Raw genomic sequence first — 244,885 nt, 5'->3', positions numbered from 1 at the left:
AGTGCTCTGATGCATTCCTCTACACTTTTACTGTAGTAGGAGAGAGTCTAGGATGGTCTTTAGTGTTACAAGAGGCAAATAAATACAGCAAATTTTAATTCAGATCTTCACATGCCTGGACACTTGAAAGAAAACTGTCCCCTCCCATTTCACACCCTACTTGGTTGCTCCCAATTGGGAGAGCACACTGGGGGGAAAAGATAAAGTGGAAGCCCTGGAATTCACTGATAAGTGGGCTGTGGTTAACAGCACTTATCTATAAAATGGAAGCAACATCGCTAGCTTCCTCACAATTTGCTGTGAGATGCTTTAGGTGAAGTGTTCAACAGCTGATAGCAGACCACAAATGTTTATTGTTATTAACCATAATGTTGAGATAATAATGTCAATTATTATTAATTTATTTCCCAAATATCAGGAAATCCCAGTTGTCTCTATGTCCAATTGCTTTCCAGTGCTTTCTTGCCTAAGGGGATTAAACTATATAAATATTTTTAGCTTTGTATTTCTTCATATGAAATCTGGCAAGATACAGTTAGAAATTTTTTGATGTAACACTAGGATAAGAAATTTTTATTTAGTCATTCAACATATTTAACGAGCAGCTACTATACCTGGTATTGTCTTTGCATGAGAAATAAGCAGGAAATAAGAAAAAAAAATTCCTTCCTCATAGAGTTTATATTCTTATGGAAAGGAAAGAGAAACTTAATAAAAAGTGTATCATATATTCAACCAGTGGTTTTTCAAAGGGTAATTGTTAGAAATACAAATCTTAGGCTCTTGCCCCAGTCCTACCCAATCAGAAGAAACTATAAGGGTGGGGTCTGGCAATCTGAATTAAGAGACGCTTTAGGTAGTCTGGCGGTCCCTGAAGTTTAAGTAATTTTAGCCCTACCCACATCACAAAGAATGAGAATCTGGGAGGGGAAATCATTAAAAGGATCATACTGGCTACAGTGCAGACTAGGCCATAAGGCAGGTAAGAGTAGAAGCTGAGAGACCAGTTAAAAGAGGATTGCAATAATGAAGGTGAAGTATGATGGCTTAGACCAGAGGTGGCAGTGGAGGTAACAGGATGTCATTGGTTCCTGGCTATGTTTTAAGTAGAGACATAGTATTTCCAATAAACTGGATCTGAGGTATGAGCATAGGAAGAATGAAGATTGACTCCCAAGTCTTCAACCTGAACGCCTGAAAAGAATGAGTGGTGGTTAATTGCAGTAGAGATAGATTGTTGCTGAATGCTGCTAACATTTAGGCTGAAGTACAATGTTCCCAGGTTCTTGTGACCATCCTGAGTAAAGCTATTTGATAACATTGTTTTGCCAGTGCAGACGGAGAGGGAAGAAAAAATAAGATAAAGTTTTATCTGCACTTGATTGTCACAGACATCTCACCAAATCACCACTGAGCTGGAGCTAGAAGCCAAGGACCGATCCCATGGTTAGGGGATGCAGCCTTCAAGATTATACCCAGAAAAAGACTCCAGTTACAGTTCTTGAAAGTTAACAGGCTAGGGTGTTCATATGAATTGATCTCTCTATATATACATAACTTGTACTTCTAGAAATGTGAAGTTACTGTGTATGCCTTAAAATTAGATTATATGCTGTTCTTTTAAAGGAATTTACACCCTAATAGCAGCATTGTTATAAATAATCTTCAATTCTGAAAGAACAGGAACTGACTAGGGGTTGAAGAGTTCCGGTTATCTCCACAACTTCCCCTACCCATCCCCATTATTTTTTAACTTCTCTCAACGTTATGTATCAGAGCAATTGGATCAGATCATCTACTTTGGGCCATAAGTAAACTTTCACCAGTAGAAAGGTTCTTAAAAAAGATGACAAAATTTTAAGACATCCCTCATGTAGAGATGTGCTTACCTGGCTGCCCACTAAGGACTAAGCACTATACTAAGTATTTTGCATGTGTTAATTCATTTAATCCTGCCCGTGATCCTGAGAGGTGGGTCCTATCGTTGTCCCTGTTTTATAGGTGAGGAAACTGAGCCAGATACTAACTGTGCCTGAAGCCATACAGCTAATAACTGAAAGTTTCTAAGCTCAGGCTACCTGTTTCAGACAATGCATTATCATCCATGTAGGTAAATCAACAGTTAAATTGTGAGTATAGTGAGATGGTCTAAGTGAACTCCATATTACCAAGGTCATGGATCTCAGTCAAGGTCACGATCCCTATTATTAGTGGGAGGTGTATCAGCTAGATTTTTCAGTTATCAAGGCAATGTATTACAATTAACTGCAGGTGTGAGGCAGTGAATAAAGAACAGGAACACACAGTCTGGAGCTGATGGCCTCGCAGTATATGGACTGAGTCCAGGGAGAAAATAAGCAGGAGTTGAATGCAAAGGATAAATATATTATCTTGGAGAGGGTGTCCCACATCACTAGGGAGACCCGAGCTTCCCATTTTTCCATTTTAAATAATACTACTATTTTGACTCTAAGTATACAAGGTTTATCTCAAGTATTTTTATTTTAAAAATACATTAGACCCATCAGGAAATCAGATAGGGATATGAACATCAATATAAAGTTAATAATCTTTATAATTAGTTACTTCCTCAAACTTCTATCTGAAAGGCAAGAGTGCCTGTCCTTCCAGAAATCCCTTGAATTTGGAAGGGGAAAGAGGTGACTGTATAACAATGACTTACAACTTTCTGGAGAACTAGCTTTGTGGTTCAGCAATATTAAGAGATCTTGTAAAAATATTAGCATCATTCATATGTTCAAAAATAATACTTATTAAGCATCCACGGTCAATTAAAACTTAACATGATAATGTGATATTATTGGAGGTTATATACAAGACACAGTAGTTCTCCCTGGGAAGGATCAGGGAAGGCCCTGAAGAAGAGTTTGAACTGTAGGTTTACCAGGCAGAGACACAGGGAGAAGTGAGCAAAAACAAAGCATGCACAACAGCAGCATGAAGGGGAAAGAATGTAAGAAATTAGGGGAATTTGAAGAATTTAGTGTTCCTGTGGTAGAAAGCCTATGAGGAATGGGAGTTGTAAATGTGAGATCACAAAGGTGGAAAGGGGTTTAGCACTGAATTGTGTCCTGCCAAACTTTCTAAGTTAAAGACCAACCCCCAATGTGACTGTATTTGGAAATGGGGCCTTTTAGGAGGTAAGTTAGATGAAGTGAGCAGTGAGGCCTGAGTTCCATAGCACTGGTCTCCTTGTGAGAAAGGGAAGAGACAATGAAGATACCTGTCTCTCTCTTTGCTCTCCTTCCTCCCATTCTCTATTTCTCCAAGCACACAAAGAGGTCATGTGAGGCCACAGCAAGACCGCAGCCATCTACAAGCCAGAAAAGAGAGGACTCATGAGAAGCCAGTCCTGGCGGCACCTTGATCCCAGACGTCTAGCCTCCAGAAATGTGAGGAAATAAATTTCCATCACTGAAACCATCTGTGGTATTTTGTGATGGCAGCCCAAGCTGACTAAGACAGGAGGCAAGAGGATAAAAGCACTGAGGGGCGGACCAAAGAATTGACATTATCGTTTTGTAAGTGATGGAAAGTATGGCTTAAATTCTCAATTTCCTCCTAAAATCTGTGACTCAATTTGTGCTTTAAGAAATGATCTGTATCTGTATCTCTATGAAGGCTTCAATCCCCTCAAATATGCCCTTGACCGTATTGATTGCTTGCTTCATTGGTGGTAACCCATAGAATTGTTTTGGTCTTCTTGGGCCCTCGGTTGTGATACTTGTGTTGTGCTCTGGGAGAGAGTCAGAGTCCCGGAAGAAGGAAGAAGGATATTTAGATGTGCCTGCTGCACCACGCTTTATACTTTCTGTCTAAAACTAATGAAACCCCTCTAACTGTAACCTGGCAAAAATTACCGTTTTCCTCTTCATACATCCTGGAAGTTAAGGTTTACTTATACAAATCTCTCTTCATTAAGATGCTAACCTCCTTAATGGTGAGAGCTATTTAGATTTGTAAATCCTTAGTATTCTAGGTGATGCCTGATGTAGACTAAGTATCTCTAACCAGTAAAATTAATAGATGACTGGGTGAGGACTGAAAAAATTATACTGAAATCATCAAATAAATGTTAATTATTGTGCAGAAAACTGTTCTCTAATATTACAGTGTGAGATGAGAATTGCCTCAAAAGATTCTGAAATTACCTGTTTATCATTGTTATCTTAAAAAAAAAAAAAAAAACCCTCATTCTACAACATCAGAATACTGGGATAATGTATAGATTCCATACACACCACCCAGAAAGTCTTGACTCCTAATTCAAATGCAGGGTTCTTTATCTGTTGAAATTGCGAAGATAACAGTGGGTCAGATGTCCTCAGAACATTCCTATAGTATCCACTAATAACATCCGAGTAACGACATACAAGTTCTCTGCAGGTGTATGTTATATGTTCTTGATCCATCCATACTCGGAGAGATTAATATGTTCAAGCCGATTGTTTTACATCGTTGTGATTGTGAGGGTTAGTTTTCCCACAAATAACAGGCGTGGGCAGGGCTGGATATCAACATCCTTTGAAGATCTCAGATTCTTCAAGTCTCTGAATAATCCTTTGATACAATTTGAGGTCGATCGTCCTTGAATGACTCCTTATTTGAACTAGATGCATCATTACATTATGTTTTCAAAACTCAAATCCTGACATCCATTTAATAAATAAACATCCCCTGAACATCTTATGCTAATATGTCAAGAATTCAATAAATATATCTCTTTGAATAAAGGTGAAGCCAAGGACCCAGATGGCAAAATAACTACTGTTCCTTTATGTGACATACACTCTGATTCACGATATTTTCTTCTGCTAGTGTGAAGATTGACAGGGAGAGAAAATCTGACAAAGAAGATTTCAGAACAAAGAATACTCCCATGGATAAAGGGAGTCATTTTAAAATGACAATTAATTAATTAATTTAATGTCAATTAATCAACAGAACATTACAACCCTGAGGGTTTATGTACCTAACAAAAGAACTTCAAAATACATGAAGCAAAAACTAATATAATTGCAAGGACAAGTCTACAATCATAATCAGAGATTTTAATACCCATCTCAATAGTTGACAGAACAGTAAGAAAATATGCCTGGTATCCTAAACCCTTTAAATTTGTCCTTATGACCCTAAATAAAATGAATTCTTTTTTTTTTTTTTTTTTTTTTTTTTGGCAGTAGTTTCCTTTCTCCTTTTTTTAGAGTGACTTCTCCATAGGATGATATGAGAATGATCTGCTGACCCTGTTTTCCTCATGATTGGAGGTTTTATTTCTATATGTATGAAGACTGCAAACATGTCTGCCTTTTTTGATGATGAATTAAAATAGATGTCTTTATTTTTAAATGAGTATATTTATTTTGAGTATATACTTATTGATTTTTTTAACATTGTCTTGAGATACTGCTTATGAACCTGAGTATTTTCAAAATGAATTAGTCTAAGAGCTTTTGCTATAGTAACTGCATCTTGGGGAAAAATATATTCCAAGTCACTATAATAAAAACTGTCAGATTAATTTATTAAGTATTGGTATCATTTTTGGGAAAAATCCCAGTATTGCTTAGAATAACATAAACAATCCTGCTAAATATGTGTTTGTGTATAAAATTATATATATATATATATATATATATATACATACACATTTATGTATATGTATCAGATACTAGTAATTCTTTTGAAAATACTCTTTAGAATTATTTGGAGCAAAAAAGCAAAATTATAAGATAACTTATTTTCTATTATTATAACCTGAGGGCACAAAGTTTTGTTAGACGTTTCCGCTGCTCAGGAGCTTAAAATCTATGTAGGCACAGATGTGCATGAGTAAACATAACTGGAGGCATGGTTTTAAGTGCCAGAATGAAAATATTCATGAATTGCTACTGAAACTTAACAATTTTTTTCTCCCCCAAACTGGGGAAGCTGGAGCAGGAATTTCCCTGGGATGGTGACATTTGAGTTGTACTTTATTCCAGTAAAATGAAGTGGGTAATTAAGGTAAAGGGGAAACATAAAAAGAAAAACACAGTAGTGGGAAAGGGCATGATAAGTTTTTTCAATTACAGCGAAATAGCCATGAGGAGAAACTGGCTAACAGTATAGCCACATTAAGTGAGTACAGTCACATCATTCCAATGAGATAGACAGCAATCTCTTAAAGATGGAATAGATTCCAGTCTAAATCCTTTCCTTCTACATAAATCCTAAGTAAATTCTAAAGCCTTCTAAATAAAGTATTTTTATTCTTTCTCAAGCTGAAAGTGTATCTACTTGTAAATCCCATCTTGTAGAAGGCCCAGTCCTCTCCATGATCTTCATCCCCTTGCTCCAGGCCTTACGTCTGTCAGAGACCTGAGATCACAGGGAGGGGTCGGTTCCTCATAAGGACGAGAGTGATATGGAACAGACAGGACAGCTGGGGGAGAGTGAGGTGGCAAGGAAATTGGAAGCAGGTCAGGGAGTGGCTGCTTTAAGAGCTTTAGAAGACGGAAGTAAGGGGTTAACTCAATCTCAGTAATTCACAGGAAATATCCCTGAAGTCCAGCTCGGAGACTCATTGGTGGTTACTGTTGCCAAAACTCTTCCACAAAAGCTTATGGTAAGTTATCAGGATGCTTAAGTTTTTGTAAGAAATTTGTGGAAAAAATTCACAGTGTGCTCTCATAAAAAGGTTTCTGAAGACTTCACCAATTAATCCCTCTTTCATCTGGGTATGAAAGAGTCTAAGTAGGACTGGAGATAGGGCATGTCATGTCAAATGAGTCTTTTGACAAGGAGGAATAAATCTTATGAGGAGTGTGTTTGATAGAGTCACAATTTACTTTTTCAGGAAAGTCTCAGTCCTTAGACATTTAAATTCTTCAACTGCTTGGGAAAACTGAATAATCCTGGAAACTTGAATTCAGTCCTAATGAAGTGTTAAAAACTTTAGCAATGTGACATACACTCTGATTCACGAACTCTTCAAGATGGAAGGGCCCTTAGAAATGATCTAATCCCATCCTCTAAGCCGAGGTTGGGTTTGAGGCCCCGGGAGAGATGCAGTTACTTGCTCAGGATCACAAAGCTGGCTAATCAGTTGGACAGAAAAAGCAAAAAGAAAAGAAGGAAAACTCCATTTCTCAGACCAAGGATTTTTTGTAAAATATATCTTGCTCTAAAAGCTAGATCAAAAAGACTCTCTGCTAATTCTTGACATTTGCATGCTTTCTCCACAACACACATGTAAATTCAGTGAGGATTATTCATTGGATAGTTGGTCAATCACACTATAAATATTCCCTCGCTATTACCCTAAAAAGCCCTTATTGCTGTCCGGAAAGAACGCAGATGTATATCCCTTTTCCTTGCAGAGATTCAGAGTGAGGCAGAGCATATACGTGAAAAGACGTCGAGCATCCCAGGGCAATGCAGAACAAGGTGCCCCAAAAACTAGAGAGACAAGAAGGAGGTGCGGGCTCTGCCTGTGTCTGGAAACAATAGAAATGTGCTATGGAGAACAGAGTTGAGCGCAGCTCCAAGAGTCCATGAAGGCTTTGTGGACAAAGCAGAGCTTGAAGAGGATAGGATTTTTCTGATGTTATCAAAACTCCCCCTTACCTGCCGTGGTCTTCTTTTAGGCTCACTGTTCTGGATAATTCGTGTGGCCATGGGACGGGCTGTGCTCTCCCCGCCCATGTCAGAATAACATCAGGGTTATCATTTCTCCCCCCCACAATCATTTTATTTATTTATTTGAGAGAGAGAGAGAGATCACAAGTAGGCAGAGAGGTCGACTGAGAGGCAGGCAGAGAGAGGTGGGGAGGCAGGCTTCCTGCTGAGCAGAAAGCATGATACAGGGCTGGGTCCCAAGACCCTGAGATCATGACCTGAGCCAAAGAGAGAGGCCCAACCCACTGAGCCACCCAGGCACCCCATCAGGGTTATCATTTCTTGACATCTCTTTAGCACAGAGCTTTTCAACCTGAAAGACGATCTGGGGTTGTGGAGGAGAGGAAAAAAAATACATCTTTATTTTTTTAATCTCTAGCTGACATGTAACATTTCTTACAATTAGGAATACAAACCACAAACCATGGCAGGATTAACACTTCTTGTGACTGTCACCAATAAAAACACGACAGATGTTTTCCTCCCTCATTACAGCCTTTGTGATTGTTCCTGATAGATTGGAAAGTCACTGATGGTTATTATTTTCCATGTATGGACATTATTTGATCTTCTCTAGATATTATTGTATTAATAAAGACAAACATTATTTTATTGCAAATTTGGATTTTAATATAATTTTATTATTTATTTCCACATGATTGTTTCATTCATAACCCAATTAGGTAAAATAATGACCTTTAAGGAGGCCCACACCCAAACCCTAGAATCTGTAAGTGGCAAAAGGGACTTTGCAGATGTAATTAAGGTAAAGGACTTTGAGATGGGGAGATTATTCTGGATTCTCCAGATGAGCTCAGTCTAACCACAAGCATTCCTGAATGCAGAAAACCTTTCCCAGTGTGGTCAGAGAAGAGAATGAACAAAGGACTTGATTAGCCTTTGCAGATTTTGAAGATGGAAAAGGAAGCCAGCAGCCAAGGCATGTGGGTGGCCTTTAGAAACTGCGTTAAGACAAGGAGCACAGATTCTCCCTTAGATCCTTCAAAGAGAAGTGCAGTCCTGCCAACACCTTAATTTTAGCCCACAGAGACCTCTATCAGACTTCTGACCTTCAGAACTTTAAGATGATATATTTATGCTGTGAAAGCCAACTAAGTTTGTGGATATTTGTTCTGGCAGCAATAGAAAACTAGTACACTGTTTATTTTATACATTTAAAAATAACATTCTGAGAAACTTCTCCAAAGGCCTTCATGCACAAAAATAAGTTTAAAACTCCTGCCTAGCACTGTCTGTTGCTACCTACCGTTAAAAGGAAAACCTTAGGTAGTTTGACAATGACACCAATCAGTCTATGGTGTGGCCCCTGGGGGTAGATGATATATTTTTTTGACAGTTGTCCAAATGTTCCAGTAAAAAATTTTGTAGCAAGGGGCGCCTGGGTGGCTCAGTGGGTTAAAGCCTCTGCCTTCGGCTCAGGTCATGATCCCAGGGTCCTGAGATCAAGCTCCACGTCGGGCTCTCTGCTCAGCGGAAAGCCTGCTTCCCTTCCTTTCTCTCTGCCTCCCTCTCTGCCTACTTGTGATCTCTGTTTGTCAAATAAATAAATAAAATCTTTAAAAAAAATTTTGTAGCAAAATCATAGACATAGTTCTTATTCAAACTTTACTTTTTCTCTCCCTTTTCTTAGGGATTCTTATTTTTTCTGGCTTCCACCATTTCCAAATCTAGATTACATTCATATATGCAACTCATTCATGCAAGAATTAGAGCCAAGGGAGGAGCGATTTTAATCCTTTTAATCGGCATTATTACTTCATGAGCTTCCAAATGAGCCCAGCAGCTACTAAAATATCATGTTAGGGAATTGTTGTAGGAAAATGAAAACCCAACAAAGAAGTCCTATGCCAAAGGAGATGTATTTTCCATTCCCAGTGGTGGTAGAGTCTCTGATGATTCTTTATTGAAATTCTTGGGATCAATTCCTAATTTGTTATAACACATTAACGCAAAAATGACTTACAAAGGAGTTTCCATTATCCTACTTGTTAAATATAAATGGCACCTTTTGAAGTATCTGGTTAATGAAAATTAGTAATGATATTTGGGTTCAGTAAAGTTCTAGCGAAGTACCTGATATAATTCTACCAATGCATTCTTAACTATTATTTTGTAGTCTATCATAAAAGAATTTTTTTTTCTTTGTAATTCCAAAGGAGATGTTTCTTCCCTCATAGAAAACCACAATCATGAGGTAACTAACATGAATTTGCCAACAGCAGCGTGACCTGTCTGCCGTTGGGCACTTGCAACACATTCTCGGCATGTCCACATTCTCTTATTACAAGCAGTCTTTCTAAATGTGTGCATGTGGATCTTAAGAAAACTAAAAAAAAAAAAATAAAACTGCCAAGGCAAACATTATAAAATTCTAAATTATCGATCAATTTACTTTCAAAAATATGCATAAAACAATCTAATCCTTCTTTCCTAGGACTGGCTCCTTTGAGTAATTAAAGACAGACATGCTAGTTTTGCTGAGGTCAAGTACATACAGTATATAATAAAGGATGATATCTGGACCTTGGACAAAACAGAATGCCAAAACTAGAATGTTGCCAACTTTCCACTGTGCAAGGTCTCATTTAGTTGATACATCTGCTTTCCATACTTCATGAACCCTAATGCATTCTCAGGAATTCAAAGCTAGTATTTCTCATTAGTAAAGATGCATAGTCATCCTGACCTCAGGAACATACAAGTTGTATTAAATAACATAGATTTTTTACATAGAAGATTTTTAGAATGTCTTTCAGAGAGTTTTATAAAATGTAAAAAAGTAAAATGATGCTAACATTTAGTTTAAAATCCATAAACACTTAACTTGTGCTTCATAGCAAGTTTTTTCATTAAAGCACTTACATACTTTCATACCTAACAGACATCTCATGTGTCTAGTAGCAATCCTCAACTAAGACTAGCATTTTATTGGTATATTCATATAACTACACACTTCCTAAATGCTTGTGTATTGTATGGTAAATATTAACAAAAGAGAGAAAATACATATTTGTGATGCAAACAGTTTGGACTAAGCAGCTCTGGTTTTTTTGAAATTAATTTTTTATCTCATAGAAAATAACATACTGCCAAAACCAGACAAAGATGCCACTGTATGAAAAGAAAATTCCAGGCCGTGTCTCTGATGAACACAGACACAAAAATACTTGGCAAAATATTAGTAAACCTAATTCACCAGTACACTAAAAGGATCATACACCACAATCAAGTGGGCTAGGGTCCTGTAACTGAAACTTATAAAAATGTTTACTACAACAGATTTTTTTGGTTCTGATTTTTTATTATTTAAACTTAGTTGGAACCCAACAACAGAATAAGATAAGAGACCTAAGTGCTCACTCTTCATATGCTTTACAAATGAACATCTGTGAAAGGAGAGACTAAAGCTAATAACTAGTTTATTAAATTAGACCTGGGGGACAATATCAGGGCTCAATTTATTCTTTGTTAATGTAAGGTCTGACATCCAGCTTAATTGATTACTTTCTTTGATTTGATCAAGTATTTAGTTCTGAAATAAAATACAGCTTTTGTATTATTCTCATGTCACTTTCATTAAATAAAGATGATGGAAAATATGAACCTCGAGTCCATACTGTATTATATATATAAAACACAAGTATATGGGGTGCCTGGGTGGCTCAGTGGGGTAAAGCCTCTGACTTCTGCTCAGGTCATGATCCCAGGGTCCTGGGATTGAGCAGGGAGCCTGCTTCCCCCTCTCTCTCTGCCTGCCTCTCTGCCTACTTATGATCTCTCTCTCTCTCTCTCAAATAAATAAAATAATAAAATCTTAAAAAAAAAAAAACCCACACACACAAGTATATTTGGATCTATTCTGTACAGTCAAATCATGCATCCAGTTAATTTATATTTGTATTTTCTTGTTGATAATTTCCCCATGTAGATTCCTTTAACTTTGAGAAGAAATTAAAACCAAACTCAAAAAAAAAAAAAAAACATGGGCACCTGGGTGGCTCAGTCAGTTAAGGGTCTGCCTTTGGCTCAGGTCATGATCCCAGGTCCTGGGATGGAGCCCTACCTTGGGCTCCCTGCTCAGTAGGGAGCCTCCTTCTCCCTCTTCCTCTCCCTCTCTCTCTGCCTCTTCTCCCCATGCATGTTCTCACTCTCTCTCTCTATCACTCTCTATCTCAAAAAAATAAATGAAATCTTTAAAAAAATAAGCAAACATTTAAATAAATACATATTGAAAGAAAACTTCTATTGATTAAGAGTATCCTTGAGTATAATTGTGCTAATTTGCTTTATTCTCATTATGCTAATGTACTTTAAATTAATAACTAAAATAATTCAAAGAATTGTAAGGATCCTTGCTTCTCTGAAAACACTAAATCAATGTATCACCTTGTCACAAAACGCTGTGATGTAGAGAGCCCTGATCTAGGAGTCAGAAGACCAGCCCTTCATACTCCAGGCCCCGCCCCCCATTTAGCCTAGGACGGAAGCCTCCTGTTTTCGCTTCCTCCGGGTGCACAAGATTCTGGGAGATCTCTGCCTTTTCTAAAACGTTATCACTTATTTGTGAAATCAATCTCTCTCCCTCTTTTCAGGGTTCAGCACAAGATGTCGTGGATCAAAAGACTGCAGGAAATCGGTGTCTATGTCTATCACATGAATTGCATATTAAGCACGTTCCCTGTGACAGGCCCTCAGCAAAGGGCGTGCTGTGTGTGCAATCTTACGGTAGCTCTGGAGGGCGTGTGCTCGTTCCTATTTACATCAAAGGACTCTGAAACCAAAGAGATTGAGTAAGTTTCCAAGTCCCTGAAGCTAGTAAGGACAGGAGGTGGTATTTATATCATATCCCTGTGACTTCAAAGTCCAAACACTACCATTACACACCCATGCTCTTGTCACTTGCTGTCATCGATATTTCCTGGGTCAATGAGAGCATTGCATGATCATCAGTCTCAGGAACAATTTTTGTTCTTCTAGGATACAGGATTGGAATTTCTGTATTTGCTGCGGCTTAACCATTTTGTTCTTTTAGATAGTAATAAGCTTTGGGTGATTTTTTTTTTTTTTAATAACAGGCTTTTTCTGAAGAAAATGTAGAAAAATATATAAATAACAAGGATCACCCATAATCCCATCATGCTGAGAAATCCCCCCCCCCCATAACGTCAGCATCTGTCCTTCTCAGACATTAAGGAGGAAAGGCAGCTGGATGTGCTCAGCTGTCAGGCTGCCCAAGGCCAACCAGACTGCAGTCCTCAAAGGGACAGTAAGAGACCCACCCTGAGGACACAGCTCACAGCTTCTCCAGGGCCTGTGGTGAAGAGTTTGAAAAAGAAAAGCCCTGCTCCCCGGAAACATGGACAGCTCTCTGATCACCTCACCCAGCACATCTTTCAGCACCTCTGTGTATAAGAAGGGATTGGTCTGCTGTAGTTTTAAGGTCTATCTGTGTAGAAACAACATGTCAAAACCTCCTGACTTAGCCTGCTTTTCTTAGTGAAATTCCCTTTGTGCTGATCTGTCTTCCTCTCTCGCTGGCCTCCTAACACTGTGGGTGCATAGGAATCATGGAAACTGTAACCCCCACTGTGCACCACTATCTCAGCTCTTCCCTATGAGGCCACCTGCCACCCTCACCCACCCAGTGCACTGAACTTGGAGGATGATATGGTCAATCACGTCTGATGGCTAACTCCTGCAGTGTTTGGGGAATGGGATCTCTGACAGGACACACAAGAAGAAAAACCAACAGGAGGAGGAGGAGAGCACTCTGATGGCCTTGAGAAGCAACACTCGCTGAGCAGAGGAAGAGAGGTCTACTTTTCTAGTTAGTTTGGAATTTTGTTCACCATTTATTGTCAGATGCTTTATCACTCCATTAAGGCAAAGACTGTGTTTCCTTCACTGCTCTAACTCCAGGTCCTAGACAGGTCCCAATACACTGTAAGCACTCAGTACATACTTGGTAAATTATTTAGATCGTCTGAAAGAAAATCAGGAACCCTCAATAGGATCTTCCTCCCCCAGCCATTAAAGGTGGGATCCGTCACACTGCTGATCTGGGCTCTTCTACCTCTCTCCCTACTCTGTCTCATCTCCCTGCCAACCCTCAGTTAACCACGGACTTGCTGATGATTTCTAATTGTATTACTTAGATCTTGTTTTTTCTTCTATATTCCAGACTTCATCTGACATTTCTATTGGGATGACTCTAAAGGTAGACAAGTTAAACATGCTCCAAACTTTTTAAAACCTTAGATCTGATTCTTCTGTACCACTGTTTAAACACCCACAGTATGACCCCACTGCCCTGTGGCTAAGGACCAGAATCCTTCACAGTGCTTGTCAGGTGCTCTGTCATCTGAGCCACACCTGCCTCTCGACTTGGCCTCGTATTACTCTCTGCCTTAGTCTTCGTATGAAGTCACTCAAGGCTTCTCAGAGGTCCCCCCAAATCATTGTTTTCTCCTGCCCCAGGATGTTCATATATACTGAAGCTCTATCTGGAAATATTCTCTCCCTCAACTTCATTCTATACTTAACCTCATTCAATCTCACTCGTTTTTTGACATCAAATAGATTGCATATGTGTTTTAACACACTTCTGTATGAAAAGATCCTTAAATTCTAGATGTTATGTTTATTTGAAAAATTAGTGATGAACATATATTTTATTAGTAGTTTAAACGTTTCTCATACTTCACTTTGTATGCAGGTATAGTTGACATTTCATTATAAGAATTAAGAACACTGGGAGTATATTTGCCTAGAGAAGATGCCTTCCTTCACAGGAGCAAAGTGGCACTAATTCTATCAAGGTATTAAACAATGTTACCTCAGGATTTTATATCATAGAGCAGAGGTCAGCAAAGTATGATCTATGGGCCAAATCTGGCCCACCACTAGTTTTTATCAATAAAGTTTTAGTAGAACAAGGCCATTTATTTATATATATTTTTGTGCATTGTTTGAGGCTGCTTTCATGACGCAGTACCAGTAGTTGACTAGTCATGACCAAAACTGGAGAGCCCAAAAAAGCCTAAATTATTTATTTTTTGGCTCTTTAGAGAAAGTTTCCTGATTCCTGTCATTAAATATAATGATAAGGTTTTTAATCAAGAGAGTTCAATGTCAGGAAGTGCCAGTAATCCTGGAAGACATTAAGTATGAATTCTTTAGAAAACCTAGAATAAATTTTACTCTGTTCTGACAGACCTGATAGAAAGAGTTGTCCACAAAAATGTACAATAATAACAGAACTAACTGATTTGTCTAAAGGGTGACTGGGAACTGTATATTCGAATGTTAGAAATTTATGCCAAAATGTGTGTGTGTGTGTGTGTGTGTGTGTGTGTTTGGAGAAGTTAATGTTATGATGTTGAGTTGTTCTATCAAAGAGTAACTAGTCATCAGGCTCTACTTTTAAAGATATCTTGGTTTATGATAGGAAAAAGCCATCATTATTGAAAAGGTTTTGTTGTTGTTGTTGTTGTTGTTGTTGTTATTAACCGATTGATGTGTGCAACTCATCTAAAGATCAAATCATTTGGAAATGTTAGCAAGAGGTAAGCATGGCTTTCAACAACCTCTTTTCTGTCCCTTAGCATTGTTCTGATCTGCCCAGAGAATATTTCTTTAATCTCCAACTCTAACAGTAATATTTCAATAGTGCCTTTGAAACTCTTGTTAAAAGTAGGTCTTCCACTCTCTGAACCTCAGTTGAAGCAGTAAGTGCATGCTTATGTGCATAAATTCATCTGTAATTTTATATTTATGGGTATATAATAAATAATTATCTCCTCATGAGAAAAAATAAATGAATAATAATAAAAATACAGGCCTCGATGTCCAGTCACCAGAATAAATTCTGGTTCATCAACTCACTGTCCATGTTGCCATGGACAAGTTACTTAAGATGACAAAACTTCTATTTCTTCTTTTATGAAGTGGTGGAGATATTAGTACCTAGACATAAGGTTTGCTTGAGTAAAAATAGACTATTTTTGAAGCACTTATGTGATGTCCTGCGTAAAGTGTAAATGGAAGTGTGTCAGCCCATGCTTATGACGAGTCATGCAGGTGGGTCTACCAACTTTTCCCACGTCTGGACATTAAAGCTGATGATAAACCAACACAAGAGGCAGAGACCTAAACAATGATGGTGAAAAAAGTACTACACCTTCTGAATCTGTTCTCAGTGAGAAGAAAAAACAAAGGGGGGCGTCTGGGTGGCACAGTCCATTAAGTGTCTGCCTTTGACTTAAGTTATGATCCGAGGGTCCTGGGATTAAGCCCTGCCAGGCTCCCAGGTCAGCAGGGAGTCGGCTTCTCCTTTTGCCTCTCCTCTTCCCCCTGCTTGTGCTCTCTCTCTCTTACAATAAATAAATAAATAAACAAACAAATAAATAAATAAATAAAATCTTTTAAAAAAAGAAAAAAAAAAGCACAGCTATGAGCAATAGTGGAAAAGCTATACTTAAATCCACTTCTTCCTTATTCAAGATATAGAATTGACATATTCAAAACTCCAGTATCTCAAGAAAAAAAAAGTTATAATATAAAGTAATGTCTAAATAAACTGGGAGACACACTTCGTAAAAGGGAATTACTTCTTTGAAAATAGAGTAAATCAATGCTTCTCAAATGTTCTTCTCCAGAAGACAGAGAATGAACACATATCTGCCAAGTGTTCTGGAGAGGAGCAGAAGAACGTGACAGCTCTGAAGTCATAAGCTGTAACTTCTGATTCATAAAAAATGTTATATTCTACATCTTGCATTTTATATTTATTTTAAAATTTCCTCAAAGTCTCAATGAAAAGGAGCATCTTACGCATTTGAGGGCTTCCCTACACACCGTACCTTACTTGGTAAGAAGCACAAGTTGAACAGGGGTTCATCTCAGGTACAATCACCTGCTGAGAGAATTCTCTTTAAAGAATAAATTGATTTAGGAAGGGGAAAAAACAACAACTATGTCCTTGAACAACACCCAAACAGTTAGTTACAATAATTTTTCCCTTAAGGTCTATGAAATTAAAGTGATATTGGAGAGTCACTATTTAAACAACCTTTTGGGGAAACCATTATATTTGTATTCAAGGGAACCCAAGGTAATCTTGACCTTAGGAAACTAGATGTGTAATGGGAAAAAATGAGAATTTTGCCATTGGTGTGTTACAAACCTGGGTCTGCCACTTACTACCTGAAGGAAAGTTATCTAATCTCTCTGAGCCTCAATTTCTTTAACTGCAAAAAAAAAGGGAAATAACAATGAAGAATTGTTCAAACAACCGGAAAGGATGGGTATGAAATGCCTGACTTGGTTATTACATGGAGTGGATGCTCAGCATAATAGAGGCTTAGTGTCATATTGAAGTTTTATTCATTCATTCATTCATATATTCATTTATTCAGTTTGGTAGAACAGTGTGTCACTGAGACAAGGCGAGAAGTAACGGTCTGAATACTATTCTTGATAAACATTTCATTGATGTTTACACACAGAGGCTTCTCCAGGTAAGAGTGTAGATCACAGTGTGCCCAGACTGCTGAGTAGCCCACAGCAGTTTGAACAATTTGTCTATGTGCAAAGCAATGAGGTCACAATTCCATTAGGGTGAGTTTGCATATACGTTAACCTAAAAAAATAGTGATTGAGCTCTCACTATGCAAAAAGCATCATCTTAGCCATAAAATGCAAAGGACTGGCATAAAATGGGAGTATAAATTATAAAGAGAGCAAAAACTGCTGTTCCTGACTTTTGGAGAGCTCGCATCTAACGGAGGATAAAATGATGAATGTGCAATAAGTCCAGTGTATTTGTTTTTGGAAAAACACAGTGAGTCTAGGCTTGAGAAAACATATTCTCAAAGCTTATGAATAAAACTTTCACATAAATGGAATGCTCACGAGAGGCAGGAAGCACTCCAATAAAACTCAGAACGGTCAGCTCCAAAACTGCTGTGTCGCTGGGGCCTAGAGGCCATCTAATTGCAAGGAGAAACAGACAGATCTGCTTTGAAGGTTGGATGAATTGCACTCTGATTTTATTTAGGGTGCCTTTGGTGGTGGTGAAAAAGATTATGAAGAACGTTTAACCACAGCTGCTACCCACCATTTTGACCCAGTGACCTCTTGGCACCATCTAAGAAATCTATGTTTTAGAACTGGTTTTATCCTTACATTTGGAACCTAGAGATAATGCCTGTCCTTCAACTATATACTGAGTACCTTACAGGTACTCCACCAAGTACCAGGCAAAGACACAACATGTTTTCCCAGTAGACTCAGGGTCGAGTTCAAGGGACAGAGACTCAAAAATTAGTAAGTACAGCAGTGTGATAAACATTCATCCAGACTTCACTCTTTCCAAGGTAATAAAAATGGGGTGGAAATCAGGCTTCCATCCATAACAAGTGGGCTTATCTTTCCAGAATTGGGGTTGTTGGACATAAATGCAACAAGATCCAGGAAATCTTTCTCCATGGCCCAGTTTCTAAAAAATAGTAGGATTATTTTCAAAACTCATGTTTGTTATAGATATTATCTCCACTGGTAAATTTTAAGAATGGCTCAAAATACAAAAGATTTACACATAACTCCCCTGAGCAAGCCAAAGATTGAAAAAAAAAAAAAAATCACTAGCACCTTAATGTTGCACTGGGAGAAAAAGAAAGGTACTTTGGCTGCCGGTTGCTAATACAGTTAATTAGTGCCCAGTGAAAGCAAGGCCTTGTTTTATAAAAAGTTGAATATATTGAGTTACTCTCATGAGCCAGGGATGGTGCTGGGTAATTTATGTATATTATCTCTGTCAGAATCCCTCAGACAGTGCTCCTTCTCTTCCTCTCCTTCTCCTTCTTCTTCTTCTTTTTCCTCAGAATAGTCTTCTTAGACAAACTTATATCCTAAAGCCCTGAATTACTCTTCCCAACAATATTCTGATTTCCAGGAACATCCTTCCCTTCATCTACCAAATACCACTTCAAGGGCAGAGGCTGAAAAACAAGGTCTTAAAGGGGTCATTTTCCTTTTGATTTTGGTCTATGTGGCATCACAAATATCTGGTTTAGAATTGACCATTGCTATGGTATGCCTTAAGTGAGTAAATTCCAGTGTGGCTCTGAATGAAATATTTGCCAAAGTCTTGAGGCTGTCAGGATAGTCTGACTCTAAAGAAATGGATTTCACCGAAGTATGATAGTGTTCATCTCCCTGGCTTGAAAGTAGTTAGTTTAAGTTTATATTAAATAAAATTTATATAAATTAAGTTCATATAAATTAAGTTTATAATAAAATAAAACATTTCTTTATATGTTGAGTTCACTCAATACCAAATCATGTACAATTCAGATCACATAACGCAATGACTAGACATGTAGGGAGCAGCTAGCCTAGGCTGCTCAACTCATGGCTGAGGAAGCCAACACCAAAGATGAGGAGTCTTCCTTGACATCATATAGCTTGAAGAAAAATGCAGCTGAGGATAAAATTCACCTCTCCTCACTCCATTTCCCTGCCTCTCCCACCGCACCTCTGCATCTCTTGGTGCTGGCATACATGGTATTTGTGTGCAGAGTTCCCAAGGAGTGCTCTCTCAGAGTATCATTTTGGTACATGAGCTGTCTACCCATCCATTATTTTTCTGAAATACCTCTGAACTTAAAAGAAGGTTACTTCAGAAAATAGTCTTTCATAAGAAAATACCCAGTTGTAATACAAAAGTATCCTGACAATTTGCTATGCAGGAATCCCCTTCTCCCACTGGATGCCGTGGAATTAAAATTGTAATAACAGTAAAAAATAATTCATTGGAAAACCAAGATAACACATGATCAGAGTTTAGTGGAGAAATGGGCATGTCAACTGTGGGAAGAGCTAAGAGGTGACAATGACATAAACTCAGAACAATATGTTCTAGTTTCTGTTAATTAATAGAGGCACAAAATTTCTTGTCTTTCTTGCAGCACTTAAAATCTCTCCTTTTGAAACTGTTTTCTATTGGCTTCAGGTACATTGTTCTCTATTGGTCCTCCTTCTCTCCCTTCATCTCTCTCCCATGGTTTTTTTTTTTTTTTTTTTTTTTTTTAAGATCGTCTTTATTTATTTATTTATTTATTAGAAAGAGTGAAAGAAAGAAAGAGGGATGTGTGGGAAAGGTCAGAGGGAGAAGCAGACTCCCCATTGAGCAAGAAGCCTGATGTGGGGCTTGATCCCAGGACTCTGAAATCATGACCTAATTCAAAGACAGACACTTAATCGACTGAGCTACCTAGGCACCCCTCTCTGTCTCTCATCTTCTAGATATCCACTTAATATAATCCTTCTTAGACTGATCTCTTTCTCTCTCTCTCTCTCACTTTCTCTCTCTCACCATTATTTTTCTATCGAGCTATAATTTTGTGTTTTCAACCCTCCCAGAGAGTTTCCACAATTTATTTCTAAGGCATATTGAACTCTGTGTGTCAAAATGAATTCATTTTATGTACAGACTTCTCCTTCAATGGAATGGAGCATATTTCTCTATTCTTTCACATGTGAGCTGTGCAGAATGACTTTCTTCCAAAGAGTGTAGTATGAAAATGAGAGGAAAGGGATAATTTCACGGTGAAGAGGCTGGGCAAACACTACCTCAGTCAGGTGATCAACATCAACCAACAACTTGACAGTCTATACCTTTAACATGATGTCATAAAAATGGTACTTTTTCTCTGTGTTCTTCCTCCCAAAGTCAGAACTCTAGTCCAATCACAAGAAAAAACATCAGACACATACTAATTGAGGTACATTCAATAAGATACTTGACCAGTACTTCTCAAAATTGACAAGATCATTAAAAACAAGAAAAGTCTGAGAAACCATCACAGTCAAGAGAAACCGAAGAAACCATAACAACTAACTGTAATGTCTTATCCTGGAAGGGATCCAGGAACAGAAAAAGACATTAGATAAAAAGTAAGACAATCTGAAGAAAGTATGGAATTTAGTTAACAATTATGTATGAATGTGTGATTATTAATGGTGACAAAGGTAACATGCTCAGATAAGAGATTAAAAATAGGGAAACTGAGTGTAAGTAGACAAAAAAAAATCTCTGTGCCATCTTTATAATTTTTCTATGAATCCAAAACTATTCTAAAATAAAAATGTTAAAATAACAAATTCATAATTTTCCCTCCCAAGCCTTTTTTTTTTAAATTATATTCCCTATTTTGTCGGTGTAATTCTGGTGGGACAACCAGAACTTTACCCTGGCTATCCATATTTATAAGGCACACAGCTTTTAGTGAATGTTTTATTAATTTTGATATTTAATATCTGAGTTTAGCACCTACATATTGAGAAGAAAATAGCTAAAATAGAAAACTGTCAGATAGCCTCTGTTTATTAATGACATAAATCTGAGCACCACATCATAAAGAACAAAGTTGATTTGCGGCCATCTAAAATGGAGAAGTCAAAAGGAACCCACCTTGATTCAGATTCAGAAAACTTTAATTTTTCCATAAATTATCTAAAGTGCTTCATATGAAGATAACCCCACATGACTTCCTGCCTTTCCTGCTTTCCAATTTAATTTTATTAACATCTTTCCAGTTTAAATCCTAGAATAAATTTTGAATACTTATCCCTCATCTTCCCCTTTCTGCTTGTCTGACCAGAGATGACTTAACATATCACACACCTTATGTGCCCTGTTGCATGAAGAGGAAAGGAGCACCTAGTCTGCCACATCCCTTGCCCTGGTGGCCTCTGCTATGCTTTAGGTTGACCCCACTGGTCACTAACATGGTGTATGGGCTACCACCCACACCAGGTGGCAGAGCTAGGCCCATCCTGTTCTTTCAGATTCCATTCTTCTCCCATATTACTCCTCAGCAGTGGTCTCTACTGCTGTCGTTCCTCACTCTTTAGCCTCTGCTTCCTGACCTCTGGCTTCTTCCAGTTCTAGTACCACTTTTCCAATCCTGGTCCAAGATATACAGAAAGTTCTGGATACCTTGCAATCCACATATAGGCCCTGAGAACCGGGAATGACATTGGAGGCCTTTCCACCTAAAGCCCTTCTTTATCACTGATAATAACTGTCTTTGTTCACTGCTGTATTCTTGGGCTGTCATGCTGCTCTGGGATTATGCTGAATGTAGGCCTCTTCAAAGGGGCCATGCTGTAGAAAAGAAGGAACAAGTTCTCTCCTTTATGATTCTCCCAAACCTACTGGGACTTTTACACCAGAGGACCTAGAGCTAGATCCTCTCCTCTAACAGGAACTGCCTTCTTGTTCCAGCCACATCCTTCTTTGTTCTAACTAAGGGTTTTGTAGGGGAGGGAGCTGGGAGATGGGTGGGCCTGGTGGTGGGTATTACGGAGGGCATGTAATGCATGGAGCACGGGGTGTGGTGCATAAACAATGAATTTTGGAACACTGAAAATAAAATAAAATTAAATTAAATTAAAAAAACACTTTATGCTACAGTCCTCTGTTTATGACTCTTAATATTCAAAGCCTAGCTTTGAAAATTCTAAGAAAATTCTTTCTCTCCAATAAAGGAAGTCTCTTACAAAATCAAAAGATTTCTTTTCAAACTATCATCTTGCTGTGGACTTAAAAAATATCTCTTTGAAGTTCAAAGCAGAGTAATGATGATTGCTTAAAAATGTCTTTTTCTGGACCTGCCCTCTGCTACCTTTAGGCAATAAGATCAAGTTTAGGTCTTAGGCTTCTTGGCAGATGGACTGCCAGGGACAAATCTCAGTTACTCAGAGGGGAAAAAAAAGCAACAGGTAATGCTTAAACTATTATCTCAAAGTAAATGTTTTTGCTCTGCTTGGCTTCAATCCCAACCAGGCCATAGCTCTCATGGAACCCTCATTTGCCCTTGTCATCAACACTGGTAACCAAGATATTTTTTGATCTTTCTTGTGCCTTCACAGTCAATCAAATATTGGGTGTTGTCAATTATGTCACAATAGTATTTCTACTAGTTTCCCCTTTTCCTCATTGCCACTAATTCACCATTACTTCTCACCTAGATTATTTTTTGTCAACTTCTAACTTCACTGCTTGAAGTTTCTCCTTCAGTTTTTTTCAGTTATTCTTCCCTCACATTGCAAATCTGAACCGTGGACTGACGTACACCTGAGATCCAATTCTACTTGGACATTGGTGAATTTGAGCAAGCTTTGAAACATCTGTCTCCTTAACTTTGGAAGGATGCAATGAGATAATATATACAGAGTGCTTAGCATGGTGATTGTCTGATGCAAAGGAGGCCCAAATGGTTGCAATTACAACATAATATTAATATGAATATGAATGATTAAAATTCTCAAAGGTCTGAAATATTTTCAGAGGTTCATAGATGAGAGAGACACTGAAGGTGGAGTAGGCTTCAAAGCAATGCAGCTGTGAGGAAAGGCAGTGAACACAGGTGTGAGGGCAGGAAGGTGCAGAGCACTAAAAGGGCGACAAGATGGAGGCAGAGGATGGCAGGAAGCTAGGAAGAAAAAGGTTGGAGAGGCAAATTACAGAGAAGTTAGGGATGACCATAATTTATAAGGTTAAGTATTTGTATTTTATTTCATAGGCACTAAAGAAGTTTTTGCTTTATCCTAACAGTAAAGTCATGTGTGTGTAGCGTGAGCACATGGGTTCCTCTGTGAAATCTACAAACAAAATCTGAATGTTCAAAGGACAGCAAAAACTAAGAGATCACCCTGTTGAAATAAACATGCTCATGTTCTCTGAACAGTTACTTCAGAGTTTCTAAAGAAATGAATTCTTACAGATGAAATTTAACTATCATAAACTTTCACTCCCATCTATTAGCCATCATTACATCATTGAGTTTCTATATAGTGTTTGTTAACTATTCTAATACTTTTTAGCCTTAATATATTTTTGCCTTTGGAAAGAGAGGAGAGAGAGAGAGATGTGGAAAGAGAAATGAGACATGGGAGACAGGGAGAGAGAAATATGTCAGGACCAGGGATAAAGAGAGAAGGAAATTCATAATGTAAGATCAGGAAAAACCCATGGACAAAATCTGAAGCATGAGATGTTCATGGAAAGCAAACTTGATTAAGTGAAGTGGCAATAAATGAACTCATGTATCTAGAATAAGTATTCAGTAACCGCTCCCCCAACAAATAACTCAAATAAAGGAATAAGGGATACCATTAGGTAAGAAGCTGAATCTAGTTTATCTTCAGAAGCAGAAGGTTCCACGTGCACTATGGGAACGGTGGGAAGTCAAGTTGGGAAGAATTCAGGATTCAGTTCACCAGATGATAAACTCAAACTCTTAGCATGAAGAAACCATGCCTTGTATATTGTATCAGCTCCCATCACTAACACATAACTGGCCTTCAGTAAGTTTATTGAACTGAGGTAAATGGAATATCTGAGCATCAGAGAATATGAACTCTGGCCATTGGTTTGGGCTGACGCTTCCCAGGCTTTACAAGGAGCTCTGTACTGTGCTCCATTGACTACATGAGACCTGGCCTGTTAAACTTGTTGAGTCAAGTCATATTTAATTTTACATTCTTACAGAGGACTGTTCATTGGCCCTTCAGTGTAAGGAGCATTTACTCATCATGATTTCAATTACTCTCAAAGATCCAATTGTTTCCTTCTACTTAGGTTCTCAGGAACATCACAGAATGGATCAATTCACTGTGTTTCCCCAGAAGGACAGTACTTTACATACAATCCTGATTCACTCCATTTTCGTTCCTATCTGGTCCTTCCTAAAAGGGACTTGAGAATTACTAACGATAACTGAAGAAAAGGAGAGAGGTTAAGAATGCTGGGATTGGTGGATGAATAAATAAATAAAAACTTAAAAAATAATGTTCTGTTTCTTTACCCCATGTCCTTCATGCCTTTAATTAACCTCTTCAATGTATGACAAAATAAGGCCTTAACTCCCGGTGGATCAACGTTCCTTGAACCTTTATGGTACACTTCAATTATAGCTATTAATAGTGAGATCATGGAAGAATGAGTAAGACATTCCTACTCATTAAAGAGCTCCCAAATGATACATCCAAAACTTGAAGTTCCTTAAGTGGCTGTAACTTTCCATTAACAACGAAGAAAGATTCCTTATTTTAAAATGTCTAGAAATTAGAACATTGAAATACATCTACCTCAAAAAAGGTCAATTCATTTGTTGTGAAATATTCTTTTCTCCTTTCTTCCTTATTATTAAGAAGGAGTGAGGGAGTCCTATCCTTTATTCCTTGGTCTCTCCAGGAAATTAGAGGTGGATCAGTGAAGATTATGTTAAAGACTCAAAAAGTCTAAAGGTATTTAAAAAAATGCAGCTACTGTTATTATTGACACATTGTCTTTGCTATCATTCTGCTAACTTCCATTTTACCTGTTAACCTCCTATTCCCTCTCAGTGGTTTTATTCTGCTCAAAAATGTCTTAAATTTTAATTAATATTTCCTTTTAAATACAAGTTAATAATGAAATACTTTCCCCTTGAACTTAAATGAAAATGAAACTAAAACAGTTTTTGTGTTTTTTTTTTTAAGGGAGAGGGAGGGAAGTCTGCTCCTTGAAGAGTTATCAAACGTATTTAGGGGACATCTGCGTCCCAGAACAGCTCTGGTTGCCTGGATCTTTCACAAACCAAGTCTTAGTTTGAAAAACAGTTGCAAAAAAAAAAAAAAAAAGAAGTTGTATTTTTTAAATTATTACTATCCAGTTTGAAAATCTGCAAGTGTCTTCTCAAAAGGATGACAGTGTGTTTGTGTGTTTAAGACAAAGAAAATCCACAATTAAAAAACAACGACAACAAAAATCTAACCTTCTCAGTCCTGAAAAAAGCCCTAATTCAATTTCCTTTTTCCCACACAGCTGAAGTGCTCCAAAGTTGCAATGGGAATAAAATTGAAATGAAAAAAAAATGATGTTGATCATAAGGGAGAACTCTGCAGTTTTACTTTTATTCAATTTCATGAAGGATGAGGTTGTACCAGGACCTGACAGGAGGAGGAGGTGAGGTTGGCCACTGGGCAGGCTGCAACACTCCTGCAGGGGCACAGAGTAAAAGCCACAGACCGAGCCAAATTAACGTTTCTGCTATACACTATTTCCCAGGAGGTTCACAAATCTAAAACACGTGAAGAAAGTAATCGAGTAGCTATAAATTCCATCATAAAACTTTCCTACTGGGAATAAGCAATACGTCCATTAAAAATAAACCACAACAGGGATTCTTGATGGTGGAAAACATTACAAATAACTCACACGCTGGCAAGAAATTAAAACCAATAAGAATGTTCTAAAAATAGTGCACGAGAGGAGGGAAACTACCTACAATAAATGATTTCCAAAGGAAATGCCAATTATTCGAAAAAGACCAACAGATTTGGTGAGGATGGCCCAGGCTCCAGCCTGGAGGCCCCTGTCTCTCCCCACTGGCTGCAGTTTAAAGGAAGAATTTTTTTTTTTTTAATTTCCCCATTATAAGTAGTTCCCATGCTTTAATGGAGGCGGAAGATTTACGTATTTTTTCCCACAATGTAAAAGGGGGCCTTGTTTTTAAAGAATAGGTATTGCAAGCAACTCTTACCACTTTTGTGTCTAGAAAGGTTTTTAGTTCTACATCTTGAAAAGCCATCTGCACAGTTTACAAATGAAGCCGGATGGTGGCTGTAAGTCCTAGTCCTTTAAGAAATGTAGGCATATAAAATGTACACTTGTGTTGACTGCCTACCAAGAGGCACTGAGGGTTTGGACTCAGACAAGACCTTGGCCTTTCCCTCAGTAGTGAGGCTTGAATGGGGGAAATGAACACATACAAAGGTCACAGTATAATTTGTGCACTAAGAAAGGTATAGAAAGTTCCAACCAATGAGAGACATCTAACACACTGGGAGGTGATCTGCTGACATGCTGCAACCTGGATTTTCCTGAAAAATGGAAACAAGAAATATATAGTAAAAAAGTATTACAAGTTGGGTCAGCAATTAAGTCACAAAATGTATTTTCTGTATTGCCAAGTTTGTGGTGTCTGGTTTTTGGAAATTATAGTTATTATTTCTTTTCAAATTTTTAATAAATATTTCTTTCCCCACATGATGCATTCTCTATGAGAGTCCCACAAGTTGTATAATAATATTGGAGACCCACAAAACTTAGATATTTTTCCCTCATTCCCAACTCATACTTTGAAAAAAGTCATTCTGACAGTTAAATATTACTTTATCATAAGGATTTCAAGTTGTTTGTTTTTGCTTTAAATGAATGTTTACTTGAAGAGGGACAGTAGCATATATTGGGCAGAGGTCTGGCTGAGAATGAACAGAGCTGAGTGAGTGCTTGGTTTTGCCTCTAGCCTGTGGTGTGTCCAGGGAGATCTTCCGCATTTCAACATCTACTCACACTAATGGTACTTTCAACTAAATGTCTCCGATGGTCCTTCTATGGTTCTGGGTTCTGGGGTTCTCTGAAAACCGTATGAAAAATACTCTCTCTCATGGGGTGCCTGGGTGGCTCAGTCATTAAGCGTCTGCCTTCAGCTCAGGTCATGGTCCCAGCATCCTGGGATCTAGCCCCACATCAGGCTGCTGGCTCCGCGGGAAGCCTATTTCTCCCTCTCTCACCCCCCCTGCTTGTGTTCCTTCTCTCGCTGTGCCTGTCTCTCTGACAAATAAATAAATAAAATCTTTAAAAAAAAGAAAAATAGTCTCTCTCCATTTAATTTTAGTTTGGGTAATAGGAAATGAACAGGAGAAACCGAGTAACCAACAACTTCCTATCTGTGGAAATTCGCTTCTACCCCTATCATTGGCATGGTTGAAGCATATTTACCAATACTAAATGTACAGGTCAGTTAGACTGAAATTCTAACAAGAGCTATTACTGTGAAGCGAAGAAAGATAAGCGGGTTGCTGGGGCCGAAGCGGAGCTCCAGATACAGCAGAAGATGCTATGAGAAGGGAAAGGCCAGGCTTGGGTTCGTGGTAAATTGTAAGGCCAGATGCAGGTGTGTGAGAACGAAGGCCTGGCCGACGGCCCTGACAGTGAAGGACAGAGAAGGGAGGTGGCAGCAAAAGCAGCAACGTCAGCAAGGTCACAGAGCCGGCCAGGCTAGGTCCCCACTTAGGTCTGTGGTTCCCAGAGCCGCCAAATGTTAGAATTCACCTGCAGAGCTTTTAAAACCAATAGTGCCCCATCCCATCTCCCCATACTAGTATTTAAATTTTCAAGTGATTCTAATATGCAATCCGTTTTGGGAGCCACAGACCTCGATGCTGTGCTTTGGGGGGAAACCTAGAGGCTAGATGCTTCAGCCTTATTTTAAATAAAGGCTAATATCAGAGTTGGATTCATTTCGTAAAAGAATTGAGTTAAATGGAGAGAGCCCACCAAAGGAAAAATATTTTATCATTAGTCACTTACCTGCTAATGCATCTCTTTCCCATCAACGGAACTTTCTGTGTTGATGGAAATGCTCTCTATATAGACTGCTCTCTCAATCAGAGGTTCACTAGCCACATGTGGCTGCTGAGCACTTGAAATGAGGTGAGAAAATCGAGCAACTAAACTTTTAACATTTAATTAATTTAAATTAATTTAAATTTAAAGAGCTACATGTGCCTAGTGGCGCTCATATTGTAGGTCAGTGCATTTCTGGTGTGAATGAGGATCTAAAGCATAGAGAATAAGCGTCTGGAGACTCCAGGAAAGGGTGAGAAGAGCCTTACAGATCAGTAGGAAAACGAGGATATTTAATAAATGGCTTTGGGACAAACAACAACAACCTGTGAGAGACAAAGAAATTAGATCTGTAGTACATCAAATATTTTTTTTAAATCCTGGAAAAATTATCAAGGGCTTTCCTCATTCAGTATAATTTATGCCGTCATTAAATTCAAAGTGTTTATTTATATAGATCAACATGCGTAAACTAATACATAAAAAGTTCAGAAACAGATAAAGTTGCAAGAGTATGTTTGGCATGCCACCACTTACTCAACACTTTAAAATAGAAAAGAACGATAGTGCATATTATTCATGGAGACATACAAGTGTGTGAAACACATAAAAACATGCAGAGCAAAAACTCCCAGTTTTCAGGTAATAGCTGCCTGAGGCAAGTAAGCTAAGGAAAGGGAAGAGGGTGGAGGAAGTTCTAGTTTACAGATCTGGAACAAATATGGCGTACTATGAATGTTTACTATCAGCGTTGGGTGCACCTGAGTTATAGTATCTTCTGCTCTCTTCTCTGTGTTTGAAATGAAAATTGTGAAATTTTCAAAACTATAAATTTACTTGTTGTGTGACAAAGTTTTGCCATCAGTTTGGGGCAGAATTTTGGGAAGAGTTGTTGGGCAAAATTTTTGCAGTCCAAAATCAGATTATAAAATACCAGATACTTTTAGATACTTTCATAGGTAATTGAAGAAATGCAACATTATTTTATGGTGGAAAGTATTCTATATTTATTACTTTTAGACAGCATACTTTTCTAGTCAGTACTATACTACCTTGCAGTATTGATTCTACTAATCGAACAAAACTTTCCCATACTTAAAGCTTTGTGTACAAGAATCCCTGATCATCACCATAGAAAACATCAATGAGAGAGATTTGATCTTTTAAAACAGAGGACCATAAAAGGGTGGTTGGGTTATAGTCATTAGGGAGGGTATGTGCTATGGTGAATGCAATGAAGTATGTAAGCCTGATGATTCACAGACCTGTACTCCTGGGGCTAATAATATATTATATGTTAACAAAAAAAGAAAAAAAGAAAGGAAAATAGAGGACCATGAATAAAAATAAATGAAATGACTATTGTCATATTTCAACAAAATAGTTCACATTTATATCCATTTTCATCTTTAAATAAACTGGCAAACTCTTTATAGTTTCAACAAAAGATGCAAGGTAGCAATTTTTATTCTTACCAATAAATCCTTGCATTACTAATTAGAATTTAAGCAGAAACTAATAAATGGTGAAACTATTATTTTGAATCCAGGTTTATCCTATCTCTAATCCTTACTCTGAAACACTAAGCTACACTCTTTTACTTTCTTTATCCCTTTACACAGAGAAGTATTAAAATGAGAAAATCATTGAAAAGACACATCAGAATTTTCGAAGACCTATATTAGTCCTCTTCGGCCAATCGACAGTGATTTTTCTAGCCCTTGGTCTTGATAAAAGTGCATAGGCGTAGACTCACTTCAATCGTATTCTGTGCTGTTAAACAAGGAGGATAAATACATTCAAAGATACCAGTTTTGTTACTAAAATTTTATAGGTAAGCTATTTTGTGTGTGAAGTTCCCAGGTAAATTTCCCTTCTTACTAAGACTAATACTAATATTAATTAACACAAATAAAATGCTAACAGAAGTGCAATGAATATTTTAAAAAATTATTTTAACACACTAGGCAGAAAGCACTTTCTCCGATGACTTTAAATGATACAGCTAGAGGTGCCTGGTTGGCTCACTTGGCTAAGTGTCCAACTCTTGATGTTGGCTCAGGTCATGATCTCGGGGTCCTGAGACTGATCCCAGTGTTAAGCTCTGCGTTCAGCGGGGAGTGTGCTTCTCTCCCTCTCTTTTTGCCCCTCAGTGCTCCCTCCCTCTCTCTCTTTCAAATAAATAAATCTTTTTTGGAAAATAAATGATATAGCTGTATTCTCTCCTGTTCAATTGACTAAAAAGACCCACTCCCTAATCTTGACATTCTTCATGTATAAATTTGATCTTGCAAATAGTGTTCTGTTCTTCCATGAAACAGACCTATCAAAGAGAATAGAATTAATGGACAAATATTTAAATTTAGAAAAAAATTATGATCAATAAAATATGATAGAGAAGTCAGAGTATTGTTATGAGAAAGCTAAATATATTAATGTGAGAGTGATTTTACACCTGAAAATTGCCATATCTGAAAATAGATCACCATTTACTGCCTCTCAATCAATCTGTAGTTCAAGGTAAATAGTAATACACTAAACTTTGGAAAATTCAGATTAAACAAATTTAAATGTTTCATTACAGGACTTCTCAGAGCCTTTATTTTGTTAATCTGATTGATGTTCTTTAAGAGAAAGGTCTACTATGCATAACTGTATGATCTTCCCCTTTGTTCAGAATCTCTTATTTGGTGTTTCCAAAAACGTAAACTGAGGTCAACTGCCCCTAAAAGCTACATCTTTCAAAATCTTGTCTTGGCCTTTACTTAGTATGCATTTATTGGATTCCTTTTCCATGTTGGAATCTGGAGACCTCATGAGGTTCAAAGTTTGTTTGGAAAAGCAGATATATGCAAACATCTTATTACACAATAGGCTTAGTTCAAGCTTGGCTCTGGGTTAGAAGGACACTGGAAGGGAAGGAAGAGAAATCTTTTGCATTAACAGTGCAGAGGAGAATAAAACATCTCAAGGGCAGGCAATCAGAGAAGTGAAATTTAGGACAGTTCCCACCGGAGACTGAGAAGTGGGGAGTTTATCTTTCGTATCTGCCATAACACTGAAACTCCACCAGGAAGGAACCATAATTTTTCTTTTTCTTTTCAGCAATATATTCAAAGGATCTGGCATAGAGTAGATATTCAAATATTTGTTGGGTTAATTATTGAATGAATGAATGAGAATTGGCACACCCGTGCCAATAACTCACTTAGAATACTCTTCCTTGCAGCTTGTGGGTCTAATTTTTTGTTTCCAACTCACTTCTGGAAATCCCCTGAGGCTCTGCTCTCCTTATCCGTAGTTGAAGATCTCTTTCCTGAACCAACTGAAACACGACTTCCTTTAGTTTTTCCAGAAATGTGTTTTCTTATCCTATCTCTCAAAGCTGGACTTTTTCTATCTTCCAAGGAAACAGCCACTCTATCTGATGGACTGGTTTTCTCACTGCTGAGCTAATGGGCGTGTGTTAGTTTTAGGCCTCTGAAAAGCAGATGCCAAAATGGGACTAGAGTGCAAGAGAGTTACTGGGGGACATGCCCGTAAAGGTTAAAGGGAGGGAATAGGAGAGGACATCAGAACCTTCCGTCGGACCCCAGGAAAGGAGGTGAGGGCAGGAGGACTGGGATGAGAGGGAGAGTCTCAGACTACAGCACATCCCTGAGATTTCAGCCAGGCCAATGGCGGGGGGGGGGGGTTCTTGGAACAAAGTTGCCTGTTACAGGAGACCCAGCCAGGTCAGGGTAGCTGGTTCTAACGCCCCTGCAGAGCTCAGCCACTGGCTGGGAGGGGAACACAGCGTGGAGAAGCAGGGTGGGGTGGAGAGCAACAGCTGCAGCCATCCGTCAAATGCGCTCCCACTGCGGAATCTGAGTTGTTCCTTTTTATGACCGCCACAGGAAAGAAGAGAGAGGCGCCCCTTTTGTGTTTCTCTCCTTGCCTGGTAACAAGTGGGCATTTTCTAGTGCTCTCTGGAAACAAGGCTCTCATTTACATTCAAACTTCCCAGGCTTTTTTTGTGTTTGGGCACACAGAGAAAATGATAATATATTGGCAGGGCATTATGGAAAACAGAAGACATAGAGGAGGCTGCTCTAAGCAAAGACTCAGGGGCCCAAGCAATTCAGAGATTGAGAAAATCAGCATCTCACACGTTTAATCCACTTGAAGCTGTAGAGAATCTGTGCTTTAGGACTCTGTATAAAATGACCCTCTGTATAAAATAACTAGTTACTTTACAGAGGGATTTTTCTTTTCTTTTTTTCCTTAAGATTTTATTTATTTCTAATTAGAGAAAGAGTATGAGAGCGGGGAGGGTCAGGGGGAGAAGCAGAAGTCCTGCCGAGCAGGGAGCCCGATGCGGGACTCAATCCTGAGACTCCAGGATCATGACCTAAACTGAAGAAGTCACTTATACAACTGAGCCACCCAGGCACCCTACAGAGGGATTTTCTCTATGCAGTGGTCCTCAACCCTGGCTGTACATCTGAATTACCTGGCGAAATTTAAAAAAAAAAAAATGAATACCCTGATCCCACTCCAGACCAGTCACAAGCTCATGGTGGATCCCTGACACTGGTACACTGAATTTTGTATACTCAAAGTTGAGAACCACTGTTCTGGTGCCTCCTACAATGCCAGGACAATAGAAAAGAGAGCATAGGTCAGGCATGTCCTACAGCATACATCCTCTTCTCTAAATAAATGTGGCAGGTAGAAGAATGATAATAGTAAAGAGTATTGGGATAGTCGTTGCCTTCAGGATCCTTTTTCTTATTCCCCTTGGTTTCCTAGGGGCTGGGAAGCCTGTGCAGGACTGAATTTCATCATTTGCCATCCAAGCCTGATTTTCAGTAGTGTTTTGTTAATGAGTCCATATAGGAAGGCAAAAGAGGGGTACCTGGGTAGTTCAGTTGGTTAAGAATTTACCTTCAGCTCAGGTCATGATCCCGGAGTCCTGGGATCAAGCCCCTGTGGGGCTTTCTGCTCAGAAGAGAGTCTGCTTCTCTCCCTGTGTTCTCTCTCTCTTGCTCTCACTCTCTCTCATGTAAATAAATAAAACCTTTAAAAATTTTTTTTAAAAAAGAAAGACAAAAGACTCAGAAAAGTCAACATGATACTGAAGAATTTTTGTAGTTTTTTGAATTTTTATACCAAGGAAATTGGCAAACATTACAAATCATGATATTTCTTTTCCCCAGAGTGAGTTTAATAGTATATCACTGTTTTTAAGTATTTTTTTATATTTAGCTTTCTCCTTCCAATGTGATTTATTTATTTACATTGTTGTTGTTGTTGATGTTCATTTTATTTGTTACAGATCCTTGGTTAGGTTTGGTGATTATAACACACTGTGGTATGGTCTAACATGCATATCCGAGCCAGTGGCATGACCAGGTTCAAGTTGATGGTTTTGAAGACCACGTTTTTGGTGTTATGCCATACGGAGGCACACAACTAGTGCTTCTCCTCCTTTTGGTGATGTTTGGTCCACTGATGTTCACGAACCTGACCCATTAGTTCGTTATGGATTACAGTGCCATTCCTATTTTCTTTGTTTGACTGGAACACATCAATAAAGAGAAACTCCCCTTGTCTATGATTTGGTGGCATTTTTTTTATAGGAAAGGTAGGACATACATGGGATTCCCCCCCCTTTATTACCATTCTCATAATAATCACTTGGTTCCACCACATCCTCTAACAGCAGCCATTAGGCTCTGCTTGTTTCCAGTATTACTAGAAGTCATGGATATAAACATATGAGATGTGTTTTAATCCACTGTAGTCATTATCCTAATAGATGTCCCATCTTTGATCAGTGAGACCACTTTATGTTAGATCCTGAGTCCTTTTGACCCAATTCTAATCTTTGATAGTTTCATTCATCTGGTCTAATAATTTGTTCTAGGCTCATTTATATACTTCCTGTCCCAGACAGGAAGGAATCGTACATATCCCTAAGATTAGTTGTTTTTGTTTTATTTTATTTTAATGGAAAATAATAGTTATGGGCCATAATCCATGCTCTAGGGGTACTTTGATACTATGCATCATTTCTAGGTCTTTTCAGTGAACAGAGCTACAAAAAATATAAACTAATTCTGGTATGTCCAATACAAATTCAGAATTGTATGGTTTTTACATATCCTCAACTATCTTAAGCTTTTTGTTTGTTTGTTTGTTTGTTTTGTTTTGTTTTTACTTTTATCCAATACCAAGAATTCTGGTTTTCCAAGATAATGGGATGCTAAAATTTGAATATCATATAAATTACTCATTTGATTTAATACATGTGAATCACAGAACACTCTCAGAATAAGAGCAAAATTACTACTAACAATATAACTAGGCATTTTAACAGTTCTTCTGTCCCTTGATAACCCACTAAAGCTACATTAATTCCTGTGTTTTAAAGTAACTTCAAATAGTTCCATTTGGTATATGTGTGGCATCAATAAATAAATACAAAGTAGATTAACTTATTTTTTATTTGATTATTTTTAAAAATATTTTATTTATTTATTATTTTAGAGAGAGAGAGAAAGTGCATGGTTTGGGGGTAGGGAAGTGGGACAGAGAAAGAATTTCAAGTACATGAAATTCTTTCTCTCCATGTGGAGCACAGAGCCTGATGCAGAGCTCGATTTCACAATCCTAAGATCATGATCCGAGCTGAAATCAAGAGCTGGATTCTTAATCAACTGAGCCTCCCAGGCAGCCTGATTCACTTGTTTTTTTTTAATGATTTCTTTATATTTGGAAATCCTTTTTTAAATTTAAATCTTGTTTTAAAATTATGTAAAATACATATACAATTCAACATGCAAATCTACAAAGACAGGAAGTTGTATACCACTTCAAAATTAAAATTTCCAATATGGTTAATGTGAAACTTACACTGGCTGTTGTGAATATAACTTTTTAAAGTCAGTTTGAAATAGCAACATGGAATTTCTAATCTTCAATGAAGAGATATTTTGTTCACAAAATGAAGTGACAACAATATCACAAACTCCTGTTTTACCCATCCAAAAACTTAGGAAAGTTTGAATTTATGGAGAAACTAATGTTTCTTTTTCTTCTCTTATTGATGAACGTGCTCTGATGAGTGAGCACACAGGCTTGAAGCCACTACCCGATGTTGCTGTTGCCAGGGGATGTGGCCAAGCTTCCTCAGATCAGCTAAACCTGGACTGTAGCCTGTTCTTGGGCACCCGGCAAGCAAGCTCTTCCCACAGCCTCCCCAGTGGAGGAATAGGCTGGGCAGAGGCATTCTCTGAAGCTAGTTGCTAAAGCAGTTGTCGACTTTCTTGGTGATCTTGTTTGACTGGTCACATCACTGAGGAACGGTGAGTGCTAGATGTTTGTCACCTGCAGGGCGCTGGAGCCTGAGCCACCACTTACCATTTGAGGAAATCCAGACAAACCTGCTCTTGGTCAGAAATGACCATCCCCAGGGTTCCAGCCACCCTGAGGGCCGAGGAAATCAGTATCTCCCAGCATACAAGTAACTCGAACTAGTTGAGAAGAGTTGTGATCATGTACTATGAGTAAAACACATCTGAGAGAAAAATGGTCTCTAAATCCTTTCCTTACCACGCTATAGTGGTTGCTATAAAGGGAATGTAGGCTCAAATAGTTATTTTTAAACAGGATGTTTGAACACTTTTTAGAAATTAGGAAGCTGGGCACCTGGGTAGCTCAATTGGTTAAGCATTGGCTCTTGATTTTGACTCAGGTCATGATCTTGACCACGAGATTGAGTCCCACATCAGGCTCTGTGCTGGGTGTGGAACCTGCTTAAGATTCTCTCTCTCCCTCTGCCCCCCACCCCCATCCCAGCTCATGCTCTCTCCCTCTTGCTCTGTTCTTGCTCTCTTTAAAAAAAAAATGAGAAGCAATCCTACTGTAGATTTTATTACTTATCTGGATAAAAAGGAGAGTTTTTAGGTAGAAAAACTACGTGCATGTGAGTTGTATCTCCTGGATGACTTCTCACGTTGTCAGCCAGCTGACCTCCAGTAGTTATAGCCATCCAGCTGGGTCCCTCAGATTGTGAATCACATCATGGCCTTGCCCTAAGGCTCCGTTCACTATAACTAAATCAGAGAAGTATAAAAATTACAGAGAAAGAATTTTAACTACAGTGATCTAGTTTTTGAAGATCTCCTGTGAAATCATCACTTCCATGTACATTGAAATCCATTGTTTTGTCGGCACCCAATCCATTGACAACTGGTTGAGGTTAGCATAGCAAATTTCTCACTTCTCCAGACAGATCTCAGGAATAATGTAAAGGGATGTGTGTGTGTGTGTGTGTGTGTGTGTGTGTGTGTGTGTGTTGGATGGTAGAGGAGAGGCACTAAAGTAAGAATGTGGTGGGAGGGGAAGGAAAGTAAAGGCTGAGGGAAAGGCTGGAGAGGGACAGGATTTGGTCGCAAGGATAGAGGAATTGAGGGAAATATGTGGTCAGAGACAGAAATTGTTATCGTAGGCACAGAAGTGCCCTTTTGTAAATTACTGGCTAATTCCACAAATACTTTCCAAGTGCCTCCTGCACTGGCAGCTGGGTCACAGCAGTGGATAAAACCAGATAAACCCCCAGCCACTCACATTTTAAATTCTAGCAGATTCGGTGCAGCTGCCAAACCTAAGCGAATAACCATCTTATAATATATTTAGGAAAAAATCCCTATTAATAGTGTGTCTTGAAGGAAAGATGTACATTCTATTTGATTTCTTATCTTGAGAAATGTAGCAAAAAAAAAGTAGTACACAACTGTCAATTTCAAGAGGATGGTGATGTTTAAAAATGTGCAAAATATCACAAATGGTTTTTTGAGAGGGTCTAACAGCAAAGCTATACATTTCAGCATCACTATGTATTTTCTTTCCTATATTTTTAAAAGGAAATTTGTGGTGTCTGTGTTTTGGGGGAATTTACTTTCAGATTGTCCATTGATCCCAGTATGTAAAATCCCTTTATAAACTATCAAAGTATATACAGAGGGGACAGGAGGAATTCTACTTCCCACTTGTATTTCCAGAAGCTTCCCTACCCTGGAGCCTGACCTAACCCGTTATATTAAACAGTACAGACCATCTTATCACTCTTTAGTAAACGGAACAATAGACTCAGAAGTCTTGTACTGTGACTTTACCAGAGAAGCTTTGAGGGACAAGGGAGACCTCTGTCTGAAACAGCTTCATGCATCAGGAAGCACTAGTTTCTGTCACTCCTTCCAGAGACACCCAGGACCTGAAAATATCAACCCTACCAGCTCCATCGAAGAGAAAACCAGATGGAACAGCCCAATTTCTTAGCTCAAACCTAGAGAAAGAAGTGTGCCACTGGGGAGGAGAAAGAAAAGGTAGTATGGCCAGAGGAAGACAATGGACACTCTGATGCCCATCTAAATTTTTCAGCTCGCACTGTGCTCTGGGCTCCAAAATAAGATTTTCAACTAGTAAGAATAAGGTTAAAGAGTTTCATAAATACTTTATTGTTATGGTTATTGTTGTTGTTACCATAGAGACAGATTCTAAACATGCATCTCCATCAGACCTCCCATGCGATCAATGCCAGCCCCCAAGATGCAGCAGCAGGGGTCACAGTGGATGTCATAGAGCTGCAGACCATGCCCATTACACCGTGTCCATGGGAATGAGGGGGAAACAGCCAAGTTCTCCACATCTGAGCCCCAACCTTCACCTTTCTCCTCTTCTGAGGCTCAATATGTCCCTTTACATTGGTTCTGCTTTCAGAATAGAATGAAACTCTAGGCTGTGGACTGCTGGAAAGTAGAAACTACTCAGTGGAAAAGAACGGAATCCTTAGAAAAGTGTCAGACACCTGAAGTTGTGCTTTTCTCATTTAATCCTAACAATAATGCTGCATGTTACTATTTTTATTATCATTATTTTACAGATGAGCAAACAGGCTCAGAAAAGTTCAGGGAATTGTGATTGGTTACATTGGCCAATGCCTGATAAAAACGGAATTTCTCCTCGAATCTACCCAATGCCAGAGACTCCATATTTTGCTCTTCGTATCACTGCCATGTTAATTTAAGGGGCTCTGTGAAAATACTCTGTGTGCCTACAGTTGCACTGAGTGCTGTGAGGGCCACAAATGAGTCACTACACTGTGTGCTCGGTAAGCAGCTCTGGCTTATGGGCTCACATATTAGCCAGACTTGTTTCAGAGCAGGCATCGGGCATTCTGAGGAGGAGGCATTCCTCTGATGCTATGAAGAATGTTGCCTTCTTTTCCAGAGCCTGCTGTTATTTTTTCGGGTATGGGTAGTAAGCAGTAAAGTGTATTGGTCAAAAGATGCTATTTGGAATCCGACCAGAGCTGCATTAAAAAGCTGGTTCCATCACTTTCCAACTATGTAATTTTAGCTAAATTTTCTCATTTGCACAATGCAGATAATATGAATATCTACTCTTGGAGTAACTGAGAATTAATTAAATAATGTCCCTAAAATCATGGCACATTGTTTCATAGTAATCCAGGTAGCTGTGTGAGTCTTCTTGGAACTGGCTATGCCTCGGTCAAGACATTATTGTTTACTCTCATTGCCAAGAGCATTTATTCTGACTTTTTAAAAACCTATTTCCCACTCTCTTTTCTGTTTAAAAGGTCATAAGTTCTCTATAGATGATTCTCTCTCTTCTGGAAAAAATGATTTCCTCATAAATAACAGCCCTGTGAGGACTTGGTGCCCTTCTAATCACAGCCATGATGAAAAGCCATGTTTGTAGACAGGGTTGATAATTCTCCATCTCAGTTTTCCATGGTGAAGTTTGTTGTTCCTTTTCTTCTTCAGCCAGCCCACCAAAACACAAAAGGTTGTTCTTTTTCTTCTTCAGCCAGGCCACCTAAACACAAAAGCTCTTACCTATATGAGTGGGTCAAATATGTGTCAGACATCTCTAAAATATGTTTCTCAAAAAAACATGCCTCCCTCTTCAATGCCAAAGCATGGGAAGAACTCAATTGTTAATCAGGAAAGTGTTGGGGTAAAGTTTTTAACCAGTCACATCCTTCTTTCTAAATATTTTGGTAAGCTTGAGTGGATTTGTATGCAATTTCACTTAATTCAGAGATTTTTCAATTATAAATAGCGAAGTTCATCCCCAAAGGTGCCTTTTTTGGGGTGAGAATGGAGACCCAGACATCAGTATTTCCATGTGATATACAAAAAATCTGGGGAACCGCGAAGGTGGCAGCCAGATGTTAAGAAAAGTCTGCCTGATGTGGGAAAGAAATAGATCAAAGTGCTGTCTGCAAAGCTTTTACTCCAAAAGCCAGGGGAATCCCTTCTAAGAATCTCCTGATTCATGTATGCTGTATTCTAATAGCCCTGTCCTTCCTCAGCTCTTCACAAAGAGAAGAGGAAAGCATGCATCCTGCCTTAGGTGTTTATATTTTGGTTTAATAAAGTTGAAACGACTTTTCCCTAAGACGAGTTTGCAAGGTTTGTCCCTCAAGAGCAAAGAACTTATAGCTCTTAATATGAAGTCAAATACATTTGGATACTTAGACGATGCAGTGTGGCCATGAAACAGAAGGGTGAGGACTATGTGTATTTAAAGTCGAGAAATCTGGATTTTTAATCCAAGTTTGTCTCTAACTTTTAGGGTCATCAAAGCTAATCACTTCATTCTAGCCTTTGCTTTCTTTGTTAATAAAGCCTTGATTAAGTCATCTTTAGGTCTCTTTCAGTAATATATCTCTACAGGTCTAAGTGTAGATGATATAATTCCAAGCAGCAACACCATATGCAGGAACTTCTAAGCACTGTGCACCGTGTCCCTGGAATGGAAGATGGAGGCATGAGTGAGTCATAGCTCCTATGGACAAGGGCTTACTTTTTACTTGGCAAATTGGGTATGCATCCAATATAGATCTGTGACTAGAGAACATAGGGGGCTACATGCTCTAACAGAGGTCCAGGAAAAGTAAGGTAAGAGTGTTTAGATATATTCATTGACTTCATATCTTGTACTTTCTAAGGCATTGGGAAAAGCCAAAAGATGTCTGATACCAGATTGATAATTTCTTCTCCCTGATCTGAACCTCCCTTTATTATTATCTCACTCTATATACAAATATCTCTCATATACATATATATGTATACACACACATCATACACACACACACATTACATTGTACATCATGGGCAAGATATGTTTAAATTGTGTTTTTTATATTAACTACTGTTCTTGATGTACAAGGAGAACTGGTACATTCATCAGGGTTCTTCAGTTGCAAGCAATGTAAACAGACTGGATAATTTAAGCAAAAAGGGAATTTATTGTAAGTTGCTGAGTGAGATCACAGAATTGAAGAAGTACAAGACCCAGGATAAGAAAGTTCAGGAAACAGCTAGCTCCAGGGCTCCTTGTGGCAACAAAAACCCTATTGCCTTTATCAGTGAGCCACCCAAATTAGAAGGTGTACGTTACAACCATTTTTTTTTTTTTTTAATTTAGGCTCAAGAGTTAAAATCCTTAGAAGACAAAATGTGATTAGCTCAGCTATGCCTTTCTGCTTGCCCTGCGGTTAGTCAGAGAGAGCACAGTATTCCCGGATGGCTCCAAGACTGCAAACAATGAAAGGAGATAGGAACCTGGGAGATGTAAATACCTAAAGGAAAGAGTGAATGGGTGCTAAGTAGGAGGCACCAACAAACACCCACGGTGGTAAGCTCTTGGAAGAAAACCTGAATTTTTCTTTAAAGACCAATCATAGTTAAAGTCTTCCTTTGTTCATATAAAGCGAACAAAACTTTTAGAATCTCTAAAAGTAAGAAAGAGAGTTCTGTTCCAGCCCAAAGTAGGATAGCTCCCCAAGAAACACAGTCTTCACAGGGAAGATAGTGTCCCGGAGAATGAAGAGTTTTTACGGGATTATATAAATTTTTATACCTTGTAAAAGCTCAAAAGACTATAGATTATCATATAGGCAGGAATCACAAGTTTTAATGACAAGGAACACAGGGAGTGGGGATATTGAACAATATCTTAAGGGCAAGATGGTTTTCCATTTGGCTACTCATTTACAAAGCAGGTATGCAATGTATGCTTAGTGACCATAAACCGGGCTTTTGGTTTATGTAAAGTTTACATACAGTCATGTTGACTTAGGAAGAAATCTAAAATGGCCACCCTTATAACTCAGGCCTAGTAGTGAGTTTTTTCTCTCATCTACCTTAAAGGCTGAGTTTTGGTTTTCACTTATTTTTAAAATTAATGTTCTTTTTAATATATCTGTGATTTATTTATTTATTTAAGTTTTTTTGTGTGTGTGGGTAAAATGGACGCCCCAGGATTATACACCATGTTTACTTGGCTCTAAGTATCCCCTGACACATCCTGCGAAGCTCCTGAGAGCAGTATGGTTGTCTAGGAAAAGGTTGTGTTGAAAGGAGCTGGGCTGTCAGAGAATCTACATTTGAATCTTCATTGTCTACTTGGTGTATACCTTTAGATAAATCCTCTGGCATCTTTGAGTCTCAAATTTTTGAGGTTGAAAGTGCCCCAAATCCCTGACCAATAGTGCTGAATGAATATAAAACAGCAATAACCCCGGATACAACACTCTAGTTACATTATAGCTGTTACTGCCCAGATCAATAGGAGAGAGGTAAAATGTCTATTTTGCTTTCTAAGGAACTGGAAAAAGTCAAAAGGCTTCTCTCAGGCAAGAATGATAATATATTTTTGCTCTTTTAAAGTGGTCCCTAAAATTCAGATATCATCATTTCCCGTTCTTAGAATGTACCACTCTAGCCAGGTATGCCTCCCATTTCCTACTTAGCTCTATTACAATACTTTTTTGATGATAGTGTTTTGCTTACAAATATGTGTCTCCTCCCCTGCTTTCTGTGTTTAACCCATTCCTACGTCCAGATATGAACCCACCTTTCACTTCTTTTCTGATTCCCACAGAAGCTGGTCAACTACTAAGCACATTCATGAAACCTCAACACTAACGACTGAATTTCACAGAAAGAAAGGAAAAGGGGGATAGAATTATACTCAAAGAACCATAGAACTCATTGCTGCTCTGGGCTTTTCCTTTTCTAAAGTGAATCCAACTTGAATATGGATCCAACTGTTTTAGTTCGGAGAGTTCACGGATCAGAGATCAAAGTGGTCATGGAGGGATCCATTACTTGTCATTTATTTTCTGCTTCAGAAACCTGAAGACCTCCACGAGCTTCACATATAACTTCCCAGCAAGCTCTCAGCAGCTAATGAGAGGCTATATTTTCAGCAGCTTAGGGATAATTTATACCTTCCATTTTTATTTTTTATTTTTATTTTTTAATTAGAAGCTTCTGAGGTAGAAGTCAGAGCTCTGACTCCTTACTTTAACTTAGCAGTGGACATAAGATAACCAATCACAGAAAAACAAAAATGTCAATAGGGGGTCATGGGTTTCACCTCTTTGTATCCAGGTTGAACTATAATTGGATAATGATCTACACCCGATCATCTCTCTCAATTTTTAAAAGCAAGTGCGTTATTCCACTTTTATCAGTAATCTATTTCACTGATTTACAAATTCAGCTGAACGACATTTTATGCTTTTTTTTTCTATCATCTTTTGTTTTATTTGCATTTCAAGCCAAAACACTAAAAACTCCATTCTGAGACAATGTGAAATTTACTTTCTATTTGCTGTAGAGGCTCCCTGCCCAACGGGGGTCTTTGCATATTTTTATCTCTGACATCCACATAGTGTTTTCCACAAGGAGCTTTTCACTTTGCTCTGGTTTCCATTGTGACCACTGGATTGTACTGACCACCCACCAGTTCCTTGTTTTTCATGCATAATAAGTTTCAAAACCACATGTTTCTGCCAACATTTCTACCTCGAGGGAGGGAAATTAGGTATTCTTTTGATTTATTAATTGACCATTAGGCATACACATGTAAGTGAAGGCAGAGAAATGCTGCTATGAGGTCCAGGTGGCCAAAGAATAAAGGTTCCTGTAAACAAAATAAAAGGAAACAAAAACAAGCCCCATAGAAACCACATTTGGGGAAGTTTCAGAGGGCATATCTTTATCAACCTCAAGTACAGGGACAGTGTACAAACTTCTAGTGGAATTCTGGGCACTTATCAAAATATTCCCCTCACTCAACCAATGGGATATTTTAAGGAGGAATTTAATAATGACTTGGCAATGACAACTGTGGGGCACAGCTGCCAGTCCCACACTCAGCTTTGTCAACAGCACAAATATCAAGTGTTCATGATGTACATTTCTATACAGCTCGAAGGTACATAAATGATATTTTTCTTGGACCTTGTGTTGCTTCTGATACAATCCAAGTGAAAGTCTTTCCAGTCATTTTTTTCACATCCACTTATAAACAATTTGGGTTCTGTGTTAACATTGGCATGTTGCATAATAATAAGGTGGTGTTCTCTCTAGATCTTTTAAAAGATGACTCCCTTAAAATGTCACATTCCAGTTGCCATTCTGATGGTAAATATTTTATTTACTCATTTGTCAGAGCATAAGCAAGGAGAGCACCAGGCAGAGGGAGAAGCAGACTCTCGGCTGAGCAGGCAGCCGATGTGACTCGATCCTTGGACCCTGAGATCATGACCTGAGCTGAAGGTGGATGTTTAACTGGCTGAGACAAGCAGATATCCTGCCATTCTGATATTTTTTCTGATTCCTACTAGTTGAATGTACCAGCTGATTATGGGTCATTTAAAATCCATAAACAGAACTGATTTCCCAGTTGCTGGCAAAGGCTTCTCCTAAAAATTTCCTTTGCTAATATTGTAAATACCTGAAATTTTACCTTTAGCTATCTATTAATTTTATCCCCTACCTGTTAAACTACAAGTTTCCAGGGAAGAAGGCAGCTTCTAGTTTTAACACTATTTATGGTTCTCTCAACTTCTTAGTTGGCAGCAGATTTTACTAGGTGTAGAGAGAGAACAGAAAAATCACAAGGTAGCCTAGGTTAGGGACATAGGGGACATGGGGGAGATAAGAGAAGGAAGATGGGCTCCTGGGTGGGCTCTGCTGGTTAAGTGTCTGTGTTTGGCTCAGCTCATGATCTCAGGGTCCTAGGATTGAGCCCCACATTGGCTTTCGACTCAATGGGGACTCTGCTTTTCCCTGTCCCTCTGTGTGCTCTTTCTCTCACACTCTCTCTCAAATAAATAAATAAATAAATAAATAAATAAAATCTTTTAAAAAAATAAAAAAAAAAATTTAAAAAGAGAAGAAAAAGGGGAGGCTTTAGGGAGAGATTAGTATGAAGGTTCACATTTTTTAAGAGCCAATTTAATGTCACTTTCTTCCTGAAGTCTTTCCTTGTGCGTCCCAGTCAGAAGCAAAATGATGCGGCTTTCCTATGAAATCCAGGAAGATTCCAGCACCAGTGTCATCATATTTGCACATACTCCCTCACACTGTGGTGGTTTTTACAAATGCTTAATTTCCTGATTCGTGTACACATGTATTTTATAGATCTCTTGCATCCTTTCCCTGTCCCCCTCCCCCATGCTTCTAATTCATAAGGGGTTTTTCCTAAACCTGGAACAAGTAATTTTATGCAGTATTTAATTCTGGAGTCAAGAGATGAGGAGCGAGAACAAAGACTGTCTTCTTCCTTGAGAACAAAGGATGCTTCCCTGAACTGTGACCTCAGAATGCCCTGTCAATTAGTAAGTCTGACTTTGGCTATAGGAAAAGCATGCTCTAAACCAGATAACAGCCTGATTTAAGCAAATACTCTGTGTGACTAGATTACGTTCTATTTGACTAATAACAGTAATATTCAAGTCCACACAGGTCTTTGTCCTCACTGCAATATAGGAATTCTATGATGATGACTAGGGTTTGTTAATTTCTCTCTTCTCTTTTTACATTTTCTGTCTCAATGGAGACATGAGTCATCTGAAGCTTAGCCAAGTTAAATGACTTGTTTAAAGAGCAGAAAGTTCCAGTGTACTATGTCCAGGAACGAGAGTGGGATCACTTTACTATCATAAATGTTTAACTCATTTTTTTTCCTATACTTTTTTCTAGCTCTTATTTTGGAATTACCATCTTTCTGTTCATCTAGATAAAGCTCAGAACCATTTTGCCACCTCTTTTGTCCCCAGAACATCAGATCCCTCTTTTCTATTTAATGCCTGTTTCCTTGCCTGAACTGTTCCAACACACACATAAATATTTTAAAACTGCAACCCATTTTCTACACTTGTCAGACTACTCTTTTTTTAAAAAAAAATTTTATTTATTTTTTTAACTTCTTTTCAGTGTCACAGAATTCCTTGTTTATGCATGACACTCAGTGCTCCATGCAATATGTGCCCTCCTTAATACCCACCACCAGGCTCTCTCAACCTCCAACCCCCACCCCTCCAAAACCCTCAGATTGTTCTTCAGAGTCCACAGTCTCTCATGGTTTGTTTCCCCCTCCAATTTCCTCCAACTTCCTTCTCTCCATCTCCCCATGTCCTCCATGTTATTCCTTATGTTCCACAAATAAGCGAAACCATATGATAATTGACTCTCTCTGCTTGACTTATTTCCCTCAGCATAATCTCTTCCAGTCCCGTCCATGTTGATACAAAAGTTGGGTATTCATCCTTTCCAATGGAGGCAAAATACTCCATAGAATATATGGACCACATCTTCCTTATCTGTTCATCCATTAAAGGGCATCTCTTTTCTTTCCCAGTTTGGAGCCTGTGGGCATTGCTGCTATGAACGTTGGGGTACAGATGGCCCTTCTTTTCATTACAGCTGTATCTTTGGGGTAAATACCCAGTAGTGCAATTGCAGGGTCATAGGGAAGCTCTATTTTTAATTTCTTAAGGAATCTCCACACTGTTTTCCAAAGTGGATGTACCAACTTGCATTCCCACCAACAATGTAAGAGGATTCCCCATTCTCCACATCCTCTCCAGTACACGTTGTTTACTGTCTTGTTAATTTTGGCCATTCTAACTGGTGGAAGGTGGTATCTCAATGTGGTTTTGATTTGAATCTCCCTGATGGCTAGTGGTGATGAACATTTTTTCATGTGTCTGTTAGCCATTTGTATGTCTTCATTGCAGAACTGTCTGTTCATGTTTTCTGCCCATTTTTTTTTACATGATTATCTGTTTTGTGTATGTTGAGTTTGAGGAATTCTTTATAGATCTTGGATATCAGCCCTTTGTCTGCATTGTCATTTGCAAATATCTTCTCCCATTCTGTGGGTTGCCTCTTAGTTTTATTGACTGTTTCCTTTGCTGTGCAGAAGCTTTTGATCTTGATGAAGTCTCAAAAATCCATTTTCACTTTGTTTCCTTTGCCTTTGGAGACATATCTTGAAAGAAGTTGCTGTGGCCAATTTCAAAAAGGTTACTGCCTACATTCTCCTCTAGGATTCTGATGGGTTCCTGTCTCACATTGAGGTCTTTTATCCATTTCGAGTTTATCTTTGTGTATGGTGTAAGAGAATGGTTGAGTTTCATTCTTCTACATATAGCTGTCCAATTTTCCCAGCACCATTTATTTAAGAGACTGTATTTTTTCCTGCTTGGTCAAAGAGTATTTGACCATAGAGTTGAGGGTCCATATCTGGGCTCTCTACTCTGTTCCACTGGTCTATGTGTCTCTTTTTATGCCCGTACCATGCCATCTTTGTGATCACAGCTTAAACATTGTTAAAATGTCTACACTGCCTAGAGCAATCTATACTCTCAATGCCATTCCGATCAAAATTCCACTGGCATTTTTCAAAGAGCTGGAGCAAACAATCCTAAAATTTGTGTGGAATCAGAAGAGACCCCAAATTGCTAAGGAAATGTTGAAAAAGAAAAACAAAACTGGGGGCATCACATTGCCTGATTTCAAGCTTTACTACAAAGCTGTCAGACTATTCTTCTTAAAATTTTGAATATTTCAGAACTTGATTCAACTATCCATGGATGTGTGTGGGATAAAAGGCACTTTCCCCTCAGCAAGACCTTCAGAAAATGGCCTCTTTAATTCTTCATCTCAGTAGCTGATTCCCTTACTTCAAATCTAGTCATCTAGAAAAAGAAGAATCTTGGTCTTTACCGAGACATGTCTGTGCTGTTCTAACTCTGCTTCTTCTCAGTGTTTTCTCAACCTGATATCTATATATAAAATTTGTTGACCTTATTCCATTTCCTGGGTTCTGTTTTAAGTAAGGTTTATACATTATCTACCATTCATTCCTCATAACAATCCCATGATAAGAGGTTTTTTTCTTCCCAGTTTACAATTAGTACACAGAGATAGAGTAACCGTCCAGAATTATAAAGTAAGTAAGAGCAGAATGTGAATCCCCATCTACCTGATTTTAAAGTGCTGCTCTTCATGTTTCTGCCTCTTGTATGGAAAATTTCCCAACTAACAAGTTCCATCTCAAATGCAAATATTTCCTTCCTCTTCCTTATTTGTGTCGTACTGTATTTAAATCTCTGATGTCCTTAAGGATTTTTGCAACTGAGCTTACTTACGAGGAATATTTGTGGATTTTTTTGTCTTGCAATTTTTTCTTTCTGATTTTTCTGTCAGAGTTATAATGGCCCCATAAAACAAGTTGGTAAATATTCTCCTTTTTCTGTTTTCTGATAGAATTTGTGTAGGACTAATACTATTTCTTTAATGTTTGATAGGATTTACCAGTTAAGCCACCTGGGATCAGAATTATTTTTTGTAGAAAGCATTTTAATTATGAATTTGATACTTTTTAAAATATTTTATTTATTTACTTGACAGAGATCACAAGTAGGCAGAGAGAGAGGAAGGGAAGCAGTCTTCCTGCCAAGCTGAAAGCCTGATGCGGAGCTCAATCCCAGGACCCTGGGATCAGGACCCGAGCAGAAGGCAGAGGCCCCAACCCACTGAGCCACCCAGGCGCCCCATGAATTTGACCAATGAATGGTGACTTTAAAGTCACCATTTGTTTGTTTTCTTCTTAGATTCAGATTTTAGTAGTTTCTTTTAAGGAACTTGTCTATTTATTCTAAGTATTGCTTCATTGGCATAGAGTTTTTCGTAATATGATCATTTCAATATCTATAGAACCCTCTCATCTTTTTCATTCCTGATATTGACATATTGTGTTTCTCTTTTTTATTGATCAGATGAGCTAGAGTTTTACCAATTTATCAAGGTTTTTTAAAAGCCACCTTCTCGTTTCATATATTTTCTCTATTGTTCTACTCCTTTCTAGTTCATTGATTTCCACTCTTTTTTTGTTTCATCCATTCTACTTAAATGGGTTTTTTTTTAAATATTAGCTTTTTAACTTGGAAGTTTATGTCGTTGATTCTAGATCTTTCTTCTTTTCTCATGTAAGCATTGATTGCTATAAATTTCCCTTGAAGGGGCACCTGGGTGGCTCAATCATAAAGCATCTGAATTAGGTTCAAGTCATGATCTCAGGGTCCTGGGATTCACCCCTACATTGGGCTTTGCATTCAGCCTGGAGTCTATTTATCCCTCTCCCTCTGCCCCTCCCCCCATCTGTGGGCTCACTCTTTCTCTTTCAAATAAATAAATAAAATCTAAAATAAAATTTCCCTTTTAGCCCTGCTTTATTTTCATTCTACAAATTTTGCTATAACATGTGTCCACTATCATACATCTCAAAATGCTTTCTAATTCTTTTTAGTTATTTTTTGGCTAATGGGTTAATTAAATTTCTAAATATTTAATTTCAAAATACTTGGGTAAATTTCCACATATGCATGTGTTTGAATTAAAGTTTCATATTGCTGTTGCGGAACACACTTTGTATGATATCAATACGTCAAATTTATTGACAATTGTATGGCTTATGGTCCATATTGACAAATAGCCCATGTATGCTTAAATTGATTGTATATCATGTTGGGTTACATGGTGTCTTCTATAAGTGTCAATTGGTTGATAGTGTGTTCAAGTCTTCTCTATTCTTCCCAATTTTTCTGTCTATGTTTTATATCAAATACTGAGAAAGGAGTATGGAAATCTTCTACTATGGTTTTAAATTTATCTATTTCTCCTTTTATTTCTGCCAGTTTTGGGAGATCTGTAATTAGATGTCTATAAATTTATATTCATTGAATCAACGCTTTCAACTTCATGAAAGTTTCACTTTTTCTGCTGCAATATTCCTTAGTTAGAAGTTTTTGTCTTATATTAATAGAGTAATAAAGCAACTCCAGTTTTCTTGTGCTTTTTATTTATGTGTACATTGTATTCTCTCCTTTTTCTTTCAACCTATTTTAATTTCTCTCAATTATTTTAACTTAAAAATGTCTTGATTTTTTTTTTTTTAAAGATTTTATTTATTTATTTGACAGAGAGAGATCACAAGTAGGCAGAGAGAGAGGGAGGAGGAAGCAGGCTCCCTGCTGAGCAGAGAGCCCGATGCGGGACTCGATCCCAGGACTCTGAGATCATGACCTGAGCCGAAGGCAGCGGCTTAACCCACTGAGCCACCCAGGCACCCAAAAATGTCTTGATTTTTTAAAAAATCATATTTATTTTTTATTGGACCAATTTTCCTGGGATAAAATTTTTTTGTTTGTTTTATATATATATATATATTTTTTTTTTTTTCATTTCTTTTCAGCATAACAGTATTCATTGTTTTTGCACCACACCCAGTGCTCCATGCAATACATCCCCTCCCTAATACCCACTACCTGGGTATTATTATTTTGACGAATTTAAGAAATTTTAAGCAATTATTTCTTTAATTTTTTTTTTTTGTTTTTGCTTTTTCTGCCAGCTTCTTTCAGTCCTTTTCTTCTGGGTCTCTGATTACACGTGTGTTGCATCACTTGATACTGTAACACAATTTTTTTCATTTTCTTCAATCTTTTCTTCATTTTTACTTGTCAGATGGGATAATTTTTCAAATGTATGTTTTTTTTTTCTTGCAACATATGAGATCTTCTGAGTCCATTGCTATTTTTTAAACTTCAGTTATTGTACTCTTTTATATTTAGATTTTTCAGGTTTCAAAATTAGTTTCTATTTCTTTGTTGGTATCCCTACATATTTACTCATTAGTATGATATTTTCTTTAATTATATGAAAAAAATTCTTTTAATTACTTGAATATATTTGCAGTAGTGTTTTGAATTTTATAACTATTAAATTCAACCCCCTGGACCCACTTTAAATTAGTGTCTATTGATAGTTTTGTTCCCTGATTTTTTGTATTATAGCTAATACATTTTAGTCAAAAATTAGACACAGCAGCAATTATGGAACCTGTTTTGCTCTTCTGAGGACTGTTGGTTTTTGTCTAGCAGTCTGCAACTTGCCCAGACTCAAATTATGAAACTTGTCTTCATGTGGTGGATTGTACCTGATGTCTCTGCTGCCTAGTTTTTTGGGCTGTCTTTTTTTGTTTGTTTGTTTGTTTTGTTTTGGTTTTAGCTGGCATTCTGGAAATCACCATTGATCAGGAAAAACAATTCATACAACCAAAGGTGTGTGTGTGTGTATGTGTGTGTATGCACACACGTGACTTGTCCTAATTTTGTCTTGAGTTTGCTTGATGAAAATTACAGTTGTAGTACTATAACTCACTGAGAGTCTCCACTATACTGCCATATCAATACACTGTTTCTTTCTAAATTGACATGTTTTTTTTCATTTCTTCATTCAGTCTTGATTCTCCTTCCAGAGAGCATGATGCCAAGAGGGTTGAAGGATGCTTCAGAGTCCATCCAGGCTACCCCACTCTAATTGTTCCAAACATCAGATTATTGGCTTTGACCACGAATGTTTCTACTTACACCGAAGTACACTAAGCTCTGCCAAATCTGCCCAAGTTCTTCTCCTTGTATTCTCTCCTATAATAGAAGGGTTTTATCACACTTGGAGGCCCTTCTTAATTTATTACGGTTCAACATTATGACAGTGTTTCTTACAGTCATCGAAGATGAAGCTGTTGATTTTTTTATGACATGCTAAACTAGAAATCTGAAAACAATTTAAATCACATGGAAAATATTCAGATAATAACATATACGTGCCCAACACTTTGCAGTTTTTAAGGCATTGCCCATCTATTATTTAATGTGATCCACACAATGTGTGGAATAGGTGTTGCTATAATTCCAATTTTATCAAAATTAAGCTAAATATTCAAAGTCTTTTAGATAGTTAAGAAGCATAGTAACAGAATGCAAGAGACAATGCTTTAATATCCCCATGGTCCATTCTATACTCCATTCAACTTAGCTTCTCTGGAACTATGGAAAGGCTCCATATTTATTTTCACTCCAAAATTAATGCTTCTTTCATTTTATACTATGTTTCTGTACCTATAAATATTATAGAACTAGTAACTACATCAAAACTGTTAGTCTTAGAAATCTAAAAATTAAATCTAAAAGACAAATAATTAAAAAATATTCTTACATTTTAAATTCAGATTAAATTTGTACCAGATATCTTTATATACGATTACAAAACTCATACCTCACACTCATATTTATGTAATATATAGTTTGTTGATCAAACCCCAAATATTAACTTTACCGTATCATTATTTTGCATATGAAAATTAAGGAAAATATATAATGTAAATAATTATAAACTTCATAATATATGCAAAGTGAAATGTGACCAAATAAGAAAAATATGATATCAACTTATTAATAACTTATAATGTCAGGCAGAAATTCAGGGTTAAATTTGATTTGAAGGAAAGAAATTTATATCTTTAGGAGGAAGTTTAGATTCATAAAAGAGTAAGTAAAAAATGATGAAAGTATTATGTCAATTCTTTTCCTTAATTACGGGGGATTGTTTTGAAGACAATATAATGGTATAAAAATAAAATGTAATACCTTTGTTAACAATAGCAATTACTGTAATTTATTGAATCCCTTTTCTGTCCCAGGCTACATAATTAATAAGTGTTTTATGTTTATTAGTTTTTTCAGTTAGATCTAAAAAGGGAACTTTATTACACTGGTAAAATCTGATTAATAAATTTGAAGAGTAGCTTTAGATATTAGCACACATAAAAAATAATCTTCCAGTCTGGGATTATTATTACTCTTTCTATGAAATACTGAATAATACCTCTGATTGAGTCCTTTATACATTAGAAACTCAGGAAATGTTGATTTGCTAATAATTAAATCTAAGAAATTCCCAATTGTTTTATGACTCTTACTCGGAGGGTCAAATTATTTTCATATCTTCTCATCTACTTTTATAATGATTCAGTGAAAGGGTAATTTCTTCCATAAGGACAGTGGTCATTTTAAGTATATTTGAAAAATAAATCTAGCCACTTTAAAATATGACTTTATTTTGTGTTAACAGTGTTACCGTGATGAAAAAGACTGAAGACCAAACAGTGTCTAGTAGGAATAGATTAATAGTTCTCTTGAGCTTTGTTGGAGTCAGTTCCTCTCCAAAGCAATGACCTATGCCTTGATTATAAGAGTAAAAGCTTGTTGAGTCTAGCTGAGTTAGGAAAGCAAGATCTGTGATTCAGGTTCATTTGGGGAAACCATAAAAATGATCAGGCGTTCACAGACATGAATCTTATTAGTTTTGGCAGAGATTTCCTTCCACTTAAATCAATGGCCAGATATAAAAATAGAAATATGTGAGCTAATGATGCAACTCCATAGATCATAAATGGTATTTAGCATTCAAACAGTAGTCATGTTAAATTTAAAGGACATATATGGAGATTCTGACAAAGTAAAACAAAAAACCAGTTTGTGGTATGAATGATGATTTCTTTGATACCAGCCATAATTTTTTAAGTGGGTGAGGAGAAACTGATTACAAATGTATTAATATGCTATAGAAATGATTAAGAAAAATATCATTGTACTACTGAATGAATATATCATTTAAAAATATTTTTAATAAAATACAGTTAAAAATATTTTATTGGTTGAATCAGTTTGGATTCTAGACATAGTTGCCCATGCCCAAATGCACTAGCATTTTCCATGTCAAAATATTTTTTTTCCTGAAACTACCTAACCATTAACAGCTGTCTATGTGAGAATAGAGGGAGGATTGTTTTCACTTCACTCAAAGATTAATGATATTTCACAGCTTCAAAAGAAGTTTTTAATTCTGGCTTTCATTGCAGGCACCTCCTTCTTGTCTCCTTTAATTTTATTGCCACTTTTTAAACATAATTATTCATTCTGTGGCATATTAAAATAGTCTACAAAGCAAAAGATTTTATTGGAAAAAGATTTGCTTGCTATAAAGTCTATAAAGGTACCCTTCCCTCTTTCTTTCATTTACCAGGTAGCATTGTAATCATTCCAAACATTTTTTTGTTTTATTTTTGCTCAAATATTTAATGTTGGCTAATGGAGACAGGGAAAAGGGGGAAGAGAAGTGAATAGAATTTGTTCTATTTTCCTCCAGGTTGAATTTATTTTTGGTTCTTCAGAAATGATGTAGCAAATTTCAACGATAAGAATTAAGTTCTGAGCTAGTGAGATTATCCACAGCATCTCTGACCTGTTATCAGAGGTGGAATTGGGTTGCAGAAGGGTCATAAACTTGTAATCAGCATGGACTCCACCAGCCCCGTCCTGTTTCTAATCACAAGCATGACTCTGTTTCAAAAGCCTTGGGTACACTGGGTACTTTGTAATGTTATGTGTGATTCCTATGGGACACCCTCCCAACTCCGAGAATTAAACTTCTAACAATGCATGTAACAACCAACCAAAACCTCAGCAAGATATTTTGTGGATATTGACAAACTCATTCCAAAGTTTATACAGAGAGGCAGGAGACTCAAACTAGCTAACATCATATTAAAGAAGATAAAGTCAGAAAACGGACATGACCTGACATCAAGACTTATTATAAACCAACAGTAATCAAGATCGTGGTAATAGTGAAAGAATAGACAAACAGATCAGGAGCACAGAATAGAGCCCAGAAATAGACCCACATAAACATAGTGACTGATCTTTGACAAAGGAGCAAAAACAACAGAGTGGGGATGAGATAATCTTTTCAATGAATGGTGCTGTAACAATTTTTTGCCAAATGCAAAAACCAATGGCAGACACACACCATACACTCTTCATAGAAATTAACTCAAAATAGATCACAGACCTAACTATAAAACCAAACCATTAACCTATGAGAAGTTAACCTATGAGAAACTATGAGTAAAAGGATGACTCTTTAGATATAACACCAAAGGCACAATCTGTGAAAGACTTCATTAAAATTAAACTCAACACCCAAAGAACAAATAATCCAATCAAGAAATGGGCAGAGGACATGAACAGACATTTCTGTAAAGAAGACATCCAGATGGCCAACAGACACATGAAAAAGTACTCCATATCACTCGGCATCAGGGAAATACAAATCAAAACCACAATGAGATATCACCTCACACCAGTCAGAATGGCTAAAATCAACAAGTCAGGAAATGACAGATGCTGGCGAGGATGCGGAGAAAGGGGGACCCTACTACACTGTTGGTGGGAATTCAGGCTGGTGCAACCACTCTGGAAAACAGCATAGAGGTTCCTCAAAATGTTGAAAATAGAACTGCCCTATGACCAGCAATTGCACTACTGGGTATTTACCCTAAAGATACAAACGTGGTGATCCAAAGGGTCACGTGCACCCGAATGTTTATAGCAGCAATGTCCACAATAGCCAAACTATGGAAAGAACCTAGATGTCCATCAACAGATGAATGGATAAAGAAGATGTGGTATATATACACAATGGAATACTATGCAGCCATCAAAAGAAACGAAATCTTGCCATTTGCGACAACATGGATGGAACTAGAGCGTATCATGCTTAGCGAAATAAGTCAAGTGGAGAAAGACAACTATCATATGATCTCCCTGATATGAGGAAGTGGTGATGCAACATGGGGGCTTAAGTGGGTAGGAGAAGAATCCATGAAAGAAGATGGGATAGGGAGGGAGACAAACCATAAGTGACTCGTAATCTCATGAAACAAACTGTGGGTTGCTGGGGGGAGGGGGGTTGGGAGAAGGGGGGTAGGGTTATGGACATTGGGGAGGGTATGTGCTTTTGGGTAAATTGGAAGGGGAGGTGAACCATGAGAGACTATGGACTCTGAAAAACAATCTGAGGGGTTTGAAGTGGCGGGGGGGTGGGAGGTTGGGGTACCAGGTGGTGGGTATTATAGAGGGCACAGCTTGCATGGAGCACTGGGTGTGGTGAAAAAATAATGAATACTGTTTTTCTGAAAATAAATAAATTGGGAAAAAAAAAGAAAAAAAAAAGAAGATGTGGTATATATACACAATGGAATACTATGCAGCCATCAAAAGAAATGAAATCTTGCCATTTGCGACAACATGGATGGAACTAGAGCGTATCATGCTTAGCGAAATAAGTCAAGCAGAGAAAGACAACTATCATATGATCTCCCTGATATGAGGAAGTGGTGATGCAATATGGGGGCTTAAGTGGGTAGGAGAAGAATAAATGAAACAAGATGGGATTGGGAGGGAGACAAACCATAAGTGACTCTTAATCTCACAAAACAAACTGAGGGTTGCTGCGGGGAGGGGGGTTGGGAGAAGGGGGGTGGGGTTATGGACATTGGGGAGGGTATGTGCTTTGGTGAGTGCTGTGAAGTGTGTAAATCTGGCAATTCACAGACCTGTACCCCTGGGGATAAAAATATATGTTTATAAAAAATAAAAAATTTAAAAAAAAAGAATGAGAAAAAAAATTAAACATTTCTGCTCTGCCAAAGACAATGAGCAGAAAAGCAACAGACTTGGAGAAAATACTTGTAGAAGATACATCTGATAAAGGACAATTATCCAAGATATACAAAGAACACTTAAAATCCAATAGTAAAACAAACAACTCAGTTGAAAAACGGGCCTTAACAGATACCTTGACAAAGAAGACATACAGATGAAAAGTCATTAGGGAAATGCAAATTAAGATGAGATATCACTACACACCTATTGCAATGGTCAAAATCCAGAACGCTGACAACATCAAATGCTGGCAAGAATGTGGAACAATAGGAATCCTCATTCATTGCTGGTGAAAATGCAAAATGGTACAGACACTTTGGAATATAGTTTGGCAGTGTCTTACAAAACTAAATATATCCTTACCATATGATCCAACAATGATGCTTTTTGGTATTAATGCAAAAAAGTTGTAAACTTACATCTGCATGAAAACCTGTACATGGGTATTTATAGCAGATGTTTTCCTAACTGTTAAGACTTAGAGGGGCGCCTGGGTGGCTCAGTGGGTTAAGCCGCTGCCTTCGGCTCAGGTCATGATCTCGGGGTCCTGGGATCGAGTCTCGCATCGGGCTCTCTGCTCAGCGGGGAGCCTGCTTCCCTCTCTCTCTGCCTGCCTCTCCATCTACTTGTGATTTCTCTCTGTCAAATTAATACATAAAATCTTAAAAAAAAAAAAAGACTTAGAGCCACCAAGATGTCCTTCAGTATGGGTAAGATTAAAAACACAGGAAATAACATGCTGGCAAGGTTGTGCAGAAAAAGAAACCCTCTCGCACTGTTGATGGGAATGCAAACTAGGGTAGCTACTGTGGAAAACAGTATGGGGTTTCCTCCAAAAGTTGAAAGGAAAACTACCCTATGATTTAGTAATTGTATTTATCCCCAAAATGCAAAAACAGTAATTCAAAGGGATATATATCCCTATGTTTATAGTAGTATTTATAATAGCCAAATTATACAGTATCCAGTGATAGTGGAGATATATATATATATTTTATATATATGGAATATTATATATAATTTATTATATTATATGAAATATTATTCAGCCATTAAATAAGAAAGAAATTTTGCCATTTGTAATGACATGGATGGAGGTAGAGGGTATTATACTAAGTGAAATAAGTCAGAGAAGGATAAATAACATATGATTTCACTCATGTGTAGAATTTAAGAAACTACAGAAAAAGTGAGCAAAGGTTAAAAAGAGAGAGAGAGAGAGACAAACCAAGAAACAGACTCAGCTATAAAGAACAACCTGATTGGGGGAGGAAGGGCGCCTCCTTGGCTCCGTTAGCAGAACACACAACTCTTGATCTCAGGGTCATGAGTACAGATCCCACATTGAGCATAGAGCTTATTTTAAAACAAAACCCATAAAACCCTCTAACAAATTGGTGGTTACCGGAGGGGAAGTGGGTAGGGGGATGGGGGAAATAGGTGATGGGTATAAAGGAGTGCACTTATCCTGATGAGCACTAAGTGATGACTGGAATCGTTGAGTTACTACATTCTACAATGGAAACTAATATAACACTGTAACTATACAAGAATTAAAATGTAAAAATAAAATGTTCTTCAGTAGGTGAATGGACAGATAAACTGTACTACGTCCAGAGGATAGAATTTTATTCAACACTAGAAAGAAATGAGCTATCAAGACATGGAAGAAATTTAAAGGGGGTATTGCTAAGTGAATGAAATCAATCATACATAAAATTCCAACCATATAACATTCTGGAAAAAGCATAACTATGGAGACAGTAAAAAAATCAGTGGTTGCCAGGGGTTGAGGGAGGGAGGGATGAATAGATGGAGCACGGAGGATTTTTAGGAGGATGAAAATATTCTGTGGTACTATATAAAATATATGCATGTCCTAATACACTGGTCCAAACTCATGGAATGCATAACAAGAGTGAACTCTAACATAAACAATGGACTTGGAGGTTATAATGATGTGTCAGTGTAGGTTCATCAGTTGCAGTAAATGTACCACTCTGGTGGGGGGATGGTGACAATGGAGGTGGCTGTGCCTGTGTGGGGACAGAGGGATGTTTGGGAAATCTCTGTATCATCCTCTCAATTTTGCTATGAACCTAAAACTGCTCCTTAAAAAAAAAGTCAATTAACAATAAGGTTAATTGATAATTTATGCCTTTGGAAGTGGAAAAAAACCCTACAACCTTAAAAAGAAATGAAATTCTGATATGTGCTGCAACACAGATGAAATATGAAGACATTACGCCAAGTGAAATGAACCAGACACAAAGGAAACATATTTGATGCACCTAGAATAAATCAAATCCATGGAGATAGAAAGCCGAATAGAAATTACCCGAGGCTGGGGGAGGTGAGAAAGAGGAGTTACTGTTTAATAGGTAAAGAGTTTCAGATTGGAAAGATGAAGAAGTTCTGAAGATATAGAAAGTACTGTTTGTTGACAACAATGAGAATGTACTTAATGCACTGAACTATACACTTGAAAATGTTTAAAACGGTAAATTTGATGTAGCTCAATATATTATTTTAACTTTATTTTAAAAAAACTTATATATTTATTTGAGAGAGAGAGAGTGTGTGTGTGTGTGTGCATAAGCAGGGGGTGTGGCAGGCAGAGGGAGACGGAGAAGCAAACTCCCCGCTAAGCAGAGAGCCCAATGTGGGATTTAATTCCAGGATCCTGGGATCATGACCTGAGCTGAAAGCAGATGCTTAACTGACTGAGCCACCTAGGTGCTCCTTATTTTAACTTTAGTTTGAAAAGACATTTTGGAATGTTTCAATAAAAGAAATAAATTATTTTTAAAAAACCCCATGCATAATACAAGTGACACTTCAGGGAAACTATGAGACCAAGAGTCTTGTAATTTTCTTGTCAATCAAAAACAGAACCGGTTTAGAGAGAACTCAGAAAAAAGTAGTTTCTGGTGATGGTACTGCTCACGAAATTATTGTGTTGGAAGGGTTTTAGGTGTACCCAGTTTACCTGGCTTATACATTTACAGTAAATACAGAGACACCAAAAAATCTTTGGTGGGCATGTCAGACCTCCATAGTCCAAGATCTTTGTCTTTATTCTATGGTGGTCAGCCAGACCATGAACATTTGAAATAGCAAAATCTATTACACCACCATTCAAGGAAAGCTGTGTACAACTATATGCAAGATGGGAACATACAGACACTAAATAGAGTAATAGAATCCAAGTTGGTTTGATCTAACCACTATTTTTTGCTATATATTGTTAGTGAATTTTGCCTTCTTGACTGAGGGAATTATTTTTTTTTTCCATAGAAAGACCTGATTCTGTTTCTAGTTACAATTAATAATAATAGCTCCTGTCATCTCTAAGCTCTGACTCTGCCCAACATTTTACAAATAAGATCTCTAAGCATAATAACAATGAATGAAGCCGGGCATCATTTATTCCCACTTATTGATATGGAATCAGGCTCAAGACCAATCTCTGCCCAAGGCCACCTAATGAGTAAGTGGCAAAGCATGGGTTTTTATCGCTGCTTCTGTGGTTCCCATCTGTGTGTTTTTCCCTCTGTGCTCTGTTTTCTACTGGAGTCCCAAGTTCATTGCTCTTTCTGCTGGACCCAGGTTCTAGAACTTCTTGATTTCTTACTTTTTGAGGCCTCTATTTCAAAGCTAAGTTCAATGAGCAGCTATTCATTTGAAGCAAATTTGACGGCTTATTCCTTTTTTTAACAACTCTCCTCTACTGTTTAAAATATATGTCTTATTTTCAGTCATATTTCTTGGCCTGGGATTGTGCTTTCTTTTGTTCCCAATCGTTCTGACTCTATCTGACAATTCTAACAATAAAATTCATTTCTCGGGGGCACCTGGGTGGCTCAGTGGGTTAAGCCGCTGCCTTCGGCTCAGGTCATGATCTCGGGGTCCTGGGATCGAGTCCCACATCGGGCTCTCTGCTCAGCAGGGAGCCTGCTTCCCTCTCTCTCTCTGCCTGCCTCTCCATCTACTTGTGATTTCTCTCTGTCAAATAAATAAATAAAATCTTTAAAAAAAATAATAAAATTCATTTCTCCAAAATCAGCAGATAAAATATGATTAAAAGTGCTATGAAATAAGAGAAAAAGAAGAAGTCCCAACTCTGGCAACATTCCACATCAATTAGCATACTTAATATCAAATCAATAATCAATAATCTAGTTGGAACTTAAGCATGCATACATTTTTAGACAAAATATATTCAAATGTTTAAAACATGTGAATTGATATCTTGGACTGAAAAATAAATTGTATAAACCTGTAATGAAAAAAGTATATTTTTTCAAATAGTTGACATTTTAAACTAGTTCTCATTTTGCTAAGGAATACATGGATTTAAAAACTAAGATCAATTTTTCCTTCCTAAAAATCTTCCTATGGTAGATTAGTACCTCTACTGAGCTTATCCACTAGATACTGATAGAATTTTGTCAACTGTAGACATGTTTGATGAGTCAAGTATTCTGTGTATGACGGGGTATTTGTTAGTGTTTCTAGAAGTATAAGCAATATATACTGATCTTGATTTTTGTTTCAAAATTTTCTGGACTAAAACCTGACATAAGAGTTGATTATTTCAGAATCACTGAAGAAGCATTGCAATAAGATTCAGTAGGATGTAGTAAGTATGCCTTAAAAATTAGCACTGGAAATGATAGCTACTATTGTTTTTGAGGTCTTCTATATTTATTTATGAACTAGGACAAGATTACAGCACATACGTATGTTAAATAAAAAAACGTGAGATTAACTTCATCGATGTTAAGAAATTGCACTTAGTTCAAAGTTATGGCAGAGTAAAGATACTACTTAAGAATATAAATTCAATTAGCTCAGCATGACAAGGATTTTACATACTTTGAAACTCGGCTTTTAAGCATAATTTTTGAAAAATCAGAACAAAGATATTCAACTTCAACTTTGTAAATAATTAATTCTCAGTAAATGTGCTCAAGTTTGTAAGGTATTCTTCAGGTTTTAAATGATCATTTTCACTATTTACCCCACTACTTAACATTTATTTTTCATGATCATGAAATATTTTGCCTTTGAACAAACCCCATCTTCAGTGGGACTTGGAGATACTTGTCATCCAAAGATCAATACATGAATCTGGAAAGCTAATGGAGGAAAGAAATGTTATTTCGCAGATGGAAGTCAAACTTAGATGTGCTGCGATGGAGACCAATAGTGAACAAGCATAACTGCTCTCAATCCAGGAAGGCTCAGAAATTGGAGGTACGAGGGACACCTGGGTGGCTCAGATGGTTACGTGTCTGCTTTTGGCTCAGGTCTAATCCCAGGGTCCTTGAACAGAGCCCCACATTTGTCTCTCTGCTCAGAGGGGAGCCTACTTCTCCCTCTCCCTCTGCCTGCCACTCTTCCTTCTTGTGCTCTCTCTCTCTCTCTCTCTCTCTCTCTCTCTCTCTGTCAAATAAATAAATAAATAAAATCTTGAGGGAAAAAAAAAGAAAGAAATTGAAGGTATGAAATTCCTCTGCTGTCAATAGTGAGGAAAGGGACTGCTTTGGGATCTATATAAGGAGCAGCTTAGACAAAAGACCTACTAAGACGCAACATCATGGGTAAAGGGGAATTCTGACTGAGTGCACTTGACAGGATTCTTGCACAGGTAAGCCACGATGACCAGATACTACCTGGGAAATGGCTGGGATGAGGAATTTGTTCAGATATTAAGGGCGGGGTTTCTGGCTAAACTGACTTAGCAGGATTCTTGCTAAAACAGCTCTTGAGGACATGCCCAAGGATGGGGTCTAGTTAGGCTCTGAGGAGCAGACCCAGAGTTTGGTCCAGAAGAGTCTTTGCCAGTTCTAATATGCCTAAAATGTAAAATTGGTGTCTGTTCACATCTATAAATATTCTTGGCCATGTGCTTCTAAATGAAATGACATAATGTCCTTTGTGTTGAGTGTGTTTATCTTTTTAATCAGCTTTTCAAATTAATTATTTTTTCTCCAATTGTAGAAAAGTATCTCAGATATTAAGCTCTGTACCAGTAAAGAATATTACTATTGGTTTCACAAAGTGTTTACTTCCTGTCCCTATTTGTTTTTCTCCCATGAGGAATTTGATTTTCCCCTCTCTCACGCACATGCGCACGCACACGCAGGCACATACACACACAGATGCACACACTTTCCATTTTCTGCCAAATCCCTGGAAAATTACTTTCCTTTGATTAAAAAAAAATGGGTCACAGAAAACTTGTATATAATCAACTCAGGAAAGCAAATACATAATAAAAACTACTACTTCCTGTTTGCTTGTCTCTTTTTGGCCAGAATTATGAATATCATTACAGTTTGTGTTATATCTGTTGCTCAATACTTTTGAAAAACAAAAATAAGACTTCCCACATAAAATACGTTCCTTTAAATTATTTAAATATCTTTGACATTTGACTGTATAATACTTTATCAATTCCTCAGATAACAGTTACTGTATCAGTTCAGGATTAACTAGATTATTCCCTAGTAACAAATAACCCCAATTTTAGTGGCTTATGGGAACAAATTTTCTCACTCACACTTGACTCTGCTGGTTTGCTGGAGTAGCTGTTCCAATCATCCTTACTTTGAAACTGATGAAATCAGCTGATGCAATCTCCACCAGTTTCTTGTTGTTGTTGTTTTTAGATTTTATTTATTTATTTGACAAAGATCACAAGTAGGCAGAGAGGCAGGCAGAGAGAGAGAGGAGGAAGCAGGCTCCCCGCCGAGCAGAGAGCCCAATGTGGGGCTCGATCACAGGACCCTGGGATCATGACCGGAGCCGAAGGCAGAGGCTTTAACCCACTGAGCCACCCAGGTGCCCCACAATCTCCACCAATTTTTAATATTGCCAGTGGCTGCATCAGGAAGAGATGGTGATAAATTTGCACTCTACTTTTTAAAAACTTCTGCCCCAGGGCATTTGGATGCCTCAGAAGGTTAAGCATCTGCCTTCAGTTGAGGTCATGATCTCCAGGTCCTGGGTTTGAGCCCCATCTCGGGCTCCCAGCTTCTCTCTCTGCCTCTGTGTCTCCCTTTGCTTGTGTACTCTCTCTTTCAAATGAATAAATAAAACCTTTAAAAATAATAAAAAAAAATAAAAACTCTGTCCCAAGAAGTGACACACACCATTTATGCTCATCTCCTATTTCCCAAAGCAAGTCACATTCCTGTGCCTCATGTCCTAGAGAATGAAAGAGTCCTCCTACCATGTGCTGAGAAAGAGAACTACCACCCTGGTAAACAGCCCTAACGACTCCCACAGCTAGAGTGTGTAAAAATAACAAATGATTATGTATAATTGTATAAATTAACAAGAATCCAGGCAATCATACTTTGTTGGGATGATGCCAAACATCAAAGAGCTTTGGTATCTGTTATGGAGTTTGGACTAGATAAGAACCACATCTCCTTGCCTTCATAAGCCTCTTGAACCTGTTGCTTGCTTTCCATTTCCCTTGTTCCCACAATACTTTCTCACTCAGAGCTACTACAGTCCTCCTGTTGCATAAATCTTCTCTAATATAGTCCATCCTGATTAATTCTCTACAAACATTGTTTTCATCCTGTGGCTCCTTTGCCAGCTAGATAAACAAAAACAGACGACAATTGAAAATAAGTCAAACTCTTTAGTCTGACCCTCCAAGCCTTCCACAATCTGCCATTAATTAGCCTTTCACTCCTTATCAGCCTCTAGAATCTATGACTGTAGCCAGGCCATTTCCTTGCTTGCCCTTAAGTATTTATCATCATTTCCTACATTGTGATTAAAACAGCCCCACTGCTCCAAATTCTCACTCTCTTCCTCTGTTGCTGAGAATCAAATTTATTCTTCATGACTTCATGAAATTTCTTACTTTTCTAAGAAAGTTTATTCTACAAACAGTTGCCAAAGAAATTTGACAGAGATCTCAAAAAAAATCTTAGGATGCAATGCTTGCTTGCTTAATTAAGTAAGGAACTTTTATCAAGCACCTAACATATTTCCAAGCAGTGTGATGATTGCATGTATTATATTGTTTAATAGGCATCTCACACTTACCATCTCTAAAACTGACGTCTTGAAACTGACGTCTTGATTTCCCTCCCAATACTGCTTCTCCCTCAGTCTGCTCCCTCAGGTATTAACAACTCAATTCACTCAGCTATGAGGTGAAAAGGCCAGAGTACTCGCATTTCTGCTCCAGATCCAATTATCAGCAAATTACCTTCAAAATATCCCAAGTCCAATAACTTTTCACCGCTTCAATTTCTATCACCTTAGTTCAAATCATTAGTATCTCTTTCTTTGATGATGCAGCCTGCTAAATAGTCTCTCTGCTTCCACTTTTGAACTCCTAGTTTCTATTTTCCAATATGTCAGACGACACTTTTGTCTATTCAAAATTATTCCAATGTTTATTTATCCTACAAAAAAATCCAATGTCTGTTCTCTTGCCTGTGCTCTCTCAAATCTCATTCTTTCCTTTTGCTTCAAGTCCTGCCTCTCTATTCTCCTTACTCTGATATGCAGGCTAAGCCTATACTGCTACAGGGCATTTGCACCTGTTATCCTTCCTGATTGGAACACTCTCCCTTTGTATACTGCCTGGTTCTATTCACCACTTAATTCAAATTTCTTCTATGATGGCATCGTATCAGAGAGGCTTTCTCTGACCACTCTTTTAGAAAATTGCACCTGTCATCGCAATCTTTTAAACTCCCTCCTTGCTTATGTTTCATGGAACTTATCAGCATCTATAGACTCCAAAAGTATTTTTTATTACCTTACCATTTACCTTCCCTCCTACCCCAAGGGGAATTTAAGCTCAATGAAAGCAGACTTTATTTTTGTCCATTGCTATAATGACAGTGCTTAGAACAATGCTTGACATAAAGTAGGCAATCAACATTTTTATTGATGAATAAATGAATGAAAGGGAAATTAATGATTACTTGGATGAATGTAGCTCTTATTATCGCATTTATTTACATTTTTTCTTCTTATATAATTCAGGATTGTCCCCCAGCTTTTGAAACTGAGAAGTTTATCTGTTCAGCTGAATTCTCAGACACATTAACTAATGCACACCCTGCTCATGAAAGCTGGTTTTAGAGTGCTTTTAAAAGCTGAGTAACACAAGCAGAAACACCTGTATGCTTGTACCTGTATGCTAGATCCATATCTACTTCGCTTGAATGTCTTCTGACCAGACTGCCCACTCAAACCTCTATGTAAATGTTCCAGGCAACTACAGCTAGACCGGGGTAGGTTGGTCAAGGGTTTAGGAGTTGAGGTAGAAAAAAACTGAGTTTAAGTTTTGATCGTCTAGGCTCTTTTAGGCCAAATCTCAGTATCTTCAGTGTGAGTGTGAAGAGTAAAAGAGGTACTGCATGTAATTATTTCAATAGAGTGTCCATTGTGTAGGCAGCTCTAATGATGGTAATTGCTGTCAATATTAATATTTTCATTATCAGTGGAAGACTGCAGAGCTAGCTGCCAGGGCCCGAAATTCACAGCAGCCTATGTTAGTCACCAAAGGCTAGGAGAATCAGACTCACAATGCATGTCACATCAGCTTTAAAACAATACCTAATTTGTTTTCATTTTATCATCAGAAAAAAGGATTTGTGGGAAGTAGAATCTAATGAATTTGCTGTTTCTTCTAGAAATTGTCAAGGATGGGCTATACAAAAGATAACTTTGAGCCGTTGAACAGAAGGAGATATTACTAAGAGCCAGTAAGAGCTCACCAAGAGCAAGTCCTATCCTCAAACTCATGTTCACAGATGGACACTAGAACATCTAGATTGGTAAGCAGACCAGGAGACTATAAAAGCTATATGAATTTCCTGACGTATACACTGTCCTGCGATCATCTGGGGGCCTCAGCTGGGGAAAACAGATGGTAGAAGAGTAAAGCAAGTCAGATAAGAACTGGTTGAAATGTGTGTCTTCCAACATTGACTATTAGTAAATTAGCTATTAGGAAGCAGCCCCTTCATGGAGTTCCACAGGGCTTTATTTGGGTCAGCATTGTCATTTATGACTCAAATATAGAAAATGGAATTATTAAATCTTCATGTAACAAAAACTTGGAAAAGATTGTTAACAACATTAACACAGGAATCAAATTTCAAATAGATTTCTACAAACTGGATTGAATGCAACAAAATAAAATACTAGACTCCCTGACCTGGGTTCAAATTATTGTATTAGGGCAGGACAGGCTGTCTGACCTCGTGACCCCTCATGGGAAAAGGTAAGTGGGACCAACAGCGAAGAGAGGCTGTGCGGAAAAAATACAAATCAGACTGGTGTGGGCTCAGCTTTCCCTTCCTTGCTGTGTGATCTTGGATAAGTTGCATATGCACTTTGAACTTTAATTTCCTATCTTTAAATGGGAAGAACAATTATTTGCAGAGCACCTGAATTTGTGGAGGCATGATATTTTTGTGGGATTAACTTTTTGTTTTCCTTTTTCTCTTTAGTTGTTTCCCCTTCTCCTTCTGCCTATACAAGTTTCAAGCTGATGGATGCTCACAACTCCTGGAAATGATGGGGCAGAGAAGAAAAAACAGGAGGAATTTGGAGTGTCTGGATTTCTTTTTCATACCCTAAGCATCACACCAAGAGAACTAAGAGGAGTGGAGATATAGATGAAGTGTTGAGACACAGCAGAGAAAGAGAAACTATCTCCCTTCTCATGTTAGAAGAGGAAGGAAGAGAGACTGTGGGTGTATTAGAGCAGAGAACTGAGTGGTTTCCTGAATGCTGCCCCTCCCATCTCTGTGAGATTCCAGAGAGGGAACAAGGGCCTCGAATGGGCTAGGTTGATGGATAGTGATGACCCATCAAGAAGTCAAGAGAGAGTCGCAAACCTGGAGGGGACTCATTGACAAGATTGACAAACCTATGTGGACTGATGATCAGGTCATCAGCATCCCTGGACATTAGCAGGTTGATGTCTGCTGACACAGATAAATCAAGGACCTGTTTTTCTACCCTCCCTTCTAAAGAAAGCAGCTAGCCTGGTGAAAGGGGGAGGAATCCAACTGATTAAAGCAGAATGAGAGATTAAAAGAGAAATTGGGTTGAATTATTTACAAATTAAGAGATATATATCTTGAACAACTAGCTTTGTAGCATGAAATTCATACACTCCCTACCTTGTGGTAGAAGATCAATATAATAATAGGTACTCCTATTCCTACTATAAATATTTATGTGGCTGCTTAAAAGGTCAATATTAGCTTTTGTTTACACAAGAGAAATATCCAGTTCAGGAAAGGTAAAGATCTCATTGTTATCAGGAGCTGTGGAATCCACCTTGAGTACGTTGTTGAGAGGACTGATACTGACTCCCGTTTCCACAGGAAAGGGTGAATCACATGTGTAATGAGGGGCCAGGCACTGAATGGTTAAAATAATCATGGCTGTGGAAACTGAATAAGGAAAAGCTGAGTAGAGAGAGAGATGCTAGCTGTCTTCAGATATTTGAAAGGCTTTTTGTGGAAGATAGAATGTCCTTGTTCTGAATGGAAGTTGATGGCATGAATGTTTGATTCAATCAACAGAAAGAGGAAGTTTCTCATAGTTGCGTGTTCATCAATGCTAAGGATTCAAACAGATGTTCAATATTCATTTTGTCTGGAATGTTGTCAGAGGATTCCTGTGTGCAAAGGAATGTGGTCCTGGCACTTTCAGTTTTAGGATGATGCATGAGGCAGGCAAAGGCAGCAGATATTACCAAATTCCAGGAAATATGCTGGGTGCTCTGTCTTGTTAGCTCATTGAAGCTCCCTAATGACCCCATGAGTTAAACATTATAAGTATTATTACAAATCAGGTTTATGGTTTACATAGTAAACTGCCAGAGTTCATAGTGCTGGTGAATTACAGGAACAAGTTTTGAACTCAGGCTGTTGCATTAAAAGATCATGTACTTTCCTGTTCATTCTCCCTTTCCCTAGCATGCTCTTTCTTATTTTTGTTTAAAAGATTTTACTTATTTGAGACAGAAAAAGAGAGAGAGCACAAGCAGGGAAGAGGGTGAAAGGGAGAGGGAGAAACAGGCTCCCACTGAGCAGGGAGCCCAATGTGGGGCTCGATCCCCAGACCCTGAGATCCTGACCTGAACTGAAGGCAGGCATTTGACTGATGGAACCATGCAGATGTTCTTCCTAACAAACTCTTTCAAAGAAAAGAACAAATCCTCAGTTCAAGGACAGAACTATCAAAATATACAGGTTTCACTAATGTACTGATGAATGACAGATGCTGTCTAAAGAAATATTTTACCTATGACTCATGGAATCATATAGAATCATAATATATATATTTTATGAACATTTTAGCATATAATGGCACATGTAAATATACTACTCCCATCTTCCAGGCATATGTGTATTTGTTTCAGTTACTATGATGGTTAATTTTATATGTCTGCTTGGCTGGGCCACAGTGTCCAGATATTTGATCAAACATTATTCTGGATGTTTCTGTGAAGATGTTTTTTAGACAAGGTTAACATTTAGATCAGTGGACATTGAGTAAAGCACATTCCTGTCCATAATGGAGGTGGGCCTCATCCAATTAGTGGAAGGTCTTAATAGAACAAAGACTCATCTTCTGCCATCAGACTACCTTTGTACTTGGACTGTAGCTCTTTCCTGTCTCCAGCCTGCTGGCCTACTCTGCAGATTTTGAACTTGTATTCTACAATCACACAGGCTAATTCCTTAAATCTCTCCTTATATGTACATATATATCCTCTTTGTTCTATTTCTCTACAGAACCCGAAAACAGTTATTTATATTTCATTTGTTGCCTTTGTGTTTCCCAGCTTTAAAATTCCGAGGGGAGCCAACTATACACATGAACTTGGAAGTGGCTCACTCCTCAGTCATGCCTTCAGATGAGACTGTAGCCTTAGCCAGTCTTGTGAGATACTGGGCTAAGCTGCCCTCAGATTCCTGCCCCTGAAAACCATGAAATAATAAATATTGTGGCTCTAAAGAAAATTCAAGGAGTAGCACTTAAATTTTCCTCGGACATCCTGGGGTCATAGAGACTGATTTGAATTGTAAGACCTGGTTTCTAGCCCTTGGCCACTTCCAGTTAGTTCCAGTAGTTAGTGCAGACCTCACATCTCTGGGTCTCATTTCCCATTCTGTAATAGGAGAGCTCTGGAGAGAGGAACTTCAGTTTCCCTTAAGTACTAAATTCAATGTCTCTATTAATTATACTGTTTATTCATCAAGATAAACACTGATAAAATCACAAGAAGAACACACCCTGGATTTTCAGCCCTCTGAATTTGGTGGCGGCCTTCCAGCTTCCTCTCTGCCAGTAACTGTCTGTGCTCCAGTCCTGCTCTACTTTCTTTCCACCAGGACAGTTTTCTATCCTGAGCCTATCCATGTTTTATAAATGTGTCGGCACTTCTTTGTGTGGCCCGTGTATGTATGTATACGTGGGCATGCTCACCGTTCAAGCCGGGCTGCTCCGGCTCTGGCTGTGTAATCCAGCTCTATCCCTGAAAGATCTGCCTCCAGCATTTTAGGGATGAACTGGCAGTTCACAAGGGGAAGGAAGCTACTTTCCAAATGTGAGTCCTTTTTTTTTTTTTTTTTTTCCCTTCTCATCACCCAGGAGGTGTGTCCAGATCTTTTTGCCAGTCAGCTACTTTGTAGGAGCACTGGAGTCCAGGCAGTGCACTTTTCCTCAGTGAGTTACTGGGGTTTGTATTTGCAAATCAATCTTGCTGAATGAAATGTTATATGAACATTTTCCCAGCCCCCTTCCTTCTTCTTCTTCTTCTTCTTCTTATTTATTTATTTTTTGAATGATGCAGATTTTAAAAGAAAGTGCAGTTTATCTAGTCCTATCTCTAAGACCCAGTGAAGCAGTAGAAAGAGTCCTGGCAGGACCGGACCGGCTCAGTCAAAACTGTGGATCAAAGAGTTTGCCACAGTCCTGCCAAGTTCTGCTTTCACTGAATCTCTCTGCACCCTTTTCCAGACCCCCCACCCCCAGTTTGTTTCCACCTCATGTCACAGCGCTCACTCCCCCTTCAAATGCTTCTTTCCTGAAGGGATTTTAACAACTCAGACTAAAGGCAGTGGCAAAGGTTTTAAGTATTACCACTTCTCGGCGGTATTTAGAGGCACGTAATGAAGACAAAATTCTAAGTCAAAATGATGAATATCTACTTGTGGAACTATAGGTGTCAGCAAATCGGGGGGAGCAGGTAGTGGGTGTATCTGTGGTGGGTGCGGGGGCGGGAATAGGTGTACTGAAACTGCCACCTTCTCAGCCTGCTATTACGTCTGGTCTTCACCCTCGGTGGAGAAGGGTGTGGTGGGAGACATCCCCTTTCCCGCAGAGACCACGCGATGGGGCGATGGTACCGGAAGACACACGGACTTCACTCCGATTTTTAGAAGGAAAAGGAACAAGGGAACGAAGAAAGAAGGAAGAGAGGGGAGAGGTGAAAGAAAACAGGAGTTAGAGAGCAGGGAAGGAAAAGGGACAGAAAAGATCAAGAAAAGTACAGAAAAGCAAGGCGGTGTCCGGGAGCTCGGTGGAGGGGTCCCGCGCAGGGACCTGGGTGGGCTGAGAGCACGGAATCCCAGCAGGCGGGGAGGAGATGCCCACTTCGCCGCCCGCATTCCGAGCTTCTCGTTTCTTGGGCGGAGAGTCTCCTGAATTCAGGGCTCACGGCTTTCTGCTGACCTCGGGTCTGCCCCGTCCCCTCCCCCCGCCGGGAGCCGAGCCCGGCCCTGCGCCAATCGCCCATCCCGACCCGGCTGCCCGTTGTGGGAGCGCCTCTCCAGCCTCGCAGTCTGACTGCCCCCGGGCAGGCGATCCTGGGTGGGGCAGCCGCGCTTTGGGGACGGCCCCCGCAGAGAAGCGTCGAGACTGGGGCCGCCGCAGGGCCGCGCGGGGCCCGGCCAGACGCCGCGCGCCGCCGGGGCAGCCGCACCTGAGTTCCCAGATCCGGCCGAGTGGACGGGCGCTGGGAGCCGCTGGAGTCCGCGGGCGGGGGCTGGGGGTGGGGAAAGAGAGCCACAAAGGGTGACCACGTGCCGCCTCCCGCGGGCGGGGGCGAGGACTTGCAGGGTCAGACCCCTCCACCCCGCGCCCGGCCCAGATCACCTGGAGCACCCGGCACCAGCTCAGAGGCAGACCCAACCGCCCTCACGTTCTCGCCCTAACTTTTCTTAAACTTGTCTGTAAGGGGGAACCTGCCGCCCCGCCCTCCTTCTAACCGCGACGATCCGTACTTGAACTCTGCCGCGCCGGCCTTCCACCTTGCGCGGGCGTGGAGTGACTGCCAGGAAACCCCGATGAACTCTCCAGAAAGAGCGTGAAGGAGGGTCCGGCCGCCGCGCTCCGCTCGGGCGCCCGGGGTCTCCATCGGGGAGCTCAGAGCTGAAGAGCCAGGGCAAGACTGTGGACCATGACCGTGCGGGCCCTGGGGACCTCAGCGCAGTGATGCCAACATGTAAGTCTCACCTTTCAGCTGAGAATTCCTTCACACCTTTAGCTGTATCTACCCCTACGCCCCCCACCTCAACTAAGTGATTTTGTAAGTACTACATTGAAAGAATAAACCGGTTTGTCTTCAGTTTGACCCCTGAGGCACCGAGGAGTGAGCTGGTATTGCCAGGCGGAGCTGTGACATGTGTGTGCGGCTTGCTTTTTTTTTTTTTTTTTTTTTTTTCCCCAGGGAGAGGTAAACCTCACATTTGGGCGGTGTAAAGCATAATAAAAAGGGCAGGGCTTCAAGAATGGAGAAAACGTGTTTTCGAGTCAAATTAAACAAGGAGTAACAGCCACAGCTCCTCTATGCAGGGGCCTTGCCCTGCCAAGAAAGAGGGATCCTGGATCAACACCTGGGGGCTTGGAAAGGTACTGGTATACCGAGAAAATGTTGACTTTACACGTTGACACCCTTGACTGTAGAAGTTATTCTTGGATCTTTGGGTTATTTGAATGGTTAAAAAAAAAAAAGTGTGCAGAAAAATTTCTTGGTTGTATTTTGTAGAGTAAAAAGTAATGAAGGAATATGCCATTTATGGGATGGTACCCGGGACGCGACTTGCCTTGAATTAGAAGTGGGGTACATAAGGCTATGCATGGTCAGAGAAGCCTAAAAGGTTTTGATTTTATGGAGTTACCGTGGAAGTGGTGAGGTTCCTCAGAGCGACCCCACGAAAGGGCCACCGAGAACGGCATGGGCCTTCCAGCATGCAAAAAAGAAGATTGTTCTAAAAAGAGACCATTTTTGTGGCCAATTCAGAAGTTGCTTTTTCTTGTAATATGTAATTTTTCCTCTGATGTTTTATTTAATCTTGCGCAGATACCCTGACAGACATTTTACTCCCTTCCACTGATACACACTGTTTCTAGAAATTGATACTCACCCTCCCTTCCCCAGCTACTGGGTCCTTAAGTATTTCCATTAAAATTTCCTCTTTCAGCTTAATACCTGGGAAAAGACTTGCGCCTCAGGCCCTGTCTTTCCCTTGTCTGGCAGCTTCTCCTCCTCTCCCCTCCCAGCACACAGTTTTCAAACAGGAAAAGAGTAGTGCCCACAAGCCCAACACTCTGCCCCACTGTTCCTGGTAGTGAGCAGTATAATTAGGAAAGAACTACTTATTTTTATTAAAACTGCATGTGAAGTAATTCCACACCTGTGAGTTTTAAGGTTTCATTTATGCCAGTGGAATCAGTAAGGTATAACCTGAAATAATTTATATTGGGATACAGCCAACAGTCCCACATAAGAGTGGTTCTCATACAGGCGGCGTATTTTAAATAAATGTGAATTTGTTTTGAACTTTGGTTTTTCCTAAAAATATCGTAAGGTTTTTAACAGCAGATATTTGTCTAGCTTCCTTTCAGCTTTCCTAGGTAATTTAGATCTCATGGGAAATGAAAAAAAGTGGGAATACCAATTTTTAAAATAAAACCTGTGAAACTGATCAACAGGTATTGTACAGAATTCCTCATTACTCAATTAAGTTATTTAGCCCGTTTGAATTGCACATGACTAAAACTTCTTGTTATATAGAGTAAAAATATGAATATTTAATCACATAAGATACAGAGTTTATTACCCTAATTTCAGTTTCTTTATTGAGCTTTTTCCATCTCTTGCCAGATTGTAACTGTTTCTTTTTCCATTTTGCTGTTTACAATTCATACGGAATGGTTTAAGATGATCTGAATTCTTTTAGATATTAGTATGTTAGAATATATGGAAATAATATCAACCTTTCCACAATAAATATTCTTGTTGAAAAATGTTAAAATGGGAATACAAACTCCATTATCTTTTAAATTTTAATTTTAACGGGTTCAGGCACACAAACATATTTTCTGCCTATTCTTTGTGAAGAAAGAGTATTAATATATTGTAACATTCAAGTTATGGAATTACAGATTTTATAAGCATATTCGGAGTTGTAGCGACCACACATTTTTCATATCCTAAGAAATTTAATAGATTTAGCAAGACTTAGTCTTGCTAAACTGGTCTCAAGCTGTATGAAGCTCCTGATCTTTCCATTTATGGCTTATATAAATTACATGACATTGTGCTTTTCCAGTGTGAATGGTGAATGAGGCTATTGTCTCTTGGCTTATGGGAAATATTAGAAGCTTGTAGTTTTACTGCCTAACTGGACACGTCACTCTGATTTCTGGAAATAATGATTTGAAAGAGAATCAGTTTATACATTAAAAATAAACTGACAACCACTTCCTTAAACTTGACCATTTTTTTCTAACTGCCCATCTCTTACAGAGTTTACATTTCTGATGGGATGATTAAAAGTTTCTAGAGACAATTTGGACTTTAGACTAAATAGAATAAGACTTTGTTCGATGTGTGTGGCGTGCTTAGGCAAAAAACCCCCATATCTTTCCATTTTGTTTCTGATTGGATGCCCTTATCTTATTATCTACATTGGATTGTGTTAAGATGCATACTTGGTGAGTGGGGTGCTAACATTTAAAGGACTTCTCAGTGGTAACTAAAAATGCCAGTAAAACTTGAACGTGGCTACCTGAGTATCATCTTACTTTCCCTTATAAGCATTACTCAGGATGGAATTATTTGGAATGCTCTAAGGAAAACTTCAAGATTACTGTGTTTAAAACTATTTGTAGCAAATATGACAAAGTTTTCATATATTAATTAATTAATTAATGTATTTCGTATAGCATTGGTTAAAAAAATCACAAATCACTAAGAAAAATATTTCTATTCTAATAGAAAACTTACAAAAAGAACTTGAACATGCCAACCCAAATAAAGGAAATCCAAATGAGATGCTATGTCTATCAAGCTGGTGACGATGAAAAAATAATAGTGATGGGAGTGTCATGAAAAACTTCATGTGATACACTTCAGTGTAAATGTGAATGGCTCTGTTGAAATTTATTTAGAAAGAATTTTAAACCTACAGAAAAATTGCAAGAATAATACAAAGAACACCTGTTTATTCTTTATGCAGAATCACTTAATGTAAATGTTTACCCCATTTGCTTTATTTTCCATCCTTTCTTCTTCCCACCAACCCACTACTCTCTGTACACACACACACACACACACACACACACACACAGTATTTTTCTTGAATCATCTGAATGTAAATTATATACATCAGGGCTTCAGGCTTTGCTTTTTTAATTGAAAATTTTATTGAAAAGTTTGTAGATTTCATATGGTTAGAAGAAATAGTAAAGACCCAGTGCACCCTTTACCCAGTTTCTCCCAATTATGAGCAGACTTGAATAAACCAAATTACATTCTTTTCACTCTAGAAGAATTAAGGTACTCTCTGCTACTCCTCATGCCCCTTTCTGACAAGATTTGATACAGAAATACACTTGGGAGGTGAGGAATGAATGTAATTCTGACCGTTACAGGTAATAGAATTAGTGCCATGTCAGTTTCTCCACTGATTTCAAAATGTCTTCACTAAGTTCTCTTTAAATTTGACTTTTAAGGGACCCTGTAGGACTAAAAAGGTGCAAGACGGTAGCTTTTCGAGATTACAGATTATTTCAGTGATGTGTTTGCATTAAGTCACATTTACAAGGGGCCATTCCATGTTAAAACAATTCCTATGGAAGGGTTAAGTTCTAGAGCTCCTGAAATAGGACTCAAGTTTACCGTATTTTGTAGCCTATGCCATTTGAAAAGGGGAATGAGTTTGCAGTTAGAAGTAGGTGACTTGGAAGCCCAGTGACCCAGTGGGTGTTTTGGCTGTGACACCTATGATTACATGATCTTGGCCAAGAAGTTTAGCTTTGTAGTGTTTTTTGCCTCTGCAGTGAAAGTTTTATATTTTTGGATTCTGTTCAGGTGATAGTAGTCTATGTATGACTCTCATTTACTTTAAAAAAAAATGTTCTTGCTCTCTTCAGAACTTTGAGGCTGCAACTCAAGTGATACAAGATTGCATTATGTTTTTTGTAGTTCCCATTTAGAATCTTAGTAACCCTGTTCAGAATTTTCCGTTCTTGTGAGAAAGTTATTTGAATCTCAGGGATGTGTCTTTTCTAAGTGATCCCCTGAGAAGACAGTGCTTTCCTTCCTCTGTTCTATTCTTAATTTATTTGTTTCTGTTCTTCAGAAAACAGTCAAGTGGATGAAAGTTGACTTGTCACGGGGTTTGAGTTTGGTTCCAAGTGCTTGCCCTGTCCTGGGTTCCTTTTCAATACAAAGTGATAGAGTCTTGGGACCCAGAATGCACGAGGTGCTGGGTCATTTGCAGTTTTTGTCTGAAAGGATTGCAGGCAGTTTTTGTAAAACAGCTTCAGGATTGAGTCTGGAGTCCTTAACTGTCAGAACCTGTTGTAGCAAAACAAAGTTGCATGGTGAAAGAAATGGAATTGAATGTTGCCAAGCTAACAAACATTCTTTGAGGATTGTTGAGAGAGCACCTAAATCTGAGAGGAGACCATCATTCACATACTGATAAAGGAAAGCTATCATGTGCCATAAAGATTAAGAAGCTGGGAGTTCTCTTGGGCTGACATTCCTGACTGGTGATGGTACAGCAGGCAGCCAGTTTTGATGGCTCTGCCCCTTTATTTCCCTGGGCCTCAGTTTCCTCCTCTGTGAAACGAGAAGGTTAGACTTCATCTTTGGTCTTCCCAACTCTAAACTTCTTTGAATATATAACTGTGTTTTGTTGTTGTTGTTGTTGTTGTTGTTGTTGTTGTTTTACAAGCATACTCATTCATCCACGGCATGAATGGGAAACACCTCATTCATCCACCAGCAGTGGGAAATGAACCCATTCTTCCAAATGAGTGAACTTTCCATGTAACAGAAGTCTATCGTCTACCTTTTTTCCCCCAAAGATTTTATTTATTTATTTGAGAGAGCAAGAGCTGGAGAACACAAGCAGGAGGAAGGGCTGAGGGAGAGGGAGAAGCAAGCTCCCCTCTGAGCAGGAAAGCTGACATGGGGCTGGATCCCAGGACCCTGGGATCATGACCTGAGCTGAAGGTAGCTTAATCAACTGAACCACCCAGACACCCCTATTGTCTACCCTTTTTTAAAGCCCTTACTAAGTGACATGCAGTATTACTTCTACCTTTTTGGTGGATGATACTCTATTTAAAGTAGAGGAAATAGTCCTGAGTTTTAAGTACTTGTCTCTAAAAAGTCACACAATAAATAGAAGCAGCAGGTTGTAATTCTGCTGTTCCAGAGTTCACATCCATTATGATGATGATATGTACGGTGGCATATTGCTTTTCATAAGTGGGAACATTGCTTTAAATTTCAAACATTTTGGATGGAGGTATTTTAAAACATGCCCTCCATACAGAAAAGTACTCTTCAGATCTTAAGCTTTGCCTAGTTTGGAATTTCCAGTAGGAGCTCTGTGATGCTAGAACTTCTAGTTGGGTGAATAGAAAAACATAGCATGAGTATGAGACAGGCCTCAGAATTTCTGTATTCATGGCAGACTTGAATAACCCATTCCATTTCTCTTACCAGGTGACCCAGAAGTAGTCACAAAGTTAATCGATTGGTGTTGGTTTATGACATCCTATTGTCCGCTCTTGTTTAAGCCTTTTCTTTTGATTTTACTATGGACAGAATAACCATTCTTACATTAGAATGCCCAGGATGGTTGTAGCAATAATAATAACCAATATTTGTTGAGTGCTGAGTGTCAGGCACTGTTCTTAAAAGATGTGCTCCGATTTTTTTGACATGTTCTGATTTAATCATCCAACAACTATATGGTTTATGTTCTATTGCTTTTTCTGTTTGATGGGTGAAAAATAGGAGGTGCAACCCTCAGTTTGTTTTGTGAGATTAGGAGTCTCTTGTGGTGGGGCGGGTAGGGTCAGGGTGGCTGGGTGTTGGACACTGGGGAGGGCATGTGCTATGGTGAGTGCTGTGAAATCTGTAAGCCTGGTGATTCACAGACCCGTACCCGTGGGGCAAGTAATACATTATATGTTACTAAAAATAATTTAAAAAATTAAAAATTAAAAATTAAAAAAATAGGAGGTAGAGGGTGGTCAAGTGAATTTCCCAAGTGTTGCATGGTTTAACAGGTAGCAACCTTGATCTGTCTGACTCTGGAGCTTGTTCTCTTTGCTGCTTAGATGGTTTCTAACAGTAAAGATGGACTGGAAATGAAGGCTTGAGGCAAGTGTAGGAATCACTTGATGTCTATTTTTGCTTATTTGAGCATTCCTTTTCCTACTTTTCTGGTTTTGTGCTTGGTATTCCAGATTTTGCTCCAGATAAACAACCTTCAGGTAAAAAAGGTATTACTGGGATCCTACAGTATCTTATTGGTTGTTTCTCTTTTTAGAAATAAAAAAGACTCTCAGTTATCCCCTGGAACTACAGTAGATTTTAAGATCTGGAGATTTCTTACTGCTACTTAACCATCTTCCTGCCTGATGGCTGTCATGCTCACTGATCCTTTTATGGCCCTTATGGCGACTGACCTTTACACTTGCTGTCCTATTCTCAGGCTTGCCTCTTGTGATGGGGTTGAGTCAATGCATGGTATCATACCACTCTTTGAAGCCAGGATAAAATGGATGTTTCTGTCTAAACTATTATTAGGTACTCTTTTGAGCTTAAAGATGAGGTCACTGTATAGGCAAATAATTGAGAGTTTTCAAAGCACCAGCCCTCCATCTAATGTCATTTACTAGTTCTATAATACTTGGTGTTTACTAGTGATTTAAAAACATTGGTAACTATTGTTATATATAAAGAAGTTATTCTTCTTGGATGTTAATGCTTCATTGCTTTATTTTAGGGGAAAAAAGACAAGGAGACAATTTATTTGTATTTTAAATGTTTCCATTTGTAAAAGAGCAGATGTTATAAAATGAAAACATTTCCTTAAAGTCTAAATTTTTGGAAGGTGATAGAAGAGGTAGATAGAAAATCCTCTTGCCACACAGATGGGCATGTGACTGGTGATGCTGAAGGTTGAAACTGAAATTGCTTTATTTTTTAATAAATGAACTTGAATTATCTGAGTATTTCCCCATCTTCACTGGGAAATCATGGGTTATGTATATTCTCTGATAAGGAAGGTGCCACCAAGTGGCAAATAACATGCATGGATTTTTTTTTTTTTCTTTTGCCTAATTAGCTTAAAGTTCCTTCTTTATTGGGAAGCAAGATTGAAAACGATTTCTATTTTCCGATCTCTGCTGAAAACCTACACTTTGACTCTGATTGTCTAATGCTTTACTGAATACCGAGTGTCCTGAGGGTTACTTTCTTCTGTTACAGGATGTTTCACTCAGACCAAATGTGGAACTGTCATTGGAAAAGGAAGCTGCATTCTCTTTTGTTCTTACTGGCTTTATGTATTGTGTATGTTCCTCTTTCAGGTAAGTAAGACTCTTTCTCTTTCAAACGCTGAATTTAGTGAATTTAGTGATCGAATTGCCTTCAGTATAACTGTGCTACTCATTTAAGTCAGCTTTATTTCTAGTCTTTTTCTTTTTTTGCTACTTTCCTTACAGGCTTTTGCTGTCCATGGCCTCTCTGACTTCTATGTAGATACTATTACTTTGATCATTGCTCTATTTTCTAATGAGTGTATTTCTTTAATCTTTGCTGCATTTCTATTAGTTTTATTTATTTATCTAGCCCATATTGAATGAGGAGATAGCTACATGCCTGACATTAAAAATGTGCCAGTTCTTTCTTCTACTATTGAATAAATATACAGTACTTGATTCTTTCTTTTCTCAAGTTTTCGTATAGTTATTTATGGAAAGTAAAGTATAGACTTAGTTGTTTGTATTCATCTTGATTTTCTTACGATGTTGCAGTATAAGACAGGAACTTGAAATTAAGTTTTTAGAACATGAAGTTTATTTAGTTGGCTTAAAATGATATGAAAAATTTAATTTTAATTATAGCATTTTTTGGAATAAAAATATCAAATATTTGTAATTACAATTTTTTGAACTGTGAAACAAGATCCTTTGAGCTGTTGTTGTTGTTGCAAGCAAAATTTTCTGTGAACAGTTAATTGTGTGACTGAGCCAATCAACCTGAGGAATGTGAGTGATATTTAAAAGTAAACTTTCCCCAATATCTGATTTTGTGCCTGAGCAAACTGCATTTCTCTTAAGCCCATTATGTTTTACTCTTTTTTTTAATTGCTATATTCATTCAGTTTGCTTTATTTGTTTTTAGAATAAAATGGTTACTCATGTAGTCTTTTTTTTTTTAAGATTTCATTTATTTATTTGACAGAGAGAGATCACAAGCAGGCAGAGAGGCAGGCGGTGGGGGTTGGGGGGTGAGGGGTGGGAGAGGGGTGGGGGGGTGGAGGGTGGGAGGGGTGGGGGATGGTGGGTAGGGGGGTAGGGGATGGGGGGAGGGGAAGCAGGCTCCCCGCTGAGCAGAGAGCCTGACATGGTGCTGGATCCCAGGACCCCAGAGATCATGACCTGAGCTGAAGGCAGAGGCTTTAACCCACTGAGCCACCCAGGCACCCCACTCATGTAATCTTATGTATTTATTACTTGGGGTTTAATCAAGGTTTTATGCATTTCATATTTATAATATATCTGTATGTTAAAAATAATACATTTAATGCATCATAAAATAGATTATCTGCTAAAATTGTTTATTCATGGATTAAGAGATTCAACTTGTATCTAATATATAAGTATGATTTTCCAAGCCAGCAAGTATTTTAAGAGTTTCAGCTACTAACTTGGAAAATCCCTGGCACTTGCTTAATGGCTTCAAAACAAAACTGATCTTTGAAGTTTTTTGTGTATTTGTTGCAGTTTCATGATAAAGCCACCCTTTGTCTTACTTTCATTGTCAAAAGAGGAAAGAAACTTGTGAAGAGAACTGAAAATTCAATATACATTGGATTTACTTGGTTACAGTATTGGACTTCTTCTTAACTTTGAAAAGTAACCCTCTAAGAACCAATTACATGATGTAGAATAAATTATGAGATTAAAATTATTGAGATCTATTTACTTTCATTTTTATTAGGTCATGACCTGTGTCAATTTTCAAGCCTTTTCCAGACCTTAAATTGAGACTTTTTATTTTTGATGTCAACATTTTAATTGACATATGCACTTTCACTTTCTTAATCACTTGAATCAATGAAAAAAAGCACATGTTCTCAGACTAATTTAAAGGAGTTTGCTGGCTAGGCTAGGGTGGGGCCAGCAAAGCAACTAGGTTTCAATCTCAAGGTCATGGGAATCAGAGTTCTTAAGTTTGTTTTTAAGTTACCGTCTCACATAAGAAATCTTTTTAAAAAATTCTTTGCATTACCTAGTACTTTATGTGCATCGTGTAGGGCTTTGTGACAGATAGTAATCTGTGTTTACTTATGAACCCAGAACACTTTGTATCTATATATCTATAATCATGAGTCACTCAGAATGCCGCCACTTCACCCATAAGTATCTAACTCACAAAAAAATGTTTTGGGGATTATTATTGGTCCTTTAATATAAAATTTTTGCCTTACAACTCGATAAAGGATTCCCTAAAATAATGCATATCAAAACTTGAGACATATCCAATGATCAAAGTCCTATCTTTATATCATAGTGTAATTTTGAGTAACTCTATGTTTGAAGAACATTTTGTGCTTAACTGTGATGATGTGTCTCAGTGTATGCACTCTCTGATGTTTTCACTTCTTTGGATGACCTCTAAGTAATCTTATGGAGTTCAGTGGCTTTCAATTGCATCTTGATGCCGATGTCTCCTAAATCTGTATTTTCAGCAGTGGCCCCGTCCTTGACTCTGGAGTTACTTCTATGGTCGCTTTTTTTCATCCATACTTTGATGTATGATGGGCTGCAAACTTGGCAAGCAAGACTCATGATTCCTACCTCCTGTCCCCAACTGACTTCACTTTCTATCTGTACTCTCCCACCTTACTATTTTCTAGATAGGTTGGCCCATCTGTTTCTTGACCATGCCTCCCATATCCCCTCTTCTTCCTTAATTGCACATACCTGATTATTTCTTGACACTCCGATCTTAATTATTACCATTATTAGCACCTCAGATAACCCTTCCGGTCCCCTAATTCAAAGGTGCCCCTTTGCCACCCTCTTACCATGTTACCCTTTACTGATAATCCGTATAGAATTTGGGTGCTCCCTTGGTTGTTAATGTTTTGGTAATTTGGTTGTGATAGCTAGGCTGGAGGGTTGAAAAAACTTTTGATTGTTAAGATTGAATTTAGGCCAGGTGATTAAAAATCAGAATCCTGTAGATTTGTCTAACATCCTTCATTTAATTCATATAATAAAATTACAAGATTAAGTCTTTCAGTAGGTAAGGTAAGTTAACAATTGTAGCTTCAAGCGGGCATTTACAATGCAAATAGTACAAAAGTTTGTCCCCTTCAGGATTTAAAAAAGGAATGTAGAAAAAACTCATTGTCTATTGGCAAGTGACGAATATAACTTTTAATAGGGACTACAACAAAACAACAGCTGAATATTTAAACTAGTCCCACAGAAGTGCAGATTAAAATAATAAAACATGATTCTTTTTTATCCACTACCTGGACAACATTTAGAAACATTGATAATATCCATATCCAATATTCTCAAAGTTGTTGGGGAAAGGGAACACATTAACACTGTTGTGTTGTGTTGGCTCTGTCTCTTGGGAGAGTAAGAAGGTAACATTTTTTTTTTTTAATTAAGAATTTGTATTTTCTTTGATATATCACTCCCACATGTAGGTATCTATCCTACACAAATAAATAATATATAGAGAAATATGTACCGGTATGTTAACTCTAACACTATAGTAGCAAACATTCAACAAAGACTTAATTTTTCTTCAATGGGGGAATGGCTATATAAATTATTTTACATTAATACTATGAAATATTATGCAGTCACTCAAAACAATGTGGTCAAATGGTATATTAGCTTTGAAAGATGTCATTGATAAGAATGTTAAGTTAAAAAACATACTGTTGAACAATATCAGATCTGTAATCGGTTACGTTATAAAACTGGAATGTGTTATGTGTATATATGTTTGTTTAAGATTATTTAAAAATCATAGTAAAATATAGAATGATACACATCAGGTTTTATAATGGGGCATCCTCGAGCATAGGTTGGAACAAGGGGGAAGCCAGTGGGACTTCATATGGCTCTGAATTATTTGCCTTGTTATAATGAACGTATATTACTTTAGTAATTTGGAAAAACAAAAGAAAACCTGATCATTTTTTTTGTTTTTTAAGTCACGTAAAAAAACTGACCAGGGAGACTGTTGAAATACATGAATGTTCTGATTTTCTGTTAGACATGCAACTGTTACTCTGGCTCTTCCTTTATTTGATAGGAATCTCTTAAAGGTGTTTCAAAAAATAATCTCTTTTTATGTAGCATGACACTCCATGGCTCTGAGGATGAATGATGGTATCTGAAGCAGCTGAAGGTTACTGCTTGAAGTGAAGTGGGAAACAGCCAGCCAGGAGCCAATGAATTCCTAAGCAACCCAGAGCCTGTTTCCATACAGATAGCCTTAGTCATGAGCACTGAAGGAGCAGCCTCCCTTCTCTTCTGAAAAATAGATGATATCAGCAGATTATTTCAAAGCTCAGTGTTCTGATATCTATGATACATCAGTAGCTAAAAGGGGAAATGTTTTTGAAAGTACAATCTGGCCCGAATTATGTACTTTCTAGCCCAGAGCACAGCACAGTTCTAGAAGGCAGGTAAGTAAAAACAATCCTATACTTTGTTTGTGTGTTAATTTTTTTCATGATCAAAGAATAAGCAATTATCCTATAGCAGCAATTACATTGCAATTTATATTTATGTGTTAGACATATATCACCTTATGCATATTTTTATATTTGATCAAAAAGGCTTTCAAATGGATAGAAAAATAATCTTTTTACAAGTCTGCCAATTTTGGGGGGGACATTTTAGTATTAAAAGTGTCTGAAAGGTAAAAAAAAAAAAGGCTCTAGTTATGCTATTATCTTTTTTAATTCCATTAGAGTGAGCATACAGCGTAATATTAGTTTCAAGTGTACAATATAGCAATCCAGCACTTCCATAGGTCACCCTGTGCTCGTGATGCCAGGTGCACTCCTTAATCACTATCCCCCATTTCACCCGTCCCCCCACCTGCCTCACCTCTGGTAGCCATCAGTTTGTTCTCAGTAGTTAAGAGTCTTTTCCTTGGCTTCTCTCTCTCTCTGTCTTCTTTCCATGCTCATTTGTTTTCTTTTTTAAATTCCACATATGAGGGAAATCATATGGTATTTGTTTTTCTCTTATTTCACTTAGCATTATACTCTCTAGTTCCATCCATGTTGTTACAAATGACAAGATTTTATTCCTTTTTATGGCTGAATAATATTCCATTCTATGCATATGCATGCCACATCTTATGATATGAACACCATATAGCATACTATACTATATCATATGTATATATACACATCTTCTTTATTCATCTGTCTGTCAGTGGACACTTGGGCTGCTTCTCAAATTTGACAATTGTAAATAATGCTGCTATAAATCACTCATCATCAAGGAAATGCAAATCAAAACTACTAATAAGATACCACCTAACACCTGCCAGGATGGCTAAAATCAAAGATACAAGAAACAGTAAGTGTTGGCAAGGATGTGGAGAAAAAGGAACCCTCAAACGCTGTTGGTGGGAATGCAAGCTTGTGCAGCCACTGTGGAAACAGTATGGTGGTTCCTCAAAAAGCTAAAAATAGAACTACCTTATGACCCAGCAGACTGTTCTTATCAAGTGAAAAAAATAGCAGAATAATGATCAAGCAAGTAACAGAAAATTATATAGTAATAAAGTTTGTTTTTCAGTTAGGATCAAAATACACCAAATTACTATCCACAGCCATCAGCTACAAGGCTCTTGTCTTATTCTACACCTGAGATTAGAGGAGTCAATGTGATTGAATAAACAAACCCCAGAAATTGGTACACAAAAATTTCCTTGAAGCATCTTCCCAGATAATTTCCTATGTGTACCTTTGAGATGATCTGAATTTGATGTAGGTAACCATAAAATCCTACACTGGGGTCGTTAATGTCAATCACATGAATGTGGAAAGAGGATGACTTGTCACCACAGTGACGATTTCAAGTGACTGAGCAGTGATGGGGCCACTAATGAAGCTGACCCCACTTGACGGCATTAGGAAGAGGGAGTTGTCAGCAGAATCCTGCTCTTCCTTGGTCAGGTCACACTGTCTCCAGGCACGGTTGTCATCCTTTAGAGAGAATTCATAAACGGGATCAGCAGCAGGCAGGTCTGCTCGGTGATGGGTCTTGAGAGGTCTGAAGAGTGTTTCAGGACATCTCTGGGTCCCTGTGCTGTGAGAGCCTCTCTGGGCGTGGGCTGCCTCTGTAGACTCACACCTTTGTCAGCTACAACTTGGTTGCTTTTGCGTAGCGATTCTTTTTTTTTTTTTTTTTTTTAAAGTAAAAATCCTACTGAATAAAAAAAAAAAATCAGAGAGATGGCACTTTTACTTTGGAGCAATGAAGTCAGTCAGAGTAAGATAGTGGCCTTCAGATATTTGAAGCATGGTCATTTGGAAGTGATAACAGACTTATTCTAAATTATCTCCAGAGCAAAGATAAGATGATTGGGTTGGTGCTCTAAGTACCAGATGACTCTCCTAGTAATAGGTTGCCAAGAAATAAAACCAGCTGTCCTTTAAATTCCTCCTCGCTGGAAACCAGGACATGAAGAAGGAATCTTAATGCTGAAGAAGAATTTGTACTAAAGATCTTGAAGTTTTTCTCAGTTTACAACTTAGAAAGTGTGTGTGTGTGGTATAGGCTAGTTTTTTTAAGGTACACATAGTTCGAAAGTTTCTTCTGTGTGCATTTCCTTTCAGTGTAGCATGTAATTTCTACACTGGAGATTGGTCAGGTAATTTTGTTTGACAGGAGAGATCTGGGGGGAACTCTAGACTTTGCCAGATAAACATTTTCCTGGATTTTCAAATGAATAATTCTTTAAGGAGTTTTCGTTTTATTTTAGCAAGTAGAATAGGTGCTTTTTGACACCGTTCTTACTACGATTGCAATATCATAGGATTCCATATGGAATAAATATGTAAAGAATGTGGAAAAGAACAAACCAGAGAGAGAGAAACTTATTCCAGATTTTAAAAGTAAATATATTTTGCGGGGCATGGTAGCAGAGGAGAGAAGTATGGCGGTTAGATGAGAAAATATATTCATCCCACAATGAGCGTGAAGTCACAATATTATAAACATCCTTTCCCTTCTGCTGTGCTAAGGCAGTAAAACACCTGAAAAGAAAACAATGTCTTTTGCCGGCACATGGGTGGAGGCTCTCACAGTTCAGATAAACCTTTCTAACTATTAAAAAATAATAATAATTAAAAAAAAAAAAAACCCAAAGTGGGGAAAAAAAAAAAAGACAAAACGAAAAAACTCAGAGAGGCATAAACTAGTCTTGGTTTAACAGTCATTCCTAAATTAGCTTCATTTTAAACTTGTGACTGAGAAAGGATACTCTATTTAAAAAAAAGTTACAAAGTTTTCTTCAGTACATCAACTCTTATGAACCAGAAAGGATGTCTTTCTCTAACATAATCTGCTTCACGCCTGGTGTTTCTGGTTTAGATAAAAGCAATGAAGTGTTCACGCTGGAGCTCAGGTGATAGATTGTGTCAACTCAATTAAAAATCGGATTTTTTTCTCTCTCTTTAATTATGAAATTACACTAATCTCTGTTATTAGTTGGGGCAAAGATACAGGGATGAGCTACTGCTCATGCTATTTGCAAATCTCTGAACAAAAGGACCTTCTTAGAAGATTTCCTTCCCTGGTCAAAACTTTAAAGAGTGTTGTAACACTTCACTTTAAAGTAAAGTGAAATAACAGAGCTAAAAAAAAGAGAATCGTCTGAATGGGAATATTAATCACTGCTTTTAAACACATCCACAGTTCTTTTCTTCCTTTTTTATTTTTTGCTTTAAATATGTATCCTTAATAGTCACCCCTATTGAGTGTAAGTAACAGTTTTGCTGGATTACTGGCTTTATTGAAGAGAATTTTAAGGCCCAGGATGAGAATTTTCTGGTCCTAGTGATTTCAGGGGCCTCCGTAATTGTGCTACGGGGCGAAAGCAAGACTTTTTAAAGATATTTTGCCTGGGTATTAGGTGTTTCAGAAAGAATGAGCTCTAAGTGTGCATGGGGGCACTGTGGAATGTGGACTCCACCACTTCCTGAATGCTCTTAATCCAATTGTGTGCACCAGTTGTCTGCTAGCTGGCTCATCACAGGTCAATATTAGCTTTTCACTTGGACTGCTAATCTTATCTCTCTTGAGAATGGTAACCTGAAAATCTGTGACTTGGAGGAAGCTCGTGACCTCGGCATTTCTATCCAGTACTGATGAAATATGACTGTTTCAATAAACAAGAAGGTTTGTGGTTTTTTCCTCTTGGAGCCTTTGCTCCTCTGACATAGGACTTTTTTCTTCCACTTCAGTTGCTTTGATGCTTTTGTTGGTGTTTGGTTAGGACTCTCATGACTTACCTTCTGACTTGTATACATGTTTCTCACACATGCAGTAGAGACGTCTGCCCCTTTTAGTAACTACTCCAGAAGAAAGCCATCTCTGAATTTTCAAACATTTCTTGTGTTGAAGGGGATATCTGTTTATAAATAAGATGCTTTTCTTGTGTTGAAGGGGATATTTGTTTATGCATATGATGCTTCTTGTGGCCCCAAAAGAGGTTTTCAGTAAATGTGTAATGAATGAATCAAACTGCTTTTCCAAGCCACCCTTCTGTGCCTTTGATTTCCTTAGCAGGCTGAGTCTATCTGATTTAAGATCAGAGCCTTGCCCCTCCCCCTAATATTATTAAAGTATGTTAAACACTTGTGAGAACATGATTTTATTTAAATGCCATACAAAGAACATAGAATTAATATTGCTTTTTTAAGATGCGTTTAAAAGCTGAGGACTATGTCATAATAATATGTGAGTGTTGTGTGTGTATGTGTATCAGATCTATGTTAGAGCAAAATCATGGTCCTGAAGGTCAGGGATTTTTGACATTGTTGATGAGGAGGCTAACATGAGACAAATAGGAAGTGCCATAATATGTGGTCTAATAGAATTGCCAGGGTGATCTATCAAGGGATGGCAGAGGAGAGCTCAGATATGCTTTCATGGAGGAAATAATGTTAAAACTGTGTCATCAGTGCCTGGGGGGCTCTGATGGTTAAGTGTCTGCCTTTGACTCAGGTCATGATCCCAGGTCCTGGGATCGAGACAGGCATTGGGCTTCCTTGTCAATGGAGAGCCTGCTTTTCCCTCTTCTTCTGCAGCTCCCCCTCCTTATGCTCTCTCTCTCTTTCTCTCTCTGTCAGATAAATAAAATCTTTTTTAAAAAACCTATGTCTTTTACCAGGGGTGATGAACAAAATATTTACAAAATGGTATGTCTTCCCTACTGGCCATTTTAAGGAATTTCCCTGCAATCAGATTGTATGGCCTGCTGTAAAAACTGAGGCGGTTTTTCTACCCATCAAGTATCCCTTCTGCTGGGAAGAGAAAGCAGGAAAATGGAAAATGGTTTTGACAATAGAGAAGGGTAGTGTTGGGGGAGAAAGGGCTAAAGGCAAACCTACGGATGCCTTGAAAATGACTGTGGAAGGATAAATACTTCTTGTTCCTAGAATAAAGGATCTCTGCAGAAGAGAGTAGGGAATGAAGTTAGACAGCCAGTGGAGGGCCATACTGTGAAGGATGTCGCTCAGGGAGCTGTGCTCAAAGAGCCCAGTGAGAACTTCCAGTCCAGGAGGGGAAAGAGACTTGTCACAACTAGCTAGGACCAGGGGGGTTTGAGCAATCAGAAATGCATGCTGAAGGGAACAGAGGTAAGGAACTTCCCTACGATTATAGTTAGGTAACTCTAGGACAGACTGTTTTTTGTTTATTGAATGCATAGTGTATGCTTTTTCTCTATAGTATCATTTTGCTTCAGAAATGTTGGCCTCATCTTGCTCACCAATGGTGAATAGCATCCATACTCATGTCAAGAAGCTGGAGTTATAATAGAATTCCAGGCACCCCTGATGCCTTCTCTTTCTTGCTTAACCCATATTTAATTGTGAGTAAGGGTCGCTGAAACTATATTAGAAATATCGCCTTCATCTTTATAACTGTTACCTCCAAGGCATTCATCTCTACCAGGTGTGTTAAATGAGCTCCTAAGTCATCTCCCTGCATTTAATGTTTCTGTTAAACTACACTTGAAATCATGACGCTGTCCTGATTAAGTTGCCTTGAAGATTCTCATTACCTACGAGATAGAGTCCAGTCCTGTTTATGTAATTTCATGGCTCCCGAGCTTTGGTATGCCCTACCAAGTGCCTGCCAAATAGTAGGACCTCAATTAAATATTGAATGAGTGCTGCAAGTAGAAAATTTGTATGTTTTTGTGAAGCAAAAGTAGGATTTAGCCATGGATTTATAAATGACTGCTATATATGAGTTATAAATATCCATTATATAATACGTATCATAAATATTCAGTTACGTTATCATAGGTGCTCTCTTGTATGCTTTCAGTTTTGCTATCATAGGTGTTTAGTTTTAAAAACTAATGGTCGAAACTTCTGTCTTTGTGGAAAACCAACTATTTGAGAGATGAAGTTTCATAAAACTTTACAAGAATTATTTGTGTCAAAAGAAGAAAGTGGTCACTCTAAATGTGTACAATAATCAGAATAGTTTATTTATGTACACTTGCCTCAAGGACTAAGCTTCTTGTGGAAATATGTCTTTTTTTAGTACCAAACTACTCTTATCACTATTAAAATGTACACTTATATTTGTTTTTAAAAATGTCTAGTTTTATTGAAAGTGGAGAAAAAGGTGATTATTGTCTTAAAATTCTTTTAGCTGTCCTTCTCTTTCCCCTTTGTTAGTCTTTTCCCCAGCTGTCCTCACCATATCCTGTATCTTGAACTTTTATCTTGCTTTATGTCTTCCCCAGGTTAGCTCACAAATATATTCATGGATTGTCTTTTCTAAACAAAAGTTTCCCACCTCCCCTCAAAGACTTTTGTTCTTTTAGGAAGTCATTTTCATTTTTTATTCCCTTCATTTTTGAATGCTTGAAAGCGTAGTCTACATTTGGATCTGTTACTTCCTCCCCTTAGAAAATAGATAATTCCGTTTTTGGAGATGCATTGACGTGTGTGTGTGTGTGTGTGTGTGTGTGTGTGTGTATGTGTGTAAACAATTCTGTTACGGTTTTCTAAAGCCCTAAAGATCTCTTGAGTAGTCTAATGTTTTCCAAAGGTTTTTTTTAATTTTTTTTATTTTTAAGAATTTTTTAAAGTAGGTGGAACACATTTGCTATAATAATGTTTGCTGCTAAGGGAGTAAGGAAACCCTTCCTTCATAGAAAGTCTCTTTAAGGATGAAACTGTGTCACAAAATGGGATGACTAATGATTTGGAATTTAGTGTATTTGCATTTAACTTTCACAGTACACCTTTTTGCATGTAGTTTTTCATATTCTTCAAATTGTTCCTTTAGGTGCCTCTGATTTCCCGTCAGCTTATATTCTCTTTTTTTCTCTCTCATTTAAATCATATTAACATCCCGATTTGCCTAGTTGTTTTCCATTCCTGTTTCTTTCCTTTTCAATATTCCCATTATATCTTAACATTTTCTGGTATTAGGATACTAGCAGTTATTAGGGTATTTATCTCAAAGTGGTTGGTTCGAGTGAAACTAAAAAATAAAAAAAGCATGTCTTTAATATTTGTCCCATACTTGTGCCTGGCTTCACTTTACAATGACCTTTATTTTTGTTGTAATTATATTTGAAAACATTTTGAACTGGGAAGTTTTGGTTAATTTACATTTAAAGCTCCTATTTGTGGGAAGCAGAGATATGTAAGATATAAAAATTTAGTGCTGAAAACCACACCTTACTTAACCGTTTTGGTCATTAGCCTTTGTTAAAATAGGTTGGAAGTCTTTTAGCTTTTAGGGCAGAATATATAAACTAATCTGATTTTGTTATTCATATTGAAGCAGAAAATTAGATTTGAAATCTAATAATAAAACTGTAATTTTGCTTTCTTTATTATTAAAGGAATTGTCATTTTTTCAAAAATAAGACCATACTACCTTCTGAGTGTTTTAATTTTAGTAATTCTAGTCAGAAATAAAATCAGAAAACATGTCATGGGCTATTTCAGGTTAAAGATGCTAGTGAATCCTGTACTGTTTGAGAGTAAAAATATGCTTTTGAGAAACATATTTTAAAAATTCAAACCTATGTTGGATTTTATTTAAACTTGAACTTCACATACCAGGACATAAAATTACTTTAAAATGCATCTAAACTAATGATGATAATGAAAAATTTTGTGTGACATCAATGGCATTTGATCAATCAGTAACATGAATTAAATGTGGACTCTGAAATTAAATATTGCAAAATGTTCATTTGCAGCCTGCGATACCTTTTCAATGTGTGCTTAGGGCTTTGTATATATATATATAAAATTATTAAATAGTAAATAGTAAACATTACTAAAATACTAAATAGTAAACATAACTTAAATATCCAACAATGGGGCATTTGATAAATTTGATAAATTCTGGCATATTTACATGACAAAATGATACATATATTTTATTTATACATACATTTTATTTCCAATGTTTAGTATAATGGGATCAAAATTCAAGCACAATTGAAAAGGTCAGGACATCAAACTATAACTAGTATGATTTTTTTAATACAATGGTCTGAGTTAAAATAAAGATAGAAATATAACATGATAGCAAACTCTGTGTTCTTGAGATTCAGGTGTTTCCTTTTTCATCACATCTTTCTTTATGTTTCTAGCAATAACATGCATTGATTTCATAATAATATAAAATTAATGCATACTTCCTCTTTTTATAGTTTTATGTATGAATGAAATGAATATAGTTTATAGACATGATTTTAAAATATCTCGATTTTGTGTTGGTGTATATATAGTGTGTGTATGTGTGTGTGTGTGTGTGTGTATTTATAGTGCTCATTTGTGATATGTATATAAAGTTCCCTAATCTAATTCTACTGGTTAATGTTTCTGCCTAAGAAGACTGTTTGGTTAGTGGTAATCTCATCCTGAAAGCAGGAGACACCACTTCATCTCCACTAGCTTAGCTAGAATTGAAAAAACTGAAAAATTCTAGTGGTGATGAAGATGTGGAACAGTTGGAACTTTCATATGTTGCTGGGGCAAGTGTGAAATTGTACAGCCACTTTGCAACGCTGTCCAGTAGTTTCTTTAAAAGGCTACACAAACACACACACACACACACACACACACACACACGTCTACACTGTGATTTGATAATTTTATTATTGGGTATTCATTCAAAAGAAATTAAAACATTTGCTCACAAAACTTCCATAACTATTTCATAATATCATTATTCTTAATAACCCCAAACTGGGAACAATTCATACGTCCATCAAGATGTAAACGGATCAACAGATTTTGGTGTATTCGTCAAATAGAGCAGTATTCTGTGAGAAAGAAATCAACTAGTGATATGTCAACAGCATGAATGAGGGCTGTAAAAAATGTTGAGCAAGGAAGGGACACAGAGTATATTCTCTGTGATTTTACTTATATGGACTTCTAGGATAGACCCAACTAACCCATGATGATAAAAATCAGAACAGTTGGTGCCTCCAGGGAGCAACCGACTGGAAGGAGACACAGGAAGATACGCTGGGTCCAGAGTTTGGCAGGAATATGGTTATGTAGGGGAATACGCCCATCAAAACTCATTAAAGAGCACCCTTGAAATCTGTGCATTTTACTGCATGTCAGTTACACCTCAAAAAAAAAAAAAGAAATTTCTAATTGGAAAAAATACTGGTTAATAGTTCTGGGGTCAGAACAGATGGAATTTTAGGGACCTCAGAACTCTCAGGATTTTACTAGCTGTATCAAAAATTAAATAATGGCTTTTAAAAGCAGAACTTTATTGTATTTGCTGTGTTTTTTTCTGTTTTTTTGTTTGTTTGTTTGCTACCAGGAAAAGAATATTCAGTATTACTATATACGGAATATTATGGTTGTTCAATTATTTTCAGTACTGAAGAATATTCTTTTGTGTATGTCAGAGAAGACATTTCTATAAAGGATATAAACTTCACCTAGCTCAAGAGTAAGCTTGCATTTCATCCTTCTTTAGTCCCTACACACATTCTGAAGTTCAAATTACTACACCTTTGCCTGGCAGCAGTTTTCCTTGAGAGGGTCTTTCCTCCATCAAGTAAACCGAATGCAATAATCAGCATATTATTCCTCCCTATAATCTGTAGTTTTCATACATTAATTGGATTTTGCTTTTTAACTGAAACCTTATGGTAGACTTATTATAGTTTTGACTTGTTACCTTTAATAAAAATTAAAGATAAAAAAGGTGGCCCAGGGAAACTAACTCCCACTGACTTGTTGTAAGCATACTTTTCTTGTTTAATTTGTTCTAAATGGAGCTGTTGCTTGATTACTGTGAAGTTATTTGTACTCATTTAAAAAATTCATAGATCTTGTGAAAAACTTCACAAATCTTTTTGTAAATTTGATTGCTCAGCAAATATAAAGCATGAATCAGAAAGTAAGTTTCAGTTGAGCACTTGAAAATTCCAACCTAGAGTGGAGTCAGCACCTGGTGAGTGGTTTCTGAGAGGTTATTTGTTCTGCCCTGGTTACTGACTTGAGAGGTTTACATGGGTAAATAGTGGGTTGAAAGCATCAATCAAGATGGTCTTATTTCTGGAGAAGCACCTGCTATGACTGTATCCCTGTATAAAGGTCGCTATTTGCCCATGAAGGGTCTAATGAGAATGTGGTCATTGATTGAAGCAAAATAATGGGGCCCATTATCATCAGCTGTTAATATTAAGATCCCAGATGATGCAGAGATTATACACAAAGCTCTCATGGAAATGAGAATGTATCCTTATTGGGTGGGTAATTTGAGGAAGCACTATGTGTAATTCAGGAAATTTAAAGAGGGTTAGGAGTCTAACTTTACACTTCACAAATATTGCAAAAAGGTAAAGCTCAACTTTTACATCTTAAATTCTGGTCTCATTTCTGAGTTTCATACAAATTTAAAATTAAGCTGATTTGGCGGGTATTTTGCTATGGAAGGCCTGTGCTAATCGTTATAGTATCATTGGTGAGGCCATGGACTAGGACATTTTATTTTCTTAAAAATCTTCGTACATTGGGGCGCTTGGGTGGCTCAGTCAGTTAGGCATCCTACTCTTGATTTTGGCTCAGGTCATGATGTCAGGGTTGTGAGATCGAGGCACTGAGCTCCATGTTGAGCGTGGGAACTTGCTTAAGATTCTCTTCTTCTGCCCTTCCCCATTATTTTTGTGCTGTCTCTCTCTCTCTCAAAAAAAAAAAAATTCATACATTATTAAGGTACCAGGGGTATCTTGAAACCAAGCTTATAACATGGTAGAGTAGGGAAAATTTTATAGATAGTCTCTCTTGCGAAGCCACTACCCTCTGCTTGGGTTCCAGTTACCTGTACAATGGCTTGGAGAGGACTTTCAGACAGATATGTGGGGCTCACCTAGTGTGTTTCTTTTCTCCCAAGGTTGAGAGAGCTTTGTTCTGTCAGTTTTCCAGTATCTGAAAGCAATTGCTTCATGTATTTCATCCACGTCTGTTTTTGCTTATGCTGGGAGAGGAATCCAATACTTGTGACATCATCATGGCTGAGCCAGGAGCCCCCTACCATTTAATTTGCACTTAACATAAGCTTACATTTATTTGCCATTGATTTCATATAGCACGGGGGCCTTTGAGGATAGCTTTGAACTGGAGCTCAGTGTTGTCTGTCTTGCATAAATCAAGCCCATAATGTGCAAGTGATTTTTAAATTTGATTTCCTTTACACTGGAGAGAGATCTGTGTTCTGAACGCAGAATCTTTGTTTTCCCACCAGAGTCATTAAAGATCGTCAAACCCATATCTAACTGAATGGCTGTTTCATTTATCTTTATAAAAAATGTTCCTAACCATTCAACCAAGTTTTCATGGATTCATGTATCCTTTGACTTTCATATTTTTATTGGTTCATGTAAAATATAATACATTTGTAACTACGTTATGAAGTCCAACCAGGAAAAAATAGTCCGAGGACAAACATAGTCAATAAGCACAACTCACCCAGTGGGAAGCAGCTGAATGCCAGCCTGCCAGGACTAACAGCTTTGACTATTCAGCTTGTTGTATTTTCTTCAATCTGAGATGTTTTTCCTAGTCTCAGTGTCTTACTAACACCATTATTTTTCTTTCCTCTAGAATTAAAACTTCCAGAGGTATCTTTGTCTCTTTTTTAGCAACACTTCTAAGATAATCTAATCTACTGCAAAATCTGGGAATCTCTTGTTTTTTAATGTTCTTTGTTTTAATGCAAACTCATTGCTTCTTGCCCCAACTTTTGTAGACATAGAAAAAATTGGCGCTGTTGTCTCCTGTCTTCCTCTGCCACCTAGTAAAAACCACTTTCATATAAACGTTTAGTAAAGGGTAATTTGCTTGGGAACCTCAAAGGGCTTTCAGTTGTGAATTAAATGCTGCCTAAGAGATTGTCAGTCAAGGTACTTTGCCATGGAGCTTCAGCAGGTATTTTCTAAGTTATTTCTGAGTTTCCCTATTCATAACCTAAGGAAAAAAAAATAGAAAAACCTACTTTTCTCTGGCATTCCATGTACTTCCCTGCCTTCAAGTCTTTCTTCACACCTCGTCCTCAACCTAAAACTCATTTCCCCTTTGCTACCTAATAAAACGCTTCCCCATCTCAAGACCCATAGTAAATGCCCTCTTGATGTCAGAAGCATTTAAAATGAGGCTTTTAAGATGAGTGATTTCTTTTCCTTAATTTTCATGTCTGTGTATATCCATGTAACCACAAATTGGATCCCATTTTTAAAAGTAGAATTGGAGCAGGGAAGTATTTTTTTAAATCTCCAATTTTTCTCCATCTCTCCATTGGAATTCTGTAACAGTTTGTACTTTAGGTTTTGTTGCCGTATTGTATTTCACGATTGTTAATGTTCATATTTTTTTTCTTATTGATTAAGAGTGCCTAAAGTTGGGGTCATCTCTTCTTCTTTATTCTGCACAAAACCAAGAGACTGTAGGTACTCCAATATGAGTGAGTGAAGGTACACTATTTAAAGGGAGACATTTGAGATTAGGGTTACCCATCCAGTCTATAGGTTTGATGGGAAAGGCATAGAAGCCATGTTGTGAAAAAGCAGGCCAAGGCACAGGTATCCATTTTAGTTTAGAGCAGGTTTGGCCTGAATTCACCCAAGTGTGGCAGCCCCTGGTGGCCCATTCTGCATTTCATTCATTTTGACTTTGTTGATAAATAGACAAAATGAGAGAATACCTCCCAAGAAGTTGGTACATAAAAGCTGTGATCCTAACAAAATAGTGTGTCTAAAGGCCAGTATCATGAAGTTTACCTCTACCTGTATTTTTCTGACTGACCCATCCCTTTGATAGGGTTGTGCTCCTGGCACATCCTTCTGCTGTAACCCACATTCCCCACCCTTTCCACAGGAGAGGGGTGAGGTACAAATTCATATTCTTTATACCTCCCATGAGGCTCACAGTTTAGCAGAATCTCAGGCTGACGTTCCAGGGTATTAAGTGGGCTAGGGAATCTGGGCTGCTGTTAATTTTGTTTTAGCTATGTTATGGATTAGCCTTGGATTTTAACAGAATTTTATAATGTTATTATAAATAACATTATAAATTCTGGGAAAAAGAATTTTAAGATCCAAACAACCAACTAGGAACTTATTTTTTGCAATACAAGAATCAATATATTTTGGACTTGGTAGTTTTGACTTTTTAAGACCAAATATTTCAGAATTTATTTTGTCTATGCCCTATTGTTAAAAAGTCAAATTAAAGCATCCTTATTGTGAATTTTAGAAATATGATATAACCAGTGCTTTATCAGTTTATCTGATATGTTTCTTATTTAAATGAATATATGCAGATTTTTAAAAAGGTTTTATCTCTTGTAACTAGTGGATTTATTATAATAAAATTGTATATGTTTGATTTTTAAAAATAATCTTTGATAGATGTATCCGGGAGATGATATTATACCTTCTGATTAATTACTGGGAAACCTCAAAGAGAATAATTTAATAAAAGCAAAGGCTTTATACATGCTCATTTAATACCATCTATTGTAGAAAAAACAACCATCTAAAGTTCCATTAATACAAAATATTTTATTAACTACTTCAAAATGACTATAATTATAATGTAGAAATACAAGGTTTAGAATAATAAAGTATCAGGACTAAATATTAAGTATATCATGTTCACAAAATATGAATGTGTATAGGTGACTGGGAGGTAGTAAGCAAATATTAAAATAGGGGAAAGAGAGTTAAGAATATATAGCAAAAAATACATTATTTCAAAATGTGTCCTCAAAATAATTCTCCTTAATTTTAAGTGGGTTGTTTCTGAAACAATAATGCAGGCTTATTTAAAGCAGTATATGCATCAAGATGAATTCAGAACTTTGATTTTGTTTCTCTGTCCTCCCTCCTAAAAAGAAAAATTATTGTTGATAAACAATCCCCAGTTGTTGCAGTTCCTTTTCCCTACATTGCTATACCATTTGTGAATTTTTTAATCTCCCATACAAAATAAATAGGAATTAAAAATTAATTTTAAGGGGCGCCTGGGTGGCTCAGGTGGTTAAGCATCTGCCTTGTGCTCAGGTCATGATCTCATGATCTCCTGGAATAGAACCTTACATCAGGCTCCCTGCTTCTCCTTTTCCTCTGCCTACTTGTTCACTCTCTCTCCCTCTATTTTTTTTTTAAATTTGTAAATATTTTTATTTACTTATTTGACAGACAGAGATCCCAAGTAGGCAGAGAAGTAGGCAGAGAGGGAGGGAGGGGGAAGCAGGCTCCCTGCTGAGCAGAGAGCCTAATGCGGGACTTGCTCCCAGGGCCCTGAGATCATGACCTGAGCTGAAGGCAGAGGCTTTAACCCACTGAGCCACGCAGGTGCCCCCTTCTCTCTCTATTAAATAAAAAAAATAAAACATTTTAAAAAGTTAATTAATTTTAGAAAGATAATTGGCATATTTATCAGGCCTAATTATTTATAATATGCAATGTTATCATAATTTTTCAGACTCTCAGCTTTTCTTTCTTTTTTTTTTTTTTTGGTCTTGAATGTGGTTCAAGATGAGTGTCACACTAATGCTGTCTCCTTGTCCAGAAGAGAGTTGTTTTGTTCTTATGTACCCCTTGACTGTTCACTGTTATTTTAACTTAATGGTGCAGGGACAAACTCATTCTATGAGACTGAGATCATCTGTTATCAAAACTTAGTTATTAGGTGGAGACAGACTTCATGGCTGAAGTGATTACAGAAGCATCTGTGAAAAGGGCCATACAATCAAGCTGTTTAAGGGTAAAAGGAGTGTGTGTGTGTGTGTGTGTGTGTGTGTGTGTATTGGGGGAGGTCAGTGGTTAGTTGGCTATGAACTCTTTCTGTAAACTTACAGAATTTATATTTCCATGCATTTGCTTTTCATGTAAAAATCTGTTCACTTTAAGAATCTGTTTTAGAGTAATTGACATTGATCGTTCTTTTAGAAACTGATAACGTTCAGAAAAATCTCTGTACATTGTTTAATGATTCAGTACCAAATCGTGGGTATTGTAAAAGTATAATTTCTCATCTTGGTCTGATTATGAAGGACTAGTATGGGGTGAAAAAAGGTTCCCTCCTTCTCTTCTGGGGTCTTTAGCTGCTCTAATAGTTAAATTGACAGAAGATGGATTCACAGGAAAAAAACAGATTGGGTTTTGTGCATACTAGAGACCTAAAGATATGATACTCAAGGACAAGTCAGTTAGTTGAGGCTCATATCCCATCCTCAGCTGAGGGGTGGGATAAAAGCCTGGGCTTCAAGGGGAGGAGCAGTGATTCACAGCCTGAGAAGAAGCACAGATGTCTGATAATTAGATATCTGCCCTGTCACATCAAAAGTTATGTCTGGGAATAGCTATTTTTCTAGGGCAGGTTCCTATTAAAATTTTTTTAGGTAATTGAGGGAGAAGTGTAAGTTTTTCTTGAGTCTGCTGGGTCTTGATTGCCTTCTGTTCAAAACAATCCACAGGCCAAAGTGGCACATTTTGGGGTGGCCTATACTGCTTCCCCACACTGCTGTCACATCTTGTTTTAATACTTTGCTGGGGTATTTATATTTTATTGTTTCCAGATGTAACGCAGTCATCAATGGGATGTTTTGCTAAAAATGTTTTAATTTTTGGAGGCTCATAAAATGAAGGCCGAGGCAAATGAACCGCAGTTTGAACTAGACTGACAGACAAGGAGAGAAAAAGAGGAATTTAGGTTTTTAAAATTTATTTATTTTAATAAGACTTTGAGAACTAGGAGGAACTGGAAGTACCACAACAGCAACTTTCTGTGCAAACTGGAAACTCCTCTAATTCAAATTTAACAACTGAAGTCTACTTTTTATACTAAAAAACATTGCTTCTGAACACTGTATGAAGATCAGTGCTAGTAAGGAACAGATTTTCTTAGTACTGACTTTGAATAGACTTCTGAGGTTAAACAGTGTTACTCACTTTGGTTTAAAAATGGCTATTAGATATTTTTAGGAAATACATATTACCTTTTTTTGACAATTGCATAACACCAGAACTGTTTTTTACCTGTGTCTGGCAGTAATTGTGAAAGATTTCTTACCCATCACCTTTCTATTTCTGGTCCTTCTCCTCAAGAGAATTATGTAATCAAACTTATTCATTTTATTTCTTGGGAGTCAGGTTTTTTTTTGTTTTTTTGTTTTTTTGTTTTTTTTTTTTTTTGAGTGCTTTGGGTAGTGCAGACATTTTTTTTTTTAAGATTTTATTTATTTATTTGACAGATAGATCACAAGTAGGCAGAGAGGCAGGCAGAGAGAGAGGGGAAAGCAGGCTCCCTGCTGAGCAGAGAGCCCGGTGTAGGGCTCGATCTCAGGACCCTGGATCATGACCTGAGCTGAAGGCAGAGGTTTTTAACCCACTGAGCCCCCCAGGCGCCCCTAGCCATTTATTTTTATAAAGGGTAAACTCTTTTCCATTTTTCCCACTAAGTTCTCTTCCATGGTTTCCATTCTTTAGGAAATTTGAGTTAAAATGTACTCTAAGCATGATTCATTATGATCAACTATTCATAAACTGGTATAAAATTTAATTTTCTCTAAAGAAAACAAAAGTCCTACATTTTGAGACTAAATCAGATGTAACCAGAGTCACAGTAATATTTAGTTTGTTGTGTTTATTTTCCTTAGTATATAAAATATTTTTTATTTAGTTACTTTATCAGATTCTTACAATGTTCCAAAAACAACAACAACATCAACAAAACAAAAAAAGAAGGAAAGGAATTATTTGCTATTGTGTTGCACAGAAGGGGAGACCGACTTTAAGAAGCAGCAGTACAGCTGAGGCTTCTGGGTAGCTCAGATGGTTAAGCATCTGACTCTCGATTTCGGCTTACGTCATGATCTCAGGGCTGTGGTATGAAGCTCCATATTGGACTTGTACTCCTTGCTCAGTGTGACACCTGCTTGAGATTCTCTCTCTCCCTCTCCCTCTGCTCCTCCCCTCACTTGCTCTCTCTCTTAAATAAATAAATAAATCTTAGGGGGAGAAAAAAAAAAAAAAGGCAGCAGCACAGCTCTGTGGAAGAAGAACCAGAATGTAGTTCTTTTGGCTCCTAGTCTTTGTTCTTTCCATTTTGTTAGAGGTAAATCCACAAAAGGCCCACAAAGAACAAGCAAGCAAAGGCTGTGATGGTTCACATGCTTATTCTTCTCTGAGTCAATGTACTTCATCTCTGTAACCATGAGTCAGGATATGCATTTTATGCCTAATTTTTATTCAATAATAGTACTGAACAAAATTTCTTCCACTATATTTCAATTTTTAGTATCCCTGCTGTGATAGTTTGCAGTTCTTAAAGTGTGGGTTGGTCCTGGACTAGCAGTCATCCCCATCATGTGGGAACTTGGTAGCAATGCAGATTCTTGGGCCCCATCCCAACCCTACGGATTCAGAAACTGGGGGTGAGATCCAGCAGTCTACGTTTTATCAAGTTCATGTTTTAACAAGTCTATGTTTGAACAAGAGAATCACTGTTTTAAACTCTTGTTCGTGGCTGTTGAAATTCAAGTTAGAATTTATTAATCTTTTCCTGAGACATCTAAGGAGCCCAGGCAGTGTTTATAATACTTTTTTGTTTTTTGATTTTGATGTCTGCACCCTCCAACATGGGCTACCTATGGTGGTTCAGTATGTGGGCCCAGAGGACAGACGACGAGTAGGAAGACTGCTTCTGTGACTTACAGGTCCTGCGGTTTGGGGAGAAGTTACTTCTGTGAAATGTGGCTCTGACAGTTTCTAATCCAGAGGGTGGCTGTGACAGCTGACCAGTCTGCACAATGTATCTATCAGAACCTGACCCCTGAAAAGGCACCAGCGAAATAGTTTCTATCATTATTCAGCATAGTGATTTGCACAGTGAATGATTATTCACCCAGTAAATGGTGTTCTGGAAAATAATATTTTGTTTCAACCAAAAATCTCAAAAATGAACTTTTGAGGAAACGATCCATTTAGAAAACTTTCCAGGGGTAGCACATAATATGCATGTCTTGTTAGCAGTTTTTTTATTTTCTAAATGTTTGCAGTTTCATCTTAATAAACAACTTATGAATAACTAAAAGTAGGCACAAGGACAATATTATCTCCTCCCCAATCATTGGAAGATAATATTCCTCATTTTCTTTCCTCGACTATTTTTGCTTTTGAAAGGGAAGCAGAGAATTATGTAAGCATCCGGCCGCAGGGCATCAGCCATCTGTAGCAACCCTTAGCATCTACTTTTGGTAATCTGTCAGATTTTCATGATTCTTGCTAAAAGAAAATTCTAACAAAGTGAGCTTAAGCTACAACATCTAGCCTTTCCTTCTTCCTCCAGTGAAGAGTCGTCACTTGTAGAAAGCTCCCATCACTGAAGTCAGAGCCCGTGGTGATCCCTACGAAGGGAGAATCAAGTGAAGGACCTGTATGTGATGAAAACGTATTCTGACCCTGAAGGTTTCTTTTTCATTTAAACATCGGTGCTTAAACATTCAGGCAGCAAAGGCATTCCCAGGTCACTCCTTGACATCCCTTGCTCCTCTTGTAAGTTTATGGGAGTTGTGGATCTGCTGTCTATGAAGAGAAGAGGGCAGAAATAGAAAAGGTAGGGGAAGGCAGCTGTGCAAAGTTTAGTTATGTGAGAACTGCTACAGAACTTCCCTCTTCAGGGCAGCCCATGGCCAGCAGCTGCTTGCTCTTTTATTTTAGTCTTTAATAGGTTCTGGCAAGGGAAAAAAAAATGTTCTGCTGGAAGAATTTTTTTTTTTTTTTTTTACTTGCCACTGTAACTTTTTTGAAAAGCAGCAAAACAGGGTAGAGGAGAGCCTCAGAACTAGGTGGTGAGAACATTTTTTTCTTGATGGTATTCTCAGCCAGAAGGGACTTCTGCAAGCCGGAAAGGTGTGGGAGTGAATATGGTAATGTCATTCATTAATCATGAAAACCATATTAAGGAAAGGGCTTCCCCTGTCCTGTGGGGTCAGCTACAGGGTCGCTGGATCCTGCTGGAACTCAGAGTCTTCTATACTCTGTTTGGAATCAAGAAACAGCTAGTGTAGTAGTGTTTTTGATACCTTGCCTTTCCCTTCAGGAAAAGAAATAACATATGCTTGAGAAGAAGACAGTTTGATTTACTATATAACCTTGTAGTGTTGAATGCATTCAGTGGGCTGAATGTTGAAAATAGTTTATATGCCTTTTTCCCCGAATGGTCATTAATTTGGGACTTTGAGGAGGAGGAATTTACAACGTATTCTTTCCATTTTCATTACTAAAATATGAAAACATGCTCTTTCTCTCTTGAAAAATCAATTTTCAATTTGTTAGACATCAGAGGAATCTGTAGCCTGGGATTTTTAAAGCATAGAATTCTTGGCCATATACAACATTTCAGAATTCCTTTCAAAAAGGGTTTTTTTTTTAAGCTTCATTTATGAACTGGGCTTGATCAACAGTTTTTCTGTGGGAGCCCAGAAGCGAAACTTACCTTTGCCTGGAAGTCACTGAAGGTTCAGGGTTCAGGAAGGTGGGGTCTCCTTCCGAGTCGGGGTCAGGGATGCTTGCAATTTACATGGATATTCTATGGGAGATAGCAGGAGAACAATAATAATAATAATAATAAAACAACCATCAAACTAGTGTTTTTTGGTTGTCCTAGACTTTTTAGTGTTTCCCCTTAAGTTCTAACCTTTGCCATCCCTGTTCCTCTAGTTCTGAGAAGATTTAGTGTGTCTTCTTTTTCTGTCACTGGCCCTCCCCCCTTGAATCTTATGGCGCCTTCCAAGTGTGTAGTTCAAAGAAAAGCCACAGTGAAAAGGGCTGTGTCTTTTTAGGTCCAGTGAAACATGTCCTGCAGCCCATGGGCTTTGTGTGAGGCTTTCTGTGATCTCATCTTGCAGGGTCAGAAATGAAAAGAGATTCTTCTGTTCTGTGTTTGCCGGTATAATCATCATGCTGTATGACAAAAATGCAATGGGGCTCCAACAATGACATGACCTCCTGAAAAGGATGCTAAAAGAAAACTTTTTAGAAATGTCATTAACTTGACCTTGCAGTATTTTCATTGATGAAAATAGTTCTGAAAAGTCCTGATAATCACAGACTATGGATCTAGAATGGTATATTTAAAAAAAAAAAAGAAACAATATTGATTCCTAGAAGCAGGGTTAATGGAACAGAAGAGTTGATGAAAATTATTGCCCTCTGCTATTTTTTTTTGAACTGTCTTTTTTTTTTTTAGTGTACTTATGACTAAGTAGGAAAATATGTCTCATTACTTCCCCCATCCTCTCTCCATTAACTAATCAACTTAATTCACAGCTTGTGGAATTTGGCATGTTTTCATGTTAACTTTTTTGTCTAGAATGTTAGACCATCTTTTAATGAGATGTGAAGTAATACTGGTACCTCAAACAATTCAGGATGGTATTAATATCTTGTGTTAACAAGAGCTTCATGGTGGGACAATTAAATAAAAATATTTAGATCTTTAGAATAAAATACCGTCAGATCTAAAATTTATATTGGTGTTTCAAAAGAGAAACTGTATCTCAATTCAGATATGGCACCCAGTTCTTCAAGTAGATAGAACAGAATTTAATATCAAAATACAGGTAGGTTGTCCCTTGTTGATTACCTTAAAATAACTGTATCTCTACATTGTAAAATAGGTTCCCATCCTCCCTGACAAAAGATTTAGATACAGAAGTGTTGAAGAAGGGCTGTACTTTTTAGCATAGTGAAAAGTAGGTAGCGTGTCTTGGAATGTTAGTGATAGTCTCTTTGAAGTCAACTCAGAAATTTAAACATATGCATTAGAAGACATTCCATAGAAATGGAAAGAGTTTTTATTTTTAATAAAAATAAGTTATGTAAATATTAGCTTGGTGACCTTTCTGTGTTCTCCCCTAAACTAGAATGTTTTTAACCAGGATGTTTTTTGCCTCATTTGTGAAGGAAGTCTGGGTTAAGCACAGTTGACATTCTGCTGGCTTAGATAATGAGCCACCTCATTCCAAGGCAGTTTCTCTAGGAAATGATTTCCTTTCCTTCTAAATCTTGCTGTGAGGCTTGGATGGTGTGTGGACATAAAACATTATTATGTACCAAGCCAAGATATGAGAGCTTTTGCAAGAGAAATAAAGATAGGTTATGTTTATTTTGTATACATCTGTTTGGTTTGTCTTTGGGGTTTTATCCAGATCTCCCTCCTCTGTAAATTATTCTGTATAAATTAGTGAGAAGACCCTTGAGCCCCTTTTCCTCCCACTCCAGAGATACAAGTACAAAACCTTCGGAGGGCTGAGGGATCATGGCAGAGGAACAGGCCAATGAGAACTCTTAAACCTTCCAGGCAAGGGCTTCTATCCAGATGCCTGGAAAGTTAAGCATATGGCAATGCCAGTGTGCTGTCTAGTTATCATCCTAACTTAGCTACACTAGGAAACTGACTGAGCATAAAAATAGCCTGGCGCTTACCTTACTGACTCAGAGGTGTCTGAACTGTTCCAAAAGCTAGAGAGTAGAGAGGGTCACAGACTTCCATCATCCAAATGGTGATAACATTACAGAAGTATGATCCTGTGGTTTGTCACAAATTTCGGAACAAAGAGAATACATGATATGGGACTTGATTGAAACAACATTAATTTATTTTTCTTGCTTGGGTTTGTTAATCAGTGCCTCAGTGATCAGACGTGCTCAGGGAATAATGTTGAGCAGAATGGGAGGACCAGAGGATTAGAAAAAGAACACTGTATGTTGAGTCATTTGTTTTAATTCATTACCAGGTATAGCAAATGTTGGTTTTTCAGGGTTTTAGTCCTTCTTAATTATTTTACTATTCCTTAAGTGTCTGCGTATGTCATTAGCGACATAAAAGATGATAGATCTTGGATATCAGGGAATTCTTCCACATTTGAGTGTATGGCATACTCAAGAGTGTGTGTTGGGGTCAGTCTGGTTAGAACCCCTAACTCACCTTCACCACCTTTAAGCTTCGAGGTCTGGGAACTTAGAGACTATACTTCATGTTCTGATCTTTTGAAGATGGAGTTAAAAATACCTATATATTACCTATAGTCAGGTTGAAACAATGTAACAGATGCCTGCCCACCTCCTTGTAGTTTATTATTAGGGTTGAGGAAGTTGAGTTGCAGAGAAGTTTGGAGATTTGCCCCTCATGACATTAGGAGGTAGTGGCTGGGTAGGGCTTAAATTTGGACATTCTGTCTCTAATCTCATGTCCTGTCCAACTATCACTGCCCTTAATTCAGACATTTTGTGGAATAAAATCTTTTCCAAGTGACTGCATGTATGTAACTTAATGATGTTTGCCTAGGGAGAGCTAATACAGATTACCACCCTTTGATGATATCAGATGGTTGACTTGGGAGGAAAGTGGTTTCTCCCAGTGAATGGGTGTAGCAGTCTATTCTGTGGTAGCTTCAGGATGTTTCCAAGGTGAGCCCAAAGCTATGTCAGCTCAACCTGAAATTCTAGAAATATGATCATTAGAAGAAATATAAAATTCTTAGATGAAAGATGGAAGAAAATGACCTAATGGAGAAGCTAGGATGAATAACATTTCATGTAAGAAGCAGGGAATCAAAACAGTGAGTGGCTAAATAAAGTGGTTAAGGAGAAAGGAAAGGCAAAAGAACTCCTCACTCCCAAGGCTACGAGACATACTAAACGGGGTTAGCCGCTAGGAGATCCGGACTGTACCAGCCAGTTGCCCCTAAAATAATAAGGTAGATTTGCAGACATTAACAGATTGTAGAAATAACAGAAGCCCAAGTGTTTGTAGCATCAGAGCTGGGAGTGATGAGGAAAACTCACCAGGAAGTATGTGTTGGCCCAGAGTAAGGAAGAACTTTCTAACAATTAGAGCTGCCAACAATGGAATGTCCCAATCCCCAAAGTAATGAGCTTCCTCTCACTGGAGAGTCCGACAGCAGCCAGAACATTGTCTGGCAGGGGTTGCCACATTGGGGTTGTAGCCCTGGGTCACAGTTCGAATCAGATGAACCCAAGGGTTCCTTGCCAAGAATCTGTAATTCTATGACTGTTTTGGTTACACCTTATTTCTCTTTCATACTCAAAGTTTTACTGTTTTTCATAAACATCCTTTAATATGCAGAGAGAGCGACTTCGGCTTATGCAATAAGATTAGCTGTGACACTCCTTTAAAACAAAGTAACCAAATAAATTCAAAGTAATGTATGTTTCAGGAAAATAAACAGAGTATGAGATTCTTTTCAAAGTCATATAAAAATCTGTGGGAGTGATTATAACTCTCCGTTGGGTAAGTGTGATTTGCAATGAATGCAAACACATCTAGTAAAGAGTTTATCATTGCATTTAGTATTTGGTATTACTCTGGCAGAGAAAGGCGCTTACACAGGGTCAGTGGAAGCACATCTAAGGAGCTAGGAGCAGATATTTCCTTTAGTAAAGCTGATGGGAGGACAGCACTGGGGCAAAAGCAGCCCCGAAGCAGCATTAGGTATTTTGGGTTCAGATGTTTGGCTTTTGGACACCTGATTTCTGTCAAAAGGGTTTTTTTTTTTTTTCCAATTTATTTATTTTCAGAAAAACAGTATTCATTATTTTTTCACCACACCCAGTGCTCCATGCAAGCTGTGCCCTCTATAATACCCACCACCTGGTACCCCAACCTCCCACCCCCCCACCACTTCAAACCCCTCAGATTATTTTTCAGAGTCCATAGTCTCTCATGGTTCACCTCCCCTTCCAATTTTTTTTTTTTTAAAGACTTTATTTATTTATTTGACAGAGTGAGAGAGCAGAAGCAAGGCAGAGCAGCAGAGGGAGAGGGTGAAGCAGGCTCCCCACTGAGCAGGGAGCCTGATGCAGGGCTTGATCCCAGGACCCTAGGATCATGACCTCAGCCAAAGGCAGAGGCTTAACCTACTGAGCCACCCAGGGACCCCTAGCGAAGGGCTTTTGTTTTTTTAAATAAAGGCAGACATGAGTTTTGTTTCACAAATACTAATTTATTAGTAGTGGACAAAAAGGTTTCAGGAAGAAGGATGAGAAGGGAGGGATAAAATATCCAAGTGAAATAAGTTGAAGGCCAGAACAGAAGTGGGAATTTGGCTCCTAGGAAGACAGTGCTGCCTTTCACTAAAATGGGAAATGCATAGGGAAAAAAGTTTATGGAGGGTATCACAGTAAAGGCAGGTTGTCTTGTCCACCTGACAGCCACCAGTGCGGAACAGAGGTAAGGAATCGAGAAAGAGATCAGGAATTGGAACGGAGGCCAGGAATTGAGACTCGGATTTGGGAGTTACTTACACAGAGGACGAAACTGATATAATCCGATTTGATGAAATCCCAGAAGGAGAAACTCAGGAGAAAAGAGATCTCTAAGCTGAACTTTGGGGAACATCAAAATATAGGGAATGAGAAGGAAAAATCAAAGAAGACAATAGTAAAAGAATGATGAATAAGGAGAATAAGCGAGAGAATTTATCGGAAGCTGAGAAAGAAGAGAATTTTTAAGAAAATGTATTCAGGGGGCGCCTGGGTGGCTCAGTGGGTTAAGCCGCTGCCTTGGGCTCAGGTCATGATCTCAGGGCCCTGGGATCGAGCCCCACATCAGGCTCTCTGCTCAGCAGGGAGCCTGCTTCCTCCTCTCTCTCTGCTGCCTCTCTGCCTGCTTATGATCTCTGTCTGTCAAATAAATAAATAAAAGTCTAAAAAAAAAAAAAAAAAGAAAGAAAGAAAATGTAGTCGGGGGATGCCAGGATGGCTAAATCAGTTAAGCACTTGCCTACATCTCAGGTCATGATCCCAGGGTCCTGGGATCCAGCCCTGCATTGCATCGGGCTCCCTCTCCCTCTGCTATGCATTCCCTCTCAGTGTCAAATAAATAAATAAAACCTTATAAGGAAAAAAAAAAAAGAAAAAGAAAATGTAGTCAGGGTCCCTCTGAGAGAGTAGAAGTGTGAGAAGTGAACAAATCCGCGTGTCTTTTTCCCCGAGTTGGAGGTATCCGTGAAGGATTCGAACAGCCTTTCAAGAGCTTGGAAACTGGGGCGCTGTATAATTTTTTAAATGTGGAAGAACAAAAAACAGCCCCCAATTATAAGTTAAGTTTTGTTTGTTACTTGCAGTGACTTTTCATGATGTCCTTTTTTCCTTTCTGGGTAACAGCAATGCCTTTCTGTGCCCAGCTGTGCAGTGTTCTTCCCCACACTGCAGTTCAGACTTCTCTTGGGGATAAAGGCTTTTAAGTCAGACTTAATTCGTAGTTTTGGATCAGCTCCATCGGAGGTTGGCATGGCTCCTCTTTTTCTTTCTTGGGGGAAATTAGGCAACTGGGGCATACTAACAGGGAACTTCCAGTGATCTCTAAAATGACATGCAGGTGATAGCGTTGTCAGAAGACTGACTTTGGTCTAAATAGGCATGCAGAAAGTCAAATCCTTATTCCCAGCTGGGTTCACTACACATAGAGTTCAGACTGCAATTGAGGAGTCTTTACAGGTTTTCCTTTTTGTGTTTTTCTATTTGTATGATATAATAACTGCTGTAATTGAAACTAAAATCTCGACTCAGTAGTTTACTTAAGATATCATAGCAACTATAGTATATGCTGCTGGTAATTAAATGCAATCATTTGACTAATATAATAGCCACCGCATGTTGAGGCATGTTCTAAGGTACTGTGGCAGCTTTTACAGACAATCCTATACACACACATACACAAATACGCATCTGTATTACCTTTTTTTTTTATGACAACCGCTTTAGAGAGATGGTGTTATTGTCATTATACCAATGAGCAAACTGAGTTTGTAAATGTCTGTTTTCAAATCCAATATTCTCCATTCCTGTGTCATGTTGCATTTCCTGGGAAATGGAGATGCTAAGGTGGGGCCCACCCACGGACCTCACCGTCAAGGTGTGAATGTGTGTGAGCTAATGTGCAGAGAGGTTCAGGGCACTGTTTCTTCCACTACTGTGTGCTTCAGGAGGGGCATTTTTTTTTTCTCTTTTTGAATAAATTTCAGAGACCATTCTATCTAATTTTCATTTACAAAATTTCTTGCCATTAGCATTCCTTAGGTTTACAGGCTATCATTTTATTATGATATTATGTGTCTTCAAGAATGTCACGTGATGCGGTATTCTTTGTGAATTTGGGAGTGTGCGTTTACCAAAAAAGCCTGAAACTCTGAGGGTGAACAAAATCTCCACCTTCTGGAAGTGCTCAAGTGGCACCGGAGCTTAAGAAAAAATGTTCACTTTGTCTTTTGGAAGTCTTAATTAAAACCAAATAAATTGTGGGTCAGTCTTCTTAGGTTCCCCCTCGCCCCATGGACTGGTTTGCTGAATGCTGCAATATGACTCAAACAATGTAACCAAAACAAACCAGAAAAACGGCCACAGTGTATAGAGGGCAGGAACATACCTTTTCTCCTGATGATTCCTCCCTGTGAAGGAAGCTCTGGGTTGATTTTATTCTTGGAGGGATTTAAATGAGGGGTAATCTGTGGAAGGTATAACTACATCCTAAGTCTGACTCCACCCTCCTGTGTGGAGGTGACTTCCTACCTGAAGCACGAGGACCCCTCTTAATGTAGATGACAAGAATATTAGTGACTAGTTAATATCTGATTACTTATATAACTTTTTGACACTGGATTTAAATATACTTCTTACGCTGAAAATGAGAAGATATTCTGGTAACCTTTTTTTGTGCCCTGTACTTTTTATACTTTAATGAAGGAGATCTGTGGTTTTAATTAAAGTTGTTTCTTAAACAATGTTGAGAATACCTGATTTTCTTTGGTTGTAGTTCAAAATTAAATTCTTAATGAATGCTCTAAATAAGAGTATTTATTCTATTACATAAATTAAAAAAACTTAAAATATATACTTGGTATTTAAATAATGGCTAGTAAGTTTACATAGATCTATAATCACACTCATCTTAGCCATAAGACTTTAAAATATCCAAATTAATTTTCTTTGATATCATTTTAATATAAAAAATTTTCAGCCAAAGTTTTTACTAAGGTAATTAGCATTTCATAAATAGTTATAGATTGACATCATTAGATTTGTATATTATAATTCTACAAATAATCTAAAAGAAATTAAGTATAATTCTTAATTTTATCTGGTATGTAATAAAACCATTTTAATGATTTTTTTCCAATTCATATAATACCTATCATTTACTCATCCTTTCATCTATCTAGCCCCACACACCCTTGTAAATGTGGAAGCAACCCCGATATAAATGAACTTTCCTCTTGGTGACTGATCCAGAAATTCGCCAATCCCACCCCTTGCCATACACAGAAACACAGTCCACATCCCACTGGACATTGTATTAACTCTAAACTTGTAAGAACTTAATCATTATTCTTACATCTTCATATCTTGGACAAATTAATTTGTCACCTGCCTTAGCTAGCTCGTATACAAATCTCAGATATTAATATTAGTATTTATATTCCTTAGTAGGACAAATTCTTCACATTTTTGAGCCAGAGACCTTTTGAGAATCTGACACTAGATATGCACAGACTTTTATAACCACTTACCAGAGGTTAGTAGACCACTCAGAGCTCATGCAAAGACCAGCCAGGTGAGGAATCCCTTCTGTACTGTAAATTGCCCATTGGTGTTGGAGGTATAACAGTTTATGCCTCCAAAGAAGCTGGAGACCAGCAGGCAATCAGAATTGTCATGGAGCAGTGAAACTGAGGATTCGGTTGAGAAACCATCAAGCATGGTTATACTAGGGCTGATCTCAGGGCTTTCTAGAAACTACATTAAAATTAGAACTCCTCCTTTCCCTCTGTAGTGCCAAGAATGAGTACTGATACAAACAGGCCTTTTCTTTGTTTCTCCTCCTGCTTTGCTAGAGTACCCATATTTGTCATTCTGCGTTCCTTCTGACATTGTCTTACGTTAAAAAACATAATCCTTTTGTGATTTCAAGGGGTGGGTTTGTGTAGCACTCACACTTAGTGATTACGAGCAGGCCTTCCTCAAGACTACCCATGCTCCTCGGACGTTTGGACTTTAAGGATTATTATGAGCCTTACTAGAAGCACAGAACAAAAACTGCTACGAAATTACCTACTTAATCTTCTCATTACAACTGTTTATATTTAATGCCAGATAATTGTTTCTCAACTGCATCACTGAAACTTTAGAAACCAGGTGCTTTTTTTTTTCCCCCTTTTATTCTAGCGAATTACTCTTCAACATAATAGAGTAAGTATTCCCTTCTGCATTGAGTTGTTATTTAACATGTGTCCTGCAGGTGTGGCTGACATTAGAGATTCTGGCTCCTGATCTACAGACAGAAAAGCTTTTAAGTATTGGATGCAGAGTTAGGCAATGCGAAGCCACTCTTCTTTGATAAAATTAACTCCATATTTTTGTCTTATTAGTGATAAATATTGCGTATTACCAGTGGCTCGTATGTGCCGTGAGATGGGGCTCTTGTCTGCATGTGACCACATGTCTGTGGGAAGAGGAACACTGGAAGTGGGAGTTAGATTAATATGTGGTATTATGCTGACGTAACAACAATTGCTGCAAGTTATTTTGCAAAGAAGACGATGTGGAATACAGATGTAGTCCCAGGAATGAATGCTTATCTGTGACAATTCATTTGTCATCAAATGTTTATTGCCTATCACAAGTCTCCCTGTTCATGAAAGTCCTGTATTTATTCAGTTCCCAGAATGTACATTTAATCCCCTCTTGGAGGCCTTATGAGACCAAGATCACTTGCAAGAATAAAGAAGTGCTCATGTAGATGTAGGTGTATAAAGTCAGAGAGCACATAATCATCAGTGCTCATATGTCCATCATATAAAACAAGAACTTAAGTGTACTAAGAAGAATTTCCAAAGAATATATCCTTACTCTTTAGTTAACAACAAAATAAAGGGAGAAGGAGACTTCCAGTCTTTCTGGACTTTTAGGCCCTTTGAGTCATAGACTTTCCCAGAGAGAAAAGCATCCTTGTCTTCCCACCTATTCCAAGTAGAACCAGAGAAATCTATTTCTTGAAGAGTGAAGTTGCTGATTTGCAAGTGGGTAACTTTTAAAAGCTTGCAGCATTTATTTGAAATTTCTATAATGTATGTTTCTGTTACCCCAAGGTCCTTAAGGAGACTTTTATATTAAATTGAGGGGTTTATGTGAGTTAGAGTACTGCTTCACTCTATCATTTTCTTTGGTCATCCTAAACTTCAGGGCGTTATAGGATGACATGGGTTGTAACTTTTTCTTTTAAATATATTATTTATTTATATATTTGAGAGTGAGAGAGAGAGAGAGCATATGAGCGAGCACAAGAAGGGGAAGAGCAGAGGGAGAGGAAGAAGCAGATTCCGTGCTGAGTGTGAGTCCGAACTGGGACTCCATCCCACAACCCTGAGATTCATGACCTGAGCTGAAACCAAGAATCCAACACTTTTTTTTTTTTTTTTTTTTTGAAAGAGAGAGAGAGAGAGCAGGAGTGCTCAAGCAGGGGGAGTGGCAGGCAGAGGGAGAAGCAGGCTCCCTGCTAAGCAGGGAGTCAGTGTAGGACTCCATCCCAGGATGCTGGGATCTTGATCTGAGCTGAAGGCAGATACTTAGTGGGCTGAGCCACCCAGGTGCCCATGTAACATTTTTAATATTTACAAAAAACAATGCTTTCATAAAATGCAGGGGGTAGGAATTGGTTTAGGAAGTCATTGTAGAAAGATGTCTCCAAAATTAAATAGGGGCACCTGAGTGTCTCCGTCAGTAAACAGCCGACTCTTGATTTGGGCTCAGGTCGTGATCTCAGGGTCCTGGGATTGAGTCCTGCTGTGCTCAGCGTGGAGTCTGCTTAAGACTCTCTCTCTCCTTCTACCACTCACCGCCAAATAAATAAATCTGAAAGAAAAAGTTAAAAAGTAAAAATAAAAGGGAATATGTTAAGAGAGTGTGCTTCTGGCTGGTGGATTTTGAGAAAGAAGAGGTCTTCAAAATGGGAAATGACAGCTTAGAACTGACTTCTGGTTTTGAAGGTAGTTAATGATGGTGCTGCTAGGGTGACAGGGAAGTCCTGGAGTGGATTCCTTTAGTTTGAATCCTGCTTCTGGCAACTTGGAAGCTCTATGACTTGGTAGTACTTACTTTTCTTTAAGGTTTGGTTTTATTGACTCTTCAGTAGGGTTATTAATAGTTACTAATTAATAGTTATTAATTGATAGTTATTAATAGTGTTTGCCTCATTGAGCTGCTTAGCATTTGGTAAGAGCTTAGTATACTTTTTTTTTTTTAATTTTATTTATTTGACAGAGATCACAAATAGGCAGAGAAGCAGGCAGAGAGAGAGAAGCAGGCTCCCTGCTGAGCAGAGAGCCCAATGTGGGGCTCGATCCCAGGACCCTGGGATCATGACCTGAGCCGAAGGCATAGGCTTCAACCCACTGAGCCACCCAGGTGCCCCAAGAGCTTAGTATACTTTTTAATGGAAAATCAAGATCTTGGTTTATTGCTCTTAGAAATATGAAGAGAGAGTTCATTGGAGAGCAAGATTCTAATGGTAGTTACACTACCGAGTAATGTGTGAGTAACTATGTGGCCTTGGACAGGTTACACTGTTTTCCTCCTATTCTTCCTCTTTTTCCTTCTCCTTCTAAATTACACAGTGAAATCATGGGCTGTCTGCTCTCTAATTCTATTCTAGTTAGAGTTCTATAATTCTGTGAGTATTTTATCAGTGAATACCAACTTTTTTAAAAAAAACTTGATCACTCAAATTTGAAATGCCCCCAAACTGGTTTTGTTTTGTGAATGTCAAGGGTGGAAGCTGGGCTCAGATCCCATGCTTCGAAGGCAGGCCATTTAGGGCTAATCCAGGAAACACTTTTTTGGTGTTTGGTGACTCAGCTGGTTACAAGAGGCTGCCTTACAAGGACCTGTGCTCAAAGACAGAATAAAATGAAGTGAAAGGCAAGCAGGGAAGTGGGAGTTTTGGAAAGATGAACAACTGGTAAAGAGTCAAAGTATAACTGCATGGAAAAAACATTCCCCAGAGGCCAGAGGGAAATGTTGAAAGGAAAAACATTAGGGAACTAAGTTTATCTCAGAGATTTATTCCAAAAATCAGATTCCAAAAGAGATTCATTTCTATAATGCCTTCCCAATCCATATTTTGCTGTAGTTCAATGATAATTATTTATTCAAAATGAGAAATTATAAGATCCTGAAGAACCAAGGAAAATGTAGATGATTTTTATTGTTCTGTAGCACATAGTAGATTCTTTGAAAAGGAATTTTAGGAGACATGATCCTTATCATTAACTTGAAAATATTTATTATGAAACCCTCAATTTCTTGAGCATCCTTGAAGCTTTACCATCTAAATAAAGCATCTAGAAGTGTTCATAATTAACTGGCCATCTCAGTTGTTCTTTTCCAAAAATCAGAATAATAAACCACAAAGCTGAGAGTAGGATTCTTTCCATTGAATTTCCCTTTTCATTTTGCTAAACTTATAAGCAATTTAAAAAGAGATTATCAAAATTCCTTAAAGCCAATCATCTTGTAGGAAAAAAATGAAATTAATTTCATTCATACTCATCTGGCATGAATTATCTCCTCATGCTAAATACATTAAATTTAGAAGAGGAAAATAATGGAAAAGACCAAATTTTACTTATTTTAAAATATAGTTAGACAAGTACAATTTTTACTGAGACTACAGATAAAATCTTGACTTCTGACTTACTCATGTACTATTGCTTTATATGGACCTCGGCTTGGCTCCCAGATACACATAAATGTATTCTTTGTATTAAACTGGGCAAAAATATAGATATTTGTCTACAAATGTATTCTCTTGCTTTTACTGTAAAATGTGATGTGCTTTTGACAACTCTATAAATATGTTGGCTGCTATTTCTAAACTTTTATTTAATAACTTTAGTGATACCTAAATAAGTGCCTAGATAGTCTTCATATTCATGAAGAAATTAATTAAAATTTACTTGGTTGGTTGGAATAAAGAAAGCACTTGGATGTAAGAAAATAATGTAGTATCCAAAAAAAAAAAATTCAGTAGCCAGAGATAGCCATCTTTAAGCAAATATATAGTAAGTTTTACTGTTAATAACAGTCAGAAAAACAAATTATATTTGTTGATTTCAATAAACATGAAGAGGTGCCTTAACATTCTGGACTAAAGATCTTTATTTACTGTTTATTTTAAATTATGATTTTCCTCTCATGATTATCTTATTTAATGAAATTATTCTTTGAAAGATAAAAATATGAAGTTTTTAGAGATGCATGTTTTATTATTATTATTTTATTAATTATTATTATACAGGTTTTTCCTGAGATTGTAAAACTATAGATTTTAAATTATGGATTTTAAAATTTCTACAATATAAAAATAGTTTTAATATTAATAATCAAAGAAGAGAGAACGAGCAGTGTGTGGGTGGCTCAGTTGTTAAGTATCTGTGTTCTACTCAGGTTGTGATCTCAGAGTCCTGGGATTAAACCCCACATCCTAATCCCTGCTCAGCAGGGAGTCTGCTTCTCTCTCTCCCTCTGTCTCTCACCCTGCTTGTTCTCTCTAGTGCTCTTTCTGCCTCAAATAAACAAATAAAAGTCTTGAAAAAAAAAAAAGAGTGAGAGCAAGAGCCATCAATTTGGAAAATATGTTTAGTGGTTAAGTGTAATAATATTTAATCATCCATAACTTTAAGATTAATGAAATCCACAGCCATGAAAATTTGCAGTTCACTTATTTCTTCAAGACTTTTTATGTGAATTATCTGGCAAAAGAAAAAATTCAAAAAGGGGAAGTTATTAATTTATATTCTTCTGAATTGAAACATTAAGATTTATGATACCACATCATATTATATTTGGTATACATTAATATTTGAAATTTTCAGCACTGAATTCCTGTTTCTAAAGTTTATCTACATGCTAAATGAAATGTATGAAAGATATCTGTGTTGAACAATAACTACAGTTCCTACTGGATTTTTTTTTTTCCGGTTGGAAGATTGAAAGGATATTCAGAGAGAAATCAGAAAGATCTAGCTTGCAAGCTAACACATGGTTCATTATTCTGGATTTATTACTCTATGAAATGTGAAAGGGAAAAAACCTCGTAGATGGTGTCACTGATTGTTTTGTTTCCAGAGTATTAGTGATAAGAAAAATATTGCATGAGGTCAAAATGGTAAAAAGAAAAAAAAAAGAATACATGCTTGAGAAAAATCCCATCTGACAATATGATTATCAGTATAAGTTTTTCTTTATACTATAACTTTGTACTAAAATGATATTTGAAATGCTTTACTGCTACTATCTGAATATTTTTCATGAGTTTTAGCATACTACACAAAGTTATTAGGTCATGACTTGAAAGGTATAATAGGATTTAACCTTTGCATTTAAAATTAACTTGGCATTTAATTACAAACATATTTTAAAGAAAATAATGTGGGAGAATATTTAAAGGGAAGAAAATTTCTGAGGCTAGATAGTCTATTAATTTACAATTAACTAGTTAAATGTTTTCTTTAGACATTTAATATTATGTGATATATTAAGAGTCACTGCCTCCTTCAAAAAATTTTGTTAATGTGGCTGGTGCTTTAAAACTGTAAATAAAAAGTTGTTTCCATTTCTATTTCCCATTCTATTTTAGGCGGTAATTGTAGGTAAGATTTTATGGAAAGGATACACAGAAGAGATACACACACACACACACACACACACGCCTTGTTTAAGATATCTATCATTGTGATATTCACTTATAGTTCCTTAGTTTTCTTTGCAATAAAATAGATTGATGACTACAAAGATATTTGCAGATCCCTTGAGATGATGGGGATATGAGGAAATGATTCTCTCCCCCTTCAAATAATTCCTGCTACCAAGGGTAGAACATAGCAGAAAGGTGAAAGGGGGATTAGAGAAACTGAGAGTCAAATCAGCCCAAATAAATCAGGGGTCATTCAGAATCAGAATCAGAATCAGGGATCATTCAGTGACCGGATAGTAAAATATTGTCCATGATGGAAGTCAAAGGGGGCTCAAGAATATTCATTTGACATTTTAAAAAGCATGATTGAGAAATTTTCTGCAGAGGGGCAAAGGAGAAAAGAAATATGTGCTACAGCTTTGGTGACATGTTAAGGAGTTTTGATATAAAAATGTAATTGTCTGTAATCTTTCTTTAGTTTTCAGTTAGTAGCTTGATGAGAGGAAAATGTACATAACTTGAAAAAATATCTCTGTATCCTTGGGAGTCATAGCAAAGGCTGTTCTGCTCATACTTGTTGGCTGATGACTACAAACATTGTATATATAATGAAAATAGGGAATTAAAGTTTGGTTTTTAACTATAAAGTTAAACACTATATTCAGCCTCTTGCTTTTTTTGGTTAGAAATCCTTTTCACAACATGATCAACTGTGTATGAATTCAAAAGTCTTTCTGGTTTACATGTTAGTTAAATGCACTAATTTTTAGTGGGTGTTTCTGATACTCAAAAGAGAAACAATATCTTAAATATTAGCCCCACTCCCTACAGTATGCTCTGAATATGCCCTCTAAGATGGTTTATATTATATTTCATGTAAATTTAGGATCAAATAATTCCCTCAACCAAAAATGCATTTTTCCCAGTGGCAACATGGCTAATGGTCTGGGGGTAAAGCAAAACAAATTGAAAAAGGAAGTTGTTGTATTTCATAATTGAAGTGATTATTTCAATAATCAAACTTATAACTACTAACCAGATTTTCATTTGCAGAAAATTGGCTTATCTTAATCCATTATGTTAGTTGCTGTTATGTCTTAGATTTGTGTTCAGACAGCAAAGAATGTAAACTTGTTTTCTCATGCTGGTGATCTCCCTGTAGGTTCTGGGGGGGGTAATCCCATGGTGTCTGCAGGGCTGGGTCAGAACAGTGGGCTTCCTGTGGTAGGAAGGCTGCTGAAAGTTTCTCAGGAGACCTCTCCGAAGGCTACTTCTCAGCATAGTGAATTGGTCTGACCCCGAGTCTTGAAGGCTCAGAAGTTTGGCTTTAAAACCACCATGAAAGTAGATCTATCTCCTAAAAGGAAATTCATCTGGACTAATATATGTTTGCTCATTCATTCATGTGTTCTCAGAGCTAAGGCCAGGGCTAGAACTTATACTAGGTTTTGGAGATATGGTGGCAAATGAGACAGTCCCTGTGCCCAGGAACCTCACTGTGTAAGAGAGGAGAAAAATGTTAAACAAGTAACTGGAAGTTTACTTACAAGTAAAAAGTTAAGTGCAGAAGTCACGGTCAGAACTGATATTCAGCTGTTTTTCATGGTCTGCCTCGAATCTGATTGGTTAGGGCCCAAGCCCTAATTGTTATGGGTTGTTAAATATTTTTGATATTGCCTCTGTTTGTGTTGCTTTTATGGGAATATTACTACTTGAGAAACCAACTTGTAAAGAGCTAATTTGTTGGTATATAATGAGTAATCTCAGAGGAACCACAAGAATTGTTGGTCCACCTGTGTAGGAAACCAGACGGTGGTCTTAGCATGAATTAGAAGGTTTTGATGAATCCCATTTTTGACCTTATCAATCCAGTGAGCCTGTGTATCCGTCTCCTGAGAGGTTTGATCTTATTAGTGGCAGGAGGTCTCTGGGCCATTTGCTAGGATTTTCTTGCTGGCCCCATACAGTATTTAGATAGGTGTTACCATTGAGTTCAAGTCTTCCTCAGGAAGACTCTTTCTAAGATGATTATGTCACTATTGATACAAAAGAGTTAAAACAGAACACTTTAAAGAACAATCTGATTTCTAAATTCTTGGGGAAACTCTTCATCATAGCACCCAAGTACTAATAAGAGTTTTTGTTTGAATAAAGTTGCTGAATGTTCTCCTGGATTCCTGGGTTAGTTTTTTTATATTTTGGACCAAACTACCCTGTTTTTTCTGGCCAGCAGATTTAAAACCTAAACATAAAGGTTTATTTTTCATAAATATGTTTTGAATTTGACCTTCACAGGGAACATTTTAAGTGTCGTGATCAATGAGGTTTCAGGTACCTCTTTACAGAGAACTACTGTGATTATGTTTTCGTGGTTGGATTTTTCTGAACCCATTAGCTACATGGGAATGGAGTGGTGGAATTAAGGTTTTGAGAATCATCACACCGCCCGCTTACCAGAAATTCAATGAAAAACAAACATGAGTGATAGGTTTATGTTCTAGTACAGTATATTTTTAAAATGGTGTTTGTGAAGCCCTCTAGAGAATACATCAAAGGGAATATAAAAACCCAACTTTGAACAAGTGAACCTTCTTATAATCAGACTCTGTATCAAATGCTAAAAGATCAAATGGGTGAGACAAATTTAGATACAGGCATGAGATAGGTCATTTTCCTGGTGGGAACAATATATATCTTTGGATTGGTAAAACTAGGATATTCGGAAAATGTCATTTTCTAATTCCCTATGTTATTTAGATCTGTCCTTCTACAGTTCATTCCTGATATCACGTGAAAGCATCTTCACTGTGCACAAAAGTGCTCTTCAGTAGCTTCCTCTCTGGGCCTCAAAAAGTTCATGAGTTATGAGTGAATAAATACATAGCCTTGGAGTTTTCTTTTGGGATATTTAGAAGGACTAGTTTCCTAAAACTTACTTTTAGTCTTAGTGGTAATATAGGAAATTTCACTTGCCAATAATATACTTGCATTAGTGTTTCATAATAAGTTATTTAATGCATTTCTACTTGGCTAGATTAATCTGGAAAGTTGTGCATTCCAAAACTGTTAAGAAAAACATCACAAAGTTTAAATTCATCATCTCAGGCTTGTGAATGGATTAGGGTTTTATGAAAATGTATATTGATTTTTTTTTTTTTTCAATAGAGGTCATGTTTTTCTTGGCCTGGCCAAAATACTAGGGCCTCAAGGGAGAACTAAAAGGAGGGAACCTAAGCTTTATGTCAAAGTTATAGTCCATCACGTTTTATTTTATTTTATTTTAATTTTTAAATATATTTTATTTGTTTATTTGACAGACAGAGATCACAAGTAGGCAGAGAGGCAGGCAGAGAGAGAAGGCAGAGAGAGGAGGAAGCAGGCTCCCCGAGGAGCAGAGAGCCCCATGTGGGACTCGATCCCAGGACCCTGGGATCATGACCTTAACCGAAGGCAGAGGCTTTAACTCACTGAGCCATCCAGGCGCCCCAGTCTATCACATTTTAAACCATTATATGTGCTGCTGAAGCGAGCACACATTTTAAACCATTAAAGCTGAGATATTAAATAAGCAGCCCAGCATACCTAGGTGGTAACTGGAGCCAAACTTAATACCTTTGAGTTATCACTTTAGTATTTATCACATCTTTACAGTTTGGATAGAGATTTCTTTTTTGAGCATCCTCAATGTCTACCATTTCTTTTAGGCACAAGACAATGAAATGATCAGATGATATAGGTTTGGTTCTTGTGGCTCAAACTCTGAGATGGAGATTTATCAGCGAGTATCCTTCAACCAACCCCTGCGAGGCAGGGAGGGAAGAGCAGGACCGAGGAAGAAGCTGGTCTTCGATGGCCACAGTAGCCTCAGCAGATACTACAGGGAGCTCCGGATCTGGGGGGCTGGGACTTGTATTCTGTCTTTGATCCGTCATTGGTTGGGGACTACACCAGGAAAGTGGTGGGACCTTGGGTGAGGTGTCTCTCTTCAGCTGATGGCAGTCTTGAGGAATACTCAACTGTGAACTGTCAGTAGCTGACAGTCCTAGCATCTGAGAGAAGAGGGATCTGAAGGGATGTCTGCACCCATTACACCATTAGTGATCAAACAGCCATGTCATATCAGCCATGCATGAGGTCCTTTATGGAAGATTTCACTCATCCATTCAGTAGCCACACACACACACACACACACACACACACACACACGCACACACAAAGAAGGTGACTTCTTTCCTTTTCTAAGAAAAAAAAAGGGTCTAGAGGTTAAATAACTTGCTCAAGATCACATACAAATGTCTAGTCTCCCTGACTCCAAAGCTTATGTTCTTTTTGCTGCCTCTTATGGTAAGAAATATGGTTGGAGTGGGTTATCTAAACTCTAAGATTCCTTGAACTCCTTTGGTTCTGGAGAAAGTGTGGATTAAATTAATTAATACTAATACTGTGACCACCCAAAATAGGCTTAGCATGTGATGTTGTCTAAACCAAGTTAGATGTGCTCCCTGGCTTTCAGAAGTATATGGGCTAGATTATAGAAGTAAAGTGATACATTAAAATTATATCATTTTAATGAAATCATTTTTCATTTTTCATTTTCATTTCTCATTTTTCAGAGAAATCATTTTTCTCATTAATAAAATCATAACAACATGGTAATTTGCAAGACTGTTATAAGAATTTAATTTACATATGGAAAGACGATTGAACATGACTTCAGATATTTTGGCACTCTAAATTTATTTACTATGTTTAAATTTAGTAGAGACACACACATATTAGAGAATATTTACATTTACTGGAGCTTGGAAGCAGAAATGATTCTTATTTTGGTTTTAATTCATGGTGTTCTCCTTGGCAAGACTGTTGGTATCTCTGGGCTTTAGCTTCCACATCTGAAAAATGAAAGGCATGGGGTGGGTGAACTAGAAGCAGTAGTATCCTAGTAAATGTTTTGATGGTAGAGATCCAAGTGGTTCAAGATGAAACAAAGTCAACAACTGGCGTTCAGTAAAGCAGGCCTCTTCTAGGTCAACAAGTTTATGACTTTTCTGCTGTAGCTTCTTGTTATTCCTGAAGGAAATAATTTTCCTCTTTAGTGCTTATAATGTGTGCCTTATCCATAATAAATATAAGTCAACTAGAGAGAAGCAAGCATATTATATGAAATCAAATGTAATCTCAGCCTAGAATGGAATTCAGTTTAACTTCTACCATAAGCAGGAAGGAACGAATGACTTAGTGCTCTTTTATCATGTAAAACTCATGATTATTGCAAGAAAAAATTATCTCGTAACATATATACTTAAAAACATGTGAATATATTTATGTTAATGCTGTATATATTTTGAAGGTTGCATGTGTAGGGTATGTATTTCCATATCCTTTTTTCTCACTTTTGGGGTGTTTGAGGGGTGAATCCTTGCCATGTGCCATTGGGCATTGGAGATTTAAAAGTGAACCAGGTAGGTGTACAGCCTGACCACATGGAAATTGTCTACATATATATCATGTATGCATTCAGAAGGCATTATGGATACACACATAGAACTTTTCCCTTTTTTATTATTTATTTATTTATTTATTTATTTATTTATTTATTTTAGCTTGACTCATCTTATGAATTTTTGGTATTCAATTCAGAAAAAAAATATTTGACAAGGAAAACAAGCAAATAAGATTAGGTGAAGGATGCCAAGGAAAATAGTCTGAAGTTTCAGAGGACATGCGACAAGATTTTCAGATCTCCCCCAGTCCAACAACAAAAAACCCGAAAATACAAAACAAAACAATAACAACAAAAGCCCACCAAAAAAATAAACAAACAAACAAACAAAAAAAAAACAGTCCTTTCTCTATGTGGTTTGAAGGAAGTCTGTAACTTCATGTATTGGTATTACACAATGTCACAGTATGAACTCAAGATAAGTGGGTCATCTTAGAGATACCCATTTATTTTTTTCTCTCTACTTCCATTTTTATTGGATACAACCCATAGAATCAAAGAGGAAGCAGACAGCAAAAGGCTCCCACCCAAGCCACGTCTAAAATGTATCTTACTTTACTTCTTTGTATTTCTTACTACCAATTACCAACATAGGTTGACAGGAAAATGTGATAGTTTCATCTGCCCTTATGCATTTCCAATTACATCTAACAAGATAGCACTTGTTTTGTAATGATTTAATCATATCTTATATCAGATATTCTTAGTGTACCATGTTCCCTCTCAGTCTTCCCCTACAATCCTGAGTCACATCAATGAGCACTGACATTATCTTTTCTTTTTCTGTTTTTTTTTTCCCATCCACTAAAGACAGTGAAAGGATAAGCTCATTAATATTACTTGAATGATACACAAAGGGGACTACAATTTGATGTAGTTTTTTTCATTCACATTTCATGAACATTAACATTTGCCTTTATTAATGGTTTTAATAGAAAAGTTACTTCAACTTAGGATATTTTTTTTCACCAAAGCCCATATATTTCTGAAAGGAGTGTACCCCCAGGGGTAGATGTACATCTTTTTGCATGGCTTCTACATCACTCGAAGCCATGTAAAAAAATCAAACTGTGAATTGAAAGGCTGTACCTAAAAATGACATCATGAAGCAAATTGATTGAATTACACAGGATATAGTGCTGCCTTTGTCTTCTGCTTCAGCAGCCCAAAACGAATTGTTGAATAATGTGCTTTAGAGGACAGTAGTGTCTTTCACTGAAACACTGTGCAGAAAGTTCCAGCCAGTCAGTGTGCTATTTCTAGTCAAGTATATGGAGGGTTTACATACTGAGAACAGCTGTAAAGATGTTGGCATAGAAGCAACTTCAAAGCCAGTTCAACTAGAAACTTAGATTGGTGTCCAAAAGAACTTCTGTGAACCCTAGGTGTTTAATGTTCAGCTCTCCAGGGAGCAAATGTTTAAATCTAGTAAACAAATGACAAGACAGGCTGTCCTTTAGCATTCTGCTTTTCTCATAGTCTTCTTTGGAAAGGGCTTTGCTGTGTCTGAGTTGTTGATGACCAGATATGATCCTCCGTTTGTCAGCTGTCCGTTGTCTTAGGCACAGTCACTCAGAACATTCTCTCTCATGTTGTAGCCAAGAGCTTTGGCCTGCTCCTTAAGATCAGTGGGATATGTATATTTCCTCCTGACTCTGTTTGTTGGGAGACAGAGAGAGTGACCAAGAAACTTCATCTGCATTGTCTGCTTTTGAATCGTGACTTAGTTTTATAGAAAATGTATAAAGTACCATAAAATAACATACATAAAAATGATGTATTAGACAAAAAAAATTTTTCAATAATTTAAAAAGTGATTCATTTCAGGCAAAATCACATATATGTAAACTTTTGACATCACTTTACAAGCAAAAATTAATTTTCATTAAACTTTTGGTTAACTTTGTTCTTTGGCCCAATTTGCATTGTGAGGCTAACAGTCCTTCCCCATAGAACAGAATCACACTGGCTGGGTGGTCTTTCACAAAGCCTTATGTCATGCTCATCGTAAAAACTGAAAGTCAGCTGAGTATATTGAAGAAGGAGAAAATTATTTTGATTTTCCTAAGTAGAAATTCAATTCAAATTATTTTAGTAAATAAATTTCAGAAAGATATGTTATCCAAAAATCTCCTATTTACTTTAATGCATTATTAAAGAATCCCCATCCCTAAAGTTTCTCATCTTTTTGGGGCTGAGATTCGATGCCAAGAGGACTTACAGTCCTATCATATTCCTGTCCCTAGAAAAATGATATATATTTATCCAAAGCTTTGTATTTATATTGGAATCCCAAATTGCCATTGTTTGAAATTTTCCTTCCAGTTTTTCTGTAAAAGGAACTTCCTTGTGTCATCGTGATAATCCCTGGGGCTCGGTCTGCCTCTTCATCAGTGTTACTTTGGAGTAGGACAACTAAACTGTGTGTTATTAACTTGTATTGAACCAGAATAGAGCTATACCTGTTGTTATTCCAAAGCCATTTCCTTCGAGAATGCCCTCCGAAACTCCCCTGCGTGGTGTTCTACGGAGGATCATGAAAGGAATCTGCATGTTAAAATAATACTTCCCCTTTTCTCAATGCTGCACAGCTAAATAGGAGCAATTTACGGTCGAGAGTATAGAAGAAATTTGATGGGAATTTCAAGTGATCATTAAGCCCCTCAAATGGTAGCTGAAACAGATGTTTGCAGCTTGAGCTCACCTCCCCTTTCCAACGGCTGCCCACTTTGCCCCAGTTCAAATCTCTAGGACACCAGCAAGCTTCTGTTCCTAGGTCTGTGCCTCCAGCTGGAAACATGCTGCCCTGTTTGCTCTGCAGACCATCCAGCCCGCCCACTTGTGGTGGTGTGGCCTTCTGTCTGGCTTGTCTGCAGGTGTGACCTTACGCACCCACCTATGACAAGTCACTCTTCCATTTTTCTGGAGTTTAAAAATACAAGTGACCAGTACAGAGTAAACAAGGTGATTTTTCTACTACCCTGCAAATTTATAATTATAAAGTTTGGTGACCTTCATGAACTTTCCCAAGCATATTTTTGCTGCAGATTTTTGTGATTAATGCAGGCGACCCCTGGGACAGAGGTAAAGCAGTTTAAATGTGAAGTCAGTGGAGTTGCCTGGATGTACATAACCTTCCAGAAGCCCTGTGAGGTTTGCATCTACATTACCTCATTCTCAACCCAGGGCAGTTTGAAATTTAGATAAACATTTTGGCAATAGTGTGGCAAACCAAAATTCAACCTTACTTCTCAATAGGTGTATTAACTTTATAAAAGTAATAAACTATTTTTTCCTTTGTAGAGTAAGCTGGTAGACATCAAGAACACACTAAAGCAGCTATATTAGGTAGAGTAGCTGATTTTTTTCCCTGATGTAACCACACTCTAAATCTTTACAGTCTGTCAAGCTGCTCTATAATTCTAAGCCAGCAATATTCAAAATAGCATAATAACCACTGTTAGCAAGATGTGGAAATTTTCTTGAGCAGTCGGAATATGTCCCAGAAGCCAGGATGTTTGCTGACCATTAGCTCTACTTTTATTCAACCTGTATTGGCTGACATCTGGCTCAATGTGGAACACAAACACAAACACAAACATTCAGGCTGGGACTCCTGGATACTCAAGAAGACGCCATTTCCTCATAGTTCCATGAATGATCAGTGCGTTTTTTTCCTTAGGGAAGTTTCAGATATCCTCATGACTCTCCCGGAAGCTTTCTCCTACTAAAGGGAGCAACTTAAGCTCTATGGTGTGTGAAAATTTGAATCTATCATCCATACTGGGGTTTCAGAGCTGGAAGAGAAATTTCTTACAGATGTGGCAACCGAGGCCTCAATGGCTAGTGACTAGCTCAGAGTCCCATGGATGGTTAATGGAAGAGCCAAGACCAGAACACACTGTGATCCACTCATAATATGACCAAATATTCATATAAACATTATCTCAAGAGGTAAACATTATCTCAATGTAGTCTTCTCTCATCTGGCACAAAGTAATCACTCACCAAATGGCTAGTTGTTATCGGGTTGTTATAATTATTCTTTGTTTTTATATATATGAGTTTAAACGGCTTATACTGAAATTTTAAAGAAAATACTTTGTGGGCACCTGGGTTGCTCAGTCGGTTAAGCATCTGACTCTTGATTTCAGCTCAGGTCATGATCTCAGGGTCATGAAATCAAGAACCACGTTGGGCTCTGTTTTCCTTCTCCCTTTGCCCCTCCCACTCATTCTCTCTCTCTCATTAAAAAAAAATTACCTTGAAAAATATGATTTTACATCTGGAAAGGATTTTGAGAGAGCTTCTAACTCGGCATCAAGAGTATATTGTCCTTGCCACAGTGTTTCTTTTTCAAAAATAATAAAATATTTTTAATCAGCTCTTGTAATTTAGCTAGGAAAAAGTTGGAAATAGAAATTTATAAAGTTTAATTTCAGAGTGTGCGGAACAAACTTAAGAGAATCTGTTTCTCTTTTTCCTTCCCTCTCATACAGTCCTCAAATATATTATTCTTGAGATCTGTGTGCAAAGTTGACATTATGTAAATATTTTGAAAAGTAATTAATTCCAGCAATGGATTAATTTAAGGCAGTTAGACAGCATATTTAAACAACCCGTTTATGTATTAAATGAAAACTTTTACTAAAAAACATTTTAATTTTAAAAATCTATATTATGGAACTTTTACATCAGCCCTTTCTTATTTTCAAAATGTTTACACAAAAAGTATTCCATAAAGGGGCAAAATTATGCTAGTTGCATCCGTCATTTACTTTGCTCCAAGCCCTTCATGAATTAAACCATTGCCATTTATGTGAACAAACCTAAGTTGTTTTTTTTGTTTGTTTGTTATTGTTGTTTTTAATGTCCTCAAATTAAAGGCTCATTTGGAAAATTTGAGCTACAGGGCAACCTTGCCCTGCCACTGCCATCTTCTTCCAGATATATTCTCCCAACTTATTGGGAGGGCAGGATTGTTAAACCAAAACCCGTTCTAGCAATTAATTTCAGGTTCTTCTTCTGCACCAGATAACATGCCATGAATTGGAAGCAATGACCTTTGACTCCAACCTCCAATTCTGCCCACCCTCTGTTAACCATGTGTAAAGACATGGAAGAGAAATCTGGAAATGAGTGGAAGTAGGGGCCCAGTAAAAGGAATGAATGAACTAACAGAATCTGAAACATCGCTCACGTTCTCTGCTATGAAGCAGCAACCACAGTCACGACAACACTAAAAACTAACATTATTTGAGCATCTTTCTAGCATCTAAGTGCAGTCCTAGTATTTTGTATGGACCTCTCATTAGTTGCATTCATGTGCTCAAGAAGTTAGTAACTTCTAATAATGATATCATTGCCTTCAGAGGTATTAGAACTATAATTAGCTTTAATTAGGCTAAGACATTCTCCATTTGTATTGGTAATATTTAGCAATATTTTTCTGGCTGATGCCAACGTAAACCAGTTTTACCCTGCAATGCTGCCTAGATGATCCATATGCAGAAGTTTTCTGTGACATTCTCAAGCGAAATGAACATTAGGTGGGTGTTTTTTTTTTTTATAGTTCCCTCAGTTTTTCGTCAGGGGTAATAAAACGTGTAAGATCACAGTAAGACAGATCTTCGATGAATACTAGATTGGTCACTCTGTAGGTTTCAGATCTTACCCATCAACAGTTAGGCTGTGCTTTGGGGAGTCCTTGCAAAATTAATCTTCCTCTGCTTTTGACCACTATTCTCTCTCCACAAATGACCCACCAGGGTAGTTTGCTGTCTCTTTCTTCTTGTTTCCTGTCAAGTCTTTTGAGTGAGGCTGTGGGGATTCATACAAGGGAATTTGTTTGCTGGTGGTTTTGTGTTGTTTATATAGAGAAGGGTAAGGATTTAAAAAAAAAAAAATCTGTGCTAAACACAAATCTGATTAATTTACTTTCCCTTAATTAAAACCTCTTATTTTCCCTACTGTTCTTACTATTATTTTCATTTTCTTTAGGATGGCTTGCAGAATTCTGCAGAATCTCATTTCAGCCTACTTTGTCATCTTTATCTCTTGTTTTGCCTCACTTTGGATACTATGTTTCCACAAAATGGAACTCTTAGGTTATCTGAACAGTCATGTTCTCTTTCACCTGCTACCCTTTGCACCTACTGGCCCTGCTACCCTTTGACCTACTGGCCGGAACATTTTTCTTTATATGGCCCACTTCTGTGCTGCATATTTAGGTCTTATTTTCTTTCTCATTTGTTAGAAATGGCGCGGTTTCCACGAGTTCTAAATCCAGGTGATTGCACTCATCTACTTGTTCTATTAGATCAATTTTCACATTGTGCTTTATTGCTGTCTACTTATTTGTCTGTATTTGAAATAATCCAGATGTAGGGATTGTATCCTGTCCACAGTATGCTTAATATTCCCAATGCCAGGCACAGAGATGCTTAAGAAGTATTTACTGAGTGACTAGAAATGGGGAGATGGTAAGAGATGATAAGACAGCGTGAACAGGACAATATAGGTGCTGTATGTGCCATTCAAAGAAGCTTGTCCTTTTGGACTCTAGAGAAGATTTTGAGTTAGAGAAAACATATTTTTATCCTTGCATTTATATTTTCATAGATCTTTCTTGTAGTGACATGAATGATGAGTTGGAGGTGATAAGACAAGAGACTAGCTAGTGAGCTTTTTGTCCAAGAGAGAAAAGATGTGAACCTTTAACTGAGTAGCATGGGAATGAGATAAGGGATAAATTGAATAACTGTGAATAAGATAATTACCCAGCTCTTGATAAAATATTTGAAAAGGTATAGGAGAAGGAAGATGGGAATATTCAGAGTTCTAGTTTGGATGTTTCTCATACTACTAACAATTGTAAAATGGATAAAAACAAATCACTTGAGGAATGGTATTTGAATTGAGGGCTCTATGGGATATCCACGTGGAGCTATTGAGTGACATTCGAGAGTGTGGGTGTGGTATGCATAGGACATGCCTGTCATCAGTATTTGGACATAATGAAGGCCTGTGTTTGGATGAGATCATCCAGAAAGACTGAGTGTAGAGACAGAAAAGCTGAAGGGAGAGGAGAGCCCCATAAAGTATTGCCTCGAGGCACTCTTGGTAGTAAGGAACAGAAATCTACTGAAGGTGGATCAAGAGAAATGAGATGGCAGGTGTAAGAGTTCTTATCATAGAATTCAAGGATGAGCCACAAAGAACAGCTCCTCTCATTGACGTCTGGACACGGAATGTGTAAAATTAGTCTCTCTGTTTCTCAAAAGTCTGGTTTTCTCTTATCTCTGTGTTCTCTACATTTGCTTTCTTTTTTCTCTGCTCATCTGTGTCCTTCCATTGCAAGAAGGCAAGCTATGCTGCTATCCTTGAATTCATAGAACTTTGGCATGCCATTTTTTATCATTCTCCGAATAAACTGTCTGTGTCCCTAACTTCACATTCTCAGAGAATCTGGGTAGCCAAGCCCATGATTTAGTTCCCTTCAGGTTAGGGGTCCTTCCCTGCGGTGATGGTATCAATATGACACAATGAGTTGTGGGAGGGGCAGATCGCTCTGGAAGAAGGTGTATGTGCTATGATTGTGAATAGCTTCCATAGTATGTTGTTTTTTAAAGGAGCATTTCTCAGATTTTAATGTACTTATGAATCACCAGATAATCATCTTTTTTTTTTTAGTATTTTATTTATTTATTTGACAGAGAGAGATCACAAGGAGACAGAGAGGCAGGCAGAGAGAGAAAGAGAGAGAGAGAGAGAGAGAGAGAGAAGCAGGCTCCCCGCTGAGCATAGAGCCTGATGGGGACTCGATTCGAGGACCCTGAGATCATGACCTGAGCCAAAGGCAGCGGCTTAACCCACTGAGCCACCCAGGCGCCCCAGAAATCTTCTTAAAATACAGGTTTTGCAGCCACCTGGGTGGCTCAGTGGGTTAAGCATCTGCCTTTGGCTCAGGTCATGATTTCAGAGTCTCTGGATTGAGACCTGGTTTGGACTCCCTGCTTAGTGGGTAGTCATCTTCTTCCTTGGACCGTATTCTCTCTCTCTCTCGCTCTCTCTCTTTCTCTCATAAATCAAAATCTTTAAAAAAATTTAAAAGATATGTATACATATATATTTAAATACAAGTTTTGTTCAGTAGGTCTGGTTTATTCTGTATGTCTAACGAGCATGAAGCGATGCCGAAATTGTGGGTCTGAGGATCACACTTAAAATAGCAAAGATTGTGAGGGCAGTTAGAGCAGGGGCAAGCTCAGAGAGGATTAGGAGAAGAGCAAGAGGAGAATCAGGAGAAGGTAGGAGCTATGAGTGGAGAGACTCAAGAATCAGGGAATGTTCAGAGACATCAAATGTTGAAGAGAGTGAATGAGATAAAATTGGAAACCTCTTCAGTATAAATCCACACAGTTTCGTGGATTCTCTTCTGGAAGCCTATGTACTAGAGAGCTAAAGATCCATGGTTGGATTAATACAGAGTTGGCAGGGGGGGTGGGGTGTGCAGTGTAGGAATATGGAGGTCCGGGATAAGAGACTTGAACGTGTTAACCAGAGGTAGGTTAAGTGATGGGCCCTGCAGCTTTAGTTTGTTTAAAGTTATACATTGCCTTTAGATTGTTTTGTTTGTTTGTTTGTTTGTTTGTTAACAGCTGGAGAAGGATTCAACCACTGGTTAAGAGAGGGGAGTTTCCCGTGAAAATGTGTGTGGCTGTGTGTGCATATGCATGCAGACATGCTTGTCTGTTTAATCCCCTTGCAAGGGAAATGTAACTATATAATAAAGTGAGTCTGGAAGGATTTCCAGCAGTTCACATGTTTGGATCCAGAAAGCGTTATCTTTCACAGTTACATATGGAATGTTCTTATGCTCCAGTGATTATGGAAAGGCAAAACTTAAAGTTTAAACATTAATAATATTACAGAAGATAAAACTGTATCTGAAGGTATGGTGCATGTGAATCGCTTTGGGGATTTAAAAAAATTGTTGGGCTTTATGGTGCTTCATCAAGGAAACTTCAAATTCTCGTTAATTTTCTAGCTATATCTAACTTAATTGAACTGATTCAGGTAAAATGCTACCCTTTTAAACTAATATGCAAGTTATGGTGCTGGCTTCATATCCGTGGTGCCTCCAAAGAATATTTTGAGGCTGAAACATCACAGTGGGAAATCAGACAATTTTCTAGCTAACTCTGGGGAAACCAGTGTTTGAGGAGGAGTTGGGGAGCATATTGATATCCTTGCTTGGGTGCTGGAAATTCCAGCAGGAGACTGGAATGACCAGTGTAACCCTGGTTTAGAAGGGATCCTCCCCTCCATGGAAATACTATCTCTGAGTGCAGAGCTTGTAGAGGAGGGGTAAGGGAAGGTGGGAATGCTTGCCAAGTCTGTCACATTAACAGAAACGCAGATGTCACAGCCAGACTGCCTTCAAATTCCTTGCCATCCTGAAAAAATATGCATTGAGGCCTGAAATCACTTAAATTTAAACACTTACTTTGATGGCTATATATTATATATAGTTCTGTCTATTATCAGTCAGCTATTTGACAGCTCAGTGATGTTATGATTGGCAGCATTGTACTCAGTCTGGAGAAATCCTGTGTGACTCCTTTTGGCTTTGTGATGATTGAGGCATTAGAACAGATCCTGGAATTCACAGTTCTTGACCTTTCCACTTAATCTTCAGAACCCTCTGAGGCTACTAAATATTTTAAACCTTCTGAAGCAACTTAATAAACTTTATTCATTAGAATTTAGTATGTTCACATAGATAACTCAAACAATGACTTTGAAGAGATGCATCGGGCAACTGAAGCAAAATTTTCTGAGCTGATTTTCACCGGCAAGGTTTTCCAACAGACTCATCAGCAGCAGTTTGAGATGCATTCAAATAAAAAACAAGATTTCATTTAAATGTATTCTTTCTGCTCCTCATTTAACACAGTGGAGGAAAAAGTTATTCCATCTACAGATCTGTGTTGAAAGCAGCTAAAATTGATTTCTTTTGATTTATCTTTTGGAACCTGATACTCCAGCCTTAAATTGTAAAGAACATACTATTTGTTTCGGAGGAAGGATTTGAGGCAAGGATGGGATGAGAGTCCAAATCTCTGAGATCAAACGACGACGACAAAAAACACAGAAGGTCATGATTATGAAATCTGGGTCTAAATGTTGCTTATAAATCGCAATAGGCTTTTGCATGACTGAGAGGTTTTCAGTCTTAGATTTGCGTTTCTTTGAAGAATAAAGTTTTGTAACATAAGCATGAGTAAGTTATTACTAAACATTTATAAGCATAGACAGGGGCTGAGGGTGGAATTTGGTTTGTTGTTTAGGTTACCAGAAAACTTCGCTTTTATAAATTTATAGGTGTGAATATGTTACACGACCTTGGCTTTTGGAAACAATTTGAGCCAGATGTTTTGAGTTGAGTATCTTAGAAAATATGTTAACTCTGGGTTTACTGAGATCGCATTCAGTGCCTCCTACAGTAGCTATTGTTTTAAGTAGCTGTGCCTTTAAGGGGGGAACGAATTAAGTTCTAATGAACCAGTTTATTGTATAGGAATTGATTAAGAGTGACAGTTGATTGCTCTAAATGGTCAAATTCAAATCACCATATTGTGGAAACTTTTCCCCTAGAAAAACACTAGACTTCTATTTAGAACCACTGGTTTGAGTCTTGGTCCTCTTACCAATTAAATGTTAACTTTGAGCAAATTATATAATCTGTTAGCCTTATTAGTTCCATCTGAAGATGGAGGTGGTACTAATTCCCAGAGTTGTTCTTGATGTCAAATGAGATAATATATGTGAAGTCCTTTACTGTGAAGTTATCTACAAATATGATGGACATAATGATACTGTGCCTGGTTTAATTGATTTTTTCATTCAACTAAGATCATCGGGGTTTCAGAGTACTCTCTAACTACTGTCTAGTGACTTTAGATGAGAATCGTAGAATGCTTTAAATGGCTTTTAAATGAATATTATTGCGTTTTTCTCTTTCACTTTTTCATCCCAATGAGTGCCAAAAAGAAAAAGAGATTCTATTAAAGTGGGATGCTGTTTTTATCTCTGAAGTTATCGATGCATGGATTTTGTGTTACAAGGATGGTTAACCATAGCCAACATGGGTGTGGTGCTCCCAGGACACTTGGTGCACCTCTATGGTGTGGCTCCTAGGACTTTTGAATATTAACCTATCTCATCCTCTCAATAACCGTGGGAGGTGGGTGCTTCCATTGCCTTCAGTGTGAATGAAGGTTGTGAAACTCGGGCACAGAGAGATTAATTTGTTCAAGATTACAGAGTCCACGTGCTCATTCAGGTCGAAAGTTCCTGTAGTTTTCATTCAGCTCTTAGAGAAGAATTTGGTAAAAAAGTATATACACTGGGATAAAGTAAGTCATGAACATTACTTGGATATTGGACGTAGGGGATGGTATTTCATTTTGCAAAAATGATGATACATCACGGATGTTTAGATGACACAGAGATTGTATCTTATTTCCCTTTACCCCCCCTTTTTTTTTTAAATCTTTAGTGCCCTTTACTGGGTACATTATTGTTAATTTAGTAGGATTACTTCTCTCTTTTTGGCCCAGGGTATATAAACAGGAAGCTAAAGGGTGAGAGAGGCCCAGTGTTCTCAATCTTATACTATGAGTGAAACTATTGGAAGAAAGAGCCCAAAGCTTCATCCAAACGGGCATTACAGAGCTCATGTACTGTCTTTTTTTCTGATTTGGACTTTGTTTGGCTTAGTTTCATATGCTATATTTAGTCCTTCTTTAATTGAGACATGATCTAAGCTATTCATGGATTTATTCACAAATTTCACAAATTTTACCGAAAGTCTTCTGTGTACCAGGGATGCAGTGAGGTCCTGAGGAGTAAGAAAGTAAGTAGAACAGTACATACTCTGTTTTTTGGGCTCAGAGAAGAGTGGGAAAAACAAACAATAAGTGAATAATGTCACAAGTGGAAGGATCGCAACTGCTCTGGTTAGAGATACAGAGAGGAACGTGGTGTTCCAGAGGTGCAGGAGAGAAGGCGTTTGGCTAACACTTGGTGATCATAATTTGTTTTCCTCTCTCTGTCTTCATCCCCATATAAGACATTGAAGGCATAGGGACGAGGAGCAGAGGGAGGGCAAGTTAGAAAGAATTGATGGGGAGCAGTGTTGTTGAGGATAACCCAACGTGGCCATTAGGGAAAGAAAAAAGAAAAACCTAACCTGAGTGGTGTTAACATATCTGATAAGTCCTTGCATATTATCAACTGTATTTGTAGTAACTATCACGTTTAAGAAAAAATATTGCATATTTATTTTACTCAACCCAGTAAAAGGAGGAGGAACACAAATTTTGAGTGATTTTCATTAACATGGTTAAAGTGTTTTATTGTTTTAAAGTGTATGTGTAAGTTTTATGACAGCTTATTTATCCAGGATATTGAATAAATGAATTTACTGCCTATACTTACAGAAATATTTAAAAGAACATGAATATTAATTACCAAAGCACTACCAGACAGAAAGACAGTAGACCTCGGTGTCTGGTTCCACTGGTGACCAGGTCCCGGATGACTAATAATTGAGAAAGGATAGATTGCTTTACTTCTCTTCCTTCCTCTTACTACCATCTGTCATTATATTATTTGTTTATCTTTGGGCCCAGAACTGATGTGTAAGAATCATTCAGACATAGACTTCGTCTTTCTTGCTGATTAATATATACTATTTAGAATAGTGCCTGGCATGTAACAGGCACTCAATAAATCTTCACTGCATGAATAAAAGAATGAGATCATCACACATGTATAGACTTAACAACTGTAACGAACACATGAGATAAGTGAAAGCATTTTAAAAACTATAAATGTTCCACACATACAAGGTGATGCTATTTTTTTGAATTTTAGAAAAAAGTACAGTCTGCCAGAAGATAACTTATTTGCTTGTTTATTTTGTATTAGTAAATTTCTCTTTAAATATTTATTTCCTACGTATTGATGCTCCTTTATGTCCATGGTTTTAATACTGACTTCTGTCTTCCTTTATGGTTCTGTAACTCCCTTACCCCAGTGCAGTTACTCTCTACAGTAGAGATTCTTCACCCAGGGCCAGTGAACCTTTGGGAAATCCAGGGTTACCTCCTGGGGCTTCATGAACTCCCTAAAACAGGATGCCAAAGTTTAGTACTGTAGTGGCTTCTGTGCATTTGACAGAGATTTACTGTAACTTTCATTAGATTATCTTAGGGTATATGATCCCCCAAGTCTAAGAATCATTGCTCTAAAATTGTCTCTTTTTCTTTCGCCTTTTGTTTCTCTGTTTCTTCTCCTTTTTCTCCTTGAGATGGTTTCATTCTCTTTTTATTTTGCATGATTGTGTTTTGGTGTTTTAAAATGCTTCTTGTTTGATTGTGCCCAGTGTGTGGTATTTTCGGTTTATTGTATGCCTCTGATCCCCGCCCTTCTCTCTGTCTCTCTCTTGTCTGGCCAACAGTGTGGGGATGTGCCAACTGCAGGGTTGTCCTGTCCAGCCCTTCTGGGACGTTTACTTCTCCATGCTACCCTAACGACTACCCTAACAGCCAAGCTTGCTTGTGGACCCTGCGAGCCCCCACCGGCTATATCATTCAGATAACGTTTAATGATTTCGACATTGAAGAAGCTCCCAATTGCATTTATGACTCATTATCCCTTGAAAATGGAGAGAGCCAGACTAAATTTTGTGGAGCAACTGCCAAAGGCCTATCATTTAACTCAAGTGCGAATGAGATGCAAGTGTCCTTTTCAAGCGACTTTAGCATCCAGAAGAAAGGTTTCAATGCCAGCTACATCAGAGGTATGTAAACCACAGGCGGCGCCAACCTTCTGCTTTCATTTAACATGTTCTACAGTAAACACCGGGACCAGAAGACAGAGTTATGTGCTTTTATGTGAATGTGAATGATTAGGATTAGAATTTAAGGGCAAGAATCTGTTAATATTCACTGAACATTCTCATTAGCAATATACAGTTACCAGATCCAAAATCTGGTCACAGTAGAGCCAAATTTGTTTTTATTGTTTATATGCAGAACATTTAAAGGCTGCTTGGAAGATATTGTAGATATTCCACAGCTAATAATTAAAAGCTGCAATGCTGACAGCTCTTCACTGAACATTTAAAATATTCCTTTTCAGAAATCATTTTATTTTAGGATTTTAAGATGTTGCCCTTTTAAGGAACTATGCTAGGGGACAAATATAAAAAAATTAGCATATAAAATAAAAAAGAGCTATTTATAACTAAAGCTAATAAACAACATAGCCTGAGGAAAGCCCCTTAAAAATGACTAATGAAAGGAAAAAAATATTTCTTTCAAACATATTTCCCAGATTTTGGTATATTAAAGCATTTGAATAATCTCAGTCTCTCTAAAACCTCTCTTTGCTTAAGGAAAACTCGAGCTTCAAGAGTAGCTTCGTAAGTAGATGTCATGCGTGAAAGAAACGAAAGAGAAAGGCACCATTTTGAAAATGACCCTCATCATTATAAATTGTGTTTTTGGTGGCAGGGTTATTTACTGTTTGTGATTGACATTAGATGCATGTGTGATTAATTGGAAAACGTGCTTAAATTTTTCAAATAATGTTTTAAAAATTGTAAAACATTACAGGAATTTGAAAATAAAAAAGAAGCAAAGTGGAATTGCCCATATATCTATAAACCAGCCATAACCACTAATAAAGTGTTGATGGACATATTTCCTTTCAGCCTTTTCAATAATACATGTAGAATACTGGGTTCCTATTACATAAATATCCCTTTGGGTAATTAGAGCTCTCAAATGCTTTGTTTAAGAAGTAGGCTAAAAATCCATGATTCTATTAAATTCTACCCCGGATTTTTAACTAGAATGTTTATTTTAAAATGCTTTTTCTCCCATAGACCTGTTCTTGGTATATATTAAAAAATGTTCAAACTAGCATTCCTATGAAGCTAGCATTAAACAGAATTTTCGAGGAAAGCTACTTCTGTCTCAGTCAGTACATGTTTCATGGTGTCTATTACATTAACAGAGGGTGAAATCCATTATATTATTTAACAATTTCACATGCATCAAAGAGACTAGGCTGATTCATTTTACTTGGAATATATTATGCAGATGATAATAGTAATCTATTAATAACCAGTAACATTAGTACGCAATCCTAACTATAGATTGACTTTAACAGACACTTTCCTAGTGCTTTCCAAGTATTAATTCCTGTTGACGACCTGTGTGATATGTGCCATTGTCTTTCATTTTATGGATGAGCAGACTGAGGTAGAGAGTGCTGAAGTAATAGGTCCAAGGTCACACTGCATTTTGTGGAAGAGCTGGGATAGGAAGGTGCATTGTCTGCCCCATTTTCCTCTGCTCCTTGCTCTCCCTCAGAAAAGAGTGCAGAGGCCTTGCTATAAAGGAAATATGGCTTAAAATTCCATTTTTATTTTTATTTTTTATTGGACTGCCTCTCCATAATAGTATTTTTACCTTTGTTCCTGAAATGGCCTGGTGATGGGGAAAATGAATAGGAAATGGGGTATCTGAAGTAGCATAGGAGTGTTTAGGAAGAGTAAAAGGCTCTTGTTAATGAAAAATAGAACTATTAGCTATTATGTTTAGAAAATTATTTGGAAAAATGTATAAACAGAGCTTTCCTGAAATAGTAGTTTCCCTAATTTGGGTTTTTGAGGGTTTCATTTTTTGTTTTTGTTTAGGTCTGGTATTAAAAAAAGATATTTATCATCTTGGTCGTCTCTAGCTCAAAAGTTTTGATGTGAGATCCCACCGTGATTAGAGTGAATATGGGTGGAGTTACATATTGCTGTTATTATTGGTACAAGGTGATGGGTTGGTGATAGAGAATCATGAAAGAGGGTTGGTGGGGCAGAGGTCAGTCAGTCGAGTGGTGTGGTGGGGGTGGGCATATCAGATGTTTTGTATCTCTCATTAGTTCTTATTTGAAGTTAATACATTTTATCTGTTATTATTTTTCCTAGTTGCTGTGTCCTTAAGGAACCAGAAGGTCATTTTACCCCAGATGCTAGATAGTTATCAGGTATCTGTTGCCAAAAGTGTCTCTATTCCAGAGCTCAGCGCTTTCACTCTCTGTTTTGAAGCAACCAAAATTGGCAAGGAAGACCATGAATGGATAGCTTTTTCCTACTCTAATGCATCTTTCACACAGTTGCTTAGCTTTGGAAAGGCCAAGAATGGCTACTTTATTTCTATTTCTGGCTCAAAATGCTTCCTAAACAGCGTGTTACCTGTGAAGGATAAAGAAGACATTTTCACAGAAAGCTTTGAGCAGCTCTGCATCATTTGGAATAATTCTCTGGGTTCTGTTGGTATAAATTTCAGAAGAAACTATGAAGAAGTTCCATGTGATTCTAGCATCAGTGAAGTTATTCCTGGAAATGGGAAGTTGTTGTTAGGCTCCCAGCACAATGAGATTGCCTCCCTCAAAGGGGACATTTATAACTTTCGACTCTGGAATTTTACCATGAATTCCAAAGTCCTCTCCAACCTCAGCTGCCATGTGAAAGGGAATGTGGTTGACTGGCAAAATGACTTCTGGAATATCCCCACCCTAGCTCTGAAAGCAGAAAGCAACCTAAGCTGTGGTAAGTCTGGGCATGCCCCCCCCCACCCTTTTAAAATTATTCTATGAATGTTGGTGAACAAGAAATCATACACATGTACCTGTGTCTATGTATGTGTGTATATATATGGGTGTGTATGTTCTTGTGTGTATATATATGTAGTTGTCATTAATGAGCTTTTGATTTTTAAAATGTTATATGCTCAGCCAAACATAGTATACATTTGATTACAAACCTTCGTTATTTAATCAAAGCTCTTGGTTCTACCATTTTAAAGTTTTCCTTATGTCATAAAATATCACACAGTTTATCACTGATGTAACAAAAGTTGTAACTGTCATGCCTCAAATAGAAAGGTAAACACTGGGACTGAAACAAAATTAATTAATAAGTTATTGTTTTTTATCACAAAGAGGTACAATAAAAAGCTGATCTTTATGAAATTTCCATTATGTTATTTAAATAAACAACCACCACTGAAAAGGAATGGTATTTACTCAGCCAGGATAAAATTTCGAAGCTGTCCATTTTATGGAAAAATCTTTGATAATCAAAAGTTATCAAATTTTTCTTTGAACTTTCTTCTCTGTTTGAAAATGAGCATTTGTTGTTTGTTTTGAATACTCGTAATAGTTGCTCTTTGAGGGACTTAAAATGTAATATTACTGGAAGTAGCTAACTGCAAAATATTTAGGAAAATAATTCCATATGACAACGTTATATTAAAATAGACTTCTATCAAACATTCTCTATGTACCTAAGTTAATTTTGGAAGTCCTTATTTTATTACAGGACTGATTAAAATACAAAAAGTAAAGTTTCATTGTCACTTTTGATAATGTAATATGACTAAATCTAAAGTGTTGATAATAAATACTTTTTAGTCACAGAAATAACTTTCATTAAAAGAGGAAAGGAGGAGTCTGATGTTAAAAAGTAGTTCTCATGTGACTTTGGAGGAGATTTTTTTCAGAACTTCATTCCCAATAGTTTGAACGAAGTAGGACCCCTTTGAAGACTTGAGACCACGTCCCCCCTTTCCCTGACCTGTGTGTGCCCTTCTGCTCTGGGGAACTCTTGTCAGCGAACTCCCAGTGTAAGTCACCCATCCCTTCGTGTGGTCCATGGTGATCCCGCAAATGGTGAGAGGTTATGAAGTGATGCCATTTGAGGGGTATTTTCTTGTGGGTTGTTGGGCAGAGGGTAAACCACAAACATGTTGCAGAAGAAGACTGCAGAACTCTATAAGAGCTGATGGTGTTCCCCAGCATCCTTTCAGTCTGACTAGCTACAGAGGGTGATCAGGGACCCTTGACAAGACTTTCACTCAGTGAAGAAATTGAGAAGATCAAGTGTGTGTGTTTGGTGTGGGTTGGTGAACAGTGAGAGGGCAGTGATAGTCTTCTTATGTCCAGGGTAATTATTTTTGCTCTAGTGGCCCATTTTCACCATATCTTTGGCTATTATTAAAAAGTCATAATATAGACCATTTAATAGTTGCCTTTCTACGGTGAAATATTTGAGGACTATGGCAACCAAAAAAAATTTGAGTAGGTGTATTAATAATTGCTAAGACTTATATTATGTGCTAAACTTGAATATTCAGTGCATATTTTCTAGGTACTGTTTTAAGCCCTTTACACATAATCACTCTTTTCTACAACATAGACCCCTGATATGGATCTTATTACTACCTCCATTTTGCAGATGTGAAATCTAAGGCCCAAAGGAATTAAGTAACTTATCTAGTGTCAGTTAATAAGTGGCTAAGCCAGGAGGTGGACACAGGAGTTTAATTTTAGAGCTATGTCTCTTACAAGTATAAATTCGACTGTCTTTTGGAATAAACCGGGCTAGAAGATGGGACATACTAGAGTAGGTGAGCTAGTTCTTGCCTGGATAAGGAGTATGAAGGCCCAGGAGTGATCTGTGGGAAACACTATCTTTCTGGGGCATAAATATTATATTTGTTTTAAACAAAAGTCATAAGTTTTCTTTCCTGTGTTGCCTCTTAGATACATTAATGTGATAAAATGTGAGGGATGTACATGGATTGATTTCTAAGCTTCTCTAGGAAATCCTCTAGACCAGGGGTTGGCAAACTAGGAAGGCCTATGGCAGGCCACCTATTTTTGTAAATAAAGTTTTATTGGACACAGCCATGACTAGGAGGCTTTGTATTGTCTGTGGCTGCCTCTTGCTATAGGGTCAGAGTTGGTGAAGGTGGAAGACTGTAACATGGCCCACCATCCTAACATTTTTACTATTGACCCTTCCAGAGAAAATTTGCTGATCCTTGAAAGTAGTCTAAAAAATCATGAGGGTCCAGCCTTCCGAAGCACACACTTCGGATGACTATGGTGAAGACCTGCTAGGTCTCCAGGGCCTAGGGGGAGTCAATCAGCCCCTCATGAGCTCATTTAGCCCTCAGACATCCATGATGGTGGTAGCATTTAGTTGTTCTCATTTATTTATATTTGTTCCACACAAATGCTTTTAAACAATGATTTCTTTCCAACATTAAGAAAATGATTTCAAATAAAAATAAATTTTTGGATTTGCTGGTAAACAAGAAACGAAGCCTGGGCTAGTCTTGCTGCCAGGCCAACACAGCTGGAGCTAGGTGGTGTTCACTCCTTGTGAAGGGATGGGCGTTCTCCTCAGCCCTTACCGCTCTCGCTATTCTTCTTCCACCAGCCCCCTTTCATCTTCAGATGGCCTTCTGGCTCCAGGAGGCATTTCTGTTTGGGAATTCCAACTTAGGCCAGTCCCTTCACTTAACATAGGGCAGGAAACTGAAACTTAAAAAAAAAAATTAAGTAAGTGGTCAAGGCAGTTGGTGAACTAACACGCACATCTCCTGTCCCCCTTCCCCAGGATTTATATCTGGGTGTCCTCACATTTTCTTTAACATTGTCTTTAAAACTCCTTTCCCAAGGCTTAAGATTACTGGGACACATCAAACATATGCTGGTGTAACACAGTCATCTATACGTTTTCAAAATGATTTCATTGAAAGAGTAGCACAAGTCACAGACTCAGCGGGCTTGAATTCCTTTAATTTTTATAGCAGTCTTCTTGACATTCCACAATGATGTCAAACACCCCATTCCGTGGATTCAGATCTCCTGGGCTGCATTTCAGGAATCATCACTGGAGAGGGAGTTTCCCGCTGTTCAGTCATCAGCTTTGGGAGTTGAAGAACTGGAGTCACTTATTAACTGGCAGGAAATACCTGTGAGAGGATATCTAAGCTTGTTAGCTAAGCAGAACTTTCAACAAGTGAAAATAAGTTTACTCTGTTAACATTTTAACCTTTCTTTTTTTTCCTGGAACATTTGGCTTGCTGTTTATCGTAACAGTAATTTCCAAAAACTAATGATCAGTACAGTAACCAATGGGAAAATAAAATTTCATGCCTAACATTCCATTGGACTGACAATGTCTGTTAAATATGACCTTTAATTCCAGATTCAACTTGTGGTGGAAGAATGAATAGATTTTCCAAAGGTCTGTTGCTGAGTAAATTATGATATGAAAATTAAGATGATAAAACAGAACTGATTATACTAACATTAAAACATCCTGTCATTTGTTTCAAATAGTAAATATCCTAGCCTTAATAAAATCAACATGTTATTAATTAATGTTTCAACAATTTCAGATTTAGACTCTTGTTTTCCTACACTATTCTAAGCCTTGTGGGGAACTATATCTTAATTACGAAATTTTCAGCAGGCTGGTTTTTTTTTTTTTTTTAAACACAGTTAATCTTGTCTGTTTTTTTTTCAGAAAGACTTTATTTAGCAGTAATTCTTTTTCATTTTATAGCATCATTCTTTTTCTTAGAATTTTTACTTTATAATTTTTATTTTATTAAGCATATTTTACTTACCCAATTTTATTAAACGTATTCAGTTTTATGACCTCCATAGATAGAAAGTTTTCCCAGTGAGTGGACTCTTTAATTATAACTGCAAGTATTTGCCTGTGTTATGTTTTAAGTGTAGGTACTGGCTACTGTCCATCAGTTTTCACAAAGAACAAGTAGTGCCTTCTATACGAGTTTTATTTATTTTCCTGATGACTGCTCTTTCCTGAGGAGTGGTACAGTATAACCCAATAAACAGTCTAAGCTCAAACAAACTACATTTATTTAACAAAATTTATTAAACACTTCCATTTATGAACCACTTTTGGATGTAGAGATAAGACACAATTCGTAAGTACCCAACTTTTTTGTTATTCTTTTCTAGAAATTTTTGGATTTGTACTGACTTTTATTTTCACTTCCAGATTTTTGTTCTTAATTACCAAGGCTTCATCAACTCTTGGATTCCTACCCTTTCATTGTCAATTGTTACAATTCTGTCCTTCACAGCCATAAAATTGTGACTCACTACTTCATTCATCCCTAAAAAAATTATTGAGTGTAGCATTTTTAGATAAATGAATTCTTTTTTTAAGTAATAAAATCAGGAAAAAATTACTTTATCTTTACAGAGGACTCTATTCTTTGAAGATGCCCCAAACTCTAGGAGAATTAAGAGGTCCAGGAATAATATTATTTTAAGTATATTTATGAAAAATTATAAAATTCATTTTAATAATAACTGCAAAGAGGGAATTGAAAGCAATTATTTTTTTTTCTCATTATTGCTACTCGCTGTGAGGATTTGGCTATTATTTGGATTATCATTATGTAGACTATAAGATGAGTTCTTGGCTACACATCAGTCATTTTTTACCACAACCTGTGTAAATAGTGACTCCTTTCAGTGGCAAGATTTTGGAAGGACAACAGATGGAGAAGAGAGATTAACAAGTTTGCACCCTTTCATCACCTGTTCATTTTCAGTGACTACAGCTTGCAAGGAAACTTTGCACTAAGTTTTACAGTTTATATTAAATAAATGCCTTTGTGGTATCCACAAACATCAATGAACATACATAGGTCACATTCTGAATATAGTCCCTTGATAATAATTATATTATGATCCAGGAAAGAAAATTGTCTCTTCTTCCTTATCAGTCTGGTTCATAAATACGTCCACCTAGGAAAACTGATGCTAGAATGACTTTTTTATGTGGATATGCTGAAAATGGAACTGGGTAGAAATAAAAAGTTTGTGTGTACTTTGTATATTTTATGTATTTGTTTATGTAATTTGGTATATTTGTAATAAAGATTTCGTTTATCAATGTAATTTTCTGCTAATTACATTTGTCACTTGGGAAGCATCTGGGTGGTTCTGTCAGTTAAGGGTATGACTCTTCGTTTCAGCTCAGGTCCTGATCTCAGGGTCTTGGGATTGAGCCCCATGTTGGGCTCCCCTCTCAATGCAGAGTCTGCTTGTTCCTCTCCCTCTGCTTCTCCCTCTTTCTTTCTCTCTAATAAATAAATAAATAAATAATGAACTCTTAAAATAAAAAAAAAAATAATAAATTTTGTCGCTTATACTTACACCAGGTAGTCTCCAGATCTAATTTCTGTTTCTGTAACGAATCATCATAAAACAGTGTTTATTGAGTGTTTATAATGCAGTATCAATTTGCTACAGTCTAAGTACCTAAAAAAAGAGCAACCAATAATTTAAATATTGGGAAGTATTATAATTTCCTGTGACAGGGGTGTCCCATTTTGGAATTTATTCTTGTTATCATACAATGACACTTGTTACTATACAATAAATTTATAATTGTTACCATACAATGGATATTTAAAAAATTATTGAGTATCATGCTTTAAATCATAACTCTTCTGATTCTTTCCTCATTGTCACCTTTGAGCCCCTTAACATACTGCACTGGAAAGTCTAGAAACTTCTTTCCCACACCATCTCCTTATCTCTCTTTGTCTTCCAGAGCTATTGTATCAGTGCCAGAAAGGCCTAAGGAACCTTTGACAGCCAACATTGTGTGTAATTTGAGAAGCACAGGAACTCCATCCAAGGACCTTTCTCTCTCCCTTATGTTGCAGTGGCTGACGTTTCCTCATTTTGACTTTTGAAGCCTTTTTAGTTTTCAGAAATTCCTCACTAAAATATAAGTACCTCACAGAGAAGTAAGGTTCTACAAAAAGGGGTCATAAGTTAAATAAGATGGGAAAGAACAGTGGACAGAAACTTTTTTTTTTTAAGATTTTATTTATTTATTTGACAGAGAGAAATCACAAGTAGGCAGAGAGGCAGGCAGAGAGAGAGAGAGAGGGAAGCAGGCTCCCTGCTGAGCAGAGAGCCCGATGTGGGACTCGATCCCAGGACTCTGAGATCATGACCTGAGCCGAAGACAGCGGCTTAACCCACTGAGCCACCCAGGCGCCCTGGACAGAAACTTTGACTGTAAAATTCTGCCTTGGTCCTGACCAGGCAAGCCTCAATGTCTGCCTCCTCAGATGCCCTTTTCCACAGTATACTGTCTAAGTTTCCAGTCTTTCAAACTCACCCTCCCTGTCTCTGCTTTCTTTCATAGCCAGGCTTCCTTTTCTTGCAGTCACTTCTCAAGTGGTGCTCCTGAGTTCATCATTCCCACGCTACCGAAACGAAGTCCTCTACAGTTACCACCAAAATTCCAATGCAGAGTTAAAGGTCGTCTTGGTTTTGACCATTCTTGACCATTTCAGTATACCTGATATGGCCACATCTCTGTGAAACTTTCTTCCCTTAAATTCTATAAAATCACCTTCTTCAAGAACTCTTTTTACTTCTCAGATTTAGAGCTCTTTAAAAAAATAATGACTGAAAATAAATTTAAAAATTTAAAAAAATAATGATATGATATTTGAAAATAGGAGTATCTGTGGTTCCATCAAATCTCCACTCTAGCTCGAGCGATCCAGACACATATATAGATTTTACAGCATTTTTTCTCGGCTACCTCCCGTGTACCTGCCCATGTATCCAGATGTCACACAGGCACCTCAATTCCCATTACTAGACTTATTCATCCCACCCTACCTAAGTCTGCTGTTCTCTTAGTATTTCTTAGAAATACTAGGAATCTCTTAGTATTCCTTCTATGATATCATTTTACACCAATTTCTCAAGCTGGAAACCAGAAAAATATGCCTTAGTCTTCTATTTCTTTCTCTCTTCTCTGATTAGTTACTAAATATTGTACATTCTATCTTTGGATGGCTTATATCCATTTCTTTCTTGTCATCCTCATTGTATTCATGAAATCAAGTGTGAATTAATAATATTTATTCTTATATATTCCCTTTTAGTTGACCCTGGAGCCTCAAAAGTGGTTTCAGATTTAAACCTAATTTTCTCACTTACTTTCCTTTTATGTTTTCCCTTTCCTCTAAGAAAGAGTTCAAAATGCTCTCAGTCATTCATGATGTATCCAGAACTGTATTTGCTAAAGATTGAGTACCCACCTACTAGATGTGTGGGATATGCCACTGGAAGAGTCCTACCACTCATGGTGCCGATATTCTATCAGACCCTCCACTGGTATCCATTACCTATATAGCCAATCATTCCTATACTCTATTCCAGTAATGCCATGTCACCCAGGTTCTCAGAGCTTTTTACTCCCATCTTGGTGTATATTTCAGCAATTCTGTTTGCTAGGAATATCCATCTCTAGTCTTCTGTCCCCACATCAGTATAGTGATATTACTTTCCTTCTTTGTACTGGATTCTCTTTCCCCCCTCTCACCAAGCTGCTAATTATACCCTCCTTTGAGCCACTGAGTGCTTACAGCATTGAGAGAACTGTGATTCTATCTCCCATCCTGATGGCAGTGACAATGTCTTAGAGTGTTATTCTAGCCTGTGTGCCTCACACATTAAACAGCGATTACTTGTTTTTGAATGGACATGTAAATGTCTATGTTGAGGGTTTCTTGCCAGGTAATGTCATAGACCTGCCTGTAGAGTTGAGTTTTTCTGAAGTAACATTTCTTCCTTGAGCTTAGGTGTCTGAGGCAGTTGAGAATGAAGAAGTCATGATTCATGAGATGCTGTTAAAAACTGTTGGGAGGCTTTCTGCTTATGCACCTCAATTACCTAATTAGACATCTTTTGTTAGATCATGTACCTGCTCTGCCTTCATGTACTATTCCCACAGGACAGTTTGGAAAATTTTTAAATATTAGACCGGAATCAGTGCTATAGAAATGTCCTTTTTAAAATCAAATACATGTATTTGTGCATGTGTGTGCATATATAAATATTTGTATTTATTCTTCTGTCTTTCTGCATAATGCAGGTGCTTTGTGGTAAGTTTAGCACATCTTCCTCAGACTCAACCTGTTGATGAAAGTCTGTTAACTGTCAGGGAGATTTAATGTAACAGAGAAAATCCTTTATCCTACTAGGAAGCCAGCTCTACACTGTTTCTTGCTGAGGATGAGTCAGAAAAAAAAAAAAAATTGAAATAAAAAGACACAGAGACCAACTTGAAGCCACAGGAACATATTTCTGGAATTGCAAATGGCATATGCTGGTGCCTGTGAACCAAAAATATGCATTTTATGAATATTAATAATATCTAAGTTTAGTTTTGAAACTTATCTTTGATGTTTATATTACTTTATTTATATGAATTTCTACCAGAGCTTTGTAATTTGTTCTGTGAAATGGCCCTGGATTTTTTACACAAACTTTAACGGGAAGTAGCACTTCTTTTCATTTCATGTGTGGATAGACAATAAATTGAGTTGAAGATTTTGAGGGAATTTCAATAACCTGATTTTACACTTGTGGAAACAAAGACACAAAGGCTTTAAGAGACTTTCTTGGTGTTAGATTATTATTGATGGACTCTTCTAGGGCTGCTCCCATTATGCCAACCATAAGATTCGTGGGCATTTTGGTGAGTTTTTGTTTTTGTTTTTGTTTTTTTTGGATAATGTCATTTAAGCATCAATTAAACTTGTATAATTCCTCTGTGTTGATCAAGGTTCCTACCTGATCCCACTCCCGGCAGCAGAACTAGCCAGCTGTGCCGATTTGGGGACCCTCTGCCAAGGTAGGGAGCCAACATCGTCTTCTGGAGTCTGTTTCCTACTTGCTGTTTTGGATAATGGGGTTGTAATTGTTTTGATTATTATCTTACTTTTCACTTGAGAAGCCAGAAACCAGCAAAACAGAAGAATTTCTGGATGTGTTTTAGTTGTGTGGGTGCACAGTACATACACTGTGGAGAAAGAATGCATTCACATGCTGGACGACCATTTTCCATAAAGGACTGTGTTTTTAAATGTGAATGATTATATGTTATTAAACAAGGATTTATTTGATTTTTTCCTCTTTTTATTCTCAAGAGTATTGCAAAGATCCTGTATAAATATAGTCATGCGGTATTTTGAAAAGGTATTCATGTGTAAAAAATAAGGGGTAAATTAAGTTAAATATTCAGTTAAGCTTGAGACAAGACCATAAGGCAGTTCATGGTGTACAATATAACTTAAATATTAAGGTAAAATTAATTATATTAAACTAATCTTAATGTAATTATATTATTATAATGCACAATGACTATATTATGGCCAGTATTCCAGTTATAAATTATGTACTAAATAGTTGCATGCAAATAATATATAATTAAAGTTTTAAAATAATAAGTATTTTGCTTTAATTTTATCATTGTTCTTCCTAATTACTTATGACCCATTTTCATCCATTTATTCTATTAAATATTTCTTTATGAAGTAACATGTTCTATGGTCCACATTAAGAATCATGACAATGCCTTTTGAAAAAGCTGGATATCTTATCAGGAGCATCATATCCTGAAAGTGACAGGGGTTAGAAGTGTTTCTAAGTAGTAACCTAAACTCTCTTCTGTGGTTCTAGTGTAGGAGTAGTCAGGAAGAAGGGATGTAATTCAGTATTATGTTTCCTTCTTTTCTGAGACAGTATTTCTCGTTATTATTACGGATGAATGAGCTATGAAAATAAAGTCATTACAGAATTTCCATGAACTCACTCTAGTCTTGAAATAGCTAAATGAAATAGAAAGAAAACTTAATTTTGCTTAGTTCGAGATCTGAAGGGTTTGTTGTTTTCTTCTAATCTGAGATGCCTATAGTCCTGATTCCACAGATCAAAGACCAAATGCCCAGCAATTCCCCTTCCCCATGTCCTAAATGGCCAAAAAGCATTTTTAAATTCATTGATGTATTTTGCATTAAGATAAATATAATTGTTCATAATTTAAAAAAAGAAAAACTTCAAAAAGAATACTTTGGAATGGAAAATTATTTTAGTTAAGGATGTATATTTTGAATCAAAGAATTTCACTTTTAGAAGGTAATCATAATCATAATCACTCAATGCATAATCAAGTGAATGTCTTAAATTTAGGTAATATTTTTAAAATTGAGATATGCAACAAATGGCCATTGTAAAGCAGACGTGCTAACCGCTACACTGTGGAACTGTGTAATGGTCATTGTGTATATGAATGTACATCTAGTACAAACATACTCCTAAGATAAACTAAAGGGAGATTGTGTGTGTATTTTACTACCTATACAGCTCCTCCAGAATCCCTTAGAAAGATAATAAAGCATTCCATAAGGGTTTAATCTTTGAAAGTTTTAATAGTATAAGAAGCACTTATAGTATAAGAAGCAGAGCTATGACATAATGCCTTGAAAAGGTCTCCCCTGTAAGGCTTGTTCTTATGAAATCCATTTTATCCATCAACATTTAGTAGAGTTATTGGGATCTGTAAATGATCCTACACATTTATATTCTATATAGTCTATACATTTCATTCTCTTTTGTTTTTCTTCACATTTATCTTCTCAAGAAGAAATACGTTTTCCTCGGAGACTATTTCTCTAGTCTCAGTGGAAGACTAATTTAGTTTAGATAATTTCTCAAACTGATAGGTGCAGTACAGACTGCCTTCTCTAAACTTTTCTTTTTACGAACTTTGGAAATTGAGTTCTAGAAAGATTTAGTAATTCACTCTGTGGTCATCAGTCAGACCTGGGTCTAGAATCTCAATGTTCTTCCTCATTTTCCTTGGTACCAGCTCCATGCTCTTGCACAACGTGACCCCAGAGGCCATATGAAGTGATTCTTAATGTGCCATAGGAAGCATTGCTTCATTTAATGCATTGTAACCCTAGAGTCTGTTGTATTTAGTAGCAAGAAATGGTTTCTATTCCTCCTCTGTATATTTTCATGCATTAATTGTAGATTGCTCATCCGAATTAACTGTCATGTGCTCCTTGCAAAATTACATCTTTCTCATCTTTATTACCAGCTACTGTAGACTCTCCTAGTACTACACCACCCACTGTCATCACTAACATGCCTGTTACTAATAGAATCGCTAAGCAAAGCAATGGTAAGAAATCATTACCTTTTTTATTTGTGGTATGTCGATGTAATAAAACAAATTGTCTTCTAGGAGTGTAAAATCGAATGTTCAAACAAAATTTCTGGTTTTGGACTCAATCGGTACATTTATACATTTGTAAAGATTAGTAAGAGAAATAAATATTACTTGACTCCCTGGAGTTCCTTATTCTGATGACTGGTGGTATGAGTACATTTCCAGTACTACCCTTGTCCACTTTTAGCAAAAACTGCTTTCAAAGGAAGCGTTAAGAGAAAAACATTTAATTAAAAGGGATTAATTTGCTTTATACTAGATATCTTAAAAAGTATTCATGGTATTTTGTCAGATTATACGCTTCAGGAAACCAGTTTCTTAAAGAATTTTATAATTTCAAAAAAACTAAATTATGTTAGTAATGTAATTTCTCACTGAAACCAACTTTAAGTGTTCATGACACTTAGATCTATTTATATGATAATACTTTGCTCTCCATTTTTATTTGTTGAAGAATAATGGTTAGAATATGATTGCATATCAACTAAGTCAATTTTCAGCTGATGAAATTTCAATTTAAGTGCCAATACTTCTTGCCTATTTTTCCACATATACTCTCTTATTTATATTTTTTGTAATTTATAAATAGGGCAGATATATGAGATACAGAAATGAGCAGGGAAAATGCCAGGTAATGTGAGTTATGCCACCTATATGGACTACATAGCCTTGGTAATTCAGAGTAAATGTTTTAAGTCTCTCCTAGAAAAGAGAAATTCCAATCAGGTGACCACACCATTGCCTTGCCTACGGTAATATTCTCAAATATGAGCTATTAGAAACAAAGGAATTTTCTCAACCCCAATCATTTAACTTGTGAGGCCAAAACATCTGTAATATATCACCAGAGACCAAAACCCAGAGAAAAGAAACCCACATAGTTCATTTTTCCTTTGGCTTCAGGGGTTACACCAACTTCCTCTGTGAGGACATTTAAATTGGAAGTATGGAATATTTTACATGCAACATAGATATAAATTTCACTAGGGTTATGAAGACATCGATTCAAGGAAGTGTTTATGGTTATTCTGGTAGTTACACCAAGGAGATTTATGACGGGGCAAACATTCCAGCAACCCCCAGGAAAGCTGCAGCAGCTGACGCTCCCAGTGCATATTTCACATGGACTCCAGCCAGTGGATGGGAATATTATAATTCTAACTAAGTATTTTGCTCTTTGTATGAATATACAAAGAGCCTCTGTGGCATTCTCCCTCTAGGACAGGCACATCCTCTACTGCCCAAGAACGTTTATACGATGCTTCAGAGTCCTTGACTTGGTGGAGTGGAGCTGTATTCACTCAATCATGTAATTTCTGACATTCTTGAAGAGAGCCTTGTTCAGCCATCTCTCTCTGCGTCATAATCTTCATTGGAGTTTCAACAAAGCAAGCAAATGTTAGACTCAGTTAAAATGGCTTGACTTGACTACATTAAAGGGAAAAATGCAATTTAGATGATTCTTGATTTAAAAAAAAAAGTAATCCTAGCATTTAAAATTACTCCACAGTCATCCTGTGGTAGAAATATTCTCAAAATTATGTATTCAAATCTGCGTACTATCAGAATACTTTTTGCCACATCCTTGAACCATCTGTACTATTGATTTAATAGTTTTAAATCTAAATTGACTCACGTTTTAATTTAAACATTTGCACTTATATGGGAAAATCGGTAATGCTTTTGTAAAATCAGTAGTTTGTTGTAAAACAGAAATGAAAAGCAAGAATAAGTGTAATGAAAACAATGTTATTGGATTTTCTCTATATCCTATTGCTTTCTCATATCTCTATGCCTGAAGACTTCATTATCTTTTTAAAAAAGGGAGAGTTAACAAAGAGTTAGAGACAGACTATAATTAATATTTTTTCTTTGATGTAGTCAAATTAGAAATAATTGGAAAGAGAAATACTTGTTCACCTTGTGAATAAATGGGATTTAACGTCATGTCCTAGACCATCTAAATCATTTATATACTGTCAGCAATTCCAGATACACTTTTCTTATTCCTTGGGAAACTCAGTCAGGCTTACGATCTGATATATCAGAAAATCCTGTTTCATTATTCAATGTAAGAAAGATAGGCACAACTATCAAATTTGTCATCTAACTTATCCAGTCCTTTAAATTCTGGCTTATTGAAGAGTTTTGCTGGGTCTATCAGTGATGATATGCTGGTGTGGGGAGGGGTGGGGTTGTGACTGTTTGATAATCAGAAATATTTCTTCAGTGTATCCATAAAATTTCTTTTCCTAAACTTTATGAAGTATTCCTGTTTCTCTATGGAAAGTTCTTTTTGTTATCTTCAATATGACTTGTATCTGTTACCTCAGTTTGTATACTAGGAAAATCATATTTTTAAGTTATTTTTCATGAATAGATATTTTAATATGGGATGGATAATCTAGGTATTCCCACAAATAACTTTTGAGCCTTTTCCATTATACTCTTAAGGAGCGCTCTTGGGCCAATTATTATCTACATACTAAATTGTACTTTCTGTGCTTGAATCATCACTCCAGTGCTACTGAATATTAAATCTTGTGGGGTCAACACAAGTAACCCAAGTAAGGGAATAACTCCATTAGTCCTTATTATTGTTCTAAAAATATAGCTTACCAGGTTCTTTTTTTTTTTTTCAAAGATTTTATTTATTTATTTGACAGAGAGATCACAAGTAGCCAGAGAGGCAGGCAGAGAGAGAGAAAGAGAGTTTCCTTCTGCTGAGCAGAGAGCCCGATACAGGGCTCGATCCCAGGATGCTGGGATCATGACCTGAGCCAAAGGGAGAGGCTTTAACCCACTGAGCAACCCAGGCACCCCATGCTTCCAGATTCTTGACATATGTTTAACTATTCAAAAAACATATGTTTAACTATTCAAATAAAATAATTTCTCTGGATGTGTGTATAGATTGGACAATCAATCTAGTTTTGGATGCCTGTTACCTAAAGGAATCTTGTGTGGAGAATGAGCAGAACTCCAGTCATATTATAAATCCAACTGTCATGTTATAGTGACCTCATCACCAGTACAAAGATATCATTTTGACTCTAAAATAACATTTGGTGTATATTATAACATCTCTCTTTTCACACAAATGTTTTAAAACTTACCTTTTCAAACCTATGTTTCACATCCTTGACTATAGAATAAATACATAGTGTCATTTCTGTGTCTCCTAAGAAACCCTGGAAAGAGTGTTAAGAAGGACAAAAAAAAAATTATTAATTGGATTAAGACCTATTGACAGGAATATACTGTTTTGACACCACATCTATAATGGCAAGCAATGATTTCTACTTTAAGGTTCTACGTGATTGAAAGAGTCCTTTATTGGAAAATGGGTATGCTTGTAAATTTGTCACCCCCACCATGCCCCCAACCTTAAGAAATGTCTATCATGAATTCTTTGGGCTTGGCTGTCATTATTAGGACAATACATATATCTTTTGAAGTCTCTGGAATATATGAAAATGTGTGATTAGCGTTTCTATTGAGACCCTATGGGAGTTGTTACACCTGCAGAAGACCCCTTGACTGCTGGGATGACACGGGAAAGCCTGAATCAATATGTCTTAATTGTGCATTTTCTGCAACAGCAATGCTTAAGCCAGCTATTTTGCTGCAATCCAAAACCCCTCCTACCAGTTCTTTGGTAGACATTTTATCTTGTTTTGACAGTTCACTCCTGGACTTGTTTGCCTACATTATTCAGAAATTTTAAATAAGTATAACAAGTAGACTCCCGAGTATACAAATGCCTCATTCTGAGGCTTCTGAAGGGAGATTACTTAAAAATGATCTATAGCATAAGAGAATCTGTAACATAAGATGTTACATTGTTCTCTGTGTTCACGTTTTATTTGCTGTAAGCAGTTTAACTCTAGGGAGAGTGCTGTATTTATATATTATTGATTTAGGCTGTCTCTGATATTGGATGTCTTTTTCACTTATAAATAACAGCAGATTGGGGAAAAATTGAGGCAGGAAATATTTAAAATTTAAAGAAGAATATCTTAAATGTTTCCAAAACATTACAGAAATGTCAGTAATAAAAAAAAAATAATGAGCTTTAGTATTTTGCAATATTTTCCTGAGAGGGAAAGAATACTACTCTTAAACACATGCTTTAGGTCTCCATCTAGTGGTTGCTTTTTAGCTCCTCTGCTGACACCGGGGTTACACAGGATACCCTTAGGATCCTAGAATATCTCTTGGACATCTGCAATTTAGATTTCTCCTCAGTCACTCAGAATGTCCGTGATTTGATATGATGACATATACTGTGTGATAAAGGTTTTTTTAATCTGAATTAATATCATTTGTTTCGAATATACTCTCCTAAATATTTTAAATTCAGAATATTTTGAGAGGAACATAAAATCAAAAATCATTAAAATACTTGAAGAGATTTAGAAGCTAAATAACCTAGTCTGCATAAGTTAAACCCACTTGTCCTTGGACTTGTGCAAATTTCATGTATTTATATTATTATTATTATTATTTTAAAGATTTTATTTTATTTATTTGAGAGAGAGAGACAGTGAGAGAGAGCATGAGCAAGGAGAAGGTCAGAGAGCGAAGCAGACTCCCCATGGAGCTGGGAGCCTGATGCGGGACTCGATCCCGGGACTCCAGGATCACGCCCTGAGCCGAAGGCAGTTGTCCAACCAACTGAGCCACCCAGGCGTCCCATGTATTTATATTATTACATCGGGGAGTGGAAAAATTTTTAGCATGAGATTCTGACCCCATAATGGAAAAGCATTCCTTTAGTAGTGTGACTGGAATTTCCATTTTGATAGATTATAGAGGTTTCTGGAGTCAGAGTTTTATATTTTTTCTACTGACTTCCCAACTTTTTTATTACATCTATTCCCCCAACATAGTTTTAATTATATATTTCTACATTTTCTGTGTGTATTTACTTAAGATATACTTAAGATATACCAAACTATAAGCATGAAGAAAGATGACTGACAATAACAGATATTCAATTTTTTTCTCTGTATAGCCTATGATATTTTAAAATGTTATATTCTTTATAATAGCTGCTTATAGTAAGTTACCTTCTAACACACTTCGAAAGAGATTTAGCAAAGCCTGGCTGGTAACTTCAATTTACCAGCCAACTCAATTTACATTTACATTATATATATATATATAATATATAAATTTACATTTACTTTTATATCGATATGCAATTTATTTATATTTATTTACATTATATATAATATATATAAATTATATATAAATTTATATTTTATATATAATTTAAATGTAAATTGAGTTGGATAAATTGAGTTTTATATACACACACACACACACACACACACACGTATATATATTTTTTTCAGGCTACTTTAAAGATTGTCCCAAAAAGAAAAAGGCAGAACTTTTCTCTCCCATAAGATTTTCTTTCTGAAGCAACTTAGCCCCGATAAAACTCTATCTGCAAATATTTTTTCTTTTCCCCCTTTACTCTGAAACAAGCGACTATATTTATGGAATTTCAATGGAAAATCTGGTAAATGAGTAGAAATAAATGCTATATTCAGGAGGGGAAAGAGAAAAAGAAGAATAAGGGGCCGAGGGCACCAAATATATGTATGCTTATTCTTTTTCAGGTTAACTTCGTCCATTATTCCACTCAAGTTTTCATATCTCAAACTCTGTTGTTCCTTATAGTGTACAAAAAAAATGATAATTGTTATAAGATATCAAATTGTACATGAAAAAGTCATGAAAAAATTTTAGAATTCTATATCCAAAATCCATAGAATTAAAGAAACATGTAGGTGATAATTGTGAGACAATGAATTATGTATAAGAATAAATTAATTGAGAACTCTTTCTAAGAAGTTACAAAGGTCAATGAGCATAATGTCAAAATATCTCAAATTTTCTGTACCTATGTAGAAGGTGTTTTGTTCTTTTTAGGTTTTGTTTTTTTTTCTTTTAATTGAGTGTAGTTGACAGACAGTGTTAAGGTGTACAACATAGTGATTCAACAAGTGTGTGTGTTATGCTGTACTCACTACAAGTATAGCTACCATCTGTCATCATACAAATGCTATTACAATGCCGCTGACTGTGTTCTCTGCACTGTACCTTTTATTATTGTGAGTTATTCATTCCTACCGGAATCTCTTTCTCCCAAAAAAAGGCATTTCTTTTAAAGTGTTTAAAATTGTGTGATTGTAAATTTAAATTGGGAATTATATAACTGTAAATTATAATTAATGGACTAAATCCTATTTCCAATGGACAGATGGAATTGTCTATAGAATTTCCATAGTGATGCAAAATATCCTTCGTCACCCTGAGGTTAAAGTGCAGAGCAAGGTAGCAGAATGGGTAAGTGAACTTGTACAATTTCTTCTTTGATTTGAAAACTTGAACCTCTGGAAATCTGGAAGGGACTCTGCTGTCTGGGTAACTGAGTCCACAGATCACACTGGTGCATAGACACTGTTCCTTATATATACTAAGAATAAATGTAGAAGTGAGGTATATGCTGATTTCTAGAAAGGGAGGTGCACTTGAATCAAGGACAAGCCTAATAGACGATTAATATCTAAGGAAGAAAAGTACCACACAAATAGAAATATATTTTCATAGGTATATTTGTTTACTACTATATCCCTACATTTTTAACAGAGCTTTAAAAAACAGATTATATATCTTTAATTTAATTGTTTGAATGTTTGATTCATAAACCAAAAAGTATAACAGAATACATCATGAAAATATTCTACCCATCCCTGTAGCTCATCTCCCTGGAGACCAACCCATCTGCTTAGATATCAGTTAATTTTTCTTATTTGTTTCCCCCGCCCCTGAATTTCTTTGTGCATATAAAAGAAGACTGTAGATTCATCTTTTCCCTCCTTTTTACACTAAAAACATATTTTGCATACCATTCTACACTGTACTTACTTTTGTTATTGCCAGATTTATATTGTAAGTGAGCAGAGACCTTCCTTTTCTTTTTTTTTTTAAATGATGCATAGTATTCCATTATGCAGCTACCTGGTCATTGATTTCCCAAGTCTTCTGTTGTTGGAGATTTAGGGGATACTAATTTATTTAATCAGTATTCTATTAATGAAAATTTTTGTAATTTCCAGTAAAAAGAAAACAACCTCAGTATTTTATTTTTTTCTTGTCCTTACAGATATCGCCTATTTTTGTCTCCATAACAAAAATTTCATTTTCCATAGGTTTCTTTTTTTCTTTTTTTCTTTTCTGTCTACTGCATACTGTGATTTTGTACTGCTTTTTATATGTAATACTACTATAGACTTAACACTGAATAAAGTCACTCTAGTATACATTCTGTGAAAGACAGGTTTTCTTATGCAGAAGGTATCTAGTAAGCATGCCCTTGGTAACAAAACAAAGTTAAATCATACATAGAGATGTAGAAGTGATGGTCTCTGTCTATCTATCTATCTGTCTATCATCTATCTATCTATCTATCTTTGAAGAATAACTTAATATAACAATACAGTCTTGTTTTGAAGGGTCTGTAGTAAGAAAACTCCTATTCTCAATACACTTTAAAACAGGTTAACATAGGAAACAATCATATGGATAGAACCATTCTATTATAAAATTGAGAGGAGCAACATTCTCTAATAGAAGTCAATGAAAAAATGCTGCTGTTGACTTTTTGGACTGACATATTACAGTCAGTAATTAATTCAAACACTGGGAGATATATGTCATTTCCAAATGGAGGGCAGCCTTACATAAAGAGCCTATTCTTTTTTAAAATTTAATTTCATTTAATTTAATTTTTTATTAACATATAATGTATTATTTGTTTCAGGGGTCCAGGTCTGTGATTCATCAGTCTTAGACAATTCACAGCACTCACCATAGCACATACTCCCCCAATGTCTTGCAACCCATTTACTTCCAAGAATTCTTTTTAAGTCAGAATGATTTAAAAAGATAAAAAAAAATAAAAGTGGCTCAAATAAGCCACTACTAATATTATTAACCTGGGAAATTAACATTCACTGGAGAGTCTGTGCCTTAGGCAGCATATAATTTTGCATTTATATTTATTACATGCGTAGTTTTCAATGTAGCTTCATTCTCATCTGAATCTAAACTTTACTGCAAACTTTTCATTTAGGAGGCAAGATACCAAAGCAGATGCTTGATACTAGAGAAAACACAAGTAGTGTTCCTGATTCATATTATTGCTGTTTTAATTTTAAAATAATTTAATACTTTTTTTTTTAATTTTCTACCTCATAGAATTTACATTCAACTTTAAGAATGCTTGCAAGGAAGGCTAACTGTGTATATGAAATAAGACCTAAAAAACCCTTTGAAAGTGATACAGAAATAGGAAGATTTCATAACAGTAAAGCTATCTCATTTGTGATTGTATTGGACAGTGCATCATGGGAGGTTGCTATTTATATTGAGAAGGATCCATAATCCATTGCTTCTTTAAAAAGTCTGGTACTAAGACCTGTAAGACTATTAAATAACCCACATAATAATTAACATAGTTCCCAATAATATTGAGCTCATTTTGTTTGTTTTTTAAAGGTTTGTTTTGTGTTGTTAATTTGTAATTCTTCTTACTAATATCCTTATGAAGTGATACTTACTAGAAAAATATGTTATTGTACCACAGTGTTTGTTGAAGAAAGAATATAGAAGGTGTTTATTGTGCTTATCCTCCTATGTAGCCCTCAGTGTTATGGCTAATTCAAAGAAGCACTAGAGTGGGGCCCATTATAATATGGACTAGAGAGGAAAAGTATAGTGTTTCCAGACAAACATACTTGGATTCTAATCTGGGATCTGCTACTTCTTAGTCAGGGATATTGGGCAAGCTGTTTCCTCTCCATGAAGCTCAGTTTCTTCATCTATAAGGTTGGGGAACAGATAATACCTATCTCATTAGTCGTTGTGAGATCGAAGAAACAACCTTTGTAAAGTTCTTGGCATATCATGATCCAGTGAATGTTATTTTTACCTTTCTTTCACTCCTCTGGCTCTCTGGGATTTTCCCAGGGTCTTATTCCAATAACAACTTATCTTTTGGGAGGGAAGAAACTAGATTCAGATATTTTTTAGAAAGTATTATCAGAACTCACCCTTTTCCATTGTGTTTTTCAGCTCAATTCAACCTTCCAAAATTGGAACTACACTGTTTATGTGGTTAATATCAGGTAAATGACAGAATGAATGATTTGAAGAATAAAAAGTAGTGTCTAGTTTAATGCTACTCTTCATCTCTCTGACTATACCCCACACACATGACACCAGTACACACATATACATACACCATATATATAGTCTTTCTAAAACAACTCTGTATTATATCATTTCTTTGCATAAAAATCTTCAGTGCTTCAGCAATTGATTTTAATTTTCTTTTGATCATGGCTCCCAATCTTTTTTAAAAAACTAGTATGTATTCCCAAAATATATTTGTGATTTTGTGATTTTATTTAAAATCTGTGTCTTACTTAACCAGTACATGTTATAAATATATTACAAAATATAACAAGATAATCGAGTATATATAGAAGTTCTGTTAGTTTCATCTCACACCCCAGTGAACCAGTGATAGCACCGCAGTTTGGAGACCATTTTTCTACAAGATAAGACACTTACACTCTGCACCTAGCTTTTCAAAAATATATTTTACTATTCTATTAAAATACTTGCACTGCCTAGCAAATAGTATCATCCACATATCCTCCTCTGCAACTTGCATTCACAGTTTCAAATTCGTTTTCAAAAGTGTATGTCATTACCCCAGATAGATATTCTGTGAACCCAAGAGACATCATAAGTTAACACATGAAAAGGGATCACGTGTTGAATTAGCTCAGGAAGTACATTCTTAAACAAACTGCAGCAGATTTCTATAAATCCAAATATCTCAGATTATTTAGTGTAACCAACATGGCATCATGAGTCTTGAAAAGAGAACAAGGGTGCACAGCTGCCAAGCTAATTTACAAAGGAGCCATTTGATCTCGGGCCTATGAAAAAAACTGGAACCTCAGGACACTTGCTGGAAATACTGGCTTCGAATGTTCATTTTGCCTCTTTCTTTTACCTCCTCAAATTTTGTCGCTGATGATGTGGCAGATGAGGTTGATAATGAATATACATATTGTATTTCTAGTTTTCACCTGAACACGGGAGAGGACAAGATTAAAGTCAAGAGAAGCATTGTGAATGATCAAAGGTAACACTGACAAAGTCTTATAGAAAGTGTAACTTCCTTTTTCTAGCTCTTTGTTTTGACTGGTAGAGAAGTGAAAATAATGAGATGAGAGAAACATTTTAACAGGTAATGCTTTTACAGAGGGCACAGATTGCATGGAGCACTGGGTGTGGTGAAAAAATAATGAATACTGTTATGCTGAAAATAAATAAAAAATAAATTAAAAACAAAAAAGCCCCCCCAAAACAGGTAATGCTTTTAAGTTATCTCCTTAACACTGGCACACTAATTTTTTTTTTCTTGTGGTCAAAGGCATCAAATAGTAGAGTAGATAGCGATGTACATCTGATGAAAAATAATTCCAAAGTAGAACACTTAAAATGTATGAGTTATTATTTTTTGTATTTTTAGTTTACTTACAATAACCCATTACCTTTTAATTGAAATTTCAAAAAGACTGTCAAAGAAAAAAAAAAGATAGTTACAGCTTTAAGTAAGGTACTTATGTACAGTAGCATCTAATAATATGGGTAATAGTTAATTTTTGGAAGTGTCCATTTTAAAATTTAAATCAAGATGATGACTTAAGCAAGCAGGTAATTTAACAGATCTGTCCTACAGATTCAGCTGGCATATAAAGGCCAACTGTTCAGAGTGCTGTGTAATTAAAAAAAAAAAAACTTAAACTCCTAAATGAAATAAATTTAGTTGGGTTCAGGTAGTCTATTACATTTCCAAAGAAGAGAAAAGGAAATAGTTGAAAGGCAAAAGTTCATGTAAGTCTGGCTCTGTGTCAATACACTGAATGAATTTTACAGATTTAGCCATAATGATGGAATATCCTTCTTTTCAGGTGATATACTCTTACCAGGAGAAGATAAAAATAGAATTTCATATGAGAGTTGACCAGAGAGTTTCTTCTTATTTTTTTTTCTTTTTCTGTTTAATATTAGGAAGCAGATGTGTTTAAGTTATAATTGAAACTTTTCCTTTTGGTATGTATTCAACAGATTGGCTTGAGCTATCAGATGAGGGAAATTTGTTTTTTATCTTCTTTGTTCTTTTTCCTTTATGATCTGAAGAACAGAATAATTATTTTAATACTATACTCTTGATGGTGACAGGACTTTTCTATTTAGCCAAATCATTTTTTTCTTTAACCTGTGCTGCTAGGTCATGTTGAGCTTTTAATAACAGATCAGAGATATGGATCCCTTTGCTGAACACTTTGTCTAATAGTTGAGGCAGCCATAGTTTGGGGTATCACCAGTCGTGAATCCTCTTCAGGAAGTCAGCAGTGCCCTTTTTAGTGGAACTTCTATGATTCTTCTACTACCCGGTAATACTAAGTCCCAGCCATCATTAGTGTACATCAGTACCTCAGAAACTCTTGCTTGAAAAACATTTAAATTCTTCGACTCTCCGTTTTCTGTCTGTCAAACCAACAGGCAACTATACAGCAAATTACAGGGAAAGGGAACTAAGACCATGTATATGGGAAAGTCCACATGTTTAGTTTTTCTTCGGTATGAATCTTTAAATCTTTGTCTCAAAAATTTTTGAAATTATTTAAAGCCTATTGTTTAAGCATGTTTTAATGATTTTTGAATTGTTTTAAAATGTATTCTTATAGTCTTTCCCCTTTTTTCTCCTCTCTACACTCATTGATGAATCTTTGTAGTCCCTCATAGTTTTTCACAAAACCAGAGTCAATTAGTTTTATACAAAAACTTTTTTCCAAACTGTTCCTTCTATTTGGTTGTAACACTTAACATAGACCATAACCTCAGATAATGCTATCATCCTCTATTGCCTGGACAGACAGGAAACCAAAGCTGCAGAGACGGGTTTGTTCAAATAAAGGATGATTGATGGTAACAGCCAATGAAACTTTGTGGAACCGTAAGTGAGTTTCAGTTTTCAGAATGAGAGAGGAAAATACAGAGATAAGACCAGTGAAAATGCGTGGCCGCTCATGGATTGCTGAATTTGGGTATTCAGGATTATCACAATGCATTTGTGCTCATTATGTTCTCAATATTCAAGAGAAGTAAAAGGTCATGTTCCCAACACGAAGCTCTCAGGAACTGGAGTAGCAAAGCTTATCTTCCTACAATAATTTAATCAGAGGATACTTTTCCTAGGCCACTTAAAAAATCATTAAGTTATCACAGTTCACCATTCTTTTTACGTCTATCTGTGTCTTGCTCAACCTGAAGTATGACTTATATGTGAACAGTGGGGAGTAGATCATTTTTGGGATAAATAGCTTTTCGGACTGAATTATGAGAACAGTCACACTTTGTCTTTGAAATTAACACACATATTTAGGGGGGAAATGGAACCCTTCTTTAATTTCACCTAGCCTTGAATAGCATAGATTTCATTTAGTCTTTCATTTTTTAGCACCACAAATATATCAGTATTCGGTTTTATTTTTATTGACACCTGTATAATTTTATAAATACAATATGTCATGCCTCTCTACTGGCAATACTTATTTCAAAAGCAGCATTATTATGTTGAATTTGGCGTGTTTTGATTTCTGCTATTGACTCTAGCTATGATTATAGTGGAACAGAAAATTACGTTATTTCAAAATGTAGAACCAAAAGTTTTGGTGGGGTTTTTAGGATACACCCCTGCTTCTCATAGAAATATTTTCTTTTTAAAGACCTTCAAGGTCAGACAGTCTATAAACTCCTTCTGCAATACCCCCGCAATCACCATGTATATTTTAAGTATTTATTTTGTAACTTTTCACCATACAACATACTTGCAATGCTTCACAGAGTTGGAAAATCATTATCACTATTCTGGAGAAATTGTTAACACGTAAACAATAACACCCTTAATAATTTTAAAGTCAAATGATCAGTTTAGTCAGATTCGTTGGAGCTTAGCTTTTCTAAAAAACTTCATTTTGGGCTCTAAGGAAACAATTAACAAATTAACCACAAGTATGACCCTTTCTTGCCTGTATGCTATAAATATTACTTAAAATAGTTCTTAAAAGAAATGAGGTGATAGTGATATGATATAATAGAATTATACAGGAGATATATGTATAATCTATTCATACTGAGATTTTTTTTAAGATTTTATTTATTTATTTGATAGAGAGAGATATCACAAGTAGACAGAGAGGCAGGCAAAGAGAGAGAGAGGGAAGCAAGTTCCCTGCTGAGCAGAGAGCCCGATGTGGGACTCGATCCCAGTACCCTGAGATCATGACCCAAGCCAAAGGCAGTGGCTTAACCCACTGAGCCATCCAGGTGCCCAATACTGAGATATTTTTAACATTATAATTTATGTAGCCACAGGAGTCTCTGAGTGCCTTGGCCTGTTTCTCCTGTCTCAACCCTTCATGGTCATCCCTCTTACTACCATATCCAAATGTCCTTCTTTTCCACCAGAAAAAAATAAAAATAAAAATAAAAATAAATCAACCAACCAATCAGCAATTCGAATAATTACATCTGAAACCTTTTTCTAGGTTGGTGATTTTGGCCCTTCTAGTTTACAATGCTACCAACAATGCCAGTTTAGAAGGAAAAGACATTGAACGGAAGCTCTTAAAAAATAACGAGTCCCTGGATGAAGGCTTGAGGCTGTATACAGTGAGTGTGAGGCAACTGGGTAAGTTGTGTATTTTTTTTTATGTGTATTTTGTATAACTTTTCAGGTTTACTTGAAACAGCAACAACAATATTCTTCCTCTGTGCCTTGTTTGCTTATTGAAAACTATTCTTTCTGATGATGATGTTCATCATATTGGTGGCGTAGTAACAAGTGGGTGACATGGTTCACATCAGAGATAGCAACACATGTGAATCTAAAGGAATGAAAGGGGCAGAGGAGAGTTTACACTTTATTTGGGGGACATATTCTGGAAAAACTAAGAATATGAGCAAAGTGCCCATTTAGACTTGATCAGAATTGACTTTAGCTTAAGGAATAAAGAGTGTATATGTGGAACTAGAGGTTATACTAAGCGAAATAAGTCAGACAGAGAAAGACAATTATCATGTGATCTCTCTGATTTGAGGAATTTGAGAGGCAGTGTGGGGGAGTCATAAGGGAAAGGGAGGGAAAAATGAAACAAGATGGGACTGGGGAAGGGAGACAAATGATAAGAGACTCTTGATCTCAGGAAACAAACTGAGGGTTGCTGGGGTGGGGCGGGGAGAGGGATAGGGTGGCTGGGTGATGGATACTGGGGAGGGTACATGCTATGGTGAGTGCTGTGAATTGTGTAAGACTGATGATTCACAGACCTGTACCCCTGAAACAAATAGTACATTGTATGTCAATTTTTAAAAGTATATATGTGGATATATGGAAACTCTAATGAGGTAAATCTTAGAAAAGGCAGTTTCTTATTAGAAAACATCTCTTTTCTTATGCTTCCCATCTTCATTAATGATAGCACTGACTTCACAGGAATAGGTAAAATATGGGACTTCGCCCAGATTTAGAATCAGTTCTTACCTAGACGCCATTTGCATGTGGAGCTCCAACCATGCATGTGTACCTCTGCAGACATGCCATGCTCCTTGGTGCTTTTCTGTGTCTTGCCCACACGGTTCTTCCATACTCCCACCCTCCACTTGACATCACACCATTGTTTTAAAGACAGCCCAAAGTTGTCTTTTCTGTGGTGTGTTTTGTGACATCATGATGCATAAGTAGGAGTCAGTGCCTTTGAGCATGCACTTCCTGCTTTCTGGATCCCTAGAACACTGGACAAATTAGAAGACCATAACATTTGACTGGACTTATTTACGTTCTTATGGATATTTTCTTTAAACAGGAATCTCCTCTGGCTTGAGAACACCTCTTAGTATGTTTGTTTTTTTAATCACCCTCACTTCCCACTTGCCCTATGAACACCCAGCACATTCCCTATCACTTAAATACTTGAAAAAATAAGAGAATGAGGTTTGATGTAAATACTTTGGAAAAATTAATGGTCACAAATATGGACAACCAGAAGTGAAGTTATTATTGTAATATTATATAATTATGTTATGATTAAGCATATTAATAGAGATCAAGAGAAATAAAGCTGATACTTTTCCTGATACATGCACAGTAGGCTAAGATGAGGGAAGCAAGTATTTCTCAGTTTCTAAGAGGCTGATTCCCACTGAGGCCAGAATCCCGGTGTGATAGAGAAGCAGGCATCCCTGCTTCGATAAGGAACTACCCATATGTAATGTGTCCACTTACACAACTACAGAGAACTCACAGATGTGGCGGAATGCCAGTCATCATTATGGACATCATCCTCGTGAGCACTTTCTTAGCCTCTGTGGGAAAGTGGTTGCTTATTAACAAATAGGGCTTCATGAGCCTGGAGAGCGTGCACATGCTACCTTTCACAAATGAGTCTCCATGAGGAAGTGGCTTGATGAATGGTGGATTATATATGACAGGGTAGTTCTGTGAGGTCAGCCAGCTTCATCTCTGTTCTAAGGGGCTGAGGAATTCCAGAAAACTCTCTGCATACCTAGACATATAATTTATACGACTTAATTTAAATTCTGTGCTTTATTGTTTTTCTCCAAGTGGGCCTATGAGGAAAAATTCCTACCAATTGAAAATATTAAGAACAAACCCTAGTGATGTTAAGGTTTAGAATGTGTAGATGGGAAGTCTCTTTAAATATTTGGTTGGTAACTCTAATAGCAGTTTCCAATAGTCTAGTTTAACTTGCTATTCTTCTGTCCTGAAATGACATAATTTTGTTGTCATTAATATATTGCTTATATTTGAAGTATTTTTAAAATCATAAAATCTGAATTACTGATGTCATGACGTTTGCCCAGAGAGTTTTTCAACAACAGGTGGGATGATTTGAGGAGGAGGGCATGTGCAAGAGGCCTGTGATGCTGGTTCATGAGTCTCCTCTTGCCATCCCTCCAGCAAACTTCCAGGCAATAGATGCTTTCAGAGCAGCTAGAAAAGTTTTCCATAAAATGTGCTTACAACTCAATGACAGCACAATTAATGCATTACTTTATAGGGTTTCACCTTTGGAAAAAGATCATATTTTGATCTTCAAAAATCACATTTTGAACTTTTCAGGATCATCATTGCATGCAGTGTTTATTTTTTTGAAAATATATTTATCTTACTCATTTTATTGGCTAATGATTTGTATTAGAATAATGATGCATGTTTTATGATTATACTTACTTAAGTGTGCGGTTTGATTTGAATAATTTTTGTATCTGAAATGTACTAAATGTTTATTGTTCCTGATTTCTAAATTTTTACAAATTCTGACCATGAAAAACTGGTACTTTAGTATTACATGAAATAAATACCTAAGTACCAACACCATCATTTTCTCTCATCTTTCACCCCTAACTTCAAAGAATAGATTAACATGTCCATGTTGGCTTTTATTTTCATGTAGGCTTTTGTCTTGCTGATGAGAATCCCAAAGGCTATTACTGGCCAGACATCCAACCTTCTGTATACGTCCAACCCTGTGTAGAGAAACAGGGCTTTTCTGCTTCACGGACATGGTAATGCTTTTATTGAATCTTGCTAGTAGGGCTCCACAGTACCTACCTTCCTGCACGATAGCTCCCATGCATTGCATATTGATTGGGAAGATGGGCAATAAAGTCTGTGAATACCTAAATCACACACTTCATGGAGGGTAAAGAGGCAGGTAGGTTACCCAGAGAAGTCTTTTGACCCCAAGCACCATGATGATTTAAGACTTCTCCAAAGAAAGATGGGGAAATCTGGAAACCATAGGGTGATTCTAGAGCAAAGCATGTGGATGAACAGCACTAACCCACATCTTTGGAATATGCATCTGAAATTCCAGAACTTTTAAACAGTTGGAAATGGTTATTGTTGGAGTGAAAAGAGGCAGAAAAAGAGGGAATAAATTCAGGGTTCAGGTTGGGCTGCTAATGCAGGCTGTCGGGGAATAGATTTTTCTGAAGAGTTTAACAAAAACCCCAGACACAGGTTGACCGCAGAGGATTCACCGACTACTAAGACCAGCCCTTCACCCTCCGCCTCACCCCCAGTTAGAGTTTTCTCATAGGGACAGAAGGGGTCAGCAATGGAAACTGGTCCAACTTTGCACATTCTGCTGTTTGACATGTGGTAGGAAGGAAGGAAGGAAGGAAAGAGCTTTAGGGAGTTAACTGACCCTAGTTTGAAACAAGGCTCTTCCTGGCTGTGAGACTTTGGAATGTTCTTTGATTTCTCTGTCCTTTCCCTCACCTATAAAGTGTGGATTGTAACCCGATTTGCTGAGTCTTGTGAAATCAAAATCAGACTTTATCAAAGTTCTTAAAGAGGTGTTTGACCCATGTTACTGAGTATGCCATTACCCTTAGTAACCAGAATATCCTAGCTTAGGACACAGTAGTGTTTCCAGGGTGCATGACACCTGATTTTTTTTTCTAATAAGATTCTTAGTGGGAGTTTTATTTCCATGTATTACAATTTTATTTTCAAATGAAATTTACCTAGGTACCAAAGGCAAATTCTCAAACTTATTATTAACTAATTTTGTCATTTAAACTGTCATTTATGCCAAATATTTAAAATATCTTGTTTTGTTCCACAGTTATCTTAAGGCTGACAACAATTCTGTAGCCTACTGGGGGCCTCCTGATCTCTCCAATTGTTCAAGTGAGCAATTTTTCTTCAGTTCTCACAGGCAAAATGAAATAACTTCATACATCATAGTTTTCATCCTCTTCAGATGTATTCTCCTGCTAAATGATAATCATTGTAATAACAAAAACTAAGCAAATGATTGTTTCACTTAAGGTAGAAAATTCTGTTTTTCCAGATTCCAACTTTTTGTCCTGTTTTTTCTGTTGGAGATTAAAAATAGTCAATTTTAGAGAACATGTAATATATAAATTGATACTTGTGTCAATGTTTTTCAGTTGTGTATTATTTTCTTTAAATATTTTATTTATTATTCATTTGAGGAAGAGAGTGAGCATGAAACCTTGGTTGGGGGTGGAGGGGAAGGTGTAGAGGGAAGCAGGCTCCTCATTTTGCAGGGAGCCCACTGATGGTAGATCCCAGGACCCTGAGACCATGATCTGAGCCTAAGACAGACCCTTAACCAACTGAGCCACCCAGGCACCCCTAGTTGTGTATTATTTTTAGGCAGGAGATATACATTTATATTTTATGATTCTGGGGAGATTTTTCTTAGGACTCTGTATGAATATTGGTCCCTCCAAAGTGGGGACTATGAGATGAAAATATCAGAGTATGTTTTGGATTCCTGAAATGTTCAAAATCTTGTGTGTGTGTGTGTTTTTTTTTTCCTGTATTTTTTTAGAGGAAGCAAATGAAGTGGCCAACGAAATTTTAAATTTAACCAGTGATGGGCAGATCTTAAGCTCAGCCAATATTACCAGAATCGTAGAACAGGTCAAAAGGATTGTGAATAAAGAAGAAAACATTGATATAATGCTTGGTTCAACTTTAATGAATATATTTTCCAATATCTTAACCAGTCCAGACAGTGACTTGCTTGAGTCTTCTTCTGAGTAAGTATTTTTTTTTTTCTTCTGGAGAGTAAAATTTATTGGATACATGTTATGTAATTTCTCAGTTATCTGACTGCTTGGTGTCCAGGTTTCATCATTTAAATCTCCAAAAGATCCATGGACATTTCCCAAGATCATTCACAAAATGGATTTCAAAGTTCTCTATTTTCTCTCTTGAGAAATATAATTTACAAAATGATTAGGATTGTCCATCTGGCAAGATATATAAATAGCTCCAGAAAAACATAATCAGTATGTCATTTCTCATCTGAAAAAAATGTTAACTGGAATTAATTCACAAGATAAGCTATTATATATATTAGCATAGGACACTTTCCTTGCAAAGGAGACACTTAGCAAACATTCCGCTCACATCTATTATGCATAACGTGGTCGATGTAAATTCTGTCCTACGGACTGTGACATGGAAATGCCATAGTTGTGATCATTGTACTTCAGGAATGAAAATGCTCAGGGCATGTGAAATGTACCATTTTTTACACAATTAGTATGCATCCACTTACTTCAATTAATGTGTTAATATTTCTTGTTTCCTTCCTTTCACCCAAATTTTATCAATGAAAATCTTGTATCTTTTAAAATATATTTTGACTTTCTTTATCTACATAATAATTATAAAATTTTTTATAGTGTCTTAGAGTCCAAAAAATGCTTTTACCTCATTATTTTCCTTTGATTCTCACTCAGTTATGAAATAGAAAAGGTATTTTTATATATGAGGAAAGAAAAAGGCTAGGAAGTGAAAAACAATATTTGTTTAGGGTGATATAATGGTTGGTATTCCTTAAAGGGTAATATTTCTCTTGAGGATGTATTCATCAGTATTATTCTGTATTTTTATTGATGTTGTTATGGTTTGGAGTAATTTTGTTGGTATTCATGTTGTTAAGATCAGAAAATTTAAAGGCAGTTTTACTTGGTCTGTATTTTGTCCTGCTGCAAATCGCATGTGTACAAGTACATAAATAACGTGTTGCTTAACAGTGGTATTGTCATTTCTTTAGAGCTTTAAAAACAATTGACGAATTGGCCTTCAAGATAGACCTAAGTAGCACATCCCGTGTGAATATTACAACTCGGAATTTGGCCCTTGGAGTATCATCCCTGTCCCCAGAGACAAATGAAATTTCAAATTTTAGCATCGGTCTTCCAAGCAATAATGAATCCTATTTCCAGGTAATGAGCTAGTGCTTTCTTTAATTTTAATTAATTAGACAAAGAAAAACTACCTGATCACTTGCCAGTTTCTGCTTCAGCATCTTGGTTGGTGGGGTAGCAGGCAAGTAGTTCTGGTACTGGCTGAGGTTAATAGTAGCAGTAGCCACAGGCATGTGGACACTGAGAGGAGGTGTCCTTTTAGTACCTGTGTGATGGGGTGGTCAGCTTACCTTCTGCAAGAGGTGACAGTGGAACTGAGTGTTCAACCATGAGTGGGAAACCCCTATTGAGAGTGGTGGGCAGGGATCTGCTCAGTTAGAAGAAAGGGCTTTATTCAAGGTCTGGGTGGGAAGAACTGCCATGTATTCAACCCTACCAATTGTTGTTAAACTGCGTACTACCACCTGGTGTGCTTGTCAGAACAGAGTGCGGGCTCCCATCCCCAGAGCTTCTAAGTTAGTCAATCCTGGGTGGATCTCCAAGGTTTGCACTTGGAACAAGTTTCCAGGCATTGCAGATTGGGCTAGTCTTTGAACAGAGCTCTGTTGAGAACCAGTGGCGTGGAGCCTGGGAGGGGGTAGGCAGTAATGAGACTGGATGGGTTAATGGAGAACTTCTCTGCCCTGTGGATGTGACTGTTCAGCAGATAGCTTTTAAGTTCCCACGTGTGTCATTGTTAGCCGCGTGGATAAATGAAATGATCGGAACATCGTCCTTGAGATGGGAGAGCCCGCAGTGGCGCTTCTCCACTGTGGAGATAAACCAAGATGGAATGTTTAAAAATCTGGAGGAAAGGAAGAATGTTTTTCGCCTCAGAGTAGCGGCTCTTTTGGATATTTCTGTTTCACATTTAAGAGTGAAAAGTTGGTCAGCCTCAGTCTCATTCTGAATCCATTTGTGGAAAGACACGTTTTGTCCTGATCTGCGGGTTCTGGGGAAATGATATCGATGATTATTCATACAACTTCTGCTGCTTCCTCTGCGCAGAGATACTCGGTCTCAGCAACCAGACAAATCAACTCCAATCTTGTGGGTTTTTTTTTTTTTTCCTTTTTTGTAGTTAGCTTTCACTAGGTGTTTTGAGAAAAATTCGAAGTCTATTAAGTGTAAATCTCACTCATATTTGAAGATGTTAACTGATTTGTGGATCGCTCTACTTGCCTTGAATCAGTGCATCTTCTCTGTTTTTCCACATTTGCAAAACTCAGAGAAGATCCAGGCTTTTGTCTGTAGGGATTCAGTCAGGAGGGCAGTGACTCCAGTGAAGGTAAAGGGAAACCCCAGCCCTAGCTAAGTAGCCCTTCTCCTGCCTCGCTCAGTACGTGGAGTAGTTATCATTGTAATTTGTCATTACTCGACCTGTGAATCTCTCTTTGTGTGGCAGATGGATTTTGAGAGTGGACAAATAGACCCATTGGCTTCTGTAATTTTGCCTCCCAACTTACTTGAGAATTTAAGTCAAGAAGATTCTGTATTAGTTAAAAGAGCACAGTTTACTTTCTTCAATAAAACTGGACTTTTCCAGGTAAGGGTTCATTAAATCATTTTTCAGTTGCAAGTTGAGTTTCTTTGTTCAGAAGGAAAATATGAAAGTTTGGATTCCTTGAAAATATATCAAGAGATATAGAGAAATTAACCCACTCTATCTTCAAAAATGAAAAATTTTAACATAATTAGTTAAGCATTTTATTTTAGATGATTATATCCTTATTACAGGAAGTGTTCATTTAGGTTTTTTAAATAAATCAAATACTAGATTAAGACTGGCATGGTACAATTAGGAATGGAATTTGTGGAGAAAGAATTATTTATTATTCCTTTTGTTAAATATTTTATGCTCTCCAACAATTTAGACCTTCAGAGTCAAAGAAACTGTATGCCAAAGGAAAGGTTTGGTTTTTGTTTCTGTTTTTTTAAAATTCAGCAGGAAGGACTGTTTACATAATGAGCAGCATTCTTGGCTTTAATCAGTTTTCCCATTAATATTTCAAAAGACCTTTGGCCCTCACACCCCAGAGTTGGGTGGCATTGTGCTGAGCACATACTGTCATTATTATTGGCATCATTTATAGATACTAGAAAGTCCACTGCCAGCAAACACTGGTGGCCTCTCATTGTCTGTAACAGTGCAACCCCATCCAGAGTAGTTTCACTGAACTCTTTTTAAAAAATAGAAGTTGTCTATTAAATTAAAGATACCAGCATATATTAAACAATGTCATCTGTGTAAGAGAAAAGAGGCAAGTCTCAAGGCCAATAGCATTGCTTCCAACTGTCACGTACAGAGGCATGGCAATATAAGTTGCAGAGAAGAAATACCATGAAATCATTTACAATAATTCTAAAATTTTAACATTTTTTCAGCCAGTGTTTTAGACACAAGCTATATAAAATTTTGGGTAAATTAGAACGTGATTACTAATTATTCTGAAGGCTTTAATAGTTAGGAACAAATAAACTGCTCTTGTAAAAATTATTTGAGGCTTACAATGCCACCTTGAAAAAACAATGCAGTATGTGTCACAAAAATGTGATGGGTGGTGAAGGAGGCTCTGTTCAAAGAGGTTGAGTCCAGAGGGAAGTGTTTGGGAGAAAGGTTAGAACTGTCAGAATCTGTCATTGTTTCATTTTGAGTCTGTCTTCTGCATGCTGCCTTTCCCTTCTCCCTTGGCACCTCCCAATCAACATATTATTAGGAAACATATATTTGGCTTTTAAAGCAAATTTATAGCAGAGTCAGAAGATTTTAAGGGTTCTCTGGTACTCTCTTAACATAGTGAACAAGAGATGAATATTTTTTAAAGAAAAGACTAGTTATCCTCAAGCCATTACCAACTTTATTGAGCGTGATCCCACGTAAGTAACAAAAAACCATACTCTGAATGCTGAGATTTATTTGGCATGTAAGAAGCCATGTAATTGTTCCCAGACAACTGATTTATAAGCTGCAATAGAGAAATGCAGGAGGTTTGACAAGAAAAACACGAGGGAAGAGGGAGTGAGAGAAGGTCTTGCTGACAGACATGCTGTTGGCCCCAGTCGTTTTGCAATATGGATTCACTGATTTGATTTCTTCACAACCTCATCTCTGAAGGGGAAGATCCAGAGGGTGGCAAGTGTACAGTGAAGGAAGGTAGAAATTCTGGATGGGGGTATCTAGATGGTACAGTTGGGTAAATGTCTGACTCTTGGTTTTGGCTCAGGTCATGACCTCATGGTCATGATCTCAGACCGGAGATTAAGCCCCTCCTCCTCAGCATGGAGTCTGAATAAGACGCCCTCCTTCTCGCTCTGCCCCCACACCCATGCTCGTTCTCTCTCTCTCTCTCTTGCTCTCAAATAAACCTTTAAAAGAAAAAAAGAAATTCTGGATGGGAACTTCATCTAGTAGAATTACATTTCATTGTAAGTTACTAAACACGTCAGGTCATTGTTAGCAAGGATTTGAATGATGAATTTTTTTTTTTTAGTTTATTTTTCTCTCCGTATTTCTTTTATACTTCTCTAAGAGCAAACGACTTCATCTGTTTTCTAGGGCAGGGAAATGATCTAATTGTTTCGTGGCTTTTATGAGTACATGATTTCTGGGTTCACATTGTTTCTGATGTTAACTGGCTGACATCAGTCACAGCAATCACGAGTGAGGTTTTATGAACATTGCCTTATACCATCAGCTCATAATCGTCCCTCAATGTATTTATTATAATAAGGGAAATAGCAAAGCTCTTTAAGGAAAGCCAGCAATTTGATCTTATAAACAGGATGTTCTATAATTGAAAATCTTAAAAGTAAAAAGTGCTGACAGTTTGTGTGTTTGGGAGTACAAAATCACATACAAGTGTACTTCTGACTAGTAATACACTTTTTTTTTTCTTTCAAAGGATGTAGAAACCAAGAAATATACCTTAGTGAGTTATGTGATGGCATGCAGTATTGGAAACATGACTATCCAGGGTCTGAAGGATCCTGTTCAAATTAAAATCAAGCATATGAGAAACCAGGTAAGAAAATGCCACAAAGGACAATGAAAGGAACAGAGGCAGATGACTTCAGAGAAGTGTGGGGTCTTTCTTCTTCTTCTTCTCTTCCTTTTTCTTCTTCTTCCTCCTCCTCCTCCTCTCCTTCTTCTCCTTCTTCTTCTCTACATGTTAAGAATTTTATTCTGGCATTTTTTGGAGGAGGGCAACTTTCCAAAAAGGGGAGAACAGGTAAGCAGGTGGTGCCGTAATGTAATGGTAAATATTGGCAAGTCGGGGGATTCGTCCCTTCTAGGATTCAGTCTTCAGAAGAATGAGAGTGAAGAAGAGGACCCCACTTTTTAAGGAATGACACATTAATTTGAGAAATTAGAGACAGATGCAGTTGCACAATCCTGCCATTAAAAGGCTTGGATTGTTTTTTTTTTTTTTTTTTTTTTAAGTCAGAAATTACTGCTACTGGGAAAGCAGAAGGGAAACAGGGCAGGGTTGACTCATTTTTTGAGAGGTTAGCAGTTATCTAGAATCTTGGCAAATGTTGCTTTTTGTGTTGCTTCAATGCCCTTGCTATCGTCTGTTTATTTGATAAAATTATATGGGGGTCCTTTGGTCTCAGGTAGGCCAGGCACAGGCTCTCCCCTCTTTTCAAGAGGGCCCACTTATGGGTCTCCCATTTATTAGGAAAGCAGGAAGGCAGGCAGGAAGGAAACTGGCTGATAAGGACCGAGGCTTGGAAGTTAGGTCATCTAAGAACTAGCCTGGCTTTGTCATCGAGCCCTCTGAGACGTCCTTGTTCTACCCTCTGGCTTCCTTTGTTTCAGCTCCTTCATACATAAAGAATTTTTTTATTGTGGTAAAATGTACATTATATAATATTTACTATTTTAACCATTTTTAAGTGTACCATTCTGTGACCTTTTAGTGCATTCCCATTTTTCTGTGCCCATAGAGCCATTCATCCCCGGAACTTCTTCATGTTCTCCAACCAAAACTGTGGACCGTTATATAGTAGCACCCCATTTCCCCTCCCCTGGGCCCCTATGACCACCATTTTACTCTCCCTTTCTGTGAACTTAACCACTCTAGGCACCTCTTATAATTGAAATCGTATAGTATTTTTCCTTTTGTGACTAGCTTATTCATTTAACCACCTTTTTCCAGGTTCATTCAGGTTATAGCATGTACCAGAATTTCCTTCCTTTTTAAGGCTGGATAATATTCCATATGTGTGTGTATGTGTGTGTGGGTGTCTTCTACATTTTTTAATCCATTCATTATACTTTGATTGTTTCCACCTTTTGGTTCTTGGGAGTAACGTTGCTGTGAACAGGGATGTTTAAAATATCTATTTGAATCCTTACTTTCAATGCTGGGCACATACTTAGATGTAAAGGAGAATTTTGAAGGTAAACTGAGATTACAGTGTAAAGAGCTTAGATAAATGCTGAGGACAGCATTTTATGGTGGGACATACGTAGTCACCTTTAGATAAATGGGAAGCATGATTCCTCACCAGGTTATGGTTGATTTCCACTTGGAGTCTTTGTGAGAGGAGATCCTTCTGGACTGCCTGCCATTCCTAGGTCGTATCTGCATGACTAATACTGGTCTCTTTCTTTGTGAAAACCTTAGCATTCTGACTCTTTTCCCATATTCAGATCTTAAGATCTTTCACTTATTTTAAACACAATTTTGCATGTTTATTCTTATGTTAATATAGGCAGTGCTTCATCCCATCTGTGCCTTCTGGGATCTGAACAAAAACGGTAAGTTTTAAAATATTGGCTGTCTTAAGAACAACTGAATTTTAAACATTGTTAGACACCCCCGTTTCCTTTCATTCCACCCCAGCCAGAATGAGTCACAGTGTAAGTGTGATAACTGAACTGCAGAGTTTAGTTTAGGTAGCTTGGGAAGTGAACCACATTTCTGCAACTTTTTACTCATTGCAAGAAGAAATAAGTAAACTTGACTTTTTTTTTTTAACCAAATAATCTCTTTGATTTCAGTTATTTTGAAAATACCGTATGCATTTTGATTGCCACTTTTAGATGAACATCGATATATGTTTGATCTCATTCTTTTAAGGATGCCTCTGAGATTATTAATATGCATGAGGCACACAATTTAGAATCTAGCTACCAGACTTCAGATTATGGGGAAAACATGCCAAAGGACTATAAATAAGAAATGGTTATAATACATGTATGTTGCTTGAAAGAAATGAACTGCCTCCAGAATGGTATTAGACAATTAAGAGAAATTAAGAGAAAAAGGCACAATTAAGGGAGAAGTCACTAGGTATGAGGTATGGGGATCTCTTCGATGGGAAGAACAAGCTATGAAACTTCCCTCCTCTGCCCCCTAAGGGTCACCTTCCCCCGGGGATACCGGGTGGGATTATCCTGGCTAAATCTAAACCAGGACCAGTACTACTGCTTCTTGGTAGAAATGGAGTCTGAAGGTGTCCCAATCTCTGTTTTTGATAAGCCTTATCAGAACTGGAAGGTTGTGGTGTTTGGTTTCTAGTTGCACAGTTTTGAGAAATTGGATTTGCTGGAAAATAATTAAAATGGTATTACCTTGCAGACTTAAAATACTCTTCAAATATATAAATTGCTCATATTCCACATCCTACCATAAAAGTCAGATAAGATGTACTAAGGGCATTTATAAGAGGTTTCCACTGTGCATGATTGTTGTGTACATTATAATAAGAATGCTGACCTCTGTTTGTTCTTATGTCTTTACAAAAATAGAGGTTAAAAAAAAAAAAAATAGAGGTTGACCCAAGGCAAAAAATGTGTTGATCTTCAGGCTTCATTAGTATGTAACATATTAGAAAGAGGGATACTCTTTTCATGGAAGTTTATTTTGTAATACATTAAAAATTAAACTAAAATCAAACTTTTGCAGGATCTTCAGTAGAACACAGTTGAAAACCACTGACTAGATAATGTCTTGCTGCCAACCCAGCACTAACAATCTATGATTCCAGGAATCTAAATTATTCCGAGTATTGGCAGCTTTAAGAATTGTATCTGTTTGACTGATAAACTGCAAGGCAGAAAAGACTGAGGCATATTTTCCTAAAGAAGATATCATCCATTATAGAAAAGGAACTGGCCTGCTGTTATTTTCACACTGTTTGTGGACTTCCTCTTGCAGAAGGTTCTGGATTTTGGAATACTTCAGGATGTGTGACACAGAGAAATTCAGATGAGAGCGAGACCGTCTGCTTATGTAACCACCTCACACACTTTGGAGTTCTGATGGTAGGGGAGGAATTTCTAAACTCATTTTGAAACGGTATAATTTGGGAAGGCATACTTCTTTTTGTAAGTCAGCCTTTTTAGATTATGTGTTTTGGGAAATTATTTCCTGATAATTGTCATCTGTATTTTGAATCCTGGTAATTAGCAGAGATCACATATTTAAAATATGTAACAATAATTATAAAAAAGAATTCTTTTTTCCTGTAGTATTAACAGCAATTATAAATAATCCTGGAAATAAGAGGATCACCAGGAGACTCTTGAATTAAGAGAGACACAGAGTTGGGGAGGCAGAGAGGAAAGGGGGAGGGAGAGAGAAAAAAGTTAAAGAGGAAGACAATGTTGGGTTTTACTCACACGAGGGGAACTGTGAAAATTTTGATAAAATATTGTTCTTGTATTATCTCTCGTTGGATTGAATGTGACTTTATAGAAGGTACTGTGCTAGGTGATCCAGCTGTCACCCCAAATGATGCAGGCCCCCCCAACCCCTGGTGAGCACAGCCTGTTGGGACAGATTAGGGACTAGGACACCATGAAGTCCTCAGGACTGTAAGAGAAGAGGGGGGTGTGACATGCCTGTTACTGCTAAACCTTCATATTATTCTTTCTTTCCTTTCTTCTTTCCCATGGCCCTATTTTTGTCTCATTAGCCAGCCTGTCCACAGTTTTAAACAAAAATTAGATCACATCAACATTTTTTTTTCATCTCGCCAAATTTTTTCTTTTTCTTTTTTTTTTAAAGCATTATTATTTTTTTTTTTAATTTATTTGACAGAAAGAGATCACAAGTAGGCAGAGAGGCAGACAGAGAGAGAGAGAGAGAGGAGGAAGCAAGTTCCCGCCGAGCAGAGAGCCGGATGTGGGGCTCGATCCCAGGACCCTGGGATCATGACCCGAGCTGAGGGCAGAGGCTTTAACCCACTGAGCCACCCAGGCGCCCCTCATCTCGCCAAATTTTTAAGAGCCACCGTCCATGTAACAACTTTCTTGGATTCCCCGATAGACTTATACCTCTGTCTTATATCTCATACATGTGTGTTTTTGAAGATACATTTCAGATGTGTTCTATATCCTTCCACTTGTAACAGAGCTCTTGTTTCTGGTAGTTGGTTTAGTTCCCAAGGATCAAACCACATTTGCTTTTTAAAATGTTGATGGCATTCGTGTATGCTGAGACAGTAAAGGTTTTTGAATTTGAATCACAAACGTCATGGTTATGTTTCTCCCCTCCCTTAGATCTTACTCCCATTTCCCGTGGGACTGGGCAGGTGCAGTAGGGACCATGGGATGTGGCATTAGGCTCATGAACCCACTTGCCAATGTAAATGGTCGATGTCATACAGCCATCCTGAAAGTGATCTTCCTGACACTCTACTGCATAAATGCTCTGAGGGATAAAGCAAGTCATTGAAAAAGGCAGCAATTATAGCAAATAACTTTTTAACTTTCCGAAAATAGAAGTATTTTTCTCTACTGCTAGAGCATGAAAATGAACAATTAAACTATAGCATGTTTTCTCTAAGTAAAACAAACACACTCTTGGCTTTAAGATTTTAATTTTTTTATTTTAGAGAGAGATATGGGTAGAGAGAGTATGAGCTGGGGAAGGGACAGAGGGAGAGGGGGAGACAGAGAATCTCAAGCAGTCTCCACACTGAGTCCAGAGCCCAATATGGGTCTTGATCTCAAGAACCTGAGATAATGACCTAAGAAGAAAGCAAGAGTTAGACATTCACCAGCTGAGCAATCCATACACCCCCAAACCCACTCAGGTTCAACTTCCACGTTCTCCTTTCTCCAAAAGTGACAGTAGACATTCTTTTAGAAAACACTGATTTGCAACATTATTCACTCAGGTATATAAACTCTAGCTTAATTCATTTATCTCTTTGAATTGTGTATCTGTGCACACATGTATGTGTGTGCACATGTGTGTTTGAGCACGATTGTGTATGTTGTAGGTCTAATGTTAGATAAATAGGTAACCAGTAATACAGTTCAGTATACAGCAGTGATTTATGTGTCATCAAAGTTGGTTTCCTGTTACTTTGGTTAGTTTCTTCACATATGATTTGAATTTTATTATGAATTTGTAATTGTGTATTTTTCTGTTGCCATTTTATAAAATAATTAGTTTTACATATATGTAAATATATGCAATTTTTAGTACTGTTCTTTGCACCTTGGCTGCTCTTACAAGTTTATAAACTGCTGGGAGAAGAACTTTCCAAGAATTTATCCTTCCTGGCGATGAGCCCATGTCCCCTCAGCTTTTCCAGACCACCAGGACTTTGCTAAGAAACTTTCTTGATTTATAAACTCTTTATTCATTTATATAAGATAGTCTCAGAGTCTACATTGCCCTGTGACACAATGACCATAGGGGAGGTTAAAAAATATACCCCAGACCTATAATTATTTCTTTTAATCTACAAATATGCAAAGGATTTAATGTCCTCTGTTAACATTCTCTTGTAGTAAAACTGAATTTAATGCTTTTAACATTAGTACATTTTCATGTTGGCGAGTTCAGAGGAATAAATATTTTCATATTCTTCATTCTCTAAAAGTACAAACAACATGAGAGTTGTGTATGAATGTGTAATAGTAAACAACATTATTTAATTTACACTTAAAGTTGTGGTTTTAATTGTGGCTTGCAAGTTCACCACCTCACCTAGATGGGAAGCCACAAGTTTTTCAAGAGGTAAGAACAAGTCACCTGGAGATTCCTCAAGACCATTTCTCTGCTCCATGAAATCCTGGAGTAACCAAAATGTTGGTCAGGGTAACCTATCTGTGAGTCCACTGGCACTGACTTGAACCCCATCCTATGTGCTAGGGAAGTCCCAGGTTCTGCCAGTGTTTGGAGGGATTTCTGGGAGAAAAAGGTAGGCTATGTCCCTTCTGACCTAGAGCCCTGTGTCTGCTGAATTTGATCATTGTGCATTTTTGGGAGCCACAGAAGTGGTTACCTGTTTCTTACTGCCTTAGCCAAACCTTAGACTGACTCTCCTGTCATCATTTCACAGACACAAACTCACATGCAAACACCACCTACCGGAGGCTTTGTTTGTGAGTAACAAGTTTTATTGGCATGCCGGTGAAAATTAAAGAGAATTAAGACATAAAATGAAAATCTTATAAAGCAGAATTTATTTTTTCATAATTTAAGACCTAAAAAAATGTTTTAAGACCTAAAATTTTAAACCAGATATCCCCTTTGGAATATGGCCTTTCTCCAAGAAGTCCCCATTTTGGAACATCTGCATATAACAGAGATGTCTTTTCTTCTCCAACCAAGATTAGTGGATGGTCTTAACTGAAGATTTATCCCTAACCCAATTCCCTATTTAAGGAAGAAAAGAAAGATTTCCCTCCCAGACCCAGACTTTACAAGTTTACCTCTGCATAGTGAAATTAATACTTCATGTTAATAGGCTAGGGAGTGTTTACTACTTTCCATTCCACAAATCATAACACTTTAAATGGTGCCCTCTCCGGTCAACAGGGATTTAAAAAAAAAAAAGTCTCTGTAATCTAAAAATCTATAATGGTTTCTCACTTATAAAAAAATAAATAAAGACCATTCAACCCAATACATGCCAAGCTTTGAAATGACCACAGTTGAGGTCCTCAGCACTACACTCAGAGGCTCCAGTCTCTGGCTGTCCACTGGCTGGGCCCTGCACTACTGAAAAGCCAGCACTTGCCTGAGGGCTCCCATTGGCCATAGTGGCCTCTATTTGTACTTGTGTCTTTAGCCCTGTGAATGTTAGCAATGGGCCTGATCATTTATTATGCAAGGCAGTGACTTCCCCAATTTCTGGTGAGGGGCCAACCCAGTGGTTTTGCTCTTCAGGCTATTTTGGTGGGCAAAGAGTTTGGATTACCAGGTAATAAGAGATAACAATATGCAACCCTCTCAGTAATGCTACACTTTGGCTTATGGAATTATCAGCAAGAGTACAATACATGGAAGCTTCCATATTGATTTGCAGTGTTGCTTTTAGCCCCTTAGATTGTGCTAAAATTGTAAGTGCTAGCAATGAACTTTCTAATAAAACACTATTCCTGTGAAAAGAGAGATTCTTAACAGCTGCTTCCCATGTTTTTATGTAGGACCTTCAAAGAACTGCCTCTCAGATAGATGCAAGAAACACCAAAGTTCTCACCTTCATCACCTATATTGGGTGTGGGTTATCTGCTATATTTTCAGCAGCCACTCTCCTGACATATGTTGCATTTGAGTAAGTATTTTTTATCTGTCAAAAGCCAGTGCTAACTGCCCCAAAACGTGAATAAGGAAATTGCCTTTGCTTTAAAAAATATCTGTACACTTTTTGAATCATGGAGAATGGTTCAACTTTAATGTTCAGGTTTCTCATAACATATATCATGCAACATAAATTTTCTCACTATAGAATCTTAATGTATCATTATTGTATGTCCATGGATAAAATGCATTTAATAGATGATTAACATATAAAAAAATCAAATAATACATTATGTTAATTTAAAACAAAATTAGTCCTGAAGCAAGAGCCCTTTTTCGGTAATGATTTTTTATTTATTCATTTATTTATTCAGAGAGAGAGAGAGAGAGAGAGAGAGCGCTTGTCCCAGAGCATGAACAGGGAGAAGGGGGAGAGTGTCAGAGGGAAAGAGAGAAGCAGACTCCCTTCCAAGCAGTGACCCTAGGGGTAGGGCTCCATCCCGGGACGCCAGATCATGACCTGAAGCAGAGGCAGATGCTTCACTGAATGAGCGACCCAGGTACCCCAACAGGAACTTTTTTTTTTTCAATGGATCTTTACCTCATTAAAAATCAAGGAAATTTCAGAGAATTTTAGGGAATTTTTTTTTAAGATTTTATTTATTTATTTGTCAGAGACAGAGGGAGAGAAAGCGAGTGAGCACAGGCAGACAGAGAGCCAGGCAGAGGCAGAGGGAGAAGCAGGCTCCCTGCCAAGCAAGGAGCCGGATGTGGGACTCGATCCCAGAACCCTGGGATCATGACCTGAGCCGAAGGCAGCGGCTTAACCCACTGAGCCACCCAGGTGTCCCTAGGGAAATTTTTTAAACAAAAATCTCATTTTTATAACTAGTATGTTTTCTAGATTAAAAAAATCCATTGAAACTAATTGGAAATTTGGTAAACAATTGGAAACAGTTTTGAAATAAAATTGATATTAAAAAAAAAACTTTAGGAACACCTGGGTGGCTCAATCATTTAAGTATCTGCCTCCTGCTTGGATCACCATCCCAGGGTCCTGGGGTTAAGCTCTGAGTCTGGCTGTGTGCTCAGCTGGGAGTCTGCATCTCCCTCTCCCTCTGCCCCTCTCCCTGCTTGCGCACTTGTTCTTCTCTCTCTCTCTCAAATAAATAAAATGTTTAATTTTTTAAAAAAACTTAGCAATTTGTCAAATACTCATAAATATTCTTAAATACTCCTAATTAGATACAAATCTCCTCCTAGTGGTGCCATCACAAAGATGGCTCCATTGTGGGGATCTATAGAAGATAGGAATTTACCACCTGTGCTTAAAATACTAATTTGCGGTATTCCTTCTCCTCTTCATTTTTCCCTTCTCCAGAAAGTTGCGAAGGGACTATCCCTCCAAAATCCTGATGAACTTGAGTACAGCCCTGTTGTTCTTGAACCTCCTTTTCCTCTTGGATGGCTGGATCGCCTCATTTCATGTGGATGGCCTTTGCACGGCCGTTGCAGCCCTGCTCCATTTCTTCCTTCTGGCAACCTTTACCTGGATGGGGCTGGAAGCAATTCACATGTACATTGCCCTGGTTAAAGTATTTAACACTTATATTCGCAGATACATACTGAAATTCTGCATCGCTGGCTGGGGTAAGCCTCATAAAAGTTTTGGCTTTGTGTTCACTGTCAGGGAAATTGCCCGTCTCTCACAGGAAAGTCCTAAGTCGAAAGATTAGTGCTGCTAAAAAGACACTTCAAAATTGTGAATGATGCGGGTTTGATGTACACATCCCAAGGCAGGGGCTTCCTCAGAATGGTATTTTTAAAAACTATTCAGCCGTTCTTACTAAATTCAGGAGTAAAGGAAAAAGCCCTAGCCTCCTGAGTCACCACAAACTTATTTCCTCTGACCAGAGCCAGCCCACTCAAGTCTGGAGAAGCAGCTGGCGGACAGTGGTGCATTTCCATTATGTTTAAAAATATAAAAGCAGCTTAGACTCCTTGCTGTCCTCACCCCCAAACACATGTGCATGTCTTGGATCCAGCAAGAGAGTGTTATTTTTGTGTGTGTAACCAGAATACTGACAAAATTCTTGCCTTGTACTTCTTAACATGATTCCTCAGCCAGACATGGATGATAGCCTTAGACTGTTTGGAATCTTCTAAATGGGCTTCTTTCTCTATCTGGGTTCATAATGGAGCAAACATTTAGAGCTTGCTCTTTTCTTTTTTTCTTGGGAGGGTGGTGGGCAGAGATAGCAATACAGATGTACTGGACATTTCCAAGGCGTTGGGCACTAAAAACATCTTTCAGGGAATTAGGGTGGTATGGGCTTCCCCAGTGAAATATTCATGAAAATACTTTATTTATTCTCTGGAGATGAAAGAGGAGACTGTAAAAACTTTACAGCCCCATGGTTTCTTCCCCCACTGTTTCTAAGGAGTTTTATTTACATAGAAAGGGACAAAATAAACTGCAGTTCCCTTACTGCCCAAACTTGGCAGAGTGGCAGCTGTCATCGACAAAGGACATTTGCTCTGGATTCAGAATAAACCAGGTTCTGGGTCTCTAATGAGTAACAGTAAGCAAACACAATATTTAACCGTTATTTAAGAACAAGTTTTAACTGTTGCCAGTTAGAGTTGGACATTCCACACCAAAGAAGGGATCGTAATGTTGCTTTTAAGCAAGTTGCGAGTTCTAAAAAAAAATTCTGTGATGTGGGGGGTTTTCTTTCTCTCTCTCTCTTTTCCCTGCCTGCCATTATCAGTCTTATAAGGCAGTTCTAGATGCTTTGGAGCAGTTGCTTATGTCATGGTCTTTCTATAACAGGTCTGCCTGGCTTTGTTGTGTCCATTGTTCTGGTAAGCAGAAAGCAAAATGAGGTCTATGGAAAAGATACTTATGGAAAAGGACAGGGGGATGAATTGTAAGTAATAACAACTTGTTGGAAATTTATTTGTGATGAGTGTATCTCCTTTGCTTTCTGTGTCATCAGCAGCCTGATTTACTGAGCATTTGTTATATGCCAAGAATCATGTTAGGGTCTGGGATTCAAAGATGTTCAAGACAGATTTTGCCTTTGTGGCAGTCATGTTCCAGTGTGGAATACATAACCCAGAATGATAATCATTTTTACGAGAATTTTTAGATGAATTTAATTGCTTTAAATACTTTATCCAATTTTTGAGGTACCTTAAGAACTCCCATAGTATTAATTAGGCATGGGGAGCGTCTGTAAATTGTAGTTTGTGTTGACTTTCATAGAACATGTTACACATGGTACAATTTTTAAATTAATTTCATCTATTTTCTGTCTATCTATCTTTGTGTGTGTGTGTGTGTGTGTGTGTGTGTATGATTCTGAATATCAAGTATATCCTTCCACATCTTATAAAGATGTTGTGATTGGTGTAAGCTTTTTAACTTCATGAGGAGCATTACCATAGGAGTAACAAAGTTCTATAATGAAGTCTTGCTTCAACTAGGCCAATTATATTAACAGGAATTATTTTGCAACAGTAATGGAATTCATGATTTACATGTGTCTTAAGTAGGAATTTACTCCCCTTGCATGATGGGAGACATGGAATTAGGCAGCTACTGCCATTGGTCTTATGGCTGAAAATGTCGGGATCAGCCGCTCTACAGCGATCCCGGCCTTTCTCTCAAATTTAGTATGTGGTTATACAGCTCCAGAGCTTGTTTTCATGGTGGAAGTGGAAAGAACACATTAGGGTCTCTCCCAAAAATCCCCTAGAAGATTTTGCTTCCCCATTTCATAGAACAATGTCCCTGTGGTCCCCCCTTAAATGCAAAAGAGATTGAGAAAATGAGTTCTTTGATTTCCCATTCTCTGGAGTGTAGTTTCATAAGAGGAAAGGGGTCTAGATGTGGTTTTGGGAGAGCCAAACATGAGTGTCTTCACGCCAAGACAGAATTCAAGAAGCCACCCTGTTTTCTTTTTAACTGTTGACTTAAATAACTTGATATTAAGATGATGGCTAGCCCAAACAAACCAAAAAACAAACAAAGAAAACAAAACAAAAAAACTGTGTAAACATCAAAAAAGAAACTGAGGCCCAGGAAAATGAAGTGACTGTCTAAAGGTATTGAGAAAGGCTGAGCTGTGAAATCTGCTGAAACCCAAACTAAGCCAGGAGAAGCCTTCGGTCAACAGGAGGTGGTAATAAATCTCTTTTTCTTTCTGGTTTCTTCTTCTTTCAGCTGTTGGATTCGGGATCCAGTCGTCTTTTATGTGACCTGCGCTGGGTACTTTGGAGTCATGTTTTTCCTGAATGTTGCCATGTTCATCGTGGTGATGGTGCAAATCTGTGGGAGGAATGGCAAAAGAAGCAACCGGACCCTGCGTGAAGAGGTTTTAAGGAACTTGCGCAGTGTGATCAGCCTGACATTTCTGCTGGGCATGACATGGGGTTTTGCTTTCTTTGCCTGGGGACCCTTAAATGTCCCTTTTATGTACCTGTTCTCCATCTTCAATTCATTACAAGGTAAGATAAGCAGTACCTTTGTAATTGCTGCCTTCCAACTTTATCATGGGTACAGACAGCTTCATTTAAGGCCAGATGCTATGCTAAATTTCTACATCTTTGTTCCAGGTAATGAACATAGTTCCAGGTAGAGGGTACTCACTGAAAGGATCTTGAACAGAAAGGTGAGGTAGGATGTCAGTTTGTTTTCAGTGAGGCGTATCACTTAAAATAGTGCCTGGCAGGTAGTAGGTGCTCAACAAATCTGTATTGTTTAATGACTAAATATGGGGCACGGAGGTATCCAATGGCGAGTTTAAAGGGAGGCACAGATAACTTTTACCTTCTCCACAGTTTTCCTTAATATCCTACGTGGATGTAACCATCTTGGCTAGAAGTTGTTTTAGAATCTATGCAGGGACAGAACAATTCTCCTAGATTCTTTGGCTCCTTGGATTTCAAAATAAATACCAGTACTCTAGCTCAAAAGTGCTCATTTTCTCATGAGATACAGCATTTAGTTGAACAATTTAGCAAACATTTGCCAATGGTCTGCTGTGTACAAAAATCAAAGGCTTCCTCTGAGGAGCTTACTGTCATGCTTCTGATTCCATAATACACACCTGAGTATACTCCATGATGAATTTAACATTTAAACTTAAATAAACATAAATTATATTTTTCAAAAGCTGAATGACATTCTTTAAGATATTGGATATACCTTGGGCTGGAAGGGGACAAAGCTTGGAATTTTTTGAGTAGGGCATTACTGCGGGCTTACCTGAAGCTCCTGGCTGTGCAGTCGTAAGCACATGGGGAAAGGCGAGCTGACTAAAGCTGACGAAATCTGAGCTGGGGTGGGTGGCGTGGTGGGGGGCATGTTGTGTTACTCACTGAACAAGATGCCTGAACAGCTGCTCCCCTATACGTGCCTTCTAAGAGAACTTGGTATTTATCCGCAGGGGAATGTTTACTGTTTTATATCATACATACCCGTTTTGTCTCACTCCTAGTTTTTCCACCAGCTCATGAGCTCCTGCAAAAAATAAATAAATAAATAAATAAATAAATAAATAAATATATATATATATATATATTTGTCATGCAGTAGATGCTCAGTGATTGTTAAACAAATAAATGGATGGCTGGGTGAAGAAGGGAAGGGGCTTTTGAGATGGCCTAAATCCAACCTGAGACCCTTCTGGCATAAAAAGGCATTAATTAGTTTAGCAAATTTTATTCAGGTTCACTCTTCCATAACAGAGGAAATCTGTGGGCTCATTATCTTAGTAAATACAATAATAAGCATCAAGTGCACCTCCAGAAGTCGGAAACTGGATAAGTACCATATGAATGCACCTTCATACCGCGCTTTGTAAAGTGAGCATTCCTCTATTTAATTTAGTCTGTAATATACAACATAAAAGTGCCTAGATAAATATTGACAAAAATGTCCATTAACATTAGAAATTCCGTGGTTTTATATTTCAGGCACATTAATCTGCCAGCCCAACTTTGTTTTTGCTTTTAGAATTTCCTGGCAGTCCCAGTAAGCTTCAGCACCTACAGTTGTCTGTTCAGCTCTGTCTCCATTAATGAGAACTGGGATGCCTTATTTTTCCCAGCCTAGGTCTCCTGTTGGGAGGGAAAAATATTCTAAGCCATGATCAAGTCCCAGTTCTTCATAAATCGCTAGCTTTTAAGACTGATGTTAAATTATGTAAATTCAGAACAGATTTCTGCATATCCAGTGACATTAAAAACACTTCCTGAAAAGGAAATTTAAATTAAAACACAGTGATACCGAGCATATGAGTCCACCAACAATCGCTTACTGGCTGAGCTTGTACAAAAACTTGTCAGGATGCTATAGAAAGTCACTTAATGGTTCTTATTTGAGTCATTTCTGAGCCTTCCAAGAAGAGGCTGTTGGTTGTTGTCGGAAGTGTATGCTTTGTTAAAAGGGGCACTTAGAATCTAGACCATCTAAAGAAACAAGTCAGTGAACTGTAGGTAGTATCTAGGCAAAATAAATTGAGGTAAGACTTAGGCAGACTACGTTGTCTTTTTTATTCTAATATTTTTTTCCAGAAAAAAAAAATAAAAAGAAAGAAACTTGACATGATCCCTTTGTCTCATGGAGTTTATGTTCTAGTGGGAGGGACTGCCATTAATCAGATAGTCACCTTGTGAAACATAGCTGGTGGTGGGGAGAATACACGACAGAAATCACAGTGTCTAAGCTGTAATCTGAAGGATACGTAGGGAGAACGAGGTGAAGGTGCGGGTAGGAACCAAGAAGAGAAAATTTCAAGTGGAGGGCCCTCCATGCGCAAAAACCCTGCTATCCATGGTGATTATGAGTATGCCCCAGGAATTTAAAAATGCTCAAATAACAGGAGAATTAAGAAGGAGCCACAGAGTGACAGGTTGGGGGGAATGGCACAAACAGGAGGCTGGGGCTGGACCAGAAGGCCCTGTGTTTTGATCTTGCTAAGAGCCATGCAAAGTCTTTGAAATCTTCTAGGCCTGTGGAATGACATGATCAAATGTGCGTTTTAGAAAGACGAAGCTGGACATGATGTGGCGAAGGGATTAGAGCCCCCAGAGTATCTGTAGGGAGAGTGGTCCGGGTGAGATAAGGCAGTGCTGTATTTTAGACTGTGATGGGGCAGGGGGAGCTGGAGATACGTGAGAAGAGTCAAGAGAAAGTTTGGAACGATGCTGCCACAAAACACTCAACACTGGTGTTGAGTTTCATTAAAGTAAACTCTTCTTTTTCTAGAGTGGTTAGGGTGAGCGGTCTTCTCGATTAATGCCATACCATAGCTAATTAACACCTACCAGTATTGGACTCAGCAACAGCCGAAGGTTTAGAATGTGATATAATATTCTAAAAATTAAATCTATACCAAACAAATTTTAATCTCAGATTTAGCTTGGAGCTGAGCATCTGAAAATCAGCAGGTCTTCATTTCGAATCCCGCAAGTCACCCTTGAGTGTTATAGAGGTGAGGCCTCCAAGGACAGATGTTCAAGCTGTGTCTGCAGGGAAGCCAAGATGTCTCTAACACTGGCGTGGCTTCTGCTAGCAGCTTGCATTCCATTTTTGTGTTTCTCTTCCAAACTGATTCAAACATGTGAAAAATCCATTTTATCTTTCAGGGTTCTTATAAATAAGTGCATGTATAGATATGAGTATGTTCAAACACATATACATGTATAATTATATGGATACTTACATAAATTTGCAGAGTCTACATTTTAAATTTTTGTACATGTTTTAATATTTTAATGTTCAGTTTAATATATATTTTTGTTATTAGTATATATTTTTTAATTTTTATGGGCATTTATAACCATACAACTTAACTGCCAAAATAGTGCTAATTGAATATTAGGAAATTATTATAACCTGTGTGGCTTATAATCAAAATCCTACCTATTTGAATGAGCAAATGAAATCATGAATTGAACTGAGCCTGCATCTAAGCTTATTTTCTATTTTTTCACAGTACATTGCTTTTTTCTTTTATTATTTTACCTTCTTCACTTCAACAAATTATATTTTAATCAATCCACTGATTTTTTTTTGTAAGATACAAAGATAAATATGTCTTCTCTTGCCATGGTAGTGTTACTTATCTACCTGCTTTTGCTATCCTTGTTCCTTTCCCAGGATGAAAGTGGCAGATCACTGTACTAGATATTTTAGTTTTTTCTAAAGACTACAACTTGAGAAAATGGCATGGTATACAAATTGCTGTTTAAAAGGGAACAGATGTTTGTGTATCATAATTCACATGCCTGAGAACATTAGACTACACTTCAGGAAAAACAGTGTAACTCATTTTAAAGAAGTAAAAGGCAATTCCCAGATTGTTGAGAAGATCATGGCCAGAGTCCTCTTCGGCTCCTCTTGCCCTTGGCAATATCACTGTGCTTGTAGAATAAGTCATTGCTCTGAGATGCAATATGTGCACAAAAGTCATGAACAGTATTCAGGCCATGTATATTTTTCATTAACTGTACAAAGACATTTGACATTATCTATTAGATTAGGCTTTTTCAACATATAGGGAAGTTTAATACTCCTGGTAAGTTTATCAAGATCTGAAGTCTATTCCCTTAGCAAGAAGGTAGTCTTCAATTTTCCTTTTCTAGGCATGTGAAACATTATTGACTAATCATCTCAGGCACAATCAGCCCATTTTCTATACATATTTATGAAAGCATAAGATGCAACATATGGTTCTAGAAATAGAAGCTGCCATGGTGAACACAGAGGGTTGTCAGTCTACTCAGAGCTAATGCTTGCTATTAATTAATTTGATAATATTAAGATATACCCAGAGCAACAGAAATAATTTATATTTTCATGATGCTTTATGGCTTATAAAAAACTTACACACAGCATCAGTGATTTGATGTAATTCTTAAAGCAACAATAGAAAGTAGGTACCCCAAGAAAGAAAGTATTTTCTGCATTTTATAGATGAATAAACAGGGTCAGAAGAGTTAATGATTCCCCCAAGCTCGGTCTGAATTTCACAGTGTAATATTTATAATATAGCATTTATGAAAATAGAAAAATACATTATGATGGACTAAAGCATAAGGAAAATAAGTTACTGCCCTTCAGTTTTTTGTTTCAAAGTTTCTAGGAAGTGAGTATCTGTATCCACTGAAAAAAATATTATTAATTATATGCTTAATGAATAAATGTTATTCTTACCCTTACTCAGAAAAAAATAATTAGAGAGAATATTTTTATTATTATTATTTTAATCTTACTGGTACCGTAAGAAAATTAAATCCAATTAAGAGTTAGGAGCCTCCTGACAGCTAAGCTGTGTTGTAATCACATACACAACATAGGGCATTGGTGCCAAGGTAAAGACGTGAACCACCTTTAAAACCCTAACATCCGAAATGATGTCATGTTGGCTGAGATGTCACGCACTGCAAGGAAATAAATTACTCCTCTATTGGCAGGGCATTTTGTGCCACAGAGAAATAATTTTCTAAAGGCATCTTGGTAGTATGAAAGGAGGATTCAAGAGGTTCTCAAAGAGAGCTATAAACCCAGCCCAGCGGCCAGCTGGCTATGTCTCTGCGACAACGGAATATATGAGCCATCCAGAGACTTGGACTCAGGCTTGCTAGGAAGCGGAGAGGTAATCTAGACCATTTTTGTCAAGAAGCCGTTCTCTTGGGGCGCCTGGGTGGCTCAGTAATTTAAGCAGCCAACCCTTGATCTCAGTCCAGGTCTTGATCTCGAGGTCATGAGTTCAAGCCCTGCATTCGGCTCTACCCTGGGTGTGGAGCCTACTTAAAAAAAAATAAAATAAAATAATTTATCTAAAACATGCATCCTTTTTTGCTCACATATGTGATTTGATTAATTCTTAATTGATTTACCCATCAAAATTCCAGAACAACTGGTGCTTGTGGACCTGTTTAAGATGCCATTCGCTCATCACTACCTACTCTGACTCCACCCTGCATCCCTGAATTTATCGATAGCTAATCTACAGTCTTGCCCCAACTATGTTTCTGGATCTTTTAAAATCCAGAGTAAGAAAAAATTAAGGGAGGCTGTTTGTTGGATTTTGTTGATGACAATCTTGCTGGAAGTGTCAGTGGGCTTTTGTCAGTAAAGCACTCATTGAGAGTTGAGGACCCTAGGTTTGGGTTTTGATTTGGGTTTTGTTGTTGTTGTTGTTGTTTTCCACTCCACCGAGGCTTCTCGAAAGGGACCTTTTAGAGCCGAGAAAGAATGATAGTATGTGCTGCCCTGAATTTTAACTGCCCCGCTTTCATTTTTATATCCAAGGGGAACTGTTCCTTGGCAATTTTTTTTTTTAACTTTTGATAATCAGGCTCAAGATCTGAGAACATCCCTTTGGCTGCTCATTTTATATCTGCCCTCAGATAGCCCCAGATCTTTGCCAGAATCAATCAAAGAGAATGAGTCCCATGCAGGAGCTAAATTCCTAGCCAAAATATTGAGGCTTAGAATTTTTTTTTTTCTAAATTCATAGTAAAACACAGCTCATAAAATCGAAAGCAAACATCGTGCCAATATTTAGAAGGAAGCTTTCTCCCCACCCCAGACATGCTGCTTGAAGGCGTTCCCAGGTCAGTGACAGGAGTAGGTATCAAAAACCAAATCCCGTTCTTGATGAGAGTTCTCAGAAATCTTGCTCCAAGTTTAAGTCACTCTTGTAGGTGTCCCTTTGCCATGTTTGCTGACCCAGCTTTGGCCTGTGATGTGCTTCCCAGGGAGGATTTGGGGAGGTGGAGTTCATTACCTTTTCTTCCCTGGCATTGCCCATGGGCAGACTCACCATCCCACATGCTTGCAACACCATCTGCCATTGAAATTGAAAAGGTCATTTATTTTAAATAAGAAAATGACACTGTTGGTGGGAATACAAGTTGGTGCAGCCTCTTTGGAGAACAGTGTGGAGATTCCTCAAGAAATTAAAAATAGAACTTCCTTATGACCCTGCCATCGCACTCCTGGGTATTTACCCCAAAGATACAGATGTAGTGAAAAGAAGGGCCATCTGTACCCCAATGTTTATAGCAGCAATGGCCACGGTCGCCAAACTGTGAAAAGAACCAAGATGCCCTTCAACGGATGAATGGATAAGGAAGATGTGGTCCATATACACTATGGAGTATTATGCCTCCATCAGAAAGGACGAATACCCAACTTTTGTAGCAACATGGATGGGACTGGAAGAGATTATGCTAAGTGAAATAAGTCAAGCAGAGAGAGTCAATTATCATATGGTTTCACTTATTTGTGGAGCATAACAAATAGCATGGAGGACATGGAGAGTTAAAAAGGAGAAGGGAGTTGGGGTAAATTGGAAGGGGAGGTGAATCACGAGAGACTATGGACTCTGAAAAACAATCTGAGGGGTTTGAAGTGGCGTGGGGGTAAGAGGTCAGGGTACCAGGTGGTGGGTATTATAGAGGGCACGGATTGCATGGAGCACTGGGTGTGGTGCAAAAATAATGAATACTGTTATGCTGAAAATAAATAAATGAAAAAGAAAAGAAAATGGCAAAATTTACAGAGAAGTACAACATACTGAATTCACATATTCATCTAGATTTTTGTTTTTTAAGGGGGCAGGTCCCTCTTGTTAGTGAAAGATGGTGTGGCAAAAGGAGGAGATGGGGATGTGTGGGTAGAGGATGTGTTGGGAATCTATTCATTTAAAATATGTTTAAGTTTTTGTTTTTATTCTTGTTCCACCATGGAATCTGGGTTCATGCAGGTAAAATAAAGAACCAAAGCAGTTATCAAGTCAAAGAAATGATTGCTAAGGAATTTTGGCTTGGATTCATTAGAGTGGTTGGTTTTCAGGCTAAAATTCACCAAAGTAAGACCATCATGAGCTGTGTTTCGTGAGTTATCAAGGTTTCATGGAACTAGCATTTAGCCTGTCAGGATGAAGTAAAGGTTTTAATTCTGCTTGAATCTTTTCACCCATTTCAGCTTCCAACTTTTATGAGCAATATTCTCTACTCCCTGGTCAGTTAAATAAAGCTGTAAGTCAGTATGAAGAGTCTAGTTCAATTATCCTGGTCCCTGCTGAAAGCTCTTTCCAGAAAGCTAGAAGAGCATATTTTTCCAGGTGGTATGGAGATACTCTTTGAGGTGCTGTCTGGTTGATAGGATGATTCTCAAAGGGAAAACATTTGCTAGAAAGGGAGCATAGATGGGGATGAGAAATCAAACAGATTCTCTTGGATGTCGGTGTAGAACTTTAAGGTTTTGTGATTTTTAGCTCTGCTTCTGGCACCAAGACCTATAAATAGATGAAGGGGGAGTGGAAAAACCTTCAAAACTGAGGAGGGAATAGCCCTCTGTTTTCTCACTTTGGCCTCCAAGTTCCCTTGGCTCTCCTGCTGCATTTTCTCCACCTCCTCCCCGAAGTATTTAGAATTTCTCTCCATACTGAGTGTGTGTGTTCTTCCAGATGTGCATACCTACCACATTTCCCACAGCTGAACTGTAAAAGGGATGTTTTGTCCTGTCAGAATTTTTGTATAATATTTATTGCCAGACTAATTTAAATTCACGCGGAAAGGGCTTGTTACTATGAATAGTAAAATAACCTATTATGAGAATTCTGTTCTGCTTTAAAATGGAAATGTATCTCATGGCTAAAGAATCAGCCTAATACCTTGGCATTTAAAAATATATTAACTCCTAAGAATTCTAATTTCTCGTGCCTGTCGTTTAGTTTTAGTCTTACAGCATCGCAGTTCGTAGTTGGAGGGAGGGATCATTTCAATGACTGCCATCATAGCAGTTTAGAAGAGATGTTCTGATTTTGAATCTAATTTACATTCCAGCATCTCTTGAACTTACTGGATGCCTCTAGATTTACTGGCACATACAGCTGCTTAAAAATAGGCCCTGTCATCTAATGCTGTGTAATTATAATTTAGAACAGCACTGCACAATCTAAAAAATTGTTTTATTGAGTCAGTTTTATCTTTAACCTCCTCCTCTGTGACTGTGGTCAGTGTCAGTCCCTCAAAGTAATGCCCATCTTAGCATCCCAGCAAGGATGTCAAAGTGAATCCAAGAACTGTTTCCCTCCCAGTGTCCTCAAAACACCAGACATAACCCCTGAAGTTTTTTTTTTTCCTCAAATAGATATGACATGTATAAAAATTGTTGAGTGTGACACAAAGGAAGCAACATCCGACTTCACCTCCTGCTCTCCACTAAAAGAAAATCATTTGCTCAGTGCAAGGCCCTATAGTGAGTGACGCCTGAGGAGGAAAGTTTCTCATTGAAGTTTGTAATCTCTCCAAGCACCTCTACGTGACTTTGTGAAACAGTGTGTTGAGAACACATGGTTACCTGGGTTTTCAGGATCTGACAAAAAATAACTCTAAGAGCAAATCCTGAAAATTCTGCCCCAGTTCACAAAAATAGAGTAAACCCACGGCAGGGGCTCTGTTCCCTCCACCAGCAGCTGCCTTCATCTATGACTTGTGTTAACCTATCCTCAGGCTTTCATGCCCCCTTGATCCTTGCTGCCACCACCTCGAAGAAACTTCAGAGAATCTGTTAACTGATTCAGATTGTTTATATACCTTGGTTCAGTGCTACCAAAAGGCATGTTTACCTATTAAAGGGATTGTCTGTATCAAGCTAACTGCATAGGGAACGGGGGTTGTAGGTGTGGGAAGGTTTTGACAAGCAGTCAGTGTGAGGGTGAGGTCCAAACCCAGTGAGGTCTTCTCCTACTCCCTGGGAAGGTGGGTCAGCCTCCTGGTGCTGACTCTGAGGGTTTGGAGTGTGGAAGGAAATCTTACCCCTACTCTGAGACTTGTCATGCCTAAGCCAGGCAGGTCTGCAAGTAGCCACTTCTCTCTGGCTCTCCCTGCCCAACCCAGCTGCCACCTTCTTACCCACAGCACAGGCGCCGTCAATAAGCTGTGTGTGTGTGTGTGTGTGTGTGTGTGTGTGTGTGTTTTCTGATTCATTGTTTAAAATCTGATTCATATTTGTTAGAGCTTTCTTTTAAAATTAGAACTTCCTTATCCTATCTGATATCATTTTGGACAAATTACTAGGTCACTAGGATATATTTCTTTTACTAACCACTTTATTAAGAATAAAATATTAGTAATAAATAATATAATAAGTGAAAGAATAGTTTTACTTATATAAATATACAGAGGATGATTTAATCATAAAAATAATAAATTGGTAATATTGCTGATGACCTATATTACTTCACTTAGGTCATTGTATGTTTTATTTATACCTCTTAGAGATAAATACATTTGCATTTCCCAGGAATTTTTTAATAAGTTAGCTATCTATTGAAATCAGTGATCAGAGATAGCAATAGGAATTTATAAAGTCCCTCCTGAATGTCACTCACTGGTGATCCAAGGAGCCAATCCCAGAAGAGGAGAATCAGCCACGGTCCTTCACTGGGGTCAGGGCCTATCATATAGCAATCCAGCATGCTCCTTTTCTAATAGTTCATAATGTAATTTATTCTGGAATTAAATTATAGACCATTTTGAGTTAAGATATTGAAGCATAGAAACATAAAAGCATAACCTTAGACAAATTTTCTGAGTTTAATGACACACATCAAAAGAGAGTCCTTTGAATATTTTTCCCCACTTTTCCAGTTGTATATGCTACAATGTAATTTACAGTTTTCTTGATGAATACTCCATATTTGAAAAGAGCAGATAAGCCTTAAAGTCTTAATGTCCCTTAAATATACTGTATTTTTTTTTTACTTTTATATCTTCCCAGGCTAGATCCATTGCCTCATGAGTGCAATGATCATCTACTTTGTTTACCCTTGAATATCCAGCTTAAAACAACCGTTCCTCCTGCCTAACAGTGCTTAGTAGTCACCGAATGAATTATCCTTTTTGGAAACTTCCCTTGCCTCCCTAGCCAAAGCTTTCTTCAGGTTCAGTTCAAACCGTGTGCCCTCTAAAAGACCCTCCCTTCTGTAGATATTCTGGTTACCATGGTATATTACTAAGGTAGTACCTAGTCAACTAGGTTGCATACTTGTTAGAAACTTTTGCCTTCTGTATTTTCTTTACATTCTGTGGCTCCTTTCTTTGTGTTCTACTCCTATCATTCATCCCCTACCCCCACATACATTTAACACATTAGAATGTATGTGTAAGTATTCAGTTAGCTCCTGTAAATAGATGAGCAGTTAATTACGCTTTCTGTTCATTCATTCAACATTCATGGAAAGAAGTTCCTGCTTAGTTTCTGGTATCCTTCTGAGAATGACCAGTACAGCACTGGATGACAAATACCCTGTGCTCTTGGAGCTCATTATTTCCTAGCAAGACAACCAAGCAAACAAATAAATGAGGAGTACCGGAATATCGGGTATTGATTAGTACCCTGACAAAAGTATGTGCAAGGGTGTGACGAGAGCCAAAACATTAAAGTAAAATGAAAATGAAATAAACAGTTGGTTATGGCCTCTTTGAAGAGTTGATCTAACACCTGAGGGACAGATAGGAAGCACTTACAGAAAGATTTGAAAGAGGAGCCTTTGAAATGGTATTGGACAAGAATGAACTTGAGATGTTGGTTTGAGGGTCGTAATGAAGAGGATGTCTGTTGAGAACATTAGGTGTTTGAGATGCTGCTAGGTAGAGAGATACAGCCAAAGAAGGTGACCTGTATTTGGTGGTGGTGGCGGGAAGAGAAGGAAATGGGGACAAATGTAAAAAATAGCATATGGCACTCATAGCACATGACTGGAGAAGGTGAGTACTTACTGGGACAGTGTAGCCATAGAAAATAAAGCAAGCCAGGGAGTAACTGGGTATGTATGCGGTTAAGCATAGAGTCTCCTTGAAATTCTCTCCCCTGCTCCCTCTGCCCCTCATGGTTGTGCTCTCTCTCAAATAAATCAAGTCTCTCTCTAAATTAAACGACTAAAATCTTTTAAAAATGTTGAAAAACTAAAGCAAGTTAGGTAAAGCCGCATGAATTTGCTGATTTTTGGCCTGTTTTGACCCACAAAAACACCATTTTTCTGTGGCCCAAACTTATAAAAATACATATACATAAAATAGCTTAGAATATACAAATTGTAATTGAACTTATAGATATTTTCAGTTTTCTCTTTTTTCCTATGATTTTTTAGAAACTTTTACAGAATTTTAAAACAAACATAGGAGAAGTATTAAACGCCTCTTAAATTGAAAATTGCCCATTTCAGCTTAACTTTTAGGCCAAGTTATAATAATTGCTGAATAGAACAGACAAAGACAGAATCAGATATGTATAATTATTCGAGTTTTATTCGAGCCTTCCTATTCTGTTCTAAAAGATTAAAACATCTACATACTTCAAGATCCCTTAAGATCTTGTTTCTCAGTGACTCAGACGCTAAAAAAAAAACCAAAAAGAAAAACAAAACAAAACTTAAAATGAATCCATGTGTTTCACAAGATTTATTTTTAAGAATGTGTCTATTGGCTTAAATGTTTATATTTTCTTCTGTTCCAGGCTTATTTATATTTATTTTCCACTGTGCTATGAAGGAGAATGTTCAGAAACAGTGGAGGCGGCATCTCTGCTGTGGGAGATTTCGGTTAGCAGACAACTCAGGTAAAGGGGCATGTTGGTCACTGGTTTTTATACCTAAGAGGAGCGTAGTCAGAAACCTTCATCATCTGGCCTTCCGTTGTTAGAGCAATGCAGTCTCAGTGGTAGCACATTGTAAAGGTGGTGCCCGTGAAGATGCTTAGTTGGAATCTTGGAATACGAGGACTGCAAGCTATCTGAGGAGTCTGGGCCTGACCCTTCTATTCTACAGAGAAGCGTGAATTCCAGCTAGGTGACTGAGTTGTTCAAGGTTTTATGTCCAATTTGACAACTCAGGTATCCAGAGGTTCCACCATACCACCTGCTCCTTTCCATGTTTTTGAGGCCTTTGATCACATTATAACGCAAAGACATTTTTCTTTGCATAAAAATACTTGAAGAATAGCATTACTTCTTTTTGGCAATAATTACCTCTCACCCTTACAAAATTGAAGTAGGATCTTAAACAATATGTGTTACAGGTCAAAGTTTGAAGCTTACTTCTTCATTTTATTATTGTTCATATGCCAGTCTCTTCGCTGAGCCCTTTGCTGGCATATACAAGATTGAGTGCTTTGGCTAAATTACTTAAATAATGCAGTGGTGATTCTTCATAGTAGAACATATGCCCCCTAAAACACATTCATGAAGACATGTTCTTTCTTTCAGACTGGAGCAAGACAGCCACCAATATCATTAAGAAAAGTTCTGATAACTTAGGAAAATCTTTGTCCTCAAGCTCCATTGGGTCCAACTCAACATATCTTACATCCAAATCTAAATCCAGCTCTACTACTTACTTCAAAAGGAATAGCCACACTGGTGAGTCACTCTAACAGTAGTAAAATGTTCTTTGGTCCATTTCTCACCATCTTTATATTACAATTGGCATATCATGAAGATTGATATATAACAGTGCCCTTTAGGGTGCTTATGTTAGATTTATGAAAATCACAATCTCTTTGAAGACTTTATCCAACACTTTTATGGACGTTTTTGTCTTTTTTTTAAGTTTTTTAAGTTTTATAACCAAAATCGAGCCATAATAGTATTAGCTCTGAGTATTATTATTATTTAGTTTGCTTTAAACCTGTTTTCTTTTCAAAAATACTGTATTTAAAAAGTTATGTTTTTATTTTAAGAATACAGAAACTGAGTTGCAATTATTCATAATACTGTGTATTTCATGATTTATAACTTACTATGAAAGTTAATTGGCAAGTTGACATGGGAACAGGTGGAAACACTATACAGGATATATTACATTTAAGGCTTAAGTCCTTAACCATTGGAAGTGTTATTGCCAATTGCTGATTAAATATGACAGAACAGAGAGCATCATATTTGGCAAGTGATACAAGATGGTGAGAAACATCATGTCTTTGTTCATCTTCTGGACTGTCATGATATTTACAGTGACCACAGGTTCTGACACGAAGCATGTGTGTGAATAATCCTGAAGACAATGTAGAAATGAAGATTCTTTTGCCGTACTTGATAGCCAGTGAGTGGTGTGGAAAGTTGCAATCTTTTAATAATTTCAAAGGAAAAAAGCACAATTGCTATTTTGAAATACTAATTATGCTCCAGGCAAACAGCTGTCCACACTTAACACCAGCACATTCCTGATTAAAGATCTTCTAAAAGGATAATGGAAATAACTTAATTTTGAATTGGTTTAGTTATTAAACATAAGCAGAGGGGAATGACACTGAAGAGATTCATATTTGGCTTTTTGCAAATAAGAAGCATGTTGTGTAATGTATCTGTAAATGTTCATATTGCAAACACTTAGATTTCAAATGACCCTTATGTACATTTGAATCATTTTACATGTCCCTGCTTGCACCACAGTCCATAACTTGCCACTGGAATGGTCACTGCCTCAGATTCAAGATAGCTCTCTGGAAAAATGTTTGATCATTTGGAGAGTTTGTTAATTACAAAATTAATTAAAGACCTGAAAATTTAGAGCAGCTTAGGATAGTAGTTCTAAACATTTCTTGTAGTAGAGAACACTTACAAGAACAAATGAAAGCTGTGGACTCCCTTCCAGTATAAGATGCAACCTCTGAGTCCTGCACACAAATAATTCTGCCTAAAATTAAGAGGTCTGTGCATCCCTTCTTTAAATACCTGAGTAAGAAAATTGATGACAGGTGTATAGTCCGAGATAGATTATCCTACCTAGTTGGTAGTTCCCTGGCACAAAATATCTTTTACTTATAATGAATGAATTTTTCACATTATTTATAAAATTAGATGTTTGTATGATCATCTCCATAGATGCAGAAAAAGGACCCAACAAAATACAACATTCATTCATGGTAAAAACAAAGTAGGATTTAGAAGGAACATACTTCAGCATAATTAAGTCATATATGAAAAACTCACAGGTAACATCATACTCAGTGGTGAAAACTGAGAGTTTTTCCTCTAAGATCAGGAACAAGGATGTCCACTCTCACCACTTTTATTCAACATATTTTTGGAAGACCTAGCCATAGCAGTCATATAAGAAAAAGAAAAAGGATCCACATTGGTAAGGAAGAAGTAAAATATTCACTATTTGCAGAGGACATGATATTATATTCAGAAAACCCTAAAGATTTTATCATATGACTACTAGAAATGATAAAGGAATTTCAGTAATGTTGTAGGATACAACACTAATATACTAGAATCTGTTGAATTTCTATACACTAATAATGAGGTGGCAGAAAGAGAAATTAAAGCAATCCCATTTATAAGAAAAAAAATTACTCATTTTGCCTGCCCTTCTAAAATGCAAATAGTGCATTGTATATCAGTTATGAAGGAATGGGGATTAGACCAACTAAATTGTTTTCCTCTTAATACAGCTGAGGATAGCTAGCCAAAAAAATGCCACTCTTAAGAAGGGGAGAAAAGATAACAAAGTATATCATTTGGAACAGGGGGCATTTTGGAAGTCTTAATGAAATATTTAAGCATATTAAGAATTATGGGGAAAATCGACCAAAAGATAAAAGGAAATACAGAAATGGAGGTGCCAAAGAAAAACTTTGCTATTTCAAAGTGTTGTGCATGTTTTTGTTTTTGTTTTTGTTTTTGTTTTTAAAGGGATGCATTATTGTTTTTCTGTTTCCCATAATAAAAACCTTGGGGTTAAATGAGTTCTTGTCAACTAGCATAAGTCAGCTATATGACATTACTTCTGTGACGTAATAACTTAAGGTTTCCTTTCAACTGATATACCCAATGGCCTTTAGCTACCTAACCAGTTCTCAGTGTGAGTGCTGGTGTACTGGGTCCCTTGGAGTATGCAAAAATTCACTGCGTATCATCTTGGATATCTAGTTGATTTATTTCTTGAAATTGATCTAGAAATTCATATGTTTATGGTGTAGATAATGTCTTCTAAGAGCATTCCTTCAGCAAAAGTGGATCATTCAGGTAAACATTTATTACTTTTTTGAATGCATGAATTTTTTGCAAGGTAATAAAAGAATATTTGCATGGATTAAACTAAGATTCTTGCCGCACCAGCAAAATTGCTTGTTCTTTACAATACTCAGCTAGCACAATGACATTCCTTCATTGAGCTGGAATTTCTGGAATTTCGAATGGTTGTGTGCTATGCTGGTTCTTCTCTGCATGTGGGTGTCTGCAAGCTGCTCCTTCTAGGAAATGTACCATGCTCTAGAGTTAATGGGTCATGTAGCATGTAAAATAATGAAGAGATAGTAGTACTTGAGAAGTTTGTTATAGAAGAGAGTAAAATTCTTTACTTTTCCACTGCTCTTATGAATTACTGGCTATGTCATGGTACATTCATAGAAGTCATAATGGAGAAGTTGTCAATTCAAAGCCTGCTTTTTGAAGATTTTTACCTGCTTGATATTTCAGCATAGGTCAAATAATAGTTCATTTCCCTAGCCCCTGGTTTTCAAACTTGCAGCTATAACCAAAATCTCTATTGTTAATGATGTAATGTCTAACCAGAGGACTGGGAATAGCATACATGTTGAAATACAGCCCTTGCTCACAATTCTACTTTATTGACTGTAAGACCCAGAAAATTGGATCACATATTTGGAAAGGAGCTGGTCAAAAATATCTCAAAGGCCCATGCTCCTGGAAGTTGTCAATGAAGCAGAATGAGTGTATCCTTGAAGCTTCTTTGAGGATGTGTGGTTTTTCTAAAAACATCAAGCACAAATTACTTGTTACTGATGTTTACATTAATAGAAAAATCCTCAGTAGAAAACCAATGGCTAGTGACTATATGAACTGAAGGAAGCGCAGGATCAATCAGCTTGCTGAAAGCTAAATAGAGAGGGGGGGAGCCTTTCTACAATGACTTCCTACTCCTTTCCTCACCAGTCCTGGGATGTAATCATTCTGCCATGCTTCAACCTGCCATTCTTCCCATGAGCCATCTGTTCTCTCTTTCTTCCTTTAGTATGGGATGGACACACCATTTCCTCTTTTAGTCTTCATTTTATTTAGTGTCTCCCTCCACACAAGACAGCATTTGAATAATTTGAGTCATTTCCAAAGACAACAGATGGAGCGATGATGGCTTTTACCAATTACTGATGGATTTTTCATGTTATGTCACATGTTGGGGCAACTTACACAGAGCCGAAAAATGGCCGCAATGAATATTCCAAATTTGGAGCCATTATTCCTGGAAGGAATTTTTCATGATAGAGGTTTTGTCTTTTCCACAATTAATAGAGAATATACAATGTAGGGAATGGAATACTTCATCAAAGGTCACATTTGCTCCTTCATTGGTGTGAGATCCCTGTGTTTATTTTAGGTTATAATTTTTCTCCAAAGTGTGTTGGGGAGGGGAAAATAGCTGATACTTACAAAATATTCATAGGGTACATAAAGACAGCCATATGAATTTGTAGATAATAGGGCTTACGTGAGTTTTAGACTACTATCTGAACCAATTTTAGAAAGGTTTTGGCACTAGGGAGATAGTACTTAAATATATATAGTATTGAGCATTGAATCACTAAATTTCACACCTGAAACTAATATTACACTGTGTATTAACTAACTGGAATTGAAATTAAAACTAATAAATAAATAAATAAACAAATAAATAATATTGAGAAATTCGGAACAGAAATGTATTTAGCAATCCTCTGTCACCATCGATTGCTCTGATATTATTGCCATCAACAATAACATCATTCTGAGAAAGTAGCATAGATAATAAAAATACATATGTAAATATTTCTGATAATTTTGATTTCTATAATTTAGAAATAATTAAGAAAAGATTACTTTTTTTTTAAAAGATTTTATTTATTTATTTGGCAGACAGAGATCAGAAGTAGGCAGAGAGGTAGGCAGAGAGAAAGGAGGAAGCAGGCTACCTGCTGAGCAGAGAGCCCGATGCAGGGCTTGATCCCGGGCTCTGGGATCACAACCTGAGCTGAAGGCAGAGGATTTAACCCACTGAGCCACCTAGGTGCCCCAAGAAAAGATTACTTTTTTATTCCAATCATTTTTTATAAGTTAAAAACTATGGAGAAATGTGTTCAAAATATCCTTTCATGTTCACTTTCATTCACTTTATTCTTCAACATAGTTCAGATTATGTGTCGTAAAAGTTTTTATTATGGAATGTGGTAAACATATATAAAAAGTAGAGAGGATAGTGTAATGTACCTATCAGTTTATGGTCACCTACCCATTTCCCCCACACTGTATTATTCTGAAATCTTATCTTAGACATCAGACATTTCTTTCATAGATATTTTGGCCTTTTTTAATTTATTTGCTATATAATCTGTCCCTACTTCTTTTGAGTTACCTGCCACATTTTATTTTTGTGGCAATTTTCTGATTATTCTATTCATTGACCCTTTGAAAAATGCCAGGAACATTTCTTGAAACAAATTCCAACAGACATTACTAGGAGGCAAATTAATATTTAATCATGCATAGACATGCACTTTGAAGATGAGAAGCATGAAATGTTAGTGCTGCCTATTACCTAACCTAAGAAAGAACAGGCCTTCATTTCCTTGGTGTACTTGGATGTGCAAAATAATGTCCATTTTGGTGGCCCTTAGGCACATCACCTCATCTCGCAGTCTAATTTCTGGTATCATTTCTTGCAGACAGCGCTTCCACGGACAAATCCTTGTCAAAATTGACCCGTGCTGATGGAGAACAAACATCAATCATCCCTGTCCACCAGGTCATTGATAAGGTCAAAGGTTACTGCAATGCTCATTCAGATAACTTCTATAAAAATATTATCATGTCAGACAACTTCAGCCACAGCACAAAGTTTTAATGTGGTTAGTATGCCAGAGAAGAATCCTTCTACGTGACATGAAGCTCTGCAGCAGTGAAAACTGTGACGAGCACACAGGAACGTGCTGTGACCTTGGTAACTGGATATACATGTATGAGGAATGTACTTTGTTAAGAAGGCTTTTGTGAAATTTAAAATATCTGTCTTTTCAGTGCATTTCTTCCATGCGAGCATTTTGATCATCACTAAAACTTTAGTACTGAGAGCAACATGACCCAGTAGCCACAGGGGATATGATTTTTTTAAATCTGTAATTGGTTTGGACTAATTAGAACTCAGGGAGGTGGGGGACATTAAAGTCGGTGGACAAGGGAGGAACAGAGGAAGGGGCAAGCATAGCTCGGAGCTCATTCACGCCACACTATTAGGGTTTAGATATGGCCATTTGCTACATCATCTTTCTCAACAATGAAAAGCATAGCAATAGTCCTAACTATTTGGATGCCCACAAGTCCCTTCTCAGTGCTAGTGTCTATGAATGCAGTAGCATTTCTTCACTTTCCATAAATTTTCAACCACAGATACAAAAGAATGCTTAATATCTGACCCAAGGATAAGAAAGGAATTCATTCTTTTTATACCAACTATTTCACCTTCAGAACATTAAAATGCTTGAGAAAGAATTTCCAAAATTTTGACTCCGTTAGTAGGAGGCCTTGTAAATTTCTACTATTTCACTTACCATACTCAAGACATAAGGTTAAATGTAAACATCATCATAAATTAGAATTTCGTCCCATACATTTGAATGACGTATAATGTTGAGATTGTATTAAAGTGGACTTCCAACTACCTGCTGAGAATGAATCCATTAGACCTCTGGTTTTGCTCCTCTACTGTCTGTTGAGCCTATAGACTCATGGGAGGAATGAGGATTTCCTTTAGACATACTGTGTATAATAGTCTCTCCCTTTTAGAAAATACAGTCCTTGAGACTCTGTGGTCCTGTCCTTGCTCTAGAGACTTTAAGACATTTCCATTTGCACAATTGGAAATCCTCTTTACTTCCTTTTCAAGTGTTTTGTTTCAAAGAATATAAACTGAGACATATGGGTGACTTGTTTTAGTCAAAATACTTTATAAACATGTGGGTCTGCAGTTGTTAGTCTAAAAACCATTTGTACGTGAGTCCTCGGATTATAAGAGCCAGAGAATGTCTGGCAAGATAGATAAATAAATTAGGTTTCTGTGTACGAGGCCTGCATATTAGGTAGTTTACCTAAATTTCAAACTGCCCTAAGTGACCTGCTTCCTAGTGAATGTGTTAGAGAGGACTTTTAAATTACTCTTAGATGATGGAGTTGTATTTAGGTCTTTAGAAATTGGTCTTAGTACGTGTGGTACTTTTATATTTGCTCTGGGTTATCCGGGAAGTATCAGGTTCTGGGAGACATTAGCCTGCGTGATGAGAAGACAGAGCCTTCTGGTAGTGCCAGTCTGCTTGAAGACAAAAGCTAGAACTGAGCACCTGGGGGTCTTTCTGTGCAAAAAGCAGGTAGCTCTAGGTCTGAGACCTAAGAGAGCTTCAGGCTATGCAGTGTCCAAGGGATCTCTCACCTTTTGCTGATCTTCATTCATAAAGCTATTTGCCAGACTTAAGTGGGTGATAAGGTAATATGGTGATGGGATTTTGTTACCATTTCATTTTGCAGCAGTCTGGACCAGGCCTGGGAGACATGAGCCTTACCCCGCTTGACTTTCACAGGGGAGGAGTATATATAGTAGGAAAGGATAATAAGCCTCAAGGTCACTAAGATTCACTGAAGTAGAGCCAGATCCTTTGCTACAGGCGTATTATTAATAGGCTGCTTATTCGGCAGAGGTTACATGTAGATAAAAATTAGTCTTAAATCATCACTGAATCTTCATATACTTTCCCCCAAGTCTTAGAGATTCATGAGAGAATGTCATTATTTTTCTACTGTGAGATTTCTACCCGAAGTGCATAATTAGTTGGTAGTATTTAAGAGATAGCTTCCAAAATGGCTTTCACTTCTACTCCTGTTCATTCAGACCAGGGAAAACATTTTCTTTTTTTCATCACTGACAACAGTGTCAACTCCGCTTTCAAAATTTCCATCAATCAGGTAAGGAGAAATAAAGAAGCAGTTGAATAAAAACATTTGCAGATGGATTTAAAAGACTGAGCCACATTCTACCCTCAGTTCCAAGCATGGGCGTCTCGCCTTCAGTGGGTTCCCTCAGAGAAGAATTGTAGGAATTTAGCTGTAGAGCCAAAACTTCATTTAGCCTAACCTTGGGAGTAATACCAATTCATATTCCCTGGTGTTTCTTATTTTTTTCTTCCTTTTCATCTTTTTTAACTACATTATGTTAGTCTTAGTCTAGGGTTCTGAGACACTTTGTCTTCTTACCATTGTTCCTTGCATTGTGAAGCTTTTCTTTGTCCATTGTTGGTATAGACTCTTTTGTACATATTTATTTATTTGTATAAGTGCCAGCTTGTTTCATATCTTAGCTTTATATTGCCTGGATTTGTTATTTTAATTAACTTTCTATTGGAGAGACTGTATATATTTTTTCCTACTTTGTGAAATAGTTTTCTGTAGTAATATCTTTGAATATGATGAATAAAAGTGACTGTGAGTGCAAATTAGAATTAGTAGTAAGAAGTTACTGTAACTGATTTGTCATTTTACTTAAATGGAGAATGTTTTTCAAATAAATACTTATGTTGTTCGTGTTCCAGGTTATTCAATTCCTTTATGAGTGAGTATTTTTATTTCTGACTCCTAAATAGGAAAAGATCGCTGGACAACTGGAAAATAATCTGCCACCAATTAAGCTAGTGACAAGGCGTTACTTTGCCCAAACACTAAGAAGGCGTTACTTTGCCCAAACACTAAGAATGAATATATTACGAAGATCCAGCTCACTGGGGATTAATGCATTTTGAAGTTCTTGGATTTTCTTAAGAAAATCTTCCTTAAGAAAATCTTTTTTTAAGAAAATCTTCCTGTGTGTAGAAGTAATGTAGGTTCCTTTTTGAGAATATCTTCAGCATCTCAAAAAGAGAACCAAGTCAGTAATATAACATGGAGTGAGGTCTTGAGATGTTTTCTCATATTTATAGCTGCTGTTTTCATGGTGGAAAGCTTAGAAAATGACAGAATTTAGCCAGCTTACTTGCATGATTAGAACAGAACCTCCCCATGTTCCTTTTCTGTGGTTATTGAGGCTCTCTCTTCTGCAGAGAGCCAAGGCCAATTTGGCTCCCAGCCCTACTCAGTGCTAAGTTGTGAGGCGTGTTAGCTGGTCACTGTGAAATCGGGTCTTCCGAGCCAATGTTCACAACTCCCGGCCAAGCCATGTTAAGAAAACGGGCAAGCGGTTGCTCCGATTCATCTACACTCATACACAAGCCCGTTACTTCAGAAAGCCTGGGGAGTGGCTGGGGCGAGTGGATGGGAAACACTGATTTGATTCGCTGGCGCTGGCGGACCTGTGTTTGCAATCTTGTGAAATCTAGAGGAATTGGACTTTACACATGCAGTGTTTGGGAAGCATTTCTGTGTTTGCCGTTGAATAACATTCTAATTTCCTTATATAAAGGCATTTAAGGCCTCTCTCCCTCCCTGCCTCCTGCCCACACGTCCCTCCTTTCCTCCCTTTTGCTCTCCTCCTCCTCCTCCCACCCTTTCTTCTAACTGACCTCTCTCTTCATTTTAAGGAAGAGTAAAGTAACGCTCTTCTTTTCCTGCCAACCTAGAGAAAAATGAGAACAAATGTGAAATATTCAAATTTTGCATTTATATTCTATAGCCTGTCAGAAACACAAAAATTGGGTGGGGGGATGACTTGTTTTATTACCATAGGCAGCCTCACGCCAAACTGGGTAATTTGGACTTGAGGGGGTGGGGGGGAAAAACACCTGGGTGGCTCAGTTGGTTAAGCAGCTGCCTTCGGCTTGGGTCATGATCTCAGCGTCCTGGGATCGAGTCCCACATCAGGCTCCTTGCTCGGCAGGGAGCCTGCTTCTCCCTCTGCCTCTGCCTGCCATTCTGCCTGCCTGTGCTCGCTCTCTCTCCCCCCATAAACAAATAAAATCTTTAAAAAGAAAAAAAAAAAGATCAAATCTACAAACATACTTGGGTACAAGATACTTCTTTGCTCTCTCTCCTATTTTCTGGCAGAATTCTAGGAGGGGTTATTGTTTTAATCTTCTTTTTGGGTCATTGTTGATTGAAGTTGCTAAGTAACCTATTGTGGCCGCAGAGGAAGTGAGAGTGGGTCCAAACGTAAATCCGTAGGTCTCTGTTCATTCTTCTACATGGGAGGGTCTCGAGGCCTTCCTCAAAGAGCCGGCATCCTCGTGAAGGAAGTCATTGCAAGGATGGGATCCATGTCATGAGATTCCAATGAGAGTTTCCAGAACGTCAGACAGAAGCTATGGGCCCACAGCAGATTACTGACCGTGGGGTCTTCGAATTTCTGAGATTCTGATAGGCCTCTCCTGAGAGTAAGGAGAGTCGTTCCAGGCCTGGTGCTCGGGAAGTCCACAGCAGGGAGTGGAGCACAGGTAAGGAAGGCATGACTGTGGGGTGTGGAAGCAGAGGGAAGCCGAGTCCAGGTCACAGCTTAAGAGAGGGGCGTGTGGCTGGGGCAGGCACAGGGGAGACATACAGGTTACAGGCAGGGAAGGAGCAGAATCCTCAGTGCAAGGAGACTTCAAGATGGTGACCACAGAAGCATAATTAGAAGGCAGAGGTCTCGGACTAGAGGAATGAGGAAGCCTTTTGAGAAGTTGACAGAAGAGCGAGGCGATCCGAAGAATGGGGTCCGGGCTCGCAGGTCTTGGGAGTGATATCACCTGCCGCTAGGCTTCCCAAGGGGCCGCCGGCCCACATTACTAGGTAGGTAGGTGCAAGGTCATTGTACTTAAAACAGTGATGAGCACCCTGTTTGTTCCAGATACCATGTGGTTAGAGGCACTAAGAAACAAAGTAAGTCTTTCAAGAGAAAAAGAAGCTGTTTATGTCGAATGTGGCAAAGGGGGTGGAGGAGAAGAAATTGTGGTCTTGTTTAAAGAGTAGAGTTGACCCTTGAACAACTTGAGTTTGAACTACCCAGATCTCCATATATGTGTGCCGTTTTTGATAAATACGATGAGTACTGCCAATTATTTCCCTTCCTTACAATTCTCTTAATAATGTTCTCTTTTCTTCTGCTTCCTTTATTGTAAGGATACATAGGAACATACACACTGTATTCATCAGTTGTGTTATCTGTAAGGTCTGGTTAACAGGCCACTATTAGCAGTTCAGTCACAGCTTATACTGGCTTGTCAGATGCGTGGAGGTAGATACCCCTAAGCCTGTGTTGCTCAAGACACCTTGAACATAAAGCAAAGATGTCTTACAGAGTTTTGTTTCTTGTTTATGAATGGAATGTAAAGGCCTTTTTGAAGGCAAAAAAGAAAGGCAGCAGAACAGAGTAGATGCTATGCTCTCCGTGGAAGGTCCTGGAGGTGAGGGAGTGGGAACTGTAGGGAGAGAGCTAGTCTTGGCAAAGAGAAGAGGCTCTGGCACTGTGCCCTTTGGAGAGAGGAAGATAGTTACTATGTGAGACAAGGAGGGGTAACCAGACAGAGAGTGAAGAAAGCTTGTTGAGTTTCTTGATTTTTATCAGTAAAAATAACGTAGAGCCTCACTTCAGCTGCTGGGTATTATAACAGAGGTGGTACCCAGATGGGGATCTGAGTAAAATTAAAAAGATTTGGAACAACCTTACAGGGAATGTAAATCCTTGGCTAATTTATATTAAATAAATTAATAAGTGGTGTTTGTCCTTAGAGTAGTTTTTACAAGTATATTCCCTAAATCATCTCATTAAAATATTTTTTTTGGTATGTTTTGAAAAGCTTGTTTATTCAAGGTCCTAACCAAACACTTAATATTCCAAAGTCTCAAACCTTATTGATCAAGGATTTATTTTAAACATTTATGAATAATTGGATGATGAATCATTTCAGACATACTCCAAAATCTTTTGAATCTTTCAAATAACATCTTCTGGTTGGCTTGACTCATTTTCATTCTGAATCAATTTAAATGATTTTTATAAATTCAAGATGCCAGTGAAAGTAAAAGATTTGATATTCACATTAAATCATATTAATATTAATATTTAGAGTGTCTACTTGCACTGCATGAGAAAACAACAATACAAAAGAAAGTTTAAATACTCTTGGAGCAAAAGAAAGATCTCTAGAGCACTGCAGCATTTTCCTTAATTTCCTCCTTCATCATCCTGAAGCTCCATCAATCAAGGATATTAAATGATTATAACCCTGTAACCATCCTACAAGGAATTTGCTGGGTAGAGTGAATGAATATGACAAGAAGCTATTTTAACTTAAAAAATAATGTTTATTTGTAAAGATCTGAGATGTAATCAATACTGACAAATTAGAGTTCATGGATTGTCTGCCATAACACAATGGCAACAAACATAAACTTGACGCATTACATATTTTTTTAAGATTTTTAAAAATTTATTTGAGAGAGAGAGCGGGAGAGCACAGAGGGAGAATGTGAAGGAGAAGCAGACTTCCCGCTGAGCGGGGAACCTGATGCAGGGCTTGATCCCAAGACCCTGAGATCATGTCCTGAGCCGAAAGCAGACGCTTAATGAAATGAGCAACCAGGCACCCCTGTATTATGGTTCTTTTGAAAGAACCATACGTGTATGTCTTCTAGTGAATGAAGTTAACATTAAGGGTTAAGCTTATGCTCATCATTTTCATAGGTGATAGCATATTGGGGCTACATATCAGGTGCTTGGTTTTAAAGTTTATTGAACTAAGTTGAAATTCATATGGACTTTGCTGGGTCTGTTTGCATTTTATGTTTCGGAAAAGTAGATCTCCAAAGTACCTTGTATGTTGGTGGGTTTGCAAGAACATAATTTGAAAAGCAAAGCAAAGGGAGGAAAAGTGTTAACATTACATTGCACTTTATATGATACAGCAAGTGGGGTAAGAATAACAAAACATCAGTTTGGGATTAACTCTAAATAATTTTAATGGTATTGAATAAGGAACTAGGTTCAACTCAAGTCTGAGACAAATAAATATATAAACCTGCTTTTGAGCAGTTGTCTTGCTAACTGTTGAATGGCGCCAACGAGCTTCAGTACTAGGGAATTCAGTGTGAGAGCGCAGAGGGTCCTCCTCTGGATAAATACCGAGCAGAACAATGGCGGGATTGTGCGGTGAGAGTGTGTTTAGTTCTGTAAGAAACCACCAGTCTACACCATGGTGAAGCTACGATGTTCCAGCTTTGTGCATCGTTCCACATCTGCTCTAGACTCACTTCCCCCTCATAGCTGTGCTATATGTGAGGTCTGAAATCATCACCGTGCTGATTTGGGCCTCCACCCTAAATGTGAAATTACATCTCTGCCTCTCAGTACCAGACCACCTCTTTTTTCAGTATCTCTTAATTTAAAATCTTGAAAAAGAGCCCCTTGTTGGATTAAGATGTACCAACTTCCAGTTACTGATAAAGAACAGGGATGAAGAGCACAGCATAGGAAACGTAGCCTATAATATCCTATAATATTGTAATAACCTTGTATGGTGACAAAAGGTAACCACACTTACTGTGGTGAGCAGAGTATAATGTAAAGGATTGTTGAGTCACTATGTTGCCTATCTGAAACTAATACAACATTGCCAGCTTTACCTCAATTAATAATGGTCTTAAGAGAATGATCAGAACCTAGCAAATCAGAAAAAAAACCAAAAAAACAAAAAAACAAAAAAAACAACTCTGGTTGACCCAGCTTTATTGAAGTGTCTATCCGCTGTCCAAAAATATTTGGTATGACTGTGGCTGCACCGGAAGCCCCATCAACGGAAGCTGCGGTCATTCAAACTTGCTAATTTAGACAGGATTCTTAAAGTATATTCAATTAGAACAAGTGGATTCTGGAAAAAAGTGATTTATTACTAGCTCATCGTGTCAGCTTGGGTCTTCCAGGAAGCAGTATGGATTCAGAAACTCAAGCAATTTATTGAGAATAACACCTGTGAAAGAGGAAGGAGCCAGAGGGAGCAGGAGGCAGGGAAGGAGCGTCTGCAGGTGTCACTCCCATGTAAGGAGAGTTGGAGGGAGAAGGATGGTGTAGGAAGAGCCTCGGAGTGCAGCCCAACTCTGAACAAGTCCTGGCAGCCTGCGCAGCCCACAGATCTCTCATCCCTGGGCACCATGTTGGGTAGACGCACTGCCCCCCACCCCCATACCCCGCAACTTCTGCTGTGCTCCCTGCCGGTTGGGATTGTTTAGGAAAAGACGATCTTCATGTCTACAGGGACACCGCACACAGGAGCAGACCTCTGAGGCAAATATCTAGAGGCCATTAGCTGACTCTGCTCCTTGCAGTAAGTTCTCTTGGGAAAGATCCAAGTAGTGCCCCCCCGCCCCGGGCACCCCTCCCAATTCACAGAAATACAAAATGGCTAGACAGTCTGCCTCAAAGTCTGTGTGGCCAGGAGCCATGCAGAGTCACCCTGATGGATTGCTACCGGACCCCTTCCAAGTGCTGCTGAGCAGAGGCTCAGCAAACATCCAGCACAGAACACCAGAGAGCAGTATCTTCCGCTATGAGTTACAGAGAGAAGATATTTTAATAATACAAAGCGGGGTTTAGAGATTAAATGGGACTACCATATTTTTCTCTCTCTATGTTCAATGTGTAAAATCAAGAGACATTTAGGAAGCATGCTGAATTGAGCATTTGAGAATTAATTTTTATCCCCATTTTGTAAATTCATCAGTTCCCTTGGATGTCTGTCAGGTTGTTGAGAGAACAGTGATAACTTGGCTAACAGAAAGCCAGTATCTTTTAGAGTTGCTTTGTAGGAACTTCTGGCAAATATACTATTGTTCTGATTAGTTTGTTACAGTTAATGGAAAGTGTGATATCCCAACTAGCATATTAGCCTGGGTTCTATTACTATCTGTCCGACAGTTTCTACAAGTAATCTATGTTACAGCCTACAGCAAGGATGGTAAACTATGATACTCATAACTAGTAAGGATAAGAACTAGAGAAAGCAGTTAATATTGTTTAAGGTTTAGAAAGGCATTGATCCCATTTTGCTAAAGCCAATAGCCCCTGCCCTCTGAAAGGAGTCATACAATGTAGAAGTAACATCGCAAGTTTAATTTTTAGGAAATGTTTACTCTTCTAGCAATGGTCTATGCTGCATGACTTTAGTATGTCACCCATGTGCTGTGGGCCTCAGTTTATCTGGTAAATAAAAGAGGTTGAGGACACCTGGCTGGCTCAGTCAGTGAAGTGTCTGCCTTCGGCTCAGGTCATGATCCCAGGGTCCTGGGACTGAGTCCCAGATCGGGCTCCCCACCCAGCAAGGAGTCTCTTTCTCCCTCTACCCTTCTCCTCTGCTCGTGATCTCTCTCTCTCTTTCAAATAAATAAAATCTTTAAAAATCAATAAATTAATTAAAAGAGGCTGATTAAGAGCTCAAATATTTTTAGCACTAGAATTTTGTAATTCCCTTTAACTTCTTTAAATATAAAAATGCACATAGAATCACACAGAATCTAAAGACCCAAAAACGATCAACGAAGTCTGATCTCCTTCCATCTGAATTTTTCAAGGGAATATGTAAATTCTAAGTCTTTTTATTTTCAAAATAAATGCCTTTTCTGTACACAAACTTTAATATTTTTAGGGCACTAATGAAATCTTTAGGGATTAAATTAGTAGGAATATTCACTCTCAAAGACAAAGGAGAATATAGTTCATTAGCAAGTCAGTACTTATTGTGAAAATCAAAGATAAAACCCCAGTTTTCTTTGAACAACTCTGTGGAATTAATGATCTTCCCAACATGGGTACAAAAAAGCCCCATTTCTCCTCCCCAGCTGTGTGACAACAATGTGCATAGCCACAGGGGAAAAGGAGAAAACAAATCAGCAGGAAATACAAAGACAGCAGGCAAAACAGACTTGCCTGTTGCCAAGAATTGTCCTCAAACTTGCAATACAGGATCTCTCACTGGGTGAGTAAGAAGGCAAAAACCAATAGGGGCCATTTAATAAATATGCATGGATGTGCCCCACAGCCCAGAGGACATCTTATCTTTGCCCCTGAATGCCGAGGCCAGGGCTGCATTCAAATTAAAGAAAGCTTTGTGCATAAAAGTTATGGAAGGCAGTTCTTAGTACAGAATATTGCCGAAAACAGAAGGCACATTTTGAAAAGATAATATTAATGTTATTCACTTTCTAGGGCCCTGAGAGTCTCCTAAGTTGTAATGAGTTTACAGACATCACGACAATGGGAAACGGTCCATGGCAAGGCAAATATATTGCAGGGCAGAGGAGGAGGCTTTCTTGAATAACTTGGCAGTCCGGGCAGCTATTAAATTAGTATCTTAACGTTAATGCAGGTATATTTCTGAAAATATACACTAGTCTGATTAGTTGGCTTCCAGTTACATTTTAACCCAAAGGTAAAACAAAAACCCCAAAAAAACCCAAAAAACAAAAAACAAAAAAACCCCAAAACTGCATTTCTTCAACATTTTTGATAGATAACTATATATGTGTGAAAATGTATACACATGCACACACAGACTGCTTTCTAAATAAAGTGCTCAGAATTGTTAAAAGGATGTTTTCTTCTCAGAAACAATCCCAAGGAAATACTCCCAACAGAAGAGTTAGAAAATGTTTTGCTAGACCTTTGCCACAATTACAGAAAAATTGGTTGGTAGCTACAAAGCATTGGGTTGTTTTTTGTTTCGTTTTGTTTTGTTCTGCTTGGGTTTGGTTTGGGGGTTTTTGTTGTTTTCATCCACAAAAGCGATAAGGGATTGCTAACATAGTTGAGGCTTTTCATTCTTCCAAATAATTCTCGATTCACTTGGACATTTTTTTCCAAAGGATCTTTTCCTCGAACATTTGTCCTGCTGTTTTGCACAGTCAGTGTTTACTCCACTGCACAGAGCAGACTCTCCGTAGTTTTTCCCTTGTTTTTTTCCCCCATATCTCAAAAAGAATGTATATGGGATCCAAGTGGCCATGAATGACCTGGAGTCATGGTGGCTCTAGCAGGTACATGACACAGCCTCTCCGAGTTTGCAGATGCCTCTTTACACCTACCGATCTACCCAGGCTGAGTGACTCCTAGGGCTTCTAAGCCCTTCTGGAAAGATTTATGGCACGCAGCCCCTTGCTTTCTCCAGTTACAAGGAAATAGCAGGGCAAATCCACCGTACCGCAACCCCTCCCTCCTCCTAAATTCTCATCAACACAAACCTCTCTGGAGTCCAGCATGGGTGTGGACAGGTTATCTCGAATCTAGTGTTTCCCAAATGACAGTAGTGTTCTGTTCTCGAATTCATGAACATGGGCTGTTGGTTTTGTTTTTAATTTTTTTTTAAGATTTTATTTATTTATTTGACAGAGAGAGAGGTCACAAGCAGGCAGAGAGGCAGACAGAAACAGAGAGGGGAAGCAGGCTCCCTGCTGAGCAGAGGATGCGGGGCTCCATCGCAGGACCCTGAGATCATGACCTAAGCCGAAGGCAGAGGCATAACCCACTGAGCCACCCAGGCGTCCAAGCTGCTGGTTTTAATGAAACATTCCTTTGGGTACAAATTGCTCCATATTATCCAGGCGAATGAAAATGGTCTCAGGCAATTTGAGTCCTTCTCTGTTTCCTTCTCAAAGAAGGAGGCAACTAGAATTCAACTGAGATTATTGCCTTCTCTCTTGAACCCTGAACCTCAAACCCGGAGGCAATTGGGGTGTGGTTGTCATCGTGTTAAAAGGATGATCTGTTTACTTGGTCGGCATGCTAGATTTAATTTCATAGGGGGCAGTAGAGCTCATTCATTCAATGGCTGCATAGAGTGTACATAGAGATATCTGTTTGTGTCTATGAGAGTTTCTATGCGTGTATGTATAATGCATATTATAAACTACATAATATATGTAGTGTTATTGATTACTTAGGGTTCTCCAGAGAAATAAAACCACCAGATACAGAGAGGTTTATTTCAAGGAATTGGCTCATGCAATTGTGGACAAATCCAAAATCTGATGGGAGAGGCCGGCAGGCTGGAGACGCAAGGAAGAGTTGTGGTCCACGTCCAAAAGCCATCTGTCGGCAACACTCATTCTTGCTTGAGAGAAGCAAAAACACCTTCACAGAAACACCAACCATAATGCTTGGCCAAATGGACACTGTTTCCCAGCCAAGTTGACATGTAAAATTCACCATCACCTGTATGTTAATAGGGAGGGACTCTGTGCAAGGTGCTTCTTGCAGGACGGAGTGCTGTTAACCACTTCATATATCTCTTCTCATTCTTGTCCCCACATAGGATTAGGACATTTCTGGAAGGCAAACACTTGAGCATTTCCTGGAGCTTACAAGGGGCAGTGCTAGCTCATGTCTTTGGAAACTGTCTCTGAAAAGGCTGTCCTCATGGCATTGAAAGAGGTCATGTGGCCCAGCCACCAGCTCCCAGTTTCTCCAGACCTTATTTCTTCTTTATAATCTCTCTCCAAAAGTCCAGGAAAATGAAATAAAAGTGTCATTTATTTCTAATTAAAATGCTAATAATATTGATGGTTCTGGGGTACCTGGCTGAGGCTCAGGTGGTTAAGCAACTGCCTTCGGCTCACGTCAGGATCCCAGGGTCCTGGGAGCTCCCTGCCTTGAGCTCCCTGCTCAGCGGGGAGCCTGCTTCTCCCTCTCCTTTTGCCCCTTCCCTCCCCCTGCTTATGCTTTCTCTCAAATAAATAAATAAAATCTTTAATAAAAATTAAACAAATTTTGTTGCTTTGTTCCTAAATTCTTTAATGTGTAAAGGTTCTTTCTGTCCCTTAAGTGTGATTGCTTTAAATCAAGAAGTTGATAGCATGATGCTGTGAAAACAACAAAAGACTTTCCATTAAGAAGTTAGTTTTGGGGGCGCCTGGGTGGCAGAGCTAGCTGAGGCCTCTGCCTTCTGCTCAGGTTGTGGTCTCAGGATCCTGGGATTAGGCCCCCGAATAGGGCTCCCTGCTCGGTGGGGGTCCTGCTTCCCCCTCTCTCTGTCTCTGCCTACCTCTCTGCCCACTTGTGCTCTCGGTCTGTCAGGTAAATAAATAAAATCTTAAAAAAAAAAAAAAAGAAGTTAGTTTTGCAGTCCTGACTATTCCTGTAAAGTGATGGTCAGTCTCAGCTCTCTGACCATGACTGGAAATTGTGGTTGTTAAAGAAGGCATCTCTTGTGTCTCCATGAGTTACTAACTTGTCACTCAGAAATTTGACCTTAGACTTGGAGACACTTCTACCTAGTAAGCTGGTGGTCCTACCAAACACAGTCTTTTTCCTGGAATATGGAATTCCCTATTAGAGGATCCCTCAGCTTCAGGAAATGCTTTCCTCCTATAGCACAGCCAGCGGCCTCCCGCATTGGCTGCAAGGCTCTCAGAAAATTACTAGATATACCTCCTGTCCTGGCTGAGTGGAACCAAAACCAGTAATGTGAAGTACCATTAGGGTTTGTTGCTCCTGGGAAAACTGGTGTTTGTGATGCTGGTGACAACCTTGTGCCTTCAAAGTCCAGGATCTCAAATAGCAATGGAAACATACCATCTTGGCCACATTCTGCAGAGGTTGCCAACTTGTTAGTGGAAAAAACCCCTAAGTCCGTAATGTCTCCAAAATTTATGATGTTTTTCTGTCAGAATCCAGGTTTCTAGCTAAGCTCATGTTCTCCAAATTTTAGGATGATTTCCTTCTCCCTGTTCTTGGTCTAAGAGAGATGTTTCTGTTTTACTATGATCTATCGTGGCTTTTTCATCCCTTAGTAAGATTCACTACCCAACTCTATCCTTACCTAATCTCTCAAAATAGCTGCCCATTAGTTTACTAGCATAATCATAATAATAGCAGATATTATGTACTCTATTTATCCTGCGTGTGAATTTCTATTATATGTAAAATCACCCACATCCCTGCTGTCTCCTGTCGCTAATATATATACATACCATACAGGGTAACAAGTACTAAGATTTTGTGAACCTTAATGTTACTCTTTTATCAGTTTGCATGGAGGACTTTTGCATTCATTTTGTTGCTTTGTTCCTAAATTCTTTAATGTGTAAAGCCGTATTTCTAAAATTCATCCAACCCACTTTCATTCAGTATATCGTGTGGTATGTACACCAAACGTCATACACACAGAAAACTGAATAATTTCCCTAAAATCTAAGTTCTGACTGTATCACTACCCTCTCCTCTGTCTTGTTTACTAAATCAGATCTAAAGTCCTTTCCTTAGAGTTCAAGGCTTTCATAATACTCAGACCCCATGATTGATATCTATGTATATGGACATTTATTGTGGGAACTGTCTTATATGCTTAAGGAGGCTAAGAAATTCTACACTCTGTTTTCTACAAGCTGGAGACCCAGGAAAGCCAGCTGTGTAATACAGCCCAAGTCCAAAAGCCAGTCCAAGGGCTGAGCAGATGAGTGAGGTGTCCCAACTCAGCAAGGGAGGTAAAAAGGGATATGTTCTTTCCTCCACCTCCTTTTGTTCCGTTCAGGCCCTCGACAAACTGGATCATGCCCTCCCACATGAGGTGACCTACTCTACAGAGTCCACGGATTCAATGGCTCGTGTCATCCAGAAACATCTTTACAGATACACCCAGAAACAATGGGTAATCTGGGCACACATGGCCCTTGCAAGGTGACACATAAAAGTAACCATGACACCAGCCTTGATGGCAAATAATATAGTTAGTGATTTCTGAATCCGAGGAACAGAACAAAAACCTGTGACAGGGCCTCATGGCTAGCCAGAGTCATCTTGAGAAACCTGAGACTTTGAGGAATTTCACCTTCCTCAAAGACGCACATCTATTTTTGGATGAAGACACCTGTGCCTGTGCTCCTTACATCCATTTTTCTTTTTCCCTGAACGAACTTTATTGATTGTAATCATTTTAAGCATACAGCTCAGTGAGATTTGACAAAAGTGTAAACCCATGTAACCACTACCACAAAATACAGAATTGCCATCTTCCTGAAAGGTCACTCATGTCCTTTGCAATCTCTTTAATCACAGAAAATCACACTCCTGTCACTATAAATTAGTTCTATTCTAAAAGTTACCACAGATGTAATTACCCAGTACTCATTATACACTTACTCATTACATCCATATTTTCCTTAGCTTTTGAAATCCATCCATCCAACTTCTTGTATCAGTAGCATTTTTCTTTTTATTGATAGTGTTAGTCCTCCAAATCTTTCTTCTTTTTCAAAATTGTCTTACCTAGGCTAATTCCTTCGCCTATCATATAAGTTTTAGCACAGAATGGCAATCATTTTCCAAGGGCTAGATAGTAAATATTCTAGGCTTTGTAGGCTATAGGGATATGATCTCTGTTGCAACTTCTCAGCTCTCCCATTGTAGCATGAAAGCCAGTATTAGGCAGTTTACAAATAAATGAGCAAGGCTCTGGTCTAATAAAATTTTATTTACTAAAACAGATGGCTGGTGAGATTTCGCTGGCAGGCTATATAGTTTGCTGACCCCCAAATTTTTTAATAAGGTGGAGTTTAAGTTTAATAAGTCTATACCTACGGGCACCTGGGTGGCTCAGTGGGTTAAGCCACTGCCTTCGGCTCAGGTCATGATCTAAGGGTCCTGGGATTGAGTCCCGCATCGGGCTCTCTGCTCATCAGGGAGCCTGCTTCCTCCTTCTCTCTGCCTGCCTCTCTGCCTACTTGTGATCTCTCTCTGTCAAATAAATAAATAAAATCTTTAAAAAAAAATAAGTCTATACCTACATATATCATCAGCACACACACATGCACACACACATACATAACATACACATATGCCTTTTTGGATTTTGATTGAAGGTGCTTTGAATCTGCAACTCAAGTTGGGATAGTTGACATCTTAAATATATTGACTTCCAACCTGCTAACAGTGGACACATTTCCGTCTATTTATATCTCCTTTAATTTCTGTTAGTCATGTCTCATTTTTAATGTATCTATATATCAATTGTATCTTTTGTCAGATTTATTGTTTCATATTGTTAATGCTATTATAAATTATATTTTTTAAATTGCAACTTTTTATTGTTAATTGCCAGAATATAAAAACACAATTGTTTTTGTATCCTGCAACATTTCTAAAGTCATTTATGAGTTCTAGCAACTATTTTATAGGTTCTATTGGATTTGTTATATATACAATCATGTCATCCAGAAATAAAGACAATTTGATTCCTTTCAACCTGGATGACTTTTATTTCTTCTTATTTTATTGCATTGGCAGAAACCATCAGTTCAATGTTGAATAGGAGTGATAAGATGGGTTTCATTTTAGATAATCACTTACTGTGATGTAAACAGAATAAGGTAGAAAAGGCATATGATCGTCTTCATAGATACAGAAAAACTTTCTTATGAACACCTGTTGGCAAGCTAGGAATCTAGATTACCTATGAAATAAATACTACCATAAATATATTTCATATCAAAATATGAAAAGCTTTATTTTGCTTTTGGGAACAAGACAAAGGCTCATGCCAATACCACATCTATTCAGTAAACCTTAGAGGGACAATCAGACAAGAAAAAATAGAAATTATGAAGACTATAAAGGAAGAGATAAAAACGTAATTATGTGCAGATACTGTGATTCTGTACATAGAACATCTAAAAGAATAATATCTAAATTATTAGAATTAATAAATAAATTTAAAAAGACTACTGGATAAAATATCAAATAACACATCGAATGTAGTTCTCTATATACCTGCATACTATGTATCTCTTTATATAAACAATAGCTCACATGAAAACAAAATTATAAAAGATTGACACTCGAAATAGCATAAAAATCATAAAGGTAGAAAAAATATGCAAGATCTTCACACTGAAAAATATAAAACCTTATTGACAAAGGCTGAGGGTTGAAGATGGTATGGATAAAAGGGGAATATATATACCACATTCATAGGCTGAAAAAGTCATTAATATAAAAATATTAGTTCTTCTCAAATTGATCTGTACACTCAATTCAATCCTATTTAAAAAATTCCAGTGGGATTTCTTTTGTTATGTACACAAACTGACAAGCTAAAATTACAATTTTTTGTAGGAAAACAGAGACAATCATAACTAAGGCAAGCTTTAAGATCTGAACTAACATTGTCATACATCAAGACTTATTATAAAGCTACAATGCGATGCCTGCCTGGATGGTGCCATCGGTTAGGCATCCGACTCTTGGTTTCCACACAGGTCGTGATCTCAGGGTCATAGGATTGAGCCCCATATGGGGCTCTACCCTCATTGAGGAGTCAGCTTATGATGCTTTCTCCCCTCTTTTTCTGCTCTGTGGGGAGCCTGCTTCTCCCTCTCCCTCTGCTGCCCCCTCGCTTCTGCTTTTTCTCACTCTCTCCTGATCGCTGTCAAATAAATAAATAAAATCTTTAAATAAATAAATAAAGTTCAGAACCAGGTACAAGTCAAGAAGATACTTAGGGGAACACCTGTGAAATGGCTCTGAGGAAGCATGGCAGGAGCTGTCTGGGATGCTAGGAATGTTCTATTTCTTGATGATGCTAATAACACAGGAACATCCACTGTTTCAAAATTCATCAAGCTGCATTTATTATTCGTAAGTTTCTTTTGTGTATGCAGTTTTAAAAGTAAAACCATGTGATAGTCGCTAGGGGGCCAGTTATAATTCTTCCTGGAATATGGAATTCCCTTGAAGTTCTATAATATAATTTTTGCTGTTTCATAATAAAAGACAATGGAAAATTTTATTTGAGATGCCTATATACTTTTTAGGAGTATTTTCTGAAGCATGCCTTTTCTAGAAACTAAAATACACCTGCAATTAGAGATAAACTCTATGTGTGTGTACTAGTTCCCAGTGGCCGCTTTAACATGTTGCCCACAATCTCCGTGGCTTAAAATGATACAGATTTATTCTCTTATGATTCTGGAGACCAGAAGTTCCAAGTCGGATTCAGTGGGCTACACAATCAAGGTGTCCGCCAGGTTAACGTTCCCTTGAAGGCTCTAGTGGAGAATCCATTTCTTTGCCTTTCGCAGATTCTTCTCCACTGCTTCCGTTCTCACCTCAGGAACCCTTCCTTCATTTCTAGAGACAAATCTTTCTCGGCTTCAGTCACATTGCCGTCTTCTCTGTATCTTCCTTCCCTCTCCGTCTTACAAGGACACTTGTGATTATGTTTAGGGCCCACGAAATTAATCCAGGACATTCTCGCTATCTCAAGATCCTTAACTGACTTACACCTGCAAGCCTGTACCATACAAGGTATGGGTCACAGGCTCCAGGGATTAGGACCTGGATGGATTCAGGAGGCGTAAATCAGCCTACCACCGGAGCAAGCGAGAGGGTGCAAAATCTAATTGATACCCAGGAATCCTACCATACCATAGCCTTTTAAGGGGGTTATTTTGTTTTTACTGCAGCTGATATTTTGTGTGTGTGTGTGGGGGGGGGGTGATGACCTTCCTTCATACTCATTCATAACTCCGGAACTAAATAGGCATTTTACATTGAACATGAATCATTACCTTTCAATTTGCCCGGTTCCAGGCACTCTCTCTGCCAGTCTGTCTCCACCTACAGTTCTGCTGTGGGAATTACAGCAAGCAAGCGGTATTGTGGGCTTCATGGTTTGCCGCCATCCCCTGTCCTATTTGTTCTTGTGCCCTTCACCTCACAAAGCAGCAGTTATTCATGAAGAAGGCAGGGTGGCTCACAGTAGATGTTTCCACGATTTGAATCTCATCTGAGCTAATCACCTGTTGGATGACGTTTATCCAGTTACTGACCTCTAAATTTCAGTCGGACCAACCACAGGCATACCTCGGAGATATGCAGATTAGGTTCTAAACCATCTCAATTAAGCAAATCGAGTGAATTTTTTGGTTTCCTAGTGCATATGAAAGTTATGTTTATATTATACTGTGGTCTATTAAATGTGCAATAGCATTATGTTTTAAAAAACAACACACCTACCTTAATTAAAAAAAATACATTATTGCTAAGAAATGTTAGCCATCATCTGAGCTTCCAGTGAGTCGTCCTCTCTCTGCTGGTGGAGGGTCTTGCCTTGATATTAATGGCTGCTGACTGATCAGGGTGGTAGATGCCATCTCATATCGCTGTGGTTTATGGTGCCCTCAACAATCTTAGCAGTAACATCAAGGATTGCTGATCACCGTAACATCACAAATATAATAATAATGAAAAGGTACGCTCTATTTCAAGAATTGCCGAAATGTGACACAGAGACACAAAGTGAGCAGCAAGTGCTGTTGGAAAAACAGAACCGATAGACTTGCTTGATGAGGGATTGCCACGAACCTTTCATCTGCAAAACAACACATTATCTGAAAAGCATGATAAAGTGAAGCATAATAAATCAAGGCATGGCTGTATAGGATAACACTAGCTATTTCACAGAGCGGTTAGAACAATTAGATTTAAAACTACACATAATAAGATCTGCCAGATTGGCCACTCAATATACAGTAACTTTGTCGTTGGAGTGAGTTGTCTTTCTGATTTGGTGTACACTGTATAGTCATGAGAGTGAAGTTGTGTTTTCAGAAATTTCACATCAAGGCTATTTGTGGCTGTGATTAATTTCAATTCAACCCGTTTTTATTAGGTACCTACTATATGCTACAACCTGAGCATTGTAGGACACACATTGCTGAATAAAACCAACCCTTCTTAATTAACTCATCATGGTCTGGTGGGGGAAGCAGGTGTGTTAAAACAGGTGACAGTAATACACAGTGATTGGAGCCTTAAAATTAAGGATATTTGAACAGGGTATTAAGGAGTGGTTGACTTTGCAGAATCTGATAATAGCACCATGATTATATTAAAATCATTATTTATTAAAAGTATGTCTGCTACCCATTCCCTATTGTTATTGTAACAGATTGCCATGATTTTAGTGACTTGATACAACACAAATTTATTCTCTTAATGTTCTGGAGATCGGAAGTCTGAAATGAGTCTTCTGGAGCAAGGTGTTGAGATGGCGGATTCTTTCTGGAAGCTCCAGCTTCTGGAGGTTGCTGACACTCCTGGCCACATCACTTCGATCTATTTCTGCTGTCACATTGTCTTTTTTGATTTTGGTCTTCCTTCCCTCTTTCGAGGCTCCTTGCAATTACATTGAGTTGACCTGTATAATTCAGGATCATCCCCCCATCGGACGGTCCTTAATTTAATCACATCTGCAAACTCCCACTTGCCATGTAAGTTCTCATATTCACAGGCACTGTATCTTAGAGAGAGGAGAGATGGTGAGGAAAGATGAAATGCTTAGCAGACTTAATGGTTTTCAAGGTTGTAATTACCTTAGAGTTTCTCTAGAACAATCCATCTTTTATAGGACAACCTCGAGGCCCAGAGAAATCCCACATTGGAGTAACCTATTCTTGTTTCTAAAAAACACAAATTTTTCTCACAAGGGCTTATGTTAAAAGAATTTAAACATGCCAAGGAAGATTTTATTTCTAAAGGACCAAACCGCATAACAAATGAAACTTGAGAATTTTCTAGGGAGTCAGAAATCTTATTGTTAATTTAAAATTCTTTAAAAAAGGGTCCCACCTCACCATTTTAGGTAAGGCTCAGAATGTCCACAGGGGGGCGCGCCTCGCCATTGTTCGGTTCCTTCTTCCCGATTCAGGTGTATTCGCTTCCCTGGCTTGCTTAGAACTCTCACTATAGGTGAGGGTTCATGTTTTGTCATTTTTGCAGGGAAAATGAAGAGATTTTATGGCCTACAGAGATCATATTTTTTTATTTTATTATAAAGACATAAAATGTTCCCACACAATTTTCTCTGTTAAAGCAATATAAAGCAACAAAGGAAAAAGTCCCTCAAGATTTTTCACGGATGCAACTGTAATTACTCATACTGCCAGCAGATGGCATTGCACCATTAATAATAGCTGAGCATAAGATTAGAAAGCGGTGGGTTTAATTTTTGGGGATTGGTATTAAAGAAGGCAGGTGTGGTGATGCGCACTGGGTGTTATACGCAACTAATGAATCGTTGCACGCTACATCAAAAACTAACGATGTACTATATGCTGGCTAATAGAACATAAAAATAAATTCACAAAAATTAATTTTTGTAGAATTAAAGAAAATCTTTAAGGATTGGTATATCAATATACTTAAATGTTTATGGATCTCCTACTGTGTGCAAGGCTCTCATGCAGAGTCTGGTTGCCACTGGTCAATAAACAGTCAAAAACTGCTGTGATGAGTGCTTCTAGTGAAGTAGTATGCGCAAGCAGGAAGAGAGAATTGTCTGGAGCTTCTCTTTAAATTTCCTCTTGTTCTTCCTGACCTTGTTGAAAGCCACATTTCCAAGACAAAATGGTGAAAAGAAGGAAAATAAAAACAGCTAAAATCCTCTTGTATACAGGGAGACTTAAGAATGGGAAAATGATTTCTCTAGTCCCTCAACCAATGTTAATTAGATACACATCAGTTGACCCAACATGAGACAGATTGCGTGACCTTTAAATTACATGGGTCATATTACTCTAGCTTTAAAACCCTGTAGTGACTGTCCTTTGCACTTGGGAGAAAAACCTAAATCCCTCACGTTGACCTATGAGCCCTGTATAATCTTCCTTGACGACTCCTCAATGTTAACTTCTCACTTGCTGACCATACTCCAGCCAAACCAACCTTCCACAGCTCCTGCAACAGCCCACACCTCTCCCACCTTTTAGAACTCTTAACGCTTACGACTTCTTTTCCCAGAACACACTGGCATTTCTTAAAGCTTCCGCTAAAATATTTCTCCTCAGAGAGATCTTCTCTGACCATTCTGTCTCAAGTATCAAGAATCAAGCATGCTTTACTCCCTAGCACAGGGGTTAGAAAATGTTGACCCAAGGGCCAAACTAGCCCACCATCCATTTTTTGGATCAAGTTTTCTTGGAACACAACCGTGCTTATTCATTTATGTATCATCCAGGGCTACTTTGGTGCTCCAGGGGCCAAATTTTAATAGTTGCAAAGTCTAAAATATATTACTACCTGGCCCTTTACATAAAAGGTTGTTCAGCCCCAGGGGTGCCTGTGTGGCTCAGTGGGTTAAAGCCTCGCCTTTGGCTCGGGTCATGGTCTCAGGGTTCTGGGATGAAGCCCTGCATCGGGCTTTCTGCTCAACAGGAAGTCTGCTTCCCCCTCTCTCTCTGCCTGCCTCTCTGCCTACTTGTGATCTCTCTCTCTCTCTGTGTCAAATAAATAAATAAAATCTTTTTTAAAAAGTTGATCAACCCCTAGTGTAGTGGACTATCATATTTATTCTCTTCATCACACCAGCCACGTTGGTGACGTTTTTACCTATTTGTGTACTTGCTCATTGTCAGTCACTTCCTTTTCTTTCCATGAGACTGAAGAACTTCTCTGTCTTATTCTCAGTTAGGTGTCCAGGACCATGCCTAACAGGATTTATAAATCTATTAATATTGTCAATTACATTGCTTGAAGAAAGTAATACTTGTTGGAGAAAAATAATAGAATCCAGAATCTTCATAATTTATCTTATCCAGTATACAATCCAAGGACCAAGAAAAAAAATCATATATAGATAGATATCTTTCATAAAAATATGTATCTTTCATAAGTATATATATAAGTATATATACTTATTGTATAAGTATATATAAGTATCTTTCATAGGATACTTATTTCTTCCAACAGAAACTTACTAATGGAAAATGTTAAAATAATTTTACAGTGAGGAAATCTGGAAGATACTACCTAAATCTGGTAATTGTAGTTAAAATCACCAGTAGTAAGATGGTTGTTATGTCTTCCTAATATGATATACTGAGAAAGATGGAATATTTTATGGTATTTTTGCCCAAAATTTAAAGCTTCAATCTAGTTATTAGGAAACACCAAACTAACTTAAATTGAAGCACATCCTACAAAATAAATGGCTCTTCAAAAATGGCATAATCAAAAAAGTAAGGCTGAGAAGTTTTCCATATTAAAGCATAGCAATTAAATTAGATGTGTAATCCTAGACCTGGTTTCAAACTGGAAACATGAAATGCACACACACACACACACACACACAGTATCTTTTGAAAGGATATTCATGGGAAACTGGAAATATTTGAAAAAGGTCTGTAGATTATGTAATGGTTCTGTATCATTGTTAATTTCCTGATTTTGACAGTTGTATATGGTTATATAAAAGAAGGCTTTTATTTTGGAGAAGTACACACTGAGGTATTCATCAGTGTATGGGTACAAGGTCTGCTACTTATAACTTCTCTTAAATAGTTTAGAAAAAATCTATCCATCTACCTACCTACCTACCTATGTATCATCTCTCATCCATGGAAGAGAACATAAGGCAGCCTGAATGATAAAGCAAATGTGGTAAGATATTAACAGTTGGGGATCTGGTTTCAGGGTGAGCAGAAATGCTTCATACTATTTTTTCTTGTTTACAGAACTAAAATTATTATAAAATATTATGCTAAAATATGAAGAATATGGGTTTTAGGGTGACCAATAGGAAATATCATAATTCAGTCTTCACACTTCAACATCAATTATATTTACCTTTACAAGATGAAGCACAATAATCCTTAGAAAGTTTTGATAATTTCATGCATTCCTCCCCCTCCCACACATAGTACAAATGAGCCGGAAGGCTGGATAAAAACATAGTAATAGTGTTTATCTGTAAACTACGATTTCCTGGTGCCATTTGTTTTCTTCTTTAAACTTTTCCAGCTTTCTAAATTTCTATAATGAGTACTTGCTGCTCTTATTATTGAATCCTTGAATTTCTACATATTTGCCACCATCAGAGAAAAGAAGGAGAAAAAGGGAAAGTGGGGCAAGGGGAGAAAGAGAAGGGGAAGGAAGACAGAGAGAGAGAAAGAGACCCTGGTATCGTCTTTGGCTGCCTGGGAGCCATTGAATGCACCTGGTTGGGAACAGTCCTGAGGTTGCATAGTGTTGACTAATGCTTCCAAACCGGTACCAGAAGCCCTATCATGATCCGGCTGCCTAGGAGGGAATGCAGGGATCAACTCCCCAGGCTTGACAATTTGGAGGTCACTGACATCCGTCTGGTGGCTAAACTCTAGTTCTATTCCTTTTGTCCTCATTCCACCCTAAAGAAAGAAGCTCACTTCCAAAGACATGAATAAGATCAACACAAAAAGGCAGTGATCCACTGCCAGCTGATCCAAAGAAGCAGACGTGAAGAATTAATGTTGGCACAATGCTGGACAGTGACAAAAGAATTTGTGTGAACTCCTGGAGTGATTCAGATATTGCCGTTCCGTGTTTAAAGCCTTGGAAGTGTACCAAGTACCACAAAAGTCACAATTTCCTTTTCTAGGGACAATTTCTTTATTAAGGAGCAGCAATGACAGGCTAAAATAAAGCCTTTAATCCACTGGCTATTTGAGTTCTCTCTTCCCGAGTTACTCAAAGGCACAGAGAGGTTTCTTCCTCCATGCCTGTCTCCTACTCCTTGGATAGATTTACACCCCACACCTGGCACTGCTAAGCACATTACAGTGCCACATGTTCTCATTAACAAAGCCACGTGCGAGGGTGGGAGTAGGTGTGGGAGAAAGGATGTCACGCAGTTTAATTACTTGGTAGGGGGAATAACTCCATGTTCTCTGGTCTAAAGGGATCGTCATGATGTACGGTTAGGAAATGGCTGGACTCATTAGGTACTGAGCTCTCTGAGTCTTGTCTTCCAGAAGACACCTGTTCTGAAGATGTTTTATAGACTGTGGGTGGAAGGGAGGCATTACATCACTTCGGAGAGGCCACACTGCTTCCTGTTTCCACTTTCCTTCCAGCTACATTTCGCTCATTCATTCACTGGCCGTTTGGCGCCAAGAGTCAGGAGTACACACATCATAAAAATTGTTTTTCTTGTCATGGCTCACAGATAGACAAAAAGCCAGCATGCAACACCTCCCTCAGTGAAACCAAATACTTCAGGGAATCAACCATTTAGTCTTGAGTTAAATAGTTTTTTCTGCAACCTCTCCGTATTAAACACCAAATCTACCCCAAGCCAGTCCTGAGTTTTCAGGACGGACTGCATGAGAAAGAAACATGTGCACCTCATTTCCGATCTCATCTCTAATCCAATGTCACTGTATAGTCAGTCGTCAGCAATTTCCTTATTCTGAGTGCTTTACTCTCCTCATCTATAAAATGAGATTAACCTCAACTACTTGTCAGTGTTTGTGTTAGGAACAGAAACGGTGCCTATAAAGTATCTTGCCCACATTAGGTGTTTGACAAGGACAACGTCTCTTATAAGTATTACTGCATGAGAATGTGGCTAACTCTCTGACAATTCCCAGGAAAAGAGATTTTCGTTTTTTCTTTTCATTTTTTAATATTCTCTAATACAATTGGCTAAAAGAGTCGAGAGGAAATGTTAGAGAAAGACGGTGGGAAGGAGGGAGGGAAAAAGGAGGGAAGGAAGGAAGGAAGGAAGGACGGAAGATTGATTCAAGGAAGAGTCTATTAGGATATTTTGGAGACCAGAGGTGATTCCCCATGGAATTTTAGACATAGCTCGTCAGGCTGTCTATTTTCTATTTGCAAAATGAGGACATCTCTTGTGGAGACCTGAAGTCTGTGAGGAAGCAGTTCCTGGGTGTCTGCTTGAGGAAAAGAGTACATTGTCCCCATGGGCTGAACAGCCAGCCCTCTCCCCTATTCCTAGTGGGAACTCTGCGCAACTTGCCTGGAAGTACTTATTTCTCAGGGTGAGATTTCTTCTACTGTCGGGGACCGGGGAAAGTCCCCGCCATTACAAGATGGCGCTTGGCTCACTGCCAGCAAAATACGCTGCAAGTAAACAAGGAACGTTCTGGTGAAGCCCGCCTAAAGGAGGACATAGTCATTGGCTGTTTCAAATTTAATCAGCATAGTAACAGGACTCTCATTGGCTCTCCCCATTGTTTGGCCCCTTATTGGTCACCCTGCTCGCTGATTGGTTACGTAAACGTTTATAAGTGTGTAGACTTGTGGAAATAAAGAGAGAGAAGATACATCTGAACCGGGGCTTCTTGTCCTTGCGGGTCGAGGGCGACATTCTACAGGAAATTTCCAGCTGAGAATTCTACCCCTCAGAAGCCCTCACCTGCAGCCGCTTGATAAGAAGCCCTTCTTGCACTTAAACTGTGTCAACAGTTACTTCTTTCTTTGAGTTTCAAAAATTTTATTCAAAAGAACCTGTGGTAGTTTTGTGCTATGGGTTTTTGTTTGAGCAGCAAAATTATGCTCCTGTATCTCATCTTCTTATTTGGGAACTTTTTAGACTGCTTTTTGCCTATTTGTTTTTTTGTTTTTTTTTAATATTTTATTTATTTATTTGACAGAGAGAGATCACAGGTAAGCAGAGAGGCTGGCAGAGAGAGAGAGAGAGAGAGAGAGAAGCAGGCTCCCTGCTGAGCAGAGAGCCCGATGTGGGACTCGATCCCAGGACCCTGAGATCATGACCTGAGCCTAAGGCAGAGGCTTAACCCACTGAGCCACCCAGGCGCCCCTGCCTATTTGTTTTTAAATGAGGTCTAAGAAATGGCCACACGGAGTGAATAGTCCTGAGAAAGGTCCTTGCTTCAATATGGATGTGTCCTCTTTCTGGTTTGCTGTGCACAGACCTAACCCAGCCTGCAGAGCAGCACTAAGTCGCCCACCTTTGGTAAGACCCTAATGAAAGATGTTAAGTTTAAATTGTTTTTCAGGTGATCTCAGGAGAAGAAGAGCCCATACTACTTCTTACCATCCGAGAAGAAAGATTATGGCAACTCCAAGGAGAACACTGGGCTGGAACAGGATTTTGTTTCCTGTTATTCCCAAACTCAAATGGCAGTATGGTATGGGGGATAAGAGTATGGATTTGGGTCTAGCTGCTGCATTTGATCCCCAGCTCTGCTATTTACCTGCTGTGGGATCTGAGGTCTATAAGTGATGTATACTTTCTGCACTCAGTGGCCTAAGCTGTGAAATAATACCACCCTCTAGGGTGCTAAGAGGATAAATGAGTTAATTTATAAAACCCTAAGAACTGGACTTGACACAAAGAAAGTGCTATATTTAAATATGGTTAGATAAAAGTCACTATGTCTAATAAGCATAATTAGAGTGTGATGTTCCTCATGAGTTGCCTATTCCATAGAGGATAAAGGAAGTAAGTAGGGATCTTTGTTTTTCTTTTTCCTTCTGTGTCCATGGGTATGTGTGTCTCCACTGCTGCATCCATGATTTTACTGCTCTCCAGTAATTTGCATATCAACCATTGTAATTGGTATTGTCACCAGTGGGCAGATAAGGGTCACAGAGGTCAACTGATGGCTCAGGTCACAACATTTACAAAGAGCAAGGATGGATTGTACAATCCTGTTGCCAATATTCAGGACTCGTTCCCTCTCCATTTGCCCTAACCTCCGAAGACTGAACTAAACTTTGTTTCTCTAAAACTAGCTTTAATTCCTCCTGCATTGAGGAGAACAGACTCGAGGTAGGAAGGGTGTTAACACCAGTAGGCAGCAGCAACTTTCCCAAGATGAGAATCCTCTTTTCCCTCCAGTAACTGCAATGAGGAACATTAAAATAGGCATAGCTGGGATCAAATAATCCAGATTGTGCCACTTACAATGTGACAATTTCCTTAATTTCTCAGAGCCTCCATTTTCCTAGGATTTCTTATAAGATTTCTTATCCAATGCAAAATCTCATGTACATAGTAGGCACTCATGACATGTTGGGTCTTTCTCCCACAATATTTTTGGAAAATTCGATTTTTAAAAATTAATATACCAATGTCAACTAAAGAATATTTTCATAACAAGCACAAATCATACACACACACACACACTCACACACAAACACACACATAGCCACACACACACCCCACTCACCAAGCTATTATCATGTAAAATATTTAAAAGTTTAGTTACACCCTGAATTTTTTTCATGGTTTCTCTAGGATGGGAATGGGATGTGGAATGCGATGCAAATGAGAAGAAGGAAAAAGGATTTTGGGTGGGTGGGGCACCTGGGTGGCTCAGACTGTAAAGGGTCTGCCTTGGGCTCAGGTCTTGATCTCCAGGTCCTGGGATCCAGCCACGCATAGGGCTCCCAACTAACATAGGTCTCCCAGCTCAGCAGGGAGTCTGCTTCTCCCTCTCCCTCTGCTTGTGCTCTCTTTGTCTCTCTCACAAATGAATAAATAAAATCTTTTTTAAAAGGACTTTTTAAAGATTATTTTTAAAGGTTTATTTATTTGGGAGGGGGAGGTACAGAGGGAGAGAGAAGAGATAAACAGACTCCCTTTTGAGTGAGGAGTCCCACATGGGGCGCCATCTCAGGACCCTAGATCTGACCTGAGCCAAAATCATCATCTGATATGCTTAATCAACTGAGCCACCCAGGTGTCCCTTCAAGGTTATTTTTTAGAGCCACCTTAGGTTTATAACAAAACGGAAAGGAAGAAAAGATTTTTTACTTCTAATGTTTGTAAAAGGGAAATGTAAGCACAGGCTGATGTCTTAAAGAATAAGATCTTCAGGCCAAAATATATCAACAACTGCTCTCTTTTTATCCCCCCAACAGAATTAGCACTGTTTGAATCATAAAGGAATAAATATTATGAGTGCCAACTGACCAATTGATAGCATGCACAATACTGCTACTGAACAAATACAGATCAAAAAAGAGCATCTGGGTTTTGGCAAGTGGGGGGATACACAGCAAATGCAGTGGGAAATTACTCAGGGAACCACAGAGAAATGAAACTGCATTGCCTTCTGTTAAGGAAGCCACATACAAGGTCATGTTATGCAAAATAAGTATTGGCATGCCACCATCCCTTCTTCCTGATACAAGCTTCAGTTCTATTCAATTCCTGAAATACCGAGCACCTACTCTGAGAGCCTACAATGTATTTTAACACGTCAGTTGGCAGTTGTGGGAAGCAGCACACAAGAATGGTGACAAGTAGTGTCAGGCAGGAAAGGCCTTGAAACCCAAGCTACATCACTTACTAGTTTCTGCTTTTTTTTTGCCTTGGGAAGTTTGATAGTTTTTTCTGTCTGGAAACAGACACGGAGGAGAGTGAGGCTCATAGCCAGACAGACAGATGGACATTCACTGGGACGCAATGATAAAGAGGTAACAATAATAAAGACTATTGGTTGCAAGATGCTTGGCAATTGGCTAAGTACATTTTACTCACTATTTTTCATTCTGTTAGAATACCGAGGCTAAAGAAATCTGACTTTCCTTCCTTGTTTCTACATCATGCATGATTAAAGATGATCCAACCATACAGAAGTTATTATAAAATCTAAAAGGGAGTCTTTGGTTCATTAGCAATGAAGTGAGGACTTGTATAGAAACAGTGGCAGACACATAGCATGACTTCAAGCCACTCGGCTGTACTTGACTCTGAGCATAATTGTAGGAAGCAATAACATTTTAGCAAGAATCAAAGGTGAAGAAGCAATAAAGCCTCTAACAATATGTGGGGGTAAGTGAGAAATTAGCCTATACACAGTTTACTATGAATAAACTGTGGAGGTTTATCTTAGAAGGCAAAAAGACTTACCCAGGACCTAGTGGGATGACCAGGTCCTCCTAGAATTTTCTTTTGAGAAAAATAGTTCTTTTTATTTTACCTATCAATTGTGCTCGCTTCGGCAGCACATATATTTTACCCATCAATTAAAAAAAAATAAAATAAATACAATTATAAAAGAAGCTTTTTAAGAGTCATTTTAGGTTTTAAAATTCTAAAGTGCTTTATTACAGTCTTTCATCTTTTCTAATAGGTACACATACCTCAGATTTGCTTGAGGTATAACTGGCATGCAATCAACTGCACATATTGAAAATGGATAATTTAAATTTTTTGTATAATTTTGTACAAAAATAAGAACAATTTAAAAAGTTTTGACATATGTATACAACTGTGAAGTCATTACCACAAACAAGACCATGAACGGGTTCCTTACTTCCAAAAGCTTCCTGTCATTCATTATAGTCTATCCTCTCTACCCTCCATTTTCATCCCCAGACAACTGCTAACTTACTTTCTGTCAGTATAGGTTAATCTGAATTTTTAAAAATTTTATATAAATGGCGTCATACAGTATGGATTCTATGTCTAACTTCTTTCACTCAGCAGGATTATTCTGATTCAACGATGTCATTGAGTATGTCAGTAGTTCATTTCTTTTTTATTACTGAGTCGTTTTCTATTATATGGATAAACCACAATTTGTTTATTTATTCATCTGTAGATGACATGAATTATTTCCAGCTTGGGACTATCTTTAATGAGACTGCTGTGAACATTTGTGTATAATTCCTTGTGTGGACAAATCTTTCTTTTCTCATAGGTAAATAATATGAGGGGAATGACTGGATCCTATAGAAGGTAGATGTTTATCTTTTTAAGAAACTGATGAAATTTTCCACCAAGTCATAACCATTTTGTACTCCCACCAGCAGTGAATGACAGCGCCCATTCTTTCATACGTTTGCCAGTGCATGGCATGATTAATCTTTTCATTTTAGCCATTCTAACAGGTACCTGATTGTGGTTTTAATTTGTGTTTCCCTAATGACTAAAGATGCTGAGTATCTTTCCATATATTTATTTGCCATCCCTTTGTCTTCTTTAGTGAAATGCCTAGCCAATTATTTTGATCATTTTTTAAAAATTTGGCTCCATGGGGACGCCTGGGTGGCTCAGTGGGTTAAGCCTCTGCCTTCAGCTCCGGTCATGATCTCAGGGTCCTGAGATCGAGCCTGCATCGGGCTCTCTGCTCAGAAGGGAGCCTGCTTCCTCCTCTCTCTCTGTCTGCCTCTCTGCCTACTTGTGATCTCTGTCAAATAAATAAATAAATAATCTTTACAAAAAAATAAATAAAGTTGGTTCCATGTCCAACATAGGGCTTGAACCCACAATGTTGAGATCAAGAGTCACATGCTCAAAAAAAAAAAAAAAAAAAAAAAAAAAAAAAGTCACATGCTCTATGACCGAGCTAGCCAGGCATTGTGATCATTTTTTAATCTTTTTTTCTATTATTTCAAGTTTGACATTTACTTCTCTGATTCCCTTTGATCTAATTTTTGTCTATGGTGTGATGTATAGCTCAAAGTTCATTCTCAGGGAGAGGCCATGTGGATGTCCAATGATCCCAGTTCCATTTGTTGAGAAGAGTATTCTTTCTCCACTGAGTTGCTTTGCACCTTTGTCAGGTATCAGTTGTCCATATAGGTGCAGTGTATTTCTGGATTCTTTATTCAGGTCCTTTTATCTATCCTATTTTTATGTTGATACCACAGTGTGTTGATTACCAACACTTTATAAACAATCTTGAAGTATTATCCAAATTTGCTCTTCCTTTTCAAATTTGTTTTGTCTATTCTTGTTCTTTGCACTTGCGTATAAATTTTAGAATCAGAGTGTCAATCCTTACAAAATAGGCTTCTAGAATTTAGGTTGGGTTTGTTTGCAACGTGTAGGCCAATTTTGAGAGAATTAGCATCTTAATATTGGATTTTCTAACCATGGATAAGGTATATCTCTACATTTATTTAGATATCCTTTAATTTTGTTAAATTCTCTCAGGAACATTGGTAGTTTTCCGTATACAAGTTACACAGATCTTTTGTCAGATTTACCACTAAATTAATAATTTTTATATTATTGTGAACAGTACTTTTTAAAATTTCAATTTCTTATTGTTCATTGATTGTGCATAAAAGTAAAGATGGCTTTGTATATTGAATTCATATTCTACAACTGTGCAAATTTCAGTTCTTGTTCTAGTGGTAAGAGTGGACATCAAGTATAGTTTTTCTGAGGAATGCAAGGTTGGTTAACTTTGAAAATCAGTCAGTGTAAATAACATTTCAACAAACTAAAAAAAAATGTATATTATCTCAAAAGATGAAGAAAAAAAATTTGACAAAGCCCAATATCTATTCCTGAAAAAAATCTCTTAATAATCTAGAAATAGAAGGGAACATCTTCAGTTTGATAAAGAACAACTATGAAAAACAGAGAGATAATATTGCAGTTAATTATGAAAAATTGAATACATTCTCCCTAAAAGCAGAAATAAAATAAAGACGCTACCACCTTCCTACCTGAAGCTACTACTGACTTTTACGTGGATGGCTTCAAAGTTTTTAATAGTTTTATACTTTTGAATAACAGTTACTTTCTACAGCCTTATTATTTACCTCTATCACTGGATTTGCCATAAGGGAAGGAAGGAAGGAAGAGAGGGAGGGTGAAAGGAAAGAAAGGAGAAAAGGAAGGAAGGAAGGGACTTTCCCAATGATAGGTATAAAAATTCATTTACTGTAAGTACCAGAACATTTTGTCCATCTTTTTCAGGATAAAATTAGGCCTTCCATTCACTTCCTGGCTCAAAAGTTCCTTGGTAATCTCTTTAGAGTTTTAGGCATAGAATATAGAATAGCAACATGAACATATTATAAAACATCTCAGAATCATTCTGGCAATATACACTTAATGTGATGGAGTCATGCTCAGCTACTAGGAAATACGAGGTTTAAATAATATATTGGAATAATGTAACTATAGAAAATTTCCAAGTACTGTGTTCAAGTGTTCGTTTAAAAAATGAAAGTAAACGTGGACAGAGATTCGTTTTTTTAAGTTTTTATTTAAATTCCAGTTAGTTAAAATACATTGTAATATTAGTTTCAGGTGTACAATTTAGTGATTCAGCACCTCCATATAACACCCAGGGCTCATCACAAGTCCACTCCTTAATTCACATCACCTGTTTAACCCACCTCCCTGCCCACCTCCCCTCCAGTGACCACCAGTTTGTTCTCTATAGTTAAGAGTCTGTTTCTTGGTGTGCCTCCCTTTTTCCCTCTGTTCCTTTGTTTTGTTTATTAAATTCTACATATGAGTGAAATCACATGGTATTTGTCTTTCTTTGACTGACTTATTTTTTTCAGCATAGTGCTCTTCACCTCCACTCATGTCATTGCAAATGGTAAGCTTTCATTCTTTTCATGGCTCAGTAATACTCCTGTGTGTGTGTGTAGACTCACACATACACACATCACATTGTCTTTATCCGTTTATCAGTCGATGGGTATTTGAGCTATTTCCATAATTTGGCTATTGTAGATAATGCTGCTGTAAACATTGGGGTGCAATGTTTATTAATGTTAATACTTTTTTATTAAGGTTAATACTTTGAATTAGTATTTTTGTATTCTTTGGGTAAATACCTAGTAGGTCAATTGCTGGATCATAGGATAGTTTTATTTTTAACTTTTGAGAACCTTCATCTTGTTTTCCATAGTGGCGGCAGTGGTGTACATTGCTACCAGTGGTGCAAGAGGATGTCTCTTCCTCCACATCCTCACGGACACCTATTGTTTCTTGTATTGTTGATCTAAAGAGATGAACTTTAATATAAGATTATTTCTTATCCTTTCATATATATTTAACTTCATCCATTTATTTCTTAAAATCACCATATAAACCCATCAGCACTCTGGGGTGCACTCTGGGGTGCTTGTGCATTCTTTAAGGCATTTCTTATTTGTAATTGTTTACAAGTTGCTATCTTTGAAAGGAAACTGGACTCATTTTCTTAGTTCTAGCATAGCAATTCACACGCTGAAATGAAAAGATGCTGTGAAAACTCCCTTTAAGTTGATAAAATTATGCTTTCTTCTTTTTAAATTGATATGCATATTTCTAAGATTCTTTACCTCCACAGACAAAGAATAAAGGCAGCTTTTTTTTTCCTTCATTCATCACTCAACCAAGCATTTAAAAACACACGTTGAGTGTCTCCTATGTTAGAGCCCTAAGACCTAAGTCTTTCTCTTGTAAACTTAGAATCCAGGAAAGTTCAGGCTTGCACACAGCATTGCAATGACTATGACAGAATTATGGATGAATTACTCGGGAAAGTCAGGAAAACAAGGAGAGTTAACAGAGGCTGGGGGAGTAGGAAACCCATCAGAGGTAGCACTGGAGCTGATGCAACGATGTATGTGTTCGCCAGAGGGAAATAGGAATAAAGAGTCATTCTGGCTGACACAGCGTACGAAAATATGGATAAAAAAGGCCAGTCAGTGGTACTGCCAATCTTATTGACATTAGAGAATGAATAACCTGAAAGACTTGAAACATGTCAGTTAATCTCCTAATAGTTATTTAACGTCCACTAATTGAAAGCTCTGGGCTAAGTGCTAGGTGCGGGAAGAGGGAATTAAACTGCCTACCAGTTTATAGTCTAAATGGGAAAAGAAGACCTAAGCACATAACATGTAAGTAATGATACAAGGCTCTAATAAATGCTAAAAATTTTAGGAAAATGGGAAATTTACTGCTCAAAGCAGCTGATTCTCCTTGTCTTTATCACTCATTCTTACTAGTAAAAATGTGTGAGGGTTCATGCTTCTATTGTATATTTACTTATTTAGAAATAATGCCCTTGGGGTGCTTGAGTGGCTCAGTAAAGTGTCTGACTCTTGGTTTCAGCTCAGGTCATAATCCTGGATTCTGGAATAGAGCCCTGTGTCAAGTTCCACACTCAGCACAGAGGCTGCTTGAGATTCTCTCTCTATTTCCTTCTCCCTGCTCCCCAGCTCTCCTCTCTCTCTCTCTCTCTTTCAAATAGATAAACAAATCTTTAAAAAAAGAAACCACACACTTCTACTATTGCCTCAATCTAATGAAATTAATAAAGTTTAATTTACCTTTTTAGATAAAATCAAATAGAAATTGAAATTCTATTTTTTTTTCTTTCTCCAGTGGCTCTCCTTGTGCAAATCTTCGGGTGCACACACCTACTTGGAAGAAAACTAACTTTGAGAATTTAAACAGTTTCACAGAAAGAATATTTTTCTTTTTCACAGCATGGCAAAGATTTGGCCCAGAAGTGAGTGGCATTTTTAAGAAAGAGTGAACATGGGAACAGGATGCACTCTAGAAACTGCAGAAAGAAAGAACTTACTAGATCTTTGATTAAAGGAGGCCATTATATCAAGCTTAGTAAATCTATAGCAGGGTTTCTCACATACAGTCCATGGACCCCTTGCATCAAAATGACTTGGGGCCATTTATGACATATACCAAAACTTGTGTCCCACCCAAGACTCAGTGAATGAGAATATCTGGAAATAGGAATAGGGAATATATAATAAGCTGATTTCTTTCACCAGTAACATTTAAAAGCAACCTAAACAATGGAGACTTCAAATGGTCTGAATTACATTATGTAGTTTATGTAGTTAGGTAATCTTAAAGAGTTGCAGAGATTATAGACATGTAAAAACAGTCTGTCAGAGAATCCATAGGTCAAAATCAATATCAAATCTGTGAAAAAGACTTCCTGTCATTATTTAGTTTTGCCAAGTAACGGCAAACTTGTTGTTCTGATCTTCATTCAAATAAGAAATACTTTCTCAGAGTTGAGAGCCCATTTGCAATTAAGGTTATACTTTCTTTTTTCCCCAGCAGACAAAATGTTCTATTATGCAGGGAAGTGGTTTTAAGTCTTTGGAGCTACTTGCTTTCCACATTGTTGAGTATAGACAAATAGTGTTGTCTGATTGAACACTTCTCTATAATGATCATTAATAAGACTTAATCGTTGGTTTATTGTTATTGTCATATTTGAGAAGTCCTGGTACAATTAGCTCACTCTCCTCTAAGGTTCATCACCTATGAGGTAACTGAATTAGAACCAAAATTTCTGGTTGGCTTGTTCAGTCAGTATATTTTGTTTCACATGGGAACTTCCACTCAATAGTACAAACTGATCTTTAACCTTGAATTGAAAGGAACCCAAATATTAGTTTATGATGCTCTTCATGACATAATTCCAATTTGTACTCAAATGTGCCCTGATTGAATTGGAAAGTAGAGCTTGTTTGTGTCTCAATAATCCCATATTTAGATACAGATTTGGGGGGTTTTAAAAAAACCATGAGAAGTTATCACATCTCTATTACCCCCAACTGAAAGCAATAATTTTCCAAAGTCCCATAGCATTTTAACTACACTTGGCTTATGACACATGTCACTTCCTCACTTGTATATCTCTGTATCTATCTCAGTGACGTATGCTTTAAAGAAACTGTGATTGGGTGTTTATTCATCTTTGCAAATCCCACCATAGCTAACAGTAACTTAAAAATAAAACTCAGAAGCATTTATTTAATATGAAATGAGTTCTCAACACTTAACCAAGGGTCAGAGAAAAGTTTATACTTACAAACATAATGCCTAATTTTAGGTCCATTTTGGATGCTTCAAGTTCTTACCATAAGCCTGCATCTCTACACTAGGCAAGGCAGGGACTTGAGTCCACTACCCTCCATTCTCGAACACCCATTTATGTCTTATTTACTAATGACAGTAATTAATATTTACTATGTTCATTCTTACTTACCAATGAAATAATCAATATTTAGTAGTTCATTATATTATAGAGTTGAAGAAACTGATACAGAGATTAAACAATTTGCTCAGGACCACAGAGCATTAAGTAGGCACAGCCAGTCTTTCAAATCAGGTCTGTTTGACACCAGAGACTAGTACCATGACCATATTCCACCGGACCTCTGCTGTTGATTCTTATCCATTTCTCCATACTGGTCTCTGCTACTTCTTGAATTTATACAGGGAAAGCAAAATGTGTTTACTGGGTATTTACAATATTTAATACTGAATCATGATGCTCAGTGAGAAAATATTATTTATCAATTAACCTGTGCATTACATTGGTTTGTTCATAAGAAGTGAAGGACATTGGCTACATTAGACAAACATGTATAGTATGGCTGTATTACTTATACCCCAAAGTCAGAGTAACCAAGCATTTCCTGGGAAGCTATATTTACAGGTTTCAACATTCTCTGAAGTAATTATAGATACTTTTTGCAGAGGCATCAATCATATATTAGGCATCATACTATCTATTTTCAGAGATAATAAAACTCCAAAGAGATAGTGGCTAAACTGCCCACTTTAAATAAGAGAAAGCAGACTCAAGTTGAGGGTGGGGTGGCGAGGAAGGTATCTTGCTGCATGAGGCACAAATGGGAAGCAACTCTCAAATCTTTCCCCTTTCAAAGATTTCCTCCCTCCATTAAACTACATTTCCATCTAGATGCCTTTCTGGTTTGTTTCACCCCAAAGTCCTTCCTTCAAAGGGTAGAAAGGAGTGCCATACCAGAACATTTGTTGTGCATGAAGCATCATAGCTCTCCTGTACTCATTTCTTAATTTTCTAGTTTGGAGAAGCTCTCTAAATCTTTAGTTTGTACTTCTTTCTCTTTGACCAAGACTGATATTTTCTCAATTAGCTGGGCATCCAACATCTGATTAATCTTGTAGTCTTGTTCTAGTCTTTTTTTTTTTTTTCCTTTCTGGCACTTACTCCCCATATATTTATAATTCTGAGCTCCCCCCATGAATGTGCAGATCCTTCCCATTCCCTTTTGCTATTTTTAAAAATTATTTTTCTTCTGAGTCTTCCCTTATTGCATTTCCTTATTCCACACACATTGGCATTCCTCAGGACCAGTACCAATGAAAACATACAGTATGAGGGGAACTGACAGCCTGCTTCCCATCACCTGGCCTATAGACAAGTCCACATAGTTGCTTAATTAAAATCCATTCTAGGTCTAAAGGAACACTGGCCACATTAAACGCTAATAGTCCAAACCTCTGCCAGCTACACATCTAAAGAGAGGTTATTTTTCCAAAAGGATTCAAATTATGTTTAAGATGCTCCTCACAAGGAAGAATTTTACTGAATTCTCTCTTCTGTGATTGTGACCAAGAAGAAATAGAAAAAAAGAAGCTTGCTATTTTAATTCTGGTGGAGGCTATATTTGGAGAGGAGGCTTGTGTTCTATTGGTGGCTAATTTTGGAGAAGATTACAGTGGAAATTAAGGATAACTAAGATGGAGGGCATTGAGCACATAAAATTGAAAATGTTACTTTTACCTATGACAAGCCAAACCAGGAAACACGAACACCAGTTGTATAACACTTCTTCAGGTCCTTTTGGAGATGCTATAGATTCTGTGTTAGAGATAGAAAGCATTCACCAGTTTAAACCTTCCCTTTCCTCATTCAAAAGACTGAAGACTACTTTTTCAACAGCATACTTGCATTGGAGAAAATGAAATATTCTAAGATGACAAATGAATAGTAATTTGCCACCTGAAGAAACAGCATGAAAAATGCTACCAAGCATTTTTAAGGCTAGGTAGATATCCAATGGCCATGAACATTTATTTTTGACATGCCCAGATCCCATGTACAATTCCTGGTCTGGAATGGAAAATATAAAATGAATGCCACACCATCACACTCCTCCCAGATGAATGCTAACACTATATGAACAGTCTTTTACTTCAGGAGAGATTTAACACTGAGGTAAAATACTTTTTGTTTCTAAGAGCTGAAGGAAAATGTGGTCTATTAAAGATGTTAGTGATGGAGAATTAGGATGACAATTAGGATTAGAATTAGAATATACCACATAGATAGGATGTTGACTGTAGGAGTTGATAGAATATGAAGCAAATAGACTTTTCTTAATGAAAAATAACACTTAAAAATCAAAAGTAATATCTTTTCATTGTAGAAAACTAGAAAATTTAGATAAGCAAAAAGAAAGAGAGAAAAGAAAAAAAAACTATGATTTTTCCAATATGCAAAGAAAATTATATGATAATTTTTCCAATGCATAAATATGTATTTTTCCTAAATCAAATATTGAACATGCTATTGTATATTGTTTATTTCACTTAAATATATATATTTATATATAGAATTTATATTTATATATAAATATATATTTGTATCTATTTATTATATATATACATATAATAAACAGGCTTTTATCATTAAATATACATATTCTTTTATTTGTTCATTTCAGTGGCTGTATCAAATTTAATAAAATTCTAAATCTAATTTCCTCTTATAGATTATTTTGTTTCCTATTTTTTTAAATTAACCATGCTGTGATAAATAATTATATAATTTAATCTTTCTACTAAAAATTTTTTTCTTCAGGGGCACCTGGGTGGTTTAGTTGGTTAAGTGTCTGACTTCAGCTCCAGTCATGATCTGGGGGTCCTGGAATTGCACCCTAGAGCAGGGGTCCATGTTCAGTGGAGTGTTTGCTTCTCCCTCTCCCTCTGCCTTTGTCCCCTCCTCTACTCCTGCTCTCTCCTCTCTCTCTCTCTCAAGTAAGTAAATAAAATTTAAAAAAAACATTTTTTCTTAGTGGAATTGTTCAGAGCAAATATGCAAAATTCCAAAATCTAAGGGCTTCTTTATATAAAATGAAATTATTATTTATTATTTTGAAATGGATAATTCTATAAACAGCATTTACAATCTCCTCTCAAAAAAGTTGAAAAGTTGTTTAAATTCATTTAAAGGTCAAACTGTTTGAAATACAAAATATGTATTTTAAATAAAATGTATTTTATTATTATGTTACGTAAGTCACCATACAGTACATTGTTAGTTTTTGTTGTAGAGTTCCATGATTCATTGTTTGCTTATAACACCCAGTGTTCCAGGCAACCCATGCCCTCCTTAATACCCATCACCAGACTCACCCATTCACCCATTCACCCATTCACTCAACCTCACCTTCAAAAACCTTCAGTTTGTTTCCCGGAGTCCATAATCTTTCATGGACTATTCCCCACCCCCTTCACTCTCTCCTTCTTTCTCCTATTGTCCTCCATGT

The 244,885-nt window shown here is 37.6% G+C and overlaps 1 protein-coding gene across 5 annotated transcripts; it reads left to right on the top strand.

The window, feature by feature from the left end:
• Positions 1 to 71,023: 71,023 nt before the first annotated feature.
• Positions 71,024 to 207,683, top strand: ADGRG6 (adhesion G protein-coupled receptor G6). Of its 5 annotated transcripts, XM_044247682.1 has the most exons (26): positions 71,024 to 71,469; positions 78,769 to 78,869; positions 136,108 to 136,449; positions 138,637 to 139,260; positions 148,150 to 148,218; positions 150,469 to 150,552; positions 156,875 to 156,960; positions 159,751 to 159,803; positions 160,772 to 160,834; positions 164,310 to 164,452; positions 167,238 to 167,349; positions 168,417 to 168,481; positions 169,152 to 169,362; positions 170,388 to 170,559; positions 171,926 to 172,066; positions 174,423 to 174,542; positions 176,239 to 176,284; positions 177,687 to 177,793; positions 181,919 to 182,046; positions 183,394 to 183,662; positions 184,846 to 184,942; positions 186,241 to 186,524; positions 198,559 to 198,660; positions 199,306 to 199,458; positions 202,026 to 202,071; positions 204,765 to 204,848. In XM_044247682.1, coding segments are annotated over exons 1-25 (3,588 nt in total). In that variant the 5' UTR covers positions 71,024 to 71,467; the 3' UTR covers positions 202,040 to 202,071; positions 204,765 to 204,848. The 5 variants fall into 5 exon arrangements, with proteins under 5 accessions (XP_044103617.1, XP_044103589.1, XP_044103626.1 ...); XM_044247654.1 differs by lacking the exon at positions 202,026 to 202,071 and having other exon boundaries at positions 204,765 to 207,683; XM_044247691.1 differs by lacking the exon at positions 150,469 to 150,552.
• Positions 207,684 to 244,885: the final 37,202 nt, after the last annotated feature.

The sequence above is a fragment of the Neovison vison genome, chromosome 1 (assembly GCF_020171115.1).
Source record: "Neovison vison isolate M4711 chromosome 1, ASM_NN_V1, whole genome shotgun sequence".
Lineage (NCBI taxonomy): Eukaryota > Metazoa > Chordata > Mammalia > Carnivora > Mustelidae > Neogale > Neogale vison.
Note: the sequence above shows the minus strand (reverse complement) of the source record. Positions and strands in the feature narration are given on the sequence as shown.

Excerpts from the sequence above, each read along its gene's own strand:
- ADGRG6 (XM_044247654.1), top strand. Across the intron at positions 160,835-164,309 it reads AGCATTGTGAATGATCAAAG|GTTGGTGATTTTGGCCCTTC; the intron begins GTAACACTGACA and ends ACCTTTTTCTAG. Across the intron at positions 167,350-168,416 it reads TTTTCTGCTTCACGGACATG|TTATCTTAAGGCTGACAACA; the intron begins GTAATGCTTTTA and ends TTTGTTCCACAG.